At 49.6% G+C, this 277,897-nt stretch overlaps 12 protein-coding genes, 1 long non-coding RNA gene, 3 other non-coding genes and 1 pseudogene across 41 annotated transcripts in view; 7 read left to right on the plus strand and 10 right to left on the minus strand.

The window, feature by feature from the left end:
* Positions 1–438: 438 nt before the first annotated feature.
* Positions 439–34,769, minus strand: ZKSCAN5 (zinc finger with KRAB and SCAN domains 5). Of its 6 annotated transcripts, none has more exons than XM_008018622.3 (7): positions 34,232–34,769; positions 32,515–33,031; positions 26,147–26,285; positions 17,128–17,210; positions 16,721–16,856; positions 10,265–10,870; positions 439–5,626 (listed from the first exon to the last, which is right to left on the minus strand). In XM_008018622.3, exons 2-7 carry the CDS (start codon positions 32,926–32,928, stop codon positions 4,488–4,490), a joined length of 2,517 nt encoding a protein of 838 aa, XP_008016813.2. In that variant the 5' UTR covers positions 32,929–33,031; positions 34,232–34,769; the 3' UTR covers positions 439–4,487. The 6 variants fall into 6 exon arrangements, with proteins under 6 accessions (XP_008016813.2, XP_008016814.2, XP_072868884.1 ...); XM_008018623.3 differs by having other exon boundaries at positions 32,515–33,034; XM_073012783.1 differs by lacking the exon at positions 34,232–34,769 and adding an exon at positions 31,883–32,395 and having other exon boundaries at positions 32,515–32,621.
* A 3,959-nt stretch (positions 34,770–38,728) lies between these two features.
* Positions 38,729–51,160, plus strand: ZNF394 (zinc finger protein 394). Of its 3 annotated transcripts, none has more exons than XM_037990546.2 (3): positions 38,738–39,392; positions 40,181–40,307; positions 51,052–51,160. In XM_037990546.2, the coding sequence occupies exons 1-3, from the start codon at positions 38,937–38,939 to the stop codon at positions 51,072–51,074; spliced, it is 606 nt and encodes a 201-aa protein (XP_037846474.1). In that variant the 5' UTR covers positions 38,738–38,936; the 3' UTR covers positions 51,075–51,160. The 3 variants fall into 3 exon arrangements, with proteins under 3 accessions (XP_037846475.1, XP_037846474.1, XP_008016842.1); XM_008018651.3 differs by lacking the exon at positions 51,052–51,160 and adding an exon at positions 43,868–45,255; XM_037990547.2 differs by lacking the exons at positions 40,181–40,307; positions 51,052–51,160 and adding an exon at positions 43,868–45,255 and having other exon boundaries at positions 38,729–39,392.
* Positions 48,868–65,395, minus strand: ZNF789 (zinc finger protein 789). 10 transcript variants are annotated; one of them, XM_073012788.1, is made up of 7 exons: positions 65,128–65,395; positions 62,220–62,317; positions 61,674–61,751; positions 60,093–60,175; positions 58,671–58,797; positions 53,897–54,010; positions 48,868–51,539 (listed from the first exon to the last, which is right to left on the minus strand). In XM_073012788.1, the coding sequence occupies exons 4-7, from the start codon at positions 60,096–60,098 to the stop codon at positions 50,527–50,529; spliced, it is 1,260 nt and encodes a 419-aa protein (XP_072868889.1). In that variant the 5' UTR covers positions 60,099–60,175; positions 61,674–61,751; positions 62,220–62,317; positions 65,128–65,395; the 3' UTR covers positions 48,868–50,526. The 10 variants fall into 10 exon arrangements, with proteins under 10 accessions (XP_072868889.1, XP_072868888.1, XP_037846486.2 ...); XM_073012787.1 differs by lacking the exon at positions 62,220–62,317; XM_037990558.2 differs by lacking the exon at positions 60,093–60,175.
* A 1,967-nt stretch (positions 65,396–67,362) lies between these two features.
* Positions 67,363–67,434, minus strand: TRNAW-CCA (transfer RNA tryptophan (anticodon CCA)). Its single transcript has one exon. It is a non-coding gene; the product is annotated as a tRNA-Trp (tRNA).
* A 1,177-nt stretch (positions 67,435–68,611) lies between these two features.
* On the minus strand, positions 68,612–68,683 carry TRNAW-CCA (transfer RNA tryptophan (anticodon CCA)). Its single transcript has one exon. It is a non-coding gene; the product is annotated as a tRNA-Trp (tRNA).
* Positions 68,684–72,213: 3,530 nt separating this feature from the next.
* On the plus strand, positions 72,214–80,236 carry ATP5MF (ATP synthase membrane subunit f). Its single transcript, XM_008018653.3, has 4 exons — positions 72,214–72,340; positions 78,236–78,343; positions 79,163–79,279; positions 80,068–80,236. Exons 1-4 carry the CDS (start codon positions 72,328–72,330, stop codon positions 80,094–80,096), a joined length of 267 nt encoding a protein of 88 aa, XP_008016844.1. The 5' UTR covers positions 72,214–72,327; the 3' UTR covers positions 80,097–80,236.
* An 825-nt stretch (positions 80,237–81,061) lies between these two features.
* CPSF4 (cleavage and polyadenylation specific factor 4) lies at positions 81,062–98,833 on the minus strand. 5 transcript variants are annotated; one of them, XM_008018665.3, is made up of 8 exons: positions 98,590–98,833; positions 93,235–93,285; positions 89,914–90,066; positions 87,853–87,948; positions 87,405–87,498; positions 85,696–85,768; positions 83,982–84,074; positions 81,062–82,013 (listed from the first exon to the last, which is right to left on the minus strand). In XM_008018665.3, the coding sequence occupies exons 1-8, from the start codon at positions 98,690–98,692 to the stop codon at positions 81,945–81,947; spliced, it is 732 nt and encodes a 243-aa protein (XP_008016856.1). In that variant the 5' UTR covers positions 98,693–98,833; the 3' UTR covers positions 81,062–81,944. The 5 variants fall into 5 exon arrangements, with proteins under 5 accessions (XP_008016856.1, XP_008016855.1, XP_008016853.1 ...); XM_008018664.3 differs by having other exon boundaries at positions 83,982–84,077; XM_008018662.3 differs by having other exon boundaries at positions 83,982–84,152.
* On the plus strand, positions 92,539–95,795 carry LOC119621384 (SAP domain-containing ribonucleoprotein-like; annotated as a pseudogene).
* A 16-nt stretch (positions 98,834–98,849) lies between the features above and the next one.
* On the plus strand, positions 98,850–115,401 carry PTCD1 (pentatricopeptide repeat domain 1). Of its 2 annotated transcripts, none has more exons than XM_037990537.2 (8): positions 98,850–99,094; positions 102,190–102,671; positions 104,014–104,154; positions 106,631–106,849; positions 107,261–107,362; positions 108,486–109,307; positions 110,169–110,351; positions 114,376–115,401. In XM_037990537.2, the coding sequence occupies exons 2-8, from the start codon at positions 102,216–102,218 to the stop codon at positions 114,559–114,561; spliced, it is 2,109 nt and encodes a 702-aa protein (XP_037846465.2). In that variant the 5' UTR covers positions 98,850–99,094; positions 102,190–102,215; the 3' UTR covers positions 114,562–115,401. The 2 variants fall into 2 exon arrangements, with proteins under 2 accessions (XP_037846465.2, XP_037846467.2); XM_037990539.2 differs by lacking the exon at positions 98,850–99,094 and adding an exon at positions 99,104–99,259.
* Positions 114,920–124,522, minus strand: BUD31 (BUD31 homolog). 2 transcript variants are annotated; one of them, XM_008018655.3, is made up of 6 exons: positions 124,410–124,522; positions 123,248–123,385; positions 122,224–122,346; positions 118,246–118,368; positions 116,915–117,081; positions 114,920–115,141 (listed from the first exon to the last, which is right to left on the minus strand). In XM_008018655.3, exons 3-6 carry the CDS (start codon positions 122,315–122,317, stop codon positions 115,091–115,093), a joined length of 435 nt encoding a protein of 144 aa, XP_008016846.1. In that variant the 5' UTR covers positions 122,318–122,346; positions 123,248–123,385; positions 124,410–124,522; the 3' UTR covers positions 114,920–115,090. The 2 variants fall into 2 exon arrangements, with proteins under 2 accessions (XP_008016846.1, XP_008016845.1); XM_008018654.3 differs by having other exon boundaries at positions 124,172–124,446.
* LOC119621411 (small nucleolar RNA U13) lies at positions 119,406–119,509 on the plus strand. The gene has a single exon (XR_005237972.1). It is a non-coding gene; the product is annotated as a small nucleolar RNA U13 (small nucleolar RNA).
* Positions 124,523–124,730: 208 nt separating the features above from the next.
* Positions 124,731–137,160, plus strand: PDAP1 (PDGFA associated protein 1). Its single transcript, XM_008018666.3, has 6 exons — positions 124,731–124,884; positions 128,396–128,487; positions 129,843–129,950; positions 132,756–132,877; positions 135,162–135,313; positions 136,415–137,160. The coding sequence occupies exons 1-6, from the start codon at positions 124,872–124,874 to the stop codon at positions 136,471–136,473; spliced, it is 546 nt and encodes a 181-aa protein (XP_008016857.1). The 5' UTR covers positions 124,731–124,871; the 3' UTR covers positions 136,474–137,160.
* A 1,356-nt stretch (positions 137,161–138,516) lies between these two features.
* ARPC1B (actin related protein 2/3 complex subunit 1B) lies at positions 138,517–159,462 on the minus strand. 3 transcript variants are annotated; one of them, XM_037990540.2, is made up of 10 exons: positions 159,335–159,462; positions 148,040–148,116; positions 146,954–147,058; positions 145,495–145,717; positions 143,443–143,550; positions 142,025–142,231; positions 141,872–141,947; positions 140,268–140,473; positions 139,088–139,178; positions 138,517–138,753 (listed from the first exon to the last, which is right to left on the minus strand). In XM_037990540.2, exons 2-10 carry the CDS (start codon positions 148,101–148,103, stop codon positions 138,715–138,717), a joined length of 1,119 nt encoding a protein of 372 aa, XP_037846468.1. In that variant the 5' UTR covers positions 148,104–148,116; positions 159,335–159,462; the 3' UTR covers positions 138,517–138,714. The 3 variants fall into 3 exon arrangements, with proteins under 3 accessions (XP_037846468.1, XP_037846469.1, XP_072868894.1); XM_037990541.2 differs by having other exon boundaries at positions 159,310–159,423; XM_073012793.1 differs by lacking the exon at positions 159,335–159,462 and adding an exon at positions 152,781–152,873.
* A 7,860-nt stretch (positions 159,463–167,322) lies between these two features.
* Positions 167,323–206,595, minus strand: ARPC1A (actin related protein 2/3 complex subunit 1A). Its single transcript, XM_008018671.3, has 10 exons — positions 206,465–206,595; positions 198,769–198,861; positions 193,131–193,235; positions 186,858–187,080; positions 182,490–182,597; positions 177,430–177,642; positions 174,874–174,949; positions 173,562–173,755; positions 169,676–169,766; positions 167,323–167,694 (listed from the first exon to the last, which is right to left on the minus strand). The coding sequence occupies exons 2-10, from the start codon at positions 198,830–198,832 to the stop codon at positions 167,656–167,658; spliced, it is 1,113 nt and encodes a 370-aa protein (XP_008016862.1). The 5' UTR covers positions 198,833–198,861; positions 206,465–206,595; the 3' UTR covers positions 167,323–167,655.
* On the plus strand, positions 206,591–230,783 carry LOC140710617 (uncharacterized). 2 transcript variants are annotated; one of them, XR_012091719.1, is made up of 4 exons: positions 206,591–206,953; positions 212,846–213,054; positions 215,288–215,539; positions 229,041–230,783. It is a non-coding gene; the product is annotated as an uncharacterized lncRNA (long non-coding RNA). The 2 variants fall into 2 exon arrangements; XR_012091718.1 differs by lacking the exon at positions 229,041–230,783 and having other exon boundaries at positions 206,598–206,953; positions 215,288–216,790.
* Positions 221,558–262,192, minus strand: MYH16 (myosin heavy chain 16). The gene is made up of 24 exons (XM_073012791.1): positions 261,954–262,192; positions 261,585–261,666; positions 257,242–257,415; positions 255,246–255,473; positions 253,978–254,082; positions 249,851–249,937; positions 249,484–249,629; positions 248,563–248,653; positions 248,053–248,109; positions 245,348–245,593; positions 244,069–244,186; positions 241,689–241,816; positions 240,633–240,829; positions 239,035–239,167; positions 236,400–236,616; positions 235,524–235,660; positions 235,325–235,428; positions 233,842–234,034; positions 231,387–231,590; positions 229,976–230,101; positions 228,466–228,636; positions 227,187–227,387; positions 226,384–226,611; positions 221,558–222,471 (listed from the first exon to the last, which is right to left on the minus strand). Exons 2-23 carry the CDS (start codon positions 261,663–261,665, stop codon positions 226,411–226,413), a joined length of 3,345 nt encoding a protein of 1,114 aa, XP_072868892.1. The 5' UTR covers position 261,666; positions 261,954–262,192; the 3' UTR covers positions 221,558–222,471; positions 226,384–226,410.
* Positions 262,193–263,473: 1,281 nt separating this feature from the next.
* The window catches only part of LOC140710616 (myosin-16), a 28,720-nt gene continuing 14,296 nt past the window's right edge, over positions 263,474–277,897 (minus strand). The window contains exons 10-19 of the mRNA XM_073012792.1: positions 277,291–277,429; positions 276,331–276,599; positions 274,573–274,743; positions 273,252–273,431; positions 271,427–271,553; positions 270,592–270,650; positions 269,681–269,768; positions 269,181–269,298; positions 267,872–267,992; positions 263,474–264,121 (exon numbers count right to left, since the gene is read on the minus strand). Of these exons, the coding sequence (XP_072868893.1) occupies positions 263,981–264,121; positions 267,872–267,992; positions 269,181–269,298; positions 269,681–269,768; positions 270,592–270,650; positions 271,427–271,553; positions 273,252–273,431; positions 274,573–274,743; positions 276,331–276,599; positions 277,291–277,429 (1,413 nt within the window). The 3' untranslated portion in view covers positions 263,474–263,980. The remainder of the gene's footprint in view (positions 264,122–267,871; positions 267,993–269,180; positions 269,299–269,680; positions 269,769–270,591; positions 270,651–271,426; positions 271,554–273,251; positions 273,432–274,572; positions 274,744–276,330; positions 276,600–277,290; positions 277,430–277,897) is intronic.

Consider the following 277,897-nt stretch of genomic DNA (forward strand, 5'->3'; position numbering starts at 1 on the left):
TCAGTTGCTTTGGATTAGGGGCTCGTCCCATCCCAGTAAGACCTGATCTTTTTTTTTTTTTTGAGACAGAATCTCACTCTGTTGCCCAGGCTGGAGTGCAATGGCACAATCTCAGCTGACCGCAACGTCCGCCACCCAGGTTCAAGCGATTCTCCTGCCTCAGCCTCCCGGGTAGCTGGGACTACAGGCACCCGCCACGCCCAGCTAAGTTTTGTATTTTTAGTAGAGTCACGGTTTCGCCGTATTGGCCAGGCTGGTCTTGAACTCCTGAACTCAAGTGATCCGCCCACCTGGGCCTCCCAAAGTGCTGGGATTACAGGCATGAGCCACCGTGCCCCGCCGAGACCTCGTCTTAACTAATTATATCTGCTATGGTTCTATCTCCAATAAGGTCACATTCTGAGGTACTAGGGGCTGGGACTTCAACAATTCCTTCGGGGGGGGGGGGTAGCGGAGAAGAGAATACAGTTTATGACAACTTGTAATTTGCATATATCTAATCATACCAAACAGATCTGAAAGAGTTGTCAAAAAGAGGCTAGTATCCTGATAAGGGATGGCCAATATGAATTTATACGAAACATGGTAAGGAGGGGCATAGTTTGGCTTCAAGCCAAACTTGAAGTAAAGTCGGACTTCATTTTTAAGAAGGCAAAAATTCCTGCTGAAAGTCTTTGCTTTCACCGTCACCCCCAATGATTTTTTCTTTTTTTTTCTTTTTTTGAGTCTTACTGTGTCACCCAGGCTGGAGTGCAGTGGCGCGATCTCAACTCACTGCAACCTCCGCCTGCCAGGTTCAAGCGATTCTCCCACGTCACCCTCCTGATTAGCTGAGATTACAGGCGCCTGCCACCACACCTGGCTAATTTTTTGTATTTTTAGTAGGGGTGGAGTTTCACCATGTTGGCCAGGCTGGTCTTGGACTCCTGACTGCAAGTGATCCACCTGCCTCAGCCTCCCAAAGTGCTGTGATTACAGGCATGAGCCACTGCACCCAGCCCACCCCAATGTTTTAAGGAGATTGGCACAATGCTGCCGAAGAATTCTGATACACCATCCCATTATTTCATTTATTTATTTATTTTTTGAGACAGGGTCTCGCTCTGTTTCCCTGGCTGGAGGGCAGTGGTGCAATCATAGCTCGCTGCAGCCTTGAATTCCTGGGCTCAAGTGATCCTCCCACCTCAGCTTCCCAAGTAACTGGGAACAGATGCATGCACCACCACGCCCAACTAATTTATTTTCTCTAGAGGGTGGGGCAGAGTAGGGAGGATCTCACTATGTTGCCCAGGCTGATCTTGAACTCTTGGGCTCAAGTGATCCACCTGCCTTGACCTCTCAAGATGCTGGGATTACAGGCATGAGCCACAATGCCCCGCCTTATTCTGCCTATTAAAGACAGCACCTTTAATGGCTGTTGGTTTAAAGAGTGTACGAACCAAGCATGATGGCTCATGCCTGTAATCCCAGCATTTTTGGGAGGCAGAGACAGGAGTATTCCTTGATCCCAGGAATTCAAGACCAGCCTGGGCAACATAGTGAGACCTCATCTCTACCAAAAATAGAAAATAAATAGCCTGGTGAGGTGGCCCATGTCTGTAATCCCAGCACTTTGGGAGGCTGAGATGGGTAGATTGCTTGAGCTCAGGAGTTCGAGACCAGTCTGGGCAACATGGCGAAACCCTGTCTCTACCAAAAATACAAAAATGAACCAGCCATGGTGGCACATGCCTCTGGTCCCAGCTACTTGGAAAGCTGAGGTGGGAGGATCACTGGCACCCAGGAAGTTGAGGCTGCAGTGAGCTGTAATCGTGCCACTCCACCCCAGCCTGGGGGACAAAGCGAGACCCTGTCTCAAAAAGGAAAAAAAAGAAACAATGGTCCCCATGGCCACATGCCCACTGCTGCACCTCTGGCTGAATGGTCTGGGGTGACGTTATGTAATAATCAGCCCCTGCAAACAAGGATAGCCAATACCAAGCTTTTCAGTGATGCTGATGGCCCCCCAGTCAGGGCATTCCTTGGAACCCTGGTAAACAGAATGCTCTTCAGACCCTCCTAAGGAATATAACTGAAGGTGGGTTGTTTGATCTTACCTTCTAGTTCCATCCTCGTTTATGTATGACTCTTTGGATCCCTTTGTTAAGTCCACCATGGTTTTGTCATCTCTACTTCATTTAATGTGGGCCACTGACTTTTCTAAGTTTCAGGAATCATTCCAAGGCCAGGCACAGTAGCTCATGCCTGTAATCCCAACACTTTGGGAGGCCAAGGCTGGAGGATCACTTGAGCCCAGGAGTTTGAGACCACTCTGGGCAGCATAGGGAGATACCATCTCTCAAAAAAAAAATGTTTTTTAAAAATTAGCCACTTGTGGTGGCATGTGCCTGTAGTCCCAGCAACTCAGGAGGCTGAGGTGGCTAGGTCACTTGAGCCCAGGAGGTCAAGGCTGCAGTGAGCCGATTGCACCACTGCACTCCAGCCTGGGCAGCAGAGCAAGACCCTGTCTATAAAAATACTAAAAAGCTACCAAGAAGGTCCTCTGACACACACTTGGCATTAAATTGGTGGTTATTTGCCCTGTCATTTTTTTCTCTTCAAGGAGTCAGTAACTTTCAGCAAGAGCCACTCAATTCCATAATCCTTATTTTCCTGTTAGTCCCAAACCTCTACAAGTCAATAGATCCTTTTCCACCTGTATCCTATCCCAGTTTCCAAGTGAATGACTTAGTGACCGGACAGGTACCACATGCCAGGACTATTAACAGTGATGGCGGTCTTCACTCCCTCCTGGTGAGTGACCAACTCCACAATCCACTCTCACAGCAGCTTCCTAGGACCACTCATGGCACCAAATGTCTTAGATCAGGTTCTCTAAAGCAGAGCCTGAGGCAGGGATTCAGAACCATGTGATTGACAGTGTGATTTATTCAGGAAACGCCTTTGAGGGAGGGAATGAAACAGGATAGAGAAGGGAGAGAGCTGAGCATGGATGAAGGCTCAGAAAAAGTCTAGTTTAGCCTGATCCAAGGGTGCCAGAGCAGTCATAGCACCCTGGGGTTTTCCCTGCTTTAATCAAATGAACCAGGCATTGGGTTGTAGAGAGGAGGTGCCTCCTGGGTAAGGTGAGATGTCTCTCATCTCCTGAGGTTAATTCTCCAGTTTCCAGAGAACAAGAGCTGTGAGCACTTGCGGCCCAAACTCAGAGCAGAAGAGTTGAGGGGTCCCAGCTTGGTAGAGGGGACCGGACAGGGTACCATAGTGTACGACACATACGGTCAACAAATATTTATTAGGCATTTATTGTAAGCCAGGCAAGTCAGCAGAAGCAGGGCCTGAGCAGTGCCCAAGAGCACTCACTCACTGTCCCTGGCAAACAGGCTCAGGGGAACTCTCTTCGTGCATGTCATCTCTTTCCCACTCAAAACTCCCACCCCGACCTTCCTGGAAGGCAGGGCTAACAGGACCTTCTGCCTGCCTGCTCATGACTGATTCCTTTCAATCCTAGCGCAATGCAAACTGAAACTCATGCTGTATATCACCACTCTATGGGAGAGCTCTATTTCTGGGGCACCCAGGAGTCAGCACACATACTGCTGGGGCCAGGACTCGTAATTCACCTTGGTCCAATTCCTTCTATGGGTTTAGCTGCTCTCATTCCTGTGGGTAATACAAGATCAAACAGTCCACAGCTTTGCCTGTCTTCTCTGTTACCCTAAGGTCCCTCTCCCTTTGCCTTAAGATGTGACTGACCAGCACAGTTTCTTCTGAATTGACAAATTTAACTCTACCTTCTACTGGCTAAACCTTGACGTCAGTAGAATCAAACCAAAAACAAGGTAGAGTGTTTCACAGAGAAGTGGTAGATTAAATAAGGCAGCAGAAACACATACCATCCAGCCCCTGAACCCGAATTTTGCCAAAATAGAGATACTTTAAGTCCGTTTCTTTTCAAAGGGGTTAATGCTCAAAGTGGGAATAGTGACTAGGGTATTCTAGTGGCTGGAATAATAATTTCTAGAAAAGATTAATTGCTGAGGTACCAAAACAGACATCATGCTGAAGAAGTCTTTTACTGTGCGCTTCCCTGAATAGATAGGCCATCAAACGAGGCAGAAGCTACAAATAAAGCTTACTTCTACTGAACTCATGAGGCTGTTCCTAGTGTCAGTTTTGAGTTTCAAGTGAAGACTGAATGTCATCTGAAGGCTTTCTGAATTCCTCGACCATGTCCATCCATGGATTCTCTTCTTGTCTAGATTCCCAAGCATGAAGATGCTAACTAAAGCATTTCTCAGTGGGGAACACGAGCAGATATCTATTATTGTGGGTTCTCCGGTGTTCCTAAAGGCTGAGTTCTAACTAAAGGATTTCAACCTATTTATGATTTTGATGGTTACGCTGGAAAAATGCTTGAAGTTGTTACTTTGCTCATTATAGGAGTACGGTTTCCCTCCAGGAAGGCTTCTCTAAAATTCAGAGCTATTCTACAACAGAGACCCCTCTACACTTAAGGTATTTATGGGATCTGTCCTCTCATGGCTTCTCAGGTGTTTAAAGAGGCTACAACTCCAGCTGAAATTCATTCCACATTCTTTACATTGAAAAGGTTTCTCACCAGTATGGATTCTCTGATGTTGATTAAGATGTGACTTCAGAGTGAAGCCTCTGCCACATTCGTGACATTGATGGGATTTTGTGCTCGAGTAGATTTTTTGATGTTTGGTGTGGGAACACTGGCCAACATTTTCTCTACATGTATCACATTGATAGGGCTTCTCTGCCGTATGAGTTCTGTAATGCTGAATGAGGTCTGAACTGTAACCAAAGGCTTTTCCGCAGATATCACACTGATAAGGCTGCTCTTGTAACTCGATCTTCTTGTCTTCAATCACTGTCAAGTTCCAACTATATGCTTCCTCACAGACGCCATGTTTTTCATTTTTCTGACCCATGTGGAGCACCTGATGTTCAATTAGACTAACGTACTGAAAAAAGATTTCCCCACATTCACGGCACTGGTGGGCTTTCTCTCGGGAGTGGAGTCGCAGATGTCCAGCCAGGTGGGAACGCCTCCCAAAGCCTTTCCCACATTCATTACACTTGAAGGGTTTCTCCCCACTGTGCACACTCTGATGCTGAACAAGGTGGGACCTCACTCTGAAGGCTTTCCCACATAAAGGACAGGTGTAGGGCTTCTCACCTGTGTGGACGCGCTGATGCTGAGTTAGGTGTACGCGTTGGTTGTAGCTTTTCCCACATTCCTCACACCTGAATGGTTTCTCCCCAGTGTGTATTCTTTGATGTTGAATAAGATGTGCGCTCTGAATGAAGCTTTTCCCACACTCATTACATTTATGTGGTCTCTCTCCAGTGGAGGATTTTTTGTGGACATAAGGGACTTCACTGTAGTTCATCCTCTTTGAAGAGGGTTGTCCTACTATCTCTTTCATGGGAATTCCCTGCTTTCTATCCAGCTTGCTTTGAAGCTCATAGCCTTCCCCAAAATCTTGAACTTGAGAAACATTTCTTTGGGTTTTTCCAGATAGTTCCATGTCTGCTTCTGAATATTCTGAAATTTTCTTCTTAACACTTAATTTTGTGTTCTTACTTCTTTTGTCACTGCCTAAAAAAAATAAAGAGCAAGTGCAAATGTCATCAGTTCTTTTTTTTTTTTTTTTTTTGAGATGGGGTCTTGCTCTGTCGCCCAGGCTAGAGTACAGTGACGTGATCTCGGCTCACTGTAACCTTGGCCTCCTGGGTTCAAGCGATTCTCCTGCCTCAGCCTCCCAAGTAGCTGAGACTACAGGCATGCATGGGCATACCCAGCTAATTTTTGTATGTTTAGTAGAGAAGGGGTTTCACCATGTTGGCCAGGCTGGTCTCAAACTCCTGACCTTGGGTGATCCACCCGCCCCAACCTCCCAAAGTGCTGGGATTACAGGTTTAAGCCACCATGCCCAGCCCATCAGTTCTTTTATAAAGGAAAAATAAACTGTCATAAAAAATGATCATCAGATGAAACTATGATGTAACAGGAGTAACAGAGCTGGACGCGTGTGTGTACTTGATGCCAACAGGAAAGTAAACAACAAACTTTTGGAATTTTCCGATGAAAAGAGCAAGATACAGCCACAGGACGGCAGAAAATATTTACAAACTATGCCTCACACAAAGGACTAATATCCAAAATCTACAAGTAACTCAAACAAGTCAACAAGAAAAGAAAAAATCCCATCAAAAAGTAGGCAAATGACATGGAGACATTTCTCAAAATAATATATACAAATAACCAACAAACATGACAAAAATGCTCAACATCACTAATAATCAGGGAGGTGCAAATTAAAGCCACAGTAAGATACTGCCTTACTCCTGCAAGAATGGCCATTATTAAGAAGTCAAAAGGCCTGGCACAGTGGCTCACACCTGTAATCCCGGCACTCTGGGAGGCCGAGGCAGGCGGATCACCTGAGGTCAGAAGTTCGAGACCAGCCTGGCCAACATGGTGCAACCCCATCTCTACTAAAAATACAAAAATTAGCTGGGCATGGTGGCAGGCACCTGTAATCCCAGCTACTCGGGAGGCTGAGGCAGGAGAATCACTTGAACCCAGGAGGCAGAGGTTGTAGTAAGCCAAGACTGTGGCATTGCATGCCAGCCTGGGCAACAGAGCAAGATTCCATCTCAAAAAAAAAAAAAAAAAAAGGCCGGGTACAGGTCGCTCACGCCTGTAATCCCAGCATTTTGGGAGGCTGAAGTGGGTGGATCACGAGGTCAGAAGTTCAAGACCAGCCTGGCCAAGATGGTGAAACCCCATTTCTACTAAAAATACAAAAATTAGCTGGGCATGGTGGTGGGTGCCCTGTAATCCCAGCTACTCCAGAGGCTGAGGCAGAGAACTGCTTGAACCCAGGAGGCGGAGGTTGCAGTGAGCCAAGATTGTGCAACTGCACTCCAGCCTGGGCAACAGAGCGAGACTCTGTCTCAAAAAAAACAAGTCAAAAAACAATAGATGTTGGTATGGATGTGGTGAAAAGGGAACGCTTATACACTGCTGGTAAGAGGTAAATTAATACAACTTCTGTGGATACCAGTATGGAGATTTCTTAAAGAACCAGAAGTGGATCTGCCAGTTGATCCAGCAATTCCACTACTGGGTATATCTACACAAAGGAAAAGGCAATACACCAAAAAGACTGTAAGCGTATGTCTTCTGTGGCACAATTCACAACTGCAAAGATATGGAACCAATCTAAGTGCCCATCGAGCAATGAGTTGATAAAGAAAATGTAGCAGGCTGGGTGTGGTGACTCGTGCCTGTAATCCCAGCATTTTGGGAGGCTGAGGCAGGTGGATCACCTGAGGTCAGGAGTTCAAGACCAGCCTGACCAACATGGTAAAACCTTGTCTCTACTAAACATATAAAAATTAGCAAGAGATGGTGGTAGGTGCCTGTAGTCCCAGCTACTCGGGAGGCTGAGGGAGGAGAATCGCCTGAACCTGGGAGGCGAAAGCTGCAGTGAGTCGAGATCGTGTCACTGCTCTCCAACCTGGGTGACACAGCAAGACTCCATCTCAAAAAAGAAAAACAAAAAACAAATAGACAACTGGATGGTGACAACTGACAAAAACTGGAAGAATGGGAGCAAAGGATGATGAAGAGGGTTTGGAGTCAGGGAATATCTGACTAGGAGTCAGGAAATAAGGCAAAATGAGCCAACAGCAGCATTGTCAAGAGGGCGGGCGATACAGCAATCCCTGCCCCCTTCACCCTTAGCCAACATTCTAGCCTCAGTTTTCCTCCCCCGGCAGGTCATCCTTCTCCTTTGGGAACGCTCATCACCTTTACTATCTCCTACCCCCACCAGACCATCAACTCCATGAGGGCATGGACTGTATCTCTGTTCTGCTCACTGCAGATCCTGTGCAACTAGCAACAGAGACTCTCAATAATATGGCTGGATGTGCAAAACATGTATTCCCCCTTTGATCCAAAAAATGAGGGAGGACCAGGCATGGTGGCTTACACCTATAAATCCGAGCACTTGGGGAGGCCAAGGCTGGAGGATCGTTTAAGCCTAGAAGTTCGAGACCAGCCTGGGCAACAGAGTCAGACCCCTTCTCTACAAAAAAAATACAAAAATTAGCTGGGTGTGGTGGTGAACACTTGTAGTCCCAGCTATGCAGGAAGCTGAGGTGGGAGAATTAGTTCAGCCCAGGAAGTGGAGGCTGCAGTGAGCTGAGATCCTGATACTTTACCCCAGCCTGTGTGACAGAGCAAGACCCTATCTCAAAAAAAAAAAAAACAAAAAAATACCAAGAAACAAAAACTGGGGGAGGCAAGTGAGTACTCACTGGGAAACTAGCCATAGAAACAGTTGCAGGGAAGGTATAAAACAACAGATAACTTTTAAAGCGATTGCTTTTCAAGTCCAAAGCACTATTGGTGGATTTCCCAAATGAGGGAATCATCAAGTAGAATGGGAAAACACTAGCTGAGAGGATAGCTCGGCTCAGCCCAGAACTTTAAAGACACTTTACTGACTTCTACACCATGGTGGAAGATGCAGCGTGGCTGTAACCATCAAAGGCAGAATTTAAAAAAAAAAAAAAGAAAAGCACTTTGGCTGGTCTTAGAATCGTCTGAAGAATATTAGTAAGGGCCTTTAAGTTCACAGCACAGTTTACGATGATCTCATTCACAGATAAATTTACTGTCACTTGAACAGATGTTTAAAAATACTGGCCAGGCATGGTGGCTCACTTGAGGTCAGGAGTTCAAGACCATCCTGGCCAACATAGTGAAACCCCGTCTACTAAAAATACCAGAAAAATTAGCCAGGTGTGGTGGCACATGCCTGTAATCTCAGCTACTCGGGAGGCTGAGGCACGAGAATCGCTTGAACCTGGGAGGCAGAGGTTGCAGTGAGCTGAGATCCTGCCATTGCACTCCAGCCTGGGCAACAAGAGTGAAACTCCATCTCAAAAAAGGAAAAGAAAAGAAAAAAAGAAAAAGCCACGGGCATAAACAGTTATCAGGAGAAAAGAGAAGAAATCTGAAGTTCAGCAACTGGGAACAGTTGAGGAAATTACAATGCCACCACACAATGGCAGACTGTCAGAAATAAACAGGAGGGCTGAACAGCACTGGAAAATGTGTACGCTTAACATTTAATTCTGAGTATGACTACGTAAAACAGACTTATGAAAAAACAAAGGAAACATTCTAAGCAATAACAGTTCTATTAGTTAGCGTGATATGATTACGGGTGATTTATTTTTTTCTTTTTATTTTCTCCGAGCTTCCTGCACTACTGTTATTTTATTGGGTTTGTGTTTCTTTGTTGTTTGAGAAGAAGTCTCGCTCTGTTGGCCAGGCTGGAGTGCAGTGGCTATTCACAGGCACAATTATAGCTCACTGTAGTCTTGAACTCCTGGGCTAAGAGATCCTCCCGCCTCAGCCTTCTGGGGAGCTGGAACTCCAGGCACGTGCCACCACGCCCAGGTAATTTTTAAATTTTTTTGTAGAGAAAAGGTCTTGCTATGTTGCCCAGGGTGGTCTTGAATGCCTGGCCTCCAGTAATCCTCCCAGCTCAGCCGCCTCCCAAAGCACTGAGATTACAGGTGTGAGCCACTGTACCCAGGCTATTGTTTTAAAATAAGTAAAATAATGGGGGAAAGAGAGAAAAGCATATGAGAGCCAAATCCTCATTTACTACCATAGAAAGTCAATCGATAACATCTAAAATTGATGAGCCAACTAATAATAGCAGTATTATTTTAAAATACGGAACTACTAGAAGGAACCACTAAGAGCTGAGAGCACAGCCAGCACAGTGGCTCACGCCTGTAATCCCAGCACTCTGGGAGGCCACGGCGGGTGGATCACCTGAGGTCAGGAGTTCAAAACCAGCCTGGCCAACATGGGGAAACCCTGTCTCTACTGAAAACACAAAAATTACCCGGGCGTGCTGGTGCGTGCCTGTAGTCCCAGCTACTTGGGAGGCTGAGGCAGGAGAATCGCTTGAACCAAGGAGGCGGAAATTGCAGTGAGCCGAGATCGCTCCACTGCACTCCAGCCTGGGTGACAGAGCGAGACTGTCTCAAAAAATAAATAAATAAGAATCAAACAAACGATAACCTTTGCCTCATCCTACCCCTCCCAGTATCACCACGCATCTATCCTGCCGTACTGCACTAATAAAACACCTTTTGCTTTTTGCCTCCATTTATCCCCTGGATATAAACTCTTCACACGTACATCTCTGGGATTTCTCCCTGAAGTGGCGTTTTAGGTGTTCGATCAGGTGCGAATGGCGACCGAAGTTCTTCCCGCACTCATTGCAGCCATAGGGCCTCTCTCCGCTGTGGACACTGTGGTGCTGAACCAGGTGGGAACTCACCCGGAAAGCCTTTCCGCACACCTGACATTTGTAGGGTTTCTCCCCCGTGTGGACCCGCTGGTGCTGGGTGAGGTGCACCCGCTGATTGTAGCTCTTCCCACATTCTCCGCACTTAAACGGTTTTTCTCCAGTGTGGATGCGCCGATGCTGAATAAAGTTTGAGGCTTGGAGGAAGAATTTGCCACAATCGCTGCATCTGTGCCCTCTCTCGCCATGTGTGCTTTGCTTAGGGCTGAGGTCTGTGATCGCGTCCGGATTCCTTTTCTGGGAAGGATTCTGCCTTGATTTCCCCACGGTGGGGTTGACCTGCCACCTTTGTACCATGCCCTTAAGGTCACTGACTTCTGCAAAGTCTGGATCCTGGGGAACGCTCCTTTCAGTGTGTTCTGGCGCCACCCAGTGTGATTCAGCCTCATCAGAAATCTGCTTCACTATGAGCTCCATATTGTCCCTGGACTCATAACCTGAAATAACAGAGAGAGAATGAAAAAATGAGCTCTTCCTTGAATTTGAAGAAATAAAATGAGGGGATAATGAAGTGAAACTGACAAGTGCTAGGGATCCATGATTTTGTAAAGGGACTTTTACAGTACCGGGATGGGATGAAAAATATTCAAGCAGAAAAGTGGAGGAGGTTAGGGAAGGAAGAGCTGGCAAAGAAGGTTCAAAGGAAGGAGACTGGAAATCAGTCATTCCACTGAACGAAGAGGGTCTCCTCTCAGTATGGCACTTGCAAATACCTGTATCATGTTAAATGTTCTCGTGTGTGTGTGCGCGTGTGTGTGTGTTTTGAGACAGGGTCTCACTCTGTCACCCAGGCTGGAGTGCAGTGGGGCAATCATGGCTTACTGCATCCTCAACCTCTTGGGCTCAAGCGATCCTCCCACCTCAGCCTCCCGAGTAGCTAGGACTACAGGTACACACCACCATGCCCAGCTAATTTTTGTATTTTTTGTGGAGATGAGGGTCTCATTATGTTGCCCATGCTGGTTTCAACTCCTGAGCTCAAGTGATCCTCCTACCTCAGCCTCCCAAAGGGCTGGGATTACAGACGTGAGCCAATGTGACTGGGCAATATTGTTTTTTCTTTTTTCTTTTTTTTTTTGAGATGGAGTTGGCCAGGCGTGGTGGCTCACGCCTGTAATCCCTGCACTTTTGGAGGCCGAGGCAGGCGGATCACGAGGTCAGGAGATCGAGACCATCCTGGCTAACACGGTGAAACCCCGTCTCTACTAAAATACAAAAAATTACCCCGGCGCGGTGGCGGGCGCCTGTAGTCCCAGCTACTCGGGAAGCTGAGGCAGGAGAATGGCGCGAACCCGGGAGGCGGAGCTTGCAGTGAGCTGAGGCTGAGATCGCGCCACTGCACTCCAGCCCGGGCGACAGAGTGAAGACTCCGCCTCAAAAAAAAAAAAAAAAAAAAAAGAGATGGAATCTCGCTCTGCCGCCCAAGCTGGAGTGCAGCTCCAGGTTCAAGCGATTCTTCTGCCTCAGCCTCCCGAGTCGCTGGGACTACAGGCGCAAGTCACTACGCCTGGCTAATTTTAGTAATTTTAGTAGAAACAGGGTTTTGCCATATTGGCCAGGCTGGTCTCAAACTCCTGACCTACTGATCCGCCCACCTCGGCCTCCTAAAGTGCTGGAATTACAGACGTGAGCCACCGCACCCGGTCGCGACTGGGCAATATTCTTAATAAAATTGGATAGTAGGTTATGCAGCTAACTCCATCTTCCCTTTCCTCTTCCTGTGAATTCATAGCCTGAGAAGAAAGGTGATCTTTCTAGGTTTCTCAGTGTCCACAGGATTTCAGTTTGGTATGAATTAATCTAAAGGAAAAAAGACATTCTTTCTATATCCAGAGAAGAACCTACTACTTCCAAGAGCTAGGTTAATGTTCAGCAGTCACTGATAAAGGTGGATGTTTCAGTGGCTAAAATTAGTTCCTTTGTGCAACAGTATCAGCAAGATACTTTACTCAAAACACTGATGTTTAATATGGTTTGCACAGACAAATCTTCAGTAGTTAACAAAAAATAGAGTATTGGCCAGGCGCGGTGGCTCATGCCTGTAATCCTAGCACTTTGGGAAGCCAAGGCGGGTGGTTCACTTGAGGCCAGGAGTCCGAGACCAGCCTGGCAAACACGGCGAAACCCTGTCTCTACAAAAACTACAAAAATTATCAGTTGGGTGTGGGCTCACACCTATAATACCAGCACTGTGGGAGGCCGAGGTGGGTGGATCACTTGAGGTCAGGAGATTGAAACCAGCCTGGCCAACATGATGAAAACCTGTCTCTACTAAAAATACGATAAAAATTAGCCAGGCGTCGTGGCACATGCCTGTAAACCCAGCTGCTCAGGAGGCTGAGGCAGGAGAATCGCTTGAACCCAGGAGGCAGAGGTTGCAGGGAGCCAAGATCACGCCACTGTACTCCAGTCTGGGTGACAAAGCGAGACTCTGTCCCAAAAAAAACAAAAAACAAAAAACAGAAAGTATCTGGCCTACTGAGAATGTCCCAAGATGTTTTCGTAAGGAGAGTCTTCAGTATTATATTAGTAATAAGAGCTAAACATTTGCTGAGTGCTGTAAGTCCAGCACTATGCTAAGTACTTTACAATTTTATGGTATATTTAATCCTTACAATGACCCTTTAAGGGAGCTACCATATCTTTTTCTGATACAGTCAGAAGTTATAATTCCTAAACCATGAAGACCATTTTAATTTACCATACAGCTACTTTCACTTACCTTCCTAAAAAGACACTTAAACAGTAAAAACAGGGATATAAACAAAAAACCCTATCACAAAACCGACTTTTTATGTTTTTTCCTCCCTCATTTAACTATACAGCTAATCCCAGCTACCACAGTATTTTTTTTATCTTTCTCTTATTCATATCTACTGGTCTCACACATTTATTTATTTGTTTATTTATTGAGACTGGGTCTTGCTCTGTCACCCAGGCTGGAACACAGCAACACAATCACAGCTTACTGTTACTTCTAACTCCCCGGTTGAAGCAATCCTCCCACCTCAGCCTCTACAGGTGTGCACCACCACGCCTGGCTAATTTTTGTATATTTTGTAAGGGTTTGTCGTGAACTCCTGGCCTCAAGTGATCCTCCTTCCTTGGCCTCTCAAAGTGCTGAGATTACAGGCATGAGTTCCTGCGCTCAACAGGACAGCATGCCCACTTCCTTTTCCCCTTGTCTCTCTATGGAGTCATGTCTCTCAAGCCGAGGTCAGTCCTTCCTCCTTCCTGTACCCCAGATCTCACCATACCTTCCTGCTTTTCAGGGATCTCCCCACATCACCTAACTGCCCCTCCATTTTTTTTTTCTTTTTTTTGAGATACGGTCTCACATTGTCACCTAGGCTGGAACGCAATTGTGTGATCTCAGCTCACTGCAACCTCCACCTCCCGGATTCAAGCAATTTTCCTGCCTCAGCTCCTAAGTAACTGAGAGTATAGGGGTGTGCCACCATGCCTGGATAATTTTTGTATTTTCAGTAGAGACAGGGTTTTGCCATGTTGGCCAGGCTGGTCTCAAACTCCTGACCTTGTTGTGATCTGCCCACCTCAGCCTCCCAAAGTGCTGGGATTACAGGCATGAGACACCACGTGCAGCCTATCTACTCCTCCTTGCCTCCATATTTTACTCTACTAGTTCTTCTCCAGTAGCATTTAAATATGCTGAAAATTTCTCCCATTAAAAAAACATACGGGCCAGGCGTGGTGGCTCACGCCTGTAATCCCAGCACTTTGGAAGGTCGAGGCAGTCGGATCACCTGAGGTCAGGAGTTTGAGACCAGCTTGGCCAACGTGGTGAAACCTCACCTCTACTAAAAACACAAAAAGTAGGCGGGTGTGGTGGAGGGTGCCTGTAATCCCAGCTACTCGGGAGGCTGAGGCACGAGAATAGCTTGAACCCGGGAGGCAGAGGTTGCAGTGAGCCGAGATCGTACCACTGCACTCCTGCCTAGGTAACAGAGCGAGATCTGTCGGGGAAAAAAAAAAAAAGAGAAACAAAAACAATCCACCCATCCAACCCATTATTCTTTCAGTGACCAGGCCTCGTTTCTCCTTCAGAGACAAAGTCCTTACATTCATCTATGATAGCTTTTTCAAATTCCACTCCTTCGCAATCTTCAAAGAAACTGTCTCTTGTTCCCCAACACCCCTGCCACTCCACAGAAACTGCTGCCTCCAAGACTCATTTACTTATGTTGTAAAAATCTCACTTCTAAATCTGATGAGTCCTTTCTTTAATTTTGACCTTTGGTGATGCTGTAATTAATAGAAATCCGTGGATGTGAAAATAATCTAATATGGCCTTCCAAGAGAAGTGAAGGAGGGAGAAACCACTGGCCATGTGATTAATGTAGAATAGTGTACTGAAGTGATAAATACAGATGTTGTAATGAAGAGACAGAGAATGAGAAAAACATCAGAAACTACACATTTAAAACTGCTTAGAGAATACCACAGAAAAGAGCTATGCCAAGAACCTCAAACTCTGAAATCCATTAGGTACCTGTAAAGTAACTGAAAAAGATAGAGCAAGAGTAACAGTCTCAAATAAACAAGCAAGCTATTGGAAATTAATTTAAAAAGAAGAAAATTTTTAAAATCTGCATTAAATATAACATTTATACTAAATGAGTAATTCACTGAGATAAAAGGCTCCATGAAAAATCAATAAAATTATTGATTTAATCGATAATTTTAAAGCATAAATTTGACTTTTTTCCACAAAAATTCAAACATCAAAATAAAAAAAGACTACCAAGATCCCAATAGATTAATGAACAGAGGCATGCACAAATAAATCAAAAAAGGAAATAAATACAAATAAATATAGAAATTTTAAAAGAGCAGGAGTCAGCTCTATACCTGTTAAAAAAAAAACCTGTGAGCAAACTGAAATGGTTAAACAATGTAAACTGACACAGTGCTTTTCAAAGGAAATTTTGCATTGTAGGCTGGGTGCAGTGGCTCACGCCTGTTAATCCCAGCACTTTGGGAGGCCAAGCTGGGCAGATCACGAGGTCAGGAGTTTGAGACCAGCCTGGCCAATATGGTGAAACTGTCTCTACTAAAAATACAAAAATTAGCCGGGCATGGTGGCGCACGGCTGTAACCCCAGCTATTCAGGAGGCTGAGGCAGAAGAATTGCTTGAAACCAGGAGGCGGAGGAGACAGAGCGAGATTCTATCTCAAAAAAAAAAATAAATAAATAAATATATTTTGCAGTGTGTATATTTGCATCTGAAGTCTTCCAGTATGCCTGATAGAGTGGTTCTTCTAAAAGAATTTACTAAAAAAAGACTAAAAGCTATAATCTCCAAAATGTTTGCAGGAGTGCTGAGATTTTTATAACTGCTCCAGACAGTACAATTAAATATTAGCTTCCAGGATTATAACTTAGTTAGAAATAGGGCCACAAAATTCAAGAAGCGATATGACATGTAAAATGTAGGTGCCAAGGCGAACATCATAAAACAGGTATCGGTGACTGAAGAATGGTAATGAAGGGCTGGGCTCGGTGGCTCAAGCCTGTAATCCCAGCACTTTGGGAGGCCAAGACGGGCGGATCATGAGGTCAGGAGATCAAGACCATCCTGGCTAACCCAGTGAAACCCCTTCTCTACTAAAAAATACAAAAAACTAGCCAGGCAAGGTGGCGAGCGCCTGTAGTCCCAGCTACTCTGGAGGCTGAGGCAGGAGAATGGCGTAAACCTGCGAGGCGGAGCTTGCAGTGAGCTGAGATCCGGCCACTGCACTCCAGCCTGGGCGAGAGACCGAGACTCTGTCTCAAAAAAAAAAAAAAAAAAAAAAAAGAATGGTAATGAAGTCCTCCCGAGTAGCTGGGATCACAGGCGCCCGCCACTGCGCCCGGCTGATTTTTGTATTTGTAGTAGCGACGGGGTTTCACCATGTTGGCCAGACTGGTCTTAAACTCCTGACCTCAGGTGATCCACCTGCCTCGACCTTCCAAAATGCTGGGATTACAGGCATGAGCCACCACAGCTGGCCCGCTCTTATTTTAAAGCAGTAAAAAGTTAGCATTTGCTGGATTGCAAAAACAGTCCCCCCAGGTACTATCAGTGTTTAATCATACTCTTAAGATGGAAATGATCAGAATAAGCTGAATAAGAAAGTGAAGGTTGATTTATTCTTTTACCAAAAAAAAAAAAAAGCAAAGTCATAGCACATAAAACATAAATGCCATTATAGGGTGTGCTAGAAATACTCTTTACAAGATAACAAAATAAAGATGTCCTAATCCATGCAGATGAAATAATCCTTACCCATGGAAGTAATACTCCCATAGTTCTCCTTCCTGTCATCCCTATAAAGGGACTTCTGGGACTGGTCCAAATGTCCCCATTCCTCCAGGATGAAGGATACAGCCACATCAGCCACCTCTTCAATTTTCACCAACTTCTGAAACAGGAGATCTCCGCTAAATTCTCATTCCCTATATCCAAATTTGGAGTGAGGGGAAGAACTGGGCTCATTAAGAAAAGAAACAAGGAGGAACTGTGCCTCAAAGAGGATGGGGAAGGACTAGGCAGAAAGGACTAGGCAGAAAGGAAAAAGGCCAAAGGAATGAAGGTACCAACCCAAGATGGGCCTGGTCACTGGCTAAAGAAACTGAACTCCTGGTGAAGGTTCAGGATGGGTCCTCTCTGAGGGCAAAGGGGCACCAGCTCACCTGGGACCCAGTTGAGAGAAGTGAAGCTGTCAGCTCCTGGCTGTCCTTCAGGGGAAGGGAAGGAACTTGGAGAACAGGAAGGGCTAAGGGAGGAGAAAAAGAGATTTAAGTGAGAACATCTTTGCCCGGTTCTCATTGCCATCATTTCCTCTTATGCTCAGGAATCCATAATGGCCCCTACTGCACTGAAGCCAAATTCTTCTGCCTGGTTGTCAAGACCCTCTAATTTCTGGATCCTCTCACACTGTGTTATTCCTCCTTTCCCCTAGACTTCCTACGTTAGTCAGGCTAATCTCTGCTTGTCATTCTGCTATAAAGGATGCATTCTGTGGCCAGGCACAGTGGCTTGCGCCTGTAATACCAGCACTTTGGGAGGTCAAGGCGGGCAGATCACTTGAGGCCAGGATTCAAGGCTATCCTGGCCAACAAGGCAAAATCCCATCTCTACTAAAAATACAAAAATTAGCCAGATGTAGTGATGCATGCCTGTAATCCTGGCTGCTTGAGAAGCTAAGACATGAGAATCACTTGAACCTAGGAGGCAGAGGTTGCAATGAGCCAAGATTGCACCACTGCACTCCAGCCTGGGCAATAGAGTCAGCCCCGTCTCAGAAAAAAAAAAAAAAAAGGCTGGGTGTGGTGGCTCACACCTGTAATCCCAGCACTGTGGGAGGCCAAGGCAGGCAGATCACAAGGTCAGGAGTTCGAGACCAGTCTGGCTAATATGGTGAAACCCCACCTCTACTAAAAATACAAAAATTAGCCAGTGTGGTGGCAGGTGCCTGTAGTCCCAGCTACTCAGGAGGCTGAGGCAGGAGAATTGCTTGAACCTGGGAGATGGAGGTTACAGTGAGCCAAGATCGCGCCACTGCACTCCAGCCTGGGCAACAGAGCAAGACTCCATCTCAAAAAAATAAAAATAAAATAAAAAGTGGGGGCCAGGCACGGTGGTTCACGCATGTAATCCCAGCACTTTGGGAGGCTGAGGCAGGCAGATCACAAGGTCAGGAGTTAGAGACGAACCTGGCCAATATGGTGAAACCCCATCTCTACTAAAAATGCAAAAATTAGGCGGGCATGGTGGCGGGCACCTGTAGTCCCAGTTGCTCAGGAGACTGAGGCAGGAGAATCGCTTGAACCCGGGAGGTGGAGGTTGCAGTGAGCTGAGATCACACCACTGCACTCTGGCCTGGGTGACAGAGCAAGACTCCCTCTCCCAAAAAAAAAAAGGATGCACTCTACTTTGCCACGATCAAATCTTATTAACTCAAAGAACCACCAAAGTCCCACATCTTCCATGACACTGAAGCATTCCTAACAGCCCAGGGCTGCTCAAGCTTTAATGTACAAATAAATCACCTACATCCCCTAGGGATCTTGGTAAGTACAGATTCTGACTGAAAAGGCCTGGGATGAGGCCTGAGAGTTTGCATATCTTTTTTAATTTTTTTTTTTGAGACAGTCTCACTCTGTGGTCCAGGCTAGAGTGCAGTGGTACCATCTCAGCTCACTGCAACCTCTGCCTCCCAGGTTCAAGCAATTTTCCTGCCTCAGCCTCCCGAGTAGCTGGGATTACAGGTGTCCACCACCAAGCCTGGTTAATTTTTGTAGTTTCAGTAGAGACAGGGTATCACCACGTTGTCCAGGCTGGTCTCAAACTCCGGTAATTCGCCTGCAATGGCCTCCAAAAGTGCTGGGATTACAGGTGTGAGCCACGGTGCCCGGCCCCTAGTTGGCATTTCTAATAAGCTCCCAGGTGATGCCAGTGCTACTGCTCCCTGGAACACTCTTGGATTACCATGGCCTCAGAAATCCCTTCCAGAATTTCCATGGTTACTTTCTATTCAGTCAAGAAGTGTGTATTAAAACTACTCTCTATCTGCCTATCTCAAGAACAGACAGAACAATTCTTACCTTGAAAAACTACTGTCTAATGCAAGCTTGCCCAACCCGCGGCCCGCGGCCCAGGACGGCTTTGAATGTGGCCCAACACAAATTTGTAAACTTTCTTTTTTCTTTTTTTTTTAAAGACCAGTCTCACTTCTCACTCTGTTGCCTACACTGGAGTGCAGTGGTGCAATCTCAGCTCACTGCAACCTCCGCCTCCCGGGTCCAAGTGATTCTCCTGCCTCAGCCTCCCAAGTAGCTGGGATTACAGGCGCCCACCACTGCACCTGGCTAGTTTTGCTTTTTGAGATGGAGTCTCGCACTGTTGTCCGGGCTGAAGTATAGTGGTGCGATCTTGGCTCACCGCAACCTCCGCCTCCCGGGTTCAAGAGATTCTCCTGCCTCAGCTTCCCGAGTAGCTGGAATTACAGGCATGTGCCACCATGCCTGGCTAATTTTTGTGTTTTTAGTAGAGACTGAGTTTCATCATGTTGGCCAGGCTGGTCTCGAACTCCCAGTCTCAAGTGATCTGCCTGGTTCAGCCTCCTAAAGTGCTGGGATTACAGGCGTGAGCCACCATGCCCGGCTCATACATTTGTAAACTTTCTTAAAACATTATGAAGGGCCAGGCATGGTGGCTCATGCCTGTAATCCCAACACTTTGGGAAGCTGATGCAGGCAGATCACCTGAGGCCAGGAGTACAAGACCTGCCTGACCAACATGGAGAAACTGTCTCTACTAAAAATACAAAATTAGCTGAGCGTGTGGCACGTGCCTGTAATCCCAGCTACTCAGGAGACTGAGGTAGGAGAATCGCTTGAACCCGGGAGGCGGAGGTTGTGGGGAACTGAGATCGCGCCACTGTACTCCAGTCTGGGCAACAAAGTGAAACTCCGTCTCACGAAAAGAAATCTGGGATTTTTTTTTTGCAATTTTTATTTTTTTAAGTTCATCAGCTATGGTTAGTGCGACTGTATTTTCTGTGTGGCCCAAGACAATTCTTCTTCCAGTGTGGCCCAGAGAAGCCAAAAGATTGGATACCCCTGGCCTAACGGGAAGGGCACACAGGCAAGCCTTACAGCACAGCATGGAGTGCCATGACGGAAGTTGACCCAAGTTCCCGTGGGACCACAGAGGCAGGAGCACTTACAGAGTAGAGCAGGGGAGGCAGGGACGGCAGCAAAGCCTTTCCCCGGAAAGTGACTCTGGACTGTAGGAATGGAGATGGGGAAGATGGGGTGCAGGGGCCTTTGAAAACAGTATGCTGAGAATAGATAGGGCTCAAGGACAGTATCTCCAACTGAACTTTTAATGAACTCCCGTAGGCGCCAAGAAGGCGGGTAGATAAGAAAGAATATAGAAACAAGGTACTGAGTAGAAGGTTACATGTTGGAAAAGAAAGTTTGTTTTGCATTGCATTCTTTCTGCTGACCTGAGGTTTATGGAGTATAAATAAAGTGAGACGGAGGCTCTGAGCGCAGCCGCCATGTTCTCTGTGTGTCTTTGTCTTTGTGTGTGTTCTTTCATTCTCCACCACCCCCGGTGCGGCCCCCAACAATGGGGTGCTTTCCCCACAGCAGAAACAGCATGCGCGACACCCAGACGTCTCACCTCTGGAAGCCAGGGACCACCTGACCCCGAGGTCACCTCTGGTTGCTGTTTGTCTAAGATCCACGGCATGTCTGGATCTCACCATCCACCTGTGCCTTGACTTGCACAGACCTGCCTGGGATTAAGCTGTAACTGGACAGTTTAGACCCTGTATTTAGATCTGGAGTCCTGGAGATCTCGGGGCATCCATGGCTTGCTGATTTCCAATGACTAGGGAATAAGGAGCAATGACACAAAAAGGACAGGACAATGGTTACAGATGAAAGCCAAAAGCAGAGAAGGCATCTGAAACCAGGACTGGCTAAAGACTGAATACATAAGTTGATGAAAATGGTGAGTAAGGTCTATGTCCGAATGAAGAGTAATTTTGCTAAAATAAACCAGCTAGGGTCTGGTTAACAGGGCACAGAGGATAGAAGCAGCTGAAAACAAAGGACAAGAGCCGGATGGAGAGAAACCCTGAAAGTGGACAGAACCCAAGTGACTCGAGGAGGGAGCAGTCTGTGCCTAGGAGAAGTTGGTGCTGAAGCAAAGACAAGATGTGGCCAGGCGCGGTGGCACATGCCTGTAATCCCAGCTACTCGGGAGGCTGAGGCAGGAGAATCGCTTGAACCTGGGAGGTAGAGGTTGCAGTCACACAACTGCACTCCAGCCTGGGCAAGAGTGAGACCCTGTTTTAAAAAAAAAAAAAAAAGCAAAGACGAGATGGCTCAGAAGATGGGAGGAAGATGGATTCAGTCAGGCTGCTTGGGTTCAAATCCCAGCTCTGTTATTCCATAGCTTTGTGACGTGGGACAAATCAACTAAACCTCTCGAGGCCTCAGCTTAATTTTTTTTTTTTTTTTTTTTTTGAGACGGAGTCTTGCTCTGTCGCCCAGGCGGGAGTGCAGTGGCGCAATCTCCACTCACTGCAACCTCCATCTCCTAGGCTTAAGTGATTCTCCTGCCTCAGACTCCCAAGGAGCTGGACTACAGGTGCCTGCCACCACACCCTAATTTTTTTTGTATTTTTAGTAGAGATGATGGGGTTTCACCATGTTGGCCAGGCTGGTCTCAAACTCCTGACCGCAGGTGATCTGCCTGCCTTGGCTTCCCAAAGTGCTGAGATTATAGGCGTGAGCCACAGGCCCAGCCCTGACCTTAATTTCTAACAGAAGGATAACAGTAACAGCTATTCCACTGAGCTACTGCAAGGATTACCTGCTGGCACATCCAGGTGTACTGTACACAATTCTAGTGTTCCCATTTCTTTCCTGAGCAGTTTTTTAATTTGTTTGTTTTGTTTTGTTTTTTGAAATGGAGTCTCACTCTGTTGCCCAGGCCTGAGTGCAGTGGCACAATCTCGGTTCATTGCAACCGCCGCCTCCCAGGTTCAAGCGATTCTCCTGTCTTAGCCTCCTAAGTAGCTGGGATTACAGGCATGTACCACCACGCCTGGATAATTTTTGTATATTTTTAGTAGAGATGGGGTTTCACCATGTTGACCAGGCTGGTCTCAAACTCCTGACCTCAGATAATCCACCCACCTCAGCCTCCCAAGGTGCTGGGATTACAAGCATCAGTCACCACCCCCGGCTTTTCTGAGAAGTTTTAAATTTTATTTTTAATTTTTTGTTATGGAGACAAAGTCTGACTCTGGCTCCCAGGCTGGACTGCAGTGGCACCATCACAGCTCATTGCAGCCTCGAACTCCTGGGCTCAAGCAATCTCCCACCTCAACCTCTGGTATAGCCGGGACACAGGTGTGTGCCACCATGCCTGGCTAACTTTTTTTTTTTTTTTTTTCTGAGATGGAGTTTTGCTCTTGTCACCCAGGCTGGAGTGCAGTGGTGCAATCTCAGCTCACTGCAACCTCCACCTCTCGGGTTCAATCAATTCTCCCGCCTCAGCTTCCTAAGTAGCTACTAGGATTACAGGCATCCACCACCACGCCGGGCTAATTTTTTGTATTTTTAGTGGAGATGGGGTTTTGCCATGTTGGTCAGGCTGGTCTCAAATTCCTGACCTCAGGTGATCCACCCGCCTTGGCCTCCCAAAGTGCTGGAATTACAGGCATGAGCCACCGCGCATGGCCAATTTTTGTATTTTTTGTAGAGGCGAGTTTTCGTCACGTTGCCCAGGCTGGTCTCAAACTCCTGGGCTCAAGAGATCCACCTGCTTCGGCCTCCCAAAATGCTGGGATTACAGGCATGAAGCTACTTTCTTTTATACCAAAAATAAGATCGCTAACACCTTTGTTTAGCTTTCATTGAACATGGTTGAGAATTCCGAATTTTTCATTTGCTGCCCGCATTGGCAGAGAGGAAAATTTGCAGAGGACGACTATTATCAGTCAATTCAGAAGATGACACAGAAAGACAGCTACACTCTCCAATGAGAATGATGAAACTGAAAGTGTAACAGAGATTCTAGAATGAGTTTCAAATGATAACATCCTAGATGAATTTTCTTAAACTCAAGAATCAATGATGAAAAATGTATTTCTAATTTCAAAATGGAAAACGGCATTCTTATCTTGTGAGTCATTCAACAGGAAGGACTTCATCACACAGTATTTTGCAATAAGAAGAAGATAGTAAGAGATTCTGGACCATCACATTTTGCTAGAAGGACTAAACTTTCTAAAAGCATTGTGTGACAGTATTCTTTTCTTTTTTGAGACAGAGTCTTGCTCGTTGACCAGGCTGGAGTGCAGTGCCGTGGTCTTGGCTCACTGCCACCTTTGCCTCCCGGGTTCAAATGATTCTCCTGCCTCAGCCTCTTGAGTAGCTGGGATTATAGGCGCGCACCACCATGCCCAGCTAATTTTTTGTATTTTTAGTAGAGACAGGGTTTCATCATCTTGGCCAGGCTGGTCTCCAACTCCTGACTTTAGGTGATCCACCCACCTTGGCCTCCCAAAGTGCAGGGATTACAATTGTGAGCACCCAGCCAACAGTATTCTTGTATCTTTTTTTCTTTTTTTTTTTTTTTCTGAGATGGAGTCTCACTCTGCTGCCAGGCTGGAGTGCAGTGCCGCAGCCTTGGCTCACTGCAATCTCCGCCTCCCTGGTTCAAGCAATTCTCCTGCCTCAGCCTCCCGAGTAGCTGGGACTACAGGTGCACGCCACCACACCCTGCTAATTTTTGTATTTTTAGCAGAGACAGGGTTTCACCATGTTGGCCAGGATGGTCTCGATCTCCTGATCTTGTGATCTGCCTACCTCAGCCTCCCAAAGTTCTAGGATTACAGGCGTGAGCCGCCGCGCCTAGCCGTTTTTTTTGTTTGTTTTTTTGAGACAGAGTTTCATTCTGTCACCCATGTTGGAGTGCTCTGGCACAATCTCAGCTTATTGCAACCTCCACTTCCCGAGTTCAAGCAATTCTCGTGCCTCAGCCTCCCGAGTAAGTGGGATTACAGGCTCATGCCACCACACCCAGCTAATTTTTGTACTTTTAGTAGAGACAGAGTTTCGCCCTGTTGTCCAGGTTGGTCTCAAACTCCTGACTTCAAGTGATCTGCCTGCGTCAGCCTCCCAAATTGCTGGGATTACAGGCGTGTGCCACTGTGCCCAGCCTCTTTCCTCTTTTATGATGTTCATACATAAAAATGTACTTGATATATTAAAGTTTCTAAAAAGTCATTTTTCACTATCCTTTGATTCTTCTGTCAACTATTCATAAAATGACTCTTAAAATAGAAAAAAATGGCCGGGTGCGGTGGTTCACGCCTGTAATCCCAGCACTTTGGGAGGCTGAGGTGGGCAGATCACAAGGTCAGGAGATCGAGACCATCCTGGCTAACACGGTGATACCCGTCTCTACTAAAAATACAGAAAATTAGCTGGGTGTGGTGGCGGGCGCCTATAGTCCCAGCTACTCGGGAGGCTGAGGCAGGAGAATGGCGTGAACCCGGGAGGCGGAGCTTGCAGTGAGCTGAGATCGCGCCATTGCACTCCAGCCTGGGCGACAGAGCAAGACTCTGTCTCAGGAAAAATAAAATAAAATAAAATAAATAAAATAGAAAAAAAAACAGAAAAAAAAAATTAGAAGGATTCACTGGCCCCACAGGGTCAACAGTGAGATCTATTTTTCCTGGTACACTGAGGGTTAAATGAGTGCTTTTAGGGAAAATGCTTAGAACAGTTCCTGCACAGAGCACATGCTATGGAAGCCACATTGCTGCTGCTGCTGCTGCTGTTCTTTTTATCACAGCGAAAGGAAAGCTGGAAATGATTAGGGCAGGGACACATGTCAAGGGAAAGACCTGACCAGCAAACGGAGCCTAGAAGTCTGGAATTAAACCGAGAAAATACAGTCCCTTATCCACAGTCTCTTATCCACAATGCTGAAATCTGAAAGCTGAAATACCAAAGGTGTTCCTTTCCTTTCATTAAACTTAGGCGTTGAACTAATTTGACAGCAAAATTTGACCTGATATGAAGGTATTTAAATCTTTATTTAATAAACTTAGTATAAAAATGCACACATCTCACTGCAGAAATATTAATGTGTATGATTACAGGTACCAACTCAAACCCTGTTGCTAGTTTGATGTGTGGTATATAAGTCATATTATCCAAAAAAAATTAAAATAAAATAAATAAATCATATTACCTTACTAAATCTGCAAAATGCTGAATTCTAAAATATATCTGACACCAAGGGCTTCTGATTAGGGACTGAACACAGCATAATATAATACTTAGATGTTCCTTTTTTCTAACTTGATGTGTATCTAAGACTGGTTAATAAAACTGAGGAGGGGAGGAAAAAAGAGAGAATAAATGTTTTAAAGGTCACTGTGAAAAGCTACTTTAAGTTAGATTTCAAGGTGAGTGAATGAGCAGCGAGAAATGAATGTAATTAGGAACTGGGGAGCTTTTTTTTTTTTAACATAAGCATTAAGACAAGAAAATCTGTGAGGGAGGCTGAGCACAGCGGCTCACACCTCTAATGCCAGCACTTTGGGAAGACAAGGCAGTTGGATCACTTGAGGCCACGAGTTCAAGACCAGCCTGGCCAACACGGTGAAACCCCATCTCTACTAAAAATTAGCCGAGCATGGTGGCAGGCACCTGTAGTCCCAGCTACTCGGGAGGCTGAGGTGGGGGTATCACTTGAACCTGGGAGGCAGAGGGTGCAGTGAACCAAGATCACACCCCTGCTCTCCATCCTGGGCAAAAGGGCGAGACTGTATCTCAAAAATAAAAGAAAGACAATCTATGATGGAGAAGCAAAAATCTGTGATACTTTTGTAAAAAACCTGTAGATCTTTTAACAGTCCCTGTACCCAGAGCTGTCATCATTTGCACTGTAGCTTTTTAATGAAACTGGTGTAATTCCTAGACATCCTAGGGATGGCTTTCATGGAAGACCAGGGACTCAACTCCAGGTCCCTGGCCTTTCTCTGCTTCTAGACCCCGCAGGCTGTAGAGAGGCTGCTCAGCCTAGAGTCTCTCTCCTGCAGATGGTGCCTGCCACATGGCCAAGACACCCATTCTCAAGCTCTATCTGTTCCACTGCATCACTGAGCCTCACCATTTTCCTCCAGGAGATGAGGCTTCTGTGGCGCTTGCTCAGGCTGGGTGTCCACGGTCAGGGGCTGGGGACTGCAGGACTCCTGCACTGCTCCAGGTGGTGCCATCTTCTGAGGAAGCCCGTCAGGGCAGGCGACAATCTAACAACCACAACCACAACCGATCAGTACAGTTACAGAGAAGGCCATGAAAGAAATCCGTAGAGTCACAGTGAACTTTCATTCATTCCTTTGCCAAATATTTAATGTGCATCTACAATGAGCCAGGCACTGATTATGCAGTTATTTAATAAATATGGTTTACTAGGGGCCGGGCGCGGTGGCTCAAGCCTGTAATCCCAGCACTTTGGGAGGCCGAGACGGGCGGATCAGGAGGTCAGGAGATCGAGACCATCCTGGCTAACCCGGTGAAACCTCGTCTCTACTAAAAAATACAAAAAACTAGCGGGCGAGGTGGCGGGCATCTGTAGTCCCAGCTACTCGGGAGGCTGAGGCAGGAGAATGGCGTGGACCTGGGAGGTGGAGCTTGCAGTGAGCTGAGATCCGGCCACTGCACTCCAGTCTGGGCTACAGAGCGAGACTCCGTCTCAAAAATATATATATATATATGGTTTACTTCTAGTTGGAGAAGACGTTCATCAAACACATCAAAACACGAAAAATACATAATTACGAACTGGGCTGTATGTTGGAAAGGAAAAGAAACTAATTCCATGAGACAGAACAGAAACCTATTTTAGACTGGGAGGCCTGGGAAGGCTTTCCAGAGGAAGTGTCCCTTAAGTAAACACTTAAAGATTGAGAAGGGCTGGGCACGGTGGCTCACGACTATAATCCCAGCACTTTGGGAGGCCGAGGCGGGCAGATCACAAGGTCAGGAGGTCAAGACCATCCTGGCTAACACAGTGAAACCCCATCTCTACTAAAAAAAAAAAAAACAAAAAAATTAGCCGGCTGTGGTGGTGGGCGCCTGTAGTCCCAGCTACTCAGGAGGCTGAGGCAGGAGAATGGCATGAACCCGGGAGGCGGAGCTTACAGTGAGCCAAGATCAGGCCACTGCGCTCCAGCCTGGGTGACAGAGCAAGACTCCGTCTCAAAAAAAAAAAAAAAAAAAAAAGGATGAGAAGAAGCCAGCCAGGAAAAACACAGAAGTGACCCAGGCAGACAGAACACTCAAAAACTCTCTCAGGGCCAGGTAGGGGTAGCTCATGCCTGTAATCTCAACACTTTGGGAGGCTGAAGTGGATCACTTGAGCCCAGGAGTTCAAGCCTGGGAAACCCAGTGAGATCCTGTCTCTCCAAAAAATTAAAAATTAGCCAGGCATGGTGGCATGTCCCTGTGGTCCCAGCTACTGAGGAGGCTGAGGTGGGAAGATCACTTGAGCCCAGGACGTCAAGGCTGCAGTGAGCTATGATCACACCATTGCACTCTAGCCTTGGTGACAGAAAGAAAAGAAAAGAGAAAAAGAAAAAGGAAGGAAGGAAGGGAGGGAGGGAAGGAAGGAAAATTAGGCAGAAAGAGGATGTCTGGTACAGTCAGGAACCATAAGAAGGCCAGTGTGTGAAGAGGAAATAGAGGTGAGAAGGGAGACTGGAATAGTCATCATAGCACTCAGGAAGTCACACTGGACAGACCAACATCGAGACTGAGGCTACCTCACACCCTGCATGCTACAGTCCTCCCCCTTTCTGTTTTTGGTTCTGGCTCAGCCCTAGGTATACACAATTACTCTGCCACAACCACTCTCTAGAACTTGCCAATTCTGGAAGGTACTAGCTCACTACTAACATATACAGTAAGTTCCTTTCCCGTTTTCTCCCTCCCTTAGGTTTCAAAGCACTTTTTTTCCGAACCCTCCTGGTACTGGTAAAATGTGGTGTAGGAGTTCCGTTAAGAGACAGCTGCAGGCCGGGCACGGTGGCTCATGCCTGTAATCCCAACACATTGGGAGGCAGAAGCAGGTGGATGACTTGAGTTCAGGAGTTCGAGACCAGCCTGGGCAACATGGCGAGACCACGCCTCTACTAAAAATACAAAAATGAGCCAGGTCTGGTGGCATACATCTATAGTCCCAGCTACTCGGGAGGCTGAAGTGGAAGGATTGCTTGAGCCTGGGAGGCGGAGGTTGCAGTGAGCTGAGATTGTACCAATGCACTCCAGCCTGGGTGACAGAGCAAGATTCTGTCTCAAAAATATAAATAAACAGGCCGGGAGCGGTGGCTCACGCCTGCAATCCTAGCACTTTGGGAGGCCGAGGCGGGCAGATCACCTGAGGTAAAGAGTTCAAGACCAGCCTGACCAACATGGATAAACCCCATCTCTAACAAAAACACAAAGTTAGCTGGGTGTGGTGGCGCACGCCTGTAATCCCAGCTACTCAGGAGGCTGAGGCAGGAGAATTGCTTGAACCTGGCAGGCGGAGGTTGCAGTGAGCCGAGATTATGCCATTGCACTCCAGCCTGACAACAAGAGTGACACTCTATCTCAAAAATAATAATAATAATAATAATTAAATTAAATTAATAAATAAAAATAAAAAATAAACAAAATCCATTAACCATAAAATAAAATACTTAACTAACTGTATAAAAATGTTAAAACCTTCAGGAGACTGAGGCAGGAGAATCAACCCAGGAGGCGGAGATTGCAGTGAGCCGAGATCAGGCCACTGCACTCCAGCCTGGGTGACAGAGCAAGATGCCGTCTAAAAAAAAGAAAAAAATTTAAAACCTAGCTGGGCACAGTGGCTCACACCTGTAATCCCAGCACCTTGGGAGGGCAACGCAGGAGGATCCCTTGAGCCCGGGAGTTCCAGACCAGCCTAGGCAACTTGGCAAGACCTCATCTACAAAAAAAATTTTTTTTAGTTTAGCTGTATGTGGTGGCAAGTGCCTGTAGTCCTAGCTACTCAGGAGGATCACTTGAGGCCAGGAGTTCAAGACTGCAGTGAGCTATGATCGTGCCACTGTACTCCAACCTGGATAATGGAGTGAGGCCCTATCTCTAAAGAAAGAAAACATTAAAAACAAAAATCTCCACAAGCAAAGACAAACAACAAACTGGAAAAATAACGCTTACAACTCATATGACAGACACAATGCTTATTGTTTCTAATAGGCAAAAAAAAAAAAAAAAAGATAAGGAATATAAACAGATAATTCACCACAGAAAAGGACATACAAATAATCCTTAAAAATATATGCTGTGGTCAAACAAAAGAAATTCCCATTGAAATTTCACAGAAATGGCCGGGCGTGGTGGCTCACACCTATAATCCCAGCACTTTGGGAGGCCAAAGTAGGTGGATCACCTGAGGTCGGGAGTTTGAGAACATCCTGGCCAACATGGTGAAACACCGTCTCTATTAAAAATACAAAAATTAAGCCAGTCATGGTGGCTCATGCCTGTAATCCTAGCACTTTGGGAGGCAAAGGCAGGAGGATCACCTGAGGTCAGGAGTTCAAGACCAGCCTGGCCAACATGGCGAAACCCCATCTCTACTAAAAATACAAAAATTAGTTGGGTGTGGTGGTGCATGTCTGTAATCCCAGTTATTCAGGAGGCTGAGGCAGGAGAATCACTTGAACCCGGGAGGCAGAAGTTGCAGTGAGATGAGATTGCGCCACTGCACTCCAGCCTGGGAGACAGAGCGAGACTGCATCTCAAAAAAAAAAAAATTAAAAAACTAAAAAATTTAGCCAGGCGGTAGTGGCGCATGCCTATAATCCCACCCACTTGGGAGGCTGAGGCAGGAGAATCGCATGAGCCTGGGAGGTGGAGGGTGCAGTGAGCTGAGACTGCACCATTGCACTACAGTCTGGGCAACAGCGTAAGACCCTGTCTCAAAAAAAAAAAAAAAGAAAAGAAAAAGAAAAAAAAAATTTCACAGAAATAAAATATTGAATCTTTTTTTTTTTTTTTTTTTTTTGAGACAGAGTCTCACTCTGTCGTCCAGGCTGGAGTGCAGTGGTGCAATCTCGGCTCACTGCAACCTCTGCCCCCCGGGTTCAAGTGATTCTCCTGCCTCAGCCTCCCGAGTAGCTGAGACTACAGGCACATGCCACCACACAGGGCTAATTTTTGTATTTTTAGTAGAGACGGGGTTCACCATGTTGGCCAGGACGGTCTTGATCTGATCTCGTGATCCACCTGCCTCAGCCTCCCAAAGTGCAGGGATTACAGGCGTGAGCCACTGTGCCGGGCCAATACTGCATCTTATGTACTGGCAATTATCACAAATTTTGGTAACATTGTGCTATCAGGTTATGGCCACAAAATTTCTCTCATACATTGTTGGTGGTAGTCTAAATTGTTATACCCTCTATGAGGGAACAAGCCTGTCAACAGCTATCAAAATTACAAATGTACTTTTTTTTTTGAGATGGAGTCTCGCTCTGTCGCCAGGCTGGAGAGCAGTGGCACAATCTTGGCTCGCTGCAACCTCCGACTCCCGGGTTCAAGCAATTCTCTTGCCTCAGCCTCCCGAGTGGCTGGGATTACGTGCCACCTCACCCAGCTAATTGTTGTATTTTTAGTAAAGACCATGTTGGCCAGGATGATCTTGATCTCCTGACCTCATGAACCGCCCACCTCGACCTCCCAAAGTGCTGGGATTACAGGTGTGAGCCACCGTGCCCAGCCTACAAATGTACGTCTAAGCCAACAATTTTGAGTTTCAAGCACTCCTTCTACAGTTAATTTTATGCACATATATTTTTTCAATTTAAATTTTTTAACTTTTTACTTTTTTTTGAAATAGGGTATGCCTCTGTCACATAGGCTGGAATGCAGTGGCAAAATCACAGCTCACTGCAGCCTCAAACTCCCAGGCTCAAGGGATCCTGCTGCCTCGGCCTCCTGAGTAGCTGGAAGTATAAGTGCATGCCACCACACCCAGCTAATGTTTTGTTTGGTTTTTCTGGTAGAGATGGGGTCTCGCTACGTTACCCAGGCTAGTGTGGAACTCCTGGCTTTTTTTTTTTTTTTTTTTTGAGACAGAGTCTTGCTCTGTCGCCCAGGCTGCAGTGCAGTGGTCGGATCTTGGCTCACTGCAAGCTCCGCCTCCCGGGTTTACGCCATTCTCCTGCCTCAGCCTCCCGAGTAGCTGGGACTACAGACGCCTGCCACCTCGCCCGCTAGTTTTTTGTATTTTTTAGTAGAGATGAGGTTTCACCGGGTCAGCCAGGATGGTCTCGATCTCCTGACCTCGTGATCCGCCCGTCTCGGCCTCCCAAAGTGCTGGGATTACAGGCTTGGGCCACCGCGCCCGGCCGGAACTCCTGGTTTTAAGTGATCCTCCCACCTCAGGTTCCCAAAGTGCTGGGATTACAGGTGTGAGCCACCGTGCCCAGCCCATATGCATATATACACATACATATGTATATTACATACATATATATTCATACATACGTGAGATATTCATTGCAGCAAAGTTTGTTATAATACAAATTTAGAAACAATCTCAAGGAACAATTTAAATGGAACAACTCAAACTCCTTCCATAGAAGTTAATACAATGCAATTTCAAAGAGCGAGACAGCTGTAATGGCAGTGGCATGGAAGAAACCAAGATATAAGAAAAAAGAGGCAGAAGTGTACAGTGACTTAAGACAATTGCGTTTTTCCAAAGTATGAGACATATATATGCTTATACATACATAATATGGTACAGCTCTGTAAGAATACACAGATGAGAACTAGGCAGTTGAGAGAAATTGGGGATAGGAGGAAAACTTACTTTTCATTATAACCTTATGTACCTCTTTGAATTTTGTATCATGTCACTCAAAAAATAAACACAGTGGCCGGGCATGGTGGTTCACGCCTGTAATCCCAGCACTTTGGGAGGCCGAGACGGGTGGATCACGAGGTCAGGAGATCGAGACCATCCTGGCTAAAACAGTGAAACCCCGTCTCTACTAAAAATACAAAAATAAAAAATAAAAAATAAAAAAATAAAATTAGCCAGGCGTGGTGGCGGGCGCCCGCAGTCCCAGCTACTCCGGAGGCTGAGGCGGGAGAATGGCGGGAACCCGGGAGGCGGAGCTTGCGGTGAGCCGAGATTGCGACACTGCACTCCAGCCTGGGCGACAGAGCGAGACTTCGTCTCAACAATAAATAAATAAATAAATAAATAAATAAATAAATAAATACAGTAATTTAAAAAATAAACAAAATCGCAGATTGTCTTCTACAGGTTAACACTGGATATTGCTTCTCTTTGCTGGAGTGGCAGGAAGTCACAGGGTACCTAATCCCAGGAGAACAAAAGAATATGAATGAAGCACCAGAGGACTAAAAATCTCACCCCTGCTCAGCAGATCGTTCACTCGTCTCCTTCACTGCTCATATAGCTTCTCTTTGACTCACCTGCTGTCTGCGTTCCTCAAGTTCTCGCTGTATATTTTCTATCACGGCCACCGCCTCTTCTCCACTTTCAGGGTGATGTTCTCTCACCCAGGGCTGGAACTCTTCAGGCAGGATGGTCAGGAACTGCTCCAGCACCAGCAGCTCCAGGATCTGCTCCTTTGTGTGCAGCTCGGGCCTCAGCCACTCACAGCAGAGCACCCGGAGTTGGCTGAGAGCCTCCCGGGGTCCTGAAGCTTCATGGTACTGGAAGTGCCTGAAGCGCTGGTAAAAAGTCTCAAACGTTGGAGGGTTGTACTCCTGCATCCAGGTGCAGTCTTCTTCTTCCACCTTCACTATGAGAAGGTCTTCCTGCTCCTGGGAAGTCTCAGCTGGGGGGTCTAAGTCTATAACTTCCCGGGATTCGGTCATTATCATTCCAACTCAGAGGGAAGTCCCTTGAGGCTGGCTGTGTTACACTGAACCAATTGGTTTTCTGCTCTTTAAGATCTTCTGAAGGACACTTTCAGTAGCATGCAACCTACTGACGTATTGGGAATTATTATTAGCAAAGACAGATGGCAAAGAGGTCATCTATACTAAAGATGACCATTCAACAAAGTAATTACTTAAAAATAAGGACTACAAGGTAGCCATCACTTCACCCACAAAATGATAATAAGGAATATCGCCAACATTTAAAAAGTGTATTAGACAGCCATACAAATCTAACATGAGGCCCAACCTAAAACACAGTTTTAGAGTGAAGAACTTTACATTCCATATAAACAACAGGACAAGACTAGTCCAGACGCAGTCGCTCCTTCTCTCTACCATAAGACAAACTTAAGTCGGAATAGGGGTGAAAATCATTATAATGGTCAAAACTGAGCCTGTCCTCTAACCTCCAAGAGCTTCACAGGCCAAGGGGAGACTCCATCGGTCCCAAAGAGAAGCAGCGTTTATAAGGTACACATCTGAACCTGGATTCCTCAGAATGGCCCCTGACCCAGAGATACAGAGACTGTGGCCCGGTTAAGGTTAGGGACAAGACCCCCGTACAGTCACGAAGCCCCTGCCCTCTCCCCTCAAGGCCCCACTCTAGGGGAGCTCTCCTGGAACATCAAGCTCCCCACAGCCGAGGCTGGGAAGATGCGGTTCTTCCCACGGAGAGAAACCGAAGCCGACACTTCCCAATACTTCCTCGCCGGAAGCAACCAAGTACAATCTTGCCCTGTCCAACGGGGTTAAACGGTTAGATCCCACCCCCCCGAAAGCACTTCCGCGTCCTCTCTAGGAATCCCGGAGGACCTCGCCTCGCAGGCGGGGCGGACCAATCGGCGCGGATATGGACGCGGGCCCCGAGTCCCAGCCCACCCTCAGTGACTCGCACGTCCCCAGGGCCCCCGAAGCCGCTCGCACAGCATCATCAAAGCGAGGAGGCAAACGGAGCCACCCTCTCCCCTGCTCCAACCCAAAGCCATTGAAACAGCCCAAGCTCCTCCCCTTTCAGTGGGGCGGGGTGGGGGAGGGGCCTCAGGGGTTGGGCTGAGGTTGCTCGTGTCTGATTGGCCGGGGAGCTTGAGCCTTCCCCCACCCCCAACGCTCTGCGCCCGGATTCGAAGTAGGTCTGTACCTTGCTGAGAGCTCGCAAACCTCGCTTATGTTGAATTTGGGGCCCTTGGGTTTTCTTCACCCGCATCCTCGCTACTCTCACTACCCACTTGTCAAAGACACCCACCTCTTGACCACCGCAGTAGGCTCAGAAGGCCGATATCTTCAACGTCACACCCGGGAGTCGCGGGGACCATCGGCTCCCAGGACTACATCTCCCGGGAGGGGGCGCGCGGGACTCGCCGGTTGGTCAATGGGGGCGCGCCTCTCTTTGCAGCCTCGGTCTCGCGAGCCTATCAGAAGGTGGCAGAGCCGGGATTCGTGTCCTCCGAAGCCCCGGCAGGAAGGCTGGGGGTGGGCGGAGGGAGCGGGGCATCCCTTTGAAGGAAGGGGCGTTGCTTACGCAGGGCTTCCCTGGCCAAGGGGTTCTCATCCTTAATGATACCTCTTTTCAGCCAGACGCGGGGTCCCATGTTTGTAAGCCTAGCGAATGGACAGGCTAAGGAAGGAACATAGCTTGAGCACAAGAGTTCGAGACCAGCCTGGGCAACATAGCGAGACCCCCGTCTATTTGTAATACCCTCCCTTGGACGGGCTCCGTGACTCACACCTGTAATGCCAGCTTTTTGGGAGGCCGAGGTGGGTGGATCACCTGAGGCCAGGAGTTCGAGACCAGCCTGGCCAACATGGTGAAACCCCCGTCTCTACTTAAAATACAATAACTTAGCTGGGCGTGGTGGCGCGAGCCTGTAATCCCAGCTACTTGAGAAGCTGAGGCAGGAGAATGACTTGAACCCTGGAGGTTGAGGTTGCAGTGAGCCGGGATCGTGCCATTGCACTCCAGCTTCTGCAACACAGTGAGACCCCATCTCTCAGTAATAATCTCTCCTGATTTTTTTTTTTTTTTCTGAGACAGAGTCTCGCTCTGTTGCCCAGTCTGGAGGGCAATGGCACGATCTCAGCTCACTGTAACGTCTGCTCCCAGGTTCTAGCAATTCTCTCCTGCCTCAGCCTCTTGAGTAGCTGGGATTACAGGCACGCTCACCACGCCCGGTTTATTTTGTATTTTTAGTAGAGACAGGGTTTCCCCATGTTGCCCAGGCTAGTCTCGAACTCTTGACCTCAGGTGATGCTCCCGCCTCGGCCTCCCAGTGCTGGGATTACAGGCGGGAGCCACCGAGCCCAGCCAATCTCTCCTTTTCATATTTTCATATGGTGCCTTATAGTTCCCAAGCCCCACCCCAGTGCCCTGCGCCGTTCACAAAGTTGATGGGCAGGCAGGAAAAGAGTTACTGTTGCCACTGTTTTATAGGCGCGAAGGAAGGACCTGCTGTGAAATTGCAGCATCTGCAAAAAGATGAGAAGATATTTAGAAGTTAAAGGTCTCTTTTCAGGGAACCTAAAATCTTGCATTGTAAGTAGCTTCCTATCTAGGACCGAACCCCAGGTGAATGTTTGCATTGCCTGTATTTTGTGTGTGAGTGAGGTGGTATAGGATTTTGCACCTATGGCTTAATTTCGTTGCCCTTATAAAGTTGTTTAATGTCTATGAAAGTTGCTCCAGATGGGCATGGTGCCTCACGCCTGTAATCCCAGCATTTTGGGAGGCCGAGGTGAGAGGATCACTTGAATCCAGGAGTTCAAGACCGGCCTGCCCTTTTTACCCTGTCTCTGCAAAAAATAAAATAAAATTAGCTAGGCATGGTGGTTCATGCCTGTAGTCTCAACTACTCAGCAGGCTGAGACTGGAGGATCACTTGAATTCAAGAGGCTGGGGCTGCAGTGAGTTATGATTGTGCCATTGCACTTCAGCACCTCAGTGACAGAGACAGCCCGTCTCAAAAAAAAAAAAAAAAAAAAAAAAAAATTTCAGGTGGATACCCATTCTTTTCTAATATATTTACCTTCATTTGAATTATTTATTTATTTATTTTTATTTATTTAATTTGAGACGGAATCTCACTTTGTTGCCCAGGCTGGAGTGCAGTGGCGCGATCTCGGCTCGCTGCAACCTCCGCCTCCCAGGTTCAAGCGATTCTCCTGCCTCAGCCTCCCGAGTAGCTGGGATTACAAGCACGTGCCACCACACCTGGCTAATTTTTTGTGTTTTTAGTAGAGACGGGGTTTCACCGTGTTAGCCAGGATGCTCTCGATCTCCTGACCTTGTGATCTGCCTGCCTCGGCCTCCCAAAGTGCTAGGATTACAGGGGCGAGCCACCGCAACAGGCCTGAATTATTTAAAAATACCTTTTGCATTTCAGTAATTTATTTCTTAAATAGATAACAGATTTGCACGAGTCAAAATTCAGAAAGGCACTTAAAGTCTTCCTCTCATTCTCTTTCTACATTCATTTTTCTCTCTAGAGATAGCCAAGATGACTAGTTTCTTTTTTTTTTTTTTTGAGATGGAGTTTTGCCGTTGCCCAGGCTGGAGTCAATGGTGCGATCTTGGCTTACCGGAACCTCTGCCTCCCGGGTTCAAGCAAATTCTCCTGCCTCAGCCTCCCATGTAGCTGCGATTACAGGCATAAGCCACCATGCCCGGCTAATTTTGTATTTTTTAGTAGAGACGGGGTTTCTCCATGTTGGTCAGGCTGGTCTTGAACTCCCGACCTCAGGTGATCCACCCACCTTGGCCTCCCAAAGTGCTGGGATTACAGGTGTGAGCCACCGCACCTGGCACCATAGGTGACATTTTTACGTCTAGTTATTAAACATGCCTGGATTGATAAATAGTGTTTGGTTTGTTTGGGCGTGGGGTGGGGACGGGAGTTGCTTGAACCCAGGAGGCGGAAGTTGCAGTGAGCCGAGGTCTGGAGTTCAAGACCATCCTGGCTAACATGGTGAAACCGCATCTCTACTAAAAATACAAAAAATTAGCCGCGTGTGGTGACACGCGCCTGTAATCCCAGCTACTCGCGAGGCGTAATCCCAGCTACTCGGGAGGCTGAGGCAGGAGAATCGCTTGAACCTGAACGAGGCTCCATCTCAAAAAAAAAAAATTTTTTTTTAAATTTTGTATGGAGACACAGTCTCACTATGTTGCTCAGGCTGGTCTGGAACTCCTGGGCTCAAGCCATCCTCTCATTTTATGCAAGTTGCAAGTCACCAGCAGCTTGACATCAACCAAGGCACTTTGTTTTAGAGATAGACTCTTGCTCTGTCACCCAGGCTGGAGTGCAGTGGTCGGATCATATCTCACTGCAGTCTTGACCTCCTGGGCTCAAAGGATCCTTTGACCTCAGCCTCCTGAGTAAGTGGTGTGTCAGGAGTTGGTTCCTTCCGGTGGGTTCTTGGTCTCCCTGACTTCAGGAATGCAGCTGCGGACCTTGGCAGTGAGTGTTACAGCTCTTAAAGATGGCACGGACCCAAAGAGTAGCAGCAAGACTTACTGTGAAGAGCAAAAGAACAAACCTTCCACAGCATGGAATGGAACCCCAGCAGGTTGCCACTGCTGGCAGGGGTGGCCAGCTTTTAATCCCTTATTTGTCCCCTCCATGTCCTAGTTCTGTCATATCAGAATGCCCTTTTCTCCATCTTCCCTGCGATTGGCTACTTTTAGTATCCTGCTGATTGGTCCATTTTACAGAGCACTGATTGGTGCATTTTACAAACCTCTTGCTAGCTACAGAGCGCTGATTGGTGCATTTTTACAAACCTCTTGTAAGACAGAAAAGGCCAAGTCCCCACTCCACCCAGGAAGTCCAACTGGCTTCCCCTCTCACTGGGACTACAGATGCACGCCACCACACCCAGCTAATTTTTTATTTTTTTGTATAGATGGGGGTCTCCAATTCCCGACTTCAAGCGATCTCTACCCCTCGGCCTCCCAAAATGCTGGGATTACAGGCATAAGCCACTGAGCCAGGCCAGGACACATCTTTGAGCCTCTATTTCCGCATCTTTGTTAGGATCAAAGTCGTTAACATCTGATGTACATGGAAGCACTTAGTCTAAACAAAAAAAAAAAAAACAAAAAAACTTTCTAACCGGGTGCAGTGGCTCACGCCTGTAATCCCAGCACTTTGGGAGGCCAGGGCAGGCGGATCACGAGGTGTGGAGATCGAGACCAGCCTGACCAACAGGGTGAAACGCCATCTCTACTAAAAATACCAAAATTAGCCAGGTATGGTGGCGCGCGCCTGTAGTCCAAGCTGCTGAGGAGGCTAAGACAGCTTGGCGACAGAGCGAGAGTCCGTCTCAAAAAAGAAAAAACAAAAAACTTTGTCCAACCTGGGCAATATAGTGAAACCCCGTCCCTACAAAAAAATTAATAAAGCTGGGCGTGTTCGCGCGCACCTGTAGTCCTAGATACTTGAGAGGCTGAAGCTGGAGAACTGCTTGAACCCGGGAGACAGAAGTTGCAGTGAGCCGAAATCGCGCCACTGCAGTCCAGCCTGGGCGACAGAGCCAGACTCTGTCTATTTAACCCTGAAAGTTCCCGCCCTTGCCGGAACTCGGCCACCGGCTCGGACGCCTGTATTTCCCTGGGCTGCAGGAAACCGTCAAGACCCACTGCGTCGGGCTGGGCTCCGACGATAAACCAGCGAGATGCACCTCACCCCATCAGGCGCCTAGAGAGGCCCCGGAAATGCAGGGAAGGGTGCCGCAGGGCGTCCGTGACGCACTTCCGGCACGGGATGTTTTCGGTGGCTGGACTGAGGGAGCTGTAGGCGCAAAGCTGAGGAAAGGAAGAAGTGTGGGAGAGGGGCCTCGTGTGGTGGGGCCCGGTGTTTGGGACCGGAGGGTTTGAGGGCTGATGAGTTCCTTGGGTTTGCTCTTTCTTCACCTGAAAGGAAGACTCCAGGAAGGGCAGCACATGCCGGAGAAAGATGAATTCCAGCTTGACCGCCCAGAGTCGCGGCAGTGACGCCGAGTTGGGACCCTGGGTGATGGCTGCGAGGTCCAAAGACGCGGCGCCGTCCCAACGCGACGGACTTTTGCCCGTGAAAGTGGAGGAAGACTCACCCGGAAGTTGGGAGCCCGGCTATCCAGGGGCTTGGCCAGACCCCGAAACTTCTCGACTGCACTTTAGGCAGCTGCGTTATCAGGAGATGGCTGGACCGGAAGAGGCGCTGAGCCGGCTCCGAGAACTCTGTCGTCGGTGGCTGAGGCCTGAGCTGCTCTCCAAGGAGCAGATCCTGGAGCTGCTGGTGCTGGAGCAGTTCCTCACCATCCTGCCCGAGGAGCTGCAAGCCTGGGTGCGAGAGCACTGCCCGGAGAGCGGGGAGGAGGCAGTGGCCGTGGTGCGGGCTCTGCAGCGAGCGCTCGATGGAACCTCACCTCAGGTGAGAAGCGAAAGACCCATTCTGGAGGTGGGAGTGTGGAAAATAGGCGTGTATGGGGTGCTCTGCGTTTCGGAAGTTATTTCGTTATTACATTTCGTGTGAACGTTGGGGTGTGTATGGACTTCCTTTCCGCAGGCCACGGTGACAGATCCATCCAGGAGATGACTTTATAGACCTCAGCATAAAGCCAACACGGATTACTGGTTTTCTTTTTTCTTCTTCTTTTTTTTTTTCTTTTCTGTTGTTGTTGTTTGAGGTGGAGTTTCAGTCTTGTCGCCCAGGTTGGAGTGCAATGGCGCGATCTCGGCTCACTGCAACCTCTGACTCCCGGGTTCAAGCGATTCTCCTGCCTCAGCCTCCCGAGTAGCTGGAATTACAGGCGCCCGCTACCACGCCCGGCTAATTTTTGTATTTTTAGTAGAGATGGGGTTTCACCGTGTTGGCCAGGCTGGTGTCAATCTCCTGACCTCAGGTGATCCGCCCGCCGTGGCCTCCCAAAGTGCTGGGATTACAGGTATGAGCCACCGCGCCCGGTCGTGTGTACTTTTAATCTATATCATATTTCCATTCCCATACATCACAGTGATACAAGTTAAAGAAATATTTTGCTCTTACCTACCCCCAAAATTAGTGTAAATAGTCCACAGAAAGGCTTTTTAGGATTATAAGAGAATGTCAGCCTCTATCTCTGATCTCTCCAAACTCCCTGGTCAGTACAAGACTCAAGAAGAGTGATAGTGCTGTACAGGGACAGCAGGTACTGAATTGGGCTCTTGTGTTGTTCCCAGGGGATGGCGACTTTCGAGGACATGGCTGTGTCTCTAACCTGGGAGGAGTGGGAGCGCCTGGACCCAGCACGGAGGGACTTCTGCAGAGAGAGTGCACAGAAGGATTCCGGGGGCACAGTTCCGCCTAGTGAGTGCTGTTGCTCTGCTGGTTTATTGTGGTGTGTGATTTGTGAAGGGGTGGTCCATTACCATCCCTGAGCCATTATGCCATTCCCAGACTTGGGCTGAGGGCCTTCAGGTGTCTTCTGTAACCCAGGCAGGAGCCTATGTACTGCTAGGTGCTAGATTCAGCTTTTTGCTTTGGTTCATTTTTAATGTTTTATACATACAGAAAACTATTAAAAAAAAAAAAATAGATAATGACCATCCCCTGTGTCCACCACCCAAGTTTATCCGATCTTAATACTTGGCCATATTGCCAGAGAAATATGTTACAGCTGGAGGTGAGGCTCCCACATAGCCTCCTGGAAATCCTTCCCCTCTGTCCTTCTCTAGAGGTAGCCAGTAAGCTGACTGTTGTGTTTATGACTTCCATGCATGTCTTATATTGTCTCTACATAGACACGTAGCTCCACGCTGTATATCATTACTGTATGGCTTTTTTTTAACTCAGTATTACATTTTTGAGATTTACTCATGTTGATGCATGGAGCTCTACCTGTTTCACTGTCCAGATACTCCAGAATTCTATCCGTTTCTGTTAATGGACATCTAGGTGTCTTAAGTTTTAACCATTACAGCGTTGCACCGAACATTCTTGTATATTCTTGCATATTTTTGTGTATTTGTTCCTATGTTGGAGTTTCTGAAGAGGATATGCCTAGAGACAGGCAGTAGTCCCCTCTTCCTGGTTTTGCTTTCTGTGGTTTCACTTACCCACAGTACGCAGTACAACCAGATATTTTAAGACAGAGACCACATTCACATGACTATTATTACAGTATAGCATTTGTTTTTCATTTTTTGTCTTTGGTTTTGGGGGTTTTCTTGAGATGGAGTTTTCCTCTTGTTGCCCAGGGGGAGTGAGTGCAGTGGTGTGGTCTCAGCTCATTGCAACCTCTGCCTCCCAAGCCAAGCAGTTATCCTGCCTCTGTCCCCTGAGTAGCTGGAATTACAGACATGCCCCACCATGCTCAGCTAATTTTGTATTTTTAGTAGAGACGGGGTTTCACCATGTTGGCCAGACTGGTCTTGAACTCCTGACCTCAGGTGATTCTCCTGCCTCAGCTTCCCAAAGTGCTGGGATTACAGGTGTGAGCCACCAAACCTAGTTAAGTATATTGTTATAATTGATAGTTACTGTTAATCTCTTAATGTACCTAATTTATGAATTAAACTTGATTAAAGGGATGTATGTATAAGAAAAAACATTTTATATATATATATATATAGAGAGAGAGAGAGAGAGAGAGGCTTTGGTACTGCACACAGTTTCAGGCATCACTGGGGGTCTTGGAATGTGTCCCCACAGAGAAGAAGAGACAACTGTATGTTCATCTTACTCTCCAAAGAGCTCATAACTAATGTATACGCCACCAGCAATATTGAGAATTTTTCTTTCTCCACATTCTCGTCAACGTTTGCTGTTGGCCGGGCACGGTGACTCTCACCTGTAATCCTAGCACTTTGGGAGGCCCAGATGGAAGGATTGTTTGAGGCCAGGAGCTCAAGACCAACCTGGGCAACACAGCAAGACCCCATCTTTTTTAAAAAAATTTTTTTAATTAAAAAAATAGTAATACATTTTGGCCAGGTGATAGCTCACGTCTGTAATCTCAGTACTTTGGGAGGCCAAGGTGGGCGGATCACAAGGTCAGGAGTTCAAAACCCACTTGGCCAACATAGTAAAACACCGTCTCTACTAGAAATGCAAAAAATTATTCGGGCCTGTGATGCCTGATGTGCAGGGGCCCTGGCACCCTGCTTACCCACCCATCCCTTCCGCTGCCCCTCACCCACTCTGGCCACACTGCCTTGCTGCTTCAAAATATGCCAAGCCCCTCTGCCTCCTGGTCTTTGTGCTATGTGACCGCTCTGCCTGAAATATTCTACTCTAGCTCTGTAGGAAGCAAAGCTTCAGAGCTTTGCTCAAATTGCTCCCTTGTGCCGGGTGTGGTGACTCATACCTGTAATCCCACCACTTTGGGAGGCCGAGGTGGATCACGCCTGTAACCCTAGCACTTTGGGAGGCCGAGGCAGGCAAATCACTTGAGGTCAGGAGTTCAAGACCAGCCTGGCCAACATGGTAAAACCCCGTCTTTACTAAAAATACAAAAATTAGCCACGCCAGTTAATGGGCACCTATAATTCCAGCTACTCAGAAAGCTGAGGCAGGAGAATCACTTGAACCTGGGAGGTGGAGGTTGCAGTGAGTCGAGATCATGCCACTACACTCCAACCTGGGTGACAGAGTGAGACTCTGTCTCAAAAAAATAAAAAATAGGCTGGGCGCAGTGGCTTATGCCAGTAATCCCAACACTTTGGGAGGCCAAGGCCAGGTGGATCACCTGAGGTCAGGAGTTTGAGACCAGCCTGACCAAGATGGTAAAACCCCATCTCTACTAAAAATACAAAAGTTAGCCGGGTGTGGTGGCACCCAGCTACTCTCGAGGCTGTGGCAGGGGAATTGCTTGAACCTGGGAGGTGGAGGTTGCAGTGAGCGAAGATCATGCCACTGCATTCCAGCCTTGGCAATGAGCGAAACTCCATCTCAAAAAAAATAAAATAGCTGGGTGCAGTGGCTCACTCCTGTAATCGCAACACCTTGCAAGGCCAAGGTGGGTGGATCACAAGGTCAGAGGAGTTTGAGACCATCCTGACCAAGATGGTGAAACCCTGTCTCCACTAAAACTACAAAAAAATTAGCCAGGCATGGTGGCGGGTGCTGGTAATCCCAGCTACTCGGGAGGCCGACGCAGGAGAATCACTTGAACCTGGGAGGCAGAGGTTGCAGTAAGCAGAGATCACACCACTGCACTCCAGCCTGGGCAACAGAGTGAGACTCCATCTCAAAAATACAATAAGATACGGTAAGATAAAATAAAATATAAACTGGGTGCTGTGGCTCACCCTGTAATCCGAGAACTTTGGGAGGCCAAGGCAGGTGAATCACAAGGTCAGGAGTTCAAGACCAGCCTGGCCAAGATGGTGAAACCCCGTCTCTACTAAAACTAGCAGAATTGGCACCTGTAATCCCCGCTACTTGGGAGGCTGAGGCAGGAGAATCACTTGAACCCTGGTGGCAGAGGTTGCAGTGAGCCGAGATCGCGCCACTGTACTCCAGCCTGGGCAACAGAGTGAGACTGCGTCTCAAAATAAATAAATAGGGAGGCCGAGGCAAGCAGATCATGAGGTCAAGAGATAGAGACCATCCTGGCCAACATGGTGAAACTCTATCTCTACTAAAAATATAAAAATTAGCTGGATGTGCTGGTGTGCGCCTGTAACCCCAGCTACTCTGGAGGCTGAGGCAGGAGAATCACTCGAACTCAGGAGGCAGAGGTTGCAGTGAACTGAGATCAGGCCACTGCACTCCAGCCTGGTGACAAAGCAAGACTCCGTCTCAAAAAATAAATTAATTAAAATAAAAAGTAAAAGGGATTTGAGGATTTAACATTCTGCCAGCACTTGCTTATTTCAGTGTTGCACAGAAATGCAATGGCAGGAATTTGTATTTTCATGTTTCAGGTTTGGAAAGCAGAGCTGAGAACAAAGAGTTGATTCCAATGCAAGAAATTTTAGAAGCAGAGCCACAGGGGCGACTACAAGAAGCGTTCCAGGGGAAGCGCCCCCTGTTGTCTAAGTGTGGCAGTACCCATGAGGACAGCATGGAAAAGCAGTCCAGAAACCCCTTCCCCCTGAAACTTGAAAATTCTCCTGAAGCACAAGGACGCAACAGCATCTCAGATGTCAACAAGAACGGTTCCATAGAAGGGGAAGACTCTAAAAATAATGACCTGCAGAACAGTGCCAGACGCTCCAACCTTGTTCTGGGTCAGCACATCCCAAAAGCAGAGAGGCCCACAGACGGTGAGGAACACGGGAACAAGTGCAAGCAGAGTTTCCACATGGTGACGTGGCACGTGCTGAAACCTCACAAGTCTGACAGTGGAGACAGTTTCCATCATTCCAACCTTTTGGAGACCCAGAGGCAGCTCCGTGAAGAAAGACCTTATAAATGTGGTAACTGTGGGAAGAGTTTCAAACAACGCTCTGACCTCTTTAGACACCAGAGAATCCACACAGGTGAGAAACCCTATGGCTGCCAAGAATGTGGGAAAAGCTTCAGCCAGAGCGCTGCCCTGACCAAGCACCAGAGGACACACACAGGTGAGAAGCCATACACCTGTCTGAAATGTGGGGAGCGCTTCAGGCAGAATTCACACCTAAATCGTCATCAAAGTACCCACAGTAGAGACAAACATTTTAAATGTGAGGAATGCGGGGAAACCTGTCATATTTCCCACCTTTTTAGACATCAGAGACTACATAAAGGGGAGAGACCCTATAAGTGTGAAGAATGCGAGAAAAGCTTCAAACAGCGCTCTGACCTCTTTAAACACCAGAGAATCCACACTGGGGAGAAGCCCTATGGATGTTCTGTCTGTGGGAAACGCTTCAATCAGAGTGCAACCCTCATTAAACACCAGAGAATTCACACTGGAGAAAAGCCTTACAAATGTCTCGAATGTGGGGAAAGATTTAGACAAAGTACACACCTTATCCGACACCAAAGAATTCATCAAAATAAAGTGCTGTCGGCTGGGCGCGGTGGCTCACGCCTGTAATTCCAGTACTTTGGGAGGCCAAAGCAGGCAGATCATTTGAGATCAGGAGTTTGAAACCAGCCTGGCCAACATGGTAAAACCTCGTCTCTACTAAAAATACAAAAATGAGCTGGGTGTGGTGGTGTGTACCTGTAATCCCAGCTATTCAGGAGGCTGAGGCAGAGAATCACTTGAACCCAGGAGGCGGAGGTTGCAGTGAGCCAAGATCACGCCACTGCACTCCAGCCTGGGCAACAGAACAAGACTCTATCTCAAAAAAGAAAGAAATAAAGTGCTATCATTTTGATATGTTTCTGTGTGACTTGGCCTGTTTCTTTTCCTGTCCAGAATGACATTCCTTGCCATTTGGAGCATATCAGTCAATTATGGATCTTCCTTGAGGATCTCCTACAAGATAGGTTCAATCTGTCCTGAGCCCTATTACAGACTGATAGTTTCAGTGAGTGAGGAATGAGGAAGTAAGGGGCCTTCTGAAATGTGCTGGTGCCAGGTAAGAGACTTCTGATGATAAGAGTGAGGCCAACATGTAACAGGGTTCTGTCCTTGCCATCTGTGCTCTACCTTTATTTATGTGTTTATTTTTGAGATTGGGTCTCGTCGTATTCCCCCGGCTGGAGCTCAGTGATGCGATCATGGCTCACTGTGGCCTCAACCTGGGCTCAAGTGATCGTCTATCTTAACCTCCTGAGTAGCTGGGACCACAGGCACACTACCACACCCGGATATTTTTTTTTTTTTTTTTAAAGAAATAGGGTCTTGCTATGTTGCCCAGGCTGGTCTCAACCTCCTAGGCTCAAGGAATCCTCCTGCCTCAGCCTCCCAAAGTGTTGGAATTACAGACATGAGCCACCACACCCAGCCTACCTTTATTTACTTTTGGTTTTTTTTTTTTTTTTTTGAAATGGAGTCTTGCTCTGTCACCCAGGCTGGAGTGCAGTGGCATGATCTCAGCTCACTGCAACTTCCACCTCCTGGGTTCAAGCAATTCACCTGCCTCAGCCTTCCAAGTACCTGGGACTGCAAGCGCACTGTGCCACGCCTGGCTAATTTTTTGTATTTTAGTAGAGATGGGATTTCACCGTGTTGCCTAGGCTGCTAGTGAACTCCTGAGCTCAGGCAATCTGCCCACCTCAGCCTTCCAAAGTGCTGGGATTACACACATGAGCCACCACGCCCAGCCTCTTTATTCACTTTTGAACCAAATCTTGCTCACTACAGTTACCTCAAGAATGTATTTTAGTCTTTTAAAATTTGCCTTTGTCCTTAGATGGTAGAGAGGGTTTCAACTACTTCATAATCCCCAGAAGACCTGGTAAAGCTCAGTGCTCACAAGAAACACTCTATTTTTCACTTTCCAGAAAACCTAATTTTACATAGTCCCTCTTTCCCATTCTAGGGGCCTAGGAGTTCAGTTTTTTGACTTACTGATTTCTTTTTTTTGAGATGGATTCTTGCTCTGTCACCCAGGCTGGAGTGCAGTGGCATGATATTGGCTCACTGCAGCCTCTACCTCCCGGGTTCAAGCGATTCTCCTGCCTCAGCCTCCTGAGTAGCTGGCATTACAGGCACCTGCCACTGCACCCAGTTAATTTTTGTATTTTTAGTAGAGACGGGATTTCACTGTGTTGGCCAGGCTGGTCTCAAACTCCTGACCTCAGGGGATCTGCCTGCCTTGGCTCCCAAGGTGGATTTTTTTTTTTTTAAGACAGTCTACCTCTGTGGCCCAGGCTGGAGTACAGTGGCACGATCTTTGTTCACTGCAGCCTCCACCTGCTGGGTTCAAGCAATTCTCCTTGAACTGGAAGTTCCATTTTTTTTTTTTTTTTTTTTTTTTTTTTTGAGACAGAGTCTCGCACTGTCGCCCAGGCTGGAGTGCAGTGGCCGGATCTCAGCTCACTGCAAGCTCCGCCTCCCGGGTTCACGCCATTCTCCTGCCTCAGCCTCCCGAGTAGCTGGGACTACAGGCACTCGCCACCATCCCTAGTTAACTTTTTGTAGTGTAGTAGAGACAGGGTTTCACTATGTTGGCCAGGATGGTGTCTATCTCCTGACTTCGTGATCTGCCCGCCTTGGCTTCCAAGTTTCTAATCATGCCTTGGACTTTCCAGTGACCAGCCCCCAAGTTGAACCCATCGGGAATCCAAGAGTTGCCTTATTAGAACAAAGACATGCACCACTAAGAAAATTCCAGTGGGTTTAGCAGCTCCGTGTCAGGAACAAGTGTCAAAAGACCAAGTATTAAAAGATGCTCTTGGCACCCTTATCCCTCAGGAATTCTCCAAGGTTTGGGGAGCTCTCTGCTAGTCACTGAGGATGAAGACCAAATATATATTTATCATGATATCACAAGGCTTATTATACAAATTTTGAGTATTTCGTGCAGAAATGAATAAAATAGAACATAAAAATCATCTCCAGTAGAGCAAGTGTGCTTGTCCTTTCCAGGTCCTATGAAAATGAAGGGAAGGGGGTGTCTGCTCAGCTCCACTAGGGGCACCCACCATCACGGTCAAGAGACCACCCTCTCCCAATGCAGGTGAGCTGGGGCACATGTGATAGAGGCCTCTGCTTCAAGGAATATCATCAGGAAGCAGCAGTCAGGGCACTACCGGCCTCTGAAAAACACAGGGCAGAACCATGGGTCTAGTCTGCGTGTAGGTAATGGTGGCTTCTCTTGCTCTAGGAACTGTCTGGAAACTGAAGGGTGTCTGGCCTGGACAGCATCTACACCTCCCTCTAAGTCTGTAGCCATCTCAGGATGGGTGCGCTTTGGATATGACTACTCAATGAATTACAGTTCTCTCCTGTTTGTATCTTCTTTAAACATAAGGATTAATCTGAGTGACAAGTGCCTGAATGCCTGGTCATTGGAGAAAATTGTAAATACAAACTATCTTTTTTTAAAAAAATTAATTAAAAAAAAAAAACAAGGTCTCACTGTCGCCCAGTCTGGAGTGCAGTGGCATGATCTTGGCTCACTTGCAGCCTCAACTTCCTGGGTTTAAGTGATCCTTCCACCTCAGCCTCCCAAGCAGCTGAGACTACAGGCACACAACCACCATACCCAGCTAATTTTTGTACTTTAAAAGTATAAGAGAGACTGGGCGCAGTGGCTCACGCCTATAAGTCCAACACTGGGAGGCTGAGGCTGGCAGATCACGAGGTCAGGCGTTCAAGACCAGCCTGGCCAACATGGCGAAACCCCATCTCTACTGAAAATACAAAAATTAGCTGGGCATGGTGACGGGTGCCTGTTGTCCCAGCTACTCAGGAGGCTGAAGCAGGAGAATCGCTTGAACCCAGGAGGCAGAGGTTGCAGTGAGCCGAGATTGCACCACTGCACTCCAGCCTGGGCGACAGAACGAGACTCCATCTCAAAAAAAAAAAAAAAAAAAAAAAAAAAGATGAAGTTTTGCCATGTTGGCCAGGCTGGTCTCAAAACTCCTGGGTTGAAGTGATCCATCCACCTCAGCGCCTCAGCATCCCAAAGTGTTGGGGAATCAGAGGTGTGACCCACTGCACCTGGCCTGAGAGCAATTTTTTTTTTTTTTTTTTTTTTTTTGACACAGGGTCTCACTCTGTCGCCCAGGCTGGAATGCAGTGGTGCGATCTTGGCTCACGGCAACCTCCACCGCCCCGGTTCAAGCGATTCTCCTGTCTCAGCCTCCCAAGTAGCTGGAATTACAGGCACCCACCACTACACCTGGCAAATTAGAACAATGTTTAATACAGACATAGGATGATGTTTAGGATATCAAAATAATTTACGTGGATCTCTTATATTGTTGAGCTTTAGGGAGCAAACACTCAGCTCAACCTATTTAAACTGAATGTCAGAATGTCCTTAGAATAACTGTGAAAACAGAAGGGATATGGCTCCTCAGAGACCATAATTGACACTTTTTGAATACAAGGAGTTTATTTGTTGGGGAGAGGTTGCAATACTGTTAGGGAAGGTGGAAGACAGAGAAGTCACCCAATGAGGCAGCTACCATGGTGAGTGCCTGTGTGCAATTCCTAGGGAACCTCTGGAAACTAAAACACATGCTTCAGAGTTTTCCACACGTGGGGAGATGGAGAATTTGGTGTTTATCAAATGCCCATCAATGATTGGTTGACGGCTGCTCCCAGGATGTCTCTTTTGCCCTCAGGCCACAAGGTGCAGACACAGTCAGATGACGCCCACAGAAGGTGTAAGTAAGGCCAAAGGGACTTCGGCAGGGCCCACAGCACCTATTACAAATACTGACTTATAGCTCTTACCAGAATCTACTAACACATTCATTTTAGATTATGGGCAACTTTTTTTTTTTTTTGAGACGGAGTCTTGGTGTGTCTCCCAGGCTGGAGTGCAGTGATGCAATCTCGGGTCACTGCAACCTCTGCCTCCCGGGTTCAAGTGATTCTCCTGCCTCAGCCTCCCAAGTAGCTGGGATTATAGGTGCCCGCCACTGTGCCTGGCTAATTTTTGTATTTTTAGTAGAGACGGGGTTTCACCATCTTGGCTAGGCTCGTCTTGAACTCCTGACCTCATGATCCACCCACCTTGGCCTCCCAAAGTGCTGGACAGGTGTGAGCCACCACGCCCGGGCTGATTATGGGCAACTTTTAGCAGTTCTTCATACCTCACTAGTTACTAGTGAGTAGCCCTTAGTTTTTTTTGTTTTTTTTTTAAGTCTATACATTAGCAGGTCATAGTTGTATGTAATACAGGAAAGGCATTCTTCTTCAACCTTTTTTTTTTTTTGAGATGGAGTCTCACTCTGTTGTCCAGGCTGGAGTGCAGCAGTGTGTTCTCAGCTCACTGCAACCTCTGCCTCCCAGGTCCAAGCAACTCTCCTGCCTTAGCCTCCCAAGTAGCTGGAACTACAGGTACATGCCACCATGGCCAGCTAATTTTTGTATTTTCAGTAGAGACAGGGTTTCACCATGTTGGCCAGGCTGGTCTTGAACTCTTGACCTCAAGTGATTCTCCATTCTCAGCCTCCCAAAGTGCTGGGATTACAGGCGTGAGCCACCACACCTGGCCCATTCTTCAGTCCTTCAATCATTCACAACCCATTCATTGGTCCCCAGCCTGGCGACCACAGGGCAAAGCTTCTATGGCTCCCTTCTGCCTTAACTAGGCTGGAGGGGATGAGGGCATAGAGGGTGCAAGAGAGTGAACACAACAGCCTAGTAAACTTTTCTCTTTTCTTTTTTTTTGAGACAGCCTTGCTCTGTCACCCAGGCTGGAGTACAGTGACACATCATGGCTCACTGCAGCCTTAAACTCCTGGGCTAAAGCAATCCTCCCACCTCAGCCTTCTCAGTAGCTGGGGCTGGAGGTGTGAGCCACACCTGGCTTGTTTTTTGTAGAGATGGGATCTCACTATGTTGCCCAGGCTAACATTTCCTTTGAAGTGTTTCTTCACTAGGGCAGCAGATTGGCCACAAAAAGAGGGCCCCCACAGAAAAACCCTTTGTTACATTTATTGCTTTTCATGAAAACAATCGTGTGATACACACTTGAAGTAGAAGTTAAGTTGTAGTCCTTCGATGACTGCTTTCCAGTTAATATCACGTGGATATCTGTCCTTTGTGAGTGCCCTGGTGCTTAATAAAGCTTGTGTGCCACTTGAAAGATTTTCCACATATGACACATTGGTAGGGTTGGCTTCCGGTGTGAATGACCTGATGGCGAAAAAGATTCCTCTTAAAACTAAACGTTTTCCCACATTCTCCACATTGAAAGAATTCCTCCTTTGTATGGATTCTTTGATGCTGAATGAGATCCACATTCCGACCAAAGGACTGGCCACAATCACTGCATTTATGGGTGTTCGGTTTACTGTGAATCTGTTGATGACACAGAAGGGTTGAATGCCGGCCAAAGGCTTTTCCACACTCAAGGCATTTATGGCGTTTTTCTCCACTGTGGATCACCTGATGTCGAATAAGGGTTGAATTCTGACTAAAGGTTTTTTCACATTCACTACATTTGTAGGGTTTTTCTTTGGTATGAATCCTCTTATGTTCAACAAGATACGCGAGCTGCCGAAAACACTTTCCACAGTCATGACATCTGTATGGCTTGTTTTGCAGGTGACACTGTTTATGGACCGTAAGAGCTGACCGCTGTCTGAAGGCTTGCCCACATACCTTACATTCAAAGGGATTCTCTAAGAAGTGAATTCTTTGATGTTGATCGAACCATGCCTTACGCCTAATGACTTTTCCACATTCACTGCATTCGTAAGACTTTGCTCTTGTGAGAATTTGCTCGTGCCCCAAAAGAAAAGATCTTTGATTGAGGGGTTTGTCATCCTCCTCATACCTGCCCTGCTTCCACCTGGTTTGCACATTCTCATCTTGAATAAGGTTGAGGTTTTGAAGGAAGCCCCTGCTGTATTCATCGCCACTAGTAGGGAAAGTAAGCCTGCAACTGTCCACAAATCCTTTACACTTATGTAACTTTTCTGAAAGTTTCTCGGCCGATTCCTGCATTACCACTGATATCTTATATGACTCTAAATCTTCAGAAAATTTCTGTTTTGGAGTTAGCTTTTTCATCCTGTGTCTGGCTTCAGAACCTAGCCAAATAACAAGAAAAGATGTAAATGACCTATCCACTGCAGAAGAAAAAAAGGAAGAGAAGCCAACTGTTAGGGCTCTAGGACAATCAAATGAAGCTAAGAAGTGATCTCTTGTTTACATCATCACACTCAAGAGGCCAAAATTCTGAATTTTTCTTTTTTTTTTCTTTGAGACAGAGTCTCGCTCTGTTGCCCAGGCTAGAGTGCAGTGGCATGATCTCAGCTCACTGCAACCTCCGCTTCCCAGGTTCAAGTGACTCCCCTGCCTCAACCTCCCGAGTAGCTGGGATTACAGATGCCAGCCCACCATACTCAGCTAATTTTTGTATTAGTAGAGATGGGGTTTCACCATGTTGGTCAGGCTAGTCTCGAACTCCTGACCTCAGGTGATCCACCTGCCTCGGCCTCCCAAAGTGCTGGGATTACAGGCATGAGCCACTGCACCCAGCCCAAAATTCTGAATTTCAATGGACTCTTCACTGTCATAACAAAAAGAGCTCTCAGCACCAACAAACTCACTAAAAATGCACAGGAGTGTGTATGCCAGAGAATGTGAGAGCAGAGCCCATCACCATTATCAGAAAAACAACTTACTCTAGTAAGTTGTTTGGCACCACTGAGTGGTGCCAAATAAATGTCAAAGAGGTAGCGTGTTATTTTTCAAGATACATGCTTTTTGTTTGAGACATGCCTAGGCCAGAGTGCAGTGGCATGATCTCAACTCATTGAAACCTCCACTTCCTGGGTTCAAGAGATTCTCGTGCCTCAGCCTCCCGAGTAGCTGGGATTACAGGCACGCACCACCACGCCTGGCTAGTTTTGTTATTTTTAGTAGAGATGGGGTTTCGCCATGTTGGCCAGGTGGGTCTCAAACCCCTGGCCTCAGGCGATCTGCCCATCTCGGCCTCCAAAAGTGCTGGGATTACAGGTGTAAGCCACTGTACCCGGCCTAGATACAAGTTTTTAATAACTCTAGGTGAAACATCTGCTTAAAAATGGACAAAGTATAGGATAGAACAGAAAAGGAACCAGAGGGAAATAGGGACAAAAGCCAACTGACTAGAGCAATGGGTCTCAACTAGGGGTGAGCAGGGTTCAGACAATGTCTGGAGACATTTCTGGTTGTCACACCTGGGGAGGTTCAAATGGCATCTAGTGGGTGCAGGCCAGGGCTGCTACTTAACATCCCAAAATGCACAGGACATGCCCCCATACTGCGCCCAGAGAATTCATCAGCCCAAAATGTCAGTAGTGCCATGGAGAAACCTTGGATGTGAAAAACAGGAGGAGCTGCATCAGGACACAGTAAGTAGAAAAATGCAGATATGTCAGGAAATACGGGAGTAATATGGAAACAAAACAAAGCAAGGGAACAAGAAGCAGCACAGAGAGAGGACAAGAAATGAGGGTGGAATCAAGGGGCATCTAGGGTGCCCTGAGAGCTGTCACTTAGAAAACACTAGAGCAGCTGTGTCCGAGCAGCGCTTTTTCCTGCAGGAGAGAGAGGATGAATGTTCTAGACTTGAAGTCAAACCCCAGTGTCCACCTCCCAACTGTGAGAGTTCTTTTTTGAGGGTCTTGCTCTGTCACCCAGGCTGGAGTACAGTCACGTAATCTCAGCTCACTGCAACCTCTGCCTCCCAGCCTCAAGCGGTCCTTGCACCTCAGCTTCCTGAGTAGCTGGGACTACAGGCATGCGCCACCACACCCGGCTTCAATTTGTATTTTTTGTAGAGATGGGTTTTCACCATGTCGCCCGGGCTGATCCTGAATGCCTGGGCCCAAGTGATCCTCCTGCCTCTCCTGCCCAAAGTGCTGGGATTACTAGTGTGAGCCCCCATACCAGGCCTGTGTGAGTTTTGTTTTTTTTTTTTTTTGAGACAGAGTCTTGCTCTGTCACTCAGGCTGGAGTTCAGTGGCACGATCTTGGCTCACTGCAGCCTCTGCCTCCCAGGTTCTGGCAATTCTCCTGCCTCAGCCTCCCAGGTAGCTGGGATTACAGGCACACACCATTACGCCTGGCTAATTTTTGTATTTTCAGTAGAGACAGGGTTTCACCATGTTGGCCAGGCTGGTCAACTCCGGACCTCAGGTGATCCACCCGACTTGGCCTCCCAAAGTGCTAGAATTACAGGCGTGAGCCACCACGCCCGGCCAAGATTTCTTAATCTTAGTCTCTTCATCTGGGAAGTAGGGATGCCGATCTTCCTCCCACCTCACAGGGCAGCAGTGATGAAGAAGTGATAATATATGCCCAGCACCTGGCTCTGCGTCTGGCACAGAGAAGGGGCTTCACTAACGTGCCTTCCCTTCCTCTTCCTGATTCCACTCGCCTGGGTCTCTTCCTCACCCACCTGGGCAAGCACTACCGGAAGCCTTCCTACTCCCAGCTCTCGGTAGATCCAGGATCCACTGCTCGTCCCAGTTCTCCAGCTGACAGATCACCTCAGGTTTGGGAAACTGAAATCCTACTCATGGGGAAGTAAATGGGATGTGGCCGTTAGTGAGTTACAGAGACATGGCCCGGGGGCTCAGTGGCAGGCAGAGATAAGGACAATAATCAGAAGGGCTGGTGAGAATAGAGATTGGCACAATCTTTGTAAATATCTGGCAGTCTTTATTGAAAGCCTGAACAATGTTCATACCTTTGGCTGTGGTCATTTCACTCTTAGAAATATAACCTAAAGTACAACTGCAACCAAGATGAATGTGCCAGAGACGTTCAGCACAGTGGGATTGCAGCGTCAAACTGGAAATAAACTGAATATCGAAAGGGAACAATTAAATCAAGTGTAGCACATTAATGCGGTGAAGGCATAAGTATTAGGCAGATATTAAAAATCCTTGTATTCAATTGTTTATTTTTTTTATTTTTGAGACGGAGTCTTGCTCTGTAACCCAGGCTGGAGCGACAATCTCGGCTCACTGCAACCTCTGTCTCCCAGGATCAAGTAATTATACTGCTTCAGCCTCCCAAGTAGCTGGAACTACAGGCACCCGCCACCATGCCCAGCTAATTTTTGTATTTTTAGTAGAGACAGGTTTCACCATGTTGACCAGGCTGGTCTCGAACTCCTGACCTCAGGTGCTCCACCCACCTCGGCCTCCCAAAGTGCTGGGATTACAGGTTTGAGCCACTGTACTTAGCCAACTATGTATTTATTTATTTATAAATTTATTTATTTATTTTGAGACGGAGTCTGTGCTGTTGCCCCCACCCGGCTAAGTCTTTTATTTTTATTTATTTATTTTTTTAATTTTAATTTTTATTTTTATTTTTTTTGAGACAGAGTTTCACTCTCGTCACCCAGGCTGGAGCGCACTTGTGCCATCTCTGTTCACTGCTACCTCTGCCTCCCAGGTTCAAGTGATTCTCCTGTCTCAGCCTCCCAAGTAGCTGGAATTACAGGCACGTGGCCACCACGCCCAGCTAATTTTTGCATTTTTAGTAGGTATGAGATTTCACCATTTTGGCCAAGCTGGTCTCGAACTCCTGAACTCAAGTGATCTGCCTGCCTCGGCCTCCCAAAGAGCTGGGATTACAAGCATGAGCCACCACGCCCAGCCCAACTATTTATTAAAATAGAAAAATGCTGCCTATGTATTTTAAAGCAGAATACAAAACTCACATATAGCATGATCCAAATTTTTTTTTTTCTGAGACGGAGCTTCGCTATTGTTGCCCAGGCTGGAGTGCAATGGCACAATCTCAGCTCACCACAACCTCTGCCTCCCGGGTTCAAGCAATTCTCCTGCCTCAGCCTCCGGAATAGCTGGGATTACAGGCATGTGCCACCACGGATGGCTAATTTTGTATTTTTAGTAGAGACAGGGTTTCTCCATGTTGCTCAGGCTGGTCTTGAACTCCCAACCTCAGGTGATCTGCACGCCTCAGCCTCCCTCCCAAAGTGCTGGGATTACAGGCGTGAGCCACCATGCCTGGCCCCAAATTTTGTTTTAAAAACTATGTAGTGTGTGTGTTATGTATGCGTGTGTAAGTAATTAATACAGTTTGAGCATCCCTAATCCAAAATGCTCCCAGATCTGAAACTTTTTAAGCACTAACCTGACAGAAGTGGAGACTTCCACACCTGACCTCATGTGACCAGTGGCAGTCAAAACGCAGGTGCACAACACACAGTTAATTCAGCCTTCTCCAGGGAAAGATAAAAGGACTTTCAAGATATGCGTCTGAGGTGTATATGAAACATAAGTGAATTTCCTGTTTAGACTTGGGTCAGGTCCTCAAATTATCTTACTACATATATGTGAGTACTCCAAAATCCAAAAAAAAATCCGAAATCCAAAACACTTTTGGTCTCCAGCATTTTGGATAAGGGATCCTTGCCCTGTAATAGACACAAGACGGATTGGAAAAAAGGAAACCGAAATGTTAATAACAAGAGTTATTTCTGGAAAGTAGGCCCGCAGGTGATTTTTATTATCTACTGTATGTACTGACGTATTTTCCAAAATTTCTGTGATCAAAATTATTTTTAGAACTAGTAAAATCCATAAAAAGAGGGCAGGGATATAGTAAAAAAGCACTCTCAGCCAGGCGCGGTGGCTCACGCCTGTAATCCCAGCACTTTGGGAGGCTGAGGTGGGCGGATCACCTGAGGTCGGGAGTTCGAGACCAGCCTGACCAACATGGAGAAACCCCATCTCTACTAAAAATACAAAATTAGCCAGGCGTGGTGGGGCATGCCTGTAATCCCAGCTACTCAAGAGGCTGAGGCAGGACAATCACTTGAACCCGGGAGGCGGAGGTGCGGTGAGCAGAGATCGCACCATTGTACTCCCACCTGGGCAACAATAGTGAAACTCTGTCTCAAAAAAAAAAAAAAAAGGCCGGGCACGGTGGCTCACGCCTGTAATCCCAGCACTTTGGGAGGCCGAGGCAGGTGGATCACCTTAGGTTGGGAGTTCAAGACCTGCCTGACCAACATGGGGAAACCCTGTCTCTACTAAAAATACAAAATTAGCCATCCGTGGTGGCACATGCCTGTAATCTCAGCTACTAGGGAGTCTGAGGCAGGAGAATCGCTTGAACCTGGGAGGTGGAGGATGCGGTGAGCCGAGATCGTGCCATTGCACTCCAGCCTGGGCAACAATAGCGAAACTCTGTCAAAAAAAAAAAAAAAAAAAAGACGCACTCTCAAATGTTACTATTGGGTATGCAAAACAGTACAAATTTTGTTGAAGAATCATTCAGTAATCAATAAAGATTAAAGTGCCATCTCATTTAACTTCAAAATTCTGATTTTGGGAAAGTATCTTGGGAAATGATCAAAAATTCATATAAAGATTTACACTTAGAAACATCTATTCAAACATTATAAATACACAAGCAAACCAACGAACAAAAACAAAGCCAAGCTGAATGTTCCCACATGGAAAAACCATGAAATAGTACCATGGATCACACAATGGAATTATATTATGCTTGTTTACTGATTCTGTGGGGAAACACTGATACAATAATGTTAAGTTTAAAACAGATTACAGGATTACACATAGACTATGTTCAGCTACTTTTGTAAAGGCATAGGAAAAAAAGATTGGAAGGAAATCTTCCAAAATATTAACAGTGTTACTCATGAACACTTTCCTCTTCTCCTCCTTTTCTATGCCTTCCATGTACTTATGTATGCTCTTGTAATGTCTTTTTTTTTTTTTGAGATGGAGTCTTGCTCTGTCGCCCAGGCTGGAGTGCAGTGGCGCGATCTTGGCTCACTGCAAGCTCCGCCTCCCGGGTTCACGCCATTCTCCTGCCTCAGCCTCCCGAGTAGCTGGGACTACAGGTGGCCGCCACCACGCCCGGCTAATTTTTTGTATTTTTAGTAAAGACGGGGTTTCACTGTGTTAGCCAGGATGGTCTCGGTCTCCTGACATCATCCGCCCGCCTTGGCCTCCCAAAATGCTGGGATTACAGGCGTGAGCCACCGCGCCTGGCCTTGTAATGCTTTTAAAGGGAAAATTAAAATTATAAAAATCCAGAGGTAGGTGGACGATCCCACAAGAGGTGGTCAAGACTCTGTGCTAAGAGTGTCAGTGTAGGGGTTAAACATGTGGTCCCGGAAAGAAAACTATTTAGCAAGGCAATTCCCACAGTAGGAGACTACAGTGGAATAGGACAAGGTAGGCTCCTGAAAAGATGGAAGCAGTGAAGGTTCAGAAATGAAGTTGGTTTAAAATCATTTCCTGAGCACCCACTAATGCTACACACCAAGAAGTTACCCATTTCCAGAGAAAAGAAAGAAAAAGACTTTCAAGAGCATAAGAAGTGAGCCTTTGGAATGTCAATCTACCATAATTCTCAACTCCTGCAGGTCTTACAGATGAGGAACATGGGGTGAGAGTGAAGAACGCATGAAGTGTCTCTGTCTGAGCCCTAACACAACACGACTATTCGCTGTCCCCAGTCCCTTATGTGAAACCCTTAGGACCAGATGTGTTTCAGGAGTCAGAATTTTTCCAATTTCAGAAAGGTGACCTGGTGTAAATATTTTACATAACGTATCATCCCCAGTAAGGTTTGGAGTGGTGCCCTCAAATACAGTTATTTTTGTTGTTGTTTTGTTTTGTTTTGGGACAGAGTCTCACTCTGTCGCCCAGGCTGGAATGCACTGGCATGATCTTGGCTCAGTGCAACCTCTCCCTCCTGGGTTCAAGCGATTCTCCTGCCTCAGCCTCCCAAGTAACGGAGACTACAAGCATGCACCACCACAACCGGCTAATTTTCGTATCTTAAGTAGAGATGGGTTTTACCATATTGGCCAGGCTGGTCTCGAACTACTGACCTTAGGTGACCCACCTGCCTCAGAATCCCAAAGTGCTAGGATTACAGGCGTGAGCCACCGCACCCGGCCTACACTGTTATTTCTGAAGTTGGGTATACAGATATGCACACCAAGTTGGAAAAATAAAGACAATAAATGGTTTCCTATGGGATGAAGTCAGGTTTCACTGTGGTGATGTCTGGTCAGGGCTTGTAGCTACACAAGTTATGAAAAAAACTTTCAGTTTTCAGCACTTTTTCTGATTCTGGAATTGCAGATAAGGGACTAAGGGCTTGCAAAGACACTCAGAACACAGACAAAGCCCAATCTTCAAGCCGTGTCCTACCCAGCAAGACCATGTTCCTGTAGTTCTCCAGCATCACATCTCGGTAGAGGTCCTTCTGACCCCAGTCGAGGTGGCCCCACTCCTCTCTGGTGAAGTACATCGCCACATCCTCAAACGAGAGCAGCTCCTGGAAAAGTAGCTGATAAAGGTAACTGCAATTCTTACAATAACTTACGCACAATGATTATTCCACAGGTGAGGAAACCGAGGTTTGGGAGGTAAAGTGTGTAGGCCAAGGGCACCGAATTCATAAGGAATAGACTCAGGGCTCCTTTCAGGCCTGATGGCCCTCAGGCCAGACATGTGCTGGCTTCCATACCACGGGGTCAACATACTTAATCTCTAAAAGGGCCAGATGGTAAATATTTTAGGCTTTTCAGGCCCTCTGGTCTCTGTTCCAGTTCCTCAAATCTGCTGTTGATTTGAGGAACAGCAAATCAACAATTTGAGTAACAGCTTTTGTGTTGGAGCACAAAAGCAGCCATGGACAAGTAAGCGAATGGGTACAGCTGTGTTTCAGGGAAACTTTACCAAGAGGTCGAGGGTAGTCTGCTGACCCCTGCTCTATAAAAATAACCTATTGCTTCTGCCCCAGCTTCCCTACGAAGAGATGATGTCACTGGGGGATTGGTTAATGTTCAAACTATTGACAAAGGGATGAATAGTCTCAACGAACATGAACAAGAAATGTGGAAGCTCACAGGTGCTGGCCACCCTGGGGAATCAGGGCCTGCTAGGTCTGAAGGGGTAAGGTGGGGAGGGGTGCTGGAGCCCAGAAGGCTGCTGGAAGGGGAGCAAGACTGCAGCTGGGGCCGAAGAGGATGCAGCCACACCCATCCCACAGCCTGGGGAGGGAGCCGTGGGAAGAGAAACCCAACCTCAGTTTCCCCCAGACCTCTGGAACCCTGTTCCCTGTCCTCCAACCCTCTTCATCCCATTGCCACAAGCCAAGCAGATGCCGGAGACCAGGGGAGCCCGTTGCTGGAGAATATAAAAGGTATAGACCAAGGCGCAGACGCCTGGGTAGCATATCCAGAGGGGGCAACAGTGGACACGGCACAGTGAGCACAGGGGACATTACATCTGCAAGTGACTGTCCCCCTCCAGTGGGCTGAGCACCGAAGCAGCCATACTCTCACTCCCACACCACTGCAGCCCTCGGGGCAGAGGGGCCCAGCGGCTGTGTACAAACTCCCTGCTCTCACAAGACACTGCGTGGGTTCAGCAGGGACGCGTGCAGGGAAACAGCAAATGTTCGCTGTCCTGTAAGTGGTCAGTAACAAGAAATGCCCACCGTCATCCTGAGAAGCTTCACGTAGCTCCCCTCTGTGGGCACACACCAGAACCTCCCAAATTATACGGACATTCTTTCCTGCCTATCAAACCTGAGTTCCACTGCTATGGTTGCAGGCCCTTTCTCACCATCATCCAGAATGTCACTCTTTTACCAGAGCTGCGCTGCAGTGTCCTCAATCTGACCTACTCAGCCACCTGCATTCCCGCACCTGCACAGGGTTAACAAGCATGGGAATAAAGTGGCTTCATCTCCCAGAGTCATTGTGGCAAGGTAACTCCTCTCTTAACATCCACAATAGGTTCTTGGAAACTGATTTTTACCAAAAGTATGTACAGCAGCAGGTCCTGGAATAACTTTGTTTCACTGTAACACTGATGGGAAAAAAAATGGTTTTGATATACAGTTTCCCTTAAAGTTGCAGTTTCCAAGAACCCATCAACAGCTAGGACCTGTATGTTGATAGGTGGCCCCAAATGTTGCTTAAAAGTTCCATTTCTTTTGTTTGGTTGGTTTTTTTTTTTTTTTTTTTTTGAAACAGAGTTTCACTCTTGTTGCCCAGGCTGGAGTGTAATGGCTCGATCTCAGCTCACTGCAATCTCCACCTCCTGGGTTCAAGCAATTCTCCTGCCTCAGCTTCCCAAGTAGATGGGATTATAGGCATGCACCACTACACCCAGCTAATTTTTATATTTTCAGTAGAGACGGGGTTTCACTATATGTTGGCCAGGCAGGTCTCAAACTCTTGACCTCAGGTGATCCACCTGCCTCGGCCTCCCAAAGTGCTGGGATTCCAGGCATGAGCCACCAGGTCCGGCCTCTCCTTTCTTTCAAACTCAGTCTCTTCTAAGTCGGGCACAGGGGCTCACGCCTGGAATCCCAGCACTTTGGGAGGCTGAGGCAGGTGGATGGCTCGTGCCAGGAGTTCAAAAACAACCTGGGCAACATGGTGAAACCCTGTCTATAAAAAATACAAAAATTAACCAGCCGTGGTGGCATGTACCTGTGGTTCCAGCTACTTGGGAGGCTGAGGTGGGAGGATCACCTCAGTCTGGGAAGGTCAAGAGTGCCATGAGCCATTCTCATGCCACTGCATTCCAGCCTGGGCGACAGAATGAGACGCTGTCTCAAAAAAAGATAAAACAACTCAGTCTCTTCTAATCACCCTCCATAAGGCTACAAATTCAATAACTGACCTTCCATTATACCCTTTCATAAGAACAGTTCAGAATTTATTATGAGAAGTTCCTTACACATCTCTCTCTCTAATCAGGCTGTAATCTCCTACAGATAAGTGTTGATTTCCCAGCACAGAAGACAGCACCTGGAGTGTACAGCAGTAGATGCACGATAATGCTCATGGACAGAAACAATGGACAACTACTACAGTAACAAGAGCAACAACTTAACACAGTGCTAAACTGTAACCAGATACTGCGCAAAGGACTTCACGGGGCATTTGCCATTGAATCTTCACAATTCGCTGTGATACGCACGCTCATTGACCCAATTTATACAAAAGAAAACTGGAACCAGATTGTTTATATAACTTGCTGAAGGGAGCCCGTGTGACTCCAGAGGCTAAGCTCTCTACATCGCACTGTCTAACAAGGAAAACTCCCCGCACTGATGAAGAGGGCTCAACCTGAGGAAGGAGCTGCTGGTGGCAGTGACTATGCTGAGGAAGCAGAGGGGGAGGCACAGCTCACCTTCCCCCTGGCTGGTGGGAACATGGCTTCCACGGCCTGGTCTTTGACAAGGGGTGGGATCCTGGGCGTCAGGCTGAGCTGGAGAAGAAAAAAAAGATAGTAAGGCCCGCCCTAATTTGAAGCTCTCTTGCTTGGCAGATCTGGGACCAGGAATACCAATGGGGCCCACGGACAAAGCTTAATACAAAGTCCCTGTGTTTGGTGTTGGAACATGTGATGAAATACACGAGCCACTACAGTAAGTCTATGAATTTCTGAGGCTAGAGCAATTTCCCAAGCTCTATCCAAGGGAACCTGCAGCCCTGCCCTCCCCTTCTCCCTAGAACATGTCATCCTCAGCACCTCATATACAAAGGGACAGCAGATAGACCACATATAAAAATAGCTCTCTGGCCAGGTGCGGTGGCTCACGCCTGTAATCCCAACACTTTGGGAGGCTGAGGCAGGTGGATCACGAGGTCGGGAGATGGAGACCATCCTGGCCAACATAGTGAAACCCCGTCTGTACTAAAATACAAAAAATTAGCTGGGTGTGGTGGTACGCACCTGTAATCCCAGCCACTCGGGAGGCTGAGGCAGGAGAATCGCTTGAACCTGGGAGGCAGAGGTTGCAGTGAGCCGAGACTGTACCACTGTACTCCAGCCTGGCAACAGAGCAAGACTCCGTCTCAAAAAAAAAAAACAAACAAAAAAACAAAAAAACAAACAAACCACACATAGCACTCCACATCCTGCAGCAACTGGCTCTGGAAACCAAACCATAGCCTCTGAGGCACGGGCCCCACATCAGGACTTGATCAATAACAGCTTTATCCAAAATTTTGCTCCCCACTCCCTGTAATTTAGGACCAACAAGAGAAAGCCAAATGCTCCCCTCCCCTATCACGCAGGATGTTCGAGTCTAGTTATCCTAGGGATTCCAGTTAACCAGCTTTTCTTTCTCTAAATCTACTTATGTATTTCTAACCCTGCTCCTACAGCCAGCTCCACCTGCTAACAAGCCCCCTGTGAAAGTGTTCTGGGGGGGTCCCTCAACCCCCACCTCTAGCCTGGTGATTTGCTAGCAGGATTCAGCAACAGTAACAATTACAGACTTGCTATCTTTTTTTTTTTTCTAGACAGAGTTTCATTCCTGTCATGCAGGCTGGAGTGCAATGGCACAATCTCTGCTCACAGCAACCTCCACCTCCCAGGTTCAAGCAATTCTCCTGCCTCAGCCTCCAGAAGTAGCTGGGATTACAGGTGCCCGCCACCATGCCCAGCTAATTTTTTTGTATTTTTAGTTGAGATGGGGTTTCACCATGTTGGTCAGGCTGGTCTTGAACTCCTGCCCTTAGGTGATCCACCCACCTCAGCCTCCCAAAGTGCTAGGATTACAGGCGTGAGCCACTGCGCCTGGCCTACGAACTTGCTTTCTAAGAGTGAATTTTAATGAAATTCACTTTCATTTTAATGGATGCCCCTCAAACACAGTTCACCTTCCCTGAAAGAGTTTAGAACACCCTTTGCCTTTTTCTTTTTTTTTTTTTGAGATAGAGTCTCGCTCTGTCGCCAGGCTGGAGTGCAGTGGCGCGATCTTGGCTCACTGCAAGCTCTGCCTCCCGGGTTCACACCATTCTCCTGCCTCAGCCTCCCGAGTAGCTGGGACTATAGGCACCCACCACCACGCCCGGCTAACATTTTGTATTTTTAGTAGAGATGGGGTTTCACTGTGTTAGCCAGGATGGTCTCAATCTCCTGACCTCATGATCTGCCCGCCTCAGCCTCCCAAAGTGCTGGGATTACAGGCGTGAGCCGCCACGCCCAGCCTTTTTTTTTTTTTTTTTTTTTTTTTTGAGGAGTCTCTATCACCCATGCTGGAGTGCAGTGGTGTAATCATGGCTCACTGTAGCCTCGACCTCCTGGGCTTAAGCAATGCTCCTGCCTCAGTCTCCTAAGTAGCTGGGAGTGCAAGAGTGCACCACCACGTCCAGCTGTTTGTAGTTTTTTTGTAGATGGGATCTTGCTATGTTGCCCAGGGTGGACCTTCTGCCTCTTCAAAAAGGTACACTCTAAAAACTATCCTGATCAGTGGCTCCCAGGCTGGGGCAGAGGCCTCATCCTTTTCATTCTCTATACCAAACTTGTCCAACCCTCAGCCTGTGGGCCGCATGTGGCCCAGGACGACTTTGAATCCAATCCAATACAAATTTGTAAACTGTATTAAAACGTTATGAGATTTTTTTGCGATTTTTTTTTTTGCTCATCAGCTATTTTTAGTGTTTGTGTATTTTATGTGTAGCCCAAGACCATTCTTCTTCCAATGTGGCCCAGGGAAGCCAAGGATTGGACAACCCTGCACTGTATTTATTGAACATCTGTTTGTGAAGGCTGTGCATCTGGATGTCAGACTTGCTAATGAAAAATTAAATGGAGTCCACGTTTTGGGTATAGCCCTAGGCCAACCACCCACAGCCACATAAGGCATTTAAAATACACTGATTTCTCCCTTGAGTTCAGGAGTTGGAGACTGCAGTGAGCTACGATGGCACCACTACACTCCACCCTGGGTGACACAGCGAGACCCTGTCTCTCTTAAAAACAACAGGCCTGGCGCGGTGGCTCACGCCTGTAAATCCCGGCACTTTGGGAGGCCGAGGTGGGCGGATCACGAGGTCAGGAGTTCAAGACCACCCTGGCCAACATAGTGAAACCCCATCTCTACTAAAAATACAAAAATTAGCCGGGCATGGTGGCGCGTGCCTGTAGTCCCAGCTACTCGGGAGGCTGAGGCAGAAGAATCGCTTGAACCCGGGAGTTGGGGGTTGCAGTGAGTCGAGATCGGGCCACTGTACTCCAGCTCGGGCAACAAAGTGACATATCGTTTCAAAAACAACAACAGCAACAACAATTCCTTATTTCCCTGAAAAGTGTGCGCTGACCAGGAAGGAAGCTTTTTTCCCGTCCGCATTTTAAACGGAACCAATCAGCTACAGATGCAAGGCTGATCCAGCTCGACTTACCCTAGAAGGAATGCAAGTTGATAATGGCCAATTACAATCAAGATCACTGCACTTCCTCATTTAGCTTTCTAAGCTGCCATTGGAACAATTTGCCAGCTGTTCCTCTGCATGCACAATAAACTCAAAACTTTAACTGGACGGGATTGTTAACTTTTGAGAAATTCCTAAATGCTGCTTCTTCACAATCACGTGAACACCTTCCACTAACAACCACGGCTCATCTCCCACTCTAACAAAACCAAGCCCCGGCGTTCACCAGCCATTCATTCTTCGGACTTTGCTCCTCTCGCTGCTGAAGACTTGACACCGCCGAAAATACTCAAAAGCCGGTGCCACGGGTCCCGAGAGCTGCCGCACAGGCCCGGGAGCGTCCCCTGAGAGCCGGGGGTCTCCGCAGTGGCCTCCCCCAAGCACCCACGCCCCCCACAACACTCGCTTCCTTCTCCCCAAACCTGCTGATGCCTCCGATTCTCCGCCGCGCCGCCTCCACCAGGTGCGGCCGCGGGGCTGGGCTCTCCTCTCGGGGTTCCCAGGCCCGACCCGGGGTCTGTCTGGTCCGCGCCCCTCGGCGAACCACCCCTTGCCCGAGCAACGGGCACAACCACCCTGGCAGCCTCAGAGCCTCTCGCTGGCTCCACCTGCGCTCGCCGAGCGAAGCGTCCCTGCCAGCGGCCCCTCTAGGACCGCGGAGGCTTCGCGACTCTCTTGTCAGACAAAGAGAGTGGCGCCCGCGCGAGTGGGCCCGGACCAATCGACGGCCGCCCTCCCGCCCAGACCAATCAACGGCCGCATACAGCACCCGGAGAGTCACGTGACGAACAGGGCCCCGCCCCTCCTGTTTAAACACAACACTATTTACAATTATTCTATGATTCAGGAGCGACACAATTCGTTTCTTTGGCTGTGTGTTTGTGGAGGGGAGAAAGGTTATCAGAGGAAGGAAGAAAAATGGGCCAGGCGCGGTGGCTCACGCCTGTAATCCCAGCACTTTGGGAGGCAGAGGCGGACGGATCACGAGGTCAAGAGATTGAGACCATCGTGGCCAACATGGTGAAACCCCGATTCTACTAAAAATAAAAAAAAATTAGCAGGGCGTGGTGGCGCGCGCCTGTAGTCCCAGCTACTCGGGAGGCTGAGGCAGGAGAATCACTTGAACTCGGGAGGCGGAGCTTGCAGTGAGCCAAGATCCGGCCACTGCACTCCAGCCTGGGCGACAGAGCGAGACTCCATCTCAAAAAAAAAAAAAAAAAAAAAATTAGATTTTAATTAGAGGGATAATTGTGTGACTTATGTAAATTACCCCCAAAATAAAATTTTAATGTGAGTAAGGAGTTAATTTTTCCTTTTTTTTTTTTTTTTTTTTTTTTTTTTTGAGACGGAGTCTGGCTTTGTTGACCAGGCTGGAGTGCAGTGGCGCTATCTCGGCTCACTGCAAGCTCCTCCTCCCGGGTTCACGCCATTCTGCCTCAGCGTCCTCAGTAGCTGGGCCTACAGGCGCCCGTCACCATGCCCGGCTACTTTTTTGTGTGTGTTTTTAGTAGAGATGGGGTTTCACCATGTTGGCCAGGCTGGTCTTGAACTCCTGACCTCAAGTGATCCGCCTGCCTCGGGCCTCCCAAGTTTGTTTGTTTTTTACTTCTAAAACAACAAAACAGGCCGGGCGCGGTGGCTCAAGCCTGTAATCCCAGTACTTTGGGAGGCCGAGACGGGCGGATCACGAGATCAGGAGATCCAGACCATCCTGGCTAACACAGTGAAACCCTGTCTCTACTAAAAAACACACACAAAAAAACTAGCCGGGCGAGGTAGTGGGTGCCTGTAGTCCCAGCTACTCTGGAGGCTGAGGCAGGAGAATGGCATAAACCTGGGAGGCGGAGCTTGCAGTGAGCTGAGCTCCGGCCAGCCACTGCACTCCAGGCTGGGTGACAGAGCGAGACTCCGTCTCAAAAAAAAACAAAACAGGACACATCTGCAGAACGTGCAGGTTTGTTACATGTGCCATGGTGGTTTGCTGCACCTATTGACCCGTGCTCTAAGTTCCCTACTGTTACCTGGGACTCCCCAACAGGCCCAGGTGTGTGTTGTTACCCTCTCTGTGTCCATGCGTTCTCAGTATTCAACTCCCACTTGTGAATGAGAACATGCTGTGTTTGGTTTTCTGTTCCTGTGTTAGTTTGCTGAGGCTGATGACATCCAGCTTCATCTGTGTCCCTGCAAAGGACAGGATCTCATTCCTTTTAATGGCTGCTTAGTATTCCATGATGTGTATGTACCACATTTTCTTTATCCAGTATACCATTGATGGGCATTTGGGTTGGTTCCATGTCTTTGCTATTATAAATAGTGTTGCAATAAACAGATGTGTGTTGGCCGAGCACAGTGGCTCACGCCTGTAATTCCAGCACTTTAGGAGGTCAAGGCAGGCAGATTACTTGAGATCAGGAGTTTGAGACCAGCCTGGTCAACATGGTGAAACCCTGTCTCAACTAAAATACAAAAATTAGCCAGGCATGGTGGCAGGAGTATGTAATCCCAGCTACTCAGGAGGCTGAGGCAGGAGAATCGCTTGAACCCAGGAGGCAGAGGCTGCAGTGAGCCAAAATTGTGCCATTGTCCTCCAGTCTGGGAGACAGAGTGAGACTCTGTAAATAGACTGTACCATTGTACTCCAGCCTGGGCGACAGCTGTGACCCTAACGTGATTTGAACACGCAACCTTCTGATCTGGAGTCAGATGCGCTACCGTTGTGCCACAAGGTCTTGGAAATGTAGGTTTTTTGTGCTTTAGATGGACCCTATTTCAGCAGTTGTCAGGTGTAGTGACCAGTATAGTTTTTTTTAACTATCCTTTAATTAATTAATTAATTAATTAATTAAAAATACAAGAGTTGGGATCTTGCCGTGTTGCCCAGACTGGTCTCGAACTCCTGGGCTCAAGCGATCCTCCCATCTCAGACTCCCAAAGTTCTGGGATTACAGGCATGAGCCATCCCACCTGACTCCTGTTGCTTTAACAGAAAACGGGAACACTCAGTGCTCCAGGTTCGAGACATTTGAACATAGGGAAAGCAGTGAGGTCAGGCCTGGCCACCTGTAGGCAGAGGACAAGGAACTCAGTCCAGCAGGTCGTTCCAGGAATACGAATGTGGGGAGGGAGCCGGATGACAGGTCAGGCCAGCGCAGTCCTGTAGGAGTTGCTCGGGGAAGACTACTGACTTCCTCCTCATTTGTTTTGAATAAAGCTTTCTCCTAGTGGCGCTTGAACTTCAAATGCTGGAGATCAGGCTGCACCACCAACGCTTTTCCAAGGACAGCAGCGCCCCCAGGGTGGGCGGGTAGTTTCTGGATTGGGAAGGCAACTATTTACTGAGATCTGAACCGTTTTATTTATTTTTTCAGTTAGAGACAGCGTCTCACCTTGTCACCCAGGTTGGAGTGTAGTGGCACAATGATAGCTCACTACAGCCTCAACCTCCCGCACTCAAGGGATCCTCCCGCCTCAGTCTCCTAAGCAACAGCTGGGACTACAGGTATGCGCCACCACATCTGGCGTTGTTGTTTTTGTTTTTGTTGTTTTGTTTTGCTTTTTTGAGAGAGTTTTGCTATGTTGCCCAGGCTGGTCTTGAACTCCTGGGCTCAAGCAATCCGCCCGCCTCAGCCTCCCAAAGTGCTCCTGCACTGTTTTAAGGTCCTATCTGAAGTCCTGTGAATGTACTATCTGAAGCACAGTCCCGATAAATCCTGCTACAGATGTGAACAGCACGACCTAAATATTGGCTCTGAATTTTTCCTCACGCTTTAGCTAAGGTGCTGGTCCACTGCTGAGGTACCTATGCAAAGAAATCTTTAGGACTGGAGAACAGAAAATACAGTGTCCAACGTTAGCGGCAAGACGTCTATATAACTCCTGGTGGCTAAAGAAAGGGATGATCATGTTTGACCCCGACGTGACTTGAACACGCAACCTTCTGATCTGGAGTCAGACGCGCTACCGTTGCGCCACGAGGTCTTGGAAGCATAAGTTTTTTGTGCTTTAGATGGACCCTATTTCAGCAGTTGTCAGGTGTAGCGACCAGTATAGTTTTTTTTTACTATCCTTTTATTATGGTTTGGGATTGACTAAGAGTTCTTTCCCTTTTGTAATGCAGCTATTCGGAGGGAAGTGTAAAAGTAAACGAAACAGGATAGAAACAGATGCCACCACGGGGTTCGTAAATAATCCTCTTCTCATTCGGGAAAATTCACCTCCCTCAGGCTATGGAGTCTCCTAAGGAGAAATGTATGGGAAGCCACAGTGGAAAATGACAAAGTGCAGCTTAGCGGAGAAGGCTGGGGCGGGGTTGTGAGGGATTCGGATTTTCTTCTCCCCAGCCCTCTGCACGGGGAACACTAAGAATTTGCACGTGAGCCAGATCAACAAAAGAGTACTATGTTCAGGCCGGGCGCGGTGGTTTACGCCTGTAATCCCAGCACTTTGGGTGGCCGAGGCTAAGCGGATCACCTGAGGCCAAGAGTTCGAGACCAGCCTGGCCAACATGGTGACTCCCCATCTCTACTAAAAATATAAAAATTAGCCAGGCGTGGTGGCGGGCGCCTGTAATCCCAGCTACCCGGGAGGCAGGAAAATCGCTTGAACCCGGAAGGCGGAGGTACAGTGAGCCGAGATCGTGCCATTCCACTCCAGCCTGGGCGACAGAGCGAGACTCCGCCTCAAAAAAAAAAAAAAAAAAAAAAGTATATTTGGAATAATCTGCTCCCTTCAACCCACCCCCACCTTCCCTGAAACAACCCCAGTTCGTTAACTAAAACCTTGGCATTTATAGGTATACAATCACAGCTCCTGCGCCCTCAGCCCTTCCATCCGCCCCAGGAGATCGGGCATCGCGTCGCTTCCCTCCGGCCTCTTCCCGGGCCTTCCAGGATTCCAGTGTGCGGATCCTGGGCTCTGGCGGCTCCTGCGTCCCCGCGAGTGTCCAATGCCAGGTGGGGAAAAGACGGGGGCGCGGGTGCCACCGGCCACTCCTGACTTTCGCTGCTCTCCTGCGCGGCCCACGGACCAGCAGCCCCCTCAGCTTCCCCTCCCACAGCCCTCAAGTCCATCCGCACCCGGAGGCTGCCTCTTCCCGGACACAGTGCAGTCAGGTCTCTTCGGTCCCTCATAGTCTTCCAGGTCCCCTTCTCGCACCTCCGCAGAAGGCGCGCGCTGCCCGCTCTCTATGCCCTCCCCTCCCAGAACAGACCTTAAGTCAGACCCTCAGGCCAGACTTGGCACCGCTGAGTCAAACAAAGCAGTGAAACTTACGACTTCCTAGGTGGACCAGGAAGGTCCCCAGGCCGAATTCCTGCCCCACGGAGGACCTGACACCTGGGGTCCAGTAGACCCCATCCCTGATCCCTCCTGCGGGGCCATCTGCCCCAGCCCCAGGGAGTGGGAGTTACACAGGTCCTGGGGCGATGGGCAGGGTTTTCCCCGGGGGTTCAGTTGCTTAGGGACGCAGCCCAAGGCGGGTTATAAACTCCTAAGACTACATTATACCTGCATTATACCATGGATGGTCAACAGGCGTGAAACTTTTGAAGATAGAGTTCAAGGGCGCATGGAACCGTTGAGAACACTCCAACTGCGCTACACTACTATATTTGCCCGGGTTTCTTTGTTTGGAGACAAGTTCTCACTCCATCGCCCAGGCTGCAGTGCAGTGGCCCCATCTCTGCTCACTGCAACCTCCGCCTCCCAGGTTTAAGCAATTCTCCTGCCTCAGCCTCTGGAGTAGCTGGAATGACAGGCGCGCATCACCAAGCTTGGCTACTTTTTGTATTTTTAGCAGAGACGAGGTTTCACCATGTTGACCAGGCTGGTCTTGAACTCCTGACCTCAGGTGATCTGTGCACCTTGACCTCCCAAGTGCTGGGATTACAGGCGTGAACCACCGCGGCCAGCCTGGTTTTTTGTTTGTTTTGTTTTGTTTTTCCCAGATGGAGTCTCGCTCTGTCGCCCAAGCTGGAGGGCAGTGGCTTGACCTCCGCTAACTGCAACCTCCACCTCCTGGGTTCAAGTGATTTTCCTGCCTCAGCCTCCCAAGTAGCTGGGATTACAGCGCCCGCCACCGCGCTCAGCTAATTTTTTTCCTATTTTCACCACGTTGGCCAGGCTGGTCTTAAACTCCTGACCTCAAGTAATTCGCCCACCTCTGCCTCCCAAAGTGCTAGGATTACATGCGTGAACCACTGCACCCGGGTTTTTTTTTTTTTAAACCATTTTTGATTCCCACTGGAGATGCTGGCCATGCTTCCACACACCTATAATTGTATATGTGATTTTCACTGCCTGGGGAGAAGGGGAGTAGACATGGACCAACCCTACAATGGCACCTCTGAAACAAGAAATGTAGCAGAATGAACTGAACGAGGGTGGTGGTGACCGCAAGACCTGCTCTGGAGGTTGTTTTAAAAATCGGAGGCCCAGCGGGCAGTGTCTCACGCTTGTAATCCCAGCACTTTGGGAGGCCGAAGCCGGCGGATCACGAGGTCGGGAGTTCCAGAGGAGTCTGGCTAACATAATGAAACCCCGGTTTCTACTAAAAATACAAAAAATAGCCGGGTGTGGTGGCGCGCGCCAGTAATCCCAGCTACTCCGGAGGTTGAGGCAGGAGAATCGCTTGAACCCGGGAGGCGGAGGTTGTGGTGAGCACAGGTCACACCACTGCACTCCAGCCTGGGCAACGGACCGAGACTCTGTCTAATAAACAAACAAATAAATAAATAAGTAAAATAAAATAAATCAAAATTGAAGTAGGCCGGGCAGTGTGGTTCATGCCGGCAATTCCAGTACTTTGGGAGGCGAAGTGGGAGGAACGCTGGAGGCCAGGAGTTTAAGGCCAGTCTGGGCAACATAGAGAGATCCCATCTCTACAAAACATAATTAGCTGGGCATGGTGGTGTGTACCTGTGGTTCCAGCTACTTCGGAAGTGGAAGAAGAATGCTTGAGGCCAGGAGTTCAAGACCAGCCTGAGCAAAATAGAGACCCTCTACCCCCACTCCTCACCACACTGTTTCCACCAAAAAAAAAAAAAAAAAAAAAGAAAAGCTGGGAGTGGTGGTGTGCGCCTGTAGTCCTAGCTACTTGGGAGGCTGAGGTGGGTGGATTGCTTGACCCTGGGAGTTCGAGGCTGCAGTTAGCCGTGATGGAGCCACTGTCTGAAAAGTAAACGCTCTGTCTGAAAAGTAAAAAATAAAAATAAAAATAGACTGGGCTTGGTGGCTCACGCCTGTAATCCCAGCACTTTGGGAGGCCGAGGCAGGGCGGGGGGAGATCACGTGAGGCCAGGAGTTGGAGACCAGCCTAGCCAACATGGTGAAACCCTGTCTCTACTAAAAATACAAAACTTAGCCTGCCGTGCTGGTGAGCGCCTGTTGTCCCTTTTAAGGTAGGGAGGCCAGGCTGAGACGCCCCCTCTCTCTAACTGCAGGACCCTCGGATTTTTGCTCTCCAGGCACCTCGCCCTTCGCTTCATGGCCCTCTAGTAGTTCCAGGGTGTGCGCAGTTGTGACCTGCTTCCCGTGAGCCTCTGCTCTACGCTCCCGGATGGAGCGTGCATTTGCTACCCTTCAGCTCTCGCGCGGCCAGGCACAGCGGACACCAGGACTCCAAGATGGCGTCAGTCGGTGAGTGTCAGGCCTCGGGTAAGGCTGTTTGGATTCCGTGGTGGAAATAGGAGCCAGGGTCCACGCTCCAAAGCCGCACTGGGACAGAAGGAACCTGCGGAGCTGCCTGCTCTTCGCTCGGGGACTTCGCCACGACCTCAGGCGCGCGAGACCCTACTTTAGGGTATTACGCTGCCCGACCCCCTTCCGCCCGCCCAGCCGCGCCTTTCTGCTGCCCAGGACCCGTGCCAACCGGGTTAGGCGTGGAGGGTGAAGGCAGCTGGGGCACGCGCTTCTGGGTTTGGGAATGCGCCGCCTTGGGCCTTGCGTCCCTCTTTCCGCTAAGAAATAGCCGCCTCCCTGTGCGGCTGCTACCCAGTTGCTTTGCACTTGAATGGTACGCGCAGCTTCTGCCCTTCTTTCCAAAGCTTACGCTTAATGTTCCAGTGGGAGCTCAGGACTAGGACTGTGCCTGATACCATGTAAGGTTCGATGCATATGTGTTGAATAGGCTCAGAGAAGTGGGGTGACCTGTTCAAGGTCACAACTCGTGAGAGGGCTGAGCTAGTATTCAAACCTGACTGAGGCTTCGTGGTAAATGAGCTTTATTCTCTAGGACGGGCTTATGTCAGCCCGTCATATGGGTTTTCAGTGACACCCATATGTAAATCGCTACATTCATCCAGCTGTGCACACTCATGATTTTTGTTTGTTTCTGAAATAGGGCTAAACCGTGTTTTACTCCTAGATGCTCCATAGTAGCCTTGTCAGCAAGTCCTTGTTGGGAAAGTCTATCCCATTTTACAGATCAGGAAAATAACCGTTCGGGATGTGGTGTGGCCTCTCTGAGGTCACACAGCCTGATAGTGGCAGAGTTTTTATTAACTCATGTGTGTCTTAGCTCAGTTTCTGTATTTTTTCTTTATTATTATTATTTTTTTGAGACGGAGTTTCGCTCTTGTTGCCCAGGGTGGAGTGCAATGATGCGATCTCGGCTCACTGCAACCTGAGTTCAAGCGATTCTCCAGCCTCAGCCTCCGGAGTAGCTGCGATTACAGGCGTCGGCCACCATGCCCGGCTAATTTTTGTGGTTTTAGTACAGACAGGGTTTCACCATGTTGGCCAGGCTGGTCTCGAACTGCTGACCTCAGGTGATCCACCTACCTTGGCCTCCCAAAGTGCTGGGATTGCAGGTGTGAGCCACCGTGTCCACCTGGCCCAGTTTCTATATTCTTTTTTTTTTTTTTTTTTTGGACATAGAGTCTGACGCTGTCGCCCAGGCTGGAGTGCAGTGGCTGATCTCAGCTCACTGCAACCTCTGCCTCCCTGGTTCAAGTGATTCTGCTGCCTCAGCCTCCCGAGTAGCAGGGATTACAGGCATGCAGCAATAAGTACACCCGGCCCCTTTTTTTTTTTTTTTGTATTTTTAGTAGAGACGGAGTTTCGCCACAGTGGTCAGGCTGGTCTCAAACTCTTGACCTCAAGTGATTCACCTGCCTTGGCCTCCCAAAGTGTTGGGATTACAGGCGTGAGCCACCGCACCTGACCTCTGTTTTTTTTTTTTTTTTTTTTGAGATGGAGTCTTGCTTTGTTGTACAGGCTGGAGTGCAGTGGCATGATCTCTAGCTGGATGTACAGGCGCGCACCACCACACCTGCCTAATTTTTGTATTTTTAGTAGAGACGGGGTTTCACCATGTTAGTGAGGCTGGTCTCGAACTCCCGACTCCAGCCGGCCTCTGTATTGTTAATCTCAACCTGAAGAAGAGAAGAGGGCTTCAGAAAAGATGAGAGGGAAGCTCTTTTCCCCTCAGTAAAATGGGCATATTCGTCATACACGGTAGTTGTGTTAAGGAGACAACCTGTGAAAAGCGAACACTGGGGCATTGTGTCTAAACATAGGGCTGTGGTCAAGAGCTCTGGACTAAGGAGCAATCCATTTAGTACCTGAAAGACATTTGGAACACTGCCTGGCCCACAGTGAGTACTCAGTTGGTGTGAGCTGGTCATCCCAGCCTTTACTTTGTGACCTTAAGGCAGGGTCATGTCACGTGCCTGGCCTATTCAGCATCACCCCAGTGAAGAAATTGGAGTCCATGTCTCTTAGGTACTGTATTGATGATCTTTTAGGTTGTGTCTGTCACCAGAGTACAAAGACAGTATTTCATGAGCACATAAAGTGAGGGAAATACGAATTAGCAGCAGTAGATAAGATCAGAGGTTGGCAAACTATGGCCAGTGAGTTGGATTTCCTGTGGCCTCTTTTTGTCTGGCCATGAGCTCAGAATGGTGGTTTTGTTTTTGTTTTTGTTTTTTATTTTTATTTATTTATTTTTTGAGACGGAGTCTTGCTTTTGTCGCCCAGGCTGGAGTGCAATGGCATGATCTCGGCTCACTGCAACCTCCACTTCCCAGGTTCAAGCGATTCTCCTGCCTCAGCCTCCCAAGTAGCTGGGATTACAGGTGCCCGCCACCATACCCTACTAATTTTTGTGTTTTTAGTAGAGATGGGGTTTTGCCATGTTGGCTAGGCTGGTTGCCTCGGCCTCCCACAGTGCTGATATTACAGACAGGAGCCACCACGCTGGGCCCAGAATGGTTTTTTGTTTTTATTTTATTTATTTATTTATTATAGAGATGGGGTCTCAAACTCCTGGCCTCAAGCGATCCTCCCATCTCGGCCAAAGTGTTGGGATTGCTGGCGTAGGCCACTGCATTGGGCCGTTTTCTGTTTTTAAAAAGATGGTTTAAAAATAAAATAGACTATGCTATGGAGACCTTATGTGGCCTGCAAAGCCCAAAATCTTTCTTCTCTGGACAACCCCCAGGCTGGATTTAGCACTCAGGAGAGAGTGTCATTTCCACGTGGCTTCATAGTAATGAACAGTATGCTTCCTCTCAAGGATCTGTGGTGGTTCTACAACCATTACTGAGAATCTGTCGTATACCAAGAAGTGGGGATATTCCCATCTTCAGGTAGCTCATAATCAGGCGGAAAGGCGGTAATAGTTCTCATTTACATAGTACTGAGGGCCAAGTACCAAGGATTTCACAAAGGAGGAAACTGAGAAGGAGTAGTACCCTGCCCAAGGGCACACACCTACAAAATGGCACTAAACCCAGAAACCTGACCCCAGGGTCTGCTCTGCCTCTGAACTCTACTGTCTCTCTCTACGTGAGCCAATGATTGCAGATGGAAGCTTCAGTGCTGCAGAGGAGTGGGTGTGTGTAGAGTGGGGGTGGGAATTTGAATAGGGCAACCAAGGACTGAGGCCTTCCTCTGCCTTCCAGTAAAAGAGAAATTCGTGGAATAAGTATAGATGCATCTGGGATGAACTGGATAGTCGCTTGCAGTGGTGCGATCTTGGCTCACTGCAACCTCTACCTCCCGGGTTTAAGCAATTCTCCTGCCTCAGCCTCCCGAGTAACTGGGACTACAGGCATGCGCCACCATGCCCAGCTAATTTTTGTATTTTTAGTAGAGACGAGGTTTTACTATGTTGGCCAGGCTGGTCTTGAACTCTTGACCTCGTGATCTGCTCGCCTTGGCCTCCCACAGTGCTGGGATTACAGGCGTGAGCTGCTGCGCCCGGCCAAATGTATTAGGTTTGCTTTTGTTTTGTTTTGTTTTGTTTTTTGAGACAGAGACTCGCTCTGTTGCCCAGGCTGGAGTGCAGTAGCAGGATCTCCGCTCACTGCAAGCTCCACTTCCCAGGTTCACGCCATTCTCCTGCCTCAGCCTCCTGAGTAGCTGGGACTACAGGCACCTGCCACCACGCCTGACTGATTTTTTTGTTTTTTTTTAAGTATCGATGAGGTTTCACCATGTTAGCCAGGATGGTCTTCGATTTCCTGACCTCGTGGTCCTCTTGCCTCGGCCTCCCAAAGTGCTGGGATTATAGGCGTGAGCCACCGTGCCCAGCCCCAAATGTGTTAGTTTTAAGGAAACACCCTTGTCTTCATAATACAGAGATAGAACTAGGGAGAAAAACAAGTTGTGAATTGTTGGCTTTTTTCTCCTGTGATGTGCCAGACTCCATGCCAGCCTCTGAACATGGTTATGAGATGCAGAATATGTCTGCATAGTTTATGTGAATGTGAAAAAATGGCTTCACTGGATCAGGAAGTGAGTTTTCTGGCTTCGTGCGGTGGCTCACGCCTGTAATCCTAGCACTTTGGGAGGCCGAGGCGGGCAGATTGCCTGAGGTCAGGAGTTCAAGACCAGCCTGGCCAACATGGTGAAACCCCATCTCTACTAAAAATACAAAATTAGCTGTGTGTCATGGCTCATGCCTGTAGTCCCTGCTACTCAGAAGGCTGAGGCAGGAGAATCGCTAGAACCAGGAGGCGGAGGTTGCAGTGAGCCAAGATCGTGCCACTGCACTCCAGCCTGGGCAAGTGCAGTGGCGCGATCTCATGGTGCAGTTTCACTGTGTTGGCCAGGCTGGTCTCAAACTCCTGATGTCAGGTGATCTGCCTGCCTTGGCCTCCCAAAGTGCTGGGATTACAGCTGTGAACCACTGTGCCCGGCCTCCCTCAGCAGACTCTTGAGGCTGGTCCTGACAGAGCTTTAGTCTTTCCTTTGATCCCAAAATGGAGAAGAAATCCTTGGAATGATTTAATCTGGCTCCTCTTGTGGCTATCTTTGAGAAGGCACCGTGGTCCTAGACTCTTTGCCCTCAATAGGACACCTGCTAAAAGCTTTTTAAAACTGATCATTAGCTGGGTGTGGTGGCACACACCTGTAGTCCCAGCTGTTCAGGAGGTTGAGGCAGGAGGATCACTTCAGTCCAGGAAGCTCAGTGAGGCTGCAGTGAGCTGTGATCACACCTGTGCATAACCACTGCACTCCAGCCTGGGTAATGGAGCGAGACCCTGTCTCTTAAAAATAAATAAATAAATAAATAAATAAAATCTTTGCAGGGAGAACAGGGGAGACCATTCCTTCCTTAAGTGCATCTCCTTGACACCCACAGGCCCACCCACTCCCTGGCCCTCCGTGGTCTCCTGGGCCCAAATGTGAGGACAGTGCAGTGTCAGCCAGGAATTCTTCTGATTCCTTGTTCTCAGGCTCCCATTGGAATATGGTCTGGGGCCGTTCAGTCATTTGGAGTGGTTTTTCCTAAGTCAGTTGACTTCTCGGAATGTGTAATCTCTTATTTTTATCTCTGGAAATTGTTGGCGTCTGTGGTCCCAGGATGCTGGAGGTGGAAATTCCTTGGGTTTCTTTCATTATACTTGCTCGGGCTGGCCCATCTGGGGAGGCTGGCAGCTGTGTGAACCCAGATGCTCTTTGAAGCCCTTCCCCAGTAAACAAGTACATCAAGTCTGAGTGAGACACTTGGGGCCACCGTCATGCCGCTCTCCTTCCACATCCCCTCTAGTATGTTCTCCAGGCACACATCCCCAGGGTTGGACAGGACACTCTCATATTGGCTTCAGGGACGTGGGGGGCCAGTCCTGCCCCCACGTTGTGTGTGTGACCTTGGTCACGTGGCCCAACCTCTCTGAGTCTATCCCCCCTCCCCTCCTGTAAGATAAAGGCATGAACTGCTTGTTGTGAAGATGAAATAAGCTAATAATGTCAAGTAAATGTTAGCTTTGCAGTAGTCTTTCCTGTCCTCCACGTTACTACTTTCTTCAAGACCCTTTTCTGGAGTTACTCCCAGCAAGCTGTTACTCAGACGTCCTGTTGGTTAATAAAGCTGACGCTGTAGCAGTTCTGCTATTGTGTGGACTCAGGCTTAAAATAGTGGGCTTGATGTGACGTATTTCTTTGTAATATTTTGTATGTGCAGCCTCTGTGTAATTGCATTATGCACCGTTATTGCATAGTTGAAGTAGTGGCAGGAAAGGATGCCATGTGTGTTACTGGGAGATTATTCAGTGGGTATTTTTTCTCACTCTTCCGTTTCAGTACCAGTGAAGGACAAGAAACTTCTGGAGGTCAAACTGGGGGAGCTGCCAAACTGGATCTTGACGCGGGACTTCAGCCCTAGTGGCATTCTCGGAGCATTTCGAAGAGGTCAGAGCCTTGCGGATGTGTGTAAATGAAAGCAAATCTCTGGGTCTTCAGGTCTCTTTTTGCCATGAATTAATTTGGGCGACGAAGGTCTTGTTGTCTGAAAGCAGTAAGTTATATAGAGGAGGACAGGGAGGGGTGGCTAGGCCTTGGACCTCCATGGTTGATTGGCGCTTTCAAAGGCTGGCTCTGAGATATTGCAGCCAAGAAAGTGTTTCCTATTGCTTGGAATCAGTATGTCTGCCTCTTAGAGAAATCCTAAGTCTTCTTTTAGAGGAAAATGAATTGGAACCGTAGTGGGCATTAGTCTATAATATGATGTTCACCTCCCTGCCAGAACTTCCAGGACAAATATTTGAAATGGCCTATCTTGGCTGGGTGCAGTGGCTCATTCCTGTAATCCCAGCACTTTGGGAAGCCAAGGCAGGGGGATTGCTTGAGCCAAGTTTTAGACCAGCCTAGGCAATGTGGAGAGACCCCATCTCTATAAAAAAATCACACCAGAAAAATTAGCTGGGTGTGGTGGTGCATGCCTGTAGTCCCAGCTACTCAGGAGGCGACAAGATCAAGGCCAAAGGGGAGAGGTGGAATCCAGGTGGGCCTAGTTCAGGAGCTGGTATGTGCTTATAGTTTAGGCTATGGGGATTGGAGACCTTACTGGCATTTGTGCTTGTCACCTTTATCAGCCAGTGAATGCAGGGCAAGGGGCTTAAACAGCCAGAGCAGGACTGGGTCCCTGAATGTCAGCCAGACTCAACTGTGTGCTCAACTTCACTGAAATGTGAAGCCCAGCAGGGCAATGAGCGCCTCTTGCGTTTGCAGGTTACTACCGGTACTACAACAAGTACATTAACGTGAAGAAGGGGAGCATCTCGGGGATTACCATGGTGCTGGCATGCTACGTGCTCTTCAACTACAGCATTTCCTACAAGCATCTCAGTGAGTGCCTCTGTGGCATCTTGCCTTCAGTTTCCCGAGAGAGGGTGGTGGTGACTGATTTCATTAGAGACAGCAGCCCACCTTCTTCCGAGGCTGAGAGACCTTTAGTAAATCCCTTATGTTTCCACCTAAAAGAATTGGAGGGACCTATCAGAGTACAGTATGTGGGATATTGTTTGAATGAGAAAATTGTGATGAGAACACAGGAAGATCACAATGAAGCCAGGGTAAAGAGAATACTTAGAAGCATTCTTTAAAATACAGCAGGCTCTGTGAAAATTTGGCTCGATCTTCCTAGTAGCCAGTGCAGAAAGTGAAATGAGTTGAGTGGGATAATCTGGTACCCCAGAAAAGCAGGGCTGTTTCGGCTTTGAGGCTCGAGAGGAGCTTGTCTGGTGGGAGATCGGCGGGAAGTGTTGCTGACGTCCTCTGACTAGAGTGTTTCTGACAGTGTCGTGTACACCCCCCACCCCCACCTCACTCCCACTCTGCTGCACCAGGGCGGTGCTGCCTCTGAAGGACGGGTTCTCAGGGCTGTTTGTCTGAGCAGGTGTTCCCTCTGTTCCTTCTGGAAAGAAAGCAGCTGGCCAGGTGGCAGGTTGGTTCCTGAGGTGTCTTTGTGCCCCGCCGGGTCTGCTGATTCTGCGGAGACACTGACAGGCGGGTCGTGGGTCATCTCTGAAGGGAATTCTCAGGAAGGCTTTGTGTGATCTCAGCCTGCTTCCTGTCATGCTGTGCCTTCACTGTAACCTTGTAAGATACTTACCATCTTGCCTTCCTGACTTCAGAGCACGAGCGGCACCGCAAATACCACTGAAGAGGACACGCTATGCACCACCCCCTGACCCCATGACCTTGGCCTGAGCCCCTCCGTGAGGAACACAATCTCGATCGTTGCTGAATCCTTTCATGTCCTAATGAGAATTAACCTCCAAATAAAAGATGACTGGTACGTGTGCTGCTTGCCTGCCGTAGCCGTTGTCCCATGCTCCAGGGGCTCCTGTGGCACAAGGTGGGGGGAGGTTGTCTTTCCAGGGCATTGACCTGTGAAGGCCTTTGTGGACTTCCCAGACCACCACTTGGGTTGTGTCCCAGCTCCCTGGAGGGCAGGGTGTCATCCAGACCTTCCTGCAGCAGCAGTGCCGAAGTCTGTCCCCTGCCATGAGTGCTATGGACAGGTGCATTCGCAGACACTCTGGCCTTTAGTTGGCTGACGCTTTATGGTGTAACACAAAGGCCTGTGTGCCTGAGAGTTCCAGACCCCACCCCGGTTGTCCTGTGGCTCTAGGCAGGGGATTTTTAGACGGCCCGGATGTTTTCTCATCTCATGTTTCTGCATCACCCTGGGGCATCAAGGGCTACAGGGTGAGGTGTCCCGGCACTGTCTGGAGAGACCTCAGGCAGCACTAATGCCCACGCTGCAGAGTGTGGCCCTCCAGCTGAGGAGGCTTCTCTAGCAGGCTTAGTGGGATGGGAGTGACGGGGAAAACTGAGGGGCCATGGCGACTCCTCCTCCTTCCCCTTCATCAGAGCCTCATTGGGGGTGGGATGCTGTGTTCCAGAAATGGGGGCCACCTGACATCTGAGCTGAGGTGGAGAACCTGCCTGCTGGCTCCAGAGGTCAGACTCCCAGACTTGACCAGCTGCTTGCACAAAGGCCTTCTGGGCAGCTGCACTTCCCTTTGTGAGATTGACATTTGTTGAAAGGGACAAGAAAGCTAGGCCGTGATTGCATCCAGGGTAAGAGGCTTGGCATGAGAACCTTAAGTAATGAGGCATGGCTTAAAAAACAAGCTTTAATCCATTTCATAAAAATTGTTCTTGCAATTGAACGTGGCCAGGCCCACATGCCCAGCAGGAGACAGGAGACAGTTTCACATTTTCCAGGCTCAGGACAAGGCAGTCTCCTCCACATGCCACAGGCATCTGAGTGAGTGTAGACGCCTGGCGGGCAGGAGGTAGGCACAGATGATCTGAAGGGGCCATCTATTTAAAGGTCTGCAGCTCCAGCTCAAGGGACACCTTAAACTGTCAGGAGTGGACCCCAAGAGAAAATTAAGCCCAGAGGAGAGAACCTCAGGCCTGAGAGCCCTGCACCCCTCCTCAACCGCTGCCACCTGGGACCAGGGCCAGTCTGAGGCAATGGGGGCACCTGAATTTGCCCTGAAGGGCTCCCTCATTCAAATCACATAGAGGCACAGCTTTAGGATTCAGCAGGGCAGGGAGGGAGGAAGCAGGCGTGAGCCGGCCATAGCTTTGAATGACCTACCAGCCCCTGCGGTCACCAAGAACTGGTGTTTAATGAGGGGGGAAACCATCGCCACACAGAACTGCCTAGCCAAGCCCCTCCCCAGCAGCTTCCTCCCTCCCCGGATGAGGGGACTCGTGCCGGGAGTCCCGGAAAGGAGGCATCAATCCAGAAAGGGGGCATCGATGCCCAGCCAAATAGGATGTCGACTGCAGGGACCCAGCAGGACACTTGTCCCTTTTTCAAAAAATATTACGGCAGAATAATAGAAAACAGGCGTGGCCCCTCAGAGCGATGAAACCCACATGCCTGCGGGCCAGCTCAAGCCACAGTCGCGCCAATAAGCGCATGAAATAGTTAAATGCACACTCCCAACAGCGGGGCCCCCGGGCTGCTCGGAGCTGGCTCCAGCTGCTGTCACTGTCCACTGAGAAAGGCCAAGTGCCCTTTGGTGCATCTGTTGGCGTAGTGTCCTTTCTCGCCACACTGGGAAGAGCAGGAAGTGGGGGGAAGAGGAGAGACAGACAATAACACTGTTCAAATGCAGTTTTCAACTAAGGCAGTGCCCACCAAATCCCCAGTCATCCACCAAGTCCCCAGTCGGAACAGGACTCTGAAATTCTCAGTGGTACAGTTTTTTTCAAATTGGAGGGTGAGGGAGCTCAGGATGGAAAGTGCAGTGGTGCAGAAACTAGCCAGCAAGTCACAGGTGCGAGGGAGAACAGGCCACCAGAAGGCGACCTGCTAGCACCCTGCAGGGGCTCTTTCAGGCCCACACCTCTCCCACATGGACACAGGGCCTGCCCAGGGAGGGACTCCCAAGTGGGTAGAAGGACAAAGAGAAGCCCATAGCACCTGAGCTCCGCCACCCCGTCTGGGGACCAAGCCCCTCTGCACCACAGGCCAGTCACTTACCTCTGAGCCAAGGTCTGGGGTTCCCTGGCAGGAGACGGGAGGGAACAGCATGAGAAGTGCCCCAGCCTCCCCTCCCTTTGGGAACCAGTGCTGGGGACAGAAGGTGGGCTGTACCCAACGTTTTCCCTCGTGGCTGTGACACACCTGTCTAAGCTACCTTGGGGACAGGTTTTGATCACAGGATAAGAGAGATGGGATGATGCTTTTAAGGGGAGCCTGCAGAGCCACATGACAAATCCAGCCCTGACCCTGCCTCATCCCAGTCCTGATTATCCAGGCCCTTCCGTAGTTTCTCTTTACTCTGTGACTCCTTAAACGGCAGCCTCAAGCACTGAACAAAAGGGTCAGGAGGCAGCTGGGGGCACTGTGTGCTGACACCCACCCCCCAGTCCCTGCTGCCCCGAGGGGCTCTGCCCAGTCAACACCCAGCACTCTTGCCAGCTCTATTCCCTGGCTCCGCAGTCCCTGTTTTCTTTCTTCCATGTTGGCCAGGCTAGTCTTGAACTCCTGACCTTGTTGTGATCTACCCCCCTTGGCCTCCCAAAGTGCTGGGATTACAGGGCAGCAAGGTAACAGCTAAGTCTGCTCTATACACAGTCCCACTTCTGTGCCCCCCCCTTTTTTTTTTTTGAGACAATAGTCTCACTGTGTCGCCCAGGCTGGAGTGCAGTGGTGCAATCATAACTCACTGCAGGCTTGACCTCCTGGGGCCAAGCAATCCTCCCACCTCAGCCTCCCCAGTAGCTGGGACTACAGGCATGCGCCACCACACCCAGCCTGTTTTGTGATTTCTAATCCGGACTCGTTCTTCAGAACTCCAGACGTAGGAATTGTGTGTGCCTTGGGTTGAGAACGTACTCTTCCAAGAGTACTGGGGGTTGCTCCTGCCAGGTGCCAGGGGCATACCAATCCTGGGGCGATTTTAGATTAGAAAACTTAGTTTGTAACTTTCCAGCCTTAACCAAGGACATGAATACAGGCCCAGACTCATCAACAATATCAAACTATGAAGAGATTTCCCTCCTCTTTCCCCGCCTCCCACAGAGCCAGGAGTGAACAGGACAGTTTTCGAGGTTGTTTCTTTAAGCTCACCCTTCCCCTGAGTCCATTTTATGTACTGGGGGAGGGGATGGGGACGGGGGTGCTGTAACCCAGTGTCCTGTTTCCTAGGATGTGCCCTGCAGGATCCGAGGATGCCTTCAGGACAGCCAGCGGCTCCAAGGGTTTACCCTTCCCTGGATCAGTGTTTCCATTTTGTTCCCGCCCTCTTGGGGGCTTCCCTCACCTGCCTGCAGGCCCCATCCATTCACTGGGCAGGCGTTCTCACCATCCTTTACTGTGCCTCAGTGCGGTGTGGTAGGAAATAGGACAGTCTCTAGCCCACCATAGTGGATGGGTAACTAGACTGTAACTTTATGCTTACAATCAGCAAAAATGAATGTTTTCACTTTTCTCATTTCACCAAACATATGGGGCAAGAGGGAATGGCCACTGACAGTAAGGGAAGACCCTACCCCATCCCCCAGCCCAGGAACTCACCTTGTAACAGGTGACCTGCTCCAGTGGCCGGGGTCCCCGGTTGCCCGCACTGCTGTTTTGACTCTGCATGACCCCGATGACCTGTGGGGTTCTCTGCTGATTGGGAGAAGAGTTCTGACTCGTTAACTGGATCAAGGAGGACGACCTTTGTAATGGCGGATTGTTACTTTGCTGGAAAGAGTTACACAACACGGTTTTACTGTGGAAAACACGTGCACGCAGACTACCGATGGGGACAGGAAAAAAGAAGGCGGGACTTGTCCCGCAAACGGCAGGAAGAAGGGCTTCCACGACGGCCCAGCTCAGGACAGCGGGCAACAGAGAAACATCTGGTGATGATGGCAGAAGCCACTGCCCGAAAAACACCATGCAGACACACAAAAACGAAAAATAAAATAGAAAACAAAACATCAAGGAGACAAGAGGAGGTCTCTGGGGCAGTGGGGCGAGGGCATGTTCAGGCCTTACTTTGGTTTCTGAGGTTCTGGCTTCAGGTCAGGATGAACGCTTGGTTCAGCCAGATGTTTAGCAGCCTACACGGCGAGCAAGTCACAGAAAAACAGTTGGAGCCTGACACACTGAGCTGCGTTCTCGGGCTGAGAGGACCCTCCTCTAGGGAGCCCCGCCAGGAGGAGGGCCAGGGCTCCTGGGGTAGGGATTCCACAGCAGGGCCTCCTCCCGACCCGTGGGCTCCTGGCTCTGGCCCATAAGTGCAGAACCCGAGCTAGAAAACCCCCAGGTTGGCATGGCTGCACCTACACCTGGAATTCCCGGCTTTCCCCATCAAGAGTTCAATATGACTGGCCTCCACACAGCTATATCCACTGCATCCTCTCCTGGCTGTTCAGCCTCTGGCACTTAGCGGGGCTGGTGGGGCTTTGGCAGCCAGTCCAGAGCCCAGCAGGGTAGGAGGTGAGGCTTTGGGCTCAGGTGGGTGGGCTTGGTGGGCCTGTTGGGAACCCTGCCTGATGCCCGCCCTGCCTTGATGCCAGCCCTTCCTCTTGGCTCAACCCCCGACTCCCATAACCAAACTCAGGGTGCCCTTGGCGTTGAGGGGTTGCTGCAGATCCCCACGTGTCTATGGCATTTCCCTCCCTCATTGGGCTGGAGGGGTCGGACCAGCTGCTTGGCTGTGGGGCCCCTTATCTAGAAAACTGGAGCCAGCTGGGCTGTTCTCACCCCTCCTCCCAGCCTCCACTCCACAGGAGCAGGGGCGGTGCTGGCCAGAGTGGTCAGTTCTGCTGCCACACCTGCTCCTGCCCAGTGGCGTCGCCTCAGGCAAGTCCCCCGGCTCTGGGAGTCTCAGTTCCCCTATCTGCAAAACGAAGGGTCTGGCCCAGGAGCAAAAGCAGCAGACACGGTGCCCAGGCCGGCTCCATGCCAGCTCCCTGGGCACAGACATGGTGCCCAGGCCGGCTCCTGGGGCAGACGCTGCTGTGCCAGGCAGCCCCATCTCACAATGGGTGGCTGGTTGCATGGCGCCTCAACTTTGCTGCTGCGCTTGGCCTTGCCGAGGTTCCAGGGTGAGAGACCCTGCATCTCTCGAGGGAGATACACATGGCTCTGCCCGACTTTTCTGCGGGAACTTGGGAGACGCCCCTTCTCTCCCAAGTTCTCCAGTGGGGTCTAAGGCAGACCGCACCCCCGGGGGACACTGAGGTTCTCGCTGGAGAAAAGGCACTTCCTTCCTACCGAGGAGGGCCAGGCACGGTACCTTTGCCGGAGGCTGGGTCTGCTGCGGCAGTGGGGGCTGCTCGGTGGTTCCCATGGGCAGTTCAAATCGAGGGCTGGTCACCAGCAGCCAGAGGGGATGAGAACAAGAGAAGGAGTCGGGGACAGGGGATGAGAAGAGAGAAGCCAGGCCATGCTCTTAAATTCCAGCCCTAGGAAAATCACACTCAGCTGCCCCAGCACAAAGTGACTTGACACAAGCTGCATGGATGGGGTGGGGCTGGCACTCAGCTCTGCTCCTGGGAGGCCGCGGGGGTGGCGTGGAGAACACAACTGACTTGCCTGGGCTCAGGCCCAGCCCTGCCTACACTGAACTGGGAAACTCACGGCCAGTGCTGCTCGGAAATGACAAAAGCTGCACTGGTACGCGCCTGCTGCGCCCCAGGAGCTGTACACAGGGAAGCCCCCCTCCCCGCAGGGTCTTACTCTGGCGTCAGCCCCTCCTCCCATCACTTGGTAACGGTCTGCCCCAGGCCACCTACAGGTGCCTGCACTCTCATTCAGGGAGTGAGACCCAGTGGCAGCACTGGCCACTTCCCTGCAGTGAGAAGCAGGGACCAGGGTCCCCACAGACCTGGAGACTGTTATCCCGCTGCAGGTTCAGCAGTGTGGGCGAGGCAGCCGGGAGGAGGGGAGGCTTGTCTGCAGCCCCAGTGCCACCCCAGGCAGAAGCCTGGGTCCACAAGCAAAGTGACAGATGGGCACTGGGCTCCAAGGACAAGACAATGGAGCCAGAAGAGGGGTGCTAACCCCATGGAGCAAGAATTAAAACCGATCTTCAGAGGGTCACAGACTTGCTATCTATCCTATCTAATCTATCTATCCTATCTATCCTATCTATCTATCTATCTATCTATCTATCTATCTATCTATCTATCTATCTATCTATCTATCTAATCTATGATGGAGTCTCACTCTGTCGCCCAGGCTGGAATGCAGTGGCACGATGTTGGCTCACCGCAACCTCCACCTCCCGGGTTCAAGTGATTCTTCTGCCTCAGCCTCCCAAGTAGCTGGGACTATAGGCACACACCACTACGCCTGGCTAATTTTTGTATTTTTAGTAGGGACAGGGTTTCACCATATTGGCCAGGCTGGTCTTGAACTCCTGACCTCGTGATCTGTCCACCTCAGCCTCCCAAAGTGCTGGGATTACAGGTGTGAGCCACCACACCTGGCCCAGACTTGCCTTTGACCATGTGCCCCTGGCCAGGGACCAAGCCCTGTGCCTCAGTGTGCTGCTGTGTGAAATGGCTGTGTTCTCTCCTACCCTCACTGTTAGATGACTACTTTTTCTATGTGAAACCCCAAGCTCAGGGTTTTCTGAGCCTCCACATAGGAGACTGAAATTCTAGTTTCCTTCCTTTAGGGTGCAGGTTCTTAACTGGAAGTCCCCAAATTCCCTAAATGATATGCAAGGCTACATGTGTGTCTGTATCCCACAGCTTCCATTAGAATACCAGATGGCCCATGACCCAAGAAATGGGTCTAGGCAGCGCCACCTCTGGGCTCAGGAAGCACTGGTGGCCATAAGCAGGGATTACTTCCCTATCTCCTGCCCCCACCCTTGGCTCTAGTACTGACATCACACAGTGACCAAAGCCCAGGTGGCCCAGGGAAGATACAGAGGGCAGCACGGCCTGGGCTGGGAGCTGGGGTAGAGGGTAGAGGGCAGAGCGGCTGGCTACTCACTGCATGAATTTACATGAGGGCCCCTCTGGGCAGAATCCCACGAGGTAATTCACACAGATGACTCTCCGTGTGTGCCGGTGCCTGCAGAGGGGACCTGCAGAGCCAAGTGTCTGGTCACTTAGACATCCCCTCTACCAGTTAGAGAGCTGGAGCATGGCTTCAAACGCTGGCTGTCCCCCATTCATGGGAGACAGGGGGCAGGGACCTCACCTCCCAACACTGGCCTCCTTATCAAAAATGCAGGTGGACCACCACCCACCCAGCATTCTTGGGAGAGTCAAGGGAGATGAGGGGTGTGAGCAAGCCGCTAGCTGCAGAATGTCAGGTTTTGCTGGGACAGATAGGGCAAGATGTCCCAGGTAGACCAGATGGCAGCCTCCAGGGTCATGTGGGCAGAGAAGGGAAGACTTGGCTTCTTGCCAGGGGCCCAGCTCACCCTGGCACCTACCGTGCTTGCAGAAGCCACGGTCATACCAAGGGCAGTCCTTGATCTTGGACTCGGGGTCGATGTGCAGGAAGGGACACTCCTTGTTGCTGCACTCTCCTGCAGGGAAACTCAGATGTGAGGCCGCTAGGAAGGCTGGGGCCAGGCCCACCTTGGCTTCATCCAAGGAAAAGAGGTTCTGGTGTCCAGTTTTGGCCTGATGAGCCCTGAGAGCCAGGGAAGAGTGTTTCTGAGCCCCCGCTTCCTGTGCAGTGGGGCTGTGACGGAAAAGCACCCATGGAGACCAGGAAGTTCCACTCTGATTGACTCTTCATGTCTAAGAGCTGGGACAAGGGTAGGGAGAAGCACTAGTGGACCTGGCCCTCTCCGAAGCAGCGGGCCCCAGGGACCACCAGCACTGAGAACTGCCTTCCTGGGTAGTTGCCCGCTTCTTGGCTCACCTTCTCCCATCCACGTTAACAACTGTGCTCAAAATCCTAAGGAAATGCAAACTCCTCCCCCAGGCTCCCCCACAGGCTCCGCCTCTGCCACCCCCCAGTCACATGGGTCCCCCTGCACCAGGACCAGCCCCTTCTCAGTCTTCCACTCCTAGCTCAGGAATCGCCTCATCCTTGACCACTCTGCCTCAAGGTTCTGGTCATGGTTTCCTTCCTTCAGAGCACTTGTCACAGGTAATTTCTTCTCTGTTCGTCTCATGGCTTATCAGCTACATCTTTCCCTGGACCACAAGAGTGAAGAATTCACAGGGCAAGGACCTCTTCACCATTGTCCCTCCAGTGCCTAGAAAGGAGGCCCTCAACCCAATGTCTGTGGTGCAGGTGACAGAAGCTGCACACAGTGTGTCCTGCACCAGGGCCGTCAGCAAGGAAGGAGCGACCCCCAGGCCACTTGGATAGCGGTGCCTTGAGAGCCTGCCCAGGAGAGCCAGCTGCTGCCTCTGGGGACAGATGGGAGGCCACTGCCCCATCCCAGTGCTGCTATGGGCAAGGCGTCGCGGGGGGAACATGCTACATTGCACAATGACAGAGGACAGCACTTGGGGAGCTGGGAAGCTTGGGTTCTATTTCTTCTCAGCTTATGCCACCTCCACAAGACAAGCCACAGCTCTCATTAATAAGCCAGCAGGCCACACCTATTGGGATGCTGAAATAATGTCTCCTCCAAAAGCAGTGCTTTGAAAGCATGAAGCATATCCTGCACCCCTTGGCTCCCTGCAGGATTCCGGCCTTCTGCCGGGCTCCCTGCCCAGGACTAGAGCCAGCCTCATGCTGACCCACAGAGCTGCTTCTTGGGAAACCTCGAAGTGCAGACCTGAGCAGGGACCCTGGGGACTCATTCCAGCAGGGAGCACAACATCCGACTCCACCCGGTCTCCCGCTTCTCCACGCAGGCCACTCAGGACAGCTGAGGCCATGGATTCTCTAAGCAGGGCTCAAGGCAAGCTTGGTGCTACCAGAAGACACATCTGAGGCTGCTATTTTGAAGGGATGTTAAGGATGGCTGAAATGTCACCAGGATCACGGCTCCCGGAGAGAAGGAACCAGCTCCGGCCTGAGAGGCAGTTCCCACACTGTAGGGAGAAGTGGGTTTCAGGGAGAAGGTGGATGTGGACAGAAACCAACCACGGACATAATGCAGCCAGCTGCACAACTCGCTGCTTCCGGGTCACCCTCATTAGCCTCAAATCCCAGAGTGATTGAAAGAGCTCCAAACACTGAAGCACTCCAAAAGAATGCAAGGGGTCTGGCGCAGTGGCTCACGCCTGTAATCCCAGCACTTTGGGAGGCTGAGGCAGGCAGATCATTCGAGCCCAGGCGTTCAAGACCAGTATGTGAAACATAGCGAGACCCTGTGTCTTTAAAAAAAAAAAAAAAAAAAAAATGAGCAGAAAATAGCCACGCTGTCTCCTAAAAGCTGGCTGAGGCTGGCAGGCTCTGCCCAAGTTTCTCCTCTGAGAATGGAAAGATGGGAAAAGCAGGCAGAGAGAGTGTGGGCACTGCGCAGCCAACAGACCCCTCTGCACCCTGGTTCTCAGCAGAGCCTCCAGAGCTCCAGGTGCCTTACCGAACTTGGAGTAGAAGTAGCACTCGGGCATCTTGGTCATGTCATACTCATGCAGGAACTCGCACTGGTCCCCTTTCTTGCATAGGCCACGCAGCCAGTGTTTGCACACAACTGTCTTCTCACCGCTGATGTGGCGAAACGGACACATGCCCCCTGCCGGGAAGATAGGGACAGGGTGTCAGCAGAGAGGCCACCCTGAGCCCAGGGAACAAGGCCTAGAGAAGCTGAGGCATCTTCACCTCCTAACTCCTGGAGCCACCTGAGGGCATCATGTCCTGGAAGGGGGCAGAGGTCTGCCTCACAGAAGGCAACATGACTTGAGGCAGTACGCTGACAGACACTTTACATTTTAATAGTTACTCATGGCCGGGCGCGGTGGCTCACGCCTGTAATCCCAGCACTTTGGAAGGCCAAGGCGGATCATGAGTTCAGGAGATTGAGACCATCCTGGCTGACACGGTGAAACCCCATCTCTACTAAAAATACAAAAAAATTAGCTGGGCGCCTATAGTCCCAGCTACTCGGGAGGCTGAGGCAGGAGAATGGCATGAACCCAGAAGGCGGAGCTTGCAGTGAACCGAGATCCCACCACTGCACTCCAGCCTGGGCGACAGAGCGAGACTCCCTCTCAAAAAAAAAAAAAAAAAAAGTTACTCATCATTTCACAGATATTACTGTAAGATGGAGGCATAAAAAAGAGGGAGATGCTGGGAGGCTGAGGCGGGTGGATCACGAGGTCAGGAGTTCGAGACCAGCCTGACCGACATGATGAAACCCCATCTCTACTAAAAATACGAAAAAACATTAGCTGGGTGTAGTGGTGGGGGTGCCTGTAATCTCAGCTACTTGGGAGGCTGAGGCTGGAGAATCGCTTGAACCCAGGAGGCAGAGGTTGTAGTGACCGGAGATCACACCATTGCACTCCAGCCTGGGTGACAAGAACAAAACTCTGTCCCCCCCACAAAAAAAAAGAAAAAAAAAGAAAGATGAACTCAGCCGGGTATAGTAGCTCACACCTACGATCCTAGCACTTTAGGAGGCCAAGACAGGAAAATCACTTGAGCCCAGAAGTTCGAGATCAGCCTGAGACTTTGTCTTCACTAAATAAATAAATAAGTAAATAAGCAAGCAAGCAAGCAAGCTGGGAGGCCTGACACAGCGGCTCACACCTGTAATCGCAGCACTCTGGGAGGCCAAGGTGGTGGATCATCTGAAGTCAGGAGTTCGAGACCAGTCCGGCCAAAACATAATGAAACCCTGTCTATACTAAAAATACAAAAAATTAGCTGGGTGTGGTGGTGTGCACCTGTAATCCCAGCTACTCGGGAGGCTAAGGCAGGAGAATTGCTCGAACCCAGGAAGCAGAAGTTGCAGTGAGCCAAGATCACACCACTGCACTCCAGCCTGGGCAACAAGAGCAAAACTCCGTCTGAAAAAAAAAAAAAAATTAGTTGGGTATGGTGGTGCACAGCTGTAGTCCCGGCTACTGGGGAGGCTGAGGTGGGAGGATCACTTGGGCCCAGGAGGCTGAGCTTGCAGTGAGCTATGACTGTACCACTGCACTCCAGCCTGGGTGACAGAGTAAGATGCTGCCTCTTAAAAGAAAGACCAATTTCAGAATTGAAGAAATGTGATGTATACACATGGAGGGACGTGTGCCTTTTGGGACAGAGCCAGCCTCTGGGGATGTGCGGGACTTCTAACAGGTGGCCTGGCAAGACAACCATGGAGGTCCATTCTACACTTCTGCTGTCCAGTATGGCAGCTGCTAGCCCCACGTGACTACTGACCACTTGAAACATGACTAGTGTGTCTGAGGATTTCAAGTTTTAAATGTGATTTGATTTTACTTAAATATGAACTGCCACATGTGACTAGTGGCTGCTGTATTAGTCAACAGAGAGACAGTCAGAATGCCCTGTGTTAGGGATGGCTGTGCTAACAGAAGGCGGCTGGTCAGAAGGGCAGAATCACTGAGCAAAGACATGGGAGTGAGACCGGAGGCCCAGTGGAGGTAATGACGTTCTGACTGGACATTGTGAAGTTGGCCTGGCTGATCTGCCAGGAAGTCTACTACCTCAGTGGTAAATGACTATGTTATAGAAGCAAAGCTCATCAAACCATTCGTTAAAACCAGCCCTTTGCTCTGATTCTCCGCTCCCCTTTTTCAAGCTTCTCATTAATATTTAAGTCTCCTAAATAAATTTTCCTACAGGAGAAAAATGCCCAGACCATGGAAAGTTAAGGTTGTGCCTAGTGATACTTCTTTTTTTTTGAGATGGGGTCTCCCTCTGCTACCCAGGCTGGAGTGCAGTGGTGCGATCTTGGCTCACTGAAACCTCTGCCTCCCGGGTTCAAGTGATTCTCCTGCCTCAACCTCCCGAGTAGCTGGGATTATAGATGGGCGTCACCATGCCCAGTTAATTTTTGTATATTTGGTAGAGATGAGGTTCCACCATGTTGGCCAGGTTGGTCTCAAACTCCTGACCTCAGGTGATCCATCCGCCTCGGCCTCCCAAACTGCTGGGATTATAGGCGTGAGCCACCGCACCTGGCCCCTAGTGATACTTCTGATGGATTCACCCGGCCCACATACAATTATTAAAAGAGCACAGCCGGAGGGGTAACAAGATGGCGACCAAGACAGTGGCGCTCCATAAGCTGAAGCTTGCTGAACTAAAGAAAGAATGTCTTGCTCATGGCTGGGAGACCGAGGGAATGAAGCAAGATCTTTTTTTTTTTTTTTGAGATGGAGTCTTGCTCTGTTGCCAGGCTAGAGTGCAATGGCATGATCTCGGCTCACTGCAACCTCTTGACTCTCTGGTTTAAGGGATTCTCCCACCTCAGTAGTCTTGTGTAGTCTGTGTTGGGGACTGGTTATCGAGAACAAGACCCCACAAGATGGGTTATCATGGGGTGTTTTGGATGGGAGGCCACAGAAAACCATGAGCCCGTGGAGACTGTGGAATGAGAAAGACCTGGGTTCAGACACTGGGCTCCGCCACTGATTAACTCTGTGACATTGAGAAAGTTCCTGAATGTCTCAATGCTGGGGGCTTCTTTCCACGTCACAGATCAGCTTGTGGCCACGGGGAATGCGAAGTGATAAGGCAGCCTTAGAGCCAGGTTCAGTCCTGCGTTTAGGTTTCAGGTGGAACACCCCATCAGGTTCCTAGCCTGTCCAAACCAGTTTTATCTACAGAGATCGTTAGTCTGTAAAAAGCAATGTGAGCCAGAGCCCTGGCGGCCTCCAACTCAGCTGGGGACAAGGAGACGGAAGGGCGCCTCGGGAGGCATGTCAGGGAGCCCAGAGTTTCTTACCTTTGCCGCAGGCAGCTTTCAAAAAGAATTCACAGACAGCAGCACCCGACTCTGTAGAAAGGAGAGAAAACGAGAGGAATCAAACAAAGACGTGCAATTGCTATTGACGATGTCTGAAGACAGTGGGAGGGAACCCTTCCGACTTCTTGACCCCCAAGGGTTCAGGGTACTGGAAATAAAGTAGCAAAAGTATGCAAAGCCCAACCAAGCAAGGAAGAAGCTGCTTATGTTAGTCATGCCCTACAAAATGAGACACATACATTGAGAGCAGTCATTACCCAGTGCTTTGAGAGCCTCCTGTATATAAGATCTTTTCAAGGAGTTAAGAGCGGGTGGGGAAAGGAAGGCTGGAGTACAAGATCCCAGAAATAATTTTTTTTTTTTTTGAGATGGAGTTTCACTCTTGTTGCCTGGGCTGGAGTGCAACGGCGCAATCTCAGCTCACTGTAATTTCCGCCTCCCAGGTTCAAGCAATTCTCCTGCCTCAGCCTCCCAAGTAGCTGGGATTACAGGCGCCTGCCACCACGCCCACCTAATTTTTGTATTTTCAGTAGAGATAGGGTTTTGTTGGCCAGGTTGGTCTCGAACTCCTGACCTCAGGTGATCCACCCACCTCGGCCTCCCAAAGTGCTGGGATTACAGGCATAAGCCACCATGCCTGACCCACAGAAATAAATTAATAGCCCCCAGCTGACATCTTCCTCCAGGAAGGTGAATTCACGGACACCTTAACATGAGGCAGAGGGAAGGAATGATCTCACAGAAGTATAGACTGTCAGGGCCTCTGAGAAGGGTCAGGCTTCAAGGAAGAGGCAGTGCCTCTGAGACACTAGTCCAAAGGGAAGCACGTTAAGTGCAGACTCAGAGGACTGCTTTTAATATGCAACATCCATATACAATTTTTTTTTCTAGTGTTTTGAGACAGTCTCACTCTGTCACCCAGACTAGAGTGCAGTGGTGCGATCTTGGCTCACTGCAACCTCCGCCTCCCCAGTTCAAGAGAGTCTCCTGCCTCAGCTTCCTGAGTAGCTGGGATTATAGGTGTGCACCACCACGCCTGGCTAATTTTTTTGTATTTTTAGTAGAGAGGGGGTTTTGCCATGTTGGCCAGGCTGGTCTCAAACTACTGGCTTCAAGTGATCCGCTTACCTCGGCCTCCCAAAGTGCTGGGATTGCAGATGTGAGCCACCACGCCTGGCCCACATACAATGATTACAGGCTGGTTTCGAACTCCTGACCTCGTGATTTGCCTGCCTTGGCTTCCCAAAGTGCTAGGATTACAGGCGTGAGCCACCGCAACCCACCCCACATACAATTATTAAAAAAGCACACCCGGAGCGGGTAACAAGATGGTAACTGAGATGGTGGAGCTCCATAAGCTGAAGCTTGCTGAACTAAACAAGAATGTCTTGCTTGTGGTTTGGCGACCAAGGGAATAAAGCAAGATCTTATCCACAGACTCCAGGCATATCTTGAAGAACATGCTGAAGGGAGGCAAATGAAGATGTACTGGGAGATGAAACAGAAGAAGAAACAAACCCCCTTTCAAAGAGGAAGAACCCCCTGAAAAAAACTGTTCATGTGGCAGCAGAGAAGAAAGTGGTGAAAATTACATCTGAAATACTACAGGCTGAGAGAATGCAGAAGAGGGCCAAACGATTCAGTGTACGTGTGAGCTTGGAGAGTAAGAAAGCTACCGGGGCAGCTAGGTTTGGGATTTCTTCAGTTCCAACACAAGTCTGTCACCTGAGAACAAACCTATGGTTAACGTGGATAAGTCCAAGGAAGGAGCTCAAAGATTTGGTTTGAATGTCTCTTCAATCTCCAGAAAGTCTGAAGATGATAAGAAACTGAAAAAGAGGAAGGAGCGATTTGGGATTGTCACAAGTTCAGCTGGAACTGGAACCACGGAGGATACAGAGGCAGAGAAGAGGAAAAGAGCAGAGCGCTTTGGGACTGCCTGATGGAAGGTTCTTGATACTTTCTGTTCTCCAGTGTTTTCCATTTCTCTCATTCTTTTTGGTCACATACATACCTCAATGCACAGTCATGTGCCTATGTCCTGCCTCGCCATGAGCAAGCATGAACCCCAGGTACATCTGTGAACTGCCGCAGCAGTCTGACTTATTGCTGTTTCAGCTTTAAGGTTGTTGTGCTTTTGTTTTTGATTATGTTGCTTGTTAACAAAAAAAAGAAAAAAAAAAGCACAGCCTTTCCTTCCCACAGTTAGGAGTGTGCTGGAATTCATTGGGCTCCAGGGACCAGCTGTTCTGATGAGTCCAGGAATTCTCCAGCCCCCAGTTGCCAGACTAAACTGACCTTGGCATCAGAAACAGTTTCCTCTACAAGTAACCATTTTAGAATTGCTGAAAAACCAATGACAGCATCTCTGAAGTCCACATAACGTGCCTCCCCTTGCTAAATCACAAAAGATTCCTTGGCTTCTTGGAAGCAGGCGGATTTTGCTAGGACACAGCTGAGGTTATAGAACTTACAGCTGCTGTCACAGGGAGGTCACTCTATTTGCATTTCAAAAAGTCTGAAAGTGGCCAGGTGCGGTGACTCACGTCTGTAATCCTAGGCGGGTGGATCACTTGACATCAGGAGTTCAAGACCAGCCTGGCCAATATGGTGAAACCCCATCTCTACTAAAAATACAAAAATTAGCCAGGTGTGGTGGCACATGCCTGTAATCTCAGCTACTCAGGAGGCTGAGGCAGGAGAATCTCTTGAACCCAGAGGCAGAGGTTGCAGTGAGCCAAGATCGCATCACCGTACTGCAGCCTGGGCAACAGAGCAAGACTCTGTCTCAAAAAAAAAAAAAAAAAAAAAAAAAAATTCTGAAAGTATCTCTGGTCTGGTCTGTCTCTTCAGAGATTAGAGTTGCTTCTGCTCAGAAATCCACAGTTCTGGGAATTGAGTCTCATGTGGATGGGATGAGTATGCCTTATGGGCAAAGTGACAGTTCTTCCCAAACCTCAGATGGGCATGAAGAGGAGGGATGGGTGAGGAAGGGCTGTGGCCTCACTAGACTTTAACTGAACAGGATATGGACAAGCAGTGAGTGTGAAGGGTGCCTACCGACTCTGAAGCCCTGGCTGGGGCAGCACCCAGGGCCAGGCGTGTCTCTGGCCTCAAGAACAGGTATGTGGGCCCCTCGCCACTGTACCTCCCCTCACAGGCTTGTGGATCTGTCAGGTGGCAGAAGGGTGGGAGGGAAAGATCTGCCCTGCGTGGGTGGTTCCACGGTCTCAAGCCAGTGCCATCAAGACAGGAAAAGGCCGACTGGGCGCAGTGGCTCACGCCCGTAATCCCAGCACTTTGGGAGGCCAAGGCAGGCGGATCATTTGAGGTCAGGAGTTCAAGACCAGCCTGGCCAATGTGGTGAAACCTCATCTCTACTGAAAATACAAAAATTAGTTGGGCATGGTGGCAGGAGGCTATAAGCCCAGCTACTCAGGAGGCCGAGGCAGGAGAATTGCTTGAACCTGGGAGGTGGAGGTTGCAGTAAGCCGAGATCGCGCTACTGCACTCCAGCCTGGGCAACAACAGCGAAACTCCATCTCAGAAAAAAAGAGACAGGAAAAGGCCACGTGTGCAGGGATGAAGTTATCACAGGACTCGAGGAGTAGGTAAGAGGGGGTGTGTGTGTGTGAATTTCAGCAGCTGCTTTTTAGGGGGTGTACAGTGGCGATGGTGTTTGTCAAACAGGGTGGTCTGATGATGTCTCCTTATAAGCACTATCTTGTTTTTCTTGATGACTTAACTTCCAACGAAACTATCTTGTACAGAAGTATCACCATGTAAAGTTGTGGGACAGGCAGCAAAAAAAAAAAAAAAAAAAAAAAAATTTTTATATATATATAGATATAGGCCAGGTGTGGTGGCTCATGGCTGTAATCCCAGTACTTCCGAAGGCCGAGGTGAAAGGATCACTTGAGCCCAGGAGTTCAAGACCAACCCTGGGAAACATGGTGAAACAGTGTCTCTACCAAGAAACACACACACACAAAATTTGCCAGGTGTGTTGGTGCACACCTGTGGTCCCAACTACTTGGGAAACTGAGGTGGGAGGACTGCTGGAGCCTGGGAAGTCGAGGCTGCATTGAGCCATGATTGCGTCACTGCACCCAGCCTGGGCAAAAGAGGAGCCCCTGTCTCAAAAGCAAACAAATAACAACAACAAAAAAACACATAAAGGGACAGACTCAGAGGTCACATGTGCATGAGAAGGTGTGGCCGCCTGAGGGGAGAGAGGCTGCTGGGAGACCCCGCTGGTAGTGCGGGGCGACAGCACACAACACTGGAGAACTTGCCTGGCTCTGCTATGCACTGAGTGGTCGTCAGCAAGTCCCTTCCCCCGCTTGGGTCTCAGTTTCCCCATCTGTGGATTGAACTCAGTGACTTCCACAAGCCCGCGAACTTTAAGGTTATAGCATTAGATTTCAAGTGTGTCCGGTTAGGAAAGAAGACACAAAGAAAACTACTGGTTTCTTTTAAAGTACAAGATATCCCACTGAGTAGGGGGTGGGGAGCCAGGAGCCACCATGTGAAGGGGAGGAGTGAAGGGAGTTCAGGCCAAGGGTCCACACCAGCTGCTGGGTGTGATGAACAACTCAGAGATGGGGTCCAGAAAAAAGTAGGGGCAGGCCAAAAACTAAGGATGAGCTCCCAGGAGAGAGTCGTAGAAGGGAGTTTAAGAGTCTAGCTGGGGTCTCCTACAGAGAGGTGGTCCTTCCCTCAGCACGCCTCCTCCAAAAGCCTAGTTTTGATCAAAGCAAAAAGAAGAGACGCTCAATGTAGCGGGGTTGGGAGGTAGGGGGTGCGATATCCTAGTACTCTCCTGTAGCTGGGAGAGTGTTGAGGGAGAGTTCCAATCCAGGATAACCCACCCTTATTCAAGAATTAAGCGAACGGACAAGGTCCTACCCGCCTACAGATTACCTTTAAAGAGCCGCAGGGGGCCAAAGATCCGAAGCAGTGAACTCCTGAGTTCGAGTGAGGGGAAAAGGGGTCCCCAGACGGTGGAAATGGGGGCCTGGGAGTCAGGAGTCCTGGAACCAAGGGGTAGCGTCCCGGGATCCAGAAGAGGAGGTCTCAGGATGGAGTGAGAAGAGTCCCGGATCACAGATGAGGGAGTTCGGGAACTAAAGGGGAGGGTCCCAGGACCCGGAGGAGGTGGGAGGGACTCTCAAGACATAGAGGGAGGAGTCCCGCGACCGAAGGGGAGGGGTCCCAGGATCCAGAGGAAGCCGGGGGAGGTCTCAGGACCGAGGCGAAGGAGTCCCGGGAACACATAGGAGCGGGTCCCGGGTTCGAGTCGCTCTCGCCCTCCCGCCCGGGCCCCGCGCTCACTGTCCATGCCGGGGAAGGGCAGCGGCTGCGCCCCGAGCTGCTGCTCCACTGCGATCTCCAAGTCAAACTTGATGTGGTCCACGCTGGCGATTATTTCCTGCATGGCGGCGGCGGCGGCCCCACCGGCCCGGCTCCCCCTCGGTCTCCTGCAGCCCTCTCGCCTCTCTACCCGCCGCCGGGCCCGCCGCACACGCTCCTCCTGCGCCTCGCAGCCGCCGCCGCCGCCGCCGCCCGAGGGATGCCGGGAGCGCCCAGAGCCCGCGCCGGTTCTTGCGCCTGTCCAGGCACTGCCAATCGAGCGCGGAGTCCCGTCGCTCCGCTAGTCCTGGCTAGCCGCCAGCCGAACGCCGGCCTAGTCTCGCCGGAAACCTGAAACCAGCCGCGTGTGTCGGCGACGCGGGCTGCGCTTGCGCGTCCGGGGAGAGGGTGACCCGTGGGAGAGCCGGGTCCGTCGCGGGGACCGGGTAGAGAGCCCCGTCGGAGTGCACTGCGCCGGACACTTCAAGTGAGTTCTTGTGTGATCCTCGCAGGAACCCCGGGATCCGGGCAGAGACACGCCAGAGGGGAAGGAAGTGCCCGAACCAGGATTGGAGCCAGGGGCGTCCGAGGAGGGAAACTGAGGCTGCAAAAGTCTGTGTGGAGAGGGGTCGGCGTTGGCCTGAGGGTCCGGGTAGGCGTCTGAGGAGGGGCGGGTCTCTCCGAAGACACGGCCGCGGCGTGTCTCTAATTCAGGGTTTTTTCTTTTCTCGCTAGGTGGCCCAGGCTGGAGTACAGTGGTACGATCATAGCTCGCTGCAGCTTCAACTTCTCAGGCTCAAGCGATCCTCCCACCTCAGCCTCTTGAGTAGCTGCACCACCACGCTTGGCTAATTTTTAAATTTTTATTTTTAATTTTTGTGGAGATGGGGGGTCTTGCTATGTTGCCCAGGCTGGTCTCGAACTCCTAGCCCCAAGCCCCAAGCGATCCACTCGCCTGGGCCTCCCAAAGTGCTGGGATTACAGGCATGAGCCACTCTACGGTCTAATTCAGGGTTTTCTAACCAGGGTGGGGTAATGAAATTGTGTAGGAACAAAATGACACCCCTGTTTTCTCTGTGAAATTTAGCATTTCCTTTCCCCATTGCTGGAGCAGCCTTAGCAGTGCCTGAAACTGTGTCATAATTGCAAGTGGGGGTGAGTGTAAGTGATAGTTCCAGATAAGAGTTTATGCAGGGCCAGGCATGATGGCTCACACCTGTCACTCCAGCACTTTGGGAGGCTGAGGCGGGAGGATCACTTGAGGTCAGGAGTTCGAGACCAGCCTGAACAGCATGGCAAAACCCCGTCTCTACTAAAAATATAAAAACTAGTCGGGAGTGGTGGTGCGTGCCTGTAATCCCAGCTACTTGGGAGGCTGAGGCACGAGCATTGCTTGAACCTGGGAGGCAGAGGTTGCATTGAGCTGAGATGGCACCACCCCACTCCAGCCTGGCGACAGAGTGAGACTCAAAAAAAAAAAACAGTTTGTGCAGCAACTACAAGGTGATATCTTAAGCTGTCACTTACATTCATTACTGCTTTGAAATTATGATAGGGTCTTGTTATTTAATGCATTGAAAATAAGCATCTATGCTAGTATAGCAGAAATTTGTTTTTAAAGCATTTTGATGCCATTTCAATATCATTGCTTTTTGTTTTGTAATTCTGTGTGTTGTAATTAATGCACATAAGGCAGGGCATGGAGGCTTATGCCTGCAATCCCAACACTTTGGGAGACCAAGGCTGGAGGATTGCTTCAGGCCAGGAGTACTAGACCAGCCTGGAAACATAGGGAGACTACATCTCTACAAAAAATACAAAAAATTAGCTGGGTATGGTGGTGTGCACCAGTAGTGCTAGTTAATTGGGAGGCTGAGGTAGGAGGATCACTTGAGCCCAGGAGTTGGAGGTTGCAGTGATTGTGCGTTTGCCACTGTGCCATCGCACTCCAGCCTGGGCAACATGAAGACCCCATTCCCATAAAAAGAAAATGACATAAACTCCATGCTTGTAAGAAGGAGTGGCAGGGCTTGCCAGATGCAGAATGATAAAGGCCCCCTGCACTAGTTTCACAAAGGTGCTGGTCAGGAGAGTCTGTCCATACGTTACATGGACCTGAGTTCTAAGCCAGCCCAGCCCAAACTGGCCAGTCTCACCCACTGCACTGCTGCAGGACCCCAGCAAGTCTCTCCCCTTGCTGGGCCTAGTTTTTTGTTTGTTGTTGTTGGTGGTTTTTTTGAGACAGAGTCTTGCTGTGTTGCTCAGGCTGGAGTGCAATGGCACTATCTTGGCTCACTGCAACCTCTGCCTCCCACGTTCAAGTGATTCTCCTGCCTCAGCCTCCCAAGTAGCTGGGATTACAGGCAGATGCTGTCACGCCCAGCTAATTTTTGTATTTTTAGTAGAGATGGGGTTCACCATGTCAGGCTGGTCTCGAACTCCTGACCTCAGGTGATCCACCCACCTTTGCCTCCCAAAGTTCCTGGATTACAGGTGTGAGCCACCGCTCCTGGCCTGCTGGGCCTAGTTTTTAATCTGTTCAATCTGCCATCACTTGTGAGACTTTTCCAATGGCAACCTTCTAATATAACCGGACTTCAAAATATTTTAGGCTGGGCATGGTGGCTCATTCCTGTAATCCCAGTGCTTTGGGAGGTCAAGGTGAGAGGATTGCTTGAGTCCAGGAGTTCGAGACCAGCCTGGGCACATAGCAAGACCCCGTCTCGACCAAAAAATAAAATTAGGCGTGGTGGCACGCACCTGTCGTTCCAGCTACTCAGGAGGCTGAAATGGGAGGATCACTTGAGCGCAGGAGGGTGAGGCTGCAGTGAGCTATGTCTGACCTGAACCTAGGCTTTCTAACCTCTGGGCCCGTACTTCTTATTTTATTTATTATTATTATTATTTTTCTGATACAGAGTCTCACTGTGTCACTCAGGCTGGAGCGCAGTGGCGTGATCTCAGCTCACTGCAAGCTCGGTCTCCTGGGTTCAAGTGATTCTCCTACCTCAGACTCCTGAGTAGCTGGGATTAGACATGTAGCACCACATCCAGCTCATTTTTTTTGTATTTTTAGTACAGATGGAGTTTCACCAGGCTAGTCTTGAACTGATCTGCCCACCTTGGCCTCCCAAAGTGCTGGGAGTACAGGCATCAGCCACCGTTCCTGGCCTGTTCTTTTGTTTGTTTGTTTGGTTTGGTTTGGTTTTTTTGAGACAGAGTCTCACTTTGTCACCCAGGCTGGAGTATGGTGGCGCAATCTCAGCTCACTGCAAGCTCCATCTCCCGGGTTCCAGTGATTCTCCTGACTCAGCCTCCTGAGTAGCTGGGATTACAGGCGCACACCACCATGCCTGGCTAATTTTTGTATTTTTCATAGTGACAAGGTTTCACCATGTTGGCCAGGCTGGTCTCAAACTCCTGACCTCAAGTAATATGCTGGCCTCGACCTCCCCAAGTCCTGGGATTACATGCATGAGCCATCGCGCCCAGCCTGGGCCCATACTTCTAAGCACTTTTTTCTTTCTGCCTTTTGTGACTAGGAAGTGAGTTGACTCTCTTACTTTTCCTGATATATTCCAGGCCCTGGAGGGACCGGAAAGCCAGAAATGAACCTCATGAGACTCGCTAGACTGTTCTCCAGGGCCCGCCCCATGGGACTGTTCGTCCTGCAACACCTGGATCCCTGTAGCGCCAGGTGGGCGGGAGGCAGGGAGGGGCTGATGCGGCCAGTGTGGGCGGCCTTCAGCAGCTCCTCCTCTCAGCTGCCCCTCGGCCAGGAGCACCCGGAGAACACGGGCAGCCTGGGCTCTGACCCGAGCCACTCCAACTCCACGGCCACGCAGGAAGAAGACGAGGAGGAGGAGGAGGAGAGTTTTGGGACCCTCTCTGACAAATACTCCTCCCGGAGACTATTCCGCAAATCCACAGCCCAGTTCCATAACCTGCGGTTCAGGGAACAGAGAGAGGAGCCAGAGGAACCGGAGCCCAAATTATGGCGAGGCCGGAGAAACACCCCGTACTGGTACTTCTTGCAGTGCAAACGCCTGATCAAGGAAGGGAAGGTGAGTGGCGTTTTGGGTTCTGCGGCTCCTGGCTTCTTACCCCTGGCGGCTCAGTGTTTTGCAAGGGGTCGCCTGACCTTCCCAGCCTCTTAAGTTTTGGGCCTGGCCTGTGAACTGCCAGCCTTACGGCTGTAAGTATCACTGCCCTTTGCCATCCTCTGCCACAGTTTTATTTTATTGTATTTTTTTTGGTAGAGATGGAGGTTGCACTGAGCTGATCTTACCACTGGACTCCAGCCTGAGTCAAAGAGCAAGAATCTGTCTCCAAAAAAAAAAAAAAAAAAAAAAAGGAAAAGTGAATCCTCCACACCCTTCTAGCACTCCCTGCTTTACGCTTTTTTTGTTGTTGTTAAGACAGCATCTCACTCTGTCACCCAGGCTGGAGTGCAGCGGTGCGATCTTGACTCACTGCAGCCTCTGCCTCCTGGGGAATTCAAGCAGTTCTTCTGCCTCAGTGTCCCAAGTAGCTGGGATTACAGGCGTGTGCCACCATGCCCGGCCGATTTTTGTATTTTTAGTAGAGATGGGGTTTCTCCGTGTTGGCCAGGCTAGTCTCAAACTCTAGACCTCAGTTGATCTGCCCGGCTTGGTCTCCCAAAATGCTGGGACTGCAAGCATGAGCCATTACACCTGGCCCCTGCTTTAGTTTTGTTTGTAGCACCTGTCATCACTTGATATGTTGTATGTCTTTCTTATCCCATTTCATGTGTGTCTTTTTTTTTTTTTTCTTTGAGACAGAGTCTTGCTCTGTCACCCAGGCCGGAGTGCAGTGGTGCAATCTTGGCTCACTGTAGCCTCTGCCTCCCAGGTTCAAGCAATTCTCCTGCCATAGCCTTCCAAGTACCATACCTGGCTAATTTTTGTGTTTTTAGTAGAGACAGGGTTTCACCATCTCAGCCAGGCTGGTCTCGAACTCCTGACCTTGTGATCTGCCCGCTTCAGCCTCCCAAAGTGCTGGGGTTACAGATGTGAGCCACCGCGCCTGGCCTCATGTCTGACTTTCCACACCGGAACATGAGCTTCAAGAAGGAGCTCCCTCTTGTTCCCAGCTATATCTGCAGTGGATAGACCTTGTCTGGCTCATTGAAGCACTCAGTAATTATTGTTTGAATGAACAGATGAAAATAATGAAGGAATAAAGGAACGAACTGAGGCTTCACCGGGGAAATGTTGTGAGGGGAGGAATGGGGCAGAGACAGCCGGGGGCTCAGGGGGTTTGCAGTCTACCCAGGACCGCCGTCTTGCACTGTCTCAGGAGGGTCCCTCAGCCTCAGCCTCCCTCTCTCTGCCGAGGGTCTCTGGGGTGGTTCTGAGCCCCTGCCCTGTTGCCTCTTCCCTGCAGCTGGTCGAAGCCCTGGACCTGTTTGAGAGGCAGATGCTGAAGGAGGAGCGAGTGCAGCCCATGGAGAGCAACTACACGGTGCTGATCGGGGGCTGCGGGCGGGTCGGCTACCTGAGGAAGGCCTTCAAGCTCTACAACCAGGTGCGTGTGAGCGCGGGGCAGCAGGGGCAAGGCTCTGAAAAGCTGGGGGCGGATCCCGAGTGTGCCGTTGCTAGTGCTTTACACTGGGCAGGTGACTTCACCTCCCTGGCCTCAGTCACCTCCTTAAAATGATGGTGATTGTGGGTGATAAACGAGATGACGTGGAAAGCCCTTTAGCACCTGCCTGGACTGCAGCAGTCCCCATGTTCCCTTTCTTTTTCCCTTCAAAAAAAAAAAAAAAAAAAAAGAGAGAGAGAGGTAGCCTCACTCTGTCGCCTAGGCTGGAGTGCAGTCATAGCTCACTGCAGCCCCCAACTCCTTGGCTCAAGAGTTCCTCCTGCCTCAGCCTCATCAGTAGCTGTGAGTACAGGTGTGTAGCACCATATCTGTCTAATTCTTAAATTTTTTGTAGAGGTGGGATTGTGCTGTGTTGTCCAGGCTGGTCTCTAACCCCGGCCACCCGCCTCGGACTCCCAAAGTGCTGGGATTATAGGCCACAGCCCAGCCACTGCATCTGCGCCTCTCTTTTTTTTTTTTTCCTGGAGACGGAGTCTCGCTCTGTCGCCCAGGCTGGAGTACAGTGGTGTGACTTTGGCTCACTGGAACCTCCGCCTCCGGGGCTCAAGCGATTCTCATGCCTCGGCCTCCCGAGTAGCTGGAACTACAGGCACACATGCCACCATGCCCGGCTCATTTTTTTGTATTTTTAGTAGAGACAGCATTTCACCTTGTTGACCAGGCTGGTCTCGAACTCCTGACCTCAAGTGATCCACCCACCTTGGCCTCCCAAAGTGCTGGGATTACAGGCAAGAGCCACTGCACCCGGCCCATTACATCCACTTTAAAAAACTATTAGTTTTGGCTGGGTGCAGTGGCTCATGCCTGTAATCCCACCACTTTGGGAGGCCAAAGTGGGCAGATTATGAGGTCAAGAGATTGAGACCATCCTGGCCAACATGATGATACCCTGTCTCTACTGAAAATACAGAAATTAACCGGGTATGGTGGCGCGCACCCGTAGTCCCAGCTACTCGGGAGGCTGAGGCAGGAGAATCACTTGAACCCAGGAGGTAGAGGTTGTAGTGAGCCGAGATCATGCCACTGCACTCTAGCTTGGTGACAGACTGAGACTCCATCTCAAACAAAAAAGAAAAAAAATATTTTTATTGTTTTTATTTATTTTATTTTATTTTATTTATTTTTTTGAGACGGGAGTCTTGGCTCTGTCAGCCTGGCTGGAGTGCAGTGGCACAACCTCGGCTCACTGCAACCTCCACCTCCCAGGTTCAAGCAATTCTCCTGCCTCAGCCTCCCGAGTAGCTGGGATTACAGGCGCCCACCACCACACCTGGCTAATTTTTTTGTATTTTTTGTAGAAGACGGGGTTTCGCTATGTTGGCTGGGCTGGTCTCGAACTCCTGACCTCAGGTGATCTGCCCCTCTCAGCCTTCCAAAGTGCTGGGATTATAGGCATGAGCCACAGCACCCAGCCTTGTTACTGTTTTTGGTGACTCATCTGCAGTGTGTCTGTCTTCTCGAGTGTCAGCTCAGTAAGGACAGGCTGTGCCCGCTCTGCTAACCCCAGGGCTGGTGCTGGGCAGGTAGCGAGTTGTCAGTGCACCTCTGTGGAGTGCAGCAATACACACAGAGCCTACATCATCCTCAAAGTAGGGACTGCCATCTTTGCTTTTCAGATAAGGAAACTGAGGCACAGAGCAATAAAGGGACATGTCCAAGGCCACCCCACTTGAATGCACCAGGGCTGAGATTTGAGCCGCAAATGGCCTGACTCTAGCAGGGTTCTTTTTGCCACTGAGCCGCCTGTCGCCTGCCCTCGACCAGATGACCCTTCTCTGGGCATTTGCAAGTGCTAGGCTTCACCAGGGATTGTCAACCCTGAGCACCTGCCTTAGTCCCCCGGAGGCTCAATAAGCTGAGTGTCACTCACCTCCGGGGCTTGTGACTCACCAGATGAGGTGGCCCTGAGAATGTGCATTGTGCCAGTGGTTCGGGGCCACCCCTAGAGCACTGCAGTGCACCCTCCTACTTGCCACAGGCATCTCTGGTTTCAAGGTGATGATGTCATCCCCATTTTCACAAGGAAGCGCTAACTTGCCCAGGAACCCTCAGGTAGTAAGCACTATAGCCCCTTTTCCCCTTGACTGGGTGGCCTGAAGGTGGGACATCAGGAAGACCTTGCTGCCAGGACCCCAGGCCTGGAGTGGGCTGACAAGTGCCCAGGGCAGGATAGCTTCTCTTTGGTACATATGGGGGTGTGGGCTCAGTTTTCAGAGTCCCTTCAATGTGTCTGAGTTTGGAGAGCTGGGCTCTGATGTGTCCCATGGCTCTGCCTTAGAGCCTGGCCTGGTGTATGCAGTAATGGGGTCCTCTCCAGCCTCAGCCTCCTCTGGGGCGGCTGCTCACTTGTGCGTCCAGCTGATCCCAGGCCACCACTGAGCTGCTTCCATCTCCACAGATGAAAAAGCGGGACCTGGAGCCCTCAGATGCCACCTACACGGCCCTGTTCAACGTCTGTGCCGAGTCCCCCTGGAAGGACTCGGCTCTGCAGAGCGCCCTGAAGCTCCGGCAGCAGCTGCAGGCCAAAAACATCGAACTCAACTTGAAAACGTACCACGCGCTGCTGAAGATGGCTGCCAAATGTGCAGACCTTAGGATGTGCCTTGATGTGTTCAAGGTCGGGGGCTTCACCTGCCATCCTGCTCCCTGTTGTGGGGCTGGTCTCATGTGGTGGGGTCGGGGCTGTGGTGTCTGTCTCTCCTCATGCAGGAAGGCTCAGGGAGGGTGAGACAGCGGGTATTGGGCACTGGGGTTCACAGACGGATCTGATGAGACCCTGCTGGAGGTTGTGTGTGCCGCTGTGTGCTGTGTCCTGCTTTGTGCACTCGAGGGAAGGCTTCCTAGAAGGGGTGTCCTCTATCCGAGTGTAGAGACAGGGTCTTGTTATGTTGCCCAGGCTGGTCTCAAAACTCCTAGCCTCAAGTGATCCTCCTGCCTCGGCCTCCCAATGTGCTCGGATTACAGACATGAGCCATCACGCCCAGCCTGCTGCAGGTTCTCAATGGGACCTCTTTGTTCCCTCCCCCAGGAAATCATCCACAAAGGGCACATTGTCACGGAGGAGACTTTTAGTTTCCTGCTCATGGGCTGCATCCAAGACAAGAAGACGGGCTTCCGGTACGCCCTCCAGGTATGTCCTTCCCACCCCACCTTCCTGCCCTGCTTCCCTGGCGCAAGAGGTGCAAAATGGTGATCCTGTGAGCACCCATGATGGCCCTGTGCTGAGTATTTTTATATTTGTGCTCTTTTCTGAAAACCCAGCAGCCACTGTAGCCTCCGTGCTACAGATGGCAGGGAGAGGAGGCCCTTAGAGATGGAATGAGGGCAGCTCCTGCCTCTCCCACCCTGCTTTGCAGTAGGCTCAGCCCCTCTAAACTCACCTTCCCTGAAAGCCTGCGGCACACTCACCTGGGGACTTGTTCAACCCTCCCACAGCCCCACTAGCACTTCTGCAGGTGCAACCGCAGAGTCATTCATTCATTCATTTATTTTGAGATGGAGTCTCACTGTTGCCTAGGGTGGAGTGCAATGGCACGATCTCGGCCTCCTGCAACCTCTGCCTCCTGGGTTCAAGTGATACTCCTGCCTCAGCCTCCCGAGTAGCTGGGATTATAGGCACACGCCACCAGGCCCAGCTAATTTTGTATTTTTAGTAGAGGCAGGGTTTCACCATGTTGACCAGGCTGATCTTGAACTCCTGGCCTAATGTGATCTGCCCGCCTGGGCCTCCCAAAGTGCTGGGATTACAGATGTGAACCACAGCTCCCGGCTGGAAAGCTTTTTTTAAATTATTTATTTATTTTTTTGAGACAGAGTCTTGCTCTGTTGCCCAGGCTGGAGTGCAATGGCGCGATCTCGGCTCACTGCAAGCTCCTCCTCCCAGGTTCACGCCATTCTCCTGCCTCAGCCTCCCAAGTGGCTGGGACTACAGGTGCCCGCCACCACACCCGGCTAATTTTTCGTATTTTTAATAGAGACGGGGTTTCACTGTGTTAGCCAGGATGGTCTCAATCTCCTGACCTCATGATCCACCTGCCTCGGCCTCCCAAAGTGCTGGGATTACAGGTGTGAGCCACCACGCCTGGCCTATTTTTTTGAGGCAGGGTCTTGCTATTTTGCTCAGTCTTGTCTGGAACTCCTGCTCTCAAGGGATCCTCCCATCTAAAACTCCAGGGGCACTGGGATTCCGGGTGTGAGCCCTGCGCCCAGCTGCTGAACGGGAGCACCGAGCTAACGTTTGTCCTCCCTGGCAGGTGTGGCGGTTGATGCTGAGTCTGGGGCTACAGCCAAGCCGGGACAGCTACAACCTGCTGTTGGCAGCAGCTCGGGACTGTGGCCTAGGGGACCCCCAGGTAGCCTCAGAGCTGCTTCTGAAGCCCGGTGAGGAGGCAACCCTGCTTCAGCCCCCAGTGGGCAGGCAGCGACCAACGAGGACAGCCCAGGCCAAGGCAGGCAACCGCATGTCAGCCATGCTGCACGTGGAGGCCCTGGAGAGGCAGCTGTTTCTGGAACCTTCTCAGGCACTTGGGCCTCCAGAGCCTCAGGAAGCCAGAGTGCCCGGCAAGGCCCAGCCAGAGGTGGAAACCAAGGCACAGCCCAGCCACACCGCGGCCCTGCCCCCTGTGGCCCTGAAGCCACCTCCCGTGGAGCTGGAAGTCAATCTCCTGACCCCTGGGGCCGTTCCCCCGACCGTGGTCTCCTTTGGAACAGTGAGCACCCCAGCTGACAGGCTGGCCTTAATAGGGGGCCTGGAGGGCTTCCTGAGCAAGATGGCAGAGCATAGGCAGCAGCCTGACATCAGGACCCTCACGCTACTGGCTGAGGTGGTGGAGTCCGGGAGTCCTGCAGAGTCCTTGCTGCTGGCGCTCCTGGACAAACACCAGGTGGAGGCCGACCTGACATTCTTTAACACGCTGGTGAGAAAGAAGAGCAAGCTGGGAGACCTGGAGGGGGCCAAGGCGCTGTTGCCAGTCCTGGCGAAGAGGGGCCTTGTCCCCAACCTGCAGACATTCTGCAACCTGGCCATCGGGTGCCACAGGCCGAAGGATGGTCTGCAGCTGCTCACAGACATGAAGGTGAGTGGACCTGGGCCTGGGCAGGACGCCCGTGGTCCTGAGGAGCACTCTGCAGCTCAGGAGGAAAGTTTGGGGGAGCAGAGGTCCCTCAAGCCCCCCACTTGGATGAACTGTGCATAGGGGCAAAGAGAGTGGGGTTGATGAGCTTCTGGTGTAGAATGATCTTCGGTCCCATTTTGGGGGAAGCAGACCCCAAAGAGTGCTTCAGGGCCGGGCGTAGAGATGCACGGACGTTCCCGTCTGGAAGAAGGTGGCCGTGGGGTGACACTGAGGGCTGGGGACAGGCCTCGGCCCCAACACTCTAGAGGTATGGCAGGGATTCTCAGAATTCCTGGGGAGCCGTGGGTGGTTTTCAAAGCCCCCGAGATCTGCTGTGCCTCCCACCTAGCCCCCATTGTTAGTGCTGCGTGGATTTCATCTGACCACAGCAGAGGCTGCGTCCTGCGTTGTCAGGGTCCCCCAGGTCCATCACCCTCTGACTGTTTTCCTGGACCCTGCCTGGCTCACCTAGCCAAGACTCACGCTTTTCTAGGCTGACCACCACCTGGTGACCATCCATCACGGGGAAACCCACCCCAGGGAGCGAGGAGGTGGTGTCTCCCACATCATTTTCTGCCCGAGTCAGTCGGTGTCTGAGAGCAGCACGGGCGTCCTTTTCCGCAGCTTCTTTAGGGCTGAGCAGAGGGGCTGGGCTTGGCTTTCTTGCTGGAGAGGGACATTCAGCCCATCGTTGCTGCCGGGTTTGCCTTGTTGGCTGTGGCCGCTGGTCCCAGGAGCCAGCTTGATTGACAGAGGGTGGGAGCTGTGGGGTCCCAATGGCTGCCATCATCTTGCTGATTCTATGATGTCCCTGTGTTCTAGAAGTCCCAGGTGACCCCCAACACTCACATCTACAGCGCCCTCATCAACGCAGCCGTCAGGAAGCTGGACTACACCTATCTCATCAACATCTTGAAGGACATGAAGCAGAACAGGGTCCCGGTGAACGAAGTGGTCATCCGCCAGCTGGAGTTTGCAGCCCAGTACCCTCCGACCTTTGACCGGGTGTGTGCCCCAAGCTCGAGCTCATCAGCTCCTTCACCATTTCTAACCCCCGCCACCACCCAACCCTGGTTCTGGCCCTTGGGATTGTGTTCTCATGCTTGAAACTGTCCAGGAGCTTCTCTTAGGAACCCCTGACCTCCCACCCGCCTTGGCTTCCCAAAGTGCTGGGATTACAGGCGTGACCCACCACATCTGGTGACTCTGTCTCAAAAAAAAGAAAAAAGTAAAAAAAGAGTGAGGTTAAGGCTGGGCACTGTGGCTCACGCCTGTAATCCCAGCACTTTGGGAGGCCAAGGCAGGTGGATCACCTGAGGTCAGGAGTTCAAGACCAGCCTGACCAACGTGGTGAAACCCTGTCTCTACTAAAAATACAAAAATTAGCTGGGTAGTGGCGGGCACCTGTAATCCCAGCTACTCAGGAGGCACAAGAATCACTTGAACCCAAGAGGCAGAGGTTGCAGTGAGCCAAGATTGCACCACTGCACTCCAGCATGGGTGATAGATGGAGACTCGGTCTCAAAAAAAGAAAAAAAAAGAGGTTAAGAGCTGAAGTTTAATAGGTGAAAGAGAAGAGCTCTTGCCTGGCGCTGTGGCTCATGCCTGTAATCCCAGCACTTTGGGAGGCTGAGGCAGGCAGATCATGAGGTCAGGAGATCGAGACCATCCTGGCTAACACGGTGAAACCCTGTCTCTAATATAAAAAATTAGCCGGGCGTGGTGGCAGGCGCCTGTAGTCCCAGCTACTTGGGAGACTGAGGCAGGCGAATGGCATGAACCCGGGAGGTGGAGCTTGCAGTGAGCCGAAATCGAACCACTGCACTCCAGCCTGGGCGACCGAGCGAGACTCCGTCTCAAAAAAAAAAAAACCTCTCTGCAGAGAGAGATGCCAGAGAAATGGGTTGCCGCTTTCACCATGAAATGCAGAGGTTTTATAGATGAGCTTGAGGAGGTGGTGTCTGATTTACAAAGGACACAAAAGATTGGTTGGACCAGGTGTGCCATTTACACAGCTCGTATAAAAGCTGGCACCCCACCCTAACCTTTTATTATGCAGAAGGTTTCCAGCACCGTGTTGCCTGGTTCTTTACATGGCGACAAAAGAAGGGAAGATGGGGCCCCCATGTTGAACAAAGCTGGCTCCCAGGTAACCTTTTTGTATTGGCACAGCCTCCAGCATTTACCCCTGCAAGCTTCCAGCTTGCTTATCTATGTCTGCAGCTTGACTTTTCAGGCTGCTCTTTGGTAGAAAAGAAATTATTTGGGGGCTGCTTTTTATTAAAAGGGAAATTTTGCCAAGGACTCTGTTGCCCTTACTATCTGCCCAAATAATTTCTTTCTGCTTCCTGTATCAGCAGGAGCAGGGCAGAGTCATGGAATCTGCTTTGTTACGGCCACAGCCTCTTCCTGCTGTTCTGAGGATATCAGGCTCTGGGGTTTTGGCTTTTGGGTCCATCGAGTCACACTCTGTGCTGAGCACCTCCGGAGCATCCAGAGCCACTGTGGCTTGGAGCACAACCCGGATGGGACGGAGACCAGTAAATGGGCAGGGACGCACACAGCCAGAAGGTGCAGGGTCAGGAATGCCGTGCAGGTGTCACACCTGAATGCCATTTTGAGGGCTTCCTACAAATGGGTGGTACAGCAGTGGAGATTGTGCCTGGCTGAAGGCATAGCTGGGCATTTTTTTTTTTTTTTTTTGAGACGGAGTCTCGCTCTGTCGGCCAGGCTGGAGTGCAGTGGCCGGATCTCAGCTCACTGCAAGCTCCGCCTCCCGGGTTCACGCCATTCTCCTGCCTCAGCCTCCCGAGCAGCTGGGACTACAGGCGCCCACCCCCTTGCCCGGCTAGTTTTTTTTTTTTGTATTTTTTAGTAGAGACGGGGTTTCACTGGGTTAGCCAGGATGGTCTCGATCTCCTGACCTCGTGATCCGCCCGCCTCGGCCTCCCAAAGTGCTGGGATTACAGGCTTGAGCCACCGTGCCCGGCCATAGCTGGGCATTTTTAAACTGTGTGTCTGTGCTTTGAACCGTTGGTTGCGAGCCTTTTCTCATTGATTCCAGGGTTTTTATACATACACACACACACACACACACACACACACACATTCTGGGTACTGGTTTTTTGTTAATTACATGTTGTGCATATCTTCCTAGTGGATTGTCTCTTCCCGCTGGCGTAGGGCTCACTAGGGGTTCAACTCCACAGTCATAAGACTATCACAGGCCTAAAGCATATTGTATTTAAGTCACAGACAGATGTCCCCGACTTAAAGATGGTTCTACACAGGATTTTTCAACTTTGCAATAGTTTTATCAGGATGTAACTCTGTAAGGATCGACTTTGTGAAGGGTTAGTTTCTACTGAATGTATGTCACTTTTGCATAATTATGAAGTCAGGACCCTCTGCTGTGTTGCCAGCAATAGATGCATTTTCCTTTTGTTTTTATGAGATGGAGTCTCACTCTGTCACCCAGGCTGGGGTGCAGTGACGCTATCTTGGCTCACTGCAACCTCTGCCGCTGAAGTTCAAGCGATTTTCCTGCCTCAGCTTCCCGAGTAGCTGGGATTACAGGCGCCTGCCACCACGCCCGACTGATTTTTGTTTTTTTTTTTTTTTTTTTTTTTTTTTTGTAGAGATGGGGTTTCACCATCTTGGCCAGGCTGTCTTGAACTCCTGACCTCGTGATCCACCCACCCCAGCCTCCCAAAGTGCTGGGATTACAGGTGTGAGCCCCCGTGCTGTTCCGAATTTTTTCTTTTTTTAAAAAGAGACAGAATCACTCTGCTGCCCAGGCTGGAGTGCTGTGGCACGATCATGGCCCACTGTAGCCTTGACCTCCCAGGCTTAAGCAGTCCTCCCACCTTAGCCACCTGAGGAGCTGAGACTACAGGCATGTACCACCATACCCAGCTAATCTTTTAGACAGGGTTTCACTATATTGCCTAAACTGGTCTGGAACTCCTGAGCTCATGTAATCCACCTGCCTCGGCTTCCCAAAGAACTGGGATTACAGGAGTGAGCCACTATGCCCAGCCAGATTGATTTTTGATTTAGGGTGGGTTTTTGGGGGTGGAACCGTGGTGTCAGGAGCATCTGTACTCATATTCCCTCACGATAGTGGCCTTGTTTATATTCGTGATTCTGTTGAGTTTTGCTTTCTGTGCTTTCAGGCTCTATCCGGCACCTTAAGGTTTAGAATTGTTCAGTCTTTTGAGTCAAACCTTTTCTTTTTTTTTTTTTTTTGAGACGGAGTCTTGCTCTGTTGCCCAAGTTGGAGTGCAATGGTGTGATCTCAGCTCACTGCAACCTCTGCCTCCCGGGTTCAAGCCATTCTCCTGCCTTAACCTCCCAGGTAGCTGGGGGCTACAGGCGTGTACCACCACATCCAGCATTTTTAGTAGAGACGGGGTTTTACCATGCTGGCCAGGCTGGTCTCGAACTCCTGACCTCAAGTGATCTGCCACCTCGGCCTCCCAAAGTGCTGGAATTACAGACGTGAGCCACCGCACGCCGCCAAACCTTTTGTCACCGCGTGGTAGTAGTATGTCAGATAGTACTTTTTGGCTTTTTTTTTTTTGGTACATTCCCCTGCCAGCTCTTGGTTTCTGTCTGGTGCGTCTTTTCTTTTTTCCCCATATCTCCATGGAGCCTATCTCGGCAGTGTTGAGATGATGGTCAGAGGGAGGTGGCTTTGAGGGGGAGGGGCTCGGCAGGCTGTGGAGGCAGGTGGGACCCAGTGATTCCAGCTTGGGGGTGTGGGGTGGTAAGTGCAGATGGAGGGTTTGGGAAGAACGCTGTTAGGCAGATGGCTCTGGGCCTGCCCCAGGGTACCCAGCTGGGACCTGTTTCTCTGAAGTAAGCTACTCCCGTAGTGCGTGTTCACAGCTTTTCTGCCCTGTCCCCTGCAGCCACCTGGAAGGGAAAATGGCAGCTACCAGCTTCCCTGAGGCCTGAGCCAGCTGCCAAGGTTTGGGATTAGCTGTAGGTAACAGGAGTGATTCTAGCCTCGCTTTTCTAATTCCAGTACCAAGGGAGGAACACCTACCTGGCGAAGATTGACGGCTTCCGAGCCTACTACAAGCATTGGTTGACAGTGATGCCTGCAGAGGAAACCCCACACCCCTGGCAGAAGTTCCGGACCAAGCCCCAGGAGGACCAGGACCCCGGCAAGGAGGCCGATGTGGACGGATGTACCCTTGGGGGCAGGTGATGGGAGCACAGCTGAACCTGGCTTCAGTGCTCGGCCTTCAGTGCTTTGTGGGAGCTCCAGGACAAGTGAGCTGGTGTCACCTCCTGCCTGAGGGAAGAGCCAGGCCCTGAGGAACAGCCGCAGTGTGTCACGGGTGTTGGTGTGAGGACACACGCTAGGCCCAAGGTGCCTGCACTCCCGGCAGGTCCAAGGGCAACTCCAGCCACTTTCGCATGTCACCTTGGGCCTTCCAGCTCCAGTACCTTTGCGTGTCACCTCACACACCACAAGGGGGCTGGGGCATCTGGTCCCTGGGGCCTGGTGCCGCCCCGCCGGGTTCCACAGGCCAATGCTCTGAAAGAATAGACATGGGGCCCGAGAGGTTTAAAGATTTTATTTTTACAAATCACAGCTGATGGACAGCGAAGCCTTCCCCGTAGAGACCGTGCTCCAACTCGGGCCTGGGGCACTGCTCGCTGCTCCCAGGAAGGGGGTGGCGCCACAGGCAGGAACCTGCGAAGTCCAGAGTCCAGGGTGGAGAGCGCCAGCCTCAGCCAGAGCAGCCACGGCAGCCACAGTGTGTGCACTCGATGATGCGGCCCTGCAATGGAGGAGGACATTGAGATGATGCCACTGCGCCACACTCGTCCCTGCACACTCACATATGTGGCAACCCTCTGCCACCATGCCATATAGGGACACACCTCAGAAACCCTTCTGTGACAGCTCTGGACGGAAAATTTGGCTCCCTCATGAAGGTGGAAACAGCTGCTATTGATACCAAGGTTACATCTGTATGTGTAGTTATAATATGTTATGCAAATCCAACACACGTTTGCCAATCAAGAAAAAGAAGTGAAATCGGTGTGAATGAGTCTCGTTATTCCCCTAAGTGAGCATGACAGACCCTGCAATAAGCAGAGGTGGCTCTGCTACTGTTTGGGGACTTCAGGGCAGCCTGTGGGCTGGGACACTCTGGTGGGGAAGAGGGCAGGAAGCTATGCACTTGAGTTACACCCTTTTGGCCCAGAGCCCTCCAGAAAGAAGGGTCTTGTCCCCCAGGCCTGGTGCGGCCCAATGCTTGGCTGGCCAGAAAGCCCTAGAACAGTGGCTTGTGTTGATTTTACTTTTTCAGTTCTTTTTTTGGAGGAGCAAGACCGTAGTTGAAGTAAACAGGATCCTCTGATGAAACCCAGGTAAGTCTACAGCAGGCTATTATGGCCACTGGGTTGAAGCAGCACCCCAGTCCACTAGCTCCCCGACCTGGATCCCTTGTGGAATGTGGGCACTCAGGGGAGGGGTGGCTTCTGCCACTCTGCCACTCTGCCACCCCTCCCTGCCTCCATCAGAAAACCAACACCCTAGTCTTTCCGCGGGGAGGCGGCCCTTGCTCGCCCCCACTGCTCAGTACACAAGTCCTCACATCCAGCCGCAGCTCTCCATTGTCTCACTGCAGCATGAAGGGACCTGTGTGAAGAGGCACCTGTGTGGAGCTGGGGACAAGAAGGCCAGGCTGGCAGATGGGCCATGGGGCCTGATCTCCCAGCTGAGCCAACAACTGTGTGCCGAGGCCACAGCTGCCTTTCAGAGGGGCCTGGGGCCGGATAGAGCTCAGCTCCTGTCCCTCGGCACCACTCCTGAGGTGCCTGGCCTAGGAGTGGTACTTGGAACAGAAAGTTCTGAAAGAAGAAATAGTGGGCTGGGCGCAGTAGCTCATGCCTGTAATCCCAGCACTTTGGGAGGCTGAGGCGGGCAGATCACCTGAGGTTGGGGGTTCAAGATCAGCCTGACCAACATGGAGAAACCCCGTCTCTACTAAAAATACAAAATTAGCCGGGCATGGTGGCGGGCGCCTGTAATCCCAGCTACTCCGGAGGCTGAGGCAGGAGAATCATTTGAACCCAGGAGGCAGAAGTTGCAGTGAGTCAAGATGGCGCTGCTGCACTCCAGCCTGGGCGACAGAGCAAGACTCCGTCTCGGGGGGCGGGGGGAAAAACAGTGATGGTAATGTTGAAGTATCACTGTGAGGACTGAGGGGAAGGGACAGGAACTCAGTGGCCACCCTTCCCTGATGTCACCCTGCCACCATCTCGGGATTAGGGCTCCTCACCACCATTTCCTAAGTGAGGAAAGGGGTTCAGTAATTTGCCCAAAGGTGGAGTTGAGATTGGCCCCAGACCTAACAAACACACTCACAGCCACACGCTGCCTCACACAGATTTCTGAACAAAGGGACCCACTCCCGTGAGGGAGAGTCAGCAGGACATCCAGGGACAAAACGACATTTCAGCCCAACCAAATAACGTAAGATCCCTTGGAGTCGACTAGAGCTTTTGAGCTGAAAATAACATCAAGCGTGTGTGTCAGACATTACCACTTCCAGCTTGCTTTTGGGCACACGGCAGATGCAGTTCGTCCCGAAGTTGGTGTCCCTTGTCTGAATGCACCGCAGGCAGCACAAGTTCTCATACCCTTGCTTTTTCCATTTTGCAATCAGGTTTTTGTCTGCATAGCCTTCTTTAATACAATATTCATAGAGTTCTGTCAAAAAGATGGGGAAAGAGCATCAGACCATGGTCTAAAAACCTTCCCCACCCTTGATCAAAAAGAGCATTCAGGCTGGGCACGGTGGCTCACGCCTGTAATCCCAGCACTTTGGGAGGCCGAGGCGGGCGGATCACCTGAGGTCAGGAGTTCCGGACCAGCCTGGCCAACATGGTGAAACCCCGTCTCTACTAAAAATACAAAAGTTAGCTGGGCGTGATGGCAGGCACTTGTAATCCCAGCTACTCAGGAGGCTGAGGCAGGAGAATCGCTTGAACCCAGGAGGCAGAGGTGGTACTGACCTGAGGTCATGCCACTGGACTCCAGCCTGGGTGACAGAGTGAAACTCCATCTCAAAAAAAAAAAAAAAAAAAAAAAAAAGCATTCAGTATTGCAGTGGGACAGTCCTTGGAGGAGGAACCAAAAAAAAGTATTTAGGCCAGGCAAGGTGGCGTAATCCCAGCACTTCTGGAAGCCAACGCCAGAGGATCACTTGAGTTAAACCAGCCTGGGCAACATAGCAAGGGTCCATCTCTACAAAAGATTTAAAAATTAGCTGGGTGGGGTGGTGCACACCTGTAGTCCCACCTACTCAGGAGGCTGAGGTGAGAGGATCCCTTGAGCCCAGAAGGTTGAGGCTGCAGTGAGCCATGATTGTACCACTACACTCCAGCCTAGGGAACAGAGCAAGACCCTGTTTCATTTAAAAAAAAAAAAAAGCCAACAGTGGTGGCTCATGCCCGTAATTCCAGCACTTTGGGAGGCCGAGTCGGGTAGATCACCTGAGGTCAGGGGTTTGAGACCAGGCTGACCGATATGGTAAACCCCATCTTCACTAAAAATACAAAAATTGGCCAGGTGTGGTGGCGGGTGCCTGTAATCCCAGTTACTTGGGAGGTGAGACAGGAGAATCGCTTGTACCCAGGAGGCAGAGCTTGCGGTGAGCCAAGATCGTGCCACTGCACTCCAGGCCTGGGTGACAGTGAGACACCATCTCAAACACACACACACACACACAACTCAGCCAACATTGGCTCCCCTTTATTTTTAGTGATAAGAAAAACCATGACTTGCAGAAGTTGTGAGAATAAGGATTGTAGTTAGCTCAGTAACTCCAAAAGTGACTTGAGTTTGAAAGGCCAAGAGAGACTGACTAATTACCTCTGCTGATGGCTTTCCGCTTGTAAAAGAGGTCAAAGATGTAGCGGGTTTTCTGGTGGTGGATCCTGAAGATGGGCCACAGAGATTCCACTTTCCTTTTTCCCTCATGCGGTTCTGTTTCAGCTGGGGAGAAACAAAGTGTGTGTTTGGGGGAACAGGGTCGGTCTGCGCAGGATTTTCTTTTTGTAAATAACTAGTGATAATGAATAAATACCACTTTATACCCACTAGGATAGCTATAATCAAAACTATGGCACAATAACAAGTGTTGGCAAGGAAGTGGAGGAACTGGAAGTCTCCTAAGTTCCTGGTTGGAATGTAAAATGGTGGAACCACTGCAGAAAAGAGTTAGGTGGCTCCTCAAGAAGTTAAACAGGGCTGGCTGGACTCAGTGGCTCACACCTATAATCCCAGCACTCTGGGAGGCTGAGATGGGCAGATCACTTGAGGTCAGGAGTCTGAGACCAGCCCGGTCAACATGGTGAAACCCCATCTCTACTAAAAATACAAAAGAATTAGTAGGGTATGATGGTGCGTGCCTGTAATCCCATCTACTTGGGAGGCTGAGGTGGGAGAATCGTTTGAACCCTGAGGGGGAGGATGCAGTATCAAAAAAAAAAAAAAAAAAAAAAAAAAAACCAAAAAAAAAACAGGGAATGAAGTTAGGTACTGATGTATTCTACAACACAGATGAACCTTGAAACATAAAATTGACTGGTCGCACAACTTTGTGAATATACTAAAAACCCCTTAATTGGATAATTTAACAGGATGACTTTCATAGTATATGATTAGTATCTCAATAAAGCTGTTATTTAATAAAAATAAGCCACTGGGCATTTTGGGAGGCCAAGGTCAGCAGATCATGAGGTCAGGAGATCAAGATCAGCCTGACCAACATGGTGAAACCCCATCACTACTAAAAATTTAAAAATTAGCCAGGCGTGGTAGTGCACGCTTGTAATCCCAGTTTCTCAGGAGGCTGAGGCAGGAGAATTGCCTGAACTCGGGAGGTAGAGGTTGCAATGAGCAGAGATCACACCACTGCACTCCAGCCTAGACAACAGTGTGAGATTCCATCTCAAAAAAAAATAAATAAATAAAAAGTAAGCTAAGTAATTTAAACATACTTGTTTTAAATTAAAAATGTCTATTTTTGGATCCTTTTGTAATTCATGAGTGTGATGATTGGGTGTTCACATCCATGTGTGAGACATGCCACTCTCAAACTTTGTCACAATGTTGGCACATTACCTGTGTGACAAGAAAAAAAAATCTTTTTAATTACAGAATTAGAAAACATAGATTTTTAAAAAGATCATTCAATGGTAACTTCTGTTAAAAGGTTAGTCCCGGCTGGGCTCGGTGGCTCACGCCTGTAATCCCAGCACTTTGGGAGGCCAAGGTGGATGGATCTCTTGAGGTCAGGAGTTCGAGAACAGCCTGGCCAACATGGCGAAACACTGTCTCTACTAAAAATACAAAAATTATCTGGGCATGGTGGCACATGCCTATAATCCCAGTTACTTGGGAGACTGAGGCACGAGAAGTGCTTGAACCCGGGAAGCGGAGGTTGCAGTGAGCTGAGATTGTGCCACTGCACTCCAGCCTGGATAACAGATGACCCTGTCTCAGAAAAAAAAAAAAAGCCAAAAAACCAACCTTGGTCCCTATGCTTTCAGATCTAGTTCTACAGCACAGTAATTTCTCAAGATAATTCTAGGCCCACAGATGGGCATCCTAATCATCCCGAAGGCACCTCTAATTTCATCTCCCAGCCAAAGTCCTTTAGGGCTGAGGAAAAGACAAATAAACTAGACCAGTCGACAGGTTCTCAGCGAAGTGGCCGCAGGAGAAGCTGATCCTTCAACACATGCAGGATCAGGTGGCACTCATACTCGCCACAAGGCAGTTCTCTCTTAGCAGTCAGAAGTTCATCTTTGTCTGTGAACTCCTCAGTTTTTAGGAAAGAACAGAAGGGCGAGGAGTGGTCAAGGAGACTGTGCCTCCCTGTCTCCAGCTTTTAAGCCATTCAATTACCTAGGTGTTACAATTCAGCTCAACAAACAAAATGCTGTGATCCAAGTAGAAAAGCAGGAAGTCAAGATTCAGCAGGTGCACATGTAAGATGTGACTTGCTCCTCCTTGGCCTCTGCCATGATTGTGAGGCCTCTCCAGTCGCATGGAACGGTCAGTCCATTAAATCTTGTTCTTTTGTAAATTGCTTAGTCTCAGGTATGTCTATCAGTAGCATGAAAACAGACTAACACACCCCCATCTCTACGAAAAATTAGCCAAGCACAGGCCAGGGGCGGTGGCTCACTCCTGTAATCCCAGCACTTTGGGAGGCCGGGGCGGGTGGATCACGAGGTCAGGAGATCGAGACCATCCTAGCTTAGACGGTGAAACCCCGTCTCTACTAAAAATACAAAAAATTAGCTGGGCATGGTGGCGGGTGCCTGTAGTCCCAGCTACTCGGGAGGGTGAGGCAGGAGAAAGGCATGAACCTGGGAGGCGGAGCTTGCAATGAGCCGAGATCGTGCCACTGCACTCCAACCTGGGCGACAGAGCGAGACTCCATCTCAAAAAAAAGAAAAATTAGCCAAGTGCAGCAGTGGATGCCTGTAGTCCCAGCTGCTTGGAAGGCTGAGGTGGGTGGATCACCTGATCCTGGGAGGTGGAGGCTTCAGTGAGCTGTGATTGAACCACTGCACTCCAGCCTGGGCAACAAGGTGAGACCGTCTCAAAACAAAAACAAAAAGAAGAAAAACAGAACAAAGAATACTTCTTTCTGGAGGTAAAGAATATCTAAACACAAAGTAAGGTTCCTCCTCCCCTCAAAAGTCACCTTTTAGAAAATGAAGTTAATTTACTTTCAAGGACTCGCAAAATCTTTTCTATTCCAGCACGCTCCCATTTCCTTTATTTTGATAAAGAGCTGTTTGGGGAAGAAATCTCTCAGCCCAGAATGACCATGATTACTGCAACAGGCCCATCCAAATCTAAATCGCAAAGCAAGTTCTGAGTATTTAATAGAAGGTATCCGGTAACAACAGAATTTTTTTAAAAAGGGGCAAAGTAATTTAACACTAATTTAGTAATTACTGCTGGACGCACGACCTCATAATAGACATGATTAGGTTAGTTACAAGCAGGCATTTCAAAAGTTACTTTAAACAGTAACTTCAGCCAGGTGTAGTGGCTCATACCTGTAATCCCATCACTTTGGGAGGCCAAGGTGGGTGGATCACTTGAGGCCAGGAGTTGGAGACCAGCCTGGCCAACATGGAGAAACCCCATCTCTACTAAAAATACAAAAATTAGCCGGGCATGGTGGCGCGTGCCTGTAATTCAAACTACTTGAGAGGCTGAGGCAGGAGAATTGCTTGAACACGGGAGGCAGAGGTTGCAGTGAGCCGAGATCACGCCACTGCACTGCAGCCTGGAAGACAGAGCAAGACTCCATCTCAAAAAAACCAGTAAATTGGTTAAGTAGTCACACTGTGATCATTTAAGGCAAACAGATGCTTGTGGCTTCAGATAAAATTTCCGGTTTCCAAAGACAGCATAGGACATGGGTTCACAAAGCAGGTTCACACGCCATTTACACGGAAGTGACAGAAAACAGATGCTGCAAAGACCAATGAGACTGAAAAGGAATAGCACTTCCAAGTAAATATATTTTGTATGATTTTAAATATACATCTAACCAAAATAGTAAATAACTATAGGTAGACTATCTGATCTATATTTCATAACCTTTTATATTCAAATTGGAAAAAAAAAAGGCTTTTTGAGGACCTTTTCATTAACGTTATCTTAGTTTTGGGCACTTTCCATGAGTTCATAAGCAAACACAACAGCTCAGTGTTAGTAGACCACCCTCTTTTTACATTTGCATTTATGCCTGTCCCCTGGGGGCATCTAAGCCTTTGACCCTTGGACCCAGCCCACCCAGACAGGAACTCCCCTACTCACCTTCTCTCATCTTTTGATCTAATTCATCCAGCGTTGGCTCAATCAACTCCCAGCCATCTGGGGGTGCTTTCCGGCTTCTTTTGACTTTAGGCATTTTCCTTCCACCGGATAATTTGCAAAGATCTGGGGGGAAAAAATGAATTGGTTTCTGAGTCTCAAATCGCCAAAGGCCTTTGTCAGTCATTATTTTAGTACAGGCTGACTTCCTTGAGTCAGCACAAGGTCACAGCTATGGGACAGGGCTCAGCACCCAGACTGTGTTCAAATCCTGGCTCTGCTACTTACCCGCTGTGATCTTCAGAAAGGTACTTAACCTTCCTAAGTCTCTGTTTCCTCATCTGTAAAATGGGGATAATGGAAGCTACCTTATGTGGTCATTGCAAAGACTTCATTATAATTGTATCTATCATGCCTGGTGGATAATGTGTGCCTAAGAGACATTTGCTGTTGTCATTAGCTAACTTCAGCTACAAGCTTAACCCTATACTGGATGTTGGGAACACAGAACAAATAGTTAAGGCACAGCCTCTGCCCCTCAGAAGGTGACATTTTAGCAAAAAGACAGACAAGAGAAAAAGCAATTACAATAGAGTATAAGGAGGGCTGTGACTCAGGGAGCCATGGGGGTGAGTATTTAAAAAGGCAAAGATGGAAGGCCAGGCGCGGTGGCTCATGCCTGTAATTCTGGTCTTGGCCAGCACTTTGGGAGGCTGAAGTGGGAGGTTCGCTTGAGCCCAGGAATTTGAGATCAGCCTGAGCAATGAGGTGAAACATTGTCTCTACAGAAAAAAAAAAAAAAAAAAGACAAATTAACTGAGCACGGCAGTGGATGCCTGTGATCTGAGCTACAAGGAAGGCTGAGGCAAGAGGATCACTTGAGCCCAGGAGGTTGAAAGGCTGCAGTGAGCCATGTCACACTACTGCACTCCAGCCTAAGTGACAGAGTGAGACTATGTCCCAATAACAAACAAAACGAAACAAAACATAAAATAAAAAGGGAACGATGGTTGTAAAATCAAAGTACCTTAGGATGTGCCTCCCAAGAGTATAGACAGCAGAAAGATCTCTGGTCTCTGCAGTTGCAGGCTTGGATTCTTGTCCAGCTCTAAAAAATTACTCTGTGAGTTTGAGGCCACTTTCCCTCTCTGGTCCTCGGTTTCATCTGTAAAATGAGGGCAGTGAATTAGCTGTTGCCAAGGTCTCTTTCACACCAAACAACATATTCCATAAAGACACGTCAGGTAGTTCCCATATAAGAGGCCAATCCAAATCTAAATAGCAAAGCGTTTTTCAAACCACACAGCATTTCCTTGCTGCCAGAGAGAATCCAGGTTAAGTATTTACGTTTCAGCAAAACAGATTCATCTCTCTCAAATTCATTCAGTCACTCCCTTCTGTAAGGTATCTAAGAAATCCCCCCCCAGAGCTTCCTCTCATGAACTCTCTAAAACCACCATATAGATGAGGAATCAAACTCTAGAAGGTAGACTCAGGGTCACACAGTTGGGAATTTGCAAAGCCTGACTCTGGAGGGCCCCTGACTCCCAAATCAGCGGTCTTCGCACTAGTCTCCCCTACGCTGAAGCTAGATACAGGTGAGTTCTGGTCTCGGCCCCAAGGCGCATAGCCTGTGACGAGAGAATGATCGCTTTTCTATGACCCAGGGAAATTCGAGGGCCCTGATCCAGCCTGGGAGTCAGAAGAGGCCTCCCGGAGGTGGAAATGGTACGCGGTAACCAGATCGAGGAGAAAAGAGGAGGTAGGAGGTAATCAGATCGAGAAGAAAGATGTGCCGGGAGGTGTAGGAGAGACAGCGGCGCCCGGAGAAGGAGGGGAGGAGGAATGAAGGAAGGTATTAGTGCGGGACTGTGGGGAAAACTCATAAAAAGGACAGCACCTGAACCTGGCTTAGAAAAACAATCAGTATTTAGACAGAAGACGTTCCTACCAGAGAAAACGGCGTGAGAATCCTAGAAGAAAACCCTCAAATCTACCGCCCCTCAGAATGAACGGGGGGCGCCGCCTCCTCTCGGGACTCTCTCCGACCTCAAGGTCCAAAGCCCGAACACATCCCAGTGGCTGGCTGAGAGTTCAGCCACTCAGACCGCCCTCCAGGACGGTGCAGACCACGGGTCTCCCGCCTCGGCCGTTGCCAAGGTAATCGAGAACAGAGGGAAAACACCTACCGGAACCTACGGGACCTTGGGTAGCTGCTTCTCGACTGACGGCTTCCGCTCCTCAGGCGAGCTCTGAGGCATGAGGTCCTCGCGGAGCCCCGCCCATCCCGCGCAGAGATTGCGTCATCTTAGGTGTCCTCAGCAATGCCTGTATAGAATTCCAGAGTCGCTGTTGCCTTTTGCCCTCATTTCCGGTGAGTGGCCGGCAGGGCCACGCGTCTCCCCGAACGGAGAGACTGGGGGCGTTGTTGCCTGGCAGCGCGCGGGCAAGCCTGGACTCAGGCGGCGCGCAGGACAGTCCGACTCCGTGCGGGGCCCTCCCTGAGGTCCGGGTCCTTGCGGCCACTGCGGCCACTGAGGTGGTGGCGGCGGCGGCGGGGACTGGGCCGGGCGGAAGAAGTCGAGCCCAAGACATTTCCGGTTCCGGTGTCAGTTCGAGGCGCCGCCGCCGCCGCAGCCGCCGGAGCCGCGATGCCTAAAGGAGGTGAGGGGCGGGCGCGCGTGTCCCGTAGGCCTAGAGGGGCGGCCCGGGTCCGGCTCCCGCTGTCCCCTCAGCCCGTGGGCGTCTGTGAGAGCAACGCAGAGGGAGGCTGTCCGCACTGGCTGAGAGCCAGGCCTGGGCCTCGACGCCCAATTGTCCCGATGGGGAAACTGAGGACTGTGGTATCCAAGAGCCACTCCGTCAGTGGTCTGAGGAGTTTCGGAAGCTCTGGGTCCTGGCCAGCTTAGAAACCCGGATCTAGGATGCGCTTCTCCGGGCCCAGGGGTTCTGGAATTTATCCCACTTTTAGGCTGGCTGGGAACTGAGTCACCGCGTCCCGCGCTTGTGCCGGGCCCGCCTGCCTCTCGCGTAAAACGTGGGCCTTTTCTGGCTTCGGTTCAGCCAGGCCTGCGTAGGAAGACTTAAGGCGATGCCCATGAGCCTTGCAGACCTGGTTTCGACTCCCCTGTTCGGTAACGGCTCGGTGTGTTCCTTTGAGCCAGTCGCTCCACCTCCTGTGTCTCCGTTTTCTCTTTTGTCAATGGGAATAACGATTGTACCGACCTCGTAGTACTGTTGGGAGGCTTCAACTAGGTAATCCATGTGGAGTGGGCAGTACAGTGCCAGGCAGTCGTTAAAAGTGCCCAGTTCTATTTTTAAGGCTTTGCCAGCTTTTGGCCTTCTAAGAAGGTCCATGACTGCCCAGTCCATTGTAGCCCGTCCTCTATCCTGTTTCCCTCTTTAGAATCGATATTCCCCAATTTGAATCCCAGCTATGTCACTGTCTAATTCTGTGGTCGTGAACAAGTTAACCTCCCTCTCATCTGAAACACTGGGCTAATCCTTAGCTGGGTGAGTTGGGGCTGGGGTGGTAAAATGATAGCGCTCACAGAGTGCCTGGCTACAAAACAAATATATTTGTATTGGTAGCTCATGTGTTATGTTGGTTAATGCACTCAACCCACAGAAACATCTGCCTGGAGCGTTTTCAAACCTAAATCGCTTCCTGACTCCAGAGATAATTGGGCATTACAGAGCTAAATGTGTTTCAATCTAGCTCTCTACTGATTTATTCTGTGGCTGGAAGTCTCTCTGCTATTGTTCCCCAGTCCCTTCATCTGTAAAAGGAGGTTGCTGAATGAGCCATCCTCCTTCCAAAGTTTTACTTAATGGATACTTTAGGCAAAGGTTGGAGGTTACGATTAGAAAACCTTAAACATGAATTCATAGCTAAATGGTCTTTGGGCTTGTGAAAAGCTTTTTTGGGTAGACAAGGTGTACGTTTTCTTGGGTTAATCCGAAAACCGCAAAAAACCGTGAAGGTGTTAAAAGTATCAAACTCCCCAAGAGCAAAGGACCAACTCTTGTTTGCATTATGTTAACTGCAAAGTGTTTTTTAAATTTCGAGTTGTTAATGTTGCCTGGTGTATTAAGAGAGCAAGAAAGGGTGTTGGTTTTTTTCTTGGCACACTTGCTGTCTCACAATAGGACTTTAGTAAGCATATACTTAGACACCCCTGGGAATCTAGGTAGTCATTAAAAATGGGTGGTGTGGTCTTTAGCAGCCCAATTATGGCTCTGCAGCTGCTGTAAGGAATCAGGAGACCAGTATCTCTGCTACCGCCTCTGGAGTACAGAGCAACTCTGGCTGATTACAGAGTCTCTGCTCAGAGACAGACTCTGGAAATCAGGTGGGCCTCAGCTTCCAGGAGCGGTCGTGTGTGGAAGTCGAGGCCACAGCCACCCCTGCATACTCGGGGACCAGCAGAGGGGGATGTCATCCTGCTTTAGAACTGGCTGATGGCTTTAGCAAGGGTCAGCCTGGTGTCCCGGCTGAAGAGGGTCAGACTATAAAACCGACACTTTAATTGCTAGGCACATTTTTAACTTTTAAGACTGTGTAGTCAGGTTTGTTTTCAGTTGTTCTTTGCCAGTCATTTCTAAGTCTAAGCACAAAGTTTTTGCCTGTAGGGTTGGTTTTTTTTTTTTTTTTTTTTTTTTTTTTTCCTTAAGTATTCTGTTTTTGCCAAACTACTAAGATGAACACGAGGTATTTTATTGTATTTCTGATATCTGCAGTAAATTGCTTATGTGCTCAGTGGTGGTTTTTGTTGTTGCTGTTGTTTTTCCACCAAATACTAGATTAGAGGGGAAAGTAACCATTAGCTATTTTTTTTTTTTTTTTAATTTTTTTGAGACGGAGTCTTGCTCTGTCTGGAGTGCACTCCAGAGTGGAGTGCAGTGGCGCAGTCTCGGCTACTGCAACCTCTGCCTCCCGGGTACAAGCGATTCTCCTGTCTCAGCCTCCCAAGTGGCTGGGATTACAAGCATGTGCCACCATGCCCAGCTAATTTTTGTATTTTTAGTAGTGAGGGGGTTTCACCATGTTGACCAGGCTGGTCTTGAACTCCTGACCTCAAGTGATCTGCCTGCCTTAGCCTCCCAAAGTGCTAGGATTACAGGCGTGAGCTGCCGTGCCCGGCTATTAGCGAATATTTTTGTAGTGCTTATTCAGTAGCAGGCACTGTTCCAGCAGCTTTCTGTATATTGATAAATTCATCTATCTTTGTGACAACCCTGTGAGGTAGGGACACAGATGAGGAAACTGAGACTGAGAGGTTAAATACCTGCCCAAAGTCATCAAGCCAGTAAGCGTAGAACCTGGGAGTCAGACTCTAAACTTCATGGTGTTCAGCACTCTGCTTTGGTCTAAGTCTCCTGGTCTATGAAATGGGACCAGCTATCACTCCTGTACCATAGGTTTGTTCTGAGGATCAAATGTGCTCCTGGCTGGCCGGGCATGGTGGCTCACACTAGTAATCCCAGCACTTCGGGAGGCTGAGGTGGGCGGATCACGAGGTCAAGAGATTGAGACCATCCTGGCCAGCCAACAAGGTTAAACCCCGTCTCTACTAAAAATACAAAAATTAGCTGGGCATAGTGGCCCACGCCTGTAGTCCCAGCTACCTGGGAGGCTGAGGCAGGAGAATCGCTTGAACCAGGGAGGCGGAGGTTGCGGTGAGCCGAGATTGTACCACTGCACTCCAGCCTGGGCGACAGAGCGAGACTCCGTCTCAGAAAAAATAAAAAAAAAAATACGCCCCTGGCTGTGACCAAACATTGCGTAAAAAGCCCTTATAGTGACCTCAGGGGTGTAAGTGGTACATGTTTCTGTGGTTGCATCTGAGTCCACTATGCTTGGATTGTAAGGGACCAGGGGATGTAGCCAGTCACTGCAGTGCACCGTCCGCCATGTCCTCCCCTCCGGTCTTCTGTGTGGGAGCCATCATTTAGTATACAGTTTGGTGATGCATCAGATGGTCACAAGTTGCTTCCTGTGTGCCTCTGAACACAGGGTGGAGGAGGTGTTGGTTTGGGTGGTGCTGGGTGAGGGGTAGGTGAGGCCTCTGTGGCCTCTGATGAGAGCACTCCAAGCAGGACACAGCCCTTGGGAGGTCAGAACAGTCGAGGCAGCTGCCTCCCCCCTCACCTTCTAAACTGCGGGTCCCTGCAGGGAGAAAGGGAGGCCACAAAGGCCGGGCGAGGCAGTATACGAGCCCTGAGGAGATCGACGCACAGCTGCAGGCTGAGAAGCAGAAGGCCAGGGTGAGTACGTGCCTGTCCAGGCCACGCCAGTGGCCCAGGGTGGTGCTCTGCTAATTTGGTTCACAGAGAGGCCAGGCAAGGACTACCCATTCGCAGGGACAAGCCAGCACGTGGCGGTCGGGGGGGCAGTGAGCCCCAGGTGTGAGTCTCAGAACAACCAATGACAGTCAGGGCATGGGCATCCTCTGCCTGGATGAGTTAGAAAGAACTGTGGCTGCTCTGCAGCAGCTGCCTTAGTGGGGCCCTGTTCTTGGTCTTGTGCACCTACTTTCTGGAGGCTGTCCCTCCTGCAGGCCCTGTCCATTCACAGCTCACGCTCCCAGCACCGCTGCTTGTCTGCTGCAACCACACAGGACGATTTGCCACACTGCACATGACATGTGCCCTGACTTCCCACACCCCCATCAGCAGCGTGCTCTCCATCCCTGGAGACGTTGTTTAGCCTCTCCTCCTCTGTGACTTGTGCCTCCCCTCCAGCCAGAGCTGATTTAGTCGTTCCCTCTCCTCTGCTCCCATAGTACATTGTCCAGGCCACTGTTAGGAAATAGAATACGTTCCCATCGTCAGCATCTGCATCCTTACCACATCATTAGATTGATGCCTGGATCAAGGGCCTAAGGGAGCAGTCAGGGCCAGATGGGTACACAGCCGTGACATGCCCCAGGAGCTTCAAGAGGGAAAAGGCCACATCCAGCTGTGGGGTCTAGGAGGGGTCCTTGGGGGAGCCGGCAGCTGAGCAGGACATGGAGAATGTGTGGGCAAGTGCCAGGAGATGAAGGACATGAGGTTTCTGTAAGGGACGTTTTTGGTGGGAAGGCAAGAAAGGTGGAGGGAAGCAACCTTCTGAGGTGTTGTTCTGGGAAGCTGGTGCAGGAGGTCACCTGTGTGGGTGGGTCGGGGGGATGGCTTGCCATGGAGTGGAGTGGAGAGCGGGGAGGACTTGCTTGGGAATGCCAGCATGATTTGGCAGCTGCATGTGGCAGGTGGGAGCTGAGCAGGACGGTGGTTTTCAGCCTGGTGGCTGAGTCCTTCTGACTCCAGGAAACAAACTTCTCACCCTGGCTGCTGAGGTGGCTGGGTTAGGAAGGGGAGCAGGGCCTTCCGTGGCTGTGTGAGGGGCTTGCTGGACTATGGGAATGGCCTCTAAGCTGTGGTGCTGAGTGCGTAGGCTGCCTGTGTCTGGCCGAGGTCCCATTCCCTGGGGACCAGGGTCACAGTAGGACCCTTGTCATCCTTGGTTCCATCCTTCCAGAGGCTTGATTTCTCAAGGTCCACAGTCTGGGGGGTGATGGGGTCACAGTCTTGGGGATTTGTTTTGCATTTTTGATTCTGCAGGTTGTCCATTTCTGAAACAGGAAGAAGAGGAGCAAAAAGAAGGTGGAGATGGGGCTGCAGGTGACCCCAAAAAGGAGAAGAAATCTCTAGACTCAGATGAGAGTGAGGATGAAGAAGATGACTACCAGGTACTGAGTCTTTTGAGGATCTGGGGCCTGGACTCATTCATTCAACAAACAAACATTGAGTGACTGTTTAGTACCAGTCCCAAAGGTAGATGCAGACAACGTCCTTGCTCTTGAGGGTTTACACTCTATGGGAGATACAGACAATAAAGAAGTAAACAGAGAGTGTCATTTCAAGTAGTGAGAAGTGTTACTAACAAAGAGACTGTGATTGAGGGGACCTGGAAAAGCATTGTGGTGGTGAAGCAACTTATACACTGAGATCTCAAAAACAAGGTGCAGCCAGCTGTGTAAAAATTGGCATGCAGAACAATTGAGAAACTAGATTAGCAAGCGCAAAGGTCCTGTGGTGGGAATAAGCTTGGCATGTTCAAGGACCAGACGGGCCAGTGTAGCTGTGACTTAGTGGGTAAGGAACGGAGTGGTCCAGATGCAGGAGAGATTGGCAAGGGCACCTCCTGTGTAGTTGTTGAAGGGGTTGGGGTTTCTTTTCTTTCTTTTTTTTTTTTTGAGACAGAGTCTCGCTCTGTCACCCAGGCTGGAGTGCAGTGGTGTGATCTCGGCTCACTGCAACTTCAGCTTCCTGGGTTCAAGTGATTCTCCTGCCTCAGCCTCCCGAGTAGCTGGGACTATAGGTGCGCACCACCACTCCCGGCTAATTTTTTGTATTTTTAGTAGAGATGGGATTTCACTGTGTTAGCCAGGATGGTCTTGATCTCCTGACCTCATGATCCACCTGCCTCAGCCTCCCAACATGCTGGGATTATAAGCGTGAGCCACCCCCACGGCCCCTTTTTCTCTCTTTTTTTTTTTTTTTTGAGACAGGGTCTCATTCTGTCACCCAGGCTGGAGTGCACAGCTCACTGCAGCCTCAGCCTCCCAAGTGGCTGGGACCAAAAGCACACACCACCACACTTAGTTAATTTTTAAAATTTTTGTGGAGATGGAGATCTCACTATATTGCCCAGACTGGCACCACATTCAGCTAATTTTTAAATTTTTTGTAGAGATGGGGATCTCACTATATTGCCCAGGCTGGTCTCCAACTCCTGGGCGCAACTAATCCTCCCACTTTAACCTCCTGAGGTGTTGAGATTACAGTGTGAGCCACCATGCCTGGCATGGGGCTTCTTTATGGTGGGTAGTGGCAGCTGGGGAAGGCCTCGAAGGGTGAGAGAGACACGACCAGATATGCGTTTGTTTGCTTTTTTTTTTTTTTGAGACAGAGTCTGTCTATCGCCCAGGCTGGAGTGTAGTGGCACGATCTCAGCTCACTGCAAGCTCTGCCTCCCGGTTCACACCATTCTCCTGCCTCAGCCTTCCAAGTGACTGCGACTACAGGTGCATGCCGCCACGCCCGGTTAATTTTTTCGTGTTTTTAGTAGAGACGGGGTTTCACCATGTTAGCCAGGATGGTCTTGATCTCCTGACCTCGTGATCCGCCCGCCTTGGCCTCTCAAAGTGCTGGGATTACAGGTGTGAGCCACCACGCCTGGCCTCCAGATGTGCTTTTAAAAGATTATTTTGGCTTCTCCATGCAGAGTGAATGATAGGATGTTGAGAGTAAGAGCAGTGTTTAGATCAGAAGTCCTGGGCCTGGCGTGGTGGCTCACACTTGTAATCCCAGCACTTTGGGAGGCTGAGGCGGGCGGATCACCTGAGGTCGGGAGTTTGAGACCAGCCTAACCAACATGGAGAAACCCTGTCTCTACTAAAAATACAGAATTAGGCGGGGGTGGTAGCTTATGCCTGTAATCCCAGCTACTCAGGAGTCTGAGGCAGGAGAATCCCTTGAACCCAGGAGACCGAGGTTGCTGTGAGCCGAGATTGTGCCATTGCACTCCAGCCTGGGCAACAAGAGCGAAACTCCATCTCAAAAGAAAAAAAAAAAAAGGAAATCGTGGCTTGCCCTAGGGTGGTGACAATGGCAGTGGAGAAGAGTGGACAGATGTAAGCCATATTTGGGGGTTGCTGAAGGAACGAGGAATCAAGGATATGCTTAGGATTGCAGGGAGGGTCCGGTTGGGTAAAGGATGAATCTCAAGTTCTGTCTTGGGCATGTTAAGTTTACAGTGCCAGGCATCCGAGTGGAGGTGTAAGTGTGCAGCTGGACTGGAAGTGTGTGGAGGGAGCTCTGTGGAGTCAAAGCTGTCTCCCCGCCCCCTTAAGGAGAACTGATGGAATTGACAGGACCTGAAACTTTGACCAAACCCGCTGCATTGAGAACACACTCCTTTCCTCTAGAACTTCCCCAGGGGAGGTGGAAGGGTGCAGGTTCCAGATTCTTGGGCCAGCACCCCAAACCTGTAGAGTCTGTGATCCAGTGGCTCATTCTTGAGTTACGTGTCCAGTCCATCAGCTAAGGTGGGCAGGAATTGGAACTGGTCCTGACAGCACACACTTGGCCCACCCTGCCCTGGGGATTCCAGGCCAGCGCTTCTTGCAACAAGAATCAGGCATGGGGTTCCATGGAAAACTGCTTTTGGAAGCTGAGCTTGAAACGGGGGAGTGGCACCGTGTGAGTGCTTGCAAGCTGGGGTAGGGCGCACCTCTTATCTACCACCTGCTTCCTGGTTGACTTAGGCAAGTTACTGGACCCTGAGCAGCCGTTCTGTGGGCTCTTCCCAGGCTGGTGAAGATGCTCCAGAGAGCTGTCCACACCGTGAGACTTGGGCTGAGCACTATGTGGGCTACGGGTGGAGCATGAGTTTGTCCTCATCCAGATAGGCTGTTTAGAGATGGTGGGAGTGGCCCTCAGGGGCTCCACAGGACCTGAACTCCAACAACCAGCTTCTTGCCCTGTTCTAGCAAAAGCGCAAAGGCGTCGAAGGGCTCATCGACATCGAGAACCCCAACCGGGTGGCACAGACAACCAAAAAGGTCACACAGCTGGATCTGGACGGGCCAAAGGAGCTTTCGAGGAGAGAACGGTAACATCACTGGCTGGGCCTTGTGACCCGGGGAATACAGGCTAGCAGTTGGCCTGTGGGATGCTAAGGTCCCCAGTTGGCTGGGAGCTGTGGCTGTTTATTTCTGTCTCATTCCCCAACGGCCCTCCAGTAGCCTTTAAAAAGCCACACAGAATTTGTTTTCATCAATTGATACGTGGTATCAGGGGAAATAGGACAACAGACTCAGACCTGAGCATTGCGCTTGAGGTAATGGTGCAGGATACAGAGGGTTGCCCTCCATTCCCCTCTTCCAGAGCACCACACCCTGGGGAGGCTTCCCTTACCCCACTGATCTGACCATTCCTGACCTGCATCAATCTGTAGTGTCATGGCCCTGGGGACTGGAAGAGGTCTGTGAGCCTGTGCGGCCAGAAAGGCAGTCCAGCCCAGCGCAGCTCAGCCAGCTGTCCCAGGCCTCTCCAAGTCTCGTGTGAAAATGAAGCTGCAAATATCTTCCTCAAGGGTTGTATGAGGATCAAGATCATGTACTGAAGCACCTGGCACAGGATCAGTCCTTGACTGGTGCCCTGACTTTTGGCAGCCGCCAGGTGACCTCAAGGGCCTTACAAGAGGTTGAAGCCTGCTGTTTTCTCTCCTGACTGGGCATTTAGGATAATGGCGGAGGGTTGTGTCTGTGAAAGCCTCATGGGGAAGGCCATGAGCTTGCGTGTGATTGCAGCTGCTAAGGACCCTTCTGTCCCCCTTCAGTAGCTTTCTCTCAGCATTGACTTCAAAAACCCAGCAACCTGGGTATTCTGCCACTGTAGTATTCTGCCATTAGCAGTTGTGCAGCCTTCGATAAGGCTGTGCCCTTTCTGGGCATCAGTGTCCTCACCAGTAAAAGGGATCCTATTGCTCCCTCCCTCTGCCCTTTGAGGTTGCAGAGATGCCGTGCCTGGCACTTTGCTTTCACCGAAGGGTGCTGCAGAGCCTTTGGGCTGCCTCGGTCATCATTCCTGAGGCTCAGCTTAGAGGCTTCTGAGTGTGTCATGTCCCTCCTGGGCTAGGATCTGCAGGTCGCCAGGTATTATCTCCTCATCTCTGTAGTGAGGCGTCTGCTCCTTCCACTCCCTCTAAGTCCCTCTCCCTCCCCTCTGGCTACCTCCCATGCCTGATTTCTCATTACTCCCCAGCTCTGTGTACCCTGAAGACCTCTGGGAGGCCAAGTCTCTCCCCCAGCCTCCTGCCAGGCAGGGCCCTCCCCCACTCCAACACTTGGCTCTTCCAGGAACCCAGTGCCAATAGGCCCTCCGATCTCACCCCGAAGGGCATCCACTCCAGTTCAGAATCTCAAGCTTGAGAAGATCCTCAAAAGGAAGCGAATGACCCTCACCACTGACGCCACTTAGGGGGTTCATTCCTGACACCTTTGTCCCATGGGAGCCCAGCGATTATTCCCATCCCCCTACTGATGGGGGCTGTGTCTTTTGGGGGGCAGCACCGTGCACATCTGAGCTGCTGTAAGAATGGGTCGTGTGGTGTTGACCTGAGACTGGGTGTGTCTGTTTCCCATTGTGGTCCTCATCCTATGCCCTGTGGCTGCTGCTTCCACTTCACTCCTTTTTTTGTTTGTATTTTTTAGAGAGAGGATTTCACTCTGTCACCCAGGCTGGAGTGCAGTGGCGGAATTATAGCTCACCACAGCCTTCAACTCCTGGGCTCAAGCAATCTGCCTGCCTTAGCCTCCCAAGTAGCTGGGACAACAGATGTGTGCCACCACATCTGGCTAATTTTTAAATTTTCTTTTTTGTACGACAGAGTCTTGCTATATTGCCCAGGCAGGTCTCAAACTTACAGCCTCAAGTGATCCTATTGTCTTGGCCTCCCAGAGTGCTGGGATTATAGACCTGAGCCAGTGCGCCTGGCCCTTCATTCCTTGTAGGATATGGTCCCCACTGCTTTCATCCTCCTGGTCATCTTGTCTGGAACACTCCTGGCCTGGTCCCCCTTCTCTCCATGGCCACCAGAGCCTGATCATGAAGCCTTCAGGCATCCTCCCCTCCCTGCTGTAGGTGGACATTGTCCCCTCTCCCACTGAGGCTTTCTGGAAACCATAGATGTTCTCTCCTTGGGCCTCTTCTTCCTGCTCACTTTCTTGGTGAACGTCCACCAAGCAGGGGGTTCATGGAGCCAGGGACTCACAGCCAGAGCACCCCTTCCACCTTGGCCCTAGGCCGAATCCTTGGCCTTTATTCTGACTCCCATCCAGTTTGGCAAACAGTGGTGGGAAAGATGTCCCGGTGACACCATTTTATCCACACAGAGAAGAGATTGAGAAGCAGAAGGCAAAAGAGCGTTACATGAAAATGCACTTGGCCGGGAAGACAGAGCAAGCCAAGGCCGACCTGGCCCGACTGGCCATCATCCGGAAACAGCGGGAGGAGGCTGCCCGGAAGAAGGAAGAGGAAAGGAAAGGTAAGGGCTGGGCTGCGCATGCAGGGACAGCCCCCAACTCTGGTCCTGGGCCAGCCACAAAGCCCTGAATTCGTGTCCGTGTCCGAGAGCTGATGAGGTGAGGAGTGACTGCTGCCTAGGAGATCATTCAGGAGAGGCCCACACTCCCTGTGCCTGCCACTTGCCGGGGGACTGGGAGGGTCCAATGACATCATGGAGTCAGTTGTGGGTTGAAGTCCCAGCACAGCACTGTCCACAATAGGTGGAGTTACTACTCCTAACAGCAGGAGGTCACAGGAAACCACGCCCCTAGTACAGGCCTTGCCTGAGACTCACAGATCCCACCAAGGTCTCTGGTGCCTTAGGAACCTGGGAGAGCTGCCTGGGGCCACCGCTAGCCATCTCCAGGGCTTGGGAGGGTGAGCTGGATACACAGCAGTGCAGACCGGCTTGACGTCCAGCCCAGGCATCCCTTTTCCTATGCTCTCCCTCCAGGCAGGCCAGAGGTGGAGGTTCCTCTAGGCCAGGGTGGCTATGGGAGTTGGTCGTTTATAGGAGCATTTGACTTGTAGCCTTCCATCTTCCGGGGGTCTGTGAGAGCCCCTACAAGTCCATCTGTCCTGCCTAGAAGCGGGCCCAGAAAGGGGAAACCAGTTGCTCGGGATGTTGTCACTTGCACCAGAAATCCAGTGATCCCAACTTCCCATTCAACCCTGCTTCACAAACCCCAAGCAGGAAAGGACTTCACACGTAACTGTTGGAACGTTTAATTTAGACTTCAGAACCCGTGGCGGGAGGTTAGAATTACAGGGTTCTGCTGGGAGGTGGGGTGAGAAGTTTCCATTTGCCCACAAGAATGTGTGTTGGTGGGGCTTTGTGGAGGGGACAGCTTTCTATAAGGTGGTCTGGCCACTGAAACGTGTCAGTAATGTCAGGGGGTCCCGGGGTGGTAGCTGCAGCAGAAATCCTCTCCCATGCCTCGGCTCTCCTCGGGACCCTTCTTTGTTGCACAGGATGTTTTCTGCAGCCTTTCAGACCTAAGGTTCTAGGGTTCTGGCGCATGTGCTGGGAGGGGTGGGGGTTGCATTGTTTTAACCCCTGCCCTTCTCCTCCCACCCTCAGCAAAAGATGATGCCACATTGTCAGGAAAACGAATGCAGTCGCTCTCCCTGAATAAGTAACCGCGACGCGTGGGAGGAGATGCCGGGGACCTGGGCCGCGCTGCCAGGACCTCTGCTGTGTCTTGCCCACCTTGTGCCCTGGCGCCGCTGCAACAGCCCCTCACGGCCAGGAGCCCCCCACGGCCTGGGGCCTCCTTTTCATCTTGGCACAGAAATTGTTTGGGGAATGTGGGGGGGGGCTGGGGGAGGGGCAGCTGCTATCTTTGGGACAGAAAGATGCAGGACAGCATTTCATATGTAACCATTTGAATGTTTTCGCTGTTTTTAGAATTCAGAGCCCTTGCTGGGGGGTGCCTGGGAGATGGGGTAAGAAGAGCTTTCATTTGTCTGGTAGATAGCACGTAAGGGGATGGTTGTCCCAGGAGGCAGCTGCCGACAGGTTTGCTATACCCAGCCCTGGACTGTGTTGCCTGGGTGCTCATTCAGAGAGGGGCTATCATTCGGGAATCTGTGCCCCTGGGTCCTTGAGGGTCATGGCTTGTCCCTGGTCAGTCCTGTCTGGTCGAGGCCTCGCCTGTCTGCCCTTCCCTGCCCGGTTCCTACCCACCCGGCCAGGGCCAGTGCCCATTTTTAACCCTACCCATTGATCATTTCAAGAAACCTCTGTTTACTGTGTGGCACCCAGGCAAAACATGCTCCACAAATTCAACTTGTATATTTGGCAGATTAAACTTGACATTATCGTAATCTTTGTTTTGCACTCCATCCTTTGGCTCCCGTGCTCGAGCCATTTTTACCCAGCTGGGTATGGCGCCACGTTCAGGCACACGTACCTGGCAAGGTTCAGGGCACATATCTACCTGGGGCCCTGGGGCATGACATCTGTTAGGAGGCACTAAGCAGGGTTCGGGGATGGACCCCTGGATTGCAGGATTGGGGCTGGGAGAGACCTCAGATGCCATAGCCTGCTCCCTCCCCTCCTTTAGCCAAGTTGGGATCTTAGGCCTCAGCAGGCAGGGACCCTTCCAGGCCACAGCAGGCTGAAGCTGCACCAGGATCCTGGCCTGGCCTGTAGATGTCCCCTGGTAGTTATAATTCTGTAACTCTAGGGGAAAAGGGGAGTAGCACTGGCATTGGATGTCGCCAAGGCCCACATTTTCCTGAGAGAAGCCACAAAAGGTGTGCAAATGCCCTTCAGTGCAGGACCTGGTGACATGACATCAACTCCAAGACAGAACCTCACTTTGCAGCACAGGAAAAGTATATCTAAAATGAGCATGTATCAGAAATCAGCTGCCAACATTGTAATGACAAAATAAATTCCCGTGAAGTTCCATAACCAGGCCGGGCACGGTGGCTCAAGCTTGTAATCGCAGCACTTTGGGAGGCGAGCTGGGTGGATCATCTGAGGTCAGGAGTTCGAGACCAGCCTGGCCAACAAGGAGAAACGCCCTCTCTACTAAAAATACAAAAATTAACCAGGCTTGGTGGTGTGAGCCTGTAATCCCAGCTACTTGGGAGGCTGAGGCAGGAGAATCGCTTGAACCCAAGGAAGGCAGAGGTTGCAGTGAGCCGAGATCGCACCACTGCACTCCAGCCTGGGCGACGAGCAAAACTCCATCTCAAAACAAAAGTTCCACAACCAGCCTGGAATGTGTAGCCCCTTTGTGCAGGAATTTGACTAGTCAATCAGTGACACCTGGTACTGGCAGTTTTGGGAGTGGCAGCCCAGGATGGACAGCATTGGGGAAGGAACCATTTGGCATAAGGCTGCTGGGCTTCAGGATCAATGTTGTTGTCCAGCAGTAAAAATAAGCTATCTACCTATGGCTGTGCAAACACCAACCTCTCCCTGGAGTCCCAGCTACTTGGGAGGCTGAGGCAGAAGGATTGCTCCCACGAGTTCCAGTGCAGCCTGGATAACTTAGCAAGACCCCAAGAAAATAACAAAAAACCTCTCCTTCCACATAGGCAAGCGTGTCCACAATTGCTTTTTTTTTTTTTTTTTTAAACACAGTTGCATTTTATTACCTCCACATTTTGAAGCAGTTCATGACCAGCATAGTGCTTTGGGGGCATTTTTTTTTTTTTCCAATAAATGAAAGCATTTCTTTAAGAAAAAGGCACATATTTCTTGAATAGGTAAGAAAAGCTCCCCATCTGTCCCCTCTTTGAGGGAGCAGCCCCTATGGGGACTCACATTGGTACCCCAGAAATATTCAGCAAAGCAACCATTAGCCTCCCCTACTCCTCTCCCTGCTTCCCCAGCAGCTAGGATGAAGGTAACATATTCCTCACAGGTCATTTGATCTTGAGGTCCTTCAAGGCTGACTCCAAGCTCTGCAAGGGAGGCAGAACGGACAGGCTGGTTCTCAGCTGTCCGGCAGGCACCCCACTCCCAGGGACCTGATCACCCATCTCAGCCCCAGGACAGCAGAGGGCAGAGAACCTGCAGTTTTGGAGTCTGTCAGAACTGGGTTTGAATCCCAGCCCTGAAGACGGGTGCCCCAGTGAGCACCAAGGCCCAGATGACAAGGGGCCGCCCCCAGCCCTCATCCTCTTGCAGTGCCATCTCTGCAGGAGTGAAGGATGGGGGTCACCTCCAGGGAGTGGGGATGGGTGGAAAGAGTTGACCTGGGGGGCACAGCGGGAAGCCAGGAAGGGCAAGCCTCACCTTAACATCCCAGATGCTCATGCCGCCGTCCATGCCAGTGGTGCAGAACTGCGAGCACTTGGCCTTGCCCCCGCTGAGCACCGAGATCTGGCTGCAAAGAGGAAGAGGAGCTTATGAATCCAACCTGTGCTGGCGCTGGGCTCAGGCTCACCCCGTCCAGGCGCTCCCAGACTTCTTGGGGAGCGGGCTTCAGTGAGAAATGCTGAGACGGGGTGTAGTGGGCTTAGAAGTCAGCTCTGCTTTTGGGAACGAGCAGTGGTGTGGGAAGTGCAGGCAAATGGGACAGGACACTCAAGTCCAGGGAGGCAGGAAAGACACGTGTTTGCGGAGTGTACACAGTGCCAACAGTGCAGCTGGACAGGACAAAAAAGGAGATGAGGGTGGGGGCAGCCAAGGACTAAGCTGACAGCCGGGCAAAGGTGTTCCGTCTGAGGAAGCCATCGGATCTGGCGGCCACAGGAGGTTTTACAGGCGGAAGGGCTTGGCCAGTCTTGCCATACAGCTCCCTCTGATTCGCCGTGGGGTGGATGCGTGTGGCTGGCAGCTTTTGGGCTTTGGAGAGCCTCTTTTTCCCCATCCCACCCTAGATCCTTAGAAGGCTGCAGAGGGACCCTCAGCTCCGCCCCCACCTCGCTGAGTACTAGCAACAGACCCACCCCAGCTGTGACCCCGCCCAGGACGCCGGCTGGTCACTGCCTGGCCACCCCACAGAACAGTCCCCACCCAGCTATGTCCGGGAAATGCAGAGCGAGGCTAGCTGCTCAGGCCCTATCTGATGCTATTTTTATGCAACCTAAAGAGGTCGACTCCGTCTTTTATGTCGGTCCCACCGTGTCCCTCCCGGGCTCCACTAGCACCTGAGCTGCTAGGGTGAGATCGAGACGGGCCCCGCCCACAACTAGTCGAAGCCATTCCCTACCCTGGGCCCGCTACGCCCCCTCTGCCGCCCCACGTGGTTATCATGCAGCGTCGAGGCCCCGCCCACAAACAGGCCCCGTCCCCTCGTCCGGGCCCGCCCGTCATCCGACGTTCCCGCGCGGCGAGTAGAGGGCAGGCCTACCCTCCCTCCGGGCCCCCAGTCCTCACCGTCCCAGCACAACGCCCTAGTAGGAAGAGTTCAGACCCCTTCCTCACCCGACGCTGCTACTTGGGCGAGTCGAGGCCCCGCCCCCGCCCTCACCTGACGCTGTTCTTGTGCAGCGAGTCCAGGCCCGCGCCCGCAGTCGTGCCGCCCTCCGAGCTCGCCTTCTTGTCGAGGTTCTGGAAGCGCTCGCGGGCCGTTAAGCCACGCTGCGAGCTCTGCTTGGGAACGTCCAGCCGCCCGCCGAAGCTTAGCATCCCCGCAGCGGCGTCATAGGTGAACAGCACCGGGAAGCAGTCGTGGCCCTGAGCGGGGAGGCGGGGACCATTGGAGCGCTGCCGAAGGGGAGGGCAGGCGGGCATCTGGCGGCCCGGGAGGCAGATGCCAGCTCAGGGGCACAGACGGGCCACAGCGAGGGAGGCCCGAATCGCAGGTGTATCAAAACCGGGGGCCATGCTGGGGGCTGCCACCTCCCTCAGCAAGGCCAGCGTTGGGACTCCCTGGGAGCCCAGGCGCCTTCTGTCCTGCCCAGCCAGTTACACCTGCTCTAGGGGAGACCCCTGCAGCTGGTTGCTTTTCTAGGCAAAAAGCAAGCCTGACCTGACCCTGGCATCCTCATTATGTTTGCAGAGGGGTGAAAAGGGATTTGACAGATGTGGGCAGAGGGGAGGAAGAGCAGTGCCCTTCCCGGACACCTGGAGGAACTGCACACCCCGAACTCCTGCCCTTTGCATTAGGCATGGCCTTGCCATTGCACCTGCCAATAAAATGTGGGCAGAAATGTTAAGACTCGGGGCATGATTCCACAGGTTTCGGCTCCCTCGTGGCATCTGGGACAGCATGCTGGGGACAGCCTCCATCAGAGCCCCTCAGAACACCCACACTGGACATAAAATGTGAGCAAGAAGTAAATCTCTTGTTTCTGTTTTTTTCTGTTTTTGAGATGGAGTCTCTGTGGCCCGGGCTGGAGTACAGTGGCACGCTTGGCTCACTGCAACTTCTGCCTCTGGGTTCAAGCAATTCTCCTGCCTCAGCCTCCCGAGTAGCTGGGACTATGGGTGCCTGCCACCACACTCGGCTAATTTTTGTATTTTTAGTGGAAATGGGGTTTTGCCATGTTGGCCAGGTTGGTCTTGAACTCCTGACTTCAAGTGATCTGCCCACATCGGCCTCCCAATTTGCTGGGATTACAGGCGTGAGCCACCAGGCCTTTTTTTTTTTTTTTTTTTTTTTTTGAGACAGGTTCTCCGTTGCCCAGGCTGAAGTGCAGTGGTACGACCACAGCTCACTTCAGAAGCCTCAACCTCCCAGGCTCAAGTGATCCTCCTGCCTCAGCCTCCCAAGTAACTGGGATTATGAGATTACAGGTGCACCACCACACCCAGCTAATTTCTTAACTTTTTGTAGAGACAAGGGTCTCACTATGTTGCCTGGGCTGGTCTCAAACTCCTGGCCTCAAGTGATACTTCCACCTCAACATTCCCAAAGTACTGGGATTTTAAGCGTGAGCCACTGCACCTGACCAAATATTTACTCTGTTAAGCACCTGTAGCCAGGGATTTTTGGTTACTGCAGCATAATCCAACCTGTTCTGCCCAACTCTGGTACATGAGAGAATGCAAGGAAGAAAAAAAGGAGGGAGGCAGGAGAAAGAAGGGAAGCTGGGCTCTCTGCTGTGATCACACCCCCTCCCCGTTCCTCACCGCTGCCACCAGGCTGTTGTCTGTGATGAAGGTCAGTGCCAGCAGTGGTAGCGTTTCAGAGGCCAGAGTCGCGACGCTGAGGGGAGAGAGCTGTCAGTCACACTGTCCCGCTCCTCTGCACTCACCTCCTCCCCCAGGATGGCCTCTACTCACGCCATCTTCTTGTCAGCGTCAGCCAGGCACACGGTGCTGTCGTGGCTCACCCAGGCCACGCGGCTCCCACTGGCTGAGAAGCAGACGCCATGTACCCAGCCACAGCTACTGCTGGATTCGAACATCAGCTCCCCAAAGGGCATCTTGGAGCCCCATGGGGTGGGTGCCGGCCGTTCCTCCACCTCCTTGATGTAGGCTGAAAAGATCCTACCGGGAGAGGCAAAATAGAGGTAAAGTAGCCAGGCATGGTGGTGTGCACCTGTACTCTCAGCTACTCAGGAGGCTGATGTGGGAGGACTGCTTGAACCCAGGAGGTCAAGCCTGCAGTGAGCTGTGATTGCACTACTGTGCTCCAGTTTGGGCAACAGAGTGAGATAAATAAAATAAAAAATAAAAAAAAAAATTTTAAAGGGTTAACAGGTGCCTGGGCATGGTGGCTCAAGCTTGTAATCCCAGCACTTTGGGAGGCTGAGGCAGATGCATCATTTGAGGTCAGGGGTTCGAGACCAGCCTGGTCAACATGGTGAAACCCCATCTCTACATTTAAAAAGACAAAAATTATCTGAGCGTGGTGGCGGGCGCCTGTAGTCCCAGCTACTCAGGAGGCTGAGGCAGGAGAATCGCTTGAACTCAGGAGGCGGAGGTTGCAATGAGTCGAGATCGCGCCACTGCACTCCAGCCTGGATGAAAAAGCGAGACTCTGTCTCCAAAAAAAAAAAAAAAAAAATCCCGGCCAGGCGCAGTGGCTCACACCTGTAATCCCAGCACTTTGGGAGGCCGGGGCGTGGGGATCACAAGGTCAGGAGATTGAGACCATCCTGGCTAACACGGTGAAACCCCGTCTCTACTAAAAATACAAAAAATTAGCCGGGCATGGTGGCAGGCACCTGCAGTCCCAGCTACTCGGGAGGCTGAGGCAGGAGAATGGTGTGAACCCAGGAGGCGGAGCTTGCAGTGAGCCTAGATCGCGCCACTGCACTCCAGCCTGAGCAACAGAGTGAGACTCCATCTCAAAAAAAAAAAAAAAAAAAAAAAAAAAAAAATTCCCATCTAGCTGGGAGTGGTAGTCTTGCTTGGGAGGCTGAGAGGCCAGAGGATCACTTGAGCCCAGGATTTGGAGGCTGCAATGAGCTATGATTGCACCACTGCATTCCAGCCTGGGCAACAGGGCAAGCCCCTATCTCAAAAAAATAAAAGAGGTGGGCAGAGGCATGTCCAGCTGAGACATGAAGGGTTCCCCGGGGACTAGAACCTTCAACCGACGCCCAGGTGATCCACTGGTAGCATTTCTGGAGCGGGTCTAGAAGGTGGGGTGTAGAACTTTCAGGTGTGGCTCCCCCACCACCCTCCAATCTCCGCTATGATGTCAGCAGTCAGTTAACGTCAGCCCCGCCCTCTCCCATGGCGCCCTGTCTCACCGGCACTTGAAGTCACAGGAGCCAGCAGCCAGCAGCACGTTGTTGGGGTGCCAGTCCAGGCTGAGGACGGTGGAGCGGATGGGCTTCTTGATGTGCTTGCAAACCCACCTGGGCATGGTGGTCAGGCAGTCAGGGAGAGAGGGACAGGCAGGTGGGACTCACGGACCTCAGCACCAGGGACTTCAGGCTCCCATTGCTCCCTACAGCCCACCAAAGACCCAGGAGAGATGCAACTGGACACTCCCAGCCCACAAGGCTCTCAGGGCCCTGGGGCGGCAGGGATGCGCTAGGTCGCTTCTGGAGTGGGAACTCTGTGCCCTCTATCCTTTAAGCCACACAGTCACCCTCAGGGCAGGCTCAGCAAAGTGATGCCACCACCAGAGGTCACAGAGCTACTAACTGGCCATGGTGGGATGCAAATTTGGGTCTCTCAGATGCTCCTGCCTGGCCTCTGCCCTCAGCCATGCAGGGGAGAAGATTAAGAACTAAGACATGGGCTGGCCACCATGGCTCACACCTGTAGTCTCAGCACTTTGGGAGGCTGAGGTGGGAAGGTTGCTTGAGGCCAGGAGTTCAAGACCAGCCTGGACAACTTGACGAGAGCCTATCTCTACAAAATAAATAAATAAATTATTTGGGCCTGTAGTCCCAGCTACTCAGGAGGCTGAAGCGGTAGGATCACTTGAGCTCAGGAGGCTGAGGCTGCAGTGAGCTATGATCACAACACTGCACTCTAGCCTAAGCGACAGAGCAAGACCTTGTCTCAAAAAAATATATATGGCCGGGCGCAGTGGTTCACGCCTGTACTCCCAGCACTTTGGGAGGCTGAGGCAGGTGGACCACCTGAGGTTGGGAGTTCAAGACCAGCTTGACCAACATGGAGAAACCCCATCTCTACTAAAAAATACAAAATTAGGCCGGGCGCGGTGGCTCAAGCCTGTAATCCCAGCACTTTGGGAGGCCGAGACAGGCGGATCACGAGGTCAGGAGATCCAGACCATCCTGGCTAACACAGTGAAACCCCGTCTCTACTAAAAAAATACAAAAAACTAGCCAGGCAAGGTGGCGGGTGCCTGTAGTCCCAGCTACTCAGGAGGCTGAGGCAGGAGAATGGCGTAAATCCAGGAGGCGGAGCTTGCAGTGAGCCGAGATCCAGCCACTGCACTCCAGCCTGGGCGACAGCGAGACTCCGCCTCAAAAAAAAAAAAAAATTAGCCGGGTGTGGTGGCGTGTGCCTATAGTCCCAGCTACTCGGGAGGCCGAGGCAGGAAAACCGCTTGAACCCGGGAGGCGGAGGTTGCGGTAAGCTGAGATCGTGCCACTGTACCCCAGCCTGGACGACAGAGCAAGACTCTGTCTCAAAGAAAAAGAAAAAAAAAATTGGCTGGGCACGGTGGCTCACACCTGTAATCCCAGCACTTTGGGAAGCTGAGGTGGGTGGATCATGAGGTCAGGAGTTTAAGACCAACTTGGCCAAGATGGTGAAACCCCACCTCTACTAAAAATACAAAAATTAGCCAGGCGTGGTGTCAGGCGCCTGTAATCCCAGCTACTTGGGAGGCTGAGGCAGAGAACTGCTTGAACCCGGGAGGCAGAGGCCGCAGTGAGCCAAGATTGTGCCACTGCACTCACTCCAGCCTGGGCGACAGAGTGAGACCCCATCTCATTAAAAAAAAAAAAAAAAAGGAACAAGATGTGGCTGCAAGCTTGTGAGTGGCGCCTTGAGAAAGTGACTTTGCCGCAGGGCCTTACTTTGCTAATCTGTAAAGTGGGGACAGTGAGCGATGCCCAGTCCACGGAGCTGCAGGGAGGACTGATGTGTGTGCAGGGCTTAGTGAGGTGTCCCCAGAGGTGTTTCTGGTGTGGTGGATGTCATCGTCCCAAGCAGTCAGCTGTGAGAACATCCGGGCACTGCAGAGAGGCCCTTGCCTCGTGAATGAGGCCCAGAAAGCAGGGGTCATGCGAACAGGGGTCCCGACATCCCATTTGGTGCTTCCCGGGGACACTCTAGTCCTGCCCCCGGGTCCCTACCAGCCCCACCCAGGTACCCACCAGTCATTCTCCTGCTCGAAATAACAGATGGAGATGACACGGGAGCCGCTGCCCACAGCAAACTTGTTCTCGTTGGGGGCCCAGCGCACGCAGCGGGCGGCCCGGTTGATCCGCAGGATGACCAGCGTGGGCTTCCACGTGCGGCCCTTCAGCGTCCACACATAGGCGTTGCGGTCTGTGCCGCAGGTCACAATACGGTTACTCTCGGGGGCCCAGTCGATGCCTGTGGGGGGATGGAGGGGACACAGGAGGCTGACGACACTCAGGCAGAGGTGGCCACACAGGAAAGGCTGAAAGGCCACAATCAAGGTGGAAGCTGTATCTGCGCAATAGGCACTTTTTCTTTTTTCTCTTTGAAACGGAGTTTCACTCTGTCACCCAGGCTGGAATGCAGTGGCATGAGCTCAGCTCACTGCAACCTCTGCCTCCCAGGTTCAAGCAATCCTTGTGCCTCAGCCTCCTGAGTAGCTGGGACTACAGGCGTGTACCACCAATCTTTCTTTATTTCTTTGAGATGGCGTCTCGCTCAGCCGCCCAGGCTGGAGTGCAGTGGCACAATCTCAGCTCACTGCAACTACCATCTCCCGGGTTCAAGCGATTCTCACATCTCAGCCTCCTAAGTAGCTGGGATTACAGACACCTGCCATCATGTCTGGCTAATTTTTGTATTTTAGTAGAGATGGGGTTTCACCATGTTGGCCAGGCTGGTCTTCAACTCCTGACCTCAGGTGATCCGCCTGCCTCGGCCTCCCAAAGTGCTGGGATTACAGGCGTGAGCCACCGCACCCAGCCTCTTTCCTTCTTTCTTTGTTTTTACTGAGACACAGTTTCGCTCTGTCGCCCAGGCTGGAGTGCAGTGGTGTGATCTCAGCTCACTTCAACCTCTGCCTCCTGGGTTCAAGTGATTCTCCTGCCTCAGCCTCCGGAGTATCTGGGACTACAGGTGTGTGCCACCACACCAGGCTAACTTTTATATTTTTCAACATTTTGTCATGTTGGCCAGGATGGTCTCAAACTCCTAACCTCAAGTGATCCACTTGCCTGGCTTCCCAAAGTGCTGGGATTATAGGCATGATGAGCCACCACACCTGACCCAGCAAGCACTTTTTACTGAGATCCAGTGCTTATTTAGAGTGACACCAGGGGGCACTCCTAGAGCTTATGAGGAAGTGTCAGAGCCCTCCATGCTATCAGTAAACATGCTGGAGGGCAAAGCCAAGAGGCAGAAAAGATGGGTTCTTGGTCATGTGGAGCTGCTGGATCAAGCCTCTCCTGAAGCCCTCAACCCTCTGAGTTTTTTGGTAACATGAGGCAACACAGCCCCCTTAAAATTGAAGCCAATTTGAATCAGGGTTTCACAGTGAGTGGGTAGATGCCCCATAATGAGTGGCCATGCCCTGCCTTGCATCCCCCCGCCCACCACCCTTTCAGGACTGTGGTCCCAGCCACCCTGCCATACCTGTCACCTGCCCGTTGTGCTCCTTGAGCTCATGCACCTTGGTCCATTTGGCACCGCTCTTTTCATAGATGTGCACCTCGTGGTTGTTGGGGCAGATGGCGATCTCTGCAGGGGAGATGGAGGGAGACTGAGGGGCCCTCTCCATGACTGCCCTCTGCCAGGACACACTACACAGTGCACCCAGGCAACAGCCTCATCCTTCGTGACTCAGGCTCTCCTCCTTTGCCTTGGAGGGGGCCCCCTGAAGTCCTTCAGGCCCTGCCAGGTCACCCTGTCTTCTTCTGGGACTGACTGTCCTTTACTCACAGCAATGACCCCTGGGACCTCTCCCCACCCTATCGCTCTGGCCAGCCAGCTGACACCTCAGGGCCCCTGCACCTGCCAGCCCCTCCCAGCCCCTCTCCTCCTCTGGGTCTCTGTGTAAATGTCAAAATGTCATCTCCTCCAAAAGGCTTTTCCTGGCCACATTTTCTTTTTTTCTTCTTTTTTCCTTCCTTCCTTCCTTCCTCCCTCCCTCCCTCCCTCCTTCCTTTCTTCCTCTTCCCCCTCTCCCCTCCCCCCTTCCTTCCTCCTTTCCTCCCTTCCTTCCCCCTCCCCCCTCCCTTCCTTTTTTTCTGACAGACTCTTGCTTTGTCACCCAGGCTGGAGTGCAGGGGTGCAATCTCGGCTCACTGCAACCTCTGCCTCCTGGGTTCAAGCAATTCTCATGCCTCAGCCTCCCAGGTAGCTGGGATTACGGGCACACAACTCCACGCCCAGCTAATTTTTGTATTTTTAGTAGAGATGGGGTTTCACCATGTTGGCCAGGCTGGTCTGGAACTCCTGACCTCCAGTGATCCGCCCACCTCAGCCTCCCAAAGTGCTGGGATTACAGGCATAAGCCACTGCACCTGGCCCATTCCCTCCTTAAACTTTAACCCAGGAGACCCCTGGTCAGCTGGAAGACCCAGGGGTGAGGCCCGGGGACAGCCGCATGGAGCCCGTGGTCCGGGGACCTGGCTGCTCCAGCGTCCCCATGTGTGGTCTGGCTGGTCCCCATCCCAGGAGGTAGAAGCCGCCACCCACCAGCCCCCAGCAAGCACTCACGGCTGCGGTCCTTGTTCCAGGCGTGGCAGCTGATGGGCTCCACCAGGAAGCTGTGGTAGGCCATGGTGGCTTGGCTCCTGTGCCCGAGAGAGGAAGAGAGAATCCACGTCAGCCCTGACCTTGCCCCCGACTTTACCCGGATACCAGGCCCCAGCTGATCTTCAAGGGCCTCACACCAGGGAGGCCCCTCACTCTACAGGGGCAGTAGTTTACAGAGACGAGCAGCAGGGACCAGCCCTGGCTCCTAACTGGCCTGACATGTTGCTTCCCCTCCTGGGGCCTCAGTTTCCCTCCTTATAAAAGGGCAGCTTTCATGGGATATCTCTGAGGCTCCAGGGACAGGGTGGAAGAGACAGTACTACAGGGGAGATGCTCCCTGGGGCGGGGTGGGGTGCTCGGACTCCAAGCCGGACAGGCCCCTCACTTGTCACCTGTGCCTCAGTTTCCTCACAGGATGGACCCCCCCCCCCCCAACTTCCCTGCCCCATTAAGGATGGGATGAAGATGAAGTCATCCAGGCCAGGCCCGGTGGCTCATGTTTGTAATCCCAACACCTTGGGAGATTGAGGTGGGTGGATCACTTGAAGCCAGGAGTTCAAGACCAGCCTGGCCAACATGGTGAAACCCTGTCTTTACTAAAAATACAGAAAATTAGCTGGGCGTGGTGGCGGGTGCCTGTAGTCCCAGCTACTCGGAAGGCTGAGGCAGGAGAATGGTGTGAACCTGGGAGGCGGAGCTTGCAGTGAGCCGAGATCATGCCACTGCACTCCAGCCTGGGTGACAGTGCGAAACTCCATCTCAAAAAAAAAAAAAAAAAAAAAAAATTGGTCAGGCGTGGTGGCGCCTGCCTGTAATCCGCGCTACTCAGGAGGCTTGGTGACAGAGCAAGACTCATCTCAGAAAAAAAAAAAAAAAAGAAAGAAATGAAGTAATCTCATAAACCACCTAAAAAGGTGTCCAGCACATGGCAGGTGTGGATGTGCTCACATTGGCCCCGCCATGCCCAGAGCCCTGGTCTTCCCCGTCACTGCTCAGACGGGGAGAGGGGAGGTGGTCGATATACAGGGGCTCATGGGTGAGGCAAAGGCAGGTATTTAACAGATATATCCCATTCTCCATCCAGACACCCATTGGCTGCACCCAGGGCTGGGAGGAGGCACAGGGCTAGGCCAGGCCTGGGTGATGGCTCTTGGGGAGGCCCCAGGGTGACCCAGCCTTGAGGAACTGAAGGAGGGAGGTTGTTTTTTTGAGACAGGGTCTCTCTGTGTCGCCCAGGGTGGAGTGCAGTGGTGTGATCACGGCTTACTATAGCCATGAACTCCTGGGATTACAAGCGTGTGCCACTGTGCCCAACTAATTTTTAATTTGTTTGTAGACGGGGGTCTCACAGTGTTGTCCAGGCTGGTCTCAAGCTCCCGGGGTCAAGAGATCTTCCCTCCTCACCTGCCACGTATTTGGGATTACAGGGGTGAACCATTACACTTGGCCAGAACGAGGGAGACTTTGCAGCCGCCTAGACTAGCCCCAGCACTGAAGGGGAACCCTGGCAGAGGGCAGCGACTCATCCTCCCACCAGCCCAGCTCAGCCCCGCCAGCCTGTCCCCAGCCTCCTCCACCCGCCGCTGAGTGTCAAAGGAGCCCACCAGGCCTGAGGTGGGGTGAGATCACGGTCTCAGCCCAGTTCCTCAAGCCCATCTCTCCCCGCCTCCATGACTCAGTTTCCCAGCATCACAGGGACCTGGGAGTGGAGGAGCTCAGTGGCACTGCTTGCCCAGCCACGTGCCCCTGGACATGTCACCTGCCTTCTTTGAACCTCAGTTTCCTCATCTGTAAAATTGGAACAGGAATCCTGCCTCCCAACAGAGGTGCTGAGAGCTGGAAGCAGATGATACATAGCACCTGGCCTCCGTGACGAGGTGCCACGAGGTGGTTCCTCTTAGCCTGTGATGGATGTGATATACCAGCCCCGATGCGCCCTTTGAGGAGCAGGCCTCCCCAGCCGACCAGAGGCCGATTCTGGGGCACAGAGGCACGCACCTGCCTTGGGCTTCCATGCTGGCTGTACCCTCGGCCCGTGACACTCTTCCCCCAGATACTGGCACACACAGCTCTCACTCTGGTGCTGCCACTCAAGTCTATGCTCAAATGTCAACTTTTGGGGAAGCCTTCCCTGACCCCCTCCGTTGGAAACTGCAGCACCTCCCACGGTCCAGCACTTCCCAATTCCCTATTTCCGATTAAATTTGCTCAGTAGTCACCATCAAACATGGACTCATTAATCTGGCCTGCTGCCTTCCTCCCCTGCTGGAATAGAACCAGCTTGGCAGAGACACATTTTTGTTTTATCTTGTTCTCCTTTCTATTTCCACTGCTTAAATGTTTAGCACATAGTAGGTGCTCAAGCAATAGCCACTGAACAAATTTTTCATTGCCATTAGTGACCAACAGAGTATGTTCTCAGAAACGTGTGTGTGTGTGTGTATACATATTTGAGACAGGGTCTCGCTCTGCTGCCCAGGCTGGGGTGCAGTGGTGTGATCACGGCTCACTGCAGCCTTGACCTCCCAGGCTCAAGTGATCCTCCTGCCTCTGCCTCCCAAGTAGCTGGGACTACACACTCACGCCACCCTACCCAGCCCTCAAAAATATTATCATTAAATAGGTTAGGAATAAGGCCAGGCACGGTGGCTCATGCCTGTAATCCTAGGACTTTGGGGGGCCGAGGCAGGCGGATCACTTAAGGTCAGGAGTTCAAGACCAGCCTGGCCAACATGGTGAAAGCCTGCCTCTACTAAAAATACAAAAATTAGCTGGGCGTGGTGGCGACGCCTGTAATCCCAGCACTTTGGGTGGCCGAAGCGGGTGGATCACCTGAGGTCAGGAGTTTGAGACCAGCCTGACCAACATGGTGAAACCCCGTCTCTACTAAAAATATAAAAATTAGGCATGGGGGTGTGTGCACCTGTAATCTCAGCTACTCAGGAGGCTGAGGCAGGATAACCTGTTGAACGTGAGAGGCAGAGGTTGCAGTGAGCCAAGATCACACCATTGCACTCTAGCCTGGACGACAGAGCGAGACTCTGTCTCAAAAAAGAAAAAAAAAGTTAGGAGGAATGTGTGTGAAAAAATAACTTAAAAAATAATAAATAAATAAATAATGTTATTAAATTGGGCCGGGTGCAGTGGCTCATGCCTGTAACCCCAGTACTTTAGGAGGCCTAGGCAGGAGGATTGCTTGAGGCCAGAAGTTCAAGACCAGCATGGGCAATACAGTGAGATCCTCTCTCTACAAAAAATTAAAATAAAAAAATGTGCAGGGTGTGGTGGTGCACGTCTGTATTCTCAGCTACTCAGGAGGCTGAGGCAGGATGAGTGCTTAGCCCAAGAGGTTGAGGCTGTGATGAGCTATGATTGTGCCATGGTGTGACAGAGCCAGACCTTGTCTCTCAGATAAAATGTATTAACTAGTACTATCCAGCACTTCCTGGATACTCCCTCCTTGCCAGCTCTAGAAAAAAAAGTATCCTTTTTTTTTGGAGATGAAGTCTCTGTCGCCCAGGCTGGAGTGCAGTGGCACAGTTTCAGCTCACTCCAACCTCCACCTCCCAGGTTCAAGTGATTCTCCTGCCTCGGCCTCCTGAGTAGCTGGGATTACAGGCACACACCCCCATGCCTAATTTTTCTATTTTTAGTAGAGACGGGGTTTCACCATGTTGGCCAGGCTGGTCTCGAACGCCTGACCTCAAGTGATCCACCTGCCTCGGCCTCCCAAAGTGCTGGGATTACAGGTGTGAGTCACCTCGTCTGGCCAGGTGCCCTGTATACGTTCTTGCCAACACTCCCACCAGCCCTGGACCTTCAGGGAGGCCTGGCTGCACTTGGGGAAGGATGCCAGGCTCCAGGTCAGCTCCAGATGACAGATGTGAGGGCTGAGGCCACCTGCCCAGAGTCACCAGTGACAGCCATTAGATAACATGGCTGCCTCCCTCACCAGACTGGCAGTTCTGTGTTGGGTCCCAGGGCCTGGGCTGGGAGTCAACCAGGACTGGGAACCCTGAATGCCCCAGGAGGCTAGTGGCTGCCCCGTCACTGCCCTGCCTTGGGGCCGGCCCATCCTGCACTGCATCTGGGCCCAGGCGCAAGGGAAGGGCAGAACGACCTTTGCCTGGGGCTGCCGTTTAGCCGCGCGGGGCTCAGTGACCAGCCTGTCTGAGGTCGCACCACGAAGCCCCCTACGCTCACTGCCTGGAAGGCCCTGTCCGCCTCCTGCTCACTCCAGATCCAAAACACTTGCTTTCACTTGTAGCCGGATGTCCTGGAAGATTCCTGGGGCAGCACAGGACACACACACGTGCACACACGTACATGCATGGAGCACGGACCTCATGTTTCCCCCATGCTTAGAACAGGACCGCAGCGGGTCCCCACTCAGCATTTGCTGAGCAAGTAGACACACGCAGCGCAGGGTCAGGCCACACACGCAAACACAGGTGTGTTCAGCCTCACACGCACGAGCACACTTTGCGTGCATGTTCAGCCTTGCACACGCACAAGCACACTGCACCCCCGCACACTTTAAGCGCGTTTAGCCTTGCACATGTGACCATACTGCCCACATGCGCATGCGTGTTCAGCCTCACACACAAGCACACTGCAATCCCTGAACACATGTATGTTCAGCCTTGCACACATGTAAGCACACTGTGTCCAAAGCACACTTTGCATGCGTGGGCAGCCTTACCCAGAACAAGCACCCGGCACCCACTGGAGCTGCCTCTGCAGCCTCTCTCTCCTTATCATAAGACCTCTTTGTGTAAGGCGAGGGCCCCGGAAGCACCACCTCGGCGCCCTCAGCCATGTCAGCATGGGGGTTTCCCTGAGCGCTTCCTGTGTTCCTGGGCTGGGGCATCACCGCCCACATCCGATGCCAACACTGTGCAGAGAGAAGCTCAAGGCCTGTGGCTGATTCACAGTGCTCCTCTACACCCCCACAACCCCCATGGTCCAAGGCCACCAGCAGGGCAGGGGTAGGGTTAAGGCCAGAAGCCCACTTTCAAACTTCAGACAGGCTCTGGTTGGCCCCAGGACTCCAGTTGAGGCCAACTTTTCCCTCCCTTTCAGCCCCAGGAGGCCCAGATGGGAGGAACCTCCAGGGATGAGGGTGGGAGAGCGCAGACTCAGAACCCTGGGTTGAGGCACAGACTCTGATGTCCCAGCATCAGCGGCCACACGCTTGCTGTGTGCCCAGCCACATCTCTGCACTGGCTGTGAGGACGGAGCGGCTGGCTCTGCTGAGGACAGCAGCCCCCGTGTGCCAGTGGGCAAGGGCAACTGAGAGGCTGGCTCTGCTGAGGACAGCAGCCCCCGTGTGCCAGGGGGCAAGGGCAACTGAGAGGACTTGAAGAGCCCTGACCACTGTTTCTAGGACCCAGACATACTCAAGGGGCAGGGGAGGGGCTGAAAAATATGGCCACAGTGGTACACTAGTGACTGGCAGAGGAGGGAGGTTCGGACCACACCTATCAGCCAATCACACTTGAGCATGAATTAGCAGAAATACTTCCTAGTCTGTTGAACCAACCCCTTAATTGGGGCAAGGGGGAAGGGTTAAGGGGGCGAAAGAGAGGAAGATTCATTTCTCTTTTCCGTAACTTCTGCAAAGCAGCTGAAACCCAAAGCACCTTGGCGATAACTCCCCAACCCCCACATCTTACCAATGAGGAAGTGGGAGAGCAAAAAGGGAGTGGCTTCTCTCAGCCAATGCTGCCATGGGGCTCCAGTCTCCTGCCTCAGGGATTCTAGCCCGGGACGCTCTGACTTGATCATCCTCAGGAAAACCTCTCACCTACCAAACCTGCGTGAGCCAGGGTGTGCCCACCCCCCGCCTGCCAATTACCCTGCTCTGGATGTCTCAGAGAAAAATACAAGGGCTGCTTCGCCCACGAGTGTTGACAGCATGAGGGCTCGGTAATGGCTGCTGGGGGAAGGATCCAGGACACCCACCCACTGCCACTGTGGCCCTGTGAGCCAGCACTGTGGGCCTGTTTGATGTCGAGGAACAAGAGAGAGGAGGGGACGGCCGGGCACAGTGGCTCACACCTGTAATCCCAGCACTTTCAGAGGCAGAGGTAGAGGCGGGTGGATCACTTGAGGTCAGGAGTTCGAGACCATCCTGGCCAACAGGGCAAAACCCTGTCTCTACTAAAAAAAAAAAAAAGAAAAAAAAAAATTAGCTGGGCATGGTGGTGCCAGGCAAAGAAAGCCTCAGGCTGCCCAGTGGTGGTGGCAGGGTGGGGGGTGGAGGGGGGCATTCTAAAGTCCTGGGCCTTGATACTGTCTTCCTTACTGTGCTGGGTTTACATTCTAGCTCTCTTCATACTGGCTGGGTGCCCTCAGCTCAATAATTCCCTCCCATCTTTATCCAGATGAGGCTGGGGCTGGACCAGGCACAAGCTGCGGGATCTTTCTGGCCTGGCTTCCCTAGGTCTCCCTGAATTCAGAGGTTTGGCTGTATCTGAGGCTAAACCAAGCAGGAGCTGCCTGGAGGAAAGATCTCAGCATTACAGGCGCTCCGGGAAGTCCCCACCCAGCTCAGACAGTTCTTGGATAGAGCAGCCAGCAGGCTAATTTGCACCGTGCTAAGCAGTTACTCAACTTCCTACGCTGGGCTGGAGCTCTTGCTACCCCTATCCTTCCCTCCCCAGCTCTGCTCTTTCAGTCTTACCAACCATGCAAAGGCAAGTCAAGAAACACACACGAAAACAATCGTAAGGCACCATTAAAGCACCGGTTAGTCATCCAAACCAAACAAAAACCAAAACCACATAAAATTCAATGCTGGCAAAGCTGTGGAGAAACTGTCATTTGTTGCTAATTGGTTTAATTCTTCTGAAGGGTACTCAATTCAACAAGTGGGTGAGAACAAATATTAATAGAACAGAATAACACTAACAGGAACTTGAAAATTAGCATTCTTGCCGGGTGCGGTGGCTCACGCCTGTAACCCCAGCACTTTGGGAGGCTGAGGCATGCGGATCACGAGGTCAGGAGTTCGAGACCAGCCTGATCAACATGGTGAAACCCTGTCTCTACCAAAAATACAAAAATTAGCCAGGCGTGGTGGCGTGCTCCTATAATCCCAGCTACTCAGGAGGCTGAGGCAGGAGAATCACTTGAACCTGGGAGGTGGAGGTTGCAGTGAGCTGAGATCATGCCATTTCACTCCAGCCTGGGTGACAGAGCGAGACTATCTCAAAAAAAAAAAAAGAAAGAAAAAAAAAAATCTGCATTCTTTGTCCTAAGAAAACAGCAACACATTTTTCTTTCTTTTTTTATTTTTGACATGGAGTCTCTTGTCGCCCAGGCTGGAGTGCAATAGCGCAATCTTGGCTCACTGCAACCTCCACCTCCTGGGTTCAAGCAATTCTCCTGTCTCAGCCTTCCAAGTAGGTGGAACTACAGGCACCCACCACCACACCTGGCTATTTATTTTTATTTTTATTTTTATTTTTATTACAAATGGGGTTTCACCATGTTGGACAGGCTGTTCTCGAACTCCTGACCTTGTGATCCACCTGCCTTGGCTTCCCAAAGTGCTGGGATTACAGGTGTGAGCCACCACGCCTGGCCCCATTTTTCTTTTTCAAAAGCAAACATAGGTTGGGTGCCATGGCTCACACCTGTAATCTCAGCATTTTAGGAGGCCAAGGCAGGTGGATCGCTTGAATCCAGGAGTTCCGAGACCAGCCTGGGCAACATGGCAAAACCCTGTGTCTATAAAAACTACCAAAAAAAAAAAAAAAAAAATTAGCAGGGCGTGGTACTGCACGCCTGTAGTCCTGGCTATCTGAGGGGCTGAGGCTGGAGGATTGCTTGAGCCAGGAAGCCAGAGGTTGCAATGAGCCGAGATCTCGTCACTGCACTCCAGCCTGTGTGTCAGAGTGAAACCTCATCTCAAAAAATAAAGCAAACATGTTTATAACAGCCCTCTTTATAATGGTGACAGTGTGGAAAAACCGAGGCGACAATATGGAAAGAGTAAATTGTGACATTCACATGTTGAGATGCCATGTAATTATTAATATTAGAAAAGACCTATCGGCTGGGTGCGGTGGCTCAAGCCTGTAATCCCAGCACTTTGGGAGGCCGAGACGGGCGGATCACGAGGTCAGGAGATCGAGACCATCCTGGCGAACACGGTGAAACCTCATCTCTACTAAAAATACAAAAAAAAATTAGCCGGGCGAGGTGGCGGGCGCCTGTAGTCCCAGCTACTCGGGAGGCTGAGGCAGGAGAATGGCGTAAACCCGGGAGGCGGAGCTTGCAGTGAGCTGAGATCCGGCCACTGCACTCCAGCCTGGGAGACAGAGCGAGACTCCGTCTCAAAAAAAAGAAAAAAAAAAAAAAAAAAAAAAAAAGAAAAGACCTATCAACGGACAGGCATGGTGGTTCATGCCTGTAATCCCAGCACTTTGGGAGGCGGAGGCAGGTGGATCACCTGAGGTCAGGAGTTCCGAGACCAGCCTGCCCAACATGATAAAACCCTGTCTCTACTAAAAATACAAAAATTATCTGGGAATGGTGGCAGGCACCTGTAATTCCAGCTGCTTGGGAGGCCGAGGTAAGAGAATTACTCGAACTCGAGAGGCAGAGGTTGCAGTAAGTTGAGATTATGCCACTGCACTCCAGCCTGGGCAACAGAGTGAAACTCCACCGTCTCAAAAAAAAAAAAAAAAGAAAACACCTATGAGGCAGGCATGGAGGTCCATGCCTGTAACCCCAGCACTTTGGGAGGCCAAGGCAGGAGGATCACTTAAGGCCAGGAGTTTGAGGCCAGCCTGGACAACACAGCAAAACCCCATCTCTACTAAATATTTAAAAATTAGCTGGGCGTGGAGGCACATGCCTGTAATCCCAGCTACTCAGGAGGATCCCTTGAGCCCAGGAGTTTGAGACTAAAGTGAGTTATGATCAAGCCATGGCACTGCACCTGGGCAACACAGTGAGACCGGACTCCAAAAAAAGAAAAAGACCTATCAATGGATTACGTACAGACATATGTAAGAAACGAACTTTACTGGCATCTGGCAAGGCAATTTTACCCAGAACTTTCACCATTCTCTCTTTTACTCCCTGAAGCAAGCCTGGACATTTTTTGTTTGCTTTTTTTTTTTTTTTGGAGACAGAGTCTCACTCTGTCCCCAGGCTGGAGTGCAATGCCGTGATCTCAGCTCACCGCAACCTCCACCTCCCGGGTTCTAGCGATTCTCCTGCCCACGACCATGCCCGGCTAATTTTATATTTTTAGTAGAGATGGGGTTTCACCATGTTGGTCAGGCTGGTCTCGAACTTCCGACCTTAGGTAATCCGCCCGCCTCGGCCTCTCAAAGTGCTGGAATTACAACCATGAGCCACCCACGCCCAGCCTGTTTGCTTTTTACCTTCAGTTTGTACCGGAGGAAACCCAGCCTCAGACAAAAGCAATGATTTGCTCAAAGTCACTCGGCTCCTACTAAATGACGAAGCTTGGGACTCTGACCCCAAATCTTGGAGGCCAGGAAGTTAGTTTCACCCAGGGGCACACTATGATCAAGGTGAGCAACAAGCACACGTTTATACTGTCAGCGCCTGACACGCTGCCAAGTGTCCTGCAGTATTGCATTGCAGCCTCACAATCCTTAAGGTTTCCATTTTCCAGATAAGGAAAGTTGAGGCTGGCAGGGGTTGGGTCGCTTACCAGTCACTGGCCAGTGAAGGGAGAAGCTGGCACTCCTACTTAGATCCCTAAGATTTTATTTATTTATTTATTTAGGGATGGAGTCTCCCTCTGTTGTTGTCCAGGCTGGAGTACAGTGATATAATCTTGGCTGACTGCCAAGGCAAGTTCAAGCGATTCTCCTGCCTCATCCTTCCGAGTAGCTGGGATTACAGGTATGCACCACCATACCTGGCTAACTTTTTTTTTTTTTTTTGAGTCGGAGTCTTGCTGTGTTGCCCAGGCTGGAGTGCAATGGCGTGATCTCAGCTCACTGCAACCTCTGTCTCCTGGGTTCAAGCTATTCTCCTGCTTCAGCCTCCTGAGTAGCTGGGATTACAGGTGAGCGCCACCATGCTTGGGTAACTTTTGTATTTTTAGTAGAGACGGGGTTTCACCATGTTGGTCAGGCTGGTCTCGAACTCCTGACCTCAAGTGATCCGTCCACCTCGGCTCCCAAAGTGTTGGGATTACAGGCATGAGCCACAGCAGCCGACTACATTTTATTTATTTATTTTAATAGAGAAGGGGTCTCGCAGTGCTGTCCATGCTGGCCTCCAACTCCTGGCCTCCAACTCCTGGCCTCAAACGATCCTCCCTCTTGGGCCTCTCAAAATGCTGGGATTCTGTGTGTGAGCCGCCGCGCCCTGCCGGGATGGGTGGTGGTAGCCTCCGGGCTGCACTGGCAGAGGAGGCAGGGGGAGGTCTGACTCCCCAGGGCTTGCCCTCCTGATCTCTTCACTGCCCGCGGGTGCAGCCCGGCCCGGCCCAGCCCAGCCCCGCCCCGCCCTGGGCGGCCTGGCTGCTCTCCCTGCGCCTCCGGAAAGGGAGGGGCTGCTCGGATCTGCCCTGGCCGCGGAGCCCCGCAGCTGAGGGGTGCGTTCCGGGACTCCACCGGCCAGGCCCGCCCCGTACGGGACCCCTCGGACCTGGCCCAGGGGAGGCGGTTGGGAGCAGCGGGAGCGGCCAGGAGGGCAGGGGCGGGGCGGCCGGGGACGCCAACTCATTTCCCGGCGGCTGCAACCCGGAAGGCTCCGGGATGGAGGGGAAGTGACTGGGCGTGGGGCCCCGCCGGCCCGAAGTAACGGGGCTACACCGACCGACCGCGGGGCAAGGCCGAGGATGCGGGCCCGGGAGCAGGGGCGGAAGGCACGAGGTGGAAGGCACGAGGCGGACGCTCGGGACCGGGGGCTGGGAACGCCCCGAGGGCGCCCGGTGCGCAGGGAGCCGGCGTTTTCACGGCCTGGCCCTGTAGCCACCCCCGCGCCCCCTCCAATCCCAGGGTTCCCTCTCCTTTCCGCGAGCCCCCAGTCCCCGCGCCCCTCCTCTCCGTGCGCCCTCACTCATCCCCGTGCCCCTATTGGGCGGCGCCCCACATCCATGCGTCCTCCTCACTTCCAGGCGCCCCCCGGCCCCCTCCTTGCACCCCCTCTCATCCCTCCCGTCCCGCTCACTCCCAGGCGGCGCCCCACATCCACGCGTCCCCCCACCTCCGGATGGCTCCCCCGACCCCCACCTCCGGGCGCCTCCGCGGCCCTCACCTCCCGCGCCCCGGCCGCGGACTCTGGGCAGTCGACGCGCCGAACCGGCTCTGGGCTCCGCGCCGGAGCCGCAGCCACTTCCTCGTGGGCGGGGGGCGGGGCCTCCCGACCTCAGCCCCGTAGGGCCCGGGGGCGGGGACCTGGGGCAGCGGTCGCGAGATCCAGGTCCCGCCCTGCCTTCGGGGTGAGGGTGCTGCCGGGACCCGCGCAGACGTCGGAGCCTAAGGGTCTGTCCGTAGAAGCCGTCCGCAACCACCCGTCAACGCTTTACCAATGGGGAAACTGAGGCTGGGAGCCAGGCGCGCAGCCTAAGCTGCCGCTGGGCTGGACCTCCGAGCCTGGGCCGGGCGCACGGCCACCGGGGGCTGCCGGGCGCAGGGTCGGGGAGTCGCGTCCTCTGAGCCTGGACGGCGGGTACTGCGGGCTCTGCGCTCCCACGCAGGTGAGCGGCTGGCGAGCCCCGCAGCCCCGTCCCCAGCCGGCGAGGAACCCCCTTCACTCTGATACCCGCGGGGCGCCAACTGTGCAGGCCCTGGGCGGGGCGCAGGCGGTCGGGCGTGGCCAGGGCAGCCCGGCCCCGCCCCCTCGGCCCTCGGTGTCCTCGCCACAAAACCGGGGTGCCGTCCCCGGGCAGGGTGACACTGGCTGGCTGCCTGTGCTGACGCTGGCCGGCCAGCTAGCTTCTTTCCTTTCTGTTTCACGTCAATCGGCTTCACTTCTTAAAGTTACCGGGTTGGCCTTGCAGCCGCCTAATTGCGGGTCTTGAGCCAGGTGGTCCCTGGAGTCTCCCCATCCTAACCCTCTGCCTTTTCAGTGAATACGTGCCCAGGCGGCCAGACACATGGAAGAGCCACCGATGAAAACCTTCCCTCGGCTAGTCGCGGTGGCTCATGCTGTAATCCCGCACTTTGGGAGGCGGAGGCGGGAGGATCATGAGCTCAGGAGATGGAGACCATCCTGGCTAAGACAGTGAAACCCCGTCTCTACTAAAAAATACAAAAATGAGCCAGGCGTGGTGGCGCATGCCTGTAATCCCAGCTACTCGGGAGGCTGAGGCAGAAGAATCGCTTGAACCTAGGAGGCGGAGGTTGCAGTGAGCCGAGATCGCACCAACACACTCCAGTCTGGGCAACAGAGTGAGACTCTGTTTCAAAAAAAAAAAAAAAAATAGCTGCAAGGAGTCCCATCGCGCGATGGAGGGCTGCTGTAATCCCAGCTACTCGGGAGGCTGAGGCACGAGAATTGCTTGAACCCCCGGGGCAGAGGCTGCAGTGAGCCAAGATGGTGCCCCTGCACACCAGCCTGGCAACAGAGGGAGACTTCCTCTCAAACAACAACAAAAACCTTTCCTCCTCTTGCCTCCTTCAGACCCCTCTCCTTAGTATTTGTGCAGGGTCTTCCTAGATCTCTGGAGGTCCAAGCCAGACTCCCACCCCGTCAGGCTTAGGGGCTTTGACACTCGCTGTTCCTTCTGCTTGGAACACTTTTCCCACCCCGTCCTCACCTGCGGACATTGGTTTGTCCTGCAGGATGTGGCTGGGGGGGTCTCAGGTCCTTTGTCCCGACACCCTCCTCATTGGAGGTGCCCTTAGCCACCGCTCTCTTTTCCACTGAATTCGACCCCCTAGGGTGGCTGGGAGGATTAAACGTGTCCAAGTGTGCGAAGCGGGTCATCCAGTGTGCGTGCACACAGGAAGTGCTCGAACTTTTGTGAGCCCCCCCAATCTTGCTGCTCCTGCAGATTTGCTCAGACAGATGTTGGCAACCTCAGCAAATACAGGCAGTGGCTTTAGTTCAAGCAGATAAAAAGCTTCAAGGGGTCTGTACCGGCAGCCCTCTTCCCACGGGGACAAGTGTAGGGTAACTGAGGTGACCCTATTGCGGCTTCTCTGGCTTCCATCCTACTCTTCCACCGCTTTGTAGATGCCCAGGGAATGACCCCAAGTGGCCCTGAGTGGTCTAAATCAGCTCACAGTGTTCCCTGTCCTGCACTTGTGATCTAACATGGCCCAATCAAAGCAAAGCCCAGGACTTCAGCTGATGATCCAGCACCCAAGCCCCTTCTGGGCGAGCTGCAGGAATCCGGATTTGTAAGTGGAACGCGGAAGTGGAACAGCAACAAGGGAAGCTGCAGGGAAAGTGCAGAGCGGAGAGAAGGTCAGAGAAGTAACCGGAGCTCTGGTCACCTCTGGCCGGCCTGAGCCCAACCTGCCTCCAAAGATTCAACTATGTGAACCAAGTTATCTGCTTGATTAATTAATATGTTTTGGAGACAGGGTCTCGCTCTGTTACCCAGGCTGGAGTGTAGTGAGGTAACCACAGCTCACTGCAGCCTCCAACTCCTGGGCTCAAGCGATCCTCCCACCTTAGCCTCTCGAGTGCTTGGGACTACAGGTGTGCACCACCATGCCTGGCTAAGTTTTAAAATTTTTATAGGCTGGGCGCGGTGGCTCACGCCTGGAATCCCAACACTTTGGGAAGCCAAGGCAGGCGTATCATTTGAGGTCAGGAGTTCAAGACTCAGCCTTACCAACATGGTGAAACTCCATCTCTACTAAAATACAAAAATTAATCAGGCATGGTGGCACGCGCCTGTAATTTCAGCTATTCCAGAGGCTGAGGCAGGAGAATCACTTGAACCCAGGAGGCGGAGATTACAGTGAGTCAAGATCACACCACTGCACTCCAGGCTGGGTGACAGAGCGAGACTCCCTCTTAAAAAAAAAAAAAAAAAAAAAAAAAAAAAAAATTTATACGGATAGCATTTTTGCTGTGTTGCCCAGGTTGGTATCAAACTCCTGGCCTCCAGTGATTCTCCCACCTCAGCCTCTCTCATAGCTGGGAGGGACCACAGGCATGCGCCACTATACCCAGCTAATTTTTAAAATTTTTGTATGGACAGGGTTCTCCCGGTGTAGCCCAGGCTGGTCTCGAACTCCTCGCCTCAAGCAGTCCTCCTGCCTCAGCCTCCCAAAGTGCTGGGGTTACAGGTATGAGCCACGGTGTGCAGCCTCCACTATATTTTTAGGCTGCTTTGAGTTTTTCTGCTGCGAATCATCGAAGCATCCTAACAAACATGCATACCTCAAGACTCCTTTTTCCTAACTGTGAATATGTAACTAAGGTCACCTGAGTTGATGTAAAGGCTCTAAAAGCCCATGCGAGCCACAACCGTGGCCGTACTGTTCCCTCTGCTCTCCCCTGGGCCCATGACAGAGCCCGGTGCATGAGTCACTCAACACACATCTTAACAGATGTGTTAATGAATGATCAAGTGGTGTTAGAAAACTGAGTCCAGGCCGGGCATGGTGGCTCACGCCTGTAATCCCAGCACTATGGGAGGCGGAGGCAGGCTGATCACAAAAGATCAGGAGTGTGAGACCAGCCTGTCCAACATGGTGAAAACCTATCTCTTAAAAAAAAAAAGGCTGGGCACAGTGGCTCACACCTATAATCCCAGCACTTTGGGAGGCTGAGGCGGGCAGATCACGAGGTCAGGAGTTCAAGGTCAGGCCAACATAGTGAAACCCTGTCTCTACTAAAAATACAAAAATTAGCTGGGGGGTGTGGTGGCACGCGCCGCCTGTAATACCAGCTACTCGGGAGGCTGAGGCAGGAGAATCGCTTGAACCTGGGAGGCAGAGGTTGCAGTGAGCTGAGACCACGCCACTGCGCTCCAGCCTGGGTGACAAGAGTGAGGCTCTGTCTTGAAAAACAAAACAAAACACAAAAATTAGTTGGGTGTGGTGGCACATGCCTGTAGTCCCAGCTACTTGCTACTCGGGAGGCTGAGGCAGGAGAATCTCTTGAATGAGGGAGGTGGAGGTTACAGTGAGCTGATAACAGAGCGAGACTCCATCTCAAAAAAAAGGTTGGGCGCAATGGCTCACGCCTGTAATTCCAGCAGTTTGGGAGGCCAAGGCAGGCGGATCACTTGAGGTCAGGAGTTCGAGACCAGCCTGGTCAACATGGCGAAACCCCGTCTCTACTAAAAATACAAAAAAAAAAATTAGCTTGGCGTGATGGTGCACACCTGTAATCCCAGCTCCTCCGGAGGCTGAGGCAGGAGACTCGCTTGAACCCGGGAGGCAGAGGTTGCAGTGAGTCGAGATCACTGCAACCAGGGTGACAGAGCGAGACTTCATCTCAAAAAAAGAAAAAAAAGAAAGAAAGTCCAGTTCTGGTGCTGCCACTTAACCTGTAGTGTAACCGTGCCTCAGTTTCCACATCTGTAAAGCGAAGCTGACAAGCACTGTCTACCTGCCTACCTGTCCCTCAGGCCTACAGTCATGGAAGGAAGACCCAGTGGATGGGAGGAAGCAGACCTCAGACTGTGAAGCGATGAAAGGCATTAATTGAAATGGCTCCCTTGGGGGAGATAGTTTTCTAAGCCCTATGTGGAGAAACACCTTGGGTTAGGGAACTTGGGGACGGAAGGATTTCATCTGGAGCTCCCAGAACAACTTGGAGACTATTCTGTTTCTTCCTGGAACTGGCTTTGTGCAGGGCCCTGGGATGAAGATGCTACGCACTCCTGCTTCCTTTATTGCCTTCTTGTATTTCCAAGAAATGCAGCCACAAACCCAGGCTGTGACTCTGCAGGGCTGGCTGACGTGGGGGAGGCAGGCCAGGGCTGGTGCGGTCTCCCAGGTTCTTGCTGGCTTTCTGCTCCTTGCCCGTCGCTTTTTTTTTTCTTTTTTTTTTGAGATGGAGTCTTGCTGGAGTGCAGTGGCACAATCTCTGCTCACTACAACCTCTGCCTCCCGGGTTCAAGCACTGGTTTTGTTGCCTCCTAGTCACAAAACCGCAGCCAGGTTGACGCAGACAAGCAGTGGGTGGGCCAAGGCAGACCAAGGAGACGGGAGATGCGGGCGGGGGGAGGTGGCGGGTACCTTTTCTTTTTTTTTTTTTTTTTTTTTTTGAGACGGAGTCTCGCTGTGTCTCCCAGGCTGGAATGCAGTGGCGCGTTCTCAGCTCACTGCAAGCTCCGCCTCCCGGGTTCACGCCATTCTCCTGCCTCAGCCTCCCAAGTAGCTGGGACTACAGGCGCCCGCCACCACGCCCAGCTAGTTTTTTGTATTTTTAGTAGAGACAGGGTTTCACCATGTTAGCCAGGATGGTCTCGATCTCCTGACCTCGTGATCCACCCGCCTCGGCCTCCCAAAGTGCTGGGATTACAGGCTTGAGCCACCGCACCCGGCCGAGATGGAGTTTTCGCTGTTGCCCAGGCTGGAGTGCAGTGGCATGACCTTGGCTCACTGTAACCTGCGCCTCCCGGCAATTTTTCAAGCAATTCTCGTGCTTCAGCCCTCCTGAGTAGCTGGGATTACAGGCGCGTGCCACCAATGCCTGGCTAATTTTTGTATTTGTAGTAGAGAAGGGGTTTCACCACATTTGCTAGGCTGGTCTTGAACTCTTGACCTCAAGGGATCCACCCGTCTTGGTCTCCTAAAGTTCTGGGATTACAGGTGTGAGCCACCATGCCTGGCCTCAAATACCTTCTCATCACTTCCAATGACAGGGCCTGCCCCTGAGCGTGGGTGAACTGAAAAGGGGCTGTCACTAAGGCATTTCCCTCACCCAGTGGGGAGCACTTGCTTAGTGGTTTACTACCAGGGCTTTGGAGAGACTGGTCATTCCCCTCTCTGGAATTTTGTCATCTGAAAAATGTCCTAATAAGAGTTCCAACCCTACAGGTTTGTTATGAGGGGTTGTTAATGGCTTCCAAAGGCTTTTCCTGGTGCCTGCACAGTTAGCTAAAGTATTGCATTCAGGGCGTGGCACACACACCTTTCCTGAAGAACCCTCTCAGAACATCCCAGACTGTCGTCATTGTTTACAGAGCCTGGTCTGAGTCTCAAAGGTAGAGTGAGAGGAGGATGGAGCGTCACAAACTCAAACGACCCCAGCACTGAAATAAAGCACTGAGGGCTTCTGGCAGCTGTGATTGGAGTGGGCCTTCTTCCCCACAGGAGAAATGGCCTGTGTTAAAAAATGGCAAAATAAACTAGCCGGGCATGGTGGTGTATGCCTGTAATCCCAGCTACTCGGAGACTGGGGCCACCTGTGATCCCAGCTACTCAGGAGGCTGAAATAGGAGAATCGCTTGAACCTGGAAGGCGCAGGTTGTAGTCAGCCGAGATCACGCCACTGCACTCCAGCCTGGTTGACAGAGAAAGAGGCTCCATCTTAAAAAAAAAAAAAAAAAAAAAAGCAAAATAAGCCGGGTGCAGTGGCTCACGCCTGTGATCTCAGCACTTTGGGAGGCTGAGGCAGGAGGATTGCTTAAGCCCAGTTTGAGACCAGCCTGGGCAACATAGGGAGACCCTGTCTCTATTATAATTTCAAAATGTTTTTATTTAAAAAAGAAAAAAACAGCAAAATAACTCTGCGGCTATTAAGTTCTTAGAGGCGAAGTAAGTCAATTTTGTCTTTTTTTTTTTTTTTTTTTTTTTGAGACAGAGTCTCGCTCTGTTGCCCAGGCTGGAGTGCAGTGGCACAATCTCAGCTCACTGCAAGCTCCGCCTCCCAGGTTCATGCCATTCTCCTGCCTCAGCCTCCCGAGTAGCTGGGACTACAGGCACCCACCACCATGCCCGGCTAATTTTTTGTATTTTTAGTAGAGATGGGGTTTTACTGTGTTAGCCAGGATGGTCTCGATCTCCTGACCTCGTGATCCGCCTGCCTCAGCCTCCCAAAGTGCTGGGATTACAGGCGTGAGCCACCGTGCCCAGCTAAAAGAGAAATCTTTAGCTAATTCCTGTTTTATGGCCAGCTTTTGTCTACCCTCACAGAGCCTTGCCAATGCACTGTGTACACAAACACGTGTACAGAAAGGAGCTCCTGCCACTGGAGGCCCAGAGAGGACACTACAGGGACCAGGCAGGGCCATGAGGTCAGCACCCTGGTGCTAGGTAGGATTCCCTCTTGGAGTGAGGGCTTCCCATGAGTCACCAAGAGGACAAAATTACCTTCCCTTGAGCACATCACGACGTGCCTTGGGAAGCACTCATTCTAGAAGGGAGCTGTGAGATCAAGGATGTGGCCAGGCTCCGGCTACTCTTTGCTTATTTTGCTTTTCATTTATACTTGTACCTCTTAAGATTCTCTGCCGTGGAATGTCAAACTTCACGACTCATCATGACGAAAGGAGCTCGGTGTGGGCACAATCGTCTCTCACGCAAGATGCTGACTTTCCCCTTTTCCTGCCCTGCCCCTCGCACCCTCCCCACAGCACGCCCCTGGCAGGTGCGCTGCTAACAGCGGGCTGCCGTGGTGTGGGCACCGGGCCCGGGGCCTCCCAGGGCAGGCTTCCATTCGGACTTGGCCGCTCAGTGGACGTGGGCTTCTCTGTTGCTCACATGCAAGATGGGAACAGCGTACCTCTGACAGGGCTTGGCTGTGTGTCCCTTCCGAATCTCTATGTTGAAATGCGATCCTCAGTGTTGGGGCGGGGCTTGGTGGCCGGTGTTTGGGTCATGGGGCGGATCCCTAATGAATGGCTTTGTGCCCCCTGGCAGGAATGAGTGTGTTCTCACTCTATGACCTGGTTGTTTCAAGGAGCCTGGTCCTCTCTCTTGCACCCTCTCCCGCCATGGGACACGCCTGCTTCCCCTTCGCCTTCCTCTATGAGTAAAACCATCCTGAGGCTTCCCCAAAAGCAGACGCAGGCACCGTGCTTCTTGTCCAGCCGGCAGAACCATATGCCAAATAAATCTTTGTCTTAAACAAATTACCCAGTCTCAGGTATTCCTTTATTGCAACACAAAACAGACCAACACCACCTGCTTTGCAGAAGTATTGCAACGTTCGGAAATGGTTCTCTCACCCCCCACTAAATGGTGCTTTTTGGTTCAAGGTTGTATAGAATGGTGCAATTTAAGAAACCAAGGATCTACGATTTTGCCTAAAACAAACCTAATTGAATGAAGAATTCACTCATATTTTCCTACTAAAAATTGAAATACTACAAGGAAACAAAACCAAAACCACATTCAGTTCCTTTATTTAATTTTCTAGTGGACAATTTACATATCTCCCTCACCCTGTCTTTTAAGTTAGTGTGACAGTTTCCCATAATAAACTACTTCAAGAGAAGCTTTGGTCAAGAATGGAATGAAATCGCAAAAAAACAAAAACAAAAAAATTACTGCTTTTAAAAAACCAACACTTTCACCAATTTTATATTCAAACAAAACCACACGGCGTTGGCGTGATATGTTTTCAGTGTTTCCTTGGGGCTGGCTTCCTCGCCATCGCGCCACGGCACAGCTGCGCTCGGCCACAGTTTGTCATGCTGGATGGCGGGGGCTCACTCAGCTTCACATTATCCGGAGGCCCTGGATGGAAGACTCGAGGGTCTTGGAAAAGGTGGGAAGAGCACTCATGTCACTGAGGAGTGTCCACCCTGAGGTTTTCCCCGAGGTAGGTATCACACCACTCCCTCCTCCTCGGTGGAGGTGCTGCCTGTCCCCACCCTGAACCTGGCCCTGCCCCACCTGAGACAGGTTCTCCCAGGACTCACCCTGCAGAGACACTCCAGGCCCGGGCTCCCCCTGCTGGCTCCCACAGGCCAGGTGTCCCTTTTCCCCACTGCTCCACCCACAGGCTGTGGGCACACTCCTCACTCCTGTGTGTGTGGTTTTTTGTTTTTTTTGTTTTTTTTTTTTGAGATAGGGTCTTGCTCTGTTGCCCCAGGCTGGAGTGCAGTGGTGTGACCACAGCTCATTGCAGCCTCCAATCCCTGGGCTTAAGAGATCCTCCTGCCTGAGCTTCTCAAGTAGCTGGGACTAACGGCATGCGTCACTGCACCTGGTTTTTAAATATATATATATACATGTATATTTAAAAATAGAGACAGGTTCTCACTATGTTGCCCAGGCTGGTCTTGAACTCCTGTGCTCAAGACGGGGAAGCAGGGAGGAGAAACAAGCCTCAGGTTCCCAAAGTGCTGGAATTACGGTAGTGGGCCAGCATGCCTGGCTGCACCGGGCTTTTTTATAGAGATGGGGTCTTGCTATGTTGCCCAAACTGGTCTCCAACTCCTGGCCTCAAGCGATTCTCCCACCTTGGCCTCCCAAGGTGCTGGGATGACAGGCGTGAGCCACTACGCCTGGCTGCCCACAGCTCTTTTTTCTAGTTTAATCTGTGCTTCTGGAGGACCACAACATGGGCAGTGCCTCAAAGGCAGTGTGCGCTCTCCGAAGCCCAGAGTTGGCCTGGGTGTGCTGCGCTTGCAACTTATGATGCTCGCCTGTGCTTTCTCAACTCCTAGTCCCCTCCCCTCCAAAACCCATCGCAGCTCAGGATGCCGCTCAGGTGCAACCTTTCCCTGTAGCGCGGGCAGTCGGCGCATCGCCCGATTCCTCTGTGTGAAAACAGAGGCACTGGCTTCTCTTCCGAGCTCTGCCGAATCCCCTACCAGCCCCTGTATCCACTTCTCTCTTCTACCAGACAGGCTTCTTTGGACTGGATATTCTCAGTGCTCAGCACCATGCATGGCACCCAGAAGACACTTAGTAAATGTTTATTAAATTAATGAATGTCAGCCATAAATATGTATCTATATAGTTAAACCTGGGCTGGTGTCCAATAGGGCCTGTTTCCAAAATAGCACTCCATTTTTCCTCAATGAACAAATGGACATCTAGAAGTAAAAATGTCAGTTCACTGATAATGTGCCGTTCTTCAGTGGATGACTTAGGTTTTAAAGAGATCTCCAGCCGGGCATGGTGGCTCATGCCTGTAATCCCACCACTTTGGGAGGCCAAGGTGGGCAGATCACGTGAGGCCAGGAGTTCAAGACCAGCCTGGCCAACATGGTGAAACCCCATCTGTACTAAAAATACAAAAAACAGCCGGGTGTTGTAGTGTGCTCCTGTAATCCCAATTACTTGGGAGACTGAGGCAGGAGAATCGCTCCAACCCGGGAGGCGGAGGTTGCAGTGAGCCAATATTGCACCACTGCACTGAAGCCTGGGCAATAGAACACGACTCTGTCTCAAAAAGAAAGAAAAAAAAAATAAGAGATTTCCAGTTGAATGTCTTATATTAGGACATTAAACTGGATACTAGATTTAACGTTTTGTTTCAACAATTGAGAAACATTCTTCTTGCAAGAGTTTTGTAAAATATTAGCGGGGTGTGGTGGTGCGTGCCTGTTGTCCCAGCTGCTTGGGAGGCTGAGGTGGGAGGACTGCTGGAGGCAAGGAGTTGGTGGCTGCAGTGAGCCATGATTGCACCACTGTACTCCAGCCTGGGTGACAGAGAAGGAGCCTATCTCTCAAAAAAAAAAAAAAAGTTTTAACACAAACAAAATTTGTTCTGTTAGGTAGAAAATACCTTGAAATCCCAAATTGTCATGGCTCCATCGATGCCAGTAGTGCAAAATTTGCGACAGTCTTGCTTGTCCACTTCATAAATAGAGACTTGACTGAAAAAAAGCAAAGCAAAAGAGACCGTAAGGTATGTAGTGGAAGTGAACACAACATTCCTGACTAATCGTGTAAGGGCAGCTTAATGAAATGAATTATCTTCTTTATTTTTTAAATAGAGATGGGATGGGGGTCTCACTATGTTGCCCAGGCTGGTCTTGAACTCCTGGGCTCAAGTGATCCTCCTGCCTCAGCCTCCCAAAATGCTGCGATTACAGGCGTGAGCCACCACACTGCGCCAGGAAATGAATTATCTTTTAACTTCTGATTATGAACTTGTCCATGAACATTAGGCTGCAACAGTCTGGCTCAGAAAATACCCCAAAACATCTTATTACCAGATGTCCAGGAAAGACAAAACTGGAAAGGGGAGAAGTTAAGAGCCTGCCTTAGTTAGAGTGACCTGGGGAAGCAGGAATGACCCAGCCCACACAGCACTCAAACGCTGGGAGCAGGTTGTGGGCAGCACCACAGTCATGGCGAAAACAATGTTTTTGTTTATTTTTAAATAAACCGGAGGCATGATGAAGCATGACTGAAATCCAACTGACTCCAAACAAAACCTCTCAAATCAGCCTCCAAGACAGCCAGTGCAGATAAGCCAACAGCCCTCCATGAGTCTGACATGAATCATTATAAATGTTAGCAGCAGACATACCCCCAGATTCCAACCAAGCCAAGCAGGGGAACAGATAAATGAAACAACTTGTCTTAGCCTGATTATCTGGAAAGCTTTCAAGACAATCTTCCATTGCTCAGACCATATTTTTCTTTGTCCTCTGAAATGTCTAGAACTTACCCTCCTCTTCCCCGACGCTGGGAAGGGGATGGCAAACTATGGCACACACCGCCTATTCCTGTACAGCCTGTGAGCTTAAAAAAAAAAAGGTTTTACATTTTTATTTATTTATTGAGATGGAGTCTCACTCTGTCACCCAGGCTGGAGTGCAGTGGTGCGGTCTCGGCTCACTGCAACCTCTATCTCCCAGGTTCAAGCGATTCTCCTGCCTCAGCCTCCCGAGTAGCTGGGATTACAGGCCCCCGTCACCACACCAGCAAATTTTTGTATTTTTAGTAGAGATGGGGTTTCACCATGTTGGTCAGGCTGGTCTTGACCTCCTGACCTCGAGTGATCCACCCACCTCAGCCTCCCAAAGTGCTGGGATTATACGCGTTAGCATCTGCGCCCGACCCAGCTTTTACATTTTTAAATAGCTGGAAAAAAATTAAAAGAGGACTATTATCTCATGAAATGAAAATTATGTGAAATTCAAATCTGAGTGTCCATAAAGTTTAACTGGAACACACCACCTCATTTGTTTACAGCATCTGTGCCTGCTTTCCTGCCACAACCACGGAGTTCAGTGGTTGCAACGGAGACCTACGGCCTCTGAGAGTCTAAAATATTTACTATCTGGTCCCTTACAGAAAAAGTTAGCTGACACAGCTCTAGTGCGAAGAGCACCTAATTTCTGCAAATAAAAGTAGACTAATGGGCAAGGGTTTGTCTTTTCACTTTTCACCTAGAAGTGTCAGAGAGGCAATGAGAGCTGTTTCTTTCCTGAACACTTGGTCTACATAGAAGCTTAAGAGAAATTCATAAGAAATAACTCAGAGTCATTCAAGACAGAGAAACCTAAAGAATGGAGAAAAGGTGAGTTTTGCTGTGGAAGGAGAAACCTGAAAAATGTGGAGAAAAGGTAAGTTTTGCTATGCCTTCAGGTTTTTTTTTTTTTTGAGATAGGATCTCGCAATGTAGCGCAGGCTGAAGTACAGTGGCACAATCACGGCTCACTCCTCTCAAGTAGCTGGGACTACAGGTGTGCGCCAACACAGCCAGCTAACTTTTAAAAAATTGTTTGTAGAGATGGGGTCTTATGGCCGGGCACAGTGGCTCACGCCTGTAATCCCAGCACTTTGGGAGGCCGAGGTGCGCGGATCACGAGGTCAGGAGATCAAGACCATCCTGGCTAACACAGTGAAACCCAGTCTCTACTGAAAACACAAAAAATTGGCCGGGTGTGTCGGCGTGTGCCTGTACGCCCAGCTACTCGGGAGGCTGAGGCAGGAGAATGGCGTGGACCCGGGAGGCAGAGCTTGCAGTGAGCCGAGATTGAGCCACTGCACTCCAGCCTGGGCCACAGAGCAAGACTCTGTCTCAAAAAAAAAAAAAGAGAGATGGGGTCTTCCTGTGTTGCCCAGGATGGTACTGAACTGCTGGCCTCAAGCAATCCTCCTGCCTTGGCTTCCCAAATGCTAGGATTATAGACGTGAGCCATGGTGCCAGGCCTCTGGTTCTCATTTTTCCATAGAGCATTTGCAGCCTATTTTACGTGCTGAAGATGAAGCACAACCTGCACTTCACTGTAGTTCTCTCAAACAGGAAGTCTAAAGGTTTCCATTACTCCTCCCACCATCAATACCACAACAAAAGCTTCTCAATAGAAAAGGCTTCTCGATGAGGGAAAATCCCATGGGACCCAACTCTGACTACAGTAATTTAGAATATCGAGCATATTATTTCTCCTCCAGATGCTTTTCTATTTTTTTTTTTTTTTTTTCTTGAGACGGAGTATCACTCTGTATCCCAGGCTGGAGGGCAGTGGCTCAATCTTGGCTCACTGCAACCTCCACCTCCCCAGTTCAAGCGATTCTCCTGCCTCAGCCTCCCGAGTAGCTGGAATTACAGGTGTGCACCACCACGAGCAGCTAATTTTTGTATTTTTAGTAGAGATGGGTTTTGTCATGCTGGCCAGGCTGGTCTCAAACTCCTGACCTCAAGTGATCTGCCTGCCTCAGCCTCCCAAAGTGCTGGGATTAAAGGTGTGAGCCATCATGCCCAGCCTCTCCTCTAGACCTTAAAAATCACACTTTCAGGCCGGGCGTGGCGGCTCATGCCTGTAATCCCAGCAGTTTGGGAGGTCAAGGTGCGCAGATCACCTGAGGTCAGGAGATCGAGACCAGGCTGGCCAACAGGGTGAAACCTCATCTCTAGTAAAAATACAAAAAATTAGCCAGGTGTGGTGGCACACACCTGTAATCCCAGCTACTCGGGAGGTTGAGGCAGGAGAATTGCTTGAACCCGGGAGGCGGAGGTTGCAGTGAGCTGAGATTGTGCCATTGCACTCCAGTATGGGCAACAAAGTGAGACTCTGTCTCAAAAAATAAATAAATAAATAAATAAATAAATAAATAAATAAAAATCAAACTTTCTGGACAAAACACAATTCTGTTGTCTTACATAATTACATATACCCTATGAAAACCCAGTTGAAACACTCCTCAGCTTTGTCATCATGATGCTAAGAAATTGTTTCTTTAATTAAAGAATCTTCTATTTGTATCCATTACTTGAAATGACAGTTACAGTTACCTTTTCAAACAGGCTGTAACTTCGCTTTCTGTTATGTGTGCACTACCATGGCAACGCAGCATTCAAGAAAGTCTCCTTTTGTTCTTGAGTAGCTGAGAAAGGGTGCCCTAGGAACTAGGAAGCGGCTGCCCTGAAGCCCCACCACCTCGGACTGCAACAGGGTCTGCACTGCTGCTGCTGGCTGCTGCCTTGTAATCTGCACCTTGAAGGACAGAATGACCAGGTGGTGGCGACTCTCTCCCTATCACGAGCTGGAAATGAGAGCCCCCAGTCGGGAAGATACGGACTTCTTGCTGCACTTGTCCCTGAAGGAATGCCTGGGACTGCGGGGCATAGAGCTTTTGTAGGAACCCAGTAAGGAAACGGCAAGGGGCAGGAGGGCACCTTGTCACCTGACCACCTTTCTACAGACGGCACCTACGTGATGCTATTCTGGTGCAGCGTCTCCAAGGCCGTGTTGCGGTCCTCAGTCGTGGCTCTCTTGTCCATGTTGCGGAAGCGTTCCATGGCAGACATGTTGCGCTGGATGCTCTGTTTTGGAATGTCTAACTTGGAGACGAAGGTCAGGCAGCCGCGGTCATCGTAGTTGAAGAGCATTGGGCAGCAGTCATGGCCCTGAAATGAGACTCAGTCAGTCCCTGGAGGACACACTGCCCACCGCCCAGCTCCTTGGCAGAGTGGCAGAGTGTTCACCATGATAGGCCTCTCTTACTCTTTTTTTTTTTTTTTGAGATTGAGTCTTGCTCTGTTGCCCAGGCTGGAGTGCAGTGGCACGATCTCAGCTCACTGCAACCTCTGGTTCCCGGGTTCGAGTGATTCTCCTGCCTCAGCCTCCCAAGTACCTGGGATAACAGGTGCGCGCCACCATGCCCTGGATAACTGTTGTGTTTTTAGTAGAGACGGGGTTTCACCATGTTGGCCAGGCTGGTCTCAATCTCCCAACTTCAGGTGATCCACCTGCCGTGGCCTCCCAAAGTATTGGGATTACAGGCGTGAGCCATCGCGCCCCACCTGCTCTTACTCTTAGAAGTGAGCTCGCCGGGTGCGGTGGCTCAAGCCTGTAATCCCAGCACTTTGGGAGGCCGAGACGGGCGGATCCCAAGGTCAGGAGATCGAGACCATCCTGGCTAACGCGGTGAAACCCCATCTCTACTAAAAAAAAAAAATACAAAAAACTAGCTGGGCGTGGTGGCGGGCGCCTGTAGTCCCAGATACTTGGGAGGTTGAGGCAGGAGAATGGCGTAAACCCAGGAGGCGGAGCTTGCAGTGAGCTGAGATCCGGCCACTGCACTCCAGCCTGGGCGACAGAGCAAGACTCCGTCTCAAAAAAAAAAAAAAAGAAGTGAGCTCTAAGGCCAGGAACGGTGGCTCACGCCCGCACTTTGGGAGGCCGAGGTGGGCCGATCACCTGAGGACGGGAGTTTGAGACTGGCCTGTCCAACATGGAGAAACCCCATCTCTATTAAAAATACAAATTTAGCCGGGTATGGTGGCACATGCCTGTAATCCCAGCTACTCGGGAGGCTGAGGTAGGAGAATCACTTGAACCCGGGAGGCAGAGGTTGCAATGAGTCAAGATCACCCACTGCATTCCAGCCTGGACAACAAGAGCGAAACTCTGTCTCAAAAAAAAAAACTGTTCTGCTTTGTGCTAGGGTGACAGAGCACACATTGTTCCCTGTCTGAGCATCACATACAGTGCGCCCCGAGGGAGAATGAAGAAAAATACTCACAGCAGCCACGACGCTGTTCTCTGAGACAAATGACACACTCAGGAGCGGCAGGAACTCCGTCTTCAGAGTTGAGACCCTAAACACAAGAACATTTGTTATCCCAAGATGTAACAGACTATTAGCTTCTTTACAGACACAGATGACAACAAAGGACCCATTCTCACAGGGGCTTCTGCAGTATCAACGGGCACTTATGTTGAAAAGGAGCCTCTGACCTCAACTTGCAGGCCTCTTGAGCCAGGGGCGGCCCTGGGCTCTGGCTCCGGCTCCAGCCTGGGCTCCTCCCGCCTGCTTCTGAGACCCCACCCGCTCACGACAAACTGGTTCCCAAAGCCCTGTCTTTGCGCCCACACCCTTCAACCCCCAGCACAGCTCTAAAGGGATCACCCCCATGATCCCACGGTCCACTTTCCCAGAGGCCACTTCAGCCTAAAGCAGCTTCTCCCTGCTCTTAGCTCCTAGAGCTCTTTCTGTTACTATGACTTGGCAGCAAACACCTGTGCTAGGACCCTCTCCTTGCCTGTGCTCCCCGGAGCTCCGAGACGGCTGTGGTCACACACATCTGTGCTGACGGCCAGGCACCGTGTCAGCAACTAGAGCCACCAAGACGAACCAAACGGTCTTAGCCAGGAGCTCGCACTCGAATGGGCCGTGTGTGTGTATGTGTGCATGCAGGGACATGTGTATGCATGTAGTTATTCGCTCTTGAGTGTGGCAAAGAGATTACACAGATATGGCAGGCAAACACACTGGCTGATGAGTTAGGAGCACCTCACTTCATGCAAGAAATGATGCATTCAAAAGCTGACTGTGGCTGGGCATGGTGGCTCACACCTGTTATCTCAGCACTTTGAGGGGCTGAGGCGGAAGGATTGCTGGAGACAGGAGTTTGAGATCAGCCTGGATAACATAGTGAGACCCAGTCTCTACGAAAAATTAAAAAAAAAAAAAAAAATTAGCCTAGCGTGGTGGTGCACATTTGTGGCCCCATCTGCTTGAGAGGCTGAGTTGGGAGGAGCACTTGAGCTCGGGAGTTCAAGGTTGTAATGAGCTATGATTGCGGAACCGCGTTCTAGCCTGCGTGACAGAGAGTGTCTCTCTAAATGATGACAAAATAAAAGCTAACTGTACATGTCTCAGGACGCCCTTCATAAAGTTGGCATTGAAGAATGAATGTGTCATCTTAAGCCCTTACTGTGGTATACCTGACTTTTACTACATGAGATATTTATGTTGGAGGAGCACAAAGGTGGAGCATGTAATCTGACTTGCAGGACTGGAAAAGGGAAAGAAGTCAATATGAGGGTAGATAGGGACTTGTAATAAGCGTATGCTAAGAACTTACTGTGTCACAATAAACCATATAAAAATTAAGTAACACTGGCATCAAAATACCAAAGTATTATCAAGTATCAAAAGGCAAATTACCAAATGTATACAAAAATGTATAACATAATCTCATTTCTGTTAAAAATAAAAAGATATATAAGTGCTTGTTTATGTAGAGAAATTTTCTGAAAGACTACATTTTATAATGGAGGGGACAATCTTTTTTTTTTTTTTTTTTTTTGAGACAGAGTCTTGCTCTTGTTGCCCAGGCTGGAGTGCAGTGGCGCGATCTCGGCTCACTGCAACCTTCAACTGCTAGATTCAAGCAATTCTCCAGCCTCAGCCTCCTGAGTAGCTGGGATTACAGGCATGTGCCACCACGTCTGGCTAATTTTCTGTATTTTTAGTAGAGATGGGGTTTCTCCATGTTGGTCAGGTTGGTCTCAAACTCCCGACCTCAAGTGATCCACCTGCCTCAGCCTCCCAAAGTGCTGAGATTACAGGTGTGAGCCACTGCGGCTAATTTTTGTATTTTTAGTAGAGACAGGGTTTCACCATGTTGGCCAGGCTGGTCTTGAACTCCTGACCTCAAGTGGTCCACCCATGGCCTACCAAAGTGCTGGGACTACAGGTGTGAGCCATGGTGCCCGGCAAAGCTAATTTTTGTATTTTTAGTAGAGACAGGGTTTCACCATGTTGGCCAGGCTGTTCTTGAATTCTTGACCTCAGGTGATCTGCCCACAGCCTCCCAAAGTGCTGGGATTATAGGCATGAGCCACCAAGTCCAGCTGGCCTGCAGTTTTGATTGAGTTCTTTCGTTTTGTTTTGTTTTGATTAAGTCTTGCTCTGTCACCCAGGCTGGAGTGCAGTGGCGTGATCTCGGCTAACTGCAACCTCCGCCTCCCAGGTTCAAGCAATTCTCTGCCTCAGCCTTCCGAGAAGCTGGGATTACAGGCGCCCGCCACCATGCCCGGCTAATTTTTTATTTTTAGTAGAGACAAGGTTTTACCATCTTGGTCAGGCTGGTCTTGAACTCCTGACCTTGTGATCCACCCACCTTGGCCTCCCACAGTTCTGGGATTACAGGCGTGAGCCTTCGCGCCCGGAATGATTGAGGTTTTTATGTTTGTGCCCTGTGCTAACACCCCAGGAAGGGCAGTCCTGGTTCAGCTGGTGAGAGATCCCACCCCTTGTTCCCCACCTTCCAAATGAAAGGCAAATACTCACTGCACACTTTTTGAGGCATCAGCAACAGACACGGTGCTGTCGTGGCTGACCCAGGCCAGGCGGCTCCCACTGGCAGAGAAGCTGACCCCGTGGACCCAGCCACCAGTGCCACTGCCACCAAACTCTGACATCAGCTGCCCAAAAGGCATCTTGCTGCCCCAGGGCGTGCTGGCTGGCTTTTCATCCACTTCTTTAATGTAGGCAGAAAACACTCTGTTTAAAGGGCAGAGAGAAAAGGAAAAAGCAAATGAAAATATATGTATCTAGAAACATACATTTTCCTTGTGGCAGCTGCCACAAGGAATCTCAGAATGCAAAGAGGTTGACTCATTAAAAACAAATAAAACATGGGCTGGGCACAGTGACTCATGCCTGTAATCCTAGCACTTTGGGAGGCCTAGGCGGGCGGATCACCTGAGGTTGGGAGTTTGAGACCAGCCTGACCAATATGGAGAAACCCCGTCTCTACTAAAAATACAAAATTAGCCAAGCGTGGTGGCCCTTGCCTGTAATCCCAGCTACTCAGGAGGCTGAGGAAGGAGAATTGCGTGAACCCAGGAGGCGGAGGTTGCAGTGAGCTGAGATCGCACCATTGCATTCCAGCCTGGGCAACAAGAGTGAAACTCCATCTCAAAAAATAAATGAATAAATAAATAAATAAGGCCAGGTGTGCTGGCTCACGCCTGTAATCCCAGCACTTCGGGAGGCCCAGGCGGGCGGACTACGAGGTTAGGAGATCAAGACCATCCTGGCTAACACGATGAAACTTGGTCTCTACTAAAAATACAAAAAATAAGCCGGGCGTGGTGGCGGGCGCCTGTAGTCCCAGCTACTCGGGAGGCAGAGCCTGCGGTGAGCCAAGATCGCGCCACTCCACTTCAGGCTAGGCAACAGAGCGAGATACCATCTCAAAAAAATAAAAATAAAAATCCATCAATCAATCAATCAATCATGATAGGTAAGTTCAGATATTCAAACCTCTCAAGTAACAGAATTATTAAGAGCTATCTACAGGCCAACCCAAGTTTGGCAAATCTATATTTTAGTGTGTGTGTATATATATATATATTTTTTTTTGGGGGGGACAGAGTTTTGCTCTTGTTGCCCAGACTGGAGTGCAATGGCATGATCTTGGCTCACCACCTCCGCCTCCTGGGTTCAAGTGATTCTCCTGCCTCAGCCTCCCAAGTAGCTGGGATTACAGTTACGTGCCACCACGCCTGGTTAATTTTTATATTTTTAGTAGAGACGGGGTTTCACCATGTTGACCAGGCTGGTCTCGAACTCCTGACCTCAGGTGATCCATCTGCCTCGGCCTCCCAAACTGCTGGGATTACAGGCATGAGCCACCACACCTGACACCCCCAACTTTTTTTTTTTTTTTAAGAGATGGGGGTCTGGCTCTGTTTCCCGGGATGGGGTGTAGTGGTGTGATCAAAGCTCACTGCAGCCTCCAACTCCTGGGCTCAAGTGATCCTCCTGCCTCAGCCTCTCGAGTAGTTGGGACTACAGTTTTGTACTATGCCCAGCTAATATTTTAAATTTTTTTGTAGACATGGGGTCTTGCTGTGTTGCCCAGGCTGGTCTCAAACTCCTAGGATCAAGTAATGCTCCTGTCTCAGTCTCCCAAAGAGCTGGGATTACAGATGTGTGCCACTGTGCCTAGCTAATCCATACTCTAGATACTATCAAAGCACCTACTGTGTGTCAGGCTCTGGGGGCCAGGTTCTGAAGGAGTGACCATAAAAGCCCTGTCCTCATAGGCTGCACATTCTGGGGAGACCCTGCTGTCCCATCCCTCCCTTGCCCACGTGAGACCTTGCTAAATGATCACAGCATTCTTTCCCATCTACCTTACCATCACTCTCAACATAGTACTCCAGGAAGCCTGCACAGTCAATGGTGGGAGAGAGGAAACTATTTGCCACCCCACAACGAACTAATGGTATTGACCCCGCAACTTTTTTTTTTTTTTTGAGACGGAGTCTCACTCTGTCGCCCAGGCTGGAGTGCAGTGGCGGGATCTTGGCTCACTGTAAACTCCACCTCCCGGGTTCACGCCATTCTCCTGCCTCAGCCTCCCGAGTAGCTGGGACTACAGGCACTCGCCACCACGTCTGGCTAATTTTTTGTATTTTTAGTAGAGACGGAATTTCACTGTGTTAGCCAGGATGGTCTTGATCTCCTGACCTTGTGATCCGCCCGCCTTGGCCTCCCAAAGTGTTGGGATTACAGGCGTGAGCCACTGCGCCCGGCTGGTAATGACCCTTTTAAAGACACACCCTAAGAGAAAGCCAAGGGAGGCCAGTGACAAGGAGTGGGCAGGCTCCCTGGACCCTCAGGCCCACTGTCCAGTCTCTGTGGCAGGAACAGCTTAAGATGGAGGCAGGATCTTTACAGGTGGTGTCGCCAATTTCCACTCACTCACTCTTTTTATCTAATTCCACACAGCTATGTGTGAGGATGTTCTGGCCCAGAGTTAAGGACAAAGGGGAAGGGCTGGAAATCTACCCTTTAGGGCCTTTTCACCCTCCACTGTGATTTCTACTTTGTACATCTTCTTCTCTTCAAAAAACTGCTGAACCTCAAGGCTTCCTGAAAGAACCGAGGAATCCCACCTACCACCCCAAATGACCATGGCAGTACAGAGGTTCTGGAAGATGCCTGGCAGAGGAGTTACGTGAGGTTATATGACGAGACGGTAGAAACACTGCGCTTTAAGTCTGCATCATGACAGCAGCTGGTTTAGTCATAGGAGGCCAAGAAAGAAGCAGTGGCTCTCACCCACCAACTCGGGAACACGAATGGGACAGACCCATATCCACAGGACTTGGCCAGGCACAGTGGCTCATGTCTGTAACCTCAGCACTTTGGGAGGCCAAGGTGGGCGCACAGCTCAAGGCCAGGAGTTCAAAACCAGCCTGGTCAACGTGGTGAAACCCCGTCTCTACTAAAATACAAAAAAATTAGCCGGGCATGGTGGTGCACGCCTTCAATCCCAGCTAGCCAGGAGGCTGAGGCATGAAAATTGCTTGAACCTGGGAGGCGGAGGTTGCAGTGAGCCGAGATCGCACCACTGCACTCCAGCCTTTGTGACAGAAAAACACTCGTGGAAATTAATATTAACAAAATAACCGCAACCTATTTTCACAACCATCAAAGAATCCAAGCGGTGCGGGTTAGTGCCACCTAGTTCTATTTTCCAATGACTCTGGTTAAGAAATCACAAGTAACACAGGTCCACAATATAAAGTGCCTTGACACTACCGTGACCCCCATCCTCTCTGCCAAAATCAAACACACATCTCTTTCTCTTTAAGCTTTGAGTATTCCTGGATATAAACCACTGGTCTGGTTTTCTGGGAATTCTCCACAGTTACTGAAGAAAGTGGATCACAGCTGAGTGCAGTGGCAGTGGCTCATCCCTATAAGCCCAGCACTTTGGGAGTAAAAGGCAGAAGGATCCTTTCAGCCCAGGAGTTTGAGACCAGCCTGGGCAATATAGTGAGACCCCATCTCTACAAAAAAATGAACAAAATCAGCCAGGCATGGTGGCTCATGCCTGTGGTCCCAGCTACTCAGGAGGCTGAGGTGGGAGGATTGCTTGAGTCCGGGAGTTCGAAGCTGCAGGGAGCTATGATTGCACCACCACACTCCAGCCTGGGTGACAGAGCAAGACCTTGTCTCAAAAAAAAAAAAAAAAAAAAAAGTGCACCTCATCTTCCAACCATATAGTCAACACGAAGCAACATGTATTTGCTTTGCTTTCCTTTCAGCTAAGGGGAAAAAAGCATTCTTGAGAAAGAACTTTAAAAAGTAATTACATGGAATTACACGGTATGATCCTTAAAGTTCCTAGCAAAGCGGCTGCATTTCTTCTAGCTTCATAGTGATGACAAAATAAAAAGCTTTAATGGAAAGAACAGCACAGTAACAGCTTAGCAGTGCACTGTTTAGCTATGTTTTATTAATCGTTTCACTTTGGAATTTGCAGAGACTGCTGCCTGGAATATGAAATAAGAAAAATAGTGTAGTCAAGAAAGACAGGGAGAAAGGGAGAGACAGAAAGAGATGGTGAGAAAGAGACAGAGACAGAGAGAGGGTACATGCTAATCCTCCCCTCTAAACCGTAGATATTCTTACACTTAAGGAAATCTTTGCTGGCCCCACCCTTGCCTCTCCCTCCTATCCCACCTCCAAGTCGACTTCTTTCTACCTGTGACTTACTCACTTTTTCTTTTAATCATCATGCTTGAGCTCCTTTTCTAGATCACAAGCTGCTTCTATTTTGTTGTTTTCTGTTTTTGTTTGTTTTTTTGAGATGGAGTCTTGCTCTGTTGCCCAGGCTGGAGTGCAGTGGTGTGATTTCAGCCCACTGCAACCTCCACCTCCCGGGTTCAAATGATTCTCATGCCCTAGCCTCCCGAGTAGCTGGGATTACAGCCGTGTGCCACCACACCAGGCTAACTTTTGTATTTTTAGTAGACACGGGGTTTCACCATGTTGGCCAAGTTGGTCTCGAACTTCAGACCTCAGGTGATCCGCCCACCTCGGCCTCCCAAAGTGCTGGGATTACAGGTATGAGCCATAGCACTGGGCCTCATTTTTGAGTCCCTCACAGTGCCTAGCATAGTACCTTGCAAAGAAAAGGAAACATACAGGCCAGGCACAGTGGCTCATGCCTGTAATCCCAGCACTTTAGGAGGCGAAGGAGGGAGGATCACTTGAGGCCAGTTCAAGACCAACCTGGGCAACACAGCAAGACCCCATCTCTACAAAGAATAAAAACAATTTTTTAAAAATTAGCCAGGTGTGGTGGCACATGCCTGTAGTCTCAACTACTCTGGAGGCTGAGGCTGGAGGATCGCTTGAGCCCAGGAGTTGGAGGCTGCAGTGAGCTATGATGGTGCCACTGCACTCCAGCCTGGATGAGAGTGAGACGCTGTCTCAAAAACAACAACAATAACAACCACAACAAAACAAAGAAAGGGAACCCAAAATTATTTGTTGAAGGATGAAGAACACACAGCTCGAATCTATCAGTTCTCATTGGTTCCCACCTGCATTTGAAGTCACATGATCCTGCTGCCAGCAAAACGTTGTTGGGATGCCAATCCAAGCTGAGGACTGTGGAGCGAATCGGCTTTTTAATGTGCTTGCTCACCCACCTATGAGAGGGGAAAACTGTTTCAGTTTATCCACTCAACAAGCATCCCCAAATGACCTACAAATTATGTCGGGTGAAAACACCTAAGCATGCCACACTTTTCCTTAATTAAAAAAAAATGATAAAACAATTCAGAATGTTATCTTTTTCAGAATAAACTTTTTCAGATAGGTTTCTATAAAAAAAGATTCTATAGAAAAGCAACAGATCATTCAACGTTTTTCTGTCAGTCACCAGGCCTCCTGCCAGAGACAAGGTTTTTTAAGACCAGGTTATAATTCGAGACTGGCTAATTTTTGTATTTTTTGTAGAGATGAGATTTCTCCATGTTGCCCAGGCGGGTCTCAAACTCTTGGGCTCAAGTGATCCACCGGCCTCAGCCTCCCAAAGTGCTGGGATTACAAGCATGAGCCACGATGCCCGGCTGACAAGGTGCATTTCTAAAGGGCAGAAAGGAAAAGAACCATGAACAAGCACTTCTCCACTCCTGGTCTTGATTATGTCGGCACAACAGCTGGTTTTCAGTGGTCCTCATTAGTAAGCATAGACATTGATTAACTCGGTTTTTTTTGTGAGATTTTGGATTACATATGGCGTTAACCTCTGAGATAAAAACTGAAGTTTGAAAATACTTCAGTTTTTATTATGAATATTCAGTGATTTGCTGTTCCATTTTTGGTCAATCTGGGGTTGTAAGACAGCTTAATATTCTTCCCAAGTCTCCATTAATCTGCAAATTCTGTTTAATTTCTTTCACTGAAAAATCACAACCAAGAAATTGGAAGAACCTCGTATTGGGGATTAGCCTCTAATTCTCTAGCACGATCCAAAAAAGATGATTTATGTCTATGACCAGTCAGTATTTTGGCTTAACTCATTCATTTCTGCCCCCAAACGGCTGTTTAAAAACCAATCGTGTCTGGTTGCTCTACAGTTGGGAAACTAAGTATTGAGCCAATGCCTTTACTTGAATGCTAAATTACCTTTCTATAGATTTTTTTTTTTTTTTTTTTTGAGGCGGAGTTTCGCTCTTGCTGCTCAGGCTGGAGTGCAGTGGCGCAATTTTGGCTCATCGCAACCTCCGCCTCCCAGCTTCAAGCGAGAATCACTTTCTTTTATTTATTTATTTTTTATTTTTATTTTTTCTGAGACAGAGTCTTACTCTGTTGCCCAGGCTGGAGTGTAGTGGTGCAATCTTAGCTCACCGCAACCTCCGCCTCCTGGGTTCTTGCAATTCTTGTGTCTCAGCCTCCTGATAGCTGGGATTTTAGGCTCACGCCACCACACCCGGCTAATTTTTGTATTTTTAGAAGAGATGAGCTTTCACCATGTTGGCCAGGCTGGTCTCAAACTCCTGGTCTCAGGCGATCCGCCTGCCTTAGCCTCCCAAAGTGCTAGGATTACAGGCATCAGCCACCACACCTGGCTATAGAATTGCTTTCTTAGAATCCTATCTGAAAAAGTTCATTCTGAAAAAGACAGCCAGGTGCAGAGGCTTGCACCTATAATCCCAGCACTTTGGGAGACCAAAGCAGGAGGATTGCTTGAGTACAGGAATTTGAGATCAGTTTGGGCAACAAAGTGAGAACCTGTCTCCACAAGTAATCAAAAAATTAGCCAGGTGTGGTGGTGCAAACCTGTAGTCCCAACTACTAGGGGGGCTGAAGTGGCGAGATTGCTGGATCCCAGGAGTTGGAGACTGCAGTGAGCCGTGTTTGTGCCACTGCACTCCAGACTGGGTGACAGAGAGAAACCCTGTCTCAAAAAATAAACCAAAACCCCCTACAAAGTCTCCAAAAAAGGAGGAAAGGACAATATTTTGAACTGTTTCATAATGTGTATATATATATATTTTTGAGACAGAGTCTAGCCATGTTGCTTAGGCTGGAGTGCAGTGGCATGGTCTCGGCTCACTGCAAACTCCACCTCCCTGGTTCAAGCGATTCTCCTGCCTTAGGTTCCCAAGTAGCTGGGATTATAGGCATGCGCCATCACGCCCGGCTAATATTTTGTATTTTTAGTAGAGATGGGGTTTCTCCACGTTGGCCAGGCTGGTCTCCAACTCTTGACCTTGTGATCTGCCTGCCTTGGCCTCGCAAAGTGCTGGGATTATAGGTGGTGGCTATGCCTGGCTTTTATAATGTAATTTTTTTAATTGAGGAAAAGATGGCAAACAAAATAATTATAAGCTTCAGAGAGGTTGTTTTAAAGTACTCCTATGAAATATGAAATAACTATTCTATAGCTGAAAAACTGCCCTAAACATACAGCTTGTTCAAAGACATAAAATCCAATTTACCTATACTTGAGACTAATTCTCAATGAATAAAAATGTAAACAATTACTGAGGTTGAAGCTTAACTTGGAAGAAAACTTTCCTGTAGAAATTTGTAAGATTGCAAGGAGTACCAGCTGATATAAAGTTTAGCCTTGAAGGAATATTAATGAAGTTAGTTTCCTATCCCATTACAATGAAACTTCCAAATCGTTTCTAGCAGGTAACATTTTGTTGGCCTTGATTTATACACATTTGAAAGAAAAACATGTTTCAAATTCATAACTCAATTTTTTTTTTTTTTTGAGACGGCGTTTCACTCTTGATGCCCAGGCTGGAGTGCAATGGCACAATCTCGGCTCACCACAACCTCCGCTTCTGGGTTCAAGAGAGTCTCCTGTCTCAGCCTCCCTGGTAGCTGGGATTACAGGCATGCACCACCACACCCCGCTAATTTTTTTGTATTTTTAGTAGAGACGGGGTTTCTCCATGTTGGTCAGGCTGGTCTCGAACTCCTGACCTCAGGTGATCCACCTGCCTTGGCCTCTCAAAGTGCTGGGGTTACAGGCGTGAGCCACTAAGCCCGGCCCATAACTCAATTTTACTGCAAGTTCCCAATCTCTTTTTGAAGAATAAAATTTCTGAAGTTTTACTAAATTACAAAGGTAACATGATAATCCCTTCCTTTCAGTTTCAGCAGAATACAAATAACAAAACGGCTACAAAGACTCATGTGTACTCTGCTATTTTTAGTAGAAACACAAACACTGCCAGTATAGTACTAAATGACAACTTTATGTTGAAGGATATTTACCAGTCACGCTGAACACACGCCAGGTAGAATACAATTTTTTTTTTTTTTACTTTTGAGATGGAGTCTCACTGGGTCGCCCAGGCTGGAGTGCCCAATGGCATGATCTTGGCTCGCTGAAACCTCCGCCCCCTGAGTTCAAATGATTCTCCTGCCTCAGCCTCCCGAGTAGTTGGGATTACAGGCGCCTGCCACTGTGCCCGGCTAATTTTTGTATTTTTAGTAGAGATGGGGTTTCGCCATCTTGGCCAGGCTGGAGAATAATTGTTTTCTTATCAAAATAAACAGGAAGGAGTAGTTAAAATAAGTTTTGGTCATAAAGTAAACCTCTATGTTTTGACTGGGTCAGCTACAAGTGATTTATTTAAAAAATGTACAATAGCCTGATTAGACTTCTACGATTCTGGTGAGTTTTCACTTCAACAGTTTAAACAAGTAAAATATTACATCAAGACACAGAGTTGTTTAGCAAATAAGCTTTAAAGAAAGGAGAACCCTGGCTGGGTGTGGTGGTTCACACCTGTAATCCCAGCACTTTGGGAGGCCAAGGTGGTGGATCACGAGGTCAGGAGTTCAAGACCAGCCTGGCCAAGATGGTGAAACCTCGTCTCTACTAAAACTACAAAAATTAGCTGGGCGTGATGGCAGGTGACTGTAATCCCAGCTACCCGGGAGGCTGAGGCAGGAGAATTGCTTGGATCACGGGGGGTGGAGGTTGCAGTGAGCCAAGATCGTGCCACTACACTCCATCCGGCCTGGGCAACAGAGTGAGACTCTGTTTCAAAAAAAAAAAAAAAAAAAAAGAACATTGTTATCTGTAGCAATCCTACATAGATATCGTGTGAAAAAAAAATTCCTCAGGGAACAGAGACTCTTTCAAGGTTATTATTTGTACATGAGAGTAAGAAAACAGCAATTTGTGCAGTATAGAGTGAGAACAGTAGTAGCATCTTGCAGAAGAAACAAGTTAGGTGATCAGAACATGGACACAACAGCTCTATGTTAATACAAAAAACATGCGATTTAACCTAACATGCACATGAGAAGGGAAAATGCTCAGACAGAATCAAGAATTTCAGAGAAAAAACCACACAACTCCAGATGAGAAAACCTCACACAGCAGTGCAAATGTAAATTCTACAGAGAGGGATAGAAAAAGTTCAGATGTCACTCACCAGTCATTTTCAGACTCAAAGTAACAAACAGAAATGAGTCGTGCTCCACTTCCCACAGCAAATTTGTTCTCTAGGGGGGACCACTTCACAAAAGTAGCTGCGCGATTAATTCTCAGGATCACCAGGGTTGGCTTCCAGACACCATCTTTCTGACTCCAGACATAGGCATTGCGGTCTGCTCCACAAGTGACGATGCGGTCGCTCTTGGGAGCCCAGTCAATACCTGCAAGTGAGATGTGGGTCACCTGCTTTGCCCAGTCAATGACAAACAACTGCAGCACAGGCAGGTGGGTGGCACTGGCATGCCAGGATGAGATGTGGTCTTGGGACCTTCCTCCCAGGCACATCCTTCCCGCCATCTATGTCCTGATCACCGCCTCAAGGAAAGGCAAAGATGCTTCTCTGCAAAGCATCTGGGACTCAGGATTATCTATGAGGTCATGTAGAACAGAGCTGTTTTATAATTACAGACTTTACAAAACTAAATGGGGGCATTCTTTCGACCCAGAAAATTCACACATTTCTAAGACTTCTAAAGATCTGAAGATTCATTACTTTTTTCTTTCCTCTTTATTAGATTTTTGTGTGTGAAAATAACTGTATTCATTCATTAACAGACCTCATTCCATGATGTTAACCAACAGTCTGCTACATGGCATTCAACTAAAACAGCATACAGGGTAAATAAAAATAATCTTTAGTGTAAAGGAGGAAATATATATTGTGATTCATCATATATTCTTCTGAAAGTCGCTGTCAGTTGAACCATACTGAAAACCTTTTCTACATGATGCAGGTTCTGTAAAATCCTTGATTATCTTTGCATCTAAACCAGGAAGATACCTAAATGTGTATCTGAATTTAAGGTTTACTTTTCTTATTTGATGAGACTTTACTTATCTGGTACCTCTGTGAAGAATCCCAAAGTCAAGGTCAGTTTCTTATATACCAAGAGCAAAATTTACCATGACTCATTTAACATTTACTGATGAGGTATTTGCTTTGCTTTTGGTTTTTTTTTTTTTTTTTTGAGATGGAGTTTTGCTCTTGTAGCCTAGGCTGGAGTATAATGGCACGATCTCAGCTCACTGCAACCTCCACCTCCCAGGTTCAAGTGATTCTCCTGCCTCAGCCTCCCGAGTAGCTGGGATTACAGGTGGATGCCACCACGCTCAGCTAATTTTTGTGTTTTTAGTAGAGACGGGGTTTCACCATATTGACCAGGCTGGTCTCTAACTCCTGACTTCAGGCGATCTGCCCGCCTTGGCCTCCCAAAGTGCTGGGATTACAGGCGTGAGCCACTGCACCCGGCCTTGAGTTATTTTCTAGAAATATAATTTCACATTAAAAAGTACAGAAATATTACTAATAAATATTTATTACAGATCTCTCTCTAAAAATTAATACTTAGCATTCTTGGCATGTATATGGAAAAAAGACAAACATAAATCCAAGGCTCAATTACCCATAAGTCATAGTGACTTTAGTATGAAGAGTTTAATTTATTCATTTATTTACCTACATGAAATGTCAGCTCAATGTTTTGTACTACTGAAGGGAAAAAAATATGAGACTGTACTCTAAGTGATGTGTATTTTATTTATTCATTACAAGATAATTTTGCTTGCAGTCCTCTTTATTAGATTTTAGATTTTTTTTTTTTTTTGAGACAGGGTCTCACTTTATCACCCAGACTGGAGTGCAGTGGTGCGATCATAGCTCACTGCAGCTTCAACCTCCCAGGTTCATGAAATCCTCCTACCTCAGCCTCCTGAGTAGCTGGGACTACAGGTGCAAGCCACCATGCCTGGCTAACTTTTTGTAGAGATGGGGTCTCACCATGTTGCTCAGGCTGGTCTTGAACTCCTGGGCTCAAGGGATCTGCCCGCTTCAGCCTCCCAAAGCACTGGGATTACAGGCGTAAGTCTGATCAATATTTATTATTATTAAAAAGAAAAATCATTATCTTTTAGAGCTACAAACTGAAATGTGAAATGATATAATGTCTGGGATGTGCTTCAAATTAGTACAAGAAAGGAGAAAGTGAATTGAGAAGAACAAGATTGGCCGTTACTTGATAATTGTGGAATCTAGGTGATGGGTATAAAAGGCTCATTATACTATTGCATTTTTTAAAAAAATCTGTTTAAAATTTTCCATGGTAACAAAACATGTTTCTTAAAAAGGTGAACAATCAAATATTTAACACAAAAGAATAAAACCTCAGAACTCTGATATCCCTGATGTTTGCCACACTTCTTCTCTTTGTAGTACGGAGTAGTTTTTTCTTCTAGAATGCTTTAGAAAATATTTTTCCCCCTAAAATCACTATCTTTCTGAGAAAATATGTCTGATCCTTGATCTCCTGCCCCAGAGTTATATTTAGATTTTTCCAACAAGTATTTTTTAGATCTAAAAAATGCCATGTGAGCAGCTAGACAGAAAACAGGCCCAAGTTCAAAGAACCCCAAAAGAGAAGTAGAGGGAAAAACCACATAACTAAATATTTCACATTTTTGGCAATTTTTTTGGTCTTTCATCTTTGCCTTTTGTCATTTAAAAGTATTTCCTTTTAAATGCTAAAATTCCAACTGATTTTTTTTTTTTTTTTTTTGAGACAGAGTTTCGCTCTTATTGCCCAGGCTGGTGTGCAATGGCGCAATCTCGGCTCACTGCAACCTCCGCCTCCCGCATTCAAGCGATTCTCCTGCCTCAGTGTCCCGAGTAGCTGGGATTACAGGCATGTGCCACCATGCCCGGCTAATTTTGTATATCTTTAGTAGAGACAGGGTTTCTCCATGTTGGTCAGGCTGGTCTCGAACTCTCGACCTCAGGCAATCTGCCTGCCTCAGCCTCCCAAGTGCTGGGATTACAGGTGTGAGCCACTGCGCCCGGCCTAATTTTTAATTTTTTTTGGAGACAGAGTCTTGCTCTATCCCCCAGGCTGAAGTGCAATGGCGCCATCTTGGCTCACCACAACCTCTGCCTCCTGGGTTCAAGCAATTCTCATGCTTCAGCCTCCCGAGTAGCTGGGATTATAGTGCTCGCTGCCATGTCTGGCTAATTTTTGTATTTTTAGTGGAGACAGCGTTTCACCATGTTGGCCAGGTTGGTCTCGAACTCCTGACCTCAGGTGATCCACCTGCCTCAGCCTCCTAAAGTGTTGGGATTATAGGTGTGAGCCACCGTGCCTGCCCTAAAATTCCAATTTAAAATATGAGTATTCTTATTCTTAGCCCATGAGGCCACTGGCAAAGGAACTTAAGAAAATAGGCCAAAACTAATAGAAATAAGGTTGTGGGAAAGGAAAAGCGACACAAATAGAAACCCTGTCTTTGGCGCTGGTTTGGAAATATACTCAGCTCCTGGTGCTCAAGAGCATTATTTACAAATCACTGGTCAAAGCAAGAGTGGTCGTGAGTTATGCTGAAGAATGCAGGACAAATTCTGTAAAGGATGCAGAATAGCAAAACATGCTAAGTTCTCTTATTTGGGTAAGGAGATCTCTAAGCTCATCAGTATTTTAGGTGATTAGAGGTAAAATTACAGAGTCCAACTAAAAGAATAAAAAATCAGCCTGGGCAACATGGTGAAACCTATCTTTACAAAAAAATTAGCGAGGTGTGGTGGCATACACCTTTAGTACCAACTCCCTGGGGAGGCTGAGGTGGAAGGATCGCTTGAGCTCAGGAGGTTGAGGCTGTAGTGAGCCATGATCACTCTAGCCTGGGTGACTGGGCAACAGAGCAAGACCCTGCTAAAAAAAAAAAGTCGGGTGCGGTGGTTCACACTTGTAATCCCAGCACTTTGGGAGGCCGAGGCAGGCAGATCACTTGAAGTCAGGAGTTCGAGACCAGCCTGGCCAATGTGGTGAAATCCCAACTCTACTAAAAATACAAAAATTAGCCGGGCATTGTGGCAGGTGCCTGTAATTCCAGCAACACGGGAGGCTGAGGTGGGAGAACTGCTTGAACCTGGAAGGCAGAGGCTGCAGTCAGCCAAGACTGTATCACTCCATTCCAGCCTGGACAACAGAATAAGACTCCACCTCAAAACAAACAAACAAACAAAACAGAAAAAGACAAAAACTCAATGAAAAAATGATCAGGATTTATGAACAGGACAGTCACAACGAAGAAAAACTCTCATGGCTAATATACATCTGAAAGTATGCTCATCTTTTCCATTAATCAGGAAAATATGACTTACAGAAGCAACGGATGAACCTTTTATGCATTCATCAGTCTTACCATCTCAGGTATGTGGCGGGGTGTGGGAAAACGGGCACTCTCATACAGGACAAGTGGGAATGACGGCAATCTGATGAGGCCTGGCAACACTGCAGATGTGCATATCCTGTGGTATGAACACATCTACCATCTACAAACATTCACACATACGCACAGAAATCAAGGGATGCCTATTCAGCACTTCCATGTAATATGGAAAAATTGAAACCACCTAAATGTCCTTCAATGGAGGAAGGAGTAAGTAAGTGAGGTATCAAATGCTAAAGAGTAGTTAAAAGGAATCAACTTGGCCGGGCGCGGTGGCTCAAGCCTGTAATCCCAGCACTTTGGGAGGCCGAGACGGGTGGATCACGAGGTCAGGAGATCGAGACCATCCTGGCTAACACAGTGAAACCCCGTCTCTACTAAAAAATACAAAAAAAAATAGCCGGGCGAGGTGGCGGGCGCCTATAGTCCCAGCTACTCGGGAGGCTGAGGCAGGAGAATGGCGAAAACCCGGGAGGCGGAGCTTGCAGTGAGCTGAGATCCGGCCACTGCACTCCAGCCTGGGTGACAGAGCGAGACTCCGTCTCCAAAAAAAAAAAAAAAAAAAAAAAAAAAAAGGAATCAACTTGATCTAGACAGCAGCATAGATGGATCTCAGAAACAATCACGAATGCAAAAGCAGGCTGCCGGAGATGCATAATATCATGCCATTTATGTAGCTTCAAAAAATACTAGCCAATAGTCCTACAGATTGTTTTCTCTTTTTTCTTTTGAAAACAGGGTCTTGCTCTGTTGCCCAGGCTGGAGTGCAGTGGTGTGATCACAGCTCACTGCAGCCTTGATCTACTTGTCTCAAGTGATCCTCCCACTTCAGCCTCCCAAGTAGCTGGGACCACAGGTGTGTGCCACCACGCTGTGCTAATTTTTTTATTTGTAAAGAGGGGGTCTCATTATGTTGCCCAGGCTTGTCTTGGACTCCTTGGTTCAAGCAATCCTCCCGCCTTGGCCTCCCAAAGTGCTGGGATTACAGGTGTGAGCCACTGTGCTTGGCCTAAGCTTGTTTATGAACATGTATGTACGTAATATATTAAAATGGACTGGAATGGTGTCATAGCAAATTATAGTCTGCCTTCTAGGGGAAAGGAATAGAACTGCTGGTGAGAGGTGACTTTACCATTACCTAGAATAATATTCCTTATTATTATATCCTTTTTCCTTAAGTTTCCTGATACAGGAAAAGAAATTACTTCCTGGCACAGGGAAAAAGTTGGTAATTCTGGTGGCAATTATCTGATATGGGTGTTTATTATATTACTTTGTTCTTTTCAATATTCTGGAAAGTCTTCCTTATCCTGAAAACACAAAGGAAACTTTTGGAAGACACTTGGAAATACAGTTTGGCTCACGTTTTCATGTTGTCTATATTTTCATGTTATCTAGCTTTCAATTTCACGTCTCATCTCCTAATTTTAGCTCTTTAGTCCTCAGGGTAGGTTCAGTGCTTCCCATAGCAACAGTAGAGTGCTGGGTACCAACTGGGGCTACAAGAAGCACTTAACAACTGAGATCATTATTTTAGTATTTTCTCTAAAATTTTAAGGAAATTCAGTAAGTGCTGTATGACTTTAAATATTATGGGCTGGGTGCGGTGGCTCAATCCTGTAATCTCAGCACATTGGGAGGCCGAGGCAGGTGGATCACGAGGTCAGGGGTTCGAGACCAGCCTGACCAACACAGTGAAACCTGTCTCTACTAAAAATTAAAAAATTAGCCGGGCACAGTGGTGAGTGCCTGTAATCCCAGCTACTCAGGAAGCTGAGGCAGGAAAATTACTTGAACCTGGGAGGCAGAGGTTGCAGTGAGCCGAGATTGCGCCATTGCACTCCAGCCTGGGCGACAGAGTGATACTCTGTATCAAAAAAAAAAAAAAAAAAAAAAAAAAAAAATATGGCCAGCTGGGTTTATTAGGCTCTTTACCTAAAAGGAAGAGTGCCTGATTTGGAAATACCACACTAAGCTCACGGCTATCTTCCTTTACCTGTGATATGTCCATTGTGCTCCTTGAGTTCATGAGCTTTCACCCACTGGCTTCCGTTCTTCTTGTAGATGTGCACTTCGTGATTATTGGGACTGAGGGCAATCTCTGGAGACAGAATTCAAACAACAGTTAACACCTGAACTTGAAATTGTCATCAAAAAAGGGGACATGTCACTGTTGTTTTAAAAGCAGACTGTAGTTAAGGAAAAGAAAAACTTTTGAAAAAGTAGTTCTCAAATTCACCTCTGAAGAATTCCTTTTATTTATTTATTTATTTTTTACCTTTACTTGGGTCCTATATTTTATAATGCTTTACAGGAAAACTAAGATTAAAAATTCATTTTCCCAGAGACATGTACAACTGCCAATTAATGATTCTAACCAGTGAAAAATAAACAATGTTACTATACCTAGTCAAAATAAATTTACATCAGGGTAAAAATATTTGACAGTTTCATTCACCTGTGCAATATTATTAGAGCTAAATCTAAATTTCTGTTGGTCTTTTTGAAACGCTGAAAATAGTTTATGGACTTCCATTACTGTTATCATGGACTCATGCTGGAACAACTAGTTTATACAAAAAAAACTGATTCTGCTGATAAACTATACTGAACTTCTCCTTTACAACAAAGCCAATATAGATCACAATACTTTGTTTTCAAGAGTAATTTCCTGAACTAATCCAAAATATAATACATAAAACGGACTTTTAAAAAACTCATACAGGTTGCGCATCCGTAATCTGAAAAGCTGAAATCTGAAATGCTCCCAAACCCAAAACTTTTTGAGTACCAACATGACACTCAAAAGGTCATGCTAAAACGCAATGTTCTCTGGAACATTTTGGATTTCTGATTTTCTTTTTCTTCCTTTTTGAGATGGAGTTTTGCTCTTGTTGCCCAGGCTAGAGTACAATGGCGCGATCTTGGCTCACTGCAATCTCCGCCTCCCAGGTTCAAGCGATTCTCCTGCCTCAGCCTCCGAAGTAGCTGGGATTACAGGCATGTGCCACCACGCCCAACTAATTTTGTATTTTTAGTAGAGACAGGGTTTCTCCATGTTGCTCAGGCTAGTCTCGAACTCCTGAATTTAGGTAATCTGCCTGCCTCGGCCTCCCAAAGTGCTGGGATTACAGGCATGAGCCACCGGGCTTGGCTAGATTTCACAATTCTGGTCCCAGGCATTTCAGATAAGGGATACTAGACCTATATTCATATATCATTTTTTACCCTTTCTAGTTCATCTGTTTTTTGTTTTGTTTTTTTAATTTAATTTAATTTTTATTTTTAGTAGAAATAGGGTCTCACTATGTTGCCTACACTGGTCTTGAGCTCCTGGCCTCAAGCAGTTCTCCTGCCTTGACCTCCCAAAGCACTAGGATTACAGGCATGAGCCAAGATGCCCAGCCCCTCTTTCTTTGTATTGGTTTCTTAAAATTAAAATTAGGATCTATGGGCTGGGCACAGTGGCTCACGCCTGTAATCCCAGCACTTTGGGAAGATGAGGCAGGCAGATCACCTGCGATCAGGAGTTCGCGACCAGCCTGGCCAACATGGGGAAACCCCGTCTCTACTAAAAATACAAAAATTAGCTGGGCCTGGTGGCACGCACCTGTAGTCCCAGCTACTCAGGAGGCTGAGGCGGGAGAATCGCTTGATCCCAGGAGGCAGAGGCTGCAGTGAGCCGAGATTGCATCACTGCACTCCAGCCTGGGTGACACAGTGAGACCCTGTCTCAAAAAAAAAAAAAAAATTAAGACCTATGATCCAAACTTTAGGCCAGTCATTAATAGCACCCATCTACACTCACTTTCCCACCTTCTTTAGGAAAGCTACATCTATCTGCTTTACAGATAAAACTGTGGAACTAGGTAAATATCTAGCTATATACTCCTAAGGACTTAAGAGTGTTTTCTGGAAGCTAGTTATATATTTCTCTAACTTTCTCACATGTATATAGAGATTTCAAAAGCCAAGTCCAAATTTAAACCTGGAAAATGTTATAAATTTCAAATTCCCATGTCAAAAAAAATGTTGACTTAATATGCTGAATTTATCAAGTAGTTTAAATGAGGACAATGATAGCTTGCATCTGTATTAAAAATAATTGGAAATACTCCAAAAGCCTATTTTTAGATGGGAAAGTGGAAACAGAAGATCCAGGAAAGCTGGCTATGAAGCTCTGTGAGATGATTACAAAGCACATGCTCTAAATTCACTATCCTGCCAGGTTATACATATTCAAGTACACAATACACAGGCTCTTTTTTGTGTGTGTGTGTGAGATGGAGTCTTGCTCTGTCACCCAGGCTGGAGTACAGTGGCGCGATCTTGGCTCACTGCAAGTTCCGCCTCCAGGGTTCAGGCCATTCTCCTGCCTCAGCCTCCCGAGTAACTGGGACTACAGGCGTCCGCCACCACACCTGGCTAATTTTTTGTATTTTTAGTAGAGACGGGGTTTCACCGTGTTAGCCAGGATGGTCTCAATCTCCTGACCTCATGATCCACCTGCCTTGGCCTCCCAAAGTGCTGGGATTACAGGTGTGAGCCACCGTGCCCGGCCCTGAAATGCTTTAAAAAGATGGTGAATCTACAGATTCAAAGCAATCTCTGTCAAAATCTCAGTTCACTTCTTAAAAGATATTAACAAGCTGATCCTAAAATTCATATGGAAATGCAATCGACACAATAACCAAAATAATCTTGAAAAGAACAAAGTTGGAACTTACACTTCTTGATTTCAAAACTTACTACCAAGCGGGACCGGGAGGTCAGGAGATCAAGACCATCCTGGGTAACACAGTGAAATCCCATCTCTACTAAAAACACACACAAAAAAATTAGCCGGGCGTGGTGGCAGGTGCCTGTAGTACCAGCTACTCGGGAGGCTGAGGCAGGAGAATGGCATGAACCTGGGAGGCGGAGCTTGCAGTGAGCCAAAATTGCCCCACTGCACTCCAGCCTGGGCAACGGAGCAAGACTCCATCTCAAAAAAAACAAAAAACAAAAAAAACAAAACTTACTACCAAGCTACAGTAATCAAGACAGACTGGTCCTGAAATTAGGATAAACATAAAGAACAATGGAATAGAATTGGGAGTCCAGAAATAAACTCTCATATTTACAGTCAGTTGATTTTCAAAAAGGGTGCCAAGGCAATTAAATGGGGAGAGGATAGTTTTCAACAAAAGGTACAGGAAAAACTTGATTATCTTGGCTGGCGTGGTGGCTCATGCCACTAAGTATATCCCAACACTTCGGGAGGCCGAGGCAGGTGGATTGCTTGAGGCCAGAAGTTCGAGGCCAGCCTGGGCGACATAGTAAAACCCTGTCTCTTCTGAAAATACAAAAATTAACCGGGTGTGGTGGCGCGTGCACGTAATCACAGCTTCTTAGGATGCTCAGACACGATAATCACTTGAACCTGGGAGGCAGAGGCTGCAGTAAGCTGAGGTTGCACCACTGCGCTCCAGCCTGGATGACAGAGCAAGACTCTGTCTCAATAAATAAATACAAAAAAAAAAGAAGAAAAAAACCCCATGAAAACTGGGTTAAAAGGAACCCTATCTTACAGGATACACAAAAATTAACTCAAAATGGATCAAAGTCCTACATAAAAGGACTGAAGCTTTAAGACTCGTAGAAGGAAACACAGGCGTAGGCACACATCGTTGCGATCCTGGATTATGCAATGGTTTCTCTGACACAACAGCAGAAGTACAAGCAACAAAAGAAAAATACGCGAAATTGGACTTTTTCTCTCCAATCCTGCTCTTTCTGTATTTTTATTATTTAATTTTTTTTTTTTTTTTTTTTTGAGAGAGTCTTGCTCTGTCACCTAGGCTGGAGTACAGTGGCATGAACGTGGCTCACTGCAGCTGTGCACTTCCGGACTCAAGTGATCCTCCCACCTCAGCCTCCCATGTAGCTGGGGCCACAGGCACGTGCTACCACACCCAGCTAATTTTTATTTTTTGTAGAGACGAGGTTTCACTATCTCTCCCAGGCTGATCTCGAACTCCCAGACCCAAGCGACCCTCTCGCCTTGGCCTCCCAAAGTGCTGGAATTACAGCACCGTGCCTGGCAACTTGTTCAAAATTAAAAACTTGTGTGTGTCAAAGAATACCTTCAAAGAAGTGAAAGGACAACCCACAGAATGGGAGAAAATATTTGATAAGAGACTTGCAGCCAGAATATATAAAGAACTCTTACGACTCAACAATAAAAAGATAACCCTATTTAAAACTGGGCAGACATGTCGGAATAGACATTTCTCCAGAGACATACAAATAGCCAACAGGCATGTCAAACAATGTTCAACATCAATACTCATGGAGGAAATGCAAGTCAAAACCACAATGAGATACTACTTTATACCCATTATGATGTCTGTAATAAAGACAGACAAGGCTGAGCATGGAGGCTCATGCCTGTAATCCCAGCATTTTGGGAGGCTGAGGCAGGCAGATCATTTGAGGTCAGGAGTTTGAGATCAGCCTGGCCAACATGGGGAGACCCCATCTCTACTAAAAATAAAAAAATTAACCAGGAGTGGTGGCACATGCCTGTAATCCTAGCTACTCAGGAGGCTGCGGCAGGAAAATTGCTTGAACCCAGGAGGCAGAGTTTGCAGTGAGCTGGGATTGTGCCATTGCGAGACTCTGTCTCAGAAACAAAACAAAACAAAACAAACAAACAAACAAAATATATATATATGTACACACATACACACACACACACGTTTTGTATTTTTCTTTGCAGAGACAGGGTTTTGCCATGTTGCTCAGGCTGGCCTTGAACTCTTGAGCTCAAGATATTTGCCTGCCTTGGCCTCCCAAAGTGCTGGGATTATAGGCATGAGCCACTGCACGCAGCCTCATCTTGTTATATTATCTGTCACTTTGCTTGCTGGACTGTGCCTACTTCTTTTTTTTTTTTTTTTTTTTTTTTTTTTGAGACGGAGTCTTGCTCTGTGCCCCAGGCTGGAGTGCAGTGGTGCAATCTCGGCTCACTGCAAGCTCCGCCCCCCCGGGTTCACGCCATTCTCCTGCCTCAGCCTCCCGAGTAACTGGGACTACAGGCGCCCGCCACCTCGCCCGGCTAGTTTTTCTTGTATTTTTAGTAGAGACGGGGTTTCACCGTGTTAGCCAGGATGGTCTCGATCTCCTGACCTCGTGATCCGCCCGTCTCGGCCTCCCAAAGTGCTGGGATTACAGGCTTGAGCCACCGCGCCCGGCCAACTGTGCCTACTTCTAAGAGCATTCTCCATCCCTTTCTAGTTTGCTGGAGCTAGAAAACGAGAAACTCAAGCTGCTTATGAATAACACAGTAAATACTAGTTAATAAAGCTCTGAGTAGCTCAGGAGCAAACTGCTTGTCTCTGAAACAGCTTATTCTAGGTCCTAGTGCTGTGACTAAACCTGAACTTCGTATGTAACCTCTGCAAAGCCCTTCCTTCACTCTGGGTCTCAGTTTATCCATCTGTAAACCAAAGGACTGACTTAGTTCCCTTCTGAATGTACATAATAGATGTATGTTCCTTGCCCATGTGATATTGAGATATGTGAGCCCCAAATGTGTCTAAAGATATACCAAAGGTACCAAAATACAAAAGCAAAGTTAATAAAATACTTACGAGTACGATCCCTGTTCCAGGCATGACAGGTGATTGGCTCTAGTAAAAACTGATGCAGTGACATTATTCTTAGTGTTTTCAAAGGAGAGAAAGCTGCAATGAACAACAACAAAAAGCATTTTGTACAATAGAGAAAAGGCAAGTAACCAATGTTTAAGTTGTCTGAGGATCTTAAGATATTCACAAATAAACAAAATATTGTTCTCCCATTAAAAAAAAATCTGGCCAGGCGCGGTGGCTCACGCTTGTAATCCCAGCACTTTGGGAGGCCAAGGCTGGTGGATCATGAGGTCAGGAGTTCAAGACCAGCCGGGCCGACCTGGTGAAACCCTGTCTCTACTAAAAATATAAAAATTAGCTGGGCATGGTGGCACACACCTGTAGTTCTAGCTACTAGGGAGGCTGAGGCAGGAGAATTGCTTGCACCCAGGAGGCAGAGGTTGCAGTGAGCCGAGATCATACCACTGCACTCCAGCCTGGGCAACAGAGCGAGATTCTGTCTCAAGGGAAAAAAAAAAAGGCCGGGCGTGGTGGTCAGGAGATTGAGACCATCCTGGCTAACACGGTGAAACCCTGTCTCTACTAAAAATACAAAAAATTAGCCGGGCGTGGTGGCAGGTACCTGTAGTCCCAGCTACTCGGGAGGCCATGGCAGGAGAATGGCGAACCCGTGAAGCGGAGCTTGCTGTGAGCCGAGATCATGCTACTGCACTCCACCCTGGGTGACTGAGCGAGACTCCGTCTCAAAAAAAAAAAAAAAAATCTGTCTCATTGTCGAAACTTAACCATCTGAATAAATCTAGCATTGTAACAACTAATGTGGAATTTATTCTGTTAAGGGTCATCAATGGACTCTTATACCATGGGTACAGGATATTCCTAGTCTCAAATTGTTATCCCACAGATTGCTTACTAACTACAAAGAGAAAAAGATGCCTTTACATTGAAGAAATCTGGCAATCACCACGTGATCAAACTCAGTATTATAAATAGTGGATCACTCTAACTGGATGGGCCTCCTGATGGTAGTCCACATGAAGTACATCATCACTTATAAATAGTGACTTAACTTACCATCCAAATCAGAACACTTCTGAGAGCAAAAATAAACAATGATTATGCCAACACAACAGGTCACAGGGCTATCCTGGAGAAACCTGGGAATATGGTCAACCTACCAGTGAAGTCTTTATGCTAAACATATTTACTCTAAACCCAATCAAGATTCAGACCTAATTTTCAGTTTACAAGAAATAAAGGGTAAAGGAACTGGTCAAACAATACAAGGAGGAAATGAACAGTTAAAGCCAGGGTGTGTGCCATTCTATAGAATAACTGGCCTGGACTATTCCAAAAAGGCAATATGGAGGCAGGGCGAGAACTGTTCTAGAGAGGTATGAAAACCAAATTTGATAAGTGAAGGTTGATTATAATCTATTTCTTTCTTTCTTTTTTTTTGAAACAGAGTCTCACTCTGTTGCCCAGACTGGAGTATAGCGGCACCATCTCAGCTCACTGCAACCTCCACTTCCTGGGCTCAGGTGATCCTCCTGCCTCAGCCTCTCGAGTAGCTGGGATCACAGGTGTGCACCACCAGGTCCGGCTAATTTTTCTATTTTTAGTAGAGACGGACTTTCACCATGTTGGCCAGGCTGGTCTTGAACTCCTGGCCTCAAGTGATCCGCCCTCCTCAGCCTCCCAAAGTGCTGAGATTACAGGTGTGAGCCACCGTGCCTGGCCCATAATCTACATTTTAAATTGGGCAGAAAAGATGTATTTTCTACAATAGGGAAAATTACAATTTAAACTAGATATTACATATGGAATTATTTTCATTTTCTTAGGTAAAATAACGGTATTGACATTAGGTAGGAGAATGTCCTAGCTCTTAGGAGACAAAGATAATGATGAAGTGTTCAGGGATGAAGTATCATGATGCCTTCTGTAACTTCTTTTCTTTTTGTGGGGATGGCAGGGGAGACAGGGTCTTGCTCTCTCACCCAGGTTTAGAGGGCAGTGGTGCAATCTATGCTTACTGCAGCCTCCGTCTCCTGGGCTTAAGTGATCCTCCCACCTCAGCCTCCTGAGTAGCTGTGGATACGAGCATGCACTGCCAAGCCCAGGTAATTTTTGTAGAGATGGGGTATCACCATGTTGCCCAAGCTGCTCTGCCTGTCAAGTGATCCACCTGCCTCAGCCTCCCAAAGTGCCAGGATTACAGGCATGAGCCACCATGCCCAGCCACTGTAACTTATTTTCAACAGTTCAGGACAGAAAATATATAGAATGTGAATGTGGCAAAATGCTAACTGGTGAATCTAGGCAAAAAGTATGTAGGTGTTTATGATAATACTTTTTTTTTGTTTTTTTTGAAAAAAAAAAAAAAGCCTGTCGCCCAGGCTGGAGTGCAGTGGCCGGATCTCAGCTCACTGCAAGCTCCACCTCCTGGGTTTACGCCATTCTACTGCCTCAGCCTCCCAAGTAGCTGGAACTATAGGCACCCGCCACCTCACCCGGCTAGTTTTTTGTATTTTTTAGTAGAGACGGGGTTTCACCGTGTTAGCCAGGATGGTCTCGATCTCCTGACCTCGTGATCGGCCCGTCTTGGCCTCCCAAAGCGCTGGGATTACAGGCTTGAGCCACCGCGCCCGGCCTGTGATAATAGTTTTTAAACTTTTCATTGTAACTAAATGAAAAGCAGGAATCTGCAAAACATTAAATTAAAAATTCTCTATTTTATAGGTACCCAAATCTAGACACACTTGAAGAAGCAACCATTACCTGAAATGGGAACATTTTTCAAAAAGCAGCCAGCCTTCCTCTACCCCCAACTTTATCATTTCCAGGAGGCACCCTCACTATAAACTCAAGTTTCAACACACGTAAGTATGTGTCATGTTAACCCAGGGTGGAGGCTGAATGTGAGACATGAATTCTGATGCAAGCAGGAAATGAACGGAAGGGCCACTAGAAGGTTGTAAAATGAACAATGAAAGTTCAGCTGACAAAGCAGAAATCAATCTCAGTTAGAAAGCAGAAATAGCACCTCTGCTAATTGGAAAGGAACCCAGGCCAGGTTCGGTGGCTCAAGCCTGTGATCCCAGCACTTTGGGAGGCCGAGGCGGGTAGATCACCTGAGGTCAGGAGTTCCAGACCAGCCTGGCCAACATGGAGAAACCGTCTCTACTAAAAATACAAAAATGAGCTGGGCATGGTGGCAGGCACCTGTAATTCCAGCTACTCGGGAGGCTGAGGCACAAGAATCTCTTGAACATGGGAGGCGGAGGTTGCAGTGAGCCAAGATGGTGCCACAGCACTGCAGCCTGGGTAATAGAGGGTGACTCTGTATCAAAAAAAAAAAAAAAAAAGGAGGGGGGAACCCAAAGGTAAGTGCAACTTTAAATAAAAAACATCCAATATCTTGAACTGGCAGAGAAATGCTAGTATTTCATATTCTATTCTAAGATATGAAGAGTGAAGATAGTTAAGTCATTACTTTCTTCTTTTATACAGTCTAGAAAGCAAACTACAACTTACAGAGAAAAAGTTTAGGAATTGGCAATTTAAAAAAATTTTAAATGAATTCAAATGAGAATGTTTAATTTGTGTTTTTTTTTTAAAAAGAACTTCCAGATGCTCACTGCATGCTTCTCTCTTTATCTCTGATATCAGACGCTCACTCCAAATTGTTCCATCACAACAGATTTTAGTTACAGCTACTCAACATAACACGCTGTCATAAAATAACTCCTTAATTAAAAGTGCTTTAGTTCAAAAGCCACATTTGATAAGCTTATTTGTTAACTAAAAATAAAATTGGTCTGCAAATCAGTAATTTGATGCAAATATCTGCGTGCCATAAAAGTACATGTTTCACGTCCAGTTGAAAAGTACAGCTGCGGACAAAAGGCTTTCTCACGTTCAACTCAGTTTTTTTTTTTTTTTTTTTTTTGAGACGGAGTCTCGCTCTGTCGCCCAGGCTGGAGTGCAGTGGCCGGATCTCAGCTCACTGCAAGCTCCGCCTCCCGGGTTTACGCCATTCTCCTGCCTCAGCCTTCCCGAGTAGCTGGGACTACAAGCGCCCGCCACCGCGCCCGGCTAGTTTTTTTTTTGTATTTTTTAGTAGAGACGGGGTTTCACCGTGTTAGCCAGGATGGTCTCGATCTCCTGACCTCGTGATCCGCCCGTCTCGGCCTCCCAAAGTGCTGGGATTACAGGCTTGAGCCACCGCGCCCGGCCTTCAACTCAGTTTTATAAGCAATGTAGCAAAGACTTCAAAAGAGGTGGCCATTTACACAACAGTGTAATTGCTTCTAAAATTTCTAATTTTGCCATATCATTCAAGTTCCATATTTGGACATACACTCAAGACCTGTACTTCTTTTATAATCAGGTGGCTATTTTAAGTCTGTAGGCCAAGACAACACTCATGTTTGTCAAATTTAGAATGCACCTAGCAAACACAGCTTGCATTCATGAAACCCAGTGAATGCAGAAGAAATTCCTAATAGCCTGAATTATGTACCAAGAAAGGGTACCTTCTGTCATAGGGTGATAATTATAATTTCTAACCTATGATTAATGTTTAAGTGAAATCTGAAAAGTTCTGTCTTAAGAGAGCTAGAGAGGGAGAAAAGGGAACAAATAAAAATGTCAGGAACTCCTCATCCCTTTTCTTTATTTTCTTTTCTTTTCTTTCTTTCTTTCTTTCTTTCTTTTTTTTTTTTTTTTGAGACAGAATCTCTGTCACCCAGGTTGGAGTGCAGTGGCGCGATTTCGGCTCATTGTAAGCTCCACCTCGCAGGTTCACACCATTCTCCTGCCTCAGCCTCCCGAGTAGCTGGGACTACAGGTGCCCGCCACCATGCCTGGCTAATTTTTTTGTATTTTCAGTAGAGACAGGGTTTCACAGTGTTAGCCAGGATGGTCTCGATCTCCTGACCTTGTGATCCGCCCGCCTCGGCCTCCCAAAGTGCTGGGATTACAGGCTTGAGCCACCGTGCCCGGCCCCCTCCCCATCCCTTTTCTTTATCTATCACACTGAATACAGAGTCATTCTGATGTATGGCTAGCCATGGGCTCTGAAGCTGAGGCTGGGTTTGAACCCTGGCTTTTGACACACACTAGCTATGAGACCCTGGGCAAGTCACTTGATACGTCTAAATATCATTTTTTTCTTCTGTAAAGTGGATATACCACCGACATCACAAGGAGAATTAAATGAGACAACATGTGAAAGCAAGTAGTACAGAGTGTAGCCTGAAAATACATGCCAGTAGGTTCCCTTTCTTCCTTTGACCCAACGCTTTTTTTTTTTTTCAGATGGAGTTTTGCTCTTGTTGCACAGGCTGGAGTGAAATGGCGCGATCTCAGCTCACTGCAACCTCTGTCTCCCAGGTTCAAGTGATTCTCCAGCATCAGCCTCCCAAGTAGCTGGGATTACAGGTGCGTGCCACCACGCCTGGCTAATTTTGTATTTTTAGTAAAGACAGGGTTTCTCCATGTTGGTCAGGCTGGTCTCAAACTCCTGACCTCAGGTGATCCACCTGCCTCAGCCTCCCAAAGAGTTGGGATTACAGGCGTAAGCCACTGCACCTGGCCAACCCAAGGCTTTTAAACCAACCATAGAACCCACCAGTTACTTTCCTCTGAGCTTGGAAACGTTGACATATGCTATAAATTCTTGGCCCTACTCCTTTGGAGCTTGAAAGTATTCACACAAGTGGGAATTTCAGTCCCCTATTTAGGGTCAGTTTTTAAGACCGTGTTTCACCTAGTTCCTAATCACTCTCATTACCCAATCTAGCAACATCAAGTACTCCAACAAGGTCACCACACCCTCCTCAACGTTCAGACAGGCTCCAGTCCAGGCACCAGCCTCACCAGCAGACCATTTTAAACTTCTTTATGTAGGATTTGTTTCAGCATTGGATGAGACGATTAGATCAAAGTATCACCACTCCCCGTCCAAAATAGTTTTCCAAAATGGTCCCTTCCTTTAACTGTGATTAACAGATGTACTCCAGAAGATTGCCGAATACTTTGTGGGAGAAAATAGCCATATAAGCTGGGTGTGGTGTCTCACACCCCAAATCCCAGCAGTTTGGGAAGTCGAGGTGGGAGGACAGCTTGAGCTCAGGAGCTCCAGACCAGCTTGGGCCACATATGGAGACCCTGTCTTTACAAAAAATACAAAAAGAAAAAAAAAAAAAATTAGCCAAGCGCAGTGGCTCATGCCTGTAGTCCCAGCTACTCGGGAGGCTGAGGCAGGAGAATCGCTTGAACTCAGGAGGTGGAAGTTGCAGTGAGCCGAGATCACACCACCACACTCCAGCCTGGGTGACAGAGTGAGACTCTATCTCCAAAAATAAATAAATAAATAAAAATAAATGAAAATTAGCCCAGTGTGGTGGCACATGCCAGTAGTCTCAGCTACTCAGGAGGCTGAGGTGGAAGGATCTCTTAAGCCCAGGAGGTTGAGGCTGCAGGACACACACACACACAAAAGGAAGACAACAGCCACACAGTTACCCACTCCCTAACAGGGCAAAAACACCTTCCTGACTGATGCCCCTCTTTTGTTTTTAGATACCTGAAAACCCAGGCCCTATGTGAAACCAAAAGACTAGATAAAATTGAGAAGAGAGGGCAGAACTAAGATAATCTCGGCAATTTAAGCTATGAGTTGACATAGACAGAAGGTTCCAAAGCTGCAAAACAGATGGCTTTATAATCAAAGATTCTAAGCTATAATTGATTAAGTGCCTATCATGTTCCCAGCAGCGTTGTAAATACCGGGATGGGGCCAGAAACTTAAATAAGGCTGACACCATTCTGGTCTTCAAGTCTGGAGAGTTGGTGTTTGGGGAGAGTGGAGGAGGTAGAAAAGGAAAGGAAGACGGATATGCATAGAATGCCCAGAAGCAGTAATAATAGCTAATATTTATTGATCACCTACTCTGGGCCAGGAACTATTCTAAGCAATTTACGCAAATAAGCTCATTTGATCCTTAGCAAAACGGTAAGAATCTTTTTATTGCAGATGAGGAAACAGGCACAGAGAAGCATCTTCCCAGGATCACCCAGCAAAAGTGGCGGTGCCAGGATTGGCATAAAAGATTCCAACAAGCGAATAAGAGCGCCGAGAAGGGAGAAATTTTGACTTGGGGGAAGGCGGTACTCATGCAGGGGAATCTTAAAGAACTCGGGAGAAGGTTTTTCTCGAGATCGGGAAGGTTCCCCAATAACTCAAGGATTGAGGGCTGCCCTAGAGAGCAGGCAAACATCCTATGGGCGCCTACTGTATGCAGGGATCGACTCTAGGCGCTAAAGAGATGAAAAGTCCCGCACATAGCTCCATTAGGGGAGATCCTTCTGCTTGACACAATTTTAAAGACGGTGACAAACGCCCCCAGCAGAGATGCAAGTAGGACCCTGGAGGCGCAGAAGGGGCCGTTAATTCGGTCATCGGAGGCGGCTAGGAGCTCGAACATCCTGAGAGAAGCTCCAGGGGATCCACGGAGAAAGGGGATCCCCGCCCCCTCAGGAGGCCCCGGCCAGGAGACCCGGCCGCGCCTCAGCCGCGGGGCCCCGCGGCCTAAGACCCCGTCTCACTGCCCCCGCGGGTCCAAGTCCGGCGCGAGGCCTGGACAAGAGAGGCCGACAGGTTGAGACGCTCGCCCTTGCTGGCCGTTACCTGGGATCGGGGGAGTCCGGACGAGCTCGGAGCGGAGGATTCGCGGACTCTGGGCAGTCGACGCGAACAGGCTCCGGCGGGCGCGGGCGGAGGACGGAAGCCCAGAGGGAGCGGCTGACAGATCCCGGAAGTGGCCACAGCGCCTGCGCGTTGCGGCCGCGCGGGCCGTCCGTGCATGCGCACAGCTCGGGCGTGCGGTCCGGGGCTAGGCAGGCTGGGCAGCAGGAGGATACGCTGTCCGATCGGCTTGGTACCGGCGGCGGCCCTTCAGAGGAAATGCGGCCCCACGGAACGCCTGGCAAGTGCTGGCGAAGCGGCATGGTCATCTCACTCCGTTCCTCAACTAATTTCCTCACAATCGCGAGCCGAAGTGTGGCGCCTTGGCAGTTTCGCAAGTTCTTTTGTCAGGAGATGAGTGACTGAGGATTGGGGGTTTTTGGAGCTCTTGGACCTGACGAACAATTGTTTTTCTCCCTTCAGAGAGCCAAGGTCAGAGCCAGTCGACTTCAGCGCTGCTCCCTGCAGGGAGCTTCCGCCCCCGCGGTGCTCCCTCTGTGGAAAACCCCTGAAGCCCCCCAGGAACATTCTCGACCCTTCCTGGGGCAGAATCACTTGTTCCCTGCTCCCAAGATGGCGCCTCAGGGAAAAAGGGTTGGGGGAACTTGGCAAGGTCCCCAATTCACAGAGGACAGAGCCTGTCCCGCAGATGCAGCTTCTGAGAAATGCCCTGATCCCCACCTGCAACCAGGCTGCTGCCCTTGAACCCATAGAAATTCTGGAGCAGCCCCAGCCCCCTCAGATGGGGCTACTTGAGAGCTTTTCTCTTTTCTTTCTTTTTCTCTTTTTTTAGACAGGTTCTCGATCTGTAGCCCAGGCTGGAGTGCAGTGGCGCGATCATAGTTCACTGCAGCCTGGAACTCCTGGGCTCAAGCGATCCTCCCGTCTCAGCCCCCCATGTAGGTGGCACTACAAGTGCACACCACCACGCCTGGCTAATTTTTATTTTTTAGTAGAGACAGGGTCTTGCTGTGTTGCTCAGGCTGGTCTTGAACTCCTGGGCTCAAGCTGTCCTTCCTCTTTGGCCTCTCAAAGCCCTCGGATTACAAGTGTGAGCCACTGTGCCTGGCTAATTTTTATATTTTTTGTAGAGATGAGGTTTTCCTATGTTGTCCAGGCCGGTCTTGAGCCCCTGGGCTCAAGCAGTCCTCCATCCTCTGCTTCCCAAAGCGCTGAGTGTGAGCACCCCCGTGCCAGGCCAACCAAGGGCTTGTCTCCTTCCCTTTGGTATTTACAAGTTTTATCCCAATGCTTGGTTGTAAGTTGAGGTTTACATAGGTGTACTTGTCAAACTCTCAATTTCAGACCCGCTATGTTCTTTTTGAGACGGAGTGTTGCTCTGTCGCTCAGGCTGGAGTACAGTGGCGCCATCTCGGCTCACTGTAACCTCTGCCTCCCGGGTTCAAGTGATTCTCCTACCTTAACCTCCTGAGTAGCTGGGACTACAGCCGCGCGCCACCATCCCCGGCTAATTTTTGTATTTTTAGTAGAGACGGGGTTTCACAATGTTGGCCATGCTGGTGTCGGAACTCCTGACTTCAGGTGATCCCGCCTGCCTCAGCCTCCCAAAGTGCTAGGATTACAGGCGTGAGCCACGGTGCCCCACCAGACCCGCTATGTTCTTTGGAGTTAGTGCAGAGGTCCCCAACCTCCTGGCTGCTGACAGGTACTGGTCTGTTGCTTTTAGGAACCCATTGGCACATGAGGTGAGGAGGACGAGCCAAGGAAGTGTCATCTGTATTTACAGCTGCTCCCCATCTCTCGCATTACCCCCTGAGCTCTGCCTCCTGTTGCATCAGTGGGGGCATTAGATTCTCATGGGAAAGTGAACCCTATTGTGAACTGCATATGTGAGGGATCTAGGTTGCATGCTCGTATAAGAATCTAATGCCTGATGATCTAAAACCATCCCACCCCTCTCCCCCTGCCCCTGCCCTCTAGTCCGTGGAAAAATTGTCTTCCATGAAACCGATCCCTGGTGCCAAAAAGATTGGGGACCACTGAGTTAGTGAATCCAGCTGTTCATGGAGCACCTCTGCACTGAAAGTCACTGATTTTAACTCTGCCCCATGGTTACAAAGTGTTTGGTCATAGGGTAATCGAGCAGATGGAGCATGAAGACCATCGTAAATTCATTACCGCCTCCAAGAGACAGCTTGGGAAAGGGAGGACAGCAGTTGTGGAAAGCAGGGATTCTTGTGTGTCTGCAAGTTACATGAATCAATTCCCAAGTATATAGAGGAGTTTATGAAGATCCCACCTCTTTACAAGGAACACGTACTGCTTTGATGGAATTTATAATCTGGATAGACGAGAGTGACAAATGCAAATTAATATCAGACTTTATGATAAGTGACAAGAAATGTTAGCCCCAGAAAAATAACAGACATTTACTCTTAGTCACTGGTTCTGATTTGAAATAGTATTTTGCAGTTTAGCCTAACCAAAGCTTACCATTTGATGCATTTCACTTCTTCTTTTTTTTTTTTTTTTTTTGAGATGGAGTCTTGCTCTGTCACCCAGGCTGGAGTGCAATGGCATAATCTCAGCTCACTGCAACCTCTGCCTCCCAGATTCAAGCGATTCTTCTGCCTCTGGCTTCTGAGTAGCTGGGATTACAGGCACGTGCCACCACACCCAGCTAATTTTTGATTTTTAGTAGAGACAGTGTTTCACCATGTTGGTCAGGCTGGTCTTGAACTCCTGACCTCGTGATCCGTCCGCCTCGACCTCCCAAAGTGCTGGGATTACAGGGGTGAGCCACCACACCTGGCCCACTTGATATTTTATGAGTCATTCCAGATGGTAGAATCTCAGCTCTAAGCGGGCTGTTAAAGTTAAACTACCTATTCTGTAACTGAAGAAAAAGGACCAGCGTATTTTGACACTTGAGGGTTTTGTTTTGTTTTGTTTTGAGATGGTGTCTTTCTCTGTCGCCCAGGCTGGAGTGCAGTGGCGTGATCTCAGCTCACTGCAACCTCCACTTCCCTGGTTCAAGCGGTTCTCATGCCTCAGCCTCCGGAGTAGCTGGGATTACAGGCGTGCACCACCACACCTAGCTAATTACTATATTTTTAGTAAAGATGGGATTTTGCCTTGTTGGCCAGGCTGATTTTGAACTCTTGGCCTCAAGTGATCCACACACCTTGGCTTCCCAAAATGCTGGGATTACAAGCATGAGCCACCACACCTGGCCTGAAACCTGAGGGTTTTGATACAAGGAAGGGTTGCAGGACTGGCCACCTGCTCTGGCCTTACCTGTTATACCATCATGCCCTGCTATAAAAGCCAAGCATCAGGGTTCTAAGGAGGGTGAGTTACTTTTAGTGTTTATTTTTAAGGCATGTGTGATGTAGTATCCAAAATGCAGACTCAACCTTTTAAAAAATTAGTATCATGGGTGAGGGGCGGCTGTCTGGGTGGCATGTGAGTAAAAGGATTTACCAAGACAGTTGTAGACAAAGGCAGATTTGTTAGAGAAAGTAGGAAGATACAAGAAGGCAACAGGCAGAATCAGCAGAAGAGCAGCCGACTGCAAAGAAAGGCTTGCTGGGGATTTTATGGAATAGTGTTTATGCTGTAATCGTTGGGTGCAGGAAGATTGTGAGTTATTTGCAGAGGAGGGCTGTGTGTCTGGACCATGAAGAATGGCAGACTTGTAGTTTACCTGCTTCTTCTTTGCTTTCCCCTGCTCCCACCATCCTGACTGTTTTTCCCTAATTAGACTTCACAATTAGTGCCAGGGAAGGTGGTACTTAGAAGTGGGCAATGGAAGGGAGGGAGGGGGTGGACACTACTGTGGGTGATTTTGTTTGCTATGCCAATTGGATTGGAATTGGAATTGAGTTGAATTAGAATTTGGTCAAGATTCAAGTCATCAAATATTTAATAAATACTCACCAAATGCCAAGTATTGTGTTAATGAGTAGAGTAAGATCCTTCTGTTCTCAAATAATTTAGAGGTTAGGATATGACCAGTTCACAAATTATTTTATCTTATTTTATAGACCAGGGATGGCTGCTAAAATAATTTTAAATACGAGGAAATGCACAATACCTTGAACCTGGAAGTTCCTGGTTAACATTCCTTGAATGGAAGTGAGAATGAATGAAAGCAAACAATCTGAATGTCAAAGGACACAGAGGTTACTGCTAGTTGAGAATGGAAGGTGGGGCTTGTATAGACACATCAGGAACATAATCCATCATAGTTTAGGAAGGTTACATGTTTGTAAAGGCGTAAGGATTTCCTTTTCGGGAGAGCTTGATTTAATAACTGGAATGTGGAGTTGGAGAGTAAGAAGATTGTTTCTTGCTTGTGCCAATAGCTAAAACGGTGAACAATTATTGCAGATCTGCCAATAATGTCTGCCATCTAGTCACCAAAAAAACTGTTGGAAATACTGAATCAATGCCAATAAAAGCTATAAACAAACAAAAGAACCAAACTATTAATGCGTATTCTGTGTTACTAGTTAACAATCATCCTTATGCTTTAGATATTGTCCTAATTGCTGGGCATGGTCCCGGTGGGGAAAGCTTCCTGTGGAAAGGATTCTGTACAGTTCAGTACAGGTGAACTGAAAAATGCATGTGATGTTTTCCACTGTTCACTCAGCTCACTTCCATAGGACAGAGATGGGACCAGTCACGGGATGTCTAGGGGCATAGGGTAGTCTCAGGTGGTGTGTATAAATAGCATACTATCACAAATACCATACTTGTAAGACAAGCACACAAGCATACTTGGGAATTCCCTGTATTACTTACCTAATTTGATAAATGAAATCTGTAATCCACGAACCTGTAAATCTCCTCGAGGCCGGAGCCACTTAGACGTTTTGTTTCCGACACATTTTTCCATGTTAGGCAAAGCTTAGATTATTTTAATAAAAAGGTAGTTTCATTCTGGAGCTATCCAGCACCCTCATCCACCAGTCATTTCGTTAGCATAGAGAGACACACTTATCACTCCAGAGATTCCCAAGGTCTTAAAAGCTCCTGTGTGAGGAACTGGGAGCCAAGACCAAATATTATAACAAAAGATGTTTCAGTTACTGATGGACAAGTACGAGGTGCGTGGGAAGGGGCACAGAGCTTCCATATCCTCTCTGGGCACACCACCCTCCCAGCACCACCACGTGTTCTCTAACCCAGATGCTCTCCAGACCTCATCATTTAAGGTTTTTATGGATGTTCTATAACATAGGCATGATGATTAAATCACTGGCCATTGGTAATTGAAATAAATCTCCAGCTCCTCTCATCCCTGGAGGTTGAGGGGTGGGACTGAAAATTCCTACCCTCTAATCACAGGGCACAGGGTTGGTTCCTCAGGCAATTAGTTTCATTCTGGAGCCATCTAGCACCGTCATCCACCCGTCGTCTCGTTAGCATACAAAAAGACACCAGAGATTCCAAGGGGCTTAAAATCTCCTATGTGAGGAACTGGGAGCTAAAACCAAATATTTATAACAAAAGATGTTAGGCTGGGCATGGTGGTGGGATACAGCAAGACTGTCTCAAAAAAAAAAAAAAAAAGATGTTCCTATCACCCCTATTATACAGGATAGTATAACAATTTTAAAAGCTCTCTGTCAGAAACCAAATATATATATATCTGTGTGTGTGTGTGTGTGTGTGTGTGTGTATATATATATATATGTATTTTTTTTTGAGATGGAGTCTCACTCTGTCACCCAGGTTAGAGTGCAGTGACGTGATCTCGGCTCACTGCAACCTCCGCCCCCCGGATTCAAGCAATTCTCCTGCCTCAGCCTCCCAAGTAGCTGGGACTATAGGCGTGTGCCATCACGCCTGGCTAATTTTTTGTAGTTTTAGAAGAGATGGGGTTTCTCCATGTCGGCCAGGATGGTCTTGAATGCCTGACCTCAAGTGATCCACCTTGGCCTCCCAAAGTGCTGGGATTACAGGCGTGAGCCACTGTGCCCACCCTATATTTCTTAGTATGTCATGCTTGGATCATTTTATGTGTCACCTTGACTAGGCTGCAGGGTGCCCAGATATTTGGTCAAACATGATTCTGGGTGTTTCTGTGAGGATGCTTTTGGGTGAGGTTGACGTTTAAATCAGTAGACTGAATAAAGCAGATTGGCCTCCCTAATGTGGGTGGGCCTCATATAATCAGTTGAAGGCTTGAATAGAACAAAAGTCTGACCCTCACCTGAGTAACAGAATATTCTCCTTCATGATGGCGTTTTTTTTCCTCTCACTCCTGGAGCCAATCCAAGATCAATTGCTGCACTTAATTCTCTCTAGTCTAATCTGGGACAGTTCCTCACCTCAGTCTTTTTTTTTTTTCAGAGATGGGGTCTTGCTGTGTTGCCCAGGGTGGAGTGCAGTGGCTATTCACAGGTGTGGTCATAGCTACTATAGCCTCAAACCCCTGGGCTCAAGTGAGCCTTTTGAACTAGAACATTGACCTTTTCTGGTTCTGCAGAAGCTTCCAACCTTCAGATTTGAACTGGGACACTGGCTTTGCAGATTTTGGACTTGCCAACCTTCATAATTGCGTGAGTCAATTTTCCATCTCTCTATATCTCAATATAATATCTCCTATTCTGTTTGTCTGGAGAACCCTGACTAGTGTAACAGGTATTTCCCAAGACTCTCCATCTTTGGAGGGCCCCAGACCCCTGAAAGGCTGTCAAAAGTACTGTTTAGGGCCGGTGCAGTGGCTCACACCTGTAATCTCAGCACTTTGGGAGGCCGAGGCAGGTGGATTACCTGAGGTCAGGAGTTTGAGACCAGCCTGGCCAACATGGTGAAACCCTGTATCTACTGAAAATACAAAAATTAGCTGGGCGTCGTGGCGCACGCCTGTAATCCCAACTACTCCAGAGGCTGAGGCAAGAGGATCTCTTGAACCCGAGAAGTGGAGGTTGCAGTGAGCCGAGATGGCGCCACTGCACTCCAGCCTGGGTGACAGAGCGAGACTCCTTCTCAAAAAAAAAAAAAAGGTACTGCTTAGGCTCTTAGCCACCTGTTCTGGAATCAGCAAGTAGCCTTTGGGGTAAAACAGTCCTATTGATGAGCTCACTCTCTTAGGTACTCTGTTCTCTTGGACATTGACCTGGTAGGTATTTACTGCCTCATTAGTGCTCGCTTATCTTTGAGTAGATATTTTGTATATTTTGTCCACTTTTCTAATGATCACTAATGGGAGGGTTGCCCGTTGGCCCATGCTCCATTACCAGAATCATTTGGCAAGTAGCCATTTAAAGGAAAAATCCCATTTGTCCATTTCAGTTTGCTAAATCTTATTGCATTTAATTATCTATCTTTAACTCATTATTATGTTGTTGTTTACTTTACTGTACATGTTAGTTGCAGGTTGGGGAGAATATCTAATTCTCATTCAATAGAGTGCATATCATTGTGTACTATTGCAAACATAATCACCATGGAGTTCATTAAGTGTTAAATAATTAGATAATTCATGTTTAAATGTCTATATTATGCAGAAATGTTTGGAGGATTGTTTTATAGATGTTTGAGAGGGTTTTAGTGATATTTGGAGAAAGTGGAGTTTCTGGACAGGCTGGGAATACACATTGCTATTTTCTCATTTAAAATAACTTCATATAGGCTTCTTTGATCTGAGAGTTGTTTTCAGGAATGAATTAACCTGGGAGGATTGTAGTTCTAATTGTAGCGTATAGAGTGCCTCTGTTTTGCATGCTTATGTCACAAATATATTTGTAGGCTTCTTACCATATCACGCTCCCCAGGAAGATGTTGGCAAAAGCCTCATAATCCCCCACCTGGAGAGAAGTTAACCAATAGAAGAGTGTCTCTAGGAGGAAATGTAAAGTGGTAGAAAATCGCAAGTCTAATGGTTATTTTTATAGGAACCCTGAATGAAATAGCTGGTTTGCTCATGAGCGTAACCATTCTTGCTTGATTCTTTCTTCTGCACCCAAACCTTAAGTGCGAGTGAGCCTAAGAATATTGGCCCATCCACACCTGCCCTCTAAGTGATCTCACAGGCTCTTGGCTTTAGCCACCACCCATAGGCTGCCAACCCGCAGATCTGTGTCTCAGTTTGTTCCTGACCCCTGTTAATTCTTACTGTTCCTGAGAGTCTCCACCTGGTGTCTCATCACCTCCCACCTCAGTTCAATCCATGTCAAACCTGGTGTTTCCCTCTGCTCCCCACCTCAGATTCTGCTCTCCTCTACCTCTCAGTCCCAGGTATCATCATCCACCACAGATTGATTAATGGCCCCCAGAAAGTTAGTTACCAAGTCATAGCACCTCCACCTCCTATATATTTCTTTTTTTCCTTAAAAACTTTCAAACCTACAGAAAAGTTGCAAAATACGTGAGAATAATGAATATCAATATACCTGTTTCCTTAAATTTACCATTTGTGAACATTTTGTCACATTTGCTCTCTCTCTTTCTCTCTCATATATGTATATGTTTTATATATGTATCTGTGTAATAGTAATAGTGATATTATTATTTGTTGAGTCATTTGTAAGTCACAGACATCATGAGACTCTTCACACCTCATACTTCAGTATGTATCTCTGGAGAACATGGAACTTCTCTTTAACAACTGTAATACAATTAAATTTAGGACATTTAACATTAATTCAATGATATTTACTATAATAATAAATATGTTAATTACAAATCTTAATGTAACAAATTAATATGTTCGTTAGAAGTTTATATTCAAATTTCACTTGTGCCAATAATGTCTTTTTCTACTTTTTTTTTTTCTTTTTCATTTTTCAGACAGAGTCTCGCCCTGTCGCCTAGGCTGGAGTGCAGTGGTGTGATCTCAGCTCACTGCAACCTCTTTCTCCAGGGTTCAAGCGATTCTCGTGCCTCAACCACCTGAGTAACTGGGATTACAGGTGCGGGCCACTATGCCCAGCTAAGTTTTGTATTTTTAGTAGAGACAGAGTTTCACCATGTTGCCCAGGCCTCAAACTGCTGGACTGAGTGATCTGCCTGCGTCAGGCACCCAAAGTGCCGGGATCACAGGTATGAGCCACTGTGCCCGGTCAATAATGTCCTTTCTAGCTTTTTTTTTTTTTCCTCAATCCTGGAACTAATCTGAGATCAATTGTTGCACTTAGTTCTTATGTTTCTTTAATCTAATCTGGAACAGTTCTTCACCTCAGTCTTTTTTTTGTTGTTGTTGTTGAGATGGGGTCTTGCTGTGTTGCCCAGGGTAGAGTGCAGTGGCTATTCACAGGTGCGATCATAGCTACCACAGCCTTGAGCTCCTGGGCCCAAGTGACTCTGCCTCAGCCTCCCAAGTATCCCAAGTAGCTGGGACTAGAGACAAGGTCCTAAGCCTTTTTTTGTTTATTTGTTTTTTGTTTTGACTTTTGAGGAATTGGGAGTCTTTTTTTTTTTTTCTTTTGAAACGAAGTCTGCACACCCAGGCTGGAGTGCAGTGGCGCAATCTTGGCTCACTACAACCTCTGCCTCCTGGGTTCAAGCGATTCAAGTCTTCTGAGTAGCTGGCTAATTTTTGTATTTTTAGTAGAGATGGGGGTTTCACCATGTAGGTCAGGCTGGTCTCGAACTCCTGACCTCAAGTGATCTGCCAGCCTCAGTCTTCCAAAGTGCTGGGATTACAAGCATGAGCCACTGCACCTGGTGGAGTTGGGAGTCTTAAACAGCCCATACCAGTTGTTTTCTAGAATGTTCCTTGATGGAGGTAGACACCTTAATCAAGTGATCAAAGTTGACATCACAAACAGAGTTTAGGTTGACATCATGTGTCTTCCAGTGTGATGCAGTAGGTGAGATACAACTTCACCTACATTATATAGAGGACCTGAATCGGATCATGAGGAAACCATTGGACACATCTCTTTCACCCTTAGAATAAAGTCTCACTCCATAACAAGTCACAGAGGTCTCTGTGATCTGTCACCTTTGTCTCTGACCACATCGTCTATGTGGTAGACACTGGCTGCCCACACAACACCTTTCCCTACATGGCTTCCCTACTTTTGTTCTGGTGGCTCTCAGGGAAGCTAGGCCCTCCCCAAGTCCGGGAAATGAACTATGATTGGTCCACGTCTAATGCCGCAAGCCCATTCCCACTTGCCGCTAATTGGTTTAGGGATGGCAGTGTGCCCCATTTCTGCTAATCAACACTCACGAGTTCATTTCATGGGGAGCTTCTGGAAAAAAAAGTACTCCTTGATAAAAGGATGGCAAGTTTGGGCCAGGCACGGTGGCTCATGCCTGTAATCCCAGCACTTTGGGAGGCTAAGGCAGGCAGATCACGAGGTCAGGAGATCGAGACCATCCTGGCTAACATGGTGAAACCCCATCTCTACTAAAAATACAAAAAAATTAGCTGGCTGTGGTGGCAGGCGCCTGTAGTCCCAGCTACTCTGGGAGGAGAGTGGTGTGAACCCGGGAGGTGGAGCTTTCAGTGATCCGAGATCGCACCACTGTACTCCAGCCTGGGCACAGAGCAAGACTCTGTCTCAAAAAAAAAAAGAGGCCGGGCACGGTGGCTCACGCTTGTAATCCCAGCGCTCTGGGAGGCCAAGGCGGGTGTATCACGAGGTCAGGAGATGGAGACCATCCTGGCCAACACGGTGAAAAAAACAGACATTTACTCTTAGTCACTGGTTCTGATTTGAAATAGTATTTTGCAGTTTAGCTGGAGGTGGTGGTGGGCACCTGTAGTCCCAGCTTCTCGGGAGGCTGAGGCAAGAGAATGGTGTGAACCCGGGAGGCAGAGCTTGCAGTGAGCCGAGATCGTGCCACTGCACACTCCAGCCTGGGCGATGAGCAAGACTCCATCTCCAAAAAAAAAAAAAAAAAAAAGGAGGATGGCACGGTCTGGACTCCCTGCAAGCTCCGCCTCCCAGGTTCATGTCATTCTCCTGCCTCAGCCTCCCGAGTAGCTGGGACTACAGGTACCTGCCATCACGCCTGGTTAGTTTTTTGTATTTTTAGTAGAGACAGGGTTTCATTGTGTTAGCCAGGATGGTCTCGATCTCCTGACTTCATGATCCCCCCGCCTCAGCCTCCCAAAGTGCTGAGATTACAGGTGTGAGCCGCCGCGCCCAGCCTATATCTTTTTACTGGCTTAAACATGGCAGAGGAAGATATGATGCCTAACGCTGTGGCAATCGCTTTGACAGGCCCAAGGATGCTGCAGGATGAAAAGGTGGAGACCTGGTGCTTTCACACTGCCCTCATTCTGAAACCATCTGCCAGGGCGGGGTGGGGTGTGTGCGTGTGTGAGATCGTTAAATGTCTCTGCCACGTATGCCATTGTTGGCTCGGTGTGCTGCCACCTGCAGCCAAGCACGGTCTTAGCTGACACACCCTGACTACCTCCTCCTGCTCTCCCACTCTCCCTTCCCATAAGCCCTCTCTCCCCTGGATGCCTAACTCCTACTCATCCTTAAGCTTCAGCAGAGACATGACTTCTTCCAGACACATTCCTTTATCCTCCAAGACTGGGCCGAGTGCCTCTCCTGTAGCACCCTGTACCTACTTCTACAGGAGCCTTTCTGATCACCAGACCTAATTCCCATAATGCATTTCTCCCTTCGGTCTGGTTACTTTATTGCTGCCTTATTTAAAGTTGCTTTTTAAAAATATCTGTAGGCTGGGTGCAGTGGCTCACACCTGTAATCCCACCACTTTGGGAGGCCAAGGCGAGTGCATCACCCGAGATCAGGAGATTGAGGCCAGCCTGGGCAACATGGTGAAACTAAATCTCTCTAAAAATCTCTACTAAAAATACAAAAATTAGCCAGGTGTGGTGGTGGGCGCCTGTAATCCCAACTACTTGGGAGGCGGAGGCATGAGAATCACTTGAACCTGGGAGGTGGAGGTTCTAGTGAGCTGAGATTGTGGTGTTCTACTCCAGCCTGGGCAACGAGCAAAACTCCATCTCAAAAAACAAACAAACAAACAAAAAACATCTGTAGAGAGAAGTTATATGGAAGTATTACTGCAAAGCTACAGAATACATTTTTGTATTAGCCTAAGCCAGGGCTCAGGAAGAAGTGGGAAGAAGAGTCCCTTATAATAGCTGACAGGTTCCCTTTTAGCCTTTGATTCAACCATAACTCAAGGTTGACCTTTTCATGACAAATCCCTAGCCGGAGGACAAGTGTTGAAGTCCTACGGAATGCTGGAAGAAACTGGGCAAGTGTCTAATTGCAAAGTCACACTGCTGGGAAAGTGGAACCTGTATCTGTCTGACTTCAGAGTGTACAGATTTGACTTATGTAATTATAGAGGTGAAGGCTGGAGCAAAGTAAGGGCAGAATGCAGGGACATATATTCTTATTCAATATGAAGTGGGACTTTTGGACCATGATCATTAGTCAAAACTGGAATGGGGCCAGGCACAGTGGCTCACACCTGTAATCCCAGCACTTTGGGAGGCCAAGGCGGGAGAATCACTTGAGCCCAGGAGCTCAAAGCTAGTCTAGGCAACATAGGGAGACCCCATCTCTGCCAAAAAAAAAAACCAACCAAAAAAATCAGCTGGATGTAGTGGCGTGCACCTGTAGTTCAAGTTACTTAGAGGCCGGGTGCGGTGGCTGAAGCCTGTAATCCCAGCACTTTGGGAGGCCGAGACGGGCGGATCACGAGGTCAGGAGATCAAGACCATCCTGGCTAACATGGTGAACCCCCATCTCTACCAAAAAATACAAAAATTAGCTGGGCGCAGTGGCGGGCGCCTGTAGTCCCAGCTACTCAGGAGGCTGAGGCAGGAGAATGGCGTAAACCCGGGAGGCGGAGCTTGCAGTGAGCTGAGATCCGTCCACTGCACTCCAGCCTGGGTGACAGAGCGAGACTCCGTCTCAAAATAGATAGATAAATAAATAAATAAATAAATAAATAAATAAGTTACTTAGGAGGCTGAGATGGGAGGATCGCTTGAACCTGGGAGATTGAGGCTGCAGTGAGCTATCATCACACCACTGCACTCCAGTCTGGGCAACAGAGTAAGACCCTGGTTTTGGTTTTGTTTTGTCTCAAAACAAAACGAAAAACTGGAATGGGCTGCCTATTTTCACTGGGAAGGTTCACGTAGAAGTTGGATTATCATTTTTTTTTCAGGGATATTATGGAGGGGAATCCCCAGCTGCCTCAGAGTTGGTCTAGATGCCCTTTAAATGCCCCTTCCAGTCCTAGAATTTTGTAATGTACAATTCTAAGATTCTGTGATTTGGTGTCTCCCGGGAAATCCACACGCGGCAGTCAGAGCCCCTGCCACCTGAGGGCAGTGTTATCACATTTGGTTCAATTGCATAGAAGGAACCAAAGCTCCCCCCAGGGCTCCGACTAGAGAACGCCCAGTTGTTTACTTTTTTTGAGATAGGGTCTCACTTTGTCACCCAGGTTGGAGTGCAGTGATGCAATCAGAGCTCACTGCAGCTTCGACCTCCTGGGCTCAAGTGATCCTCCCTCTTCAGACTCCCAAGTAACCGAGACTATAGGCGTGCACCACCATCGTTGGCTAATTTTTACATGTTTTGTAGAGACAGGATCTCGATATGTTGCCCAGGTTGGTCTTCAATTCCTGGCCTCAAGTGATCCTCCTGCCTCGGCCTCCCAAAGTTCTGGAATCACAGGCATGAACCACCTTGCCCAGCCGAGAGTGCCAAGTTCAAAACCATCACAGGGGTGATGTGCCCTTGTGTGAAGGTGGAGAGGGACCCACTGAAGAAGTAATGTTCCTCTCTCCACCACCCCACACAGTGATTTCTGCCTGCCAACAGATTGGAGAGAGGTCAAAATGCTGGAAGACACACCATTCCGAGAGCCTATGTGTTCTGAGGGCTAGGAACTGGCAGGGAGCCCTCCCGTATGGGCTGCCCCCACAGCAGCTCTCCAGAGACTAGGAGGGCAAGGAAAGGAAAGGGTCGAGGAGTATTAGATCACAACAGAAACCCTGCCACACGAGGGAAGGTTGACGGACCCAGGAATGTTCAGCCTAGAGAAGAGAAAACTTGTCGGGACCTATGTTGAGAACTGACTTCCATGAAGGTTGTTCTGTAGGGCTTTGGGTAGAAACACCAGGTCAGCGGCTGGGGCCAGCGGCTCATGCCTATAATCCCAGCACTTTGGGCAGCTGAGGTCGGGGGGATCACCTGAGGTCGGGAGTTTGAGTCCAGCCCAGCCAACATGGTAAAACCCCGTTTCTACTAAAAATACAAAAATTAGCTAGGCATGGTGGCGGGTGCTTGTAATCCCAGCTACTTGGGAGGCTGAGGCAGGAGAATTGCTTGAACCCGGGAAGCAGAGGTTGTAGTGAGCCAAGATTGCGCAATTGCACTCCAGCCTGGGTGACAGAGTGAGGCTCTGTCTCAAAAAAATAAAAGGAAAGAAATATCAGGTCAGCATGCAGATGTCACCGGGGGGCAGGTCTCATCTGGATTGAAGGAAGAACTTTCTGGCAGTGTCAGGAGTGGCAGGAAGGACACTACCCTGGGAGGCAGCTCATTCTTTCATTTCCTCTTTTTTTTTTTTTTTTTTTTTTTTTGAGACGGAGTCTTGCTCTGTCGCCCAGGCTGGAGTGCAGTGGCCGAATCTCAGCTCACTGCAAGCTCTGCCTCCCGGGTTCATGCCCTTCTGCCTCAGCCTCCCGAGTAGTTGGGACTACAGGCGCCCGCCACCTCGCCTGGCTAGTTTTTTTGTATTTTTAGTAGAGATGGGGTTTCACCATGTTAGCCAGGGTGGTCTCGATCTCCTGACCTCATGATCCACCCGCCTTGGCCTCCCAAAGTGCTGGGATTGCAGGCTTGAGCCACTGCGCCCGGCCTCATTTCCTCTATATGTGTTTACTGGGTGCATACTTCAGCCCTGGCAGTCTCTAGTTGCTGAGGATACAGTAGTGAACAAAACGGCTGCCTGCCTGCCCTCATAGAGCTGACCCACTGGTATCTGGACATCCTGGCAGATAAGACAGAACGTGCAGGGGCGATGTGGGGAATTAGCCTGGATGGACTTGACCTGCTCTGGAGATTCTGTAACTTTCTTGGCTTTAAGAAACCTAGTTTGTTTTCATTTCTCTGATACAGACTTTCAAAATTTGGAAAGAACTTCACCAAGACTGTATTGTTTTCATGGTTTCCAGTAGAAACAAGCCTGCGAATTAGTATATAGGGATGCAACAAAACTTTTTTATGTGGCGGTGGTAAAAATTGCCTTTGGATAAGTGTTAGGAAAATAAAATTTCTCCATTTAAAAAGAAGCTCCAAGTCTAGTGCAGTGGCTCACACCTGTAATCCTAACATTTTAGGAGGCTGAGGTGGGAGGATTGCTTGAGCCTAAGAATTCAAGACCTGCCAGGGCAACATAGTGAGAACCCATCTCTAGAGAAATAAAAATTAGCCTGGTGGAGCTACACGTCGGTACTGCTACTGTACTGGACTGGAGGCAGAGGCAGGAAGATTGCCTGTACCCAGGAGTTCAAGGCTGCAGTGAGCCATGATTGTGCCTCTGCACGCCAGCCCAGGCCACAGAGCAAGACTCTTTGTCTAAAAAAGCAAAGAAGCTCCAGTTGGTCTTTTTTTTTTTTTTTTTTTTTTTAATGTTTCTTTTATTTAAGCTATATTGGGACATTAACATTGTCCACATGAGGAATTCTTGGTAGAGAACAGCTGGGTCACAGACATTACATATTCCGTCCTTGACATGAACATGTAGGAACTCAACTGAAACAGATCCATCGTTACTGTCATCCAAATGCTTACTGCCATCCCAGAGAAGCCCCGCTCATTTTCATTCCTCTAATGGCTGGTATTTATGTTCCCAAGCTCATTTTCCACCATAGCACTCTTTATTCTTCACCACCTGTCTCTTCCTGGCTTGCACTTTCTTTTGCATAGTAAACATTCTCAGGACAGATCCAGTTTTCCATTTTCGTATTTTCTCCCTCTCAATGAACCGCAGTTGAGATCTGTATTACCCTGGAAAAAGAGAGAAAGACAGATAGTGAGCAAGGTGAGCAAGTCCATGTGGGTCAGAGCTGGGAGCTCTGACATCTTTGCTCCTCTGACATCAGCTCCTTGAGATGCCTAGGAAGCTTCTGCAAAGGCTTCTTTCCTAGTAATGGATACTGTTGAGTCATACCTAGCTTGTTCTGCATGAAGTTCTGAGAGTTAAGAGACACCTTCTTTGGGCTTAATGTACCCCTACAAGTCATTGGGTGGGCCCAGAGTGCAGGGCCCTGGGATACAGAGCTCTCCCTGAGAGCCTGCCTGTGATGTGTCACAAGGCGTTTTGCTATTGTGATGTGACCATCTTCCAAAGAAAGAAAAGCTACTGCACATCACATTCCCACAAATGGATTTTTAAAATTAGTAAGGTTTCCTTATGGAGTTTATGGAATATTTGCACCCAATAGAGCCATTCACAGTCTCACCCCTGCCTACCCTACCCTGCTAGCTTCATCTCCCACCGCGCTGCAGGTCTCTGGCCTCATCCTGAGCCCATCTGCTCCAGCCAGCGTGTGCCCTTGTGTACCTCCCACCTTTGCACTTTTGTGTGTGTTGGGCCTTCTGTCTGGAATTCCCTTCTGTCCTCTGTCTGGTGAAGGATCGATTTTATTTATTCTCTTACATTTCTGTTAAAATATTTTATTTTTATGTTAATTTTTTTCCTTTTCAGTTTTAATTTTTTTAAAAATTTTTCTGGAGACGGAGTCTTACTGCAAACCTCTGCCTCCCAGTTTCAAGCAATTCTCCTGCCTCAACCTCCTGAGTAGCTGGGATTACAGGGACCTGCCTTCATGCCTGGCTGATTAAATAAAAACAAAATGGACAGATCAGGACCTGGAGAGTAGACCCCAGAGGCACAGCCTCATCACCTCTGGTGGCAGGATGGCAGCCTGATGGCATAGAAGTAGATCCTTGCTGTGACAGAGCAATTGTACCAGGTCCAGCCAAGCCAGGGCAGGGGACCTGCTTTAAAGGATGTCTAATCCTGGTGCCTAAGACTCCTAGGGGAAGGAGTTGAACTGCCTCCTGATTCTTGGTGTGCAGGAAGCTTCATGAGTAGTCCCCACCTAGGTCAGAGCTCACTGGGAGGGATCCCTTTCAGGTGTTTGCCCTGAAAGGAGATGGTTACACATTAATGCAGAAACAAGCTTCTGATTTCCTTAACTTCCTGAGCTAACCATTATTTCAGGGTTAGAGAATTCAGAAAAAGATTCTGTGCCCCATATTTTATCTCCTCCCTAAGCAAACGGTCAGATAAAGCTCAGCTTCACATCAAAGGTCAATGGGGTTATCGGCCTTTTGGCCAAAACCCAAACCGACCGCCATTACTGAAAGATAGCGAATTGTAACTGAGCAGGGAACCTCACCCTCCTCACTAGGGGCTGATCCAACAAGATGTTGGTTCAGGGAGGCCAGATATAATTCCCAGAAGCCATGGAGGGCGGTGCTTAGGGTTCAGCCCACCCCACCTCCCAAAGTGAACCAAGTCTTTGGTTTTTTGCTGCCCTGGTTAATCCCACACAGATGGCAACCATATCAATCTCCACAGTAACTTCAAATAAAAGATAACTTGCCTTTTCATAGCACAGGGTATGTGTGACCATCAGCAAGTCACCGAACTTCTCCAAGCTCATTTTCCTCACCTGACAAATGGGGATAGTTATACCTACCTTGTAGGGTAGAAAAGAGAGTGAAAAACATTTTCTGTGCACTTAGCCACCACCACGTTCATTTTTTACTTTTTTTTTTTTTTTTTTTTTAAGAGATAGGGCCTTGCTATGTTGCCCAGGCTGGTCTCAAACTTCTGGCCTCAAGTGATCCTCCCACCTTGGCCTCCCAAAGTGTTGGGATTAGAGGCGTGAGACACTGCGCCTAGCCCTTTGAGTTTCCTTTACTTTCCTAGCACTTGGCTCTTGTTCAAGGAGAAACCTCCACACCCTGGCTGCATGTATCTGGGTGGTTCTCAAACTCAGTCACGCATCTGAGTCACCTGGAGGGCTTGCTAAATCACAGATGCTGGGCGCACCCCCGGAGCTCCTGATGCAGGAGGTCTGGAGCCAGGCCTAAGAATAGGCGTTTCTAAGAATGTCCTAGGTGACACTGATGCTGCTGGTCCCGGGACCACGTTTTGGGATCCACTCTTCCAGAATCACATTCTGTGCCTTACTCCTCACTTTCTTTTTGCTTCTGTCCATGGGAAAAGGAGTGATGGATCTTGTTTTTGGAATAAGGAAGGAACCAGGAAGGCAGAGCTGAGCCCCACCTAATCTCTCCTTTTAGATCTACTCCCAGGGATGATGGGTTCTGATCGTTCCTCTCCTGGGAATAGTGGCTGCTCCCCAGGGATTAAGCCTGCATTTGTTCAGTTCTGCAGATTTTTTTTTTTTTTTTTGAGACAGGGTCTTACTCTGTCACCCAGGCTGGAGTGCAGTGGCGCGATGTTGGCTCACTGCAACCTGTGCCTCCTGGGTTCAAGCAATTCTAGTTCCTCAGCCTCCCAAGCAGCTGGGATTACAGGCGTGCATCACCATGCCTGGCAAATTTTGTATTTTTAGTAGAGTTGGAGTTTCAGGTATCTCTAATTTCGAGGCAAAGTACGAGGATGCCTATGGTGGACGCACATTAAAGCTACATTCTCAATCTAGAATTATGGCATAATAAAGCTAGTATTTGGGCCAGGCATGGTGGCTCATGCGTGTAATCCCAGCACTTTGGGAGGCCAAGGCGGGCGGATCATGAGGTCAAGAGATTGAGACCATCCTGGCCAACATGGTGAAACCCCGTCTCTACTAAAAATACAAAAATTAGCTGGGCATTGTGATGTGCCCCTGTAGTCCCAGCTACTCAGGACGCTGAGGCAGGAGAATCGCTTGAACCTGGGAGGCGGAGGTTGCAGTGAGCCGAAATCGCACCACTGCACTCCAGCCTGGTGACAGAGCGAAACTTCCTCTCAAATAAATAAATAAATAAATAAAACTGGTATTTTGACTTTTTTTTTCCTTTGAGATGGGGCCTCGCTCTGTTATCCAGGCTGGAATACAGTGGTATGATCATAGATCATTGTAACCTCAGACTCTTGGGCTCAAGGGATCCTCCTGTCTCAGCCTCCCGAGTAACTGGGACTACAGGTGCACACCACCATGTCTGGCTAATTTTTTTTGCTTTTGTAGAGGCAGGGTTTCACCGTGTTGCCCAGGCTGGTCTTGAACTCCTGGGTTTAAACCATCTTCCCACCTCAGCCTCCGAAAGTACTAGGATTTACAGGCACGAGCCACTGTGCCCAGCCTATTTTAACTTTTATATATTTATCTCCAACATTTTTCGTCCTTGATTAGTTCTGAATTAAGGAGAATAAAGACTACATTGTTTCCTCAAAATCCCACCTGCACTCGGTGTTCGAGAAATGGCAGCTGTGATGATAATTATCATTTTCTTAGCGTTAGAGACCTGAATTCAACCAGATGAAATCTCCAGTGAAGAATGATATTGTGGGGGACATGAAAGATGAACACACATTGCCATAAGCTTGTGGATGTCCCAGTGACTGTGTACTAAGCACTAGGTCCCAAGGCTGGTGTCAAGTGGCATCACACTTGGGAACCGCCCTTCCATGCAGATGGGGGAACATCCGGTCGGCCAGCACCTGTGATACAGGTGAACAACGCCCCACCCGAGGGCTGTGAGCGTCTAAAGGGGTTTTGCAGCTGAAGAGGGAGGGGAAGAGCTTTGTGCTTCCTGTTGCATGAGACTGGGTGTGACAAAGACTAGAGCTGGGGAGCAGGGGGAATATGGCTGGGTCACATAGTACCACTGCTAGGAGCAAAGCCAGTGCAGGGAAGGAGCGCTCTAAGCGAGGTCGTCCAGAGCACAGTCCACACCTACCGGCTGTGGCCTAGGACACGGAGGGCCTCACTCCTCAGAAAGGGTTTTCGAGGTGCCTGTCTTGGACACCTGGATGATCTCCACGGAGGTGATGCCCTTGCCGGCCACGCGGTGTCTGGTGCGCAGCTTGTTTAGGGCGGTCTCTGCCATGCCCGCTCGCTCCTCAGCGTCGTCCAGCTCGTGCACTGTCTTCCTGTATCGAGCCAGGGTCTGGTTGGCCTGGTCCTCCTGTGACAAAGGCACGGCAGGAAACGGGGCATAAACATGGCTGGTTCTGGTTAAATGTACATTTTTTTTTTTTTTTTTTTTGAGAGACAGTCTCGCCCTGTCGCCCAGGCTGGAGTGCAGTGGCACGATCTTGGCTCACTGTAACCTCCACCTCCAGGGTTCAAGCGATTCTCCTGCCTCAGCCTCCCAAGTAGCTGGGATTAAGGTGCCCCCCACCATGCCTGACTAATTTTTGTATTTTTAGTAGAGATGGGTTTCACCATTTTGGCCAGGTTGGTCTCGAACTCCTGACCTCAGGGGATCCACCCACCTCAACCTTCCAAAGTGCTGGGATTACAGGCATGAGCCACCACCATGCCTGGCCTCTTTACAAGTTCTTATCTCTGGTGTGTAGTGTCTGGTTGCCCCTCCCACTGGATTCCAAGGAGGAGACGCCATGGACATGAGCCTTGCAGAATCATCTTAGGGCCTATGCTTGCTTCTTTCCCTGTGGTTAATTCCCAGCAAGGCTGGGGACCCGCACTGAGAAAACAAGCGTCAGGGAAGGAGGAGCAGGGAGGCGCATAGGCACCCACCGCCTCCTCAATCTGCCTCTTGTAGATCTTCAGCTTGTTCTGTAGCTTCTCCACCAGCTCCTGCATGCGCTGGTTGGTCTTGTGGTCCTCCTCTGTCTGGAAGATCAGCTCTTTGAGGCGACGCTCGTTCTTACGCAGCGTCTTGACCGTCTCCGTGTGCTGTTTCTGTTCCCCGTCCAGCTCTGTCTCTAGTTCCTTGATCTGTGGGAGGAAGAGAGGAATGAGGCTGAGCGAACGCGTGTGTTTTGTTTTTTTGATGGGGTCCTGCTCTGTTGCCCAGGCTGGAGGGCAGTGGCGTGATCATGGCTTACTGCAGCCTTGACCTCCTGCGCTCAAGCGATCCTCCTGCCTCAGCCTCCTGGAACGCATGGTTTTGACCTTCAGAGCTCAGTGGCCTTAGACAGGGGCTTGTGGCTGCAGTATCCACCTCCTGCCCAGAGGTGAGGGGATGGACCCTGGGCAGGAGAGTCGGGTGGGCTCTGCCTTTTACAGGCCATGCTGTGGTTGTCAAACACTTTCTCTTGAGCCTCAAATTCCCTCCTCCGGAAAATGGGGGTGTCAGGGAGTCAGACAAAATGATGGAACCTTCCGGGCCCTTCCAGCCCTGGCATTTCATGTGGTAAAGACTAAGACTTGTTTTCTTTCAGTGAGCAAAAAAAGGCAAGGAGAATATCGGGGACTACTCTGCTCGGGGCTAAGGACATTCTGGGGAGGAAGGTGACAGGGAGGGAAGGAGGAGAGGAGAACTTGAGAGAAATTAGAGCTCTTCTCTCAATTTCCTTTTCTCTTTCTTACCCTCCCTCCCTCCCTTCTTTCTTTCTTTCCTTCTTTTCTCTTTTTTTCTGAGACAGGGTCTGGCTCTGTCACCCAGGCTGAAGTGCAGTAGTGCTGTCATAGCTCACTGTAGCCTCAATCTCCTGGGCTCAAGCTAGCCTCCCAACTCAGCCTCCTGAGTAGCTGGGACTACAGGCATGTGCCACTACACCCAGCTAATTTAACTTTTTTTTTTTTTTGTAGAGATGGAGGTCTCATTATGTTGCCTCAGCTGGTCTCAAACTCCTGGCCTCAAGCGATCCTCCCACCAAAGTTATTAGGATTACAGGCATGAGCCGCTGCACCTGGTCCTTTCAATTTCCTCTTCTTTCCTAGCACTTGCATAACCCAATTCTTCATCAAACCCAGGACGTGTTTTTTGGCAAAAGACAGACGTCTCACACACACACCCCCCACCCCACCAGATCCCCATTCCTCCCTTAGCTGAGCCCTGCATCGCCCTCACCCTGGCCTCCAGCTTCATGATTGTGCGCTTCCCGCCTTTCAGAGCCAGCTGCTCGGCCTCCTCCATCTTGGCCTGCAGGTCTTTGATGGTGACCTCGTAGTTCTTCTTGATCTTCTCCAGGTGCATGCAGTGGTCCTGCTCTTGCCGGAGTTCTTCTGCCATGCGGGCGGCCTGCCAGTGGGGGGAAGAGCAGGAGTTGGAGCTGGGTGCTACCCAGGCTCGTAGCTCCTTTGAGAGGTGTGAGAACTTGTCTCCCGGTCTCTAGGAAACTGGTTGACAGGGGGAGCCCCACTGACATGCCGCTGGGGTTTGGTAGAAGGGGTGCCCTATGCTCCCCTTTGCCCCCGAGAGGTGAGGGGGAGCCAAGCTCATGCCTCCCATCTTCACAGACTCCCACCAGCTGGGCACACTCAAGCCAAACTAGTGACTGCCCTCTCCATGAGGGGCACAGCATGGAGGGTGGGAAAAGCACAGCCTCTGGAGTTGGAAGACCCAGGACTGTGTCCAGCCCTGAGTGACCTTCAGCATGTGGCTTGTCCCCTCTCAGTCCCTTTCTCCTTACATTCATTCCACAGATGTTCATGAGGGTCTACGGTGGGCCAGGCATGGGCCTGTGCTCTTGGGAGGTAGCAACAAGTAAGACCAGCAATGTTCCTGAACTCCTGGGATTTCCATCAAGTGAGAGGAGCCTGATGATGAAAATCTGTATTCCTTCATCTTCCAAGTAGGGAGTAAACAGAACCCACCACTCGAGGCTGGTGTGAACACCCGAAGGGATACTGGGCCGAGAGCACTTGGGGGCACATCCTGCCAACGTCCTCCTCTGCGTCCCTGGGCTCATCTCTCTTCCTTTTACTAGCCCTTCCCTCAAGGCTGTTTGATTTTATTGTTTTTGTTATTATTTCATGTTTTGAGACAAGGTCTTGTTCTGTCACCCAGGCTGCAGTGCAGTGGCGGGATCATGACTCACGGCAACCTCAAACTCCTGGGTTCAGGTGATCCTCCCATCTCAGCCTTGTGAGTAGTTGGGACTACAGGCACATGCCACGTCGCCCGGCTAATTTTTAACATTTTTAGTAGTTGCTATATTGCCCAGGCTGGTCTTGAACTCCTGGCCTCAAGCAATCCTGCTGCCTTGGCCTCCCAAAATGCTGGGATTACAAGTGTGAGCCACCATTCCTAGCCCAAGCTGTTTTAATGCATCCCATTGCCAAAAAGCCTGCCCAGATGAACCCACTTTGAGGGCTTCTTTGATGCAAGACCCAGGGCGTTGTGCTATAATCTTTCACATGATCACCTAGAGCTTGTAAATCTTTCTTACTTTCATGTGTGTGGCTTTTTAGAAAAGCCTTCGGCTCCTCCAGAACAGGGCCACATTCTCCCTGGCAAGGAACCACGCTTGGGTCCACAGTGGCCCACGATGGCAGGAGTGGCCTTCCCGCCCAGGCAGCCTGGTCCTCAGCAGGCACCGAAATCCTGCCTGCCAGCAGCAAGGGGCACACGCACTTACGTCCGTCATGGCCTTCTTGGCCCTCTCGTCGGCCGAGCGGAACTCACTGATGAGCTCCTCGTGCTCGTTGGAGATGCGCTGGACATCTGACTCCAGCTTGCGTTTGACCACGAGGAGGCTCTGGTTCTGGAGGAAGAAATGGAGATATCAACATGAGCCAGGAGTCTGCCTGGGCCTTCCTGTGTCCAGGAAAGAACACATCCCCTGCCAGACATGCTTGCCTGACCCCAACAGGAAATGGCCCTGGGCCCTCTGCGTGGGGTATGGGTCCCTCTCCTGCATTCCTATTTTATTTTATTTTAGGCAGGATCTTGCTGTGTCACTCAGGCTGGATTGTGCAGTCATGCAATCACAGCTTACTGCAGCCTCAACCTCTTAGGCTCAAGCGATCCTCCCACCTCAGCCTTCCAAGTACCTGGGACTACAGATGAGCACCACCACGCCCAACTAATTTTTCATGTTTTTAGAGACAGGGTCTGGCTATGTTGCCTAGGTTGGTCTTGAATTCTTGGCCTCAAGCAATCCTCCCATCTCTGCGTCCCATAGTGCTGGGATGACAGATGTGAGCCACTGTGCCTGGCCAAGATTATATATTTTATTTTATTTTTATTTTTGAGTCAGAGTCTCACTCTGTCGCCCAGGCTGGAGTGCAGTAGCATGATCTTGGCTCACTGCAGCCTCGACTTCCAGGGTTTGAGTGATTCTTGTGCCTCAGCTTCCCCAGTAGCAGCTGGGATTATGCCATGCATGACTATGCCTGGCTAATTATTGTATTTTTAGTAGAGATGGGGTTTCATCATGTTGGCCAGGCTGGGATAGATATATAATTAAATAAATAAATATAAATATATATTTTAATAAATATATATACATAATATATATTTATAAATAAATATATATACATATATATATTTTTTAGATGGTCACTCTGTCACCCAGGCTGGAATGCAGTGGCATGATCTTGGCTCAGCGCAACTTCTGCCTCCCGGGTTCAAGCAATTCTCCTGCCTCAGCCTCCTGAGTACTTGGGATTACAGGTGCCCGCCACCACACCCGGCTAATTTTTGTATTTTCAGTAGAGACGGGGTTTCATCATGTTGACCAGGCTGGTCTCGAACTCCCGATCTCAGGTGATCCGCCCGCCTCAGCCTCCCAAAGTGCTGGGATTACAGGTGTGAGCCACCGTGCCCGGCCCAGGCTGGGATATCTTTTATATCCTGGACTTTAAAGTCACAATTTTGCAAAAAGCTCTGCAGATGAGTTTTGAGGATTTGCTGAGTGGGGTGCACTGCCTTCCTCTGAGTTTTGATGGGGGCTCACATGGTTTGGGCACCATCCTGGCCTCACCCCAGCACCCCCTAACCCCCAGAGTGTGGGTGCAAGTGGCACTGACCTAGGAGCCCTGTCCTACCTGGATGTTGATCTCGTTGTGCCGTTCGGTGATCTCCACCATTTCCTGCTCCAGCAGCTTGCGTGAACGCTCGCTGCCCTCCAGGGCCGAACGCACCTCCTCCAGCTCTGTCTGCAGCAGGCTCAGGCGCCGCTCCTGCAGGTTGTACTGCTCCCGCAGCTCCTCGTGCTGCCTGGCATCCTCGTCCATCTGGACCTGCAAGTCCTGGGGGGCACAGGGACCCAGCCTGAACCCATACACTGGGCCATGGTATGACCTTGGGGGTGGCCAGGCCTGAGGGCGCCGTGACCTTTATCAAATGGGTTCAGCAGGAAATTGGGCAGGCCGGGAGGTCACAGAAGAAGAGTGAGGAACAGACCTGGGCTTGGGGAGTTTATGGTGTGGTGGAGCCCCAGCAGGGCCAGGACCCAGGAAGTTATCTCACATGAGGTCAACATGAAGTCAAACCTTTCCCGATGATAGAGCACCTGGTGTTCCCAGCACAGCCTTCTCTAGGAGGCCTCCCCAGTGACCTCAGCCAATCATATTCTAATCCTGCCTAGGCTGATCCCCAGCTCTCTTCTGTCCTCTTATTTCTCTCTCTTTTTTTTTTTTTTTTTTTTGAGATGGAGTCTTGCTCTGTCCCCTAGGCTGGAGTGCAATGGCATGATCTCGGCTCCCCTAGGCTGGAGTGCAATGGCATGATCTCGGCTCACTGCAATCTCCGCCTCCCAGGTTCAAGTGATTCTCCTGCCTCACCTTCCCAAGTAGCTGGGATTACAGGTGCCTGCCACCACACCTGGTTAATTTTTTTATTTTTAATAGAGATGGGTTTTTGCCATGTTGCTCAGGCTGGTCTCAAACTCCTGACCTCAAACAATCTGCCCACCTCAGCCTCCCAAAGTGTTGGGATTACAGGCGTGAGCCACTGCGCCCAGGCTGTCCTCTTATTTCTCCATAGGACTTATCACCAGTTTTAACAATACAGTTTTATTTTTGTTGCTGTCGGCATGGGGATGTTTGTCTGTTTTGTCCACTCTTTGTTTTGTTTTCGAGACAGAGTCTCACTCTATCACCCAGGCTGGAATGCAGTGGTGTAGTCATAGCTCACAGCAGCCTCCAACTTCTGGGCTCAAGCGATCCTCCCACCTCAGCCTCCTGAGTAGCTGGAACTACAGGCACACACCACTATGCCTCGCTCATTTTATTTTTTGTAGAGATGGGGTCTTGCTATGATGTCCAGACTGGTCACAAACTCAAGCCTGGCCTCAGGCAATCCTTTCCCTTCAGCCTCCTGAGTAGCTGGGACTACATGTGAACACCAGCTGTGTCCAGCATTGTCTTGTCCACTGTTGGACACCAAAAACAGTACCTGGTTAGGGCATGTCTCCAGTTAGCAAGTGTGGTTCCAGCTCCGTATGCTGTAAAGAACAGCCTCGTAACGGAATGATTGTAAAGGGGTCTTCAGCTCTGTTTGTGTTTATTTTTTTATTTTTAATTTTTTTTTTTTTTTTTTTGAGACGGAGTCTCGCTCTGTCGCCCAGGCTGGAGTGGGGTGGCCGGATCTCAGCTCACTGCAAGCTCCGCCTCCCAGGTTTACGCCATTCTCCTGCCTCAGCCTCCCGAGTAGCTGGGACTACAGGAGCCCGCCACCATGCCCGGCTAGTTTTTTGTATTTTTTTAGTAGAGACGGGGGTTCACCGTGTTAGCCAGGATGGTCTCGATCTCCTGACTTCGTGATCCGCCCGTCTCGGCCTCCCAAAGTGCTGGGATTACAGGCTTGAGCCACCGCGCCTGGCCAGTGTTTATTTTTTAAGGCAAGTAGTGGGTATATGAGTTTTGTTGTCTTCTTCATTTCTCTATGTCTGAAATGGTTTATAATAAGTAAAAAATGATTTTACAAATCAAGACAGGACTGGGTGTGGTGGCTCACGCCTGTAATCCCAGCCCTTTGGGAGGCTGAGGTGGGCAGATCACCTGAGGTCAGGCGTTGGAGATCAGCCTGGCCAGCATGGTGAAATGCCGTCTCTATTAAAAATACAAAAATTAGCTGGGCGTGGTGGTGGGCACCTGTAATCCCAGCTGCTCAGGAGGCTGAGGCAGGAGAATTGCTTGAACCCGGGAGGCAGAGGTTGCAGTGAGCTGAGATTGCACCACTGCACTCCAGCCTGGGTGACAAGAGCAAAACTCCATCTCATAAATAAATAAATAAAAATCAAGATGAGCTCAATTTCCTGTTTCCCTCCTTTGGTCCATCTTTCCAGTTGTCCAGAATCGGGACTTTTGGTGGTTGAGGGCCTCTTCTTTATATAGTCCCCAAGCCTCCTGCTCCCTGGACTGACAGCCACCCCACATTCTCACTCTTATGCCTTTATGCTGGCTGAAGACATGCATTAAGTTAGCCCCCTTTAGGCCTTCAGACTCAACCGATGATAGTGTGCCTTGTACCTCGTTTCTCCTCCTCCCAGATCGCTACCTTGATTTGCTGTTGCAGCCTTTTCAGCGTCTTTACAAGTTCACTGTTGTTCTTGTTGGCATGGTCCAGCTGGATTTCCATCTCATTCAGGTCCGTCTCCATCTTCTTCTTGAGCCGAAGTGCCTCTGCCCGGCCCTTGGCCTCTGCCTCCAGGCTGGCCTGCAAGGACTCGATTGCCCGCTGGTGGTTCTTCCTGTAAGTCCAAGCAGAGAAGACCTTGGCATACTGGGCTAGCTGTTCAGTCTGTGCTAGGCCTCCCTAGAGAAGAGGTCTCAGCATCAGCATGAGTCTAGGCACCATGTTGTGAAATTAAACCCTTAAAAAGGTACAAGACAGGGATGAGGATTTCATGCTTTGGGGAAATAAAAGGAAGGTCATTTTGTTGATTTAGAGTCACTCTGTGGCTCAGGCTGCAATGGAAAAACCATCACATTCTGTGATGGTGTAGTAGTATGATGATAGCTCACTGCAGCCTTGAACTCTGGGGCTCGAGTGATCTTCCCATCTCAGCCTCCCCAGTAACTGGGACTACAGGCCATGCCACCACACCCAGCTATTTTTTTATTTTTTTTTTTTTGTAGAGTAGGGTTTTGCTATGTTGCCCAGGCTGGTCTCAAACTCCTGAGCTCAAGGGATCCTCCCATCTCAGCCTTCCAAAGTGCTAGGATTACAGGCGTGAGCCACTGCGCCCAGCCAAAATGAAATAACCTTTATGTTTGAATGGATCCCTTTAAGAAAGTGACAAGACAACCCATAGAATGGGAAAAAAAATTTGCGAATCATTACTGATAAGTCTAGTGTTCAGAATATATAAAGAACTCTTACAACTCAACAATAAAAAGAAGCAATCCAATTTTTGAAAGGGGCAAAGAACAGACTTTTCTCCGAAGAAGATATACAAACAGCCAGTGAGCACATAATAGATTCTCTGCTTCATTAGCCATCATGGCTAAAATACTACATCTAAAGTGTTCATAGGCCAGGCATGGTGGCTAATGCCTGTAATCCCAGCACTTTGGGAGGCCAAGGTGGGCGGATCACTTGAGGTCAGGAGTTCAAGACCAGCCTGGCCAACATGGTGAAACCTTGTCTCTAGTAAAAATTAACTGGGCACAGTGGCACATGCCTGTGATCCCAGCTACTTGGGAGGCTAAGGCAGGAGAATTGCTTGAACCCAGGAGGTAGAGGTTGCAGTGAGCTTGGATTGCACTACTACACTGTGGCCTAGGCAACAGAGCAAGACTGTGACTCCAAAAAAAAACCAAAAAAAACAAAAAACCCCAAAAACAAAGTGTTCATAAACTAGACACAGTAGTGTGAGGTACAGTCTTTATTTCCATTTCATAGATGAGGAAACAGGTTCAGCGAGGTTCACCTGAATTGCCCAATGTCATGCAGCTAGAAGGTGGAAGAGACCCGGGTTTCTGGACTCTGCTCCATCACACTGCCCAAGAGTCAGCCTCCCATCCCACCAGCTCCGTACCTGGTAGCCTCAAATTCTTCTTCTTTCTCATGGATTCTCCGGTCGATGTCAGCTTTAACCTGAGCCAGTTCCAACTGAATTCGAATCACCTTGCTCTCTTCAACCTACCAGGAATATAAACATGAGCCTTTCTGGCCAAGAAGGTGTGCAGTGCCTGGCCAAGGATCCACAGTCCCCAAGGTGATGGCCCCACGGTTACCTCCAGGGAAGACTCAGCTTCTTCCAGGGCCACCTGGAGTTCTTCCTTTTCCATCTCCAATTTTTTCTTCAACTTCTGCAGCTCATGCACACTCCTTCCTCCCTCACCCAGCTGATCGATGAGATCCTTTATCTCCTCTGAGATAGAAATATTCATGTTAATAAGACTTGGCATTCCAGGGTCACGGCAGGTGGCACCATCATTCCTCCATTGGGGTAAGAAGCAGGTCTCCCAAAGTGCCAGGATTGCAGACATGAACCATCACGCCTGGCCATAATCTTATTTCATTGTCATGACAACCTTTTAAGGAGGGTTGAATTATTTCCTCATTTTATGTTATTTATTTATTTATTTTTGAGACCTAGTGTTGCTCTGTTGCCCAGGCTGGAGTACAGTGGCATGATCTCGGCTCACTGCAACCTCCACATCCCGGGTTCAAACGATTCTTCTGCCTCAGCCTCCCAAGTAGCTGGGACTACAGGCGCCCGCCACCATGCCCAGCTAATTTTTTGTATTTTTAGTAGAGACAGGGTTTTACCATGTTGGTCAGGCTGGTCTCGAACTCCTGACTTCAAGTGATCCTCACACCTTGGCCTCCCAAAGTGCTGGGATTACAGGCATGAGCCACCATGCCCGGCTATTTCCTCATTTTATAGATGAGGAAAGTGAGGCACAGAAAGATTGAGCAACTCGCCTAAAGTTACACTGCTGAATGCTGAAGTGCTTCTGCAAAGCACTTGCTAGTCAGTCAACAAACATTTATTGAGCACCTACTATGTGCCAGGTACTCCACTGATGATGTGCTCAGGACGAAGGGGACTCTGGCTGTGTCCCCATCCCTACAGTCCCATCCCATCTACCTGCCCTCAGACTCACCCTGCAGGGTCTTATTCTCCTTCTTCACGGACTCTAGATGCTCCAGAGACTCCTCGTAGGCAGTCTTGATCTTGAAGCTCTCCGTCATGTACATGCGGCACTCCTTCTGTGAGCTGTCCAGTTCCACCTGCAGCTCCTCACACTTCTGCTGCCACTCAGCCAGCATCTTGTCAAAGAGCCTCTGCTTCTTATCCAGGGCAGCGGCTGCCGCATTGGCCTAAGGAAAGTTGGAAATGGCCTCTAGGGGTCCGAACTCCCTGCCTCTGTCCCCTCCTCCCACCCCCCACCAACCTCTCTTCCTTCCTTCCCTTTCCCCAGTAACTCCTGAGACTACGGACTCCTTGGGAATTGGAATGTAATTCAACACCTATGGCAGAAGCACAGAACAGAGAGTCTGCAAAGAGCTGCATGCCAGTTCTAAAACTTCCCCCCAAGAGATGTGTGGCCTGGGGCGTTCCACCTTATTTTCTCAGGTTAGAATTCTCTCAGGTGTCAAATGAGGAGTTTGGGCCACAGCGGCCTTCCCAGATTTATGACATTTGGCCTAACTCCTCTTGATATATTTCACTGTAATGTAGTAATATACATTACACATCAACTCAGAACAGACTATTCTTAGACTTTATTTTTCTATAGATTTCATCTTTCTCATAACTCCCTGGCAACTAATTTGTAAAGTTTTGCTTTGTTTCTTTTGTGGGGTAGCAAAACCTTTTTGAGTTTCAGGACCTTTTTTTTTTTTTTTTTAAATTGAGATGGAGTCTCACTCTGTCACCCAGGCTGGAGTGCAGTGGCGTGATCTCGGCTCACCTCAACCTCTGTCTCCCGGGTTCAAGTGATTCTCCTGCCTCAGCCTGCTGAGTAGTTGGGATTACACAGGCATGTGCCACCATACCCAGCTACTTTTTGTGTTTTTAGTAGAGATGGGGTTTCACCATGTTGGCCAGGTCTCAAACTCCTGCCCTCAGCTGATCTCCCCGCCTCAGCCTCTCAAAGTGCTGAGATTTCAGGCATGAGCCACCGTGCCCAGCCTTTTTTTTTTGTTTCAAGAGATGAGGTCTCACTCTGTCACCCAGGCTGGAGTACAGTGGCATAATCATAGCAAACTGTAGCCTCAGCCTCTTGGACTTAAGCAATCTTCCTACCTCAGCCTCCCAAAGTCCTGGGATGACAAGCGTGAACCACCTTGCCAAAACTTTTTTTCTGAAACCTCTCATATGGATGTGACCTTCTACCTATGTGGCCACTTCATGCGGCCACATTCTTGTATTGGGCTGCATGTGGCCCCTCACAGCCAGCATGAATCATGGTTCCATCTAGACCAAGACCAGGGAGGTGTAGGCCAGTGGAAATCTTATTTAATTCTCATAGACACTGGCAACTCAGTTTGAACCAGGGATGCAAGTAGGAATAGTTAGTCACGCAAAGTATATGGGATACAGTTTGTGTAAGAGAGAGGGGAACAGGGACAGTGCATCATGTAACTTTCTTTTTTTTTTTTTTTTTTTTTTGGAGCCAGAATCTCGTTCTGTAGCCCAGGCTAGAGGGCAGTGGCATGATCCGGCTCACTGCAACTTCTGCCTCCTGGGTTCAAGTGATTCTCCTGCCTCAGCCTCCCGAGTGGCTGGGACTACAGGTGCCCACTGCCACGTCTGGCTAATTTTTTGTATTTTAGTACAGACAAGGTTTCACCGTGTTGTCCAGGCTGGTGTCGAACTCCTGAACTCAGGCAATCCGCCTGCCTCGGCCTCCCAAAGTGCTAGGATTATAGGCATGAGCCACCGTGCCCGGCCGCATCGTGTAACTTTCAGGGCAAATTTTACCCTGCTTATGGCCCTATTTGTTTATTTGAGACAGTGTCTCACTCTGTCTGCCAGGCTGGAGTGCAGCGGTGCAATCATAGCTCACTGCAGCCTTGAACACCTGGTTCAAATGATCCTCATGCCTTAGCCTGCCAAGTAGTTGGGACCACAGGCATGGGCCACCACACCTGGCTAAATTTTTATTTTAAAAATTTTGGGGGACTGGGCACAGTGGCTCACACCTGTAATCCCAGCACTTTGGAAGACCGAGGCGGGTGGATCACCTGAGGTCAGGAGTTCGAGACCAGCCTGGTCAACATGATGAAACCCCACCTCTACTAAAAATACAAAAAATTAGCTGGGCGCGTTGACGGGTACCTGTAATCCCAGCTTCTCAGGAGGCTGAGGAATGAGAATTGCTTGAACCCAGGAGGAGGAGGTTACAGTGAGCCAAGATTGTGCCACTGTACTCCAGCCTGGGCAACACGAGCCAAACTCCATCTCTTTTTTTTTTTTTTTTTTCGAGACAGGGTCTCCCTGTGTTGTTCTGTTGGTCTTGAACTCCTTGGCTCAAGTGATCCTCCTGCCTTGGGTGCCCAGTGTGTTGGGATTAGAGGCATGGGCCACTGTGCTCTTAGATCTCGGAAGAGTTCATGAACACGTGCTCAAGCAGCAGCCGTGTCCAGCAAGCTCCTGAAGGCACCCCTGCGCTGCACCTTCTCGAACCATGTGTTTCTTCCTGATGACCCCAGACGTGTGACAGCCTTGCCCTCGCCCTGCTGTGGGCTCTCTGCCCCGGTAAATAGGCAGCTTTAAGCATTTGACCCTCTGACCTTCTCCAAGTCGATGGTGAGGTCCTCAACTTCTGCCTGGAGTCTCTGTTTATTTTTCTCGAGGGAGGCGGCCCGGGCCTGGGCGGTTTCAGCTGCTTCTTCTGCCTCCTGAAGCCTGGCAGCCAGCTTCCTCCTGCAAATGAGGGCCAGAGGGGCTGTCAAGGAAACACAGGCGCTCACAGGCACCACCTCCACATTGCCAGGGTCAGAGTGTGGTGGGCATGGTACTAAGCTCTGGTGTCAACATTGGAAACGATGCGGAGTGTTTACAGGACAGCCACAGCTGTCCATTCACTCTCATTTATTCATTCAATAAACACTTACTTTCTCTACTCTGCGCCAAGGATTGTTGCAGGTGTTAGGGATGCAGCATTGAATAAAACAGGCTAGGATACCTGCCCTAACAGATGAAATGTTTGTTCTGGAGCTGGGAGGAGGCACGCAATACATGCCCTGTAGAACATAAGCACTGCAGTGACAAATAGAGCCAGGAAGAGGACAAGCAGTCCAGGTGGGAGGGGTGACAGTGTCAAATACAGACTCAGGGGAGACTCTCTGAGAAGGGGACACAGGAGCAAAGGTCTAAGCCAGGGGATAGAGGGACCCTGAGGGTGTCTGGGACAGAGACAAGCTTAGGGCTTGAGATTTAGGTTCAGCCCAGGAAGGCCTGGAGGACACAGGTGGAAGTCACAGGAAGGCAAATTTAGGCTCAAGGTAAAAAAGAGCTTAGAGCTTTAGATGAAAGTATTGCATCAGCTGGAAGTCACTATGCCTTATTTGCTATCATATTAGCAGAAATTTCAGTGGATGGATGGGACCAGCCAGCAGGCTGGGATCCCGGAAACACTTAGAGCACATGTGCCATTTTCTGTCTAATTTGGCTTTATACAAGAAAAAATTGGACTATTTTTTCAGAGAATCCAGAAAAGTCTATAGAGGAGTTTGTTAAGTTGACCATGTTCTTTGATTTAACTTGTCATGGATCCCCTCTGCTTCCCGACCCAGGGTGGCTCACTCACAGGGCTTCCTTGCATGCATGGGCCCAGGGGCATCCAGGCCAGCCTCCTTTTACACCAGAGAGAGGCCCAGAGACACTCTTTGTCCCCCTTTATTTCCTCAGGTGTCCACTTTTGTAGTTTTTTTTTAGAGACAGGCTCCTGCTCTGTTATCCAGGCCGAAGTGCAGTGGCTCGATCATTGCTCACCGCAGCCTCCAATTCCTGGGCTCAAGCAATCCTCCCACTTTAGTCTCCCAAGTAGCTGAGGCTACAGGCACATGCCACCATGCCTGGCTAATTTTGTAATTTTTTGTAGAGATGAGGATCTCACCATGTTGCCCGGGCTGGCTTCGAACTTCTGGGCTCAAGCAATCCTCCCACCTTGGCCTCCCACAGTGCTGGGATTACAGGCCTGAGCCACCATTTCTGGCCCACAGAGCAGGCTCCTTTGTCCAGACACATTGTCCTCCTCTTAAAGGAGCCTGTGAACGTCCTTCTCCTGGGCTTGGCCCTGGCCTTAGCAGTGACTGACATGGTGGTGAGGCCCCCAGCGCCACCTGCCCAGCCCGCCTGGCTCTCCCAGCAGGAGGACCACACTCACTTGGTCTCCTCCAGCTCCTCTGTCCTCTGGATGGCATCGGTCTCGTATTTGGTCCTCCAGGTGGTGACCTCGGTGTTGAGTTTGGATACAAGGCGCTGCAGCTCCGACTTGCCTCCCTGCTCCTCCTCCAGCTGCTCCTTTACTAGGTCCAGGTCATGTTTGGTGTTGGCCAGGCTCACCACGGCGGTGCTGCGAGACTGTGGGGACCAGCGTGTCAGGGGCCCGTGGGGGCTTTCCGCAGCCCACAGGACCACCACTTAGATACACATAACACTGGAGCAGCAGTGATGGCAGGTGAAAGGGGGAAAAGACACACGATCCCACAATCCAAACCACTGGGGTTTTAATTTTCATCCTGTGACTTCTTCTCATTCTATTATTGTCCACAAGGATATGTAATTTCATTTAGTTGTACACATCACATCCTACAGTTTTGTAGTTAGCTTTTTTACTTGCTACGATATCAAATGCTTTTTGTGCTCCTTTGACATCTTCATAATCTGTAACTTTCTTTAGCTGGGACTATAGGTGTACACCACCATACCTGGAAACTTTTTTTTTTTTCCTGAGACTGAGTTTCACTCTTGTCACCCAGGCTGGGGTGCAATGGTGCGATCTCAGCTCCCTGCAACCTCCGCCTCCGCCTGTCTCAGCCTCCCGAGTAGCTGGGATTACAGACACTCACCACCACACCCAGCTAATTTTTGTATTTTTAGTAGAGACCGGGTTTTGCCATGTTGGCCAGACTGGTCTCGAACTCCTAACCTCAGCTGATCCACCCACCCTCGCCTCTCAAAGTGCTGGGATTACAGGCGTGAGCCACCACGCCCAGCCAACTTTTTTATTTTTTATTTTGGTAGAGATGGGGTTAGCGGGGGTTGGGGGGGGGGGTCTTGTTGTGTTGTTCAGGCTGGTCTTGAACTCCTGGCCTTAAGCGAACCTCCCACCTAGGCCTCCCAAAGTGCTGGGATTACAGCCATGCGCCACCAAACCCAGCTGTAACCTGTAACGTTAAGGAGGCAGCTGTCTCCACCGCAACCCCACCCCCAAACAAACCTTTGACTCTTCATCCAGCTGCCTCTTGTAATCATCCACTTGTGACGTCAGAGATGTCTTTATCCGTAGGATTTGATTGAGCCGGCTCTGGGACTCCTCATATTCCCTGCTCAGTTCACTATTTTCAGCTGGGTGAGAAGGGCATGGAAGAAATATTGGATGAAGAACTGGTTCCCCAGCCAGATCCTAAGTTCCCCAGGGCATTGCTCCTAAAGTACCCAATAAATATGGTGACTTGGCCAATGGAACTGGAATGGGGAGCATGGTGGATCACCACTCTAGCTTCCAAATTAAGTGAGCCCAGGAGAAAGACAAGTGCTCAAGGGTTACCAAGATCCAGGTAACCTGCATGGACTTAGGGGCCTCGCATAATGAAACCCCCATCTCCTACATGTCAGGAGATGCAGTGGAGGAGTTTGGAGAAACAGTGGGACAGAGACTATTTCCTTTGTAAAACGTATTTGTCACCATTCCAGAACCTACACTCCTGTCAATTGTGGGATGATTACTGGAGCCAGAGGCCAGGAAGAAGTTCATGAGCCCGAGAGAAAAAGCAAGGATTTCCAGTTCTACCCTGTAAGTCACTGAGCTCACTGAGCTTCACTTTTCTTATCCATCAAGTGGGGATATTGAATTTTTTTTTTTTTTTTTTTTTTTTTTTGAGACGGAGTCTCGCTCTGTCACCCATGCTGGAGCGCAGTGGTGCGATCTCGGCTCACTGCAAGCTCTGCCTCCTGGGTTCACACCAGTCTCCTGCCTCAGCCTCCTGAGTCGCTGGGACTACAGACGCCTGCAACCACACCTGGCTAATTTTTTGTATTTTTTTTTTTTTTTTTTTTTTAGTAGAGATGGGGTTTCACCGTGTTAGCTAGGATGGTTTCGATCTCCTGACCTCGTGATCTGCCTACCTCGGCCTCCCAAAGTGCTGGGATTACAGGTGTGAGCCACCGCACCCAGCGTTTTTTTTGTTTTGTTTTGTTTTGTTTTGAGACTGAGTTTCACTCTTGTCACCCAGGCTGGAGTGCAGTGGCGTGCTCTCGGCTCACTGCCACCTCTGCCTTCCGGATTCAAGTGATTGCCCTACCTCAGCATCCCAAGTAACTGGGCTTACAAGCATGTACCACCACGCCCAGCTAATTTTTTTTTGTATTTTTAGTAGAGACCTGGTTTCACCACATTGGCCAGGCTGATCTCGAACTCCTGACCTCAAGTGATCTGCCCACCTCGGCCTCCGAAAGCACTGGGATTACAGGCACAAGCCACTGCGCACAGCCCGATATTTTTTTTTTTTTTTTTTTTGTGAAGTAGAGTCCTGCTCTGTTGCCCAGGCTGGAGTGCAGTGGCACAATCATAGCTCATTGCAACCTTGAACTCCTGGGCTCAAGTGATCCTCCCGCCTCAGCCTCCCAAGTAGCTGGGACCACCAGTGTGCACCACCACACCCAGCTATTTAAAAAAAATTGTTTTGTAGAGATAGGGTTCTTGCTATGTTGCCCAGGCTGTTCTCAAACTCCTGGCCTCAAGTAATCCTCCCACTTTGGCCTCCCAAAGTGCTGGAATTACAAGTGTGAGCCACCGCACGCAGCCAGGATATTGTCAAAGAATTCCACACGTGAGAAATAAGGCGAAAGGATGCCTGCAAGTTCTCTTGATGTTACACTGGAGCATTAACAGGCCCACCTGCAGACTATTTAGTTCTCTACAGAAATGTGCCTTTGTTTGACTTACTGTTTGCCCTGTGTTATTAGAGCACAGCTTCTGCAAAGTTAGAAATCAACTTATACACGGATAAATTGCCAATTATTTTTGTTACAGAGATGCAAAGATGCATCTCTATGACAAAAGTGTGTTTCTTCCGGCAGCGGGGAAAACAAACCCTAAACTAAACCCGAGGTTACAGTACTATTGTCCTATAGGATATTAACGAGTTCTGCATCTAACTTAGCAAAGTTATTTTAGCATTTCTTTTCCCAGCTGAAATCTCTGCCTTTCAAATGCTCTTTGAAGGCAGTTTTACCATTTTTTCTGGTTCCCTCATTAAGGAGTTAAATAAATCCTTGACGCATGTTCGCTTTCTATTGGTATGTGGGTCATGTTTAAAAATGTTTGAAAACTGTATTTTGTCAGCATGAATGCCTCTCCTGCCGATCTCACCGGGAAGGTGAGAGAACGGATACGAAAATGCGTTGAATTGTGTTCCCTATTTTGCATTGTAAAGATGTTACTCGGAATATTCAGCAGGTGGAATAAAATCTCCTCGTCTCATCACGAGGGGTTTGGATGGGAATCTTCCAAGGCCAAGAAAGCTCTGTTTCCTTGAGCATCCCAGTTCCTTTCCATGCACTGCTCCTTAGCAAGCTTCAGGGCGGAGACGGCTCACCTTGGAGGCGGGTCCTGATGGCATTGATTTCTGCCTGGTTTCGCTCTAGCTCTGCCACCTTCGCATTGGCTTCTGATAAGCTGTCTTCCAGCTTTCTGACGTGGGCCTCGGCATTCATCTGCTCAGGAAGGATGAACTCAGTAGGGAAGTTGCGGGTCGGGGAGGCCAAGCCCTCCCTACTTCCCCATTGATTTTTGCCCTGTTCCTCCTGTGTGCCTCCCAGGCTACCTGCTTAGTCCTTCTAGAATGCCCCTATCTCAGAAACCCCAAATGGCTCACCATTGCCTTTTCTTTTCTTTTCTTTTTTTTTTTTTTGTGACAGGGTATCACTCTATCACCCAGGCTGGAGCGCGTAGATGCAATCATAGCTCACTGTAGCCTCGACATCCTGGGCTCAAGCCATCCTCTCACCACAGCTTCCTGAGTAACTGGGACCACAGGTGCATGCCATCATACCTGGCTAATTATTTTTATTTTTTGTAGAGACAAGGTTTCACTGCGTTGCCCAGGCTGGTCTTGAACGGGGCTCAAGTGATCTGCCTGCCTTAGCCTCTCAGAGTGCTGGGATTACAGGCATTAGCCACTGTGCCTGGCCTCTTGAGCATTTCTTATGTGCCAGAAACTATTGCAGCCCTCACAATAGCACTTTAAGGTGGGGAGTATGACAATTGTCTTCATGTTATAGATGAAGAAATTGAAGCACAGGTTATTTTTATTTTTTATTTTTATTTTTTGAGACAGAGTCTCACACTGTCACCCGGGCTGGAGTGCAGTGGCACAATCTCGGCTCACTGCAACCTCTGCCTCCCAGGTTCAAGCAATTTTTGTATTTTTAGTAGAGACAGGGTTTCACCATGTTGGCCAGGCTGGTCTTGAACTCCTGACCTCAGGAAATCCACCTGCCTCAGTCTCCCAAAATGCTGGGATTACAGGCGTAAGCCATTGTGACCGGTAGGTTATTTTATTTTATTTTAGAGACAGGGTCTCGCTCTGTTGCCCAGGCTGGAGAGCAGTGGCACAATGATATTCACTTCTCTGCAGTCTCAACCTCCTGGGCTCAAGCAAGCCTCCTGCCTCAGCCTCCTGAGTAGCTAGGACTACAGGCACATGCTCCTATCCCTGGGTAATTTTATTTTTTGAAGAGACGAGGTCTGGCTATGTTGTCCAGGTTGGTCCCCGACTCCTGGCCTCTCAAAAGCGATCCTCCTGCCTCAGCCTCCCAAAGTGCTGGGATCACAGGAGTGAGCCACTGTGTCCGGCCCACAGTTAGGTTGTTCACCTTGGACTTCTGTATCGTCTCCACACTGGCACTGAGGTCGTCAATCTCGGCCTTCATGACCTGTTTATCCTTCTCCAGCTTGGACTTGACCCTCTGCAGGCTCTCCACATGCTCTGTCAGCTCGGCCATGGAGTCCATGTGCTTCTTGCGCAGCGTGGAGGCCGTTGCCTCACTCTGCAGGGCGGCCTCTTCCAGCTCCCGCCGCAGCTTCAGCAGTTCAGCCTCCCGCTTGCGGTTCTGCTCGATCTAGGGTAGAAGAGGAGCTGCTTAGCAGAAATGGCCAGTGCCAGCCTTTTTGGGGTGGACACCGCCCAGCTGCTCTGGTTTCCTGATTTTCCTGCTGTTCCCTGATTTTCCTGTACCTCGCTAAAAGAAGTCCTGCTTGAAATGCTTAGCCTTTGGGGGGGCGGGGGTTGCCCACAGGAATTGTTTAGGGAGTGTTGTGTGTTAAATTGTACCCTCCAAAAAGATATACTCAAGTCCTAACCGTGGGTACCTGTGAATGGGACCTGATTTGGAAATAGCGTCTTTGCAGAGGGAGCTAGTTAAGATGTCATACTGGATTAGGGTGGGCCCTAAGCTAATGACTGATGTCCTTTTTTTTTGTTTGTTTTTGAGAAGCAGTTTCATTCTTGTTGCCCAGGCTGCAGTGCAGTGGCATGATCTCGGCTTGCTGCAACCTCCGCCTCCTGGGTTCAAGTTATTCTCCTGCCTTAGCCTCCCAAGTAGCTGGGATTACAGGTGCCTGTCACCATGCCCAGCTAGTTTTTTGTGTTTTTAGTAGAGATGGGGTTTCACCATGTTGACCAGGCTGGTCTCGAATTCTGACCTCAGGTGATCCACCCACCTCAGCCTCCCAAAGTGTTGGGAGTACAGGCGTGAGCCACCGCACCTGGCTGGGCTCTCAGATTTCTACTCACTATATTCCTGCCCTAATCACTCCAGGTCCAGGTACCGACAACTAGGATCAGCTCCACAGTCCACTGAGATTGTCCAGACTGGCCAGTCAGGAGCCTGTTCACCCTGTCTCACCTGTTCCTTCCCATGGGAGCCAGAGTAAAGACCTGTGCCTACATTTCTCCCCGGCCATCTGCCTCCTAACCAGCCTCAGTGCCTCTCTGGCCCTGCGTGGCCTGCTGTGCCCTGGCTTCTTGGGAACTGTGAGTAGCAAACTCTTACTGTTTGTTTTCAAGAGACAGGGTCTTGCTCTGTCACCCAGGCTGGAATGCAGTGGTGCCATCATGGCTCACCACAGCCTCAACCTCCCCGGGCTCAAGTGATCCTCCTTCTTTAACCTCTTGAGTATCTGGAACTACAGGAATGTGCCACCATGCCCAGCTACCTTTTTTTTTTCTTTTTGAGAGATGGGCTTTTGCTGTGTTGCCCAGGCTGGTCAGAAACCCCTGGGCTCAAGTGAGCCTTCCGCCTTTGCCTCCCCGGGTATTGGGATTACAGGTGTGAGCCACTGCTCCAGGCCTCATTTTTAAATTATTAATTGGTTTCTCCTCAAGTCTGTCTCAGGAACCTAGCAAGAATGAACTGGTCTTGATCCCACTGCTTATAGTCCGGCATTTTTTCTCCCTACATGGGGGCAGGGCTGGGGGTTTCTGGGCCCCCTGGGATGGGTACCTGAGCCGATGTGGCTCCACCCGCTTCCTCCAGCCTGTCGCTGAGGTCTTCGAGATCCCGGGACAGGTCACTGCGTTGTTTCTCCACCTGGGATGAAAATTTTTCTTTTGAGATAGAGCCTTCCTCTGTGGCCCAGGCTGGAGTGCAGCAGCACCATCTTGACTCACTGCAACCTTCACCTGCCTTGCTCAAACAGTCCTCTAACCTCGCCTCCCGAGTATCTGCGACTACAGGCACATGTCATCACACCCAGCTAATTTTTAAAGTTTTTGTTGAGATGGGTTTTCACCATGTTGCCCAGGCTGGTCTCCTGGTCTCAACTGATCCTCCTGCCTTGATCTCCCAAGGTATCTGGATTACAGGCATGAGCCACTGTGCCTGGCCATGGGATGAGATTTAATGATACCAATGATAATCACCCAGAGCTCCTTTTTCTCCAGTAAAGAGCACGATGACTGCTTCACCTTTGAGAAGCCAGGATTCTGTGCCTGGGGGCCTTGTGCCCTGCCTGTCATCAGTGAAGGACACTGTCTTCCCTACCCTGGGTGGGCATTAGTGCCCGTCCTACCCACCACCTGTCCAATTTGGCTGAATTTGGGATTAGGTACACTGTGATTTGTCTCCCACCAGCTTTCTGGGCTCATGCCGTGTAGGATCCCCACCCTCAAGCCTCCCTCCATGCTCTGCTCTTGCGAACACGTGCTTTCTCTGTTTACACCTTCATCCCAATGAAGGTAGGTGCTATTTTACTCCCTTTGCCCAGCCCTTCCTCCCTGCGTCTACCTGTTGAATTCCATCTTCGAGGTCAAGTGTTCCCTTCCCCATCTCTCCCGGGTAGAACCAGCCTCTTCTCCTCTGGACTCAAGCCACACAAAGCATCTGCCTTTCACGTAATGATTAATGTGAATGTGCAGTTCAGTCCCTGGCACACAGCAGGTGCTCAAGAAGCAACTAGACTTTTTAACTGGACACCTGCCTTCTCTACTGGTTTTCTTAGCGGAGGTTTCTATCCATGGCTGGATGTATGGCTGCTGTTACGTCTTTTGACTCAAGAAGGGGAAACATATTTCATTTACCTTGGCTCTCATGGCCCTCTCAGCTTCTAATTCTTCCTCCAGCTCTTCAATTCGGGCCTAGCAGACAGAGAAGGGAGGGGATTCATCTCTCCCAGGCAAAGTTAGTAAGTTAGCCCCTTAGCCTTTTAGGACGGAAAATAGGGATGTGAGAATATGAGAGCCACTGTCAAAAGCAGAGAGAGGCAGATCCCAGAGAGCACACGCAAAGGCCCCGGGGCAGGCAGGAGGGGGCCTGGCATGCGTGACACCCAGCCAGGAGCCAGCATGGCTGGATAGAGTGGAGGGAAACACTCGGTAATGAGGTCAGGCGGGGAGCAGTTGGAGGGCCTCATAACCATGGTAGGGACTTTGGATTTCACCCCTAGTGAGGGGAACATAGGTCGATCTGCAAGGACTCTATGGCACTCTCGCTCCTCAGGAAACCTCCGCCACCAAGTAGCTGATGCGAACAAAGGGTTCAGAGAAGTGCATTTCTGACAGAGAGCTCATGCTTCTCGGTCCCTGACATACCTGGTGCTCCTTCAGTTTCCTCTGCAGCGTGGAATTCAGAGACTGCTCATCCTCGTATTTCGAGTTGACAGAGTTTATTTCCAAATCCCTCCTGCAAGGGAAGGGTTGGTCTCCTGAGGAAAGGCTCTGAGGGCAGACCAGCGAGCTGGTGAGGGAATGGCGCCTGGGCTGCCAGAGGAGGCCTTGAACCTGCCGAAACGCACGCACTTCCCAGCCCCTTCTGGCTTTCTGTGATGAGAGCCCAGAAGGTCTCACGCTACAGAGCAGTTAGACCCCTGAATGAGCTCCTCAGGCATTTCATCATTCATTCATTCATTCACACATTTACTAATGTGACACTTTTTTTTTGAGACAGGGTGTTGCTCTGTCACCCAGAATGTAGTGCAGTGGTATGATCATGGCTCACTGCAGCCTTGACCTCCTGGGCTTATGTGATCCTCCCACCTCAGCCTCTCTAGTAGCTGGGACCACAGGCTGGCTCAATCGTGCCCAGTTAATTTTTGTATTTTTTGTAGAGATGGGGTCTTGCTACATTGCCCAGGCTGGTCTTGAGCTCCTGGCCTCAAAGCCATCCTCCCGCCTTGGCCTCCCAAAGTGCTGAGATTACAGGCATAAGCCACCGTACCCGACCTGGTCACAGGCTTTTATGATGCCTCCCTGCCTTGCTGAGTCCTCAGTGTTCCCTGGGATGGTGGTGCTCGCCTCCTCCCCAGTGCCCACCAGGTATTGTGTGACGTTGGGCGTTGCCTATGGACAGGGCAGCCCCTACCTCTCTGCATATCTTCCATGCCTGGCAGGTGCTTGGGACATGCATGAATGTATGTGAGGCCCTCCGTACAGTGACTGGCTCCTGGAACCCTCCAGGCAACTCCAGCTATTGCTACAATTGTGACGGACAGAACGGACGACGACAAGACATACTTTTTCACCACCTCCTCGAGATCCAGCTTGGAACGCTCCATCTCATTGAGGTTGTCGATGGTCATCTTCAGGTCACTCTCAGCTTTCCGACGAGCCTTTTCCACCTCCGCCCGGATTTTCTTTTCCTGCTCCCAGTTATCCTCCAGCTACGGAGACAAGAACAGCAAGAGAAGGTAGACGAGGAGAGTCTGAGGTCAGAAGGCAAGAAGGAACCAGACTGGGTCCGATCCTTTAGCTGTGGCATCAGAAGGGCCCTCACGCCCTGGGGGATGTGTTGGTCCAGTTCTCAAAACTTATCTTTGGACCCCGTGCCCCCAGAGGGATCTGGCCTTGGAGTTGTAAAGGCAGCCATGGCAATGGGTATTACCTCATGGATCTGCGTGCTCAGCTTGCTGTTATTCTTGGTCAGGTGGTTCACCTTGTCCTCCTCAGCCTGTAGGTCATCCAGGGTTTTCTAGAAGGACAGATACACACGTGAGTGCCATGAGGCCCAGTGGGAGCAGCTCAACAGTCCTGATTCTCAGTCATCACTTCTGAGCCGTGCAGCTCCCAGGCTTTGGGGAGTTCAGTTGACTTTGGTGAGTAGGTACTGAGCACCTGCTCCTGGGCGTGGGTGAGGCCCGAGCAGATGGACCAGAGCCACCCATCAGGGAGGTCAATTGCTTGAACCAGGAAAGTTGAGGCTGCAGTGAACTATGATCATACTACTGCACTCCAGCCTGGGTGACAGAGTCAGACCCTGTCTCTACAAAAAATGCAAAAATTAGCCAGGTGTGGTGGCACACGTCTGTAGTGCCAGCTACTCAGGAGACCGAGGCAGGACGATCATGAGCCCAGCAGGTTGGGGCTGCAGTGAGCTATGATGGCACCACTGCATTTCAGCATGAGCAACAGTGGGACCCTATCTCTGGTTCCCCAGGGGGCATATGGGAAATAGGTGGGGTGCTTTTGGTTGTCACAGTGATTGGAGGCCCCTCTGACATTTAGTGGATGACTCCAGCGATGCTGGACATCCCATTTTGCTCTGGACCATCTGGTACCATGAAGAAGAATTCTCTAGAACACATTCCTGATGTCCCACCCAGGCACTCACGTCAGTAAAACAACCATTTCTACTCTTCTAAACCTAGAGCCTAGCACCCTTTTACATGTAACTCAATGTTCTTTTTCATTTCATATGCACTACAATTTTTGTTTTTTTGAGATAGGATCTCACTCCGTCACTCAGACTGGAGTACGGTGGTACGATCATAGCTAACTGCAGCCTCCACCTCTTGGGCTCAAGCAACCCTCTTGCCTCAGCCTCCTGGCTAATTTTTTTTTCTAGTTTTTGTAGAAACAGGGTCTTGCTGTGTTGCCCAGGCTGGTCTTGAACTCCTGGGCTCAAGCAATCCTTCTGCCTCAGCCTCCCAAGTAGCTGGGACTAGAGGCGCACGCCAGCACACCTGGCTAATTTTTAAATTTTTTGTAGAGACAAGGTCTTGCTGTGTTTCCCAGGCTGGTCTCAAACTCCTAGGCTCAAGTGATCCTCCTGGCTCAGTGATCCTCCTGTAATCCTCATGCTAAGATTACAGGGATGATCCACGGCCTGCACTGGCCTGTACTACATTTTATTTTATTTTTATTTATTTATTTATTTTGAGACAGAGTCTCGCTCTGTTGCCCAGGCTGGAGTGCAGTGGCGTGGCCCACTGCAACCTCTACCTCCTGGGTTCAAGCAATTCTCATACCTCAGCCTCCTGAGTAGCTGGGACTACAGGTGCGTGCCACCACACCTGGCTAATTTTTGTATTTTTAGTAGAGACAGGGTTTCACCATGTTGGCCAGGCTGGTCTCAAACTCCTGACCTCAGGCGATCTGCCCGCCTCAGCTTCCCAAAGTGCTGTGATTACAAGCATGGGCCACAGTGCCCGGCCTATTTGTAGATTCTCTATTTGTCCATTTACCCACTCCCCAAAACATATTTGCAATCCAAAATCACTACTCGCAACACTTTCTCATGGTTATTTGCAAACACGCATGTGGGGTGGGGAGAAACTCTGATGCACACATTCTCTGCTGAGGTTGAACAAAGTGACACTCTGCCTTTTTGTTTCAGCCTCATACTGTAAACAAATGTCATTTTTATGCTCTATTTAATGCCATGGCTTTTTAAACTTTTTTTTTTTTATGGGGGGTTTTGCTGCTTAAAATGACCCCCAAGCACAGTGCTGAAGGGCTGTTGAGTGTCCCTAAGTGCAAGAGGGCTGTGATGTGTGTGAGAGAAGCTTCATTCAGATGCAAGGTATAGTGCTGCTGGCCCTAAGTTCAGTGTGAACGAATCAACAATTTAAATAAGACATACATAACAAAGTAATGTATTGACCATAGTTGCATGAATTATGTATTGATTGATTGATGAAAATGTTGGTGGGGCATACAGTGGCTCATGCCTGCAATCCCAGCACTTTGGGAGGCCGAGGCGGGAGGATGACTTGAGCCCAGGAATTCAAGACCAGCCTGGGCAACATGATGAAACCCTACACGAAATACAAAAATTGGCTGGGCGTGGTGGCTCACACCTATAATCCCAGCACTTTGGGAGACTGAGGCAGGTGGATCACGAGGTCAGGAGTTTGAGACCAGCTTGGCCAACATAGTGAAAGCCTGTCTCTACTAAAAACACAAAAAAATTAGCCAGGCATTGTGGCATGCACCTGTAATCCCAGCTACTCGGGAGGCTGAGGCAGGAGAATCGCTTGAACCTGGGAGGCCGAGGTTGCAATGAGCCAAAATGGCGCCACTGCACTCCAGCTCAGGTGACAGTGCGAGGCTCTGTCTCAAAAACAAAGAAATAAAAATTTGCGGGGTGCAGTGATACGTGCCTATAATCCCAGTTACTCAGGAGGCTGAGGTGGGAGGATCGCCTGAGCCTGGGAAGTCAAGGCTACAGTGAGCTGTGATCGTACCACTGCACTCCAGTCTTGGTGACAGAGTGAGACCATGTCTCAAAAAAAAAAAAAAAAAAAAAAAAAAAAATATTATGACCAGAGGCTTGTAAGAGTCTAACCCTGTATTTTCCCCAGGAGCAGTGGTTCATATTTGCTAATTCAGTATTGAATTATTATTGGTTAATTCAGTGTTTATGGCAACTTTACAGAACATAACCGCTGTGAGGCCGGGCGTGGTGGCTCACACCTGTAATCCCAGCACTTTGAGAGGCTCAGGTGGGAGGATCATTTGAGGTCAGGAGTTCGAGACCCGCCCGGCCGATATGGTGAAACCCTCATCTCTACTAAAAATACAAAAAATTAGCTGGGCATGGTGGCGCATGCCTGTAATCCCAGCTACTTGGGAGGCTGAGGCAGGGGAATCACTTGAACCTGGGAGGCGGAGGTTGCAGTGAGCCGAGACCACACCACTGAACTCCAGCCTGGGTGGCCGAGCGAGCCTCCGTCTCAGAACAACAAAAACATAACCAGTGTGAATAACACTCATCGACTGTGTTTGTTACGAAAGGAGGCTCTGGGTCTGATATGCTTGAAAATCACAGGGCAAGGGCGGCAGTTCCTGAGGCAGCAGGGAGAGGCACTCAGGGGACATGTGGGTTCACAGTGTCAGCAAACACAGGGACGAGGGGTCCACTGTCCGGCTCTTTGCCCCTGTTTCTCTGGAGGTCAGCACTGGTGGTGGGTCAGAGCCGGCTCTGCATTCAGGAGCCTGAACCTGTGACAGTGGCCCTGGGAAAGTCGGTGGGTCTCCCCATGGCCTCAAGAGCTCATGACCTGTTGTCGCCACAGTGTCTTAGGCTTTGCTGGGGCTTTTGAGCTCACGGGGCACTTCCATACACCCCACTCCATCCCTACCACTCCGGCGAGCATACTTTCTCCGGTGTGCATGGGCCCAATCTAACTCATAATTGTTTTGTTGTTTGTTTGTTTTGAGACAGAGTCTCGCTGTCACCCAGGCTGGAGAGAAATGGTGCAATCTTGGCTCACTGCAACCTGCAACTCCTGGGCTCAAGTTATCCTCCTACCTCAGCCTCCTGAATAGCTGGGACTACAGGTGCGTGCCACCAGACCTGGCTAATTTTTGTAATTTTTTGTAGAGATGGGAGTTTTGCTGTGTTGCCCGGGCTGGTCTCAAACTCCTAAACTGAGGGGATCCTCCTGCCTCAGCCTCCCAAAGTGCTGGGATTAAAGATGTGAGCTGCCATGCCTAGTTGATTCATAATTGTTCATAGCTCCCCCTCTTGCTCTCAAAACTGTCCTAGTTTGGAAGACAAATTATATTGTCACCCCACTTATAACAAACTTGGAAGGAAGGCAGTAAAAGGGGGCCACACCCATGTCACTCTTGAAACTGAGATATACGAAGAATTCCTTAACTTTCCTAAGGCTCCAAGCTGAGGGGGCGGCAGGTCCAGGATTTGAACTCGGGGCTCCAATGTCCATTGGAAAGCACACTGTGCCAAGCTCCAGCTGCTGGGCCGAGGAAGACGCAAGGGAAACCTACCTGGTACAGCTCCTCCAGGGCCCTCTTCTCCTTCTGGAGCTTGGCGATGGAATCTTCACGGAGCGAGAGGTCCCCGGTCAGGGTACGGACCTTGTGATCCAGGGCCTAGAAACCAGGGCAGGGAGAGAGGTAGAGCCTTAAAGCTGGAGGGAATCCTCAGCTTGGGTGTACCCTTGAGTCTCCTGGGAGCTTCAGAAATGCCAGTGCCCAGGGCATGTCCCAGACCAACCAAGTCAGAACCGTGGGGGTGAAGGAGAGCAGCAAGAACCTTGGCTTCTCAAAGCATGGTCCCCGGATGTCAGCAGTGGCATCCCCTAGGAGCATGCTAGAAATACAGACTCTCGGACACCGCTGGGCCCGCCAGAGTCTGCACCTGACAGTATCCCTGGTGGTTTGTGTGTGCAGCAGAGCAGGAGAAGCTCAAGTTTAGGCAGAGCCCCCCCTTACCCTGCTGGAGAACCCCACCTACCTGCAATAGCAGGTAGGGCCCTTGGGACCAGGGGCCGGCCAGATGGCATCAGGAGCCAGGGCTTCCCCCAGGGGAGCTGCTCAGAGGGGCAGCAACTGCTTGTTTGGGCAGAAATTCAACAGCTGAAGGTGGACACTTCACCATGATGGGAACAGCTCTCAGTCCCCTTAGTCAGCTGCCCTGCCCAGCAGACCTGTCTGTAGTAACGGTCATGTTCTCTGCCTTTGCTGTCCCATGCAGTGACACTTGCCACACATGGCTGCTGAGCACCTGTAATGTGGCTTGTGCAACTGAGGAATTGCATTTTAAGTTGTAAATTAATGGATGTGACAATAGCCCCATGTGGGCTGGGTACGGTGGCTCATGCCTGTAATCCCAGCACTTTGGGAGGCCAAGGCGGGCAGATCACCTGAGGTCAGGTGTTCAAGATGAGTCTGGCCAACATGGCAAAACCCTGTCTCCACTAAAAATACAAAAATTAGCTGGGCATGGTGGCGCCACACCTGTAGTTCCAGCTACCCAGGAGGCGGAGGTATGAGAATCACTGGAACCCGGGAGGGGGAGGTTGCAGTGAGCCGAGATCGCACCATTGCACTCCAGCCTGGGTGACAGAGTGAGAGCGAGACTCTGTCTCAAAACAAACAAAAACGCTCAAAAACAAAAACAAAAACAAAAACAAAAAAAACACGCCACATGTGGTCAGTGGTCAGGGCACTGGGCGTAGCCACCACAGGGGCTTCAGGTATGGCCCCTGATGGTGGCCTGAGAAAAGCGTGGCAGGGCCCTGGCCTCTCCTCACCTGCTTCTCCTTCTCTGTCTTGGCCAGTGTGGTTTCCAGGCCCTCCAGGTCCCGCTTCAGGTCGCTCAGCTCCCCCTCCAGCTTGCGCTTGGCAGCACTCAGCGAGGCCGCTGTGCCCTCTTCCTCCTCCAGCCGCTCCTGCATGTCTGAGATCTGGCTCTCCAGATCCATCTTGGTCTTCATCATCTGTGTCAGGCGCTCCTCTGCATCCATCAGGTTCTCTTGCTCCTGTTGGGAGAAAGAACTCCGGTGGCAGGCAGGGTCCAGGCAAAGACCACACAGCCTTGAGCTGAACAAATGTGTCCTGGGGGTTGGACAAGGGGCCAGGCTATCTCTGAGCTCCCTTTTTTTTTTTTTTTTTTTTGAGTCAGGGTTTTGCTTTGTTGTTCAGGCTGGAGTGCAGTGGTGTGATCACAGCTCACTGCAGTCTTGATCTCCTGGGCTCAAGCAATCCTCCCACCTCATCCTTCCAAGTAGCTGAGGCTACAGGTACACACTGCAATGCCCAGCTAAGTTTTTTATTTTTATTTTTGAAACAGGGTCTCACTCTGTCACCCAGGCTGGGGTGCAGTGGCACAATCATGGCTCACTGCAGTCTCGACCTTCTAGGCTTAAGCAATCCTCCCATTTCAGCCTCCTGAGTAGCTGGGACTACAGATGTGCCACTACACCTGGCTACTTTTTAAACTTTTTTATAGAGATGGGGTTTCACTATGTTGCCCAGGCTGGTCTGGAACTCCTAGGCTCAAGCATTCCTCCTGCCTTGGCCTCCCAGAGTGTTGGGTTTACGGGCATGAACCATTGCACCTGGCCCAGGAGGATTCTTCCATCACTTTGGTCTTGCCCAGCCTCAGCCTCCACAAACAAAATGGGGATATCAGTTCAAGCAACTTCTCAGGGGTCTGAAGAGGATACTGAGAAATGATGTTGGAGGCCTTTGGGGACGGTGAAAGGAAAATGCAAGTGCCACATATACTCACGGCTGCAGAGACAGCCGTGGCAGAGCAGGGAGGACTGAAGATGGAACTGGGCCCCTTCCAGGCCTAGGTTTTCTACTAAGGGGCCTGGGACTTTGATCAAATCTCTAAATGTCTGTCACACTGAGTTTTTCTACCCTGTATGACGCACGTGAAAATCGGGTGTCTTAACAGGGTGGCGGTGAGAGTCAAATCAGGGAAGGAATAGGAAAAGCTTTGCAAACCAGAAAGACCCCAGCAGTGAATTCACCACGGGACATTTAGTCAGGCATCCTTCAGAAATGACATCGTTTATTCTTCCCTGCTGTGTTTCCCTGGACAGGTGAGGAAAAGGAGGCTTGGAGAGGGTAAATTGCCAAGTTCGTAGGGCAGAGCCCAGCCCTGACTCCAGGGGATGCTGTTCTCACCCCATCTCGTGGCCACCATCCCTGGACTTTCCCTGCAGGCAGGTCCTGTAGCTGTGTATGCCCAGCCTGCTGCTGTGTGCAAATAAGAGTTTGATGGAGACCAGGCACAAGGGCTCACACCTGTAATCCCAGCACTTTGGGAGGCCGAAATGGGAGGATCACTTGAGGCTGGGAGTTCGAGACCAGCCTGGGCAACAGTGAGACTCTGTCTCTACAAAAAATACAAAAAATTAGCTGGGCGTGGTGGTATAGTCCCAGCTACTCAGGAGGCTGAGGTGGGAGGATCACGTGTGTCCAGGAGATGGAGGCTGCTGTGAGCTGTGATCAAGCCACCTCACTCCAACCTGGGCAACAAAGCAAGACCCTGTCCCTGTCTGTCTGTCTGTCTGTCTGTCTCTCTCTCTCTCTGACACACACACACACACACACACACACACACACACACGAATTGGATGGAGAGCTTTTGGTAGTTGGGTCGAGGGTGACCTTATATGCTGGAGAATTTCCCATGGTCTGGAGGGACACGGATTTTCAAAAGAGCTCACCCTTCCTTCCTCCCAGGGTCCAGGCTGTACTGGGTTCCCCACCCTTCTCCCCGGCGACCCCACGTACAGCCTGCAGCTGAATGGTGAGGTCATTCTTCTCCTGGCTGAGTGTGGCTGTCTTCTCCTCCAGTTCCTTGACCTTGTTTACCAGCTCCTGGGTCTTGGCCATGGCTTGCCTGAGCTCCTCCTCCTTGGCCTTCATCTCCTCCTCTTGCCGAGCCACATTCAGGAGCGGCTTGACCTGGGCAATTGAGCAACACCAAAGAGCGTTAGGAGAATGGACTTTGCCAGGGGGTAGACGGAGGGCTGTGGAGTCTCTGCCTCAGGTGTGACCTCACGGCACCACTGTGGTGGGAAGCAGCTTTGCTGTAACTCTGGGGTGGGGTCCCTCTCCACAGACGCCACCAGGCTGAACTTGTGTAAGGCATCCCTGGCCTCAACAGAGAAGGCCCATCCTCACCTAGGACAACTCTTAGGATGCTCTTTAATCCTGAGTGACATGGAGTCAGGTGTCCTCAGCATCTGGGTGCCCCACGGCTTACATCTGTTCTGCATGTTGTGGAGACACCAGGAGCGCCGGTGAAATCACAGCCTTGGGGTCCCCTCCCTCCTTCCTTCCCTACTGAATCCTCCCACTCTCTGGTGCTCTCAGTTTCTGTCTCTGTCTCATTTTGCTGTCTCTCTCTCACCCACTGTTTCTCTCTCTCTGTGTCTCTGTCTTTTTCATGCCATTCCTATCTCTGCCTCTCTTCTCAGTCTCTCTCTGTTGCTCCATTCCCTCTGTTTTTCTCTCTCCCTGTCTCTCTTTCTCTGTCTCTTTCTCTGTCTCATGCTGTCTCTATCTCTGTCTCTCTCTCTCTGCCTGTCTCTCTGTCGTGCCGTCTCTCTCTCTCTTTGTTTCTCTCTCTCTCATTTTCCGTGTCGTTCTCTTTGTTTTTCTCTATGTGTGTGTCTCTCTCTCTGTCTCTTACTTTTTCTCTCTCTCTCTCTCTGTCTCTCACTTATTTCGTCTTCTCTCTAACATGAAGTTCCACCTCTCGACTTGGCCTTGCAGGCCTTCCATAGTTGTAGCCCCTGCCCTCCTCCTGCACTGTGTGGAGGGGGAGGGCTGACACTTCCCACCCTGGCCGGTGACCCTGCCCCTGTGTCTATAGGACTGGGCCTTCTTTGCCATTTAGCTGGGAGCATTTGCTCCTACTCTGCACCCGCAGCACCCACCGGGACCTCTCTGTGCACTTGACCCTTCTCACCTGCCCTGGAGCACCAGGCTCCATCCAGTCCCACCACCCGTATCCTGCCCTGCACCTGTAAGCCCCTCAAAGACCTGCCTCCCATCCCTTGAGGGTTCCTAAAGCACCTAGCAGAGCTGGTGGGGCAGGTCCCCTGGGAATCACAGAAACATGATACCATAGATACAATAGATACATAGTCAATAGATACATTTCCCAGGAGGGAAAATGACCTAGACACGGATTTGGGAGGAGGGACAGCCTGCGCCTCTTTTGAAAGATAACAGATAAACCTCGTTCACTGCCAGCCTGGCTGTTGAGAATCTGAAATGTCACAGTGGCAAAGCTGGCACGAAAAGGTTGCAGTAACCACCATACCTTGCCGCTGTGTAGCACTTTTTATTCAATGGAAACCTACTACAAGTGTTTTTCCATTGACCCAGCCTATTCAGCTTTGTTAAATAAGATTATAACTTAGTTAGAATACTAAGAGGAGAGGATTAAAAAAATAATAAAAAATAAATAAAAATAAAAAGGCCGGGCGCGATGGTTCATGCCTGTAATCCCAGCACTTTGGGAGGCTGAGGCGGGCGGATCACCTGAGGTCAGGAGTTCAAGACCAGCCTGGCCAACATGGTGAAATCCGGTGTCTACTAAATATACAAAAAAATTAGTCAGGTGTGGTGGTGGGCGCCTGTAGTCCCAGCTACTCAGGAGGCTGAGGCAGGAGAATCGCCTGAACCTGGGAGGCAGAGGTTGCAGTGAACCAGATCGTGCCACTGCACTCCAGCCTGAGCAACAGAGCAAGATTTTGTCTCAACAACAACAACTAATTAGAACAGGACCTTGCTCTGTCAGGTCTAATTAGTAATGAGCAGGGGAGTTCACAGCTGTTGCTACCATGTCTTGCTCAGAAGGAACCTTAAAGGCCATTGGCCTGGGTCTTCCCAGAGTCTAATTGTATACCAAGGGATCTGGTGAGAGGCATTCAAGCATAGACACCCTTTGATTTGAGTTGTGACATGGTTACTTTAATAGGTAATTTAAAAAGTGAAAAAGAACTCCTCAAATCCACAATTTTGTGGATAACATTTGCTTAGGATGAGGTTAAAGCAGGTAAGACTGCAAAGTTTCCTTTTAAAGTAAAATTTGTGGCTGGGAACAGTGGCTCACACCTGTAATTCCAGGAGGCTGGGGAGTATCACTTGAGGTCAGGAGTTCAAGACTGGCTGAGGTAATGCAGCGAGACCCTCTCTCTACAAAAAGTTTAAAAATAAGCTGGGCGGGCGCCATGCACCTGTAATCTCAGCCATTTGGGAGGGCGAGGTGGAAGGATTGCTTGAGGCCAGGAGTTTGAGACCAGCCTGGGCAACATAGCAAGACCCTGTCTCTTCAACAACAAAAATTTAAAATTAGCTGGGCATGGTGGCACACACCTATAGTCCCAGCTATTTGGGAGGCTGAGGTGGAAGGATTGCTTGAGCCCAGGAGTTTGAGGCTGCAGTGAACTATGATTGCATCACTGTACTCCAGCCTGGGCAACAGAGTGAGACCCTGTCTGAATTTTTTTTTTTTTTTTCCAAAATAAAAAAGCGAGGCCAGGTGCAGTGACTCACATCTATAATCCCAGCAGCACTTTGGGAGGCCAAAGCAGGCGGATCACCTGAGGTCAGGAGTTTGACACCGGCCTGGCCAACATGGTAAAACCCTGTCTCTACTAAAAATACAAAAATTAGCCAGGTATGGTGGCAGATGCTTGTAATCCCAGATAGGAGGCTGAGGCAGGAAAATAACTTGAACCCTGGAGGGGCGGAGTTTGCAGTGAGCCGAGATTGTGCCACTGCACTCTAGCCTAGGTGACAGAGTGAGACTCCGTCTAAAAAAAAAAAAAAAAAAAAAAAAAAAAGTGAATGAATGTAAAGAAAGGTGAGTCATGGAACAGGCGGGGAAAGCCAGGCAGCACCTGCAACGCCTGGCCTTTGAGACATGCTCATCTAGATTCCTCTCCAATCCCAGGTCCTCCAGGGCCGGCCTGTGTGTGGATACATTTGGGGAAGCAGAACTTATTATTCCTCCCTTTCCATTTGTGGTGGGTGCTGATTGTTAGCCGGTTCTTTGATGGGAGTGTAAAGAAACTTCCTTGTGAGCTTTGGAGGACTCAGGGCTACCCGAGATGACTCAGAGCCTGTCCCCACCCTCTGTGGGTCCTCCTTTCTCCTAAACACAGCTGCCTGGTGCCTGACTCCCTCCTCTGGTGCCCAGGGACATGTTCTCTCTTAATGGTGGCCCCAGCACAGGTGTGATTGGGCCCACGTGCAGGGCCATGGCTGGTGGCCTCCTGCCTTGGTTGAGGGTGGCCTGGCTGCTTGGGACTTCTGTGGGTCCTACCGGCTGGCTGACTCACTTACCACACTCACTGCTGTTTCGGAAGAACAGGAAATGAGAGGTCAGACCTTATTTCCCGAGGTTCCTCCAGCTCTAAACCAAGAACTCACTGGAGCTGAAGATGCCTCAACATGCCCAGGGGCAAGGAGTCAATAATCAAGCTCACTTTTTTTGGTGGGGGTGGTATGGCGCTCTCTATCTCAAGTGGATTTTATTTTGAGGGATGAGATAGAAGGCAGAAAGACACTTCCTCTCCTCTCCCTTCCTTTCCTCTCTCCCTTCCTTTCCTCTCTCCCTTCCTTCCCTCTCTCTCTCCCTTTCCTCTCTCTCTTCCTTTCCTCTCTCTCTTCCTTTCCTCTCTCCCTTCCTTTCCTCTCTCTCTCTCTTTCCTCTCTCTCTTCCTTTCCTCTCTCCCTTCCTTTCCTCTCTCTCTTTCTTTCCTCTCTCTCTTCCTTTCCTCTTTCTCTTCCTTTCCTCTCTCTCTTCATTTTCTTTTGAAATGGGGTCTCACTGTGTTGCCCAGGCTGGTCTCAAACTCCTGGCCTCAAGCAATCCTCCCGCCTCAGCCTCCCAAAGGGCTGGGATTACAGGTGTGAGCCACTGTGCCTGGCCCCATGATTTTTCTTAGGGAGGAATTAGTCCCTATCTGGACAGAGGCTAGATTTTGTCTCTAAGGCGCCCTCATTTTCAAACTGTTCTTGCAGCCTCTCCTGAGGGGCACCTCCGTCCAGGATTGAGCCCTCCCCCAGCCCACAGGCAGCAGCAGTCCCCACTGGCCTGGCCCCTTGGCCCTCACCTTGTTATACAGCTTCCACCAGCCCCAGAAACGGAGCTGCAGGAACTTGCGCACGTTCCGCTGAATGACTTTCAGGCCCATTCTGTGAAAAGAATCCAGGGTTGAATGGGTTACAATGAAGGTGTTAGGACCTGGCTTCTCTGGGGAAGGAGCAGGGCCTGGAAATAGAAGCCAGCAGATCTTGTCCAGACACCAAAGTGCTTTCTCAAGACCCAGCATTGCCCATGTGGTCTGGGGCAGGGAGATTCACGTTGAGGTCAGAGCTTAGCAGCACAATAAAGGAACTGAAGTGAAACCTGATGGAACCAGGTCTGAAGTGAAACCTGATGGAACCAGGTCCCTCCCAGATGGCACAAGGCTGAGACAGACCAGTCATTGACTCCTGCATTTTCCCTCCTCCACCAGAAATCACCCATTAGTCTCTGAATCCCACGGATCTGCAAAGATGCTGGAATCCACTCATGTCTTGTTCCCTGCAGCTTCATTCAACTGCCATTTATTGAGGACCTCCTGTGCACCAAGGCCCTGGGCTGAATCAGGCCAAGATCCCTCACATCAGCCCCTAACTGGTGTCCCTGCCTTCAGCCCAGGGCTGCAGGTGGCCTGCTGATGGGAACAGGAATTCATTACTAATTCCATGGCCACAAAGAAATAGAGTGAATCACAGGTCATCTGGGATGGACCTAACTTTTTTTTTTTTTTTTTTTTTTTTTTTAAGACAGGATCTTACTCTGTTGCCCAGGCTAGAGGGCAATGGTGCAATTACGGCTTACTGGAACTTTGTAGTCCCTGGTTCAAGCGATCCTCCTGCCTCAGCCTCCAAAGTAGCTGGGACTACAGGCATGTACCACCACCCGCTATCTTTTTTTTTTTTTTTTTGTAGAGATGGGGTCTCCCTATCAACTGTTGCCCAGGCTGGTCTCAAACTCCTGAGCTCAAGTGATCTCCCACCTTGGCTTCTCAAAGTGCTGGGATGACAGGTATGAGCTACCAGACCTGGCCGGACCCGGTCATTTTTAAATTACCAGGTTAGGGAGATGGCTGAAAAACATGATTCGAAGAGCAGGTATGTGGAGTGAGAATTGCTGAGTTCTAATCCTGGCTCTGCATGAACCTGTCCCAGTTCCTTAACCTCTCAGACCTCAGTTTCCACATCTGTAAAGTGGGGGTGCTGGCCCTACCATGCCCCTCTCACAGCATCATTACGTGAATCAAGTAAGAGGAAGGCTGTGAAAGTGACTTGAAACTGTAAAGAGAGGGTTTATATTAGTTGTTTCCTGTTAGGGGTTAAGCTGTGTCCTCTGAAAGGATATGTTGAAGTCCTAACCGTCAATACCTAGGAAGGGAACCTTGTTTGGGAATAGGGTCTCAGCAAATGTAACTAGTTAAGATGAGGTGGTCATACTGGAGTAAGGTGGACCCTAATTCAATGACTGGTGTCCATATAAAAAGAGGGAAGACAGGCTGGGTGCAGTGGTTCACGCCTATAATCGCAGCACTTTGAGAAGCTGAGGCAGGTGGATTGCTTGAGCCCAGGAGTTTGAGATGAGCCTGGGCAACATAGGGAGACCTTGTCTCTACCAAAAAAAAAAAAAAAAAAAAAAAAAAAAAAAAAAAAAAAAATTCGCCAGGTGTGGTACTGTGCACCTGTAGTCCTAGCTACTCAGGAGGCTGAGGTGGGAAGATCAAGCCCAAGAGGTTGAGGCTGCCGTGAGCTATGATCACACCACTGTATTCCAGCCTGGGCCACAGAGCAAGACCCCATCCCCCCTCAAAAATAAAATTTAAGGCGATGGATATCCCAGTTATCCTGATTTTGTTATATGAATGTATCAAGTTATCACATAAAACCCAAAATATGCATATCTATTAGGTATCAGTAAAAAAAGTTTAAAAAATTCCTGTCATTTGAAACCACCCAGTGCGTGAACTTGGTTGCAGCAGCTCTGAGAGACAGGGCTCCTTTTTTTTTTTTTTTTTTTTGAGACAGAGTTTTGTTTCTGTCGCCCAGGCTAGAGTGCAATGGCATGATCTTGGCTCACTGCAACCTCTGCCTCCCGGGTTCAAGCGATTCTCCTGCCTCAACCTCCCAAGTAGCTGGAATTGTAGGCACCCACCACCATGCCCAGATAATTTTTGTATTTTTTGTAGAGACGGGGTTTCACCATATTGGCCAGGCTGGTCTCGAACTCCTGACCTCAGGTTATCCTCCCACCTTGGCCTCCCAATGTGCAGGGATTATAGGCATGAGCCACCACACCTGTCCAGCCACATGGGGTTCTTTGTGCCATCAAAGATGTTGGCATCCACCCCTTGCCTACCACGCGGTGTGGCTAGTGGAGCTGGCCCTGAGTACGTGTGGCTCCTCTGGGCCTTTGTGTCGGTGTTTGTGAGTGCTACCTTCGTTCCAGCATCTTCTTGAACTCCACCCTCATGAGGAAGCCCCGGAGGCGACACTGCAGCATCGTCATGATCTTGGCCAGACGCTCGTCCCTCATGTCCTCAAGCTTTGCCAGGATGCCCGCACGGAAGAACACCTGGGGGAAAGACGGCATGCCTTTGAAAAAGCCCGGCTGTCACCGATGGCAGCCACTTGGGGGAGCTTTAAATCAAAGAAGGGTTTTTGTTTTTTGTTGTTTGTTTTCTTTTTGTTTTTGAGAAAGGATCTCTCTCTCTCATCCAGGCTGGAGTGCAGTGGCGTCATTATGGATCACTGCAGCCTCGACCTGCTGAGCTTAAGCAATCCTCCCATCTCAGTCTCCCGAGTAGCTGAAACTACAGGCACATGCCACCATGCCTGGCTAAATTTATTATTATTATTGTAGAGATATGTTATCCAGACTGGGCCTCCCAAAGTACTGGGATTACAGGCATGTGCCACCATGTCCAGCTAATTAAAAATTTTTTCTCTGAGATGAAGTCTGGCTATGTTGCCCAGGCTGGCCTTGAACTCCTAGACTCAAGTGATCTTCCTACCTCAGCCTCCCAAAAGGCAGGAATTATAGACATAAGCCACCATGCCCCGCCTATTGATGTGTTAAAAATCCCCCCAGGCCAGGCACGATGACTCACACCTGTAATCCCAGTGCCTTGGGAGGCCAAGGAGGGCAGATCATGAGATCAGGAGCTCGAGACCAGCCTGGCCAACATGGTGAAACTCCATCTCTATTAAAAATACAAAAAATTAGCCAAGTGTGCTGGCAGGCGCCTGTAATCCCAGCTACTTGGGAGGCTGAGGCAGGAGAATCACTTGAACCCGGGAGGCAGAGGTTGCAGTGAGCCAAGACAGTGCCACTGCACTCTAGCCTGGGAAACAGAGTGAGACTCTGTCTCAAACAAACAAACAAACAAACAAACTCCCCAGATGAGTCTAGTGTATAGCCAAGGTTGAGAACTTTGTTCTAGAGAAACTCCTGCACAGGACCACGAGCGAGGATGCTCACAGCAGCACTGCAGTACCGTGTGGCCGTGACAATGTCACCTACCAGTGAGGATGAAGCTTAGAAACATGGCAAAGCGATAAAAGCACGTCATGGAGGAATGTCACAGAGGGTGTGTCAAGAATGATACTTCCCTGAAGCTCAAAACCAAGCACGACCTGCAGGCATATGTGCTCAAGCTATTTTTGAAAGGTAAGGAAATGAGCCAGGTGGTATGGCTTCTGCCTATAATCCCAACGCTTTGGGAGGCCGAGGTGGGAGGATCGCTTGAGCCCAGGAGTTGGAGAATAGCCTTGGCAACATACTGAGACCCCATCTCTATAAAAAATACAAAAATTAGCCAGGTGTGGGGCTGTGCACCCGTAGTCCCAACTACTCGGGAGGCTGAGGTGGGAGAATCGCTTGAGCCCAGCAGTTAGAAGCTGCAGGGAGCTGTGATCATGTCACTGCACTCCAGCCTGGGCGACAGAGCAAGGCCATGTCTCTTAAGAAAAAAAAAAAAAAAAAAAAAGAATGGTTCATGTCAGAATTCAAGACAGGGTTACTCCTAGGGGTGGGAAGCAGGTGGGGGAGGAAAGACATGTGAGGTTGATATTCTGGGCTTTTCAGTGGGTTCACAGGGTGCTGGCTTTATTATATGTTTCATAATGTAACACCTTTTAACAGGCTTCAAATAGGACATAATAGAAACTTTTAGAAGGAGAGAAGGTGCCAGGAGACCTGCATTCTGGCCTTAGCCTGCCTTGGATGTGCTGTGTGTCTGACTGTGGTTAAGTCACTGTCCCTTTGGGGGACCTAGGCCTCCTCTCCTGTCTGGGGAGAATGCTGCCTGCAGGGCCCCTGGGACCTCTGAGCTGCAGGAGCCCAAGATGCCACACGGGGCCAGGGAGGACAGCACCCAGCTGAGCCACTGTGGGCAAAAGATGAGGAAGAATGCTCTCTGCTCCCTAAAAGGCCCCCAAGGAGCTGGACATCGCAAGGTAGAGAAATCGGGCTTGATGTCATAAAATGTTTCCTGATATTTCAAAATTAATTGGCGTTGAGGTTTGGTCTTTGAAACAAGCATGTGGCTGGGGGTGGGGCCCACCTGAGCCAACTCTGAACATAGGAACACCATTTGCAGTCAGAACCATCCTGTTCTTTGTTCTGCTCCTGCTGCCGGTCTGCCTAGTCCTCAGGGAGCAAAGCTGTCCCCAGCAGCCCTGGGCCTTCCCCTGGAACTGACATGCCTCATGCAACCCTTGTACAATAGCAGGATGCTGTCTGTTTGGCCAGGTGGTAAATGGGCCAGATTCTGAGCTGTGCCACGTTCTGAGATACCAGCTCCGGCTTCCCTGGCCACACGACCGGCGCCAGTGGGCCTGATGCCTACTAGCTGTGTCCCGCCTCGTTCTGTGAAGTTGGGCATGCCATCTCCACCCCCTCTCCAGGCTTTCTTAAGTTCCCCATCTGTCAAGGGTGGGTGGGGAAAGGAGGGGCCTGCTGGTTTCTAAGATTCTTTCCAGCTCAAGTATTCAACGATCCTGTCTCCAAACCTCGAGTGTCCCCCGCAAGTCAATCGAGCTATTTACAGCACATCTTAATTGTGAAGGAGGCCAAAACAAACAGTTCCTGCAGGTTCTAGGGCAGTGTTACAATTCCACACACACAGTGTTATAAAGCAAGCTCCAGGGAGTGAGGGACTCATTCTGCTCTCTTCACTGTGTGTCCCTAGAGCCTGGAACCGTGCCTGGCACACAGTAGGCGCACCATAAGTGTTTGCTGAGTGACCAGATGCATTAGAGGCACAGGCATGCTGGAAGCTTTCATGCCAAGCCTGCGTCATGCTTGAGAACTTGGAGAGAGAAATGATCTGCTCCAGGCAGCACAGAGGTAGGCTTTGAGCCCGACTCTCCTGACTGCAAAGCCAGTGAACCTCCTATGTCACGGGGTGATCGTGTTGGGGTGCAGTCTGTTGGTGGGGGGCAGGTGGGGTGATCGTGTTGGGGTACAGTCTGTTGGTGGGGGGCAGGTGGGGCGGCTATGGAAGGATATGTGGCACCACTGGCCTGGCCAGCCTTTACAACCCCACCAGGATGCTGCGGGGCCAGGAAATGGGATAGATCCAGGGCAACTCAGGCCCCATGAGTCAGGAGCAGGAGGCTGCTCTGTCTGAGTCAGTCCCAACTCAGCCGCCGGCTCAGAGCTGGGCTTACAGTGCTTCATTGTCCAGGTTCTGCCCAAGCAAACTTCCCCATGGGTCAGATCTGGGACCTTGATTCTGATTGGCCCTTTTTATTCTTGGAAACTCAGGGCTCAGGCCAGGTGCAGTGGCTTATGCCTGTAATCCCAGCGTTTTGGGAGGCTGAGGCAGGAGGATTGCTTGAGCCCAGGAGTTTGAGACCAGCCTGGGCAACAGAGTGAGACCCCATCTCTACAAATAATTTAAAACATTAACTGGGTATGATGGTGTATGCCTTAAGTCCCAGCTACTTGGGAGGCTGAGTCAGGAGGATCACTTGAGCCTGGGAGTTCCAGGTTGTAGTGAGCTATGACTGTGCCACTGCACTCCAAGAAGACCCTGTCTCAAACAAAACAAAGCATAGGGTTCTAAGAAATATTCTACCGTGATTGACTTCCCCTCTGAGCTGAACTGGGTTCTATGCATGTTGCCTCTAATCTCCCCAAATTCTATGAGACTTGCATGATCAACCCTGATTTTTCAGGAAACTGATGTTCTCAGCAACTGGCAGACTTGCCCAAAGCAGGCCATTGGTCAGTGACCAGGTGGAATCCATACCCCAAAGCCCACCTTCTTGGGAAAAGGCTGAGGGGGTGTGTAGGGGGAGACCGCCCACCAGACCCTACCTTGGTGTGTCCAATTTTGTATTCGTTCGCATCCAGGTCAATGGCTGCAAGAAGCAGCTCTGAGGCCTTTTTGTTGTCCACGAACCCTTGGGGGATCACGTTGGGGTTCAGCACTTGGTACCTGGCAGGACAGAGATGATTGACAGTCATCACTGTGCCCAAGCCGACGGCACATAAAACATGTTCATGCGGTTATCTGCTGGTCTTTGGGATGGACTTTGGACAGGGACTAGGCTTGTTTGACTGACGCCCCAGGGAGGCAGAGAGATGAGATCAATAGGAGGCTTTGGAATAAGGGCTCTAGCTTGGGGGTGGACATTGGTGAGCGTTGGGGGTATAGGGAGAAGCTGTTTCTAGAAATGAAGACACCAAAATCCCTTCCTGATAGAGGCTGAAGTTCAAAAAGGGCATTGACTCAGATATCAGAAAACAGCTCTTTAAAAAAATTTATTATTTATTTATTTTTTATCCTGACCTGTGAGCAGCCCCCTTTGTGATCTTGGACACAAAAGTCCCCAACTGGAGACTTCAGAGGGGCTTGGATAAGGTGACCTCTAGTGACCTTTCCTGATCCATCAATCTGTGGTCTTATGTTCTAGGAAGTTAGAGGAGGTAGAAGAAGATCATTTCTAAGGTGGAGGTATTAGTTACCCAGTGTTCCTCCAGAAGCCCTGAGGTAAGAATTCAAGTGCAAGTAGTTTACCTGGAAAGTGGCAGAATGGGGAATGGGCAGAAAGCCAATAAAAGGCACGTTATGGAGGCAGTTAGCACAACCAGCAACCGAAGCTTAATGCTGCTTGGGATCACTGGGAGCCACAGTGCGAGTATTTACACCATGGAAATGGGCAGACACTAGCAATCGGGGCTTCTTTTTTCAGACCAGGGAGCCCTTGTTAAACATTTACCAACACACTGCTATCTGAGCACATGGTGGAAAATGTCTCAGACTTAGCCACCTGAAGGGTGAGGGAGCTGAGGTATTTATACACCAGCTCTCCTCAGTCACTGATTGAGGGCTCCTTCCAGGGAGGCATTAATTCCCAGGACAGCTTGCCAAGGAGGGGCAAAGAAGCATCCAGCAGCCAAGAAATGCAAGGGCTGGCAGTTGAAATTTGGGCCAGCATCTATGGCCATACCTCCGTGAACATACCCAATCTCATCTGAAATTTGGGCCAGTGTGTACTAAGGTAGTGACTGACAGTGAGGTGGTATTGACAGAGCACCATTGTGTCTGCTGCAGTGGGCTGTGACTTATCAGTTGGTCAACTCCTGGGCATCTAAGCCTTGCACCGAGGGAGACATCACTCACCTCTGTTTGAACTCCGGGTACTGCAGCCTGTTTGGGAAGCCCTTCCTGCAGATACGGATGCCTTCCAGGACACCATTGCAAGCTAGCTGGTGCATGATCAGGTGGGCATCCACCACACCTGCCAAGGGGGAGGGTGCAAGATGGAGAATCCCTCCTCTGGGGTGGGACAGGCCAGTCCTGGCCACTCAAGGAAGCTGAACTGAGCATCTGTGCCATCATCCCCAGGCTTCTCCTGTCACTGTCCTGGAGGCCCCAGGTCCCCCACCATTTGACCAATGCCCAAAAGCTCCCCTGAGTTTGATTTCTAGCTGGTTGGGCACTATTCTGCTTTATAAAGCAGCTAGAATATGATTCTTGGATGACCCGTTGTTGAGATTTCTCTCCGAGCCTTGTTTTGCCCCCATCAGCCTTGGTGATGAAAGGTGGACTTAATTTGGAACGAAAACTAACTTCATAGAACCTCAGGACTTCCAGCAGGGAGCCGTGACCCCACAACATACCCGATTGCTTAAACTCATTGGGGACAATACAGCGGACAAAATGGGGTGCGGTGCTATGGAGGGTGGTCATCAGCTTGTTCAGCTGCTCCTGGGGTTGGAGGACAGAGAACGAGTGAGTGAAACTTTGCATTGATGTTGCAGGACATCTGCACCCAGGAGAGGTATTTTATTTAGAATTTATTCACTTAAAACTGAATTAAAACTCAGCCACATGTGGTTAGTGGCTACCATATTGGGCAGTGCAGAAGAGAACGGTTCATCATTGCAGAAAGTGCTACTGGGCAGCACCGCTCTCAAGGTCCAATGACTTGCTCAAGGGGCCGTGGTTTGTAAGAAGTGGGGCCCTTCCAGATTAAGAGCTGGTTCATTGTAGAATCTCAGTACCAGGAGGAACCGTAGGGTCTACGTGGGCAAAGCCCTGTCCACTGTTAACTTCCCTAATGGATGCTCCCTCCTCCTCTGCTTGGATATCTCCAATGAGGTGGCCTACTCTGCCTTGGAACAGCCTGATTCTTGAAAAGTGTTGACATCTTGCTTTGTGCAACATCTCCTTGTAGACTGCACTTTGGAAGGTAATGCCCAAACTTCATGGAAGTTGTAGCCAGCCCAAGACCTGCCAGCCATCTCTAGGACACAAGATCTTGGGCATTGCTATCTCGCGTGGTCACACTGCACAAATCCCTTTACTCTCCAGGTTTAAATCCAAAAATGATATAGTTGGACTGGGCCTTCTGTAAAGCTCTCTTCTGCCCAATGGTCCTTTGATTCTGTGGCCTCTTCAGAAGGAAACAGACCCCTCCAGGTAAAGAGGTGATCATAGACAGAGAAATGAAATCAGGCTGCCCTGGGTCATGAAGCAGCAGCCAGACCACCCAAGATTGAAAGGGAGGGTTGGGGGCACCCTTGCTTACCCTGTAGAAGTTGGAGACTGTCATGAAGGAGGAGCCTCTCTTCTGCTTCTTGCTTCCAGCTGAGGAAGGGACAAGCACGTTTCACGTCAGTACCCAGTATGGAGAAAGGCAGCCTCATTAAGCACGCTGCACCAAAGCACACCCATTCTTTGGATTCAAAAAGGTTTATCTTGGGGCTGGATAAGGGGGACCCTCACATGAGGAAAATGAGATCTACCAGGGAGTGGTCAAACGGGCTGGCTACAGCGTAACTGTCAAAAGAGCTGCTGTGCTCCTTGGGAGGGTGCAGCCTTTTGTGATTTATGGTGCAAGGTGACAAATTGCTCCCATTGCCTGGGGAGGAAGAAGCACCCATAGACCACAGGAGAAGGTGCACTTTGGTGGTGAGACCAGGGAGACTGGTGTTTCTGGCCCCACTAATTGGCAACCCTATGGGGCAGCATCCACCAGGGCATTCCTCTATGAGCTCCATGACCTCTATTGGATGGGAGGCAGGGCTGAGCTTGGCATTTGCTTCTGACAAGAGAGAGGGAAACAGGAAAGAAACACAGAACATCTGGGTGTCAATTTTTCCAAAGCAGTATCCATCCACCTAGAGGCGAGATGTGCCCAGCAATCAGGTCAGTCATTGGAAGCTCCCAGGTTGCCTCTACATGCCTCTTTTGCAGTATCATCCATGGCCTATCTCAGCCACTTTTCATTCATTCATTCATTGGTTCACTCTCTCACTCATTCTGCAAGAGTTGAATCAAAGAGTTTTGGTTCCTTCTTTCCATTTTGGCCACAAAATGGAATCAGCACAGGGAGACTGGACACAACAAGGGGTCAGCCCTACCTGCAGCCTCCTCTTCTTTGAAGAGAAGGGCCAGGATTGCCACAGTCGATTTCTGGAACAAGCCCACCACTGTTTCATTCAGGGGGTCTTTGTTCTTCTCCAGCCAGCCTGTGATGTTATATCCCACCTGGAGAGGGCAAACACCAGTGCATAACTTTGAGGTCCAGCCTCCCCCTTTCAAGTGCCACAGCTAGAGCCCCTCTTACAGCTCTCTCCCGTTCTCAGCTCCCAGGACCAAATTTCACTCCCATGTCCTGGGGCTCCAGTTCTTGTCCTGATAACTTGCCTTGTGTCCTGGGATGCCCCTGAAGCCCCATCTGAGTTGGAGGCTCCATCATCTGCCTTCTTGGGCGTTTGCAGTTTGCCCATCTAGGATACCCCAACTCTGAGCTTTGCACAGAAACCCAGACTCCCCTGCTACTCTCTCCTGGACTGTGTGACCTTCTCTTGCACAGCTTACTCTGCCGGCCACACTGACCCTCCCTGACCCTTGGGTCTTTTTCTGCCTAGTGGTTTGCTGTCAGTGACTGACCGTGGCTGTAGAATCATGAGCTACATGAAGAAATCTCTTCGCTGGGAAGCATGCAGCCCCTCTTGAAACACTGTCTCTTCTTGCTAGGGGAGCATGCACATTCTCTTATACCACTGTAGGGTCATTGGCTGGTGGAAAGGGGGCTCCATCCATCCAGCACTGGGGACTGCATATATCCAGGTAATTGGACATCCACTAATTTCTGCTTCCCATCTTGCCACATGGTCCCCATTGCAAGGGTAAGGAGGAAGGAGTCTTTCAGGTCCTTCCATTGAGCACAAAGAAGTGAGGTAAGTAGAGGAGATGCCAGAACTTCTGGGCTTGCCATCTCCTGTGCAGCACAAAGACAATTTGTCATCTCTGTGCCTTATTTTAGGGCCTTCTTGGAAATGCACAGGTCCCACTTGACTTTGAATGTTCCATTGCTATAAATAAGGAACTCTTCTCAGTTCAGTGTGGGAAGAGGGGATGGAGAGCTGCAATTTGGTCCCAAGCCTGCTGTTTGCTCCAAGTATCGGCCAAATCCATTTTACAAGCAATTGGCATTACGGTTATGGTTGATGGTATCATAAAACCTTGGCCCTGATGCCCAATGCCATCATGACTTTCCTGACAGCTCTGTCTTAAGGCTGCTGTTTCGTAGCAGTTAAGCCCATGGAGGCTCAGCAACCTCTGTGGGTAACAGGAACATCGGCACTTACAGCGATAATAAAATCCCGAGGAAACCAAATGCATTCTCATAAGCTGGCAGGATGAATGTCACCTCCCCTATTAATTATGCAAATGCAACCTGAGTCCTGGCTGCACTTAATTTCCCCACTTCCCAAGGACTAAGTTTGTCATGAGTGAAAAAACCACTCTATAAATGTCACCTTGTTGGTTTGGTGGCTACGAGCTGTCAGAGAGCCAAGTTATCAGTTGGGAGTAATTAATGGGCTTGTGGAATTTTTTTGTTGTTTATTCTTTTTTGTTCTTTTTGCAAGTGTTGTCATTTCTGGCCAAGACTGAAGTTCAGCTGTCAAACCAAGGGCCCGGACAAGTCTGATGGGCCTGGGCAGGGTGTGGCCTGGACAGGTCTGATAGCTACTCCCTAATGGATATCTCCTTTAGAGAAGTGATAAGGAGGTGTGAGCAGCGCTCATTTCAATTGACTGATCACCCTGTTATACCAAGGTTGTGCTAGTGGAAGTGGGACGTGTCTGGAGAGGTATGTCAGCATGTACCTACAATAGTGGCAGTGATGGCAGCCAGCTGGGACCCGAAACACAGAGGGACCCTGAGGCCAGTACTCACGGTGCCTGCGTAGTGAACGAGCTCGAAGTGGGCCTCGGGCCCCTTGCCCTTGCCCCCCTTGGGCTTCAGGAAGTTGCTGGACTTGCCCAGGTGATTGTCATACAGGGCTGCCTTGAACGTGGCATCGGTGGCTTTGGGGAAGACACACTGTTCCTCCAAGATGGAGAAGATGCCCATGGGCTGGGAGGGAAGGGAACAGGGTGATGTTAGAGGAGGTTGCAGGTCCCAAAAGAGGCCAAACTGGCACTGAGCCCAGGGCCAGTGTAGAAATGCATCAGACACCCACGTGGCCATCCAGGAAGCAGGACTCTGTGCAGTGACATCTGGAAACAGTGCCTGGTGACATCTGGGAACAGTGCCTGGTAACATCTGGGAACAGTGCCTGGTGCTCTGTGGCCTTGTCATTGAACACCATGGCCATTAAGACTCGAAAGAGGCTGGATTCATCGAGTCCAACAGAAGGGAAGACTGAGATCTGAAGGGACCAGATAGCTTCCCAAACGCTAATCCCACTAAACAGTGGCCCCTGGCAAGCTTGGCCTTCTGAAAAATGGGGACGTCAATGCCACCTATGCTCTTTGCTTTTGTTTTTTTATTTAATTTATTTGTTTTGAGACAGAGTCTCACTCTGTCACCCAGGCTGGAGTGCAGTGGCGCGAGCTCGGCTCACTGCAACCTCCGCCTCCAGGTTCAGGTGATTCTCCTGCCTCAGCCTCCCAAGTAGCTGGGATTACAGGTACCCGCCACCACACCCAGCTAATTTTTGTATTAGAGATGAGGTTTTACCATGTTGGCCAGGCTGGTCTCAAAACTCCTGACCTCAGGTGATCCACCTGCCTTGGCCTCCCAAAGTGCTGGGATTACAGGCATGAGCCACCATGCCTGGCCACAATACACATTCTTGAAGGGGACTATTTGCTGAGACCTTCCATGTGGATGTGGTTATAGGCGAAACTATTGTATTGCCTGGGTCAGAGCCTGACTCTGCCACTCACAGGTTGTGGGACCTTGGACAAGCGAGTTCCCTTCTCTGTACCTCAATGTTCCCATCTGTGAAATGCGTGTAATGAAAGTATCCCCTCCCCTACATACAGTAGGTTGTGATGATCCAGTGAATGGTGGCATACAATAGCCCAATGAACAGTAGTCATTGCAGTCACTTCAGTACCCATTTTGCAGATGGGGAGCTAGAGGTCATACCAAGGAAGGTCATCAGTGGTGTCACTGACTTCCCTGAAGCCAAGTGCCACCTCCCTGCATGCGCCAGTGACATCCCTTGGCCCTGGCCTCTTCCAAGCCCCTCCTTTGAGAAGCAAGTCACCTTTTCCAGGAGGTCGATGCAGGCCTGCAGGTCGAGGCCAAAGTCGATGAAGACCCACTCGATGCCTTCCCTCTTGTACTCCTCCTGCTCCAGCACGAACATGTGGTGGTTGAAGAACTGCTGCAGCTTCTCGTTGGTGAAGTTGATGCACAGCTGCTCAAAGCTGTTGAACTGTGGTGGCAGGAGGGCAGAAAGAGGGGTGTCAGCACAGGCACAGAGAGAGCCTCTCCTAGGTTTGAAAGAAGTGACCAAAAGCAACACAAAACTTTGCAGAGGGCCCACTAGTGTCAGGCACTGCCCTAAGTGCCTAACAATGGCCATTCAGCACCCTATGAGAAGCAGCTCTCTGTTCCCTCCTCTACAGAGGCACAAAGTGGTTTAACACATGCCTCCGGCCACACAGTATGATGTTCAGACCCAAAATCCAGGCAACCAGACTTCAGCCCTGGATGGTAGACAGGTAGATGGTAAAACCCTGTCTCTACTAAAAATACAAAATTAGCTGAGCATGGTTGCACATGCCTTTAATCCCAGCTACTCGGGAGGCTGAGGCGGGAGAATCACTTGCACCCAGGGGGTGGAGGTTGCAGTGGGCTGAGATGGCTCCACTGTACTCTAGCCTGGGCAAAAAGTGTGAAGCTCTATCTCAAAAACAAAACAAAAACAAAAACAAAAAACACAAATAAAAATAAAAAAAGAGATGAGGTCTCACCCTGTTGCCCAGGCTGGTCTCAAACTCCTGGGCTCAAGTGATGCTCCCACCTCTGCCTCCCAAAGTGCTGGGATTACAGACATGAGCCACTGCATACGGCCCCAGTCTGAATAGAAATCATTGAAGAAAGAACCATTTTCTTTCCAGGGATGGAAATCACTCGAAATGCTCTATGGATCTGAACCCCGTATGCCTGAGGGCAGTTTGTCTTTTTCTCTGTAGTTTTTCTCCTCCTCATCTGTAAGATGAAGGAGTTTAAGGGGTGATATGGTTTGGCTCTATGTCCCCACCCAAATCTCATCTCGAATTGTAATCCCCACATTGGATCATAGGGTCAGATTTCCCTCATGCTGTTCTCGTGATAGCAAGGGAGTTCTCATGAGATCTGATGGTTTAAAAGTATTTGGCACCTCCTGCCTTGCTCTCTCTCTCCTGCCACCATGTAAGATGTGTCTGCTTCCGCTTTGCCTTTCACCGTGATTGTAAGTTTCCTGAGGCCTCCACAGCCATGCAGAACTGTGAGTCAATTAAGCCTCTTTTCTTTATAAATTACCCAGTCTCAGGTAGTTCTTTATAGCAGTTTGAAAATGGACTAATAAAAGGGGTTTACAAGCTTTTTTTTTTTTTAAGTGGTGAGCTGATAAATCAGCTCTTCTTAAAAACCAAACCCCTGATTTATAGTGTTTGCCAATTTCCATGGTGTAAATATTCAAGCCATGGCTAATTTCAAGCTATCAACATGATGTCAACTGGCTCACAGAATTCCTGAAAATAACACAATCTTGTTAGCCAGTACAGGCTGGCTTCAGCACACCACTCATCCCATCCTTAAAGTTCACACCATTCTTTATGACTTGGCACCATACAAATGAAGCTGGAAATTTCTGGAGTCCAAAAGTCAGAGATCCAGTGGCAAACCGAGATTGGTCTGCCCCAGGTCCAAGGTGAGAAACAAGAGAACTTTATAACTTATATAAGCAAAAAAGTAGCTTATATAAGGAGGACAGCCACCCCAAAGCAAAAACCAAATGTAAGGCCAGGCCCACCTCAAAGATCTCAAAGCCAGCGATGTCCAGCACTCCAATGAAGAACTGCCTCTGCATCTTGGTGTCCAAGGTCTTATTAATCCTGGCCACCAGCCACTTGAACATCTTGTCATAGACAGCCTTGCCCAGAGCCCCAATGGAGTTTTGGCACTGTTCCATGTTCTGACCTTTTTGCACAAACTCATTGCCGACTTTGACCCGGGGCCTGGTGATGCCCTTCTGCAGTTCACCAGAGTTGAGACCCATGAGATGGGCGACTTTGTCAGCCACTGAGTAGAGATGGAAAAATCAGGTGAGTGCAAGGAAGATGTTGCCATGTCCAGGAGAAACCTGGCAACATCTCTTGTGGTTCAGGGATGGGGTGAAAGGCAGGGTGGAGGAGATCCCATTTTGCCAATGAGAAAACAAAGACGTGGTAGTTTCTACACTTGCTCAAGGTCAGGTGGCAGCTGGGCAAGGTGGCTTATGCCTGTGATTCCAGCACTTTGGGTGGTTAAGGTAGGAGGATCACTTGAGTCCAGGAGTTTGAGACCAGCCTGGGCAACATAGCAAGACCCCGTTTCTAAAGAAAAAAAAAATTCAGCCAGGTGTGGTGGCGTGTACCTGTAGTCCCAGCTACTAAGGAGGTTGAGGCAGGAGGATCATTTGAGACTAAAAGGTTGAGACTGCAGTGAGCCACAATTGCGTGACTGCACCACTGCACTCCCACCTAGGCAACAAACCGAGACCCTGTCTCAAAAAATAAATACAAATTAAAACAACGACGACAACACAAAACCAAAATCACGTCTTGACTCTCAATTGTGCCTTTCTGAAAATATCAATGTCTGAACATGCATGGTTTGCAGTCACATAGAGCTGGCATATCCCTGAAATGGTCACAAAGCCCTGGAAAGCAGGGAACTCCCCACACTGGCCACCTTGTCTCTGAGCAGCCCCAGCCCTAGCCCCAGCACCCACCCTCAGTGGTGTCCACTTCAGCTTGCTCCTCTCTGGGCTTCTGCTTGAACTTCATGTTCCCAAAGTGCATGATACCTCCCGTCAGCTTATACACGGCCATCTTCTCCTCGGCGCTGAAGCCCAGCACATCAAAGGCTTCCTGCAAAGCAACAGAGAGATGAAGTCACGTGACCCCTGGCCTCTCATTCTACATAGTGGAGGCCATAGGACTGCCACGGTGGGGCCACGCCAAAGGGCCACTGTGGCAAGGCATGGACGCTGGAATTGGACATCCCCTGAACAGGGAGAGTTCTGTTTTCCTCCAAGGGGCCCAGATCAGATGTTCTGCAATATAGTCATTTTATTCATTTACAATAACCTCTCTGGCTTCTGTTTTATCATCTGCAAGATGGTGATGATAAGGATAGATCAGAATGATGTGACAACATTTAGTCCAGTGCTCGGCACATAGTAAGTGCTCAAGAAAGGGAGGTATTATTATTGTTATTTTATTTTATTTTTTGAGATTGGGTCTTACCTTTTTGCCCAGAGTAGAGTACAGTGGCACGATCATGGCTCACTGCAGCCTAGAACTCCTGGGCTCAAGTGATCCTCCCACTTTAGCCTC

The sequence above is a fragment of the Chlorocebus sabaeus genome, chromosome 28 (assembly GCF_047675955.1).
Source record: "Chlorocebus sabaeus isolate Y175 chromosome 28, mChlSab1.0.hap1, whole genome shotgun sequence".
Taxonomy (NCBI): Eukaryota; Metazoa; Chordata; class Mammalia; order Primates; family Cercopithecidae; genus Chlorocebus; species Chlorocebus sabaeus.

Excerpts from the sequence above, each read along its gene's own strand:
- ZKSCAN5 (XM_008018622.3), bottom strand. The coding sequence starts at position 32,928 with ATGATAATGACCGAATCCCGGGAAGTTATAGACTTAGACCCCCCAGCT. Across the intron at positions 17,211-26,146 it reads TCATCTCCTGGAGGAAAATG|CCCTTCCTGTTCTCCAAGTT; the intron begins GTGAGGCTCAGT and ends CTCCTCCCTTAG. Across the intron at positions 10,871-16,720 it reads TGGGAGTATTACTTCCATGG|GTTATGAGTCCAGGGACAAT; the intron begins GTAAGGATTATT and ends CTGTTATTTCAG.
- ZNF394 (XM_008018651.3), top strand. The coding sequence starts at position 38,937 with ATGAATTCCAGCTTGACCGCCCAGAGTCGCGGCAGTGACGCCGAGTTG. Across the intron at positions 39,393-40,180 it reads TCGATGGAACCTCACCTCAG|GGGATGGCGACTTTCGAGGA; the intron begins GTGAGAAGCGAA and ends TGTTGTTCCCAG. Across the intron at positions 40,308-43,867 it reads CGGGGGCACAGTTCCGCCTA|GTTTGGAAAGCAGAGCTGAG; the intron begins GTGAGTGCTGTT and ends TTCATGTTTCAG.
- ZNF789 (XM_008018647.3), bottom strand. The coding sequence starts at position 61,697 with ATGTTCCCACCAGCCAGGGGGAAG. Across the intron at positions 58,798-61,673 it reads TCCCACCAGCCAGGGGGAAG|GAGCTGCTCTCGTTTGAGGA; the intron begins GTGAGCTGTGCC and ends CTACTTTTCCAG. Across the intron at positions 51,540-53,896 it reads TTCCGGTAGTGCTTGCCCAG|GTTCTGAAGCCAGACACAGG; the intron begins GTGGGTGAGGAA and ends TTATTTGGCTAG.
- ATP5MF (XM_008018653.3), top strand. Across the intron at positions 78,344-79,162 it reads TCTCGGAGCATTTCGAAGAG|GTTACTACCGGTACTACAAC; the intron begins GTCAGAGCCTTG and ends TTGCGTTTGCAG. Across the intron at positions 79,280-80,067 it reads CATTTCCTACAAGCATCTCA|AGCACGAGCGGCACCGCAAA; the intron begins GTGAGTGCCTCT and ends TCCTGACTTCAG.
- CPSF4 (XM_008018659.3), bottom strand. The coding sequence starts at position 98,692 with ATGCAGGAAATAATCGCCAGCGTGGACCACATCAAGTTTGACTTGGAG. Across the intron at positions 85,769-87,852 it reads CCGTGGCTTCTGCAAGCACG|CCCTCGATTTGAACTGCCCA; the intron begins GTAGGTGCCAGG and ends GCTGGTGACCAG. Across the intron at positions 84,078-85,695 it reads AGACCCAGCCTCCGGCAAAG|CAGAGAACCCCACAGGTCAT; the intron begins GTACCGTGCCTG and ends TCTCCCAATCAG.
- PTCD1 (XM_037990537.2), top strand. The coding sequence starts at position 102,216 with ATGAACCTCATGAGACTCGCTAGACTGTTCTCCAGGGCCCGCCCCATG. Across the intron at positions 102,672-104,013 it reads GCCTGATCAAGGAAGGGAAG|CTGGTCGAAGCCCTGGACCT; the intron begins GTGAGTGGCGTT and ends TCTTCCCTGCAG. Across the intron at positions 107,363-108,485 it reads GCTTCCGGTACGCCCTCCAG|GTGTGGCGGTTGATGCTGAG; the intron begins GTATGTCCTTCC and ends CCTCCCTGGCAG.
- BUD31 (XM_008018655.3), bottom strand. The coding sequence starts at position 122,317 with ATGCCTAAAGTCAAAAGAAGCCGGAAAGCACCCCCAGATGGCTGGGAG. Across the intron at positions 118,369-122,223 it reads AGATCAAAAGATGAGAGAAG|CTGAAACAGAACCGCATGAG; the intron begins GTGAGTAGGGGA and ends GTTTCTCCCCAG. Across the intron at positions 115,142-116,914 it reads CCAAAAGCAAGCTGGAAGTG|GGCCGCATCATCGAGTGCAC; the intron begins GTAATGTCTGAC and ends CCTCCATTGCAG.
- PDAP1 (XM_008018666.3), top strand. Across the intron at positions 128,488-129,842 it reads CTGAGAAGCAGAAGGCCAGG|GAAGAAGAGGAGCAAAAAGA; the intron begins GTGAGTACGTGC and ends TTTCTGAAACAG. Across the intron at positions 132,878-135,161 it reads GAGCTTTCGAGGAGAGAACG|AGAAGAGATTGAGAAGCAGA; the intron begins GTAACATCACTG and ends TTATCCACACAG.
- ARPC1B (XM_073012793.1), bottom strand. The coding sequence starts at position 152,839 with ATGATAAGGAGAGAGAGGCTGCAGAGGCAGCTCCAGTGGGTGCCGGGT. Across the intron at positions 142,232-143,442 it reads TCCTGTGACTTCAAGTGCCG|GATCTTTTCAGCCTACATCA; the intron begins GTGAGACAGGGC and ends CTCTCCCGGTAG. Across the intron at positions 141,948-142,024 it reads GACGCTGACAAGAAGATGGC|CGTCGCGACTCTGGCCTCTG; the intron begins GTGAGTAGAGGC and ends CTCTCCCCTCAG.
- ARPC1A (XM_008018671.3), bottom strand. The coding sequence starts at position 198,832 with ATGTCACTGCATCAGTTTTTACTAGAGCCAATCACCTGTCATGCCTGG. Across the intron at positions 187,081-193,130 it reads GCACAATGGACATATCACAG|GTATTGACTGGGCTCCCAAG; the intron begins GTAAAGGAAGAT and ends TCTCACTTGCAG. Across the intron at positions 182,598-186,857 it reads TTTGAGTCTGAAAATGACTG|GTGGGTGAGCAAGCACATTA; the intron begins GTGAGTGACATC and ends CCCCTCTCATAG.
- MYH16 (XM_073012791.1), bottom strand. The coding sequence starts at position 261,665 with ATGGGCCTGAAAGTCATTCAGCGGAACGTGCGCAAGTTCCTGCAGCTC. Across the intron at positions 255,474-257,241 it reads TCACCATTCAGCTGCAGGCT|GAGCAAGAGAACCTGATGGA; the intron begins GTACGTGGGGTC and ends TTCTCCCAACAG. Across the intron at positions 244,187-245,347 it reads AGACGATACAGAAGTCCAAG|ATGAATGCCGAGGCCCACGT; the intron begins GTGAACAACCTA and ends CTTCCTGAGCAG.